This window comes from Haemaphysalis longicornis, unplaced genomic scaffold (genome assembly GCF_048455015.1).
Source record: "Haemaphysalis longicornis isolate Haplotype H1 unplaced genomic scaffold, Haemaphysalis longicornis Haplotype H1 scaffold_3, whole genome shotgun sequence".
Lineage (NCBI taxonomy): Eukaryota > Metazoa > Arthropoda > Arachnida > Ixodida > Ixodidae > Haemaphysalis > Haemaphysalis longicornis.
The window spans coordinates 106,632,343-106,920,700 of record NW_027526335.1 but is presented as its reverse complement, the minus strand read 5'-3'; the positions used below and the strand labels follow the sequence as shown (position 1 = coordinate 106,920,700).

Here is a 288,358-nt window from a genome sequence, read left to right as displayed (position 1 = left end):
GCGAATAAAGTCGTGCACGCAAGACTTGAGCGCGTTCAACGTGAATCCGGTGTACAGGACACTGCGTCGCTTTTTCTCTGAATTTCACGGGGGTCTCCCATGGTGTTGACAGCACTGCACCAGTGGGTTGTGCCTCTTTCCTGACACAGACATACAAACTAAAGGGCTATAAAGTAAAATACAAGCCCAACCCGTACCACATATGTATCACGGGTGACGCTAATTAAAAATAAACAAACTGGACCGAAGTCAAAAAGAGTTTTCAAGAGACAGGAAAAGAAGAAAGAAAGAAGAAAGAAGAGAGATCTATCACGCGAAACCAAGCCAAGGGAGGGGAGGCAATCAGCGGTATCTTTTAAACCATTATGTGAAAGCTCAGATATATGACTCAGCATGTCGTTGTCCTTACATCTGATCTTGATACGCAAACATATATGCAGTTTAAGTGCTTCCTCGATGGTGAAATCTCATGCTCAGTGTTGGCTCCTCTTAATCTTCCGTCTTGATCTTCCGTCTTCGTTCTCTGCCGTGATCCGATCTTCATCTTCCCCTGTCCTGCTGGCCCTTGTGCCCTGGTAGATCTTCTGTAAAACTCAGAAACTGATTACTTTCCCCAACCCCCCTTCCCCGTGTTTTCTCCCCCTTTATTTTATATTAGTCCTTGCTGTTACTGATGTTCCAACCTGAACTATCTTGATTGTGGTTTCACCTTGTTTCTTTTACTGATATCCCTACCTGAGCTATCTTGATTGTGGTTGCAAGTCGCGTTTTACGAAAATTTGTTGGACTTCCTCTTTCCTGACAGTAAACACGGTCCGCGGGCCAATTCCAAGCATATCGGCGACAAATGCGACAGTTTCTTCCGCGGTGCATTTCGGCTCCCTGACTCGCCAGAACTAAGAGCAGTGGAAGATAATTTCCGCACAGTGCTGTTGAATACGTTGCCGCTCTTGTTCTTCTTGCTTAGGGTGCTCGCTGTAGCGGTTGAAGCCCACCAGACTCACCAAGCAAGAAGGAATCCCGTGCCGATGTCACGACGAGGGGATCAATCACGGAAGAAATGCCACACAACGCACTCAGAGTCGACGAAAGCAGAAAGGACGCGCGTTGCAATCAGTGCAAGTGGCATTAATGGCAGACTACGCACACGCGAATGCGCCAAACCTGACAGGAGGAACTATTGCGCGCATAACTTACCTGGCATACATTTAAAGAAAGATGGTTAAAAAACACAGCTTTTTGCAGAAATGTGAACTAAAAAATATAAGCAATTGTATACAATTCCCCAAATGCTAAATCTTTCTTTCGCAAGTTAAAATCTTTTTCTGGCTCTTCGGCTTTTCAATCAGATTCTTTTTTTAGCTTTTTATGCGTACATTTTAATAAAACCGTTCTTCATACCTTAAAAAATTGATATGGATATAGTTGCCTTATTTGTACTGATTATTTACAACCAAAACAAAGCTTCAATTGCGGAACCACATTCTGAATCGCGGAGGCCCCCAGGGAAACATCATCAGGCTTGTGGGTGGAGCATCCTTTTAACGTTGGTAACGCCGCTGCAGTGTTAAGCTGTCACCGGCTATTGACGTCACTTCATCGGAGCAGTGGAAAACCGTGCTGTTTAGGTCAAACGCGGGCATTCACCTCCGGGCTGTCACGATGACCGGAGACGCCGCCATATGTCGAGTTCCCTTGACCGCCATCCGAGGATAGAAGAATGAATAGGCACCCAACTTACCTTCTCCCCTCACGCCCATCTTGAGTGCAATGTAATTATCCCCTTACTCTCCGTGGGTGCTGTTTTAAAAGTTTTGTGTTTTTCCTTTACTATGTCAGTCACTTTCGCTCCATATATCTTTGTCCTGGGATGCAGCTTTATCTACATGGTGCCATTTCTTATCTTACTGAATTGCACAAGCGGCTTTTTAAACTTTCGCCCATGGACCGCTTTCTGGCGTAGAAATGGGCGAAGCAGAGACAACAGATGAAACGATATTGGTGGTAAACAAAGGTCGGGGTCTCATTGTTCTTGCACGCATTGCAATCTCAGGTTGAGGTTTTTCCTGGACTCTTTCAGTCACAGCCCTTCCGGGTCCGTCCATGCATAACCCTGTTGGCCAGTGTTTCCCAAACTTGCGGTCACAAAGCTTAAACGAAGACAGGCTACAGTTCCCAGCCAATCACAGCGGGGTTGAGTTAATGCGAGGCAGCAGACCCGAGGGCAGTTGCTCCTTCATTTCCCGGCTATCGTGAGACCCAGCAGCTGTTTTTGGTCCCGAAGGTTTGTGTAGCATTCGTCGCTGGCATGCGGGGCAAAGAACTCCAACCGACTTGCTTTGTCATCGCGCCCGGTTCTGCGATACTCCAGGAAGTTCCATTTGAGGCGGACACCCAATCAATATGCCCTTATATGTGAGTATTCCGATCGCGACATTTTCCTACGTTGCTTGCGCACGTTTTTGCACGCCGTGAGCGCCTCAGTTGAACATTTCAGAATTCGCTGACTTGTGACGAAAAAGTTCTTACCGGAATGAAGAAATCTCAAGAGAGTCCGTAAGCTTTGTTTCTAGACCCCTGCTAGCCGTGGCGAGGCACCATCGGGAACAGACGTTTTAAGGCAAGTCCTACTCGTTTCACATCATTCAAACGTGTAAGGGCACCCGACGACTCCTTATCAGTTGTGAATGCGAAAGCATTAATGTCCCATTGAACGACGCTTAGTGCCCCTTTCAGTTTTGAGCTATAGCCAAGGTTTTCCAGTATCTGCGGTGCACTGGCGTTGACGGCAGCCTTTCTTAACAGCCGGCGTTGCGGCCGCCGGCGACGCAGATGCTTCAGACTACATAGCGGTACTTACTGTCGCGTGTAGCAGCCTGATTAGGTGGCTACTGTTGCGCCCCGGGGCGAGGCGTGTAATGGGACTCGCACGCACCGTACATTTAAATCTCCCCAACCCCATCCCGATCCACAACAAACTGATGCACAACTATTATATGAAATAGCGGTTTATTCATTTAAAAGCGGTCTGGCACGGGTTGTTTGAGCGGGTCCTCCCCCGAACGAACTGGTGTATGTGCTCTAACCCTATTGCGATCACCATGAACTGGCCCATGAATTGCAGGTTCTAAGAACTGGCCCAGTTATTGAGTCTACTGAGAACAACCAGCATTTATTTGTTTTTTTTTTCTCTTACCCTCCCTCCCCATTCCTTTCCCCCATCGTGACCAGTGGTCATCCTTTTCTATTAAAGGCTGTCTCTCTCTCTCTCTATAAACGAAGAAAATATGGTGGCAAGTGTAAGAAAATCCCCCACAGGAGCATGTGCTTGGCTTAGCGTTCGGTAGCTCGAAAGTTGATCCTAACGACGAGCCAAGCATGTTCAAACTCATCATTCGTCAAGCACGGGGTACCGTTTAGCATCACTAGATCTCGAAGCGTAACGTTAAGCCTAATGTCAGAAATTCTTCCGAAAAAATTTGGCCAACCCGCCTCTTCGGTTATGTGCTTCTGACCACGTTGAGCTAAATGTTAGGTTGCCCTAACGTCAGGCCTAAAGACATGCTAAGCAACGTCGAACTCATTTTACGTCGAGGTGGGGTTGCCTGTCAAGGTGGCTAGACGTTCAGATCTTGACGTTTCTCCAAGCGTCACGAAAATTGTGGGATGACTTGGGACCACATACAGTGAAATCTCGATATAACGCACTTCAGGGGACCACGGAAAATTGCTCGTTTTTCTGAAAGGTCGTTGTAGCGAAAATCGCAAAATTTAAGACATCAAATAACATTTCAATGCCTAAAATGACCTACCTGTAGAGCAGTTCATCCTTGAAGTCATTTTTCAGACAAAATGCACAACTGATCATGAAACAATGTATGTTTATTTAAAGTATTTGGCAATTTTCTTCTGGCCCGTGCAGCACAAGCTTCCTAGCACGAAGCATTCCAACTCTTCCATATTCCTGTGTACCGACTCCGTGGCCGCGCGGTTTTCCCCTGAAATGTATGAATTTAGTACGCTGTCCAGCACATCCGCAGTCGTCACGTGCTGGTAGTAGTCTTCGAGTTCTGCCGCGGCACCCTCAGAGGCATTGTCTTTCATGCCGTCCTCGCTGCCTTCTTCATCCTGAACGCTCATGGTCTGAAGATTGCCCTCTGTGGTCAGCTCCGCTGATGTCCGTGAAGATCCAGCAAGCAACCCGAGCAGCGGTGGAACGTAGAAAAACTCGAGGTGGGGCGCGAATAACGCGGCCGCGGCTTTCTGGACGGGGGAGGCCACCCGTGCTTCATTTTTTTCCTTCTCCTCACCTTATTTTTTCTCTCTCTCGCATCAGCTCGCGCATTCCGCGAAGCAAGTTGCAAGACGTCCTCTTCTGCACTGCGCTTTGCCGTGTCGTCTGCTAGCATACGGCTCCGGTTGCCGCGATTGTTTAACGGAAATATAAGAATATACGGCATTGAAAATATGAGTTCGTAGTACTGCGGCGTTGTTAACATGTCACGGAGCTAAATAAAACGATCATTATTTTGAAAAGTTCGCTATTCTGAAGTACGTAGTGGTGAAACAATTTTACATTAAAACTAGAAGTAGCCAGCGTGGGATTTCTTAAATGCTTGTTAATCTGAAAAGTTCGTTAATGTGGTGTTCATTGTACCGAGATTTGACTATATATCTGCAGGTGTGATACGTATCGCAGCCAATCGGTGGTTTAGTAACCGTTTTGCGGCTACAGGCGCCCAGCTATTGTACTGGATTGGCCGTGTATAATGCTGTCGCGTTAATAGGAAAACGGGTGTATTGCTTAGGCAAGCTTTCGCAAATCCCAAGTGGCGTAATTACGTTTTCGAAAATGCTATCTAATGCTAAAAAAAACCATCTTAATACAGGTAAAATTTAAGGCATTGACGAAATTTCAGTTTGAATTCGTTGAAAATTTAGTATGAATGAATACAAAACGAGCCTGGAATGGCTTCCAAAGAATGTAAGTCGGAAAAGTGTTTCCAGGAAACATTATTGTTTTCTTTGCCACATTGATAATGTTAAAACCTAGAACCACAAGCAGCCTTCTAACATTAGAATTTCTAGCTTGAAGTTATTCTTTGCCACATTGATAATGTTAAAACCTAGAACCACAAGCAGCCTTCTAACATTAGAATTTCTAGCTTGAAGTTTATATGCAAAGCGGATAGGGTGCAAAAATTTGTGTGATCAAACCGTTCAATGGCGATAGGAGGTAATCATTCGTCATGACTGTAGCGCTGCTGTTCTGATTGGTGCTTAGTCTTAGTGAAAAGTCAAACTGAACTTTTATTTTATGTGTGGCCGCACAAATTGTATCCAAGCGAAAACCGTTAACTCGATGTGCTCGAAAAATTAGCGAGAGACACTGAAGACTGCCTACGTGTAGAAATACGAAAGCATTATGTTCCCGTGGGTAGACGTTGTCATGTAACGTTTATACATTTATTACAAGCTCAACGAATTACAGCGGGGCTGTGACTGTGGTGTCGCGGGTATTCCCCGCGTTTTCGCTCGAGCTCTTCGCAAGAGGCACATCGAGCGTTTGTGGCGGTGAAACCCTTTCTATCTCCGAAGGCAACTAAGTGCGTCCAACCGGCTTAACCAGAGGCGTTATCGAGGAGAGGATCAGCCGAACGGCATTCTTTCGCTCAGCAGGCGAGCCCGGCAAACCGCTTGGGCCCCCGCACAGTTTCCGCCACATGGCTCTGCGCTTGCCCAGGCGTCGCGTAGCAACAGAGGCGCGCTCCCTTTTCCTGTATTTTGTTCACAATGCGCGGCGGTCGATGACGCAATAACGCGAAAGAATTAAATAGCCCACTAAGTGACACGCTAGCGTCGAAAGTGGGCTCCTGAACTATCGAACTAAGGGATGGTGGGCTAGTGTGTACATGGTTTATGAAGCATTAACAGGGCTTTTGAAGTGACAAAAAAAAAATGACACAAAACACGGTACGTTGGCTGCCAGCTGAAGTATTTATTTGGAAGCCAAAGAAATGTACAGGAAATATTTATCCAGCAAAAAACACCCAAGAAAGGTGAGAGACTACAGAGAGAAAGAGAGAAAATTTAATGAAAGCTGGAGATGTCAGCCCCACTAATGGTAGGGCTTGCTATTCCAGATGGGGTTGAATACAGTGACATGACAGGGGAAAATTGAGAGAGAGAGAGAGAGAGAGAGAGAGAGAGAGAGAGAGAGAGAGAGAGACAGAGAGAGAGAGAGAGGGAGAGAGAGAGAGAGAGAGAGAGAGAGAGAGAGAGAGAGAGGGAGAGAGAGAAAAGGGAACGAAAAGAAAACAAGAAAGGGGGAGGGGAGATGTGCACATTTATAGAATGTATATGTTCAGACGGTTTACAGCCCCTCTTCTAGCCTTGTTTCTGCAAAAAAAGTAATCAGAGTTTTTGTTCCCAGCACTGCCTCGTCATGATTGCGTCATGGTTCAAGGAAAAGTGAGAGTTCTGGAGTGCCTCCAAGTCGCAGTCGCACAAGTGCCTTTGATGCTGTTCCCCGCTGACTTGCATATCGCGGTCAATGGCTAAAAATGTGACTAATGTTGTCAGTAGTAGAGCACACTGTACACGATGGCCACTCTACCCAGCCCAGCTTATTAAACAAGAAGCTTCGGGTGTATGCAACGTTAAATCGCAGCCCGTGTAGCACGCCTTCCGTGCGCTTGGGCAGACCCCGCGGATGCCGGAAATCGCACTTAGGTCACACGGAGAGGCGCATGCCTCCTCAAAGGATCCTTCCATGCACACAGCTGAAGTTTTCATCCTAGGTCAAATGCAGCTGCTTTGCTATCATCGTTGGAAAACGGAATTCCAACGATGACGTTTAGGTCGTGGCTTCTCTGGCGGCCGCATCGGAGACGATGTAGCCTGTTATACCAGAATGACCTGGTAGCAACTGAAGGCAAATTTCATGTTCTTTCTGCACCGCACATGTGTATATTTCATTGATATGCCAGACAAGTTGGTTTCGACAATCAGGATGCTTATTTAGTAGTTTCAAGGCTGACCAGGAATCAGAAAGAATTACTCACCGCGGAGCAGGATTTCCACTTATGCAAAAGAGTGCTGCTCTGACAGCTGCTAGCTCAGTGGCGGTGGAAGATGTTCTGTGGCTGAGCTTTTCTTTAATGAACCATCCCGCTGACGGAATACATACGCCGATTGCAGAAGAGGCCGAAGTTACCGATCCATCCGTGTGCACTTCGATGTGGTCTGGATAACAGGTGCGGGTATGCTTCAGGACAAAATATGTCGAGGCCCATGCGGGATAGACGACTTTTTGCCTATTCCAGGTACAGGGGTGCACACAGTTCATGCTGCGTACAACCACTGTGGAGTAGCATGCTGGTTAAGTCGAAAGTAATTAGATGGCAAGATGTGCTCCACGCATGATGCAGAAGCGGCAGCCAGTGGATGGGCAAAGCATCGAGAAACATGTCGAAGGCCAGTATGGAGCAATTCTTGTGAAAGGATAGTAATCGCAGTAAAGCACCTTTGGTCACATAGGGTTCTTATCGTGGAAATGCATTTTGGAACGCCCAGCCATATTCGCAGTGCTTGAGCTTGAAAGCTTTCCAGAACCTTGAATTTGGTCCTGGACGCAGCATCTAAAGCAAGAAGGGATATGGCAAGAGGCCTACGAAGAGCGCTTTGTATAGCCTCAAGAGTACTGACACTTAGCGGCCGCAGGTGCTCTCTGCCATCATCAGCAAAACGTGAATGAACCAAAGGAGTATCTCTTTGCACGCCATTTATCTCCAGTGGGTATCTAGATACATCGCGTTCGGTGAATGCCATGGCACCGAACTTCTCAGGAGACAGAAGCAGCCCGCAACTGCTTAGGTGTTATTCTATGCTGAACAGAGCATTCTGTACTTTTGCTCGTATGTTTCTGCGGTTCCTGCCCGAAGCCCAGATGCAGATGTCGTCAGCATAAAACGATATGTGAACTGCCTGAGGTAATACCTTTGTGATGCGGATGAGTCATATGCTGAACTATGTAGGGCTCATAACACCACCTTGTGGGACACCTTGCTTGATGGCATGCTGCGTCGTGTCTACGTCTATGGTTGTCATGTAGACATGCCGATCCTTTAGGTGATCACTCAGCCAGGCTTGCATTCGACCTCACAGTACTACGAACGCCACCTCCCTTCGAATTGCTTCGTGGGTAACACCGTCAAATGCTGCCTATATATCCAAGAACACAGCAATGGTAAACCTTTTCGCAGCCTTTTGTGCACGAATATCTGTTACGAGGGCGATGGCATTGTCAATACTGCTCCTTCCTTGCCTGAATCGTGACATCTTTGTCGGGTAGACATTCCTGGTCTCGAGGTTCCAGACAAACTGCTGCAGTACCTTTCCAATGCAGTTTAATAGAGCAATTGGTCGGTAAAATTTTATATCTGTGGGGCATTTTCCTGGCTTGAGAACCGGTACCAGGCGAGACATTTTGCAGCTAGCCTCAACAGAGCCCATTCGACACGATGTGTAATATATATTACGCAACTGCTGGAGAGCCTTGCTGCCGAGATGTCTCAGAGCCGAATAGCTAACTCCATCTGGCCCAGGCAAAGAATTCAAATTAACAAATGTTATAACGCCGCAGATAGCTCATTGATGGTAAAGGACTCATCCATCATAACAGCATTCGTAGTACGAAGCCACTCAGTCACCTGCCCGGGAATCAGAGAAGGGCTCTGTGGACCACTGACTTATACAAAATTCTTCCGCAACATCTACTTCACTGACTACACGGTTGAGGGCTACAGTAGAAAATGGGAAGATCTGACTGGATGGGGCTCTCAGGCTGCGGAACACTTGCCGTATGCGTGTCAGCGGCTTGCGTGGATCCTATATTGAACAAAGCTGAGCCCAGCGGTTTCTGGCAAGCTTAGTCATGTGCTTGTGAACGTGCTTCTGCGCCCGTCTGGAAGCTCGCCAAGATGTTCATAGTTTCCCATCAAACGTAGAAGACCATGGCCGTGGCACAGACTTTCCCGTGTTGATGCTGATTTGGCCCTACCAATGGAAACTGTGAAGTCCTCGCTTGTTGATAAGGCACCAGCATCATCTTCCAATAGGTTTTGGAAGGTATTCTAGTTCACACAATATACCTTCCGCTTAGAGGGTTATCCACAAATTTCTTCTATTATTGTGTTGTGGGCACGTGGTCGATACCAAAACTTTCAATATCGGAACGCCAGGACATAGACGGCAGCAGGGAAGCAGAGGCCATAGTAACATCCAACACACTTGAGGTTCTGCCGCGGAAAAATGTGGGGCACCCAGTGTTTAACTCATCCAGGGCCGCTTCGCCCGCAACCCGGAGTAGACTGCTTCCCCTTGACGTAGTCTGTGTGCTGCCTAAAGCTGGATGGTGCGCATTGAAATCACCTGTGAGCAAGTGCGAGGGAGGTGCGGTCACCAACATGTCTTTCAATAGCTTCGTGTTGAATTTCGCCTTCGGTGGGATGTACCCGGTTAATATGGTGAAGGGTGCACGGTCATGCTTTATTGTTGCTGCGAAGTATTCGTTAGACGAGTCCTGTGCGACACTGTTTATTTGAAATGTGATATCGTGGGCGTTAGGAGTACAGGTATGGCAATTATTTTTGAAGTAGGTCACCCGGTATTTGGAATTAAAAATGAGCTTTGTGCGTAAGTGACCCGTCAATAAGGCTGTTGAAAACGAATAACGATATTTGAATTCCTAGTCACCACTACACCATAAGTTTTCTACCGTAGTCTCTTATTCCTTTATTGTGTGTTTTCGATAAGTACTTCCCATGTATTTCTGTGGTTTTCAAACAAATCCTTCAGTTGGCAGTCAGTGCCTTGTATTTTGTCTATTTTTCTTCATCCCTTTAAATGGACAGACAACCGATTTTTGTCGCGTATATGTTCTCTAGCTCATATGAAAGCCAGCGTTTTATATAGCCCGGTAACCACAAGCAATTTCTAAACAAACTGGCGGAAATAATTTTAATTTGGCAGCAAACTTCCTGAAAACGAAAGGGTGGCGGTTCGTAGTGTTGAAACTTGGAACTACAATATGTGTCCCTGTCACGTGACCTGCAAACCTAGCAGCTACTGTAACTGCTGAAGCGTTTATTTACGTATTGAAAATCTTTTAACACAAGTATTTGTATACGGTTAAATTGTATATGTATTTTTTAGCATTATTTTGAAATTTTTTTTAGACACGCCGCACGCCGCCGCTGGGTTGCTCTCAGTGTGGCTAACTCAGCCTCCATGCCCGGAATCAACGGCAGCGTTCAGTAAACAGACCCAGTGAAGGAGCTTTAACGATTCTGCCTGAGGCAGAGACGTTTATTCTGCCAAAATATTTGATTTCAGTTTCCAAATACGCCAACGGCAGCTTAAAAAAAAATGTCGCGCCCGGGGAGAATCGAACTTCCCGCCTCCACAACGTGAAGCCAGATTCTACCTATCGTCGATCCCAACAGATGGCGCATTCGTGCAAAATAGACTGTTGCATTAAAAAAAACACATACATGAACAAGAAAGCCTGCGATTCAAACTTTTTTAGTTGGGAACAAGTTTTTAAATATTGTTTTTTATTTCGCATACAGACAAAAGTATGTTGCCGAGCTACTCTATGTCATGGTTGCCAGTATTAGTTTTAGGAGGGACACATACGGTTCGTAGATAAAAAAATTCGATTTAAAAAGTTCTAGGGCGTTATCAGCAAAACCGTTTCTCGTCAAGGGGCTTTAAGTGATACCCTTTCATTTGGGATAGAGAATATATACTCGACAAAAATCGGTTGTCTGTCCCTTTAAATTCGCCACAGAACTTTCACAAATCCCAAAATAGCATTGTTCATGATGCGTTCCGTAGTGCGTGATCTGATTTACCCAAAGAAAAGCAACGCGCGGTTATGCGCGAGCCACGATGCAAAGCTTAAAAGCGGTTATTGCCGAGCCACGATAAAAAGGTGCTTAAAACGGTTTAATTTCTGGTTCACGGCACACCGAGCTGCGTGTGGACCAGCGCCTACCGGGGCGTTCAAACGGACAATAATGCGCTCGTATTTCCAACTCATAAGAAATGCTCAGTTGTCATAGGAGAAATAACATTACCATCATTAGGGCCTATCAATGCCGAGTTTTCCTGTAATGAGTGATAACAGTCTTTTTCCTGAATACAGGAAAAACACGGTTTTCAGAGCAGTTATGATGCTAAACATTTCAGCGACCAGGTGGCAAGTTGGAAACATTTATTGTAACCAACAGCTATGCGAACAACAGAAAAGAACAGTGTGTGATTGAAGCGCGACTTAAAAGCGGGCTACCTAGAGAGAACCAATGAATCCCAGGTGGTATTAAGTGGAGCGGCATTCTTTTTTTGTTATAGAAACGGAGGAGAAGCCGCAATTTTGTTAATTTCAATATGTGTATATACCTTCCAAAACGTTTTCCTGCCTTTTCTTGTTCCCAAGTAAAATTTCGTTTGCCAAAAAAATCCTAAAGGCCCTTCAACCGTTCCTTGTGCAAACGGAATCAAAACGAATTCCGGAATGGTAGGTTTGAGGGACTGGGGTGAAGACAACGGCTTCAAAAAAGTTTTTTCCGCAACAAAGGAGATTATCTCTGCGCTAATTTGCTGGTATTCCTGAACCTAATGACCTCGAATGTTTTTGTTCACCATTCCTTTTCTGGCACTTTCCAGTAGCCCTAGCGTCGGCGGCCGCACAGAGCTTCGGCCGGCCCTGTCTTATCTACAGTTGCGGAATGGTTTCAGACAACTACTTCACTTTGGCGACTAAAGCAAGAGTTGTCTTACTTTTTGGCATCAAAATCACTGGTTTTACCGGAGGAACGTGGCAAGCGCTTTAGGACGCAGTCTAAAGTCGCCCGCTCGTTACTGACTTATGCTGGGCACGCTGCCTTGAAACAATGAAGAGGAGCCTCCCGTAGCCGTCACAGGGAGTTGCCTACCCATTGCCAAAATATCACCAACTAAATATAATTCCATTCATTGTACTCTCAAGCCCATAGGCGTTACAGAGGGGGTGGGTAAAAAAAACGAACAATGCAGCAAAAAGTCAGTGCATAACACATTTGTGCTGCCTGAAATAACAGTATTGGCTGAAGTAGTTCGAAACAGGAAATTATGCGCAATGGCGACGATTGGTCCGGGAGGGTGGTTCGAGTCATAGTCGGTGCGAGGAATGGAATATTGAAAACAAGTCTGGTATGACAGGAAAGGATTGCAACTTTACGGCGGTGATCTATGCGGGAAGAAACATGTGAAGGCACGGAAATCAAGATGGAATGCAAGTAGGAATTGTGGCTATGTAAGAAAAAAAGCAGACGAAAATACTGACGTTGATGGGCGAGATGAGGCAAGCGCAACGTATCTTTCATAGATGCTACACTGTATGCTCTACTGTAATTGCCTCTAATGCATAGTGCAGAGTTGTTTTGAACAAGTTCAAAAGATTTAATTAGAATTTCAGCACTTGGATATCATATTGATGCAGCATATTCTAATTTACCCTTTACTAAAGTTGTGTAAAATAGTGTCTTCAGTGAAATTGGAGCGAAAAAGAGCACCACAAATGTATCCAAGCATGCTGTTGGCGTTGCTAATTATTTGTTCGATGTGCAGTGACCCTGAAGGCGACGAAGTTACGTGAACGCATAAGTATCGGTATGACGCTAGGATTTCGAGTGGTACGTCGTAGAGATGAAAGAGGGCAAAAGAAGATGAACCTCGTGAGACATGTGTAGCTTCACATTTAGTAGTGTCTAGTCCAGGTGCAATTTCCTACACCATGAAGGCACTGCGTCAATATCATTATGTAGCAGGTTCGTGTCGTTATGGTCAATTATTTCGCTGAGAATAACGCAGTCATCAGGGAACACGTTAATCTGAGACGAAACACCATCACTTTATACTATAATATAAATCAAAAAGAGAAGTGGGCCTAATACCGAGCCTTGTGGCAAGCCGTAGTGAACAGGACTGAGGAAGGATTCTTGGTCATGCATGCATTCTGTCGCAGTAGTGATTCTAAGGGGAGTACGGCGGGTGAATCTCGGTCATGGCGCCAGCTGCTGTGGACCGTGGGCATCAACCTGGTGGCTCTTGGATCGAACCTGTGCGTCTGCGGAGGATTCGTCTATCTACCGCCCATGCTTCGGAAAGTTGGCTTCTCCGAGAACGTAAGCGGAAGGCTTTGCTTTTTTGAAGGAGGCGGCCAAATAAAATGAAGTCCGAGTCAATACTGTCAGCACGGCAGTTCCTTCTCATGCTCATTTCCATACCACCAATGAAATAACCCTGTTAGTTACCGAACTGCTCCGAAAATGGCGACAAACATGCCGCTTTCTCATGGCTTGTTCACTAGCACATTGTCTTTCATTGCGGCGGTGTGTTCAAATGCGTATGAGGGGCATAAATAGCCAAAAATTAATGGCAATCTTTGAATTTGAGCAACCTATGGCAATTTGAAACTAAACAAGCCAGTAATTTGCGCAGGGGCTTCACAAGCCTTGAACAAAATTTATCCGTTGGAAGTGACTTTCCTGAAATAGAAAATTCCTGTCCTCTACAAGTGACGTTCACCCTATCTGGCGAAGAAATTTTCTTTGCCTCGTTATTTCATACAAATGGACATTTTATCTCAGGAAGAAATGGCAAGGCATATAATTTTAATGGTAATGTATCAGCTACTTAACAGTAAATCTTCTGCAGGATTTTTTCTGTCATGAAGTGAATCCAAAAATATAATAAATAGACAAATATTATTAAACAACCAGTCTCTCTTTTTTCGGCATTAATAAGATGACAAGATTCCATTACACAATAAACGTTTTTAACAACCAATTAGCCATGAACAATTAACACGCCAGATAAGGAAATCCTATCACAAACCGACATGATCAATGCGTAGAGCAAGTAAACGCCGTGCTCCCTGACGAAGAGATGGTCTCGCTTGACCATACTTAATATATGAATAGTTTGCGCATGCTGATGTATATAATCCCCATTTTTTGTCACTTTCTGGGTGTTCGGATTGCTTGTCGTTTTTAGTCCAATATATGCCATGAGACCGCCAATCAATATATGCCATAACGCATGCGCACTGAAGGTCTCGTGAAATTTTCGTGCCCGGCTTCGGTGGGCGCAGTGTAAACTTCAGCTGCGAGGAAGCGCGGTGCATTGATTTTGCATTTACTTCAACTTAAAATTGGGGCATTCCGCATCGAAGCTAGACCTGTCCCATGAGGCGCTTCGTTGAAGGGAGGAGGGGGAGGGGGGGCTGTGTGCAGGCTTTTTTTGAATCACACGGATGATTTCGTTTTGCACCCCTATCTCCAAAAAACAGCCGTCACGGTCAGGAATGTAATCCGTGTCTCCCTTCTGTGTAGATTTTGTGTTTCTCATTCATACCCATTCTTTTTAGCCGTACTAACACTGAATTGTAGGCATGAAGTTTACGTGTGATTGAGGAAATAAATGAACGCCATTGGAAGATAAATTACCAATAAAGATAGACGAACTATTGGTTAAGAAATAACTTAGTAAGAATGTTTGCACAGGCAGGTACAAAATTATTGATGTCGATAGGACGCAGCACCAAAACATCACCGTGTGTGTGCCACCGAAGGGGAGTGAGTATATGAAGAGGGTCAAAACTGTGTTATTTGTGGTTTTACTTTCGGCAGTCACACTTTCTATGAAGTATGCCGTAGTGGCAGGCTACGGTTTGACCTGGACAATTTGATGAATATCTTGAAAGTGCGCCGAAAGCTCTGCACACACGTGTTTTTGCTTTTAAACTTACAAAAATTTGTGAGAAATGCCTAGTGGTTTTTCGCATAGCGACGACAGAAACATCATCGTGAACGCGAGTATAAACCTTGTCACTTTTTGTTCGAACTGTGCGAAACTATGAGTGAAGCTCGATTGCGCCTGTGTGTGGCCTGGCCATACACCGTATTACTGTTCTTCACCCCACAAAGCGAATAACATCAATAGAGACCCGTTTCTCAGTACTACCTCCAAACCTTGCCCAGTTTACACTCGGTCATAGTGCAAGCATTGTGCAAAAATTACTCCCACCTCCCCTCGCGGGAAGCCCTGTGTAGATGCGACGCATAGGGGGTTCCGTTGTTGTTTCCGTTAGGTTGATTCTCCCATCGCGTGAAACGTGCCGTGAACCCCCTGCCGCGGCTATGACGCAACACAATCCAACGCAATCCACTTTAATCCAATCCAATCCAATCCAAATCCAATCCAATCACATCCAATTCAATCCAATCCAAGCCATGCTAAGCCAAGCCAAGCCAATCCAAGCCAATCCAATCCAATGCCCCTCGCGAGAGAGTGTTCGCTATCGGAGAGGAGAGGGGGTGAGCGGCGGAGAGCGCAGCTCGCGCGGCGAGGAGAATGGGGGAGGGGTGTGGACGGACAAAAACGCCGTATGGAGGGACAAGGCGAGTAAATGAGATGCAGTCGCATCTAAAAATATTTTGTTCACGGCAGTTTAGCTTATAACTTACAATAATGTCAGTGGCTAAAGCGTCGTGCTGCTGAGCCCAAGGAGGCTGGTTTGTTTCCCGGCAATGGCAGCCGCTTTTACGATGGCGGTGAAAAGCAAAAGCATCATGTGTATGAGATTTCTGCGCACGTTAAAGATCTTTAGGAGGTCAAAGTTATTACGGAGCCCTCCCCTACGGCGCGCTTCATCGCATGCGTTGCGTTGGCGTGCTAAACTCTACAATCAATCAATCAATCAATCAATCAATCAATCAATCAATCAATCAATCAATCAATCAATCAATCAATCAATCAATCAATCAATCAGCTCACGAAAATAAAAGAGAAGCATTACATGGTTTAGAACTACCTCATGCTCAAACCGGGAAAGAACTGGAAAAATTTGTAACACGGTTTTTTAGAGCGAAAGCTCTATTACTCCAAGAAGAAATCCAGAAAACGCCTCGTTCTTTCTATTCCACGCAGCGTCAGGCTAAACTTCAAGCTCAGCCAGAGTCAAGCCAGCGTCCCGTGCGCTTGCGCGTAGCGAGAGCGTCTAATCGTTCGTGCGTTCCAGGGGGAAGGGTACGGAGATGGGAATAGGAGGAAAGATGAACCCCTTCCACCCTAATTTTTTTATATATAGCAAAAAGATTTTTTGGTATGTTTTTCGTTTATTTTGGTCCTATAAACTCCCAAACGAAAAATTGTGCTTGTGCTGCTTGTAATTAGCGATTCAGTAGCACTACATGTAATTAGGTCATGAGGCACTTAAAATTTTAAAATTCAGCAGGATTTTTTTGCTTGTTTTCCCAAATTTTAAAAATCAGTTATCCCACATACAAAAAATAAATCTGTCGTTGAAAGTATTTTTTTAAGTTACAGCCATGTAATTAAACTAGGATTTCGGTCCCTTGGGCCACCCCGATGCCAACTTGGCCTTCACTGCAATGCCTTCCTCTCTCTAGCGTTCAGCCGTCGCAAAAAACGAACAATGGTGAGATCTATCGAAAGAGGATTGGTTTAAGAACTATTTCTCAGAAAACTTGTATCACATGGTGTGGGAGTGCCAGCTTAACCCCTCACTTTCCCCGATATCTAATCCCTCGATTGAGCAGTGGGAGGAAGTGCTGGCCAGCTCTAGCCTCGAAGAGCAGCTTCGGCTGATCCACCGAGCTGAGGCGGCTGGACGCTCCAACGGGGTCCTGAACTGAGGAAACCGCCCGCTTGACTCCTCTCATTAAATAAAGTTTATTCTCTCTCTCTCTCAGAAAACTAACTGTTTCGCTTTTGCTCTTCAATTGCTAGAAGCATTTTGGTTAATGTCCCAAATGTAGGACACCAGGGATGAAAAGGTCAAGGGCGCGGGCCATGAGAAAAGGATACAAGGTGGCTCTGGATGCATCAAGGTTCACTGCGCCTTCACTCCTAGACTAGCGACTGCGCCGAGCAGCACTTAGGTGCAATCGTGGGCGCGTTCACTGCGCGCCCTCGGCGCGAAAGCCGAGCTAGCACTAGAGAAACTTGGCTCAACAGTGTTCAATCACGCTGAACGTTTCTTTCATTAAACAGAAATATTTTAATGCATTGAACTTCTCGGATCTTCCAGACCAGGGGCTTGATATTGTGCCTGGGCCCCTTCCTCTGCATCCTGGCCGTTCCTCTGTTGGGAAGCTGGAGTGACCGGTGCCGGTCTCGGTTCGGACGCCGGCGGCCTTTCCTGCTTGGTTTGGGTGCACTACTGGTAATAGCGCTGGCCATCGTCGCATTCATTGACGCCATCTGCAGTGCCACCACCTACGCGCCTGTCTTAGCCTTAGGCACTGTCATCATTGACTTCGTTTCGCAGGTGAGAAAACTTTCCACCCACGAAACATCTCGGGCAGCTCAATTATGGAAGCCCTGAAAAGCAGTGATTTTCTCGAATGCACGCACCGCAAACTTATCGTAACGAGCTTTTGGAGTGGCCTGCTGGCACCGTTGCGAATTTGCAAATTCAACCGTTGTGTTCCTACCGACTGCCAAAAGAGGCGGCTAGGTGGGTTTCTTCACATAGAAAAGGAGTTCAGAATTTACTTATCAATTTCAATAGAGCATTCCAAAATCAACAGCTTGACAGCACACAACGCGCTAGTTGTCATATTAAAGCACATTAAAAACTTCCCTTTCATCAAAATGTTGCGGGCATCGGCGACTAAAACGATCTTTCTGTAATGTTTTTAGACATTTCGTAGCTGTTCTCAATTTTGTTCTAGATTTTATTTTGTAACGGCTTCGCTGAGTGTTTTAATTAGCTAACTTCAACTCTTGTCTGTCCGTATTATTTGGCGTTTGAAAGGGACAGCAGACAACCCACCACTATTTATGTAACCGAATGGGTCATATATTCCAGTTCCGCTCATGTGTAGAGCACAAAAACTTGGGAGCGTAGCTTCCCGAATATGTAAGAGTGGCTATTTGTCGGAATAAGCTCGTTATTACTCAATATTATCATAAATAGCGTGAGCTAGGTTTAAATTTTTGGTCAGTGTTTCACAACTGCGGGTCATGGCAACTGTGACACCTACTCTTGGCATGCGGTGAAGGGATAGCAGAAATATCCTGTTACGACGTTAGAGTGAGCTTGCCGATTCGGGTGTTGTCGATGACAATCTGACTGAAATTATATATCAATTTATGTACGTCGTCGCAAGGGCGTAAACATAGCTCCCTGAATATCTCCACAAATGTACGCAATACCCCTTCTCTCCATTTTGCAAATATGTGAATACTAGCAACAAAAATGCAATAAAATCGCTATCAGTTTAGCTGCGTAAAGGAAAACAATTACAATGTTCGTGAGGCCATAATACCTTCGTGCATTTGACCACATGTGTTGTACCGGACGACCCGGCATATTTGCAAGTGCAGGTAAACAAAACAGCAAGATATAGAAAATACTGAACTTGAAAAACAGACTTACTCGCAGTGCAGTTATATGGCATGCGTCTTTTATGGCCCCTTTAACGTATAACTACGATAAGAAGGGTACGGGGAACTTGCAATAATCTGTGTTCGTTGAACGTAACAGCGGCGTAACGCCCCATCCATCACCCTCACAGGGAAAAACGCGACGATTTTATTTGTACGTGAACGCTGCGATGTGCGTTTGGTTGTGCTGAAATAAAATTCCACACAACGATATCACAAAATCGACAGCTTCGTCGTCTGGACACGTCGTTACTCTACCGACGCATTTAGCCCTTGCCTTGGTGCGTAGCTTTTGAGTGATCGCAAATCTGCAGCAATGACGCACCTAGGACACCTGCTTTGATGCGAAGACAATTCACTTTAAAATATTGCTATAGCTGGTCTTCACATAAAAACATAGCGGGAAATTTCTTCTCTTGGCAACCCTGACAACCGCCATGACAGTGTCCACGGTGTGTGCGCATGCGTCTGCTTCTCGCTTAAAAAAATAACAGGCCCTGGCATCCGCCATCAGCAGCGCTGGCACTCCATTCTCGACCGCGCTGTCAAAAGACATTTATAATAGCGGTGACGTTGCATGGGGATGCTCTACTTGCCCTTGAGAACTCCGCGCCAATACTGCAAAATGGAGCCCCTGTTGCAAAAGGAAACGGGCGACGCACGGAATGCCTACGCTACAGCGCAGACTGCGCAGTTGCCTGCGAACACGGATATGGACACATTTTGCGCTCGCACCTTGCACACGGCAGAGTCGTTCAGTGCAAACGCCAAATAATGCTTCCGAAGAAATGGTGAATGTTCACGCGCACGGCGATCGAGATACCACGGTATCGTAGCCGTGCGCATATTTTTTGCTGGGAGACTAGAGACATCTATCGGCAAGTGGCCGAAAGGGAAGGCACTCGCCGACAGATGAGCAACCAGACGCCGATACCAAGCACGGCAGCTGGCAATCAGCTGATCTGTGCCGACGACTTCTCTCGTGTCTTGCGACAGGTAGGCTATAAGAGGCTGCGCGAAAGAGTAGTTAACATAGATGCATTGCTTTTGAGCAGGGTGGGATGGCTTCATGCGTGCGCCACCATGCTGAAGCATGTGCGTCCCTGTTCCCAAGGCGCCATTCCTGGTTGCCCGAATGCGGGTCACGCCAATGAAGACAACCTATATTCTGATGCAGGACTCAGTGGTATCGTAAGACTAGACATAGCGAGCATTTTGCACGAACGGGCAGGAATGGTGCAGCGTAATTTGTATGGTATTTCGTAATTGGTTGTTGGTTTGGCTTATAATGCACGTCTACCTAACTTTTGCGGCTATCTCGCCTCCAGGCAATGCTGAACCCGTGTCAATCCCTGCTCCATGACCTTGTGGAGGACACGGACTTAGGGTTCTCTGTCTATTCCTTCGCCCTCTCGCTGGGCGGCTTTTTCGGTTACCTGCTCAGCGCTGTCGACTGGACAGGAACGGCTCTGGGGCGTGCGGGGCAGGTAAGCCTGAGATCTCTATTCCTGTTCAGTACTCGGAGTGTCCCGGGCACCACGAGTGAAGCAAATTGATATTCCATGTAAGAAACCTTGTTACGTTGAGAGAACTGATCAGCGTAATTTTAAGGAAGAATGGTGAAGTTTTGCAGAATTCGTGACGAAATTATTGTAATATAATGAAATGCTGAACTCTGAAAAAACAAATAATACATTGTGCAACGCCTCACGTGTTAGCCTTCTAAACGTCCTCAGTACAACCACAGCATCGTCTTGCATGAGAATAGTGGAATTTTCCATACAGCTGCTTGGAGCTATCAGAAAATGAATGGTGACGGGCCGAAGCCGCCCACCGCCATAGGCGTGCATTCCCAATTTGAGTGCCCCCGACGCGGTGGTGCAGTGGCTAAGGCATTGTGATGCTGAGCCCAAGGACGCGGGTTCGATCCCGGCCGCGGTGGTTGATTTTCTGATGGAGGCGAGAAGCGAAAACACCCGTGTGTCAAGATTTCGGCGCTCCTTGGATATCCCCAGGTGGTCAAATCCAGAGTTCCCCTGTACGGCGCGCCTCATAGCCCAGGTCTAGCTTCCACGTGTTAAACTCCAAATCAATCAATCAATCAATCAATCAATCAATCAATCAATCAATCAATCAATCAATCAATCAATCAATCAATCAATCAATCAATCAATCAATCAATCAATCAATCAACCAATCAATCAATCAACCAATCAACCAATCAATCAATCAATCAATCAATCAATCAATCAATTTGAATTATTCTGGGAATTTCAAGCCAGAAATTGCGAAATGAAATTTATGAAATACAGCCGTCGAAAGTGTTAACAACAACAAAGAAGTGGGATTACAGCGTATGCACAGAGTGGCAGCTTACGATAGCCAATGGAACATCCTCGGTTGCTGATAATCTACGGCCACGAGCGTGACGTTCTGCACTCAGGTGTTTCAGTGCATTCGCAGTACCTCGCTGGCTGACCCGGGCTATATCCTACCGGCCGCTCTTTGCATCGGCTGGCACCCACTTCTTTGTCGTTGTTAACACTTTTTGGGACTGTATGTGCTTCAGAGCTTTTGCTGCTGCTTGGGCTTTTTACGGCCATTGTCTTTTTTCGCTACACAAAAGCGCATAGATATAAAAACATGTGAATGCATCCGCATAGTTACCCAAAGGAGCCCTGCATGAAGATAGCTTCGCGAACAAGATCTTATTGGCTTAAATTAAGAAAACATTCACACACCAGAATATTGCCTGCATAGGAGAGCAGACATGCGTTATAAAAGCAGATTTACATTCATCATACGAAGCACATATAAAATAAATACGACGGGCATACAAAACCATGCAATGTCGACAAAAGTCACCAAAGAAGGATAGTGAAGAGCGGAAATGTCTTCTGAAAAGTTGCTTAATGAATAGCAGTGTAAGCACTCCAAATAGTGCAAGTGTATTGAAATATGAGATCGTTGACTTATGCAACTTCAAATAACGGGACTAATGATTTTTGACTAACTTTCTACTTTGCCTTCATACCCGCATTCATAACCCTTCCTCTGATCCCTCTTTCACTGGTGCCTTTGTGACGTGTCTAAGCAGGCAAATGTAGGGCTAGGTGGAGCCAGGTTTCAGCTGAGAAATCGGGCCAAAGCTTCCCATTGGAGAATTTCCGCATTAGCGGTGACGTTCATGGATAGAGATGGTATTCATCAGGTTTTTATTTTCAGACGACCGAACAGAGTTTAACGGATCTATGCGTTTCACACCAACGGAATGCAGTTGTATGTCTCGTTCTTGTAACTTTTGGTGCCGCTCGCTCAGGTTCGAGGCACACCTTTTTTTGCATCTTGTGATGTTAAAGCGAAGCTTTGGCTGCCTCACTGATGGCAACCGTCCGTCACCAAAACGCATCGCAGGAAAGCCAACTTTACGCAATGGGTTTCACAAGACGATGATGATGATAAGTGCCTGAAAAAAAATGTCTGTAGTGGTCGGAATCTAACCTGGGTCTATCGCGTTATGAAGCCGACGTCTATCCGATAGCGCCCTTCCGACACGGTCGAGGCAGTTTGGATGTTGCACTTCGACTTTGACTGAGGCTGCATGGGGGACAGCTTCGCGTTTTAACCATCTTTCTGCTAAGAAAGGGGCATCGATTTTTTTCGTAGCGAAGTCTTCTATGCTTCACTGGTGGCGTTGAACGCGGAAACGCACTCCAGGAAAGTCAATTTTGCACAATTGGCGGGTAAATAATGAAGATGGGGATGATTACGATTAAACGCGATGCTTTCTGCGAAAAAAGCACTGCAGGAAAGCCAGCTTACACATTCAGTTCCCACAGAGACACATCAAGCGCCTCACGAAAAAGAAAACGCTTCCCAGGATCGCAATTGAACCTGGGAACTTGGCGTTACAAAGCCGACGCTTATCCGATTCCGCCAAGGCGACACAGTCGAAGCGGTTTAGATTTTGGACTTTTACTTTGGCTCAGGTTGCATGGGAGAAAGCTTCGCGTTTTGGCGGTTTTTTCTTAAGAAAGGGGCTTTGATATTTTTGCTTAGCTTATACCTCGCCTTTCTCCGACCCTTTTTTAACCCGGGTTTTTATTTGATGGCGCCAAAGTTAATCCGACGTGAAATTTAATTACGTTAAGGCTGTAATTTTTTGTGTACGTTAGTTTTTCTTGAATCTTCTCAAGGCTACATGCGCGATAAGCAATGTTGAAATGAATGACCCGTGTCACCAGTGGTAGCAGTACGGAAGAGCTTTGACTATAAATACTTCGTCTTTAGGCTGGCTATTACTGAAGGCACTTGGATGGCGCTGGTCGTTTTTAGCACCGGAAGAACTACTGCCACATGGAAAGCGCAGACAGACTGATTTCTGAACAGCCGCAATTAGCTCCGATCAGGGTTACTAAAACTAAGACGGTCGTGTTAGAGGCTGAATTTTTTTAGACTAGATGCGTGATAACCATTCACAATTAATGCGACTCTTTGGATTGATGATGGGACCAGAGAACATTATAATTCACCGTCATTCACAGTATCAAATTCCTTACAGGAGCGAGCCGTGTTCCTGCTCCTGCTGCTGGCTATGGGTGCCTGCCTGGCCATCACGCTGGTGTTGGCCAAGGAGAAGCCGCTGGCTTCGCCCAAAGGAATAGGAGGCGTTGCGAACGAAAAGGCAGTTCCGTCCCCACCATTTTCTTCTCTTGCGGTGCATGACGAAGGGTTCAAAAAAGGTGGAAAGTGGGCACCAACTGAATTCAACAGCGTCAAGCTCACATCCTTGGAACCAGGTGATTGCACCTTAACTTGTGGGGAGCGCCTTGGCGCACCTTCTGGCCTAGAGGGTGTTGCCCGGAGCCCCTCGCCGTGAGCTCCCTTCCCTTGCCCTCCTCGCCTGCCGTGCGGCTCCGGGCAACTCCGGGGCCGCAAGACTTGGGAGAGGCGGGTGCCCGAGTGATGGCGCGAGGGAACGTGTAGGAGCGGGCGGTGCCGTGGTGGTGAAGAACCGCGCGCGGGGACTCAGACTCGGGACGCGGAGTGTTTCTGGTGATGGTGTGTGTGTGTATGCCCGGACGGGCGACAGCGTGGAGGATGTAAGTAAAGAGTTCTTTCACGCAACCGCAGTGTGCCTCATTCCTTGGCATGCCGTAGAGAGCAGGCCCACATCTGGCGCCCGAACGTGGGGCTGATGTCAAGCCCACCCGTGGACATTTGCTCTCTGCGGCTGCCGGGAAGGGGCCCACTGTGGTTTGGGACGGCATTCCTTTGTTCCGGGAAGGAAGCGCCATTTTGGCAGTGGGAGACCAGGGCTTTGAGCCGTGTAGATGCATGCCTGAAGTTTTTCTTGCGTTCTTTTTTTCTGTTTGGTTAACGGCCTAAGTGGTTACATTGCGAGTGTATTTAGCGTTTGTAGGGATATTAGTCGCTTGTGTATTTTGACGTGGCCCTACTGTAGTTTTTTTTGTATTTTAATGTGGCTGTAGTTCAGCCCCGTTGGTCGAATGTATTGTCTTGACGTTCATTTTTTGCTTCCATTATATATTTCTGAGTGGAGTGCGTTTGTCGCGTTGCGTATGTAGTTAGCGCGGCTTGCTCTGTATCTTCGCGTCTACGGTTTGGCGTGGTTGAGCCAGCTTTTTGTTGGGTAGTTCGCTGGCAATGGCTCCTACCACACGGAGAGAGACGGGAGAGAAGGAGGAGCCGCAGGGCTCGAGGGGAGACTCAGCGGCCGCTGCGCAGGAGGCTGCTGATGAGTTGCAGCCCGCAGATCTCGCCTCAATGATGAGGCAGATGACCGGGATGTTCGCGGAGATGACCCGAATGCTCGGTTCGGCGCCAGCGGCTCCCACCGCGGGTCCTGTAGTGCCAGTCTCGAAGCCGCGTTTTAATATCGAGGTTCCCTCCTATTCCGGCTACGAAGACGTGAAATCCGTTTGCGAATACCTGCAGCAACTGGATTCGTATCAGACTGCGGTAGGCGCATCGGATGATGACGTGCTGAGGCGGGTCCTGCCCGTGGCACTGGTAGGAAGCGCTGCGCGTTGGAGGCGCTGCGCGTTGGAGGCGCTGCCAACCGGCTTTCGAGTCGATGGCAGATTTTAAGGACCGCTTCCGCGCTGAATTCCTGCCACCCGATTACGAACACCGTATTAGGGACGAGCTTGCCCTTCGCACGCAGCACCCTGAGGAGAGCCTCCTCGAGTACGTGCGGGCGATGCAGGAGCTGTACGAACGGGCCGACCCCGAGGCAGCCGACGCGGTCAAGGTAGCGCGCGTGTGCAGGCAATGCCACTCGCGTTTCAGACCGTACCTGCGGGGCCGGAGTTTTCGCAACTTGGACGCCCTCGCACAAGAAGCGCGAGTAATTCAGGCGGATTTACTAGCCGAGCTTCACTACAGGTTGCCGCCGAGACCCGAGGAATCGCTCGAACCGGGTTGCGCCTGGTCGGGAGGGGGAGCGGATAACGGCCCCACAAACTCCACGGTCGGAAGCAACGCAGGCGACGGAAGAGGGAGACAGGACGAAACAGCCCGCTTGTGCTGGTTTTGTCGCAAGCCTGGCCCCTTTACCGTCAATGCCCCGAGAAAATGCGTAGCACGCAGGGAAACTCGGATCGCCGGCGGCGGTGAAGGGCGGTAGCTTGTTGTCGCCGGCGGGAAGCGAGAAGGGGGGGCCAGGCAGAGGGGGTGCGAGGGAGCCCCCAGAGCACCCCGGCGCTGGCACCGGCGGGCAGCTGGCCCCCTCCGCATGTAGGGCACACGGGGACCCATCCTCGGTGGCCCCGTTCATGCGAGTGCAATTAGTCGGTCAAGAACTTTTTGCACTGGTCGACACGGGCTCGACGGTTTCTCTCATCGGGGACGAAATCTTCGAAGCCTGCCGGAAAAGAAGAATCCGGGTCAGGTCCGCCGAGACACCCTGGAGCTTAGCAGCGGGTTCGGCAAAAGCAGAGGGAGCTGTGAGACTCACGCTCGGTTTTGATGGCAGAAAGCGCAGACAGCGTTTTGTCTGCTTGCCTGGTTTGTCTGTTCCAGTCATACTGGGCAGAGATTTCCTCTCGAGGGAGGGTGTTGTGCTCGACACGGGGAGGAACGGCTATCAGTACGGGTCGCAACCCCCTTTCTTTCCTTTCGCGAACGCGCCGATGCACGGTTTGCAACCGCACGGGGCAAGTAAACTCTACTGCACTGCGGAAGGCCAGGGAGAGGCGTCAGGAAAGATGAGCACTGGTGTAGAAGCGGTTGTCGCATCTTTTTCAGGATCCGATGATCAGCGCCGAATGTTGGCGGAAAGTTTGCTCCCCTTATCGGAAGGGGGTGGCGGAAGCGCGCGCGCCGAGTGCAGTGGTTTCATGGGCGGCGCGGGCCACCCCAAGAGGGGGAGGAGAGGGCCGGACGGAGGAGTCGAGGCCGGCCGCAAAGGGAAAGAGGAGCGGCATCTCGCAGCGGCGATTTCTCGCCCCCCGAGAACGGAGGGAGAAAGGAATCTGTCTTGGGGGGAGGTAGTGAGTAAGGAAGAGCTCATTGAGGCCCAGAAAGCAGACGGTCTGTGCCAGCGGGTGCTGAAAAGGCTAGCGAGTGGCGTATCTTGCACCGGTAACGCTGACGGGTTTGACGCGTATCTGCTGGCGACAATGGCTTATTACTTCGCTACTTTCCCCAACTGGACGACGAAGAGGCGGTTTCATCCCCCTTTCGAGTCGTGGTCCCGATGAAGTTGCGGAACCGGTTCATGTGGTACTTTCACGACTCAGCGCTGGCAGGACACGGCAGCGGCAGTAAGACTTACGACAAGTTATGCCGTGTCGCGACCTGGCCAGGCATGAGGAGAGACGTAATGAGCTATTCCCGCGCTTGCCCTCTTTGCCAGGTAGCGAAGCCGCGCGCTGGGAAACCTGTGGGCTTCATGAAGCCGGTGGAAAGCAGCTACCCGTGGCAGATTGTAGCGTGTGACGTAATGGGACCCCTCCCAAGATCCGCGCGAGGAAACCAGTTCATTCTGGTTATAACGGACCACTTTTCTAAGTGGGTGGAGTTGTTTCCCCTTAGAAAGCTAGCGTCGGAGCGGATCGTAGAGAAGCTGGGGGAGACATTCACTCGTTTCGGCTTCCCCTCCGACCTGATCACTGACAATGCTTCGTATTTCACAAGCAAAGTCTTTTCAGACTGTTGTCGAGCGCTGCACATTCGGCACAGGAGAACTAGTCCTTATCATGCTCAGAGTAACATCACTGAGAGGGTGAACAGGAACCCTAAGTGCATGCTGGTTGCGACAACCAAGGAGCATAAGGACTGGGACGCGCGTTTGCCTGAGCTGGCTTTCGCGACTAGGACTACCGTAAATAGGTCAACGGGTTTGACACCAGGTTACCTAAACTTCGGTAGAGAGATCGCTTTTCCAATGGAAAATGCACTGCTGTACGCGGCGGCGGGTAACGCCCCTTCTCTGTCGCAGTACGCGGCTAGGCTCCGGGAACGCCTTTGGGCAGCGCAACGCACGGCTCGGGAGAACCTCGACGTGGCGCGCATGGAGCAAGCCGAGCAGTATAACAAAGGCCGTCGTCACCTTGTGTACAACATCGGTGACCTAGTGCTAAGGAGAACACACCCACTCAGCAACGCTGCACGCGGTTTCACTGCAACGCTCGCACACAAATGGCAAGGGCCATACAGAATTACGGCGCAGACGACTCTGCTCACGTATGAGATGCGGTCGCTTGAAAGCGACGAGCTGGTGGGTCCTGTGCACGTGAGCGATCTCAAGGCCTATCACGTTCGCACTGGCGATGACGAACAGGTGGTAGCGGTACCAGAAGGTGGGAGTCCCGCTACTGAGGACAGAACGGCCGGCGATAGGATTCGCACCCATTGTTACGACCTGAGGGTGCGGTAGTGTCTACCCCACACGGGTCCTGGTCTCACGTGGTTCTACCACGGAGCAACCCGCAGCACAGTCACCGCTTCAAGTTTCATCGCGCCACATGTGCGGTGGTGCGAGGTGTGGTTTTGTGCCTGGCCGTTACGATGACCCGCCGCGGTGGCTCAGTGGCTAAGGCGTTGCGCTGCTGAGCACAAGGTCGCGGGTTCGATTCCCGGCCGCGGCGGCCGCTTTTCTGATGGAGGCGAAAAGCAAAAACGCCCGTGTGTACGAGATTTTGGCGCACGTTAAAGATCCCCAGGTGGTCAAAATTAACCCGGAGCCCTCCACTACAACGCGCCTCATCGCCTGCGTTGCGTCGGCGTGTTAAACCCTACAATCAATCAATGGCCGTTACGATGCCAGCCTGGGCCTGCCGACAGCGGGCCCTTCCGGTGCGACCCGGGAGCTTCGCGCCACCGGCCTGGTGGTGCGGGGCGATACGTTCGTGCCTGGGCGTTGCGAGTCCGGCCCGGGCCTGCCGAGCAGAGGGCCTTCCTGGTTCGAGCCGGGATCTGTTGCCATGGCCCTGGGGTCCTGCCGCCCTTCGGAGATGCGAGGCGGCTGCGGTTCGCCTCCTTGTCAACGGCGGAGCCCTGTTCGTGGATTGGGGGCCTGCTGAGCTCATCGCGGAGCTGTAACCCTGGCGTGGAGGCGCCGGTGTGCGCACAGAGCCTACAGCTCGCTCTGGGGCTGCGAGCGCCCGTCAACCGGGTTTGCCCTGGGCTCATCACGGCGTCTCCGGTTCCGGCGCCGAGCAGCGGAGATCGGGACACCGGGGCGCTGTCGAGAGGAGCCTGGCCGTTCGGTGGAATCCTGCGCCGGGCAGCCGAGAATGTGCTCCCGCGGACGCCTACATGGTGGCGATGGCGACAGAGCGGCATGCTGCCACACTTCGGCGGGTGCCAGCCCACCCACAGCTGCACAGGGCGGCTCCGGGCACCGACCAGCGCTTCCACGTGCGCTAGGAACCCGAGGACGATCTTCATTGACGGACCCGTACCTCGTGTTTGAGGGGGGGAGAGATGTAGGGAGCGCCTTGGCGCACCTTCTGGCCTAGATGGTGTTGCCCGGAGCCCCTCGCCGTGAGCTCCCTTCCCTTGCCCTCCTTGCCTGCCGTGCGGCTCCGGGCAACTACGGGGCCGCAAGACTTAGGAGAGGCGGGTGCCCGAGTGATGGCGCGAGGGAACGTGTAGGAGAGGAGCGGGCGGTGCCGTGGTGGTGAAGAAGAACCGCGCGCGGGGACTCAGACTCGGGACGCGGAGTGTTTCTGGTGATGGTGTGTGTGTGTATGCCCGGACGGGCGACAGCGTGGAGGATGTAAGTAAAGAGTTCTTTCACGCAACCGCAGTGTGCCTCATTCCTTGGCATGCCGTAGAGAGCAGGCCCACAAACTCAAAGCTTTTCATTTCGAAGTGTTTCGCAAGCAGAGTTGCTTTCGTTAGCCGCACTTAAGACTACTTTGCGAGTGAGCTCACGGAGAAATATTTTAGGCGTTGCACTAGATCACGTTGCATCTCTATTACATGCTTTGGAAACCTTGAACGACTGTCTCATTTTGATGTCTATATTATTTCGTCTGCTTTCGACTGTCATACTATACCCGCGTAGAACTTAAAAACGGCAAAGGAAGTTGCCGCTGTGCCTCATCGCCGCAGCCGGATGTTACTCCGCGCGGCGCAAGTAGTGCGCTACTGGGAATATTTTGAACATGGCACGAGCCGTTTCCGTGATTTGGAGTTAATATGCTTACAAATTACTGCAGCGACGACAAGCAAACTACGTGAGAAAAGGCAGACGATACCACGCATTCATAGCATGTCCTTTCAGAACGCGCGCGCCCGTTGACATCAGGTTCTGTTGCTTAGGCGGTGTGATATCGTACATCAGCTATTGCCGTCCTTAACTTGTTTTTGTGTATAACCTGGATACAACCTGAGGGGGAGGGGCAATACCCCCCTACCCATTGAGGCGTATTTTTGGGATGTAATTGTATCCCACGAAAGGGGGGAGGGCGGCCAGCACCGCTGTGACAACTCGGAATGCAGGACTTGCCACCAGGGGGCCAACCGATGCAGTCGTGCTTCACGTCGGCTTTACCAAGTACCGGTCTTCTGAAGCGCCAAGTGGATGCAATGCCACGGAACTAGTACCAATCGACAGAGATTCTCCACGCGATTACCGGGATACCAGATTTCCCCAAGGCAAGCCATTATTTCTCATTTTACGAACCCTGCAAGTTTCGAAGCGGTGGCCGCCACGTTAACCTTAAATCAAAGATTAGCCAGCCAGCGGCGGTTACGCAATGGCTTCCTCTTCTACGAGGAAGACAGCGTCGCCGGTGGAGGATTTTGCTGCTTTTCGCCCCGGCATTAGCCAGATGCAAGTCGAAGTGGAGGGAGAAGAAATTACAACGGAGGATTTTCAAGGGGGCTCCGGCTGGACGCACGTGGTCCGAAAAGCTAAGACCTAAGGCAAGGAGGCTACGCGGCCGGCGACACCCGAGCGGCAATCTCGGCCTCGAGAGAGGAACCAGTACACTAAGAGTCATCGCCTCAACGGCAGGGGCGTCTAAAATGCCTTATGTGCTACCACGCGAAGACATGAAAATCGTCTTCAGGCCTCGGGGAGGCCTAAGCATTGCCAAGCTGCAGGCGACCGTGGCGACGGTCGGGCCGCGGCAGTGGGGGTATTAAGGGAAGACGGTGCGCAGACACGTTCTGTCCGAATGTACACCAGAACATGGTGGTGGTGAGCACCCCGGACGAGGGACGAGCCCGGGCCTACGCCAGAATTCAGTCCATCCACATTAGAGATCGAGTGCACGAGGTAGGAGCATACCAAACTACGCCAGATGGCAGGGTGAAGGGAATATTACGAGGAGTTCCAGTGGAGGACACGACGGCAGAAATCCACCGGAACATCGTACACCCGCGCAACCCGCTGGCGCCCGGAGCGCAACGCATTGGTAATGCGACAACGGTGATGATGTCCTTTGAGGGGCTGAAGGTGCTCGTTTATGTGTGCTATGAAACGGTACTCCTCCGGTGCGGCCTGTACCGCAAGCACATTTACGTGTGCAGACAGTGTGGTAGGGTTGGACAGGGGAGACGTATGCCCCAATCCCAGTGCTAAATTGTGCTTCGACTGCGGCGCTAACAACCCGACTGAGAAGAACGACTGTAAGGTCAAGTGCAGGATCTGAGGGGTGGCCACACCCAACAGGGGATCGCGACTGCAAGCATCGATACAAAGTACCTTACGTGGTGATCAGGCGGCAGTGGGAAATGAAGATGGAGAAGCAGCGTGCACGACGGCAGCTGCCGAACCCGGACGAGTTCCCGGAACTGAGGAAGTCAGCGGAGAGAGCAACAGCAGCTGCTACCCAGCGTAGCACGTCACGATCAAGGAAGAACAGCAGGTGCCGAAGCGCGGGTCGCCATCGTGGCAGATCTAAGTCAGAAGAGCGCGTAAGCTGGGCGGACGCCACCAAAGCAGGAATTAGGAAGAGGGGTCCATCGCTGCACCAGAGCCCAGGGCCGAGCGGCGGAGGTAACAGCGGGGACAAGAAAGGCGACAAGAGGGACGAGGAGATGTAGCTACTCAAGAACGTAGTCATGCTTAGCAGAGCAAACGACCTTCTCAACCGAAAAATCGCGAAGCTCGTGGCAGCGCTGGACAAGTCCTACAAAAAAGTAATGTCGCTCAAGCTGTGCCTGCCTGGACGACCCACGCCGACGCAACAGTTGGCGAAGGAGCGGCAATGCGAGCGGTGACAACAGCAGCCGCCGCATCAACAGGCGGATCGGGTGCAGACGCCGGCCCCGCAGCCCTTCAGGTTATGGGAGAGGAGACTGTGGAAGACGAGACGATGACGGTGGCAGCGGGACCTGTGCCCAAGAGCAGTGCCACCGAAAGCGTCAAAGAAGGGAGAATCAACGAGAGGCTCAACAGAATGGAAGAGCAACACAACGCGACAATCAATGCATTCAACGACAACTTTGCGAATATTGACACCGCAGTATAACAAATCATGGCGGCGCTGCAGGCGTCAGGAGGACAGGTACCAAGCCAGCAACACCACCCACCGCAAGCATGGAAAGAGCAGCAATATCAGCTACAGCAGTAGGGACCACGCGAGGCCTGCTGGTCTGGCAGAGGAATTGTAACGGCTTCGCCAGAAAAGAAGGCAGTCCTGCAGCAACACCTGGAACAGACAACCGTGAGGTCCGACGTCATCGTGCTGCAGGAGACCCTTACATATGAGGTCAAGCTCCCGGGCTACAAGGCGAGCGTCAGCCCTCCGAGCCTGCGGGACACGGCCGGCAGCAACGGTAGAGGGGCCTGCACCCTGGTGAGGCAGGGAATCACTTTCCTAAAGCACGAGGTACTCGGCGTGAATCGCCTGATTGAGCACACTTTCATCAAGGTGGTAACGGGAAAGAAGAGTAGGAAGGATAGCACATTCATCCTAAACGTCTATAGCAGCCCTGCACGCAGCAAATAGAAGTTCAAGGCTCTGCTCTACAAGGCAAACCACATCGCCGGCCCGAGCGACAGACTGGTCGGGTGCGGAGACTTTAACGCGCCGAACCAGGCCTCGGATTGTAGCAGGACACTGGTCAAAGGCCGGGACCTCCTGCGGGACGCGACCAACCTTGAGCTGACCCTGATCAGCGACCCGGCGGACCCCACGCGGATCGGCTACTCGGTCATCCGAGACACGACGCCGGACCTCGCGTTCGTTCGGAACGGCGGCAGCGACAATACGGACACGGGGTACTTTGGCTGGCGGAACACGGGGCATGACCTGGGCAGCAACCACTACATTGTGGAGATTACCGTCCCGCTCAGCAGCGGCGGCCCGGGCATCAACTCCAGCAACTGTGTCAGGACGCACAAAGTCACCCACTGGGACGCCTTCCGAGGGTCACTATCGGCCGAAAAGGTGGTGATCGAGTACATCGAGAAGTGGACGGCGGGGCTCATGGAGCGGGCCGCTACACCGACCGAAGAGGTCAAGACGGGTGCCGGTATCGAGCGAGTGGACAACCGACTGGCCCACCTCATCGAGGCCAAGAAAGCCCTCATGTCGAGGTGGAAAGCGCAACGTACCAACACGAAGCTCTCCAAGAAGATCGCGGAACTAAACCGGGTAATCGAGGCCCACTGCAGAACACTGGGCGCCCAGCGATGGCACGAGATATTCAGCGCGGCGGACGGGCAGATGCTTGCGGCAGGACGTGGACCCTGCTGCGGCACCTCCTGGACGAAACCAAAACCAAGTCGCATCAGCGAGAGTGGCTAAGCAGGATCACGCACGCAGCGGTCACGGAATGCGCGGAGGACGAGGTGCGAAGGCGCCTGGACGCGAAGTACCTGCCGGCCACCCCGGCGGTGCATCACCCGGACTACCAGGGTGCGGCCAACTCTAGCCTGGACAGATACATTTAGGTATGGGAGGTCAGAGCAGCCCTGCACGACCTCAATACCAGATCGAGTGACGAACAAGGTGCTGAAGAATCTCGGTGTGTCGGCAATCGCGAGCCTCACGGACTACTACAACCGGTGCTGGCGGGCTGGGACTCTCCCCCGGCCGTGGAAAGCGGCCAAGACCATCCTGATCCCCAAGCGCCGAGCAAGTCCGAGTTCACCGAACAAGTCGGAGTTGCTAGTGGTGCCACCGAAGGGTGTGAGAAAGAAGCGAGACCCGTGAAGGGACGGCGAGAAAATCACGATACGAACGACCGGCGGCCAGGTGATCGCGCACGTTGAAAAGATCCGGGTGCTGGGCATGCTTTTAGAGCGAAGCAGAGCCAATGGCGAAACCATCAACCGCCTACCGGTCAACGTCAACACGGCCATAAGCCTCATAAAGAGGATATCGAGCAGAATGGCCGGAGGCATGAAAGAGGCCAGCTTCACGTGGCTGGTACAGTCCTTTGCCGTGAGCTATACTGCCTATGTGGCGGCCTTCCACAATTAGAAGGTACACAAGCGCAACAGGATCAACGTGCTCATACGAAGGGCCTACAAAGAAACACTCGGACTTTTCGACTGTGAAAGCACGGCGAAGCTCCTGTCGCTGAGGGTGCACAACACCCTCGAGAAGATTGCAGAAGCGCAGAGAACCGTCCAGGTGGAGCGGCTCTCGGGCGCCAGAACCGGCCGGCAAGTGCTCCGTAACCTAGGACTGAAGCCGAGGAGAGCGGACGAGGAGATTGCAGAAGTAGTGGAGGTACCAGAGTGTGTGCGGAGACACGTGCAAGTGTGCCTCATACCCAAGAACGTGAATCCTCAGTACAACAGGGAGCGGAGGGCGGTAAGGACCAGAGCCTTGATCGACCTCCACGCCAGAGACAATGCCGTATATGTGGACACGGCGGAGTGCAAGGACAGGAGGGGAGCTTTCGCCGCGGCGGTGGTCAGTGCGGTCACCGGCGAGACGAAGGCGGCGGCGAGCGTGTGGACACGGTCGGCGCATCGGGCTGAGGAGGTGGCCATCGCCCTGGCCCTCGCCGACACCGGATGCACGACCGTACTGAGTGATTCCAGGACCACGGTGCGGAACTACGCCAGGGGCAAAATGTGTGTGGCAGCAGTGCGGGTGCTTCGCGCGGTGAACTTAACGGACAGAGTGGACAATCAAGTGGTTCCCGGCGTGTCTGCCCGAGGCAATGCAAACCAAAACGATATAGCCAACGAGGCGGCGCGAGGTTTCACATTCCGTGCCGCCCAACCGGCCGACTCGACGAAGGAGTGGTGGAGCGAGGCCAAAGACAGGATGACAGAGTACAGTGAAGTGTTGAAATGCTATAGACTAGGGCGCAGGACTATGCCCCCGCCTCACCCGGGCCTGACCCGAAGCGAGGCGGTGACGTTCCGGCAACTGCAGGCTGGGTCGCTACCCACGCCGGTGCTGATGACGCACGTGTGTTCTAGCGTAGATGTAAGCGACTTGTGTCGCGTGTGTGGATCGGAAGGGGCTACTGCGGCCCACATTTTGTGGGATTGTGAACAGAATCCGAGGGAGGCACGGACAGTGACAACGATGCCGCCGTGGCTTGCGGCCGCTGCAGGAAGCGACCAACGGGAAGAGCAGACACAGGCCGTCCAGTGGATTTCGGCTGCCCTCGAAAAGCAGCGCTCGAGCGAAAGCGCCGGGTGCTCGCTACCACCCCAGCACAGGGGTAGGTGCGGCTGCCAGAAGAAGGCGGAAGTAGAGAGGGCTGCTCGCCGAGTAAAGGACGCCACGGCAAGATGATGTGTGGCCGCATCGCGATGACCCTCCCTTCGTGGGGCAATGCTAGTAGCCCGCCGGGTGATCAAATAAAGTATTTTCACTCACTCACTCGGAATGAGGGTACCTTGCCTTAAACGTCCGGGCCGTGACTGGAGAGTCTCCGACACGTCGGGGGAGGGTATCACTCCGAAGCATAGAATACAATACATTGCCATACAAATGCATGGCATAGAACGCCTCTTCCGAACATCGTGTGTTTGGGCCCAAGTCAATGGTCAAAGAGCTGGTTTTCCTTGTCTTTTTTCTTTCAGACATGTAAAACATTTCATCCCCTCAGAAAATAATACTGAACTACTTCCTTTATGACATCTCTCTCTCTTTCTCTCTCCCTTTCTCGCAATATATATATATATATGTATGTATGTATGTATGAATATACAGAAGCCTGTGTGCATGCGTGTAGGCATACATATTTCTTTATATTGGAGGTGCTCTGCAGTTTCATCAGTGTCAAACACCAGCTGGGATTGCTGCCTTTCCCACGTCGTCAGTCAGTACAATAAATTTACTCCCCGCAGGCGTTATTTGTTTTGAAATTTCTTATAAAAATGCAAGTATGAGCGATACACAAAACGCATGCCAGTAACATTTCTTGCTTGTTGGAGGTAAAATGTATAGTGTGTATGTATACGTGACAACAGCAGCAGAGCACGACATCATCATTCTTCGTTATTCGTGTTCACCCAGGGCCGACCACACCGAAGCATGATCCACCAAGCAAGGACGTAGTGATTTTCAGCAACCGGATTTCCTCCAGCGAGACAAAGAGCTTGCAGGACAAGCAACTGGGTTCACCGCCGTTTGCAGATGGAGTCGGAGCCTGCAAATTCTTGCAGTGCGTGTTCGGCTTACTACCAGCCCAGGCAGTCGCTTCCCTGAGGCATATACCGAGCAGCCTTTGGCGCCTTTTTTTCTTCATGCTGCTCGCCTGGATGGCCCTGATGTCGCACTTTCTCTACTTCAGCGACTTCACGGCTGAGGTACTCATAACGCCCATATTCTCGAACATCGCTTCCCGCCGCTTTTCGTCTTCCCTTTAGTTTTAACCATACGGTCCTTGCGACTTATACTCCCTTCCCACTCGGGGTTTTAAACTTTCTTAGAAAGGAATTACTTATCGCATATCAGATGTTTTACGTTCAATGTCAGTTTAGCACTAAAATTATTGACACTTTTGTTCCCAATGTTTGGTGTTAGCGACGTAAATTTCAGATAAAATAACGTTTTCCGCTAACATTAACTTCTGATGGTGATTATGCTGAGTGCTTGGCACACTGCAGGCGCAATACGGCTGTGAACCTCAACACCACCTTCTTTGCCGGGGCATTGCTTATTCAGTTCGAGTGGTGGTTTCTTTTGCGTGGGGGTCCGTGAGAATCCTTTTTGGGCGCCAAGGCAGTGTTGTACGGAACGGCGTTACAAGGAACGGCGTTCCTGGAACTAGTTCCTTTTTGGAGGAACGGAGGAACGCCACCGTTCCATTACGGGTCGGTGGAACTGTAACGGTAACCCGTTACGTTGTTGACGGAACGGCAGGAACGGCGTTCCTGCCATTACATCGCTAGGATTTGGCTGTTTTTGATGCCAAGGCTCGAGTACAAAAATCCACAAAGCGCTACTGCGTTTCTCTTCCTATAAGATGGTCAATTTGCCCGCCCTTCAGCCGTACGTGCTTCCTCGAAGGTCAAAGGCAGAAGAATAACCACGCAGCAGGCCGCAGCTTGTGTTTGCTTTCATGCTGGTCGCTTGCGCGGCGTTCGACGGGTGAATAGCGTAGCCGCGATAATGCTTTTCACCCTTCATCGTTTGTCTGGGGAGGCCAAAATGCGCGTCTGGCCGATAGAATTGTTCCCTGGCGGGGAAAGAATAGAGAGTTTTAGCAGTCCGTCCGTTCTGTCGTATGCGTTGTTACTTGGTTGACCGGGACCCGGCTGGGCACTTGGGCATTCGTCGCGGTAGGGAGATTAGTTTCGCGGGCCTGCCTTCGCCATGTCCGTGCCTCCGCACCCTTCCTACTCGCCCTTCCGCGCGCTCAGGAGCAGACCGGAGCCGGACAACCCGGTCCAGCACGTTTCAGTGTGGACATTTCGGTCCAGCACGTTTCAGTGTTGACATTTCTGTGCACGGACATTTTGGTGCACGACGTCTTGGCCCAGACATTTTGAGTGAGGGGATGTCCCAGGCATTCTTTGAATATTTTAGCTTTAATATTGTAATTTCGTGACTTGATATGATTTTACGTTCGAGACTTATACTTGCGCCGCCGTTCGTGGAAACGAACGCTAAACCCTGGCGGAACATTGCCACGTGAAACCCAATTTCTGTAGCAGATGGTAAAAATTAACGTTGTTAATTTGGATCCATTCAACCATTTTTCTGTTATTTTAACATTCATGTGAACAACCCTAATACTTTAAGTGTTACCAAAGCGCTTTCCTTTCACTTCACCCAACGGTGCAAGACGCTGCTGCTTTTAGTCTATTCCTCCCCCCCCCCCCCCAGGAAAACTTCCGCAAAAAAACAACAGAAAACGAGGTCGATTAGGCGCGTGTGCATTTCGTTTCAATTAATCTCTCAGTCAATATCGTGTCACTTGTGCTTCACCATTGCATCGACTGGACTTCGAAAACTTGAAGGCGACTGTTGCCGCTCTCGTCACACTAGCCTATTCATTTTTTTTTTGCTCCTTATAATGGGAGGAAGCGATGTATACCTGGGGTGTCCATGTTATGCGCGACCTGATGAGTTAATTCACAAGGGGGCGATTGAAGGTGCAGAAAGAGTGATTCTTGGAGTTGGGGCGCCATCGGTATGACCGGAACGCGCCGAAGGGCGTAGCCAGCAAACGATAGTGGCCATTGTGTTCTCAGCGGCTTTGGGGGTGGCTTTTTGTGTCACATTATAGAGGTTTCGTGCGCCCATAGGGAATGTAAAGCTTTTTCTCTGTTTTAAACGCGAAGTGTGCTATGTAAGTGTTCTGAATGTATCACCCAATTCCTGCAGAAGCCTCCACTAAGAGGCTAGCAGTATGTTCTAAATAAAAAAATAGAAAATCACTGCGGTGACGCTTCGGAGACCATGAACTCCACCACGCCAGTAGGATTTTTAGGGGAAACCGAAAATAATATGGCTGAAAAAGAAATCTGGTCGAGATTCGAGCGTACAGGTGGGAGGGGGGGGGGGGGCGCTAGAACAAAGAATTAGAATGTGGTAAATGTAGGCTTGTAAACATTAAACGAAGGTTGGTTGTCCCGAACACAATGGCTGGATTTTGTATGCACAACCGGTACGCGCTTAATCAGCATTTAGGACATTAGAACCTGCGGCTGTTTTCCAAAAGGCCCGTTTTTCCTCCCCGACAATATCCTAGACCAGTGTTCGCGAATTCATTTTAGCAAGGCAGCCCAGCCTACGTAATACTCTTCATAATGTTTTCTTCATTCTGATGGGCTAGCTAATGTTTGTTACTTTTGGATATTGAGAGTGTGCATGTAATTAATGTAATTTGAGGGTGTGATTTAAAAAATACAAAAGAGGAGGTAGACCATCGTAAACACGGGTAATTGTCTTAGGTAAAAAAGAGCGAATATAAATTAACAACCTCTCATAAATGAAAAAAAAAACGTGTGCTAAAGAATTCAATCGGCTGCATAACAGGTGCCCCCGGGAAGAGGTATTAAACAAAAATATAGAAATGTAGAATTTCTAAAAATACCTGGCAAAGATCGAACATGGCATCAATCAAAAAAATAAATTCACTGCTCCAGATTGTTGTCCATAACCCATCTTAAGCGGAAATAAAAATATAACGGCTGTCGCAAACAGGCAAGCACCGGATAATTCGGTCACCGAAATTTGGACACCGAAATTTCCGCACCGAAATATCCTGCACCGAAATGTCCCCGAGCCGTCTGGAGTTTGTCCGGTGCTCCCTGAACAAATTCGCCTAGGAGCGTTTCTTTTGATTATCTTTATCTCCAGATAATCTGCTGCCGGTGGTGTTAATATTCTTATAATATACGTAGTTCGATGTGAGTTTTAAATGTCTCACTTAATTTCGACCCAGGATTATCCGACAGTATATTTTAATTTAAAAACCTAATTGTAACGTTAATGTAACGACACGTTCCAATTTGCGAAGTGGAACTGGAACGCGTTCCTTTCGCAATAAAGGAACTTGTAACGGGAACTCGTTTCAAAATTGGCAAGGAACGAGGAACGAGCTTTCGTTCCTATTTTGGAGGAACGTGTACAACACTGCGCCAAGGTGCCTCTGAACGAAAAAAAAAGATTGACATAAATTTGGTTATGCAAGAAATGAACCACGTAAACGGGAAATGTCTTGAAGGGTTGCATTTTTTTAATGTTACCAGAACACAATAAGTATACAAGAACATTGTGCTTAATATAATTCGTACTTAAAATTTAATAATTAAAACGTGTGGTATGTTTATGGAATGTGCTAGTTGCTTCACACGTAAGTACGCCTAACAAACAGAAATTTACGACAAAGTTGAAGTTTTTTTTGACGCTTAGTTGGCCTTCAGGTTGCTGTACGCACTTATTCGTATAAATCTAATTTCCGAGAGACTATCCAGCGTAAACTTCGCACTGTACCGAATGCTTGGAGTGTAAAGGGCACAAAGCAATACAGAGAATAAAAACATACAAACGAAATAGCGACGTCATTTGTATTGCTGTCAAGAAGAACCGTACTTGCGCAAAGACAAATATATTATGTACATTTAGACTGACATCTCTCGAAACTTCCAAGTGGCCTAAAGATGTTATGCTTTCTGGGAGTATCCAATTACGTAAAACCTGTTCGTGGCAGCAGCTGCGGAGGATACGCCATAGAGTCACAGAACTGTACAAAGGACACCGCGAGCCAGATTCGCAGTCTCGAGCTCCTTGCTTAACTCTTTGCGGGTTAATTTTTTTCCTCAAATGCGAACTCACCCCCCCCCCCCGTTCCATGTTTTACGGCAGATATAAATTCTTCGATCGAATTTATTTCGAGCAGAAAACTGTATTAAAAAGAAATCGTATGTGTGGTTACATACGCGTGGTTTGTTAATGAGGGACACAAAACAATTCTAGAAAAACGTCATACGACTTTACAAAATCTAGTTTCGCGGGCGTTAGAAGCGGGAAGAACACGGAGGACAAAATCAAAACTAGAACCTGCGCGCCCCCGTGTGGCCGGATGCGCAAGCTGTAGCCGGCGCACCGCTGTAGTAAAGCAAAAAAAAAAAAAAGAAAAGAGTAGCCATCGGCACAAGAAAAAAATTTCACGCATTTCCGCCGTGTGGCACCACATGCCAAGCGAGAAAAATGACCGAAAAAGGCGCGGTTTTTAAAGCTACAAGCGATGACGTAGATACACGTCACTGACCGTTTCGAAGGTTGTTTGCAGGGGACGTACATGCACGTCATCTACCCTGAAAATACTTGAGCGCTTAAGTCCCGCTACAATAAGAGAACAAGAAACTGCCTGAGGAGGCAATAGGCGCTGCCTGTATCATTTTGTACCGACATTCCGTTTGGACGTGTAAATACAGAAATATACCAGCTGGCCTGACTAATCACTTGGACGTAATAATGAAATTTTGAAGGCTAGCGAAATGTTCCCCACATATCATTCCATGTTCTGAAGTTTTGTCTTCTACAGAGCGCCATTAGGCTCTGGTGCTGACGATTTCGGAATTAAGTTGCACTCCGCAGAAATCTCGGGTGGCTGGTGGATTTACAAACGCGGTTGGAGGGTTAGCTCAAATTTTCTTTCCTAATTGTCTAGTTGCAGTGTGCACTAAAGTTGTTCAGCAACGTTTGGGTGCTTAATGAGAAGCTATCTCAATGAAGCAGCTATCATTGATACCTGCTTCATTGCTTTTTTTAAGAAGCAGACTAGCACTAAGTTACGTGTTGGTAACGTAGTTCGTCAAGTGGCCAAATGAAGTTTTAGCACCATCAAAAACACAACTATCTCTATTTCGCCTCACTGTGCGGCGAATACAATTTTAGACCCTGCGTAAGCGGGTAAGATTAGTATGAAGCGCGTTACGGTTTCGCTATAAATGTTTTGAAGCTTACGCTTTTGTGCTCTCAGCGCTGGATTAACAACTTCTTTTATGATGCTCATAGCGAACGAACCGGTGCCGTATTTAAAAGGGCGCTGAACTTATGGCTGTTCTTGGCCACAGTACCAGCCATGCCTTCAAGGGAGATGTACTTCGCGAAGCAACGTATACACGTTGAGATAATAACGTTCAAAATCGATTCGGAACAACAGCCTGAGCGTGGACTCCAACGTAGTGATAGTTTCTATAACACTGAGTTGGGGCTGCAGTTGTGATGGGTTAGCAACAGGGATATGACTGACTCTGATGCGAACAAAGGTGATGTTATCCGCACATGTTGAGTCACAATGCGCATGTTCCTAGGTGGTGTACCATGGACTGCCCGAAGACAGCGCCGCCAAGGCTGACAGGTTGCGTTACGACCGTGGTATTCGAGCTGCTTCCTGGGGACTACTGGTCAACTGCGTCGCTGGTACGTCACCTTCTCACATCAGACCGACTAAGCGGATACTTAAAGCAGGACCATCTGATACAACGCGTGTACTCAATACTATAAAATGACAACTTTGGTAGAGAAGCAATGCAGTAAAGGTGGCGCGCTTGGAATGGACGTGATTTTTGTGCACGGACCTCTGTTTTGCCAACCAACGGCATGCCGATTTATTGCCCCCGTTACATGGGTTTCAAGAAATCCCGCATGCCGTATTCATGATAGGGAGGAAGCATTTTGGCTCCTAGCAAAGCAATGGCTCGGTCCTGATATTTTATTGTTCTCGGTATTGCATTACATTAGTGCGTGTTCATTCATGCTTCGGCCACATAACTAGAATGTTTTTTTTCCTCCTTCGCGTCGGTTATGTGTTCTAGTGTACAGTGTAAATTTTATAATGTCGCGAAATGTACATTCAACTCAGGGGCCAATGTAATGCTGATTTTATCATAGAGGGCGTTGCTTGTGCATCCACTTTACAGCGTCGGTGTACGCCATCGGCCTTCAGTGCCGGATAACCGAGCGCTTTGGCCAGCGCACCGGCCTTCAGTTAGGCATGGGAACCTTCGCCATTGCCATGTGCTACCTTCTCGTTTTGAACGACTTCACAAGCATCCTGGTGCTGTCGGCTGTAATGGGCATTGCAGCAGCTGCCATCGAATCCATTCCTTTCGCACTCACCTGCTTTTACTGCGAAAATAGACAGGTGAGTTGGAGCCCAGTTTATTACATACGCGAACGTTCAAAGATTACGTCTTAAGATGACTTTGAAAAAAAAAAAATTCTGGCATTATTTGTTAATCCTGTAAACGCTGCGCTGACCGAGTTTAGAAGAACAAACTGGGATTAGAGAAACACACGCACACGCAGAAGAAAGCGCAACCAGAAACTCACTTAATTTTCCGACCTTTTCGGAAAATGGTTGGAAAACAGAAGCAAATAATAATAACCAGCTCTGAGAGCGACCGCGAGTGTACAGCGGGGCGATTTAAATTATCAGGGAGTGAACCGAAACCACTGTCTAACGATTTTGTTTTCGTGTGTTTTTATCATTCTTTGTTTCCGTTTTTCCGCCATCTTTCTAAAGAGTCAGACCATTAAGTCAGTTGGTCGTTGCTCTTCCGTACGCGTGAGTCGTGTGTTTCTTAGTTCTCGTTCTTGTAAAACCAGTCAGCGCAGTGTTTTCAAAATTACCACGTGCCAACTATAGACCACAAGCAACTTCTATAGTTGTCATTCCTTGTCCTTGTTTCCAACCAACATTTTGTCTTGGGTGTTTTGGCGCGTTTTAAATATGTGAGCTCCCACATCTACACCAGGGATAGGTGCATGACCGGTGGATTCGGGTTAAAATGCTGATAGTTGCTGATTGATGATGGATGAACAGAAGAGATGGAGTCAAGGAGAGGATTGGCCAAGCGACTTCGCGTTGGCGGAGGTCTGTCGCTAGCATTTCTCATTGGCCCGGTGCTACGGCCATAGAGGCATTATTCAAGCAAAGCTTTTTATGACTCACTGGTGCGGTCCATCGTTACGCCAAAACACAATGCAGGAAAGCCAACTTAGGCAATGAAAATGCTTCCCGTGGTGGGATTCGAACCTGGGTCGTTAGGGTTATGAAGCTGACGTCTATCCGAGTGCATCATTCCGACACGGTCGAAGCGATTTGGGTTTCGAACTTTGACTTTGACTCAGGTTGCGTAGAAGAAAGCTTCGACTTTTAACCATCGTTCTCTTCAGGAAGGGGTTTTTATTTTCTCTCGTTATGGGCGCCAGCACCATAACTCTGTTCGGTTTCGTAGCTTTCAAAACACGTGAGTGATTTTACTGTGTTGGAAGTTGTTTCTTGCACACAAAAGAACGCCCAACTGCTTGCTTTCAAGTCGCGTCTTCGCAGCGGTTCCCACTAAAGTAGGCATAAAGGGTCCTCTAAAATATGCTCTGAACGATTACCTGGGCGAATCGTACGCAAAAAAAAAAAAAATGACCCTAGCAACCTAGCTTAAATTTTTCTGCTTTTTATCTGAGGTGCAAAGAGAAAGACTAAGTGCTCAGTGATAAAGCCATCCGGTGTGGCCATTTACCAAAAGGTGTTGAAACGGCCCTGCAGTTAGCAAGCCTAGTGGGCAGTAAAGCCAGCGAATGGTTTGCGGGCGCTCATTTTGTTTTTCAGTTGTCATTCCTAACACCTGTGCCATCTTCAGTTGTTATTCCTATATCGCGGTTGACATATCCGCATTGACTGGCGGCAGGTTCTCGCAAGTCCATTCTGCTAATGTTGTACAGGCCACTTGCAACCCAAAGAAGAACTGATTACCTAAAGCGAAAACTATACCGCGGGTTTTGTGTACTTTGATAAAGTGATGCAGAATGTTCAAGGGTAGTCCCCTCTTGCAGAAATTGGTAAGAACACGGACCATGACAACAGGGGGATTCGTAAGTAAGCAAGAATACGCACATACACATTTCTTCTGAATCTGAGTGTGAAGTCTCATAGGCGGGTGACGCGGCTTTGTCTTTCTGGAAGACGAGAGTCACGACTCCGGACATTACATCACAGGACATGTCAATGTCCATATTAAGAAGTACAGCGATAGGGCCAAAAAGAATAAAATGCTCTCACTTTACTCATTGCTGGCTCCAATGGGCAGCGGTATTGTACGTTCGGCCCTCTTTGCTCCTACTCAACAGAGGGAAGCAGCATGACAGAAAGTAGGTACCACTAGTGGATTGCGCACTTCGCAACTTTATGCATGCGAATTACCGGTCAAACCTGATTAGGGATAACGGGTAATGAACACGGCAACGTAAGTAATGACATCGTGATGAAGGTCGTGACGTAAGAATGGAATGGTTTCTGTGCTTGTATGCGTCATATTTTAGGATAACGCCAGTATTCGCAAGGACTTATATACGATTGGGAAATAGAGCTTTCGAAAATTGTGAAGCGGCACAACACTCGAATTGAGTTGGAGTTTTTTTTCGCTAACCCGCTACCCTTGGTCGGAAGGTGCACAAAGTAGGATAATGTTGTGGTACGTCCCAATTTTAGTGGTAAAGTATATGTGCACAAATTTTGTTAGACACGGCTTGCCTGGGTCCGGCCGTGATCCGACGTGCCAATAAAGATACCCTTGATTACCGGCGCACAAGCGGCGCCACCCATGGGCGCCGCGGTGATGAACACGTTATCACTCCCACACTTGCTTGACACGCTGGATAGCAAACCACCGCTGTGGCGGGAATTTCAAACTGGCCGTTCACGACCGCGTTCGTAGCGTAGTGGGAGCTAAGCGTTCGCACGGAGGCCCTAGCTGCTCGTAGCGGAGTTTCCCTTGTGGCCTCTCTGTCATTATTTCGAGATATCCGTGGTCCCACAAAAAATGTTTAAAATAAGCGGGGCAACCAAGTAGTACCTATGAGAGGTAAATGCCCGCGAGAACAAGTTTCGACTTAACCTATATTTAGAGATATGAGAGTTTCAGTTAATGAGGGTTTAGTGTATTTACAAAAGACGGTGTTTCCTACCTCAGCATCCGCGACAATTACAAGCATTCATTTTTTTGTTTGCTTTACAGGAATATTTCAAGGAATCTCAACACACTTTTGGTGTCGGCCAGTGCTTGGCATTGCTAACTACAGCCGAGTACCTCTCACAAGTCATTCTGACGCTGCTTATGGGCTACGTCTTCTCCGCTACAAGGACCCCAGCCTCATACGTTCTGTTTGCCATGGTATCCGCCCTAGCGTCTGTCGGCGCCTCTGCGTTTCTTGTGTGCCCGCCTCCCACAGCCCCCAAGAAAAGCATCGACTAGCAACTATGGACGGCAGCAGCCGAAGCTCCATCCAGCGCCGTAACGGCCAGGTCACAGTGACCTTTATCTCATGGGGCAGCAGAACTATGATCGCCTATTGCACAGAGAAAAAAATAGTTGACTTTGCAGCATTTTTCAATGGGATAGGAGTTTACTCAATAACGTAATTTTTACATGGCATGCGTCTTCAAATGACTTGCAGTGAGAAGTTGGATCTCTTGCAAGCAATCACGAATAAAACATAGGGGAAAACTTTTACATGACACTCATGCCTAGAGTGCACGATGCTTAAATTGTCCTTGCTTGAATAGATAACAAAAATGGAGAAGTATTGGTCTCGTGGTTTTACATTCAGCCGTTGTCGTTGCACCAGGTCTACTGTGTAGCTTTCTTGGGGCATGTTTTGTGCACTGTGATAGTAGCAATAAAATGTTAAAAGCCGGCGGGGACAGGGCAAACTTCACGAGAGAGAGATAGAGAGAGAGAGAGAGAGAGACAGAGAGAGAGAGAGAGAGAGAGAGAGAGAGAGAGACAGAGAGAGAAAGATACATTTGTCGAGAGCAACCGGTGATACTAGGAAGTGTCGGGTAAGAGCCCTTGGGCTTTATCAGCGACCCAGGCCAGCTGGGCTTCACAAATTTGATACTTTCAGTCGGAGCCGACCAACATGATCTCCCATTGCTCTACATGGGTGGTTTCGCGACCTGCTGTAGCCACGTGGGGGCGAGTCCCAATAATATGGGCTAGGTGTGCCCCGATTTTATATTTGTGGCATTTGTAAGAAGCTTCCTAAAGGCCTTGAGTGTTTTTAAACGTTTTCCTGAACACTTAGAATTGCACTTCATACCATTACGTTGTGTTCACCGTCAAAACATGTTACAAAAGTGTTTAGAACATGTTCTTGAGTTTGTATATTGTATGTTCTTACAATGTGACGCCACTAGTGTAGTAATCCCATAACGGGAGTGACCGTATCCTGAAATAAACAAATAAAATAATATCGAGAAATACTATAGGTACGAGAAAAACAAATTAAACCCAGTTCCACCAGTGCGGAATGTCCTGGAACCGCGGACATGTGGTTCTATTGTGTCGGCGCAAACGTCAACGGGGCATATCAACCTACAACATCTCCACTGCTAAAAAATACTTTGATGCGTATCTCTACGGCAGCATTTTTCGACAAATCCGGTGTCCGACGTAATAGTGTCATCAGGAGCCGCACCAGTCAACGAGGCGACGCGCAGATGAAGTTATCACCAATCCACAATGGAGGACTACATATTCATTTGGGCCATTTGAGGAACTTTAACGTGCACAGAAAACTCGACGCACGGCATTTTTGTTCCTCGCGTATATCTATCAAACGGCCACCGGAGCCGGGATCAAACCCGCGTCGTCGTGCTGAGAAGCAGTACGGCTTGGGCCCCCCGAGCCGTGCTGCTCATATTGCTGCTCATATGACCCGTGCAGGTCATATTGCGATCATTAGAAGAGCAAATAAATAGCCCACATTAATTTATAGCAATGTCATTATTTCTACCGAGTGTGCATAGCGGTTTTTGACTTCCAAGGAAATATGAAGAGATTAAAGATTTGTTGGACTAAATTTAAAGCAAATAGTTCGAATAGTTGCAAAATAGTGACCAGCCGAATTCATGAACACTACTGCAAGAACGCAACTAGCCAACATATTTTTTTTGCAACACATAAAGCAGTAGATGAGCTTTAGCAACAAATTCAGTCATTCTCACCCCCTTTCGAGCTACGAGAATCCTTTGTTTGATTCATTGGGTTATATTTCAAAGCAGGATTTTTCTGGCAGCCGCTATAACTTTGGCTACGATACAAAGCACCATGACTCTTGTGGCCCCCAGCTGGTGCCAGTTCTACTGCAGCAGCGAGGCGTCCACACACAGAAGCAACAAGCACGTGCCCAGCACTGGAACCTTCAGTACAGAGTTCCGGTTCTTTACTGCAGCATCCAAAAGTAGTTCTTCCTTATTTGCAATGTGCAGTGATTGGCTGGTCCAGCGGTTACAAGAAAGCTCCACGACTCGTGCGCCGAAACTGAAGCTATGGAATTGACGCTTCGCGTCTCTTCTTTTAGTCTGGATTGTCTGTGTAGCGATGATGTATACGTAACGTTTGCTGTCACGATATTTGCTTGCGCATAAGTACGTTGAAATGGGCTCAGTGGCTAAGGCGCTGCGCTGCTGAGCCCGCGGACGCGGGTTCAATTCCAGGCCGCGGAGGCTGTATTTCTGATGGAGGCGAAACACCCGTGTGTTCGATATTCCGACACACGTTAAAGATTCGCAGGTGGTCAAAATTGATCCGAAGCCCTCCACTATGGCTTGCCCCATCGACTGTCTAGCGTCGGTGTGTTCAACATCTCAATCAATCAATCAATCAATCAATCAATCAATCAATCAATCAATCAATCAATCAATCAATCAATCAATCAATTTGAAGTAAGTTCCCGTAATAAATGAACGCTATACTTTTCATTGAAACTTTGGGTGCTTCCCCTCATCATCTGCTACACCACGCCTGCTCCAGCTTTTGTTTTATTCGAAAAAGTGCGCCAGCGGCATGATAAGGCAAGAAAAGGTAGTGTAACTCAAAGTAAACATAAGTCATATAAGCAAACGATAGCACCTCCTATGGGTACTTAGAAGGGTGCATATAAGTAATGCGGTTTTATACGGTGCTGGAATGTATCCATATGGTCGTCCAGGTGCGCGAGCTTGACTTTCTTTAGTTCCTGTTTGATGACCAAGCTCTACCACGTGAAAGGAACCCAGAGCTATTTTCCGGAAAAAAATAAAAAGAGCTTAGACTTACCTTGTTATGGAAATACACCCACATTGCGCCAACGTTTAGGAGGAACGCAGTGTCACCTCCGCTATTCATTATTTTTGAATGATTTTAAGTTATCAAATACTGAAACACTCATTGGAGCCGATAACTGGTGATGTATTATTCAATGAGGCATACGAAAGAAATATGTCCATGCCTAATCAATTTGTGCCAAATATCAGACATTGGCAAAAAACACTGAAATCCAATTTAATCTAGATGCAAGAAGCAAAAAGGAACATTGAGCAATTACAACAGACAACTTGCTGTAGCACTAAAACCAGAAGTACACATTGCAGGTTTGTAACGAGCACAGCTGGAAACACTTGCATGTATATATCACAGACATTATTTGTCTGCTCAAGGCCGTCAGCACAATTTAAGCAGACATGTTCTTATATCACCGAGTAATCCATAAATACATTTGCCTTGCAACAGCCCGCCCTTGAAGAAACAATTATGAAAATAGTTGATGCATCTCAATACTATTTTTATAGGGCAGATTCTTCAATATAAACTCTTTTACAGATATGTAATACCAATTACGTCGTAGTAAAACACAATCAAGGTACGCTAAGCTTTTGGCGGTCATGCACCCATCGACTTAGTCGCAGTTTTAAGCGCAAAGCAGGCATTACTAAGAAATGGCTTCAGCAGCCCTGCAGCCTTCCAGGTTTTACACCCTGGTAACCATCCTTAATGGCACGCCAAATATTTATCTTCTTTAAATTACAGCAATTGTTCGTTTTCTTCAAACATTATTAGAACACCTTAGGGAAAGCAATACATATATGAAGGGAGACCAATGCAAGTGGGGGACAATTATATCAATTAAATGCACACTTACAAAAACACTCAACAACACAAGGTGTTCTGGGCACTCGCCTCTGGCGGATTTGAGCCCGCGCAGTGTAAATGCAATTTTTCTTCTGTATAAAACATTTTCACAAGTAATTTCTGCATTTAAAATTTTACAGCATTCAAAATATACATTATGGTGAGTCGTAACTAACCCTGAACCTTCGACACAAAAAAGTTTATGTACAACATTGATAAAAATCTTCGTTGGTTTCAATATTTCTTGTTTGAATACATTTTGGCCTATCAACAATAACTGTGACGTGTATCTAAGAGTACAAAGTCATCTCGTACGAAGGCTATAAGGCACAGGTAAAATAGCCGAAGAATTCATCAGCCCTTTTTGACTGCTAATAAAACAATACTCTTAAAATATACAGAAGCAACGATGTACACCTGGGCTTATGTTCTTTCAGGATGAGCATGCCAACCACACATTTGCCGTTGGTTATCCTTAGTCGGCAGTCTGAGGCCTGCCAGAACAGCGCGGATCCTTAGAAATCACTCAGAAAGTTACTTAGCTACTAACTTTCAACAGTATTACAAGGATCATTGCGACGCCTTGTGCTTAAACTTTAGGAAAACGGAGCTTGTTTCCTAAGCGCGGCGCGATAATAGGGGCTTTCGATTGTCCAGCACAAGACACAGTTGCTGTAACCACATCGGCGAAATGGAACGAATGAGTTGATAACTACAGTGCAGCGCTGGGGGCACCGCTGGTGTTGTCACGAAGTGTCCTTCGGAGATGGGCACATGATGAAAGTTGCAGCGTAGCAAGACGCAAGGGCACACGCAACGGCAACAGCCACATACGATGCTACAGTGTGCGTAGCAGAGAAGATGTATCCCATGAAGAGCGTAAGAAGAACTTGTGACAAGTACTCGGCCGTTGCTAGCAGTGCTAGACACTGACCTATACCAGGAATGTAACGAGATCCCTTGAAATACTCCTGCAAAAAAAACAGAAATCAAAGAAATCATGCTCGCTACACCTGCAAACGCAAAAACAAAAAAGATGCAATCAATATCTGAGCAAGCCTAGCCTACTATTGCTCTGCTTGGTGGAAGTATTAAAACCTTAATTTAAACTGGTCAAAGGTCCAAAATTGTGTGCGAAGGAAGGAAACATGAATCAATCATGAGAGGACGGAACTTAAAAAGCACGGTTTAAATGTTTAAAGTTGCAAGTAGGTGGCTCTTCAGCAAAGTAAATATATACGCCAGAGAAAATTCTCATGGCATTTAAGTTTCCTTACTTCTTTTGATAGCAAAAGCCTTGAGCTCTATTTTGATAGATACCTTTTATATACTCGACCGCCAATCGACACAGCAGATACGCAATTTTTCCCCGTCTTTAATTCATTTGAATACACCTTAATCCACTTCAATCTTCATCTAGTCTCCTCCACCTAAATTCTACCCTAATTCATCTTATTCCGCCTTAGTCCCACCTAAGTAACCGTTACTATTACCGGCTAATCAGTAAACGACCAGTTAACTTGTCGTTACCTGCAATCACCTGCCATCAATTGCCATTAATTGTGTCCCGGCACACAGTCATCAACTGACACGCACCACGCTAGCTCTTGTTCCCCTTCTGGAAAGGTGCCGAGTTCACACAGTGGTAAGGCCCTCGTCTCCTGCTTTGAGAACCATGTTCAAATTCCGAACGAACCCAAATGCGTTTGTTTGTCTTTAGAGCGGCGGTCAGTTTCGTACCAATCGTGTTGACGCCGACGGTGGCGGTTACTTTCCGCGTTAAATGATACATGTAACGCTTTCGCTGTAATGAAGGGTCGTTTGAGACAACTGTGAGAGTAAGGCCGGATTCAGGCTGTTGCGGAAACTGTCGTAATAACTTTAAAGAACGACGTCATTTCACATTTCACTCAACCGAACTGCGTGACACGCCATTTTATACGTCCATAAATCACGGTATGCCTTTTTCGTCGGTAGTCTGAACATAGCATAAGGTTACACGAAACATACTACGAAGTGTAGGCATGTACGCACATGTGAGTAGCCTACCACATTTCCCCCTACAATTTTCGGAGTGCACTCAAATGTTTTAAGCATAGCACCACTGTGAGAAGACGGGACACGTGGTCGACTGGGACGAGGCGAAAGTGATGACAACCGAGCTCGATCTATCTTCTCGATTGCAGCTCGAGGTCCTCGTCATTCAGACGTCTTACCCTATTAACAGAACGGGTGGCAATATGCACCATATCTATGCGAAGTCACTGTGACGCCTAACGCCCAATATATAGCATCATTTTCCACGGCACATTCTCATTATGAGCAAGGTACCCGAAGGGTTACCGAAACGTCAAAATGCTTTTTTGACTAGGTGGTTACCTTCGATTCATCGTTGCAATCACACTCTTCTCCTTATGCTAATGTCTATAGGAAGACCTATACATATGCCAAGGCTGTTTGTTTCTTGCTATACCTTTTCTTCAATAGAAAGAACCAGGCTAAGTGATTGTTCTCATGTCTACTTGTTTACTACATGCTATACAAGCACTTCAAACTTGCATACAGTTAAAAGTTGATCAGACGAAGCCACCAGGAACCGAAAAATATTTCGTTATATCGAGAACTTCATAAAATCGGGACTGCGATTTTACAAGCAGTTAATTGCATACAATTCGATGTCTTAAGAGAGGCGCATCCGAGCAGCATGACATCGTAATTACGCCGGCCGCGGCGCTCGCGTGACCACAATTTAGCAATGCGCTAAAAGTCCGTGGTGAAAATAAGCCCGCCGGGGCTTTCCCTGATGTCATCGCACCCCAGCAGACGCCGAAAAACGGCGCTTTTTGTTGTACCACTTCACCGCTTATGGAATCGTTCATGGCTCTCATATCCTTGAACCATGCAAACAGTGCTTCCTTTAACCTCTCGTGCGGGGTGCTCTTGATATTAGTTTTCTTTGACGCAATTCCAACAAAAGTGGAATGGATGATGGCGTCCTTTCCTTTCAAGATTGTGGAAAGCGTTCTGGCCGGGACGCCATGGTCTGCCGCCACGGGACTGCTGAGGTGCGTAAAAACGCAGCTATATGCCCGTTTTGTTTCTGACTTGGCTCAATTTTTGTAAAGTTGGGACAAAACACGCTCGAAATTGATCTTTTTTTAAATACGTTGGTCTCTCAAAACACTTAATTAAATCGGGAATGGCGCTAAATTCATTTTGTTAGTTCGAGTTCACGAAGGCATTGCACCGTACAGGATTCTGCGGGGGAATCCGAATTTGCTCGTAGGATCGAGAAGAGCGTAAGATCGGATTTCGTTAGATCGAGTTCTGACTGTACTCGTTTTCGGCCTTTGTCTTAAGTGCTCTTCTTGCCGCCCATTCTAGACATCATCGTTATTAATAAGCACCCTCGCATTGAACTGTTTTAGCAAGGCGGAACACAAAATAAATTTGTGTTCCACCAAGGCACTAAATCTCCTACTCCCGACTCTCAAGCAACTTTGTAAAGTTTCCCCACTGCACAGGTGAGGTACGTTCTGACATCATGCGTTTTCGTTTTTTTTCTGCTGTAACATCGTTCGTCCTCCTTGCTCGGCGCCCATTGTGTAGTGCCGTTCATTTCCCTACGTTGATTCGCGGGTGCTTCCGAGTACGCGCACACCTTTCCTATTGTCGACCAGCCTAGTGCTGCTGCAGCAAAAAAAAAAAAAACACAATCCGTGCTCGATAAGCGAAATGCAAGGTTACAATACTTCGTAATAAAGAAGAGCACCACAACTATCAAAAAGACGTGCGAAGGTCAAAATCTACTTCCGACTCACCTGACTGTGTTCGCAATACAAGCAGGCGAGAACGTATGGTATTGAGTCGAGGGCAGCGGCCGCAACGCCCGTCATCGCCGACAGCGTCAGCATGCTGGCCAAATCATTGAAAACGAGCAGGCCGGACATGGCGATGGCAAAGGTTCCCATGCCCAGAAGCAGGCCGAACCGCTGACCCAGGTGCTCCGTCACTCGCCACTGAACGCAGAGTGAGTACAGCGACGCTGCAAAGAACAAACAGAAATTAGGTTGGTATGCTTAATTGTTAGACAGATTTTCTGTTGAGAAACATCTAGAAATTGTTTGAAAAGCCTCATAATAAATAGACACGAGTGGGTGATACACACCAGGAAAAAATGTGCTGGTATGGGGAAAATTCCAGCAAAGAGCCCATGCTTTGAGGTTTGTGTTGTACATGTTACACAACAGTGCAGGGCAAGAAAATGAAGTTCCCACCAAGCTCGATGAAGAAAGAAATATTTACATTAATTTTAGAAACCTGCGCTCGTTTGAAGGGACAAAGCTCGTACGACTTCAGATATCGTTGTGTTCATGCAAAAAAAAAAAAGCAGTTTTGGCTCTTCTTTTATTTTCACACAGTGCCTAGAATTACGTTCAACGTTGCCTTGAATGGAAATTGAAGTGGCGTCTGACGTAATCCAAATTAAAATTAGAGTTACGTTTGATGTCGCCTGAGAGAGAAATGTGATTTGTCTGCCATAAGCTCAAACTAAAAATTCACATAACATTTCACGGAACCATAAAAAAAATAAATACCGTTACACCCCATGATATTTGCACAACATTACTGTACAGGTGCCGTCAAAAGTAATTCAAACACGGTCTCGTAAATGTTTCGGAATTTCCTCTTCCAGAAACTGTCTTGCTGCATTTGTGTGCGCTTAACGGAGTTATCCACAATAGAAGAATCTTTCTGTAAACTGGTAATGGGTGGCATATTTCAAGTAAGACATATTTTGTGATATTAAACAAATCCATGTTCCAATAACTTCTTGGGGCACCTGTACATAATGTCTCACCTTACAGCCGATGCATGACCTGAGATAAAAACCTAATTACATGACTTTAACTAAAAAAATTCTGCATTACGTTCTACCCAGTACCCATACACTAGTTGAAACTGCGACGGTGACCATGGTTTTAGGCCCGCCGAGTGATTTAGAAAGTGTTCATTGTGTGTTGATTCTGCTAACGTGAGGATTGTTCAATGCCCGCCAAAGACCATTTTTCTTCTTGAAGCGATTTATGAGGATTGTTTCTTAAAATTCGCTTTTTGCTAATGCAAAACACAAAAAATAATGGATAGTGTTCACAGATAAGAATCAGATTGTAGCCTGACTCGTGCTGAGAATAAAGGTGGTATCGTTCAGGGCGCACAGCTATCACCAAACACCATAATGAATTTATACGTGGTAGTAAAAGTACAGCCTTGTGGGGTGTGATATTGCAAAAATAAGAGGCTGTCTTGTGCAGTTAAGAGGCTGCGCAGCTGGCATCCCAGAGCAGTTGCCCACGGGATTGTGCAATTGCCTACAACAACAAAGTTCGCTGTAGTGAACTGATCAACTCATTCTGTGCTTGCCGGTCTGTATCAACACAATCCAGCTCGGCTAAACATTTATCAAGTAATGCATCCTAATTATCGGCCCCCTTAAATACTCCGCTAAAAATATTACCCCGTAGTCTGAGGCTAGTTATCAAAGTTATGAATATTCCAAATCGAGAACCGGACGACCGCAATTATATCTGTTCATGCGCTGATGAACTGATATCGGGTATACCTTACACAGTAAACGTTCACAAATTCGGTGCTAAAAAACTTGAATAGTTCAGACTGCAGGCACTGCCCAGCAAATATGTGTATTAGCTTACATTACCAAAGCGATCTCTTATGAACATTCACAGATGTATTAGTATACTGAAAACTGGCAATGCGTCAAATTTACGCGTGAAAATTGTTTCACCGTGGAGTTGAAGTGCTCCGGTCACGAAGTTTGCCCCGACCGTTTACAACCGTACTTGCATTATACGCAAATCATAAAACGGCCACTCTATCCCATACATCGGCTACATATAACGAAGCACGGGTAAGTGCTTCTTGACTGCACAGAATGTTAAAACAGGCAAGCAACGGCGTAACATAAGCTAGGAACCTCAACGCTTGTAATGCATACTTTTACTGGCTGTTTTCCTGTGACACAGCTTTTACTATCATTGCAAATTCGCAGCTCTGCTCCCTATATCTGGGGTCTTCGTTGCCGCACGCTGGTGCTACTATGAAGCCACAATTTCCCTTCGTCTCTACCTAAATTTCTTCTGGCCGCAGGTATAGGCAGCAAATTCGTGCACCAAAGCACACTATTCCAAGCCGATGCCACTATGGTACGCGGGACTCACAGGCAATGCAGTTCACCAGTAGTCCCCAGGACCCAGCTCGAACACCTCGGTCGTAGCGTGTTCTGTCGTCATTACTGGCACTCTCTTCGGGCCTTCCGTGGTACACCACCTAGCGCCACATGTAAAACGGGAAATAAGACCTGCAGGTAAGAGGCAGCTTTCAGAGGGCACCATTTACAGGCAATCATGATTTGGTATAGAACACAACGGGGTCGCAGATGTGACTTGTTTCCACAAGACTGTCAGCACGCTGAAATACTAGGACGCATCGCTTTTCTCTTAACTAGATTAAATTACACTTCCCCTCATTAGGAAGTTTTTTTGCAGTGCACACTTCACATAAAACAAGCCTTTTAATACAAGATGTAAAATTCAAGTCAGGGTAAACAAACAATGGTTTGTTTCTGCCGTTTTAGAAAGTAAACGCGAGATAATGGACATACGAGAACGAACCCTTAACATGTCGTTCAGAACTTTGGAGGTACTGTACAGTTGCAATCTAAGGATCTACTTCCACTGAGGACTTTGTGATGTACTGCACCTTGAGTAACTCTCCATAGCAATTAGCTTGTATTGCTAAGCTACCAGGCATTTGTCGAACTTGTTGAGTTTATTCCCAAGGCTAAACCATTGCTTGCTGGAAAGTCTGAAACAATGCTCCAACGCATCCCACTTTTTGATTTGGAACTTAGCGAACACGTACTGAAGTGTTTTGCATAATCCCCCTGAAAAGCCTCAGCCTTAATTATCACGTTATCAGGTAAAAACAAATCAAAATAATGCCACTGTAAATGTTATGGCCAAAGCACAAAAAACCCACGTTCAGCACGGTGTTATTTATTTAGATTTTAGCGCGTGAAATTTCTGCCTCGCAATAAGCGTTTTCAGCCCAAAACCTGCAGCTGTGGTTTTGTTGTTGCTCAGTGTTATTATCAAGACTCATAACAAAGTAGCGTCACCATGCAGTGACGTAGGCAGGCTGTCTGTTGCAACTGGCTTTTGAAGCGAACCTTTGTGTCCTCACTGATGGCGTCTGTAATGCGAATATGCCGTGCAGGAAAGTCAACTTTTTCTGGAGATGATGATGATTGTGGGTGAAGTGTAGCAACATTAAAACGATTCCGTGCCAAGCTTGGAGAGAGCACCGTTACGCCCGCTCCGCTAAAGGCTGATGTGCAGCAGAGGAACGAGGTGACGCCGGCGTTCGACAGCGCGACGTAAATAGGCCTAACGTCATGTTGTGAGGTGAACAGCGACAGCTGTTACCCACAGGCCGACGTAGGACGAGAATGGCGTTGCTTTGCGTTCCGTAAGGCTGTTAGCCCATACGACGTTAGGCTTAACTTCTCATTTTGAGGTTTAGGATGTCAGACGTAATGACACATCTTGGGGGTTTAACACCTCAAACCAGCGCCCACTCAAAAAATTGCTCACTGAACGCCACGCACCAGGTACCGGTTCGTGCCGTGCACTCAAGCCCAAACGTTAGGCCTACAGAGTTCGCACTCGAGAGTTGCTGCGGTTATTCTAGACAAGTTGTTCATACATGCATCCTAGCGCATACTTCCAGTGTGGGTTTAACCAGTGTGAGTTTTAGCCGCAGTGTGGGCTTTCAACCACGCTGACTTGTCGGTGCACTCGCATCAGCAATGGTGTACTCCGAACAGTGTATTCACCCAGAGTGGATTCAGCATGATATCTGGGCCACGTACGCGTGCGCAGCTGCCTTTGAGAAATCATAGCTGCCGAGACGATTGAGAGTTGTGCTATAAGAGGGCAATTCTACATCACCACGGGTAGCGTTCCAGGCCGTAGGAAGCGAAAAGAGGCCTGTTTGTGCGGCAGCCTAAGAAGCCTTTTGAGGCCGAAGGACGCACCCTTTCCGGAGATTTAAGAGGAGCTGGCCACCTCCTTGATATTTCAATGGGCTGCATACATGGCTCAAAATATGAAGCTGTAAGAACATAAAGTAAGAGCAACTGCTCAGCGGGAAAGTTTTATTAGGGTAAGCATTAATTTATTAGTGTCATATTGCTAAAAGTTTTCCCTTATTAGTATGACCATCCTTTCGCGTCCTTTTCCTCTTCCGTTATTATGAATTCGCACACACTTGAGTTCGCATCGCCAAGCATTTTCTTAGCGCGAGGGTATTTCATTACTACCCTAACTGCTACTTTTGTAATTATCATGCTCCACGTAGGCATACGCACATGTGTCTAACATACGTTCCTAATTTGAACGCATCAATGCATTCACTAGATCAACCCGCATCCTTTCCTTTTGTGTCTTTTCTTGTTTCATACCCGCGTTTGCATAGCCAAGCAAAAAAAATTAACCAGGAGGGTGTTTTCGTGCTTCTTCTGTAATTAAAATGATGAAATTACTCATGCAGGGCCGATAACATAGTTGAAGGCCACGACGTATTCTCTACGTGCGCCATTAACCAGCTAGGGCCATCGCGCTGCGGTGCTATTGGGGACACACAATCGCCTCGCGTTCTCAAACGAATAGTTTTAATCCAACCCAGACTGAAGTGTACCTATTTTTTTAAACGCAAGCGCTATACTTTGTTTAAAAGAGCTTCCCTGGGAAATTTGGGGTCAATTCAAGCATCCTTTGGTCTGTTTTTATTCATTGAGCCTTCGGCTATTCTGTGAGCACTATGTACGTCACGGACGCCGAGCTATTGGGGTATCGAGTTAACGAACACGCTCGCATTAATGAAGACTGGAACCAACATTGTGCTATTTACACTGTCTGCAGAGATATCCAAGGAGAGTGTTAACAAAACTTGTTGAGCTAGTTGGTTCATGCTTATTGAAAGGAATAAAAGGGGCGCTAAACAGACGAAGACGATGGCGCCTGTATGTGGTGTGTGTGTCTACTTCGTCTTCGTCTGCTTAGCGCCCCTTTTATTCCTTCCTTCCAAGGAGAGCGGTTATGTGAGAGCAAGAGCAGGGATTACCTCACCCGTGAAGTCGGTGAAGTACACGTAGTGCGCCATCAGGGCCATCCAAGCGAGCAGCTGGAAGAGGAAGAGGCGCCGCAGGCTGCTCGGGACTCGCAGCACCGAGGCGACGGCACGGGCAGGCAGCAAGATGAACACGCGGCAGAAGGTCTCGCAGGCAATCAGCAGCACTCCGGAGGAAAAACTACGCAGGAGCTCGACTGGACTGTCCTTCGCTTTGCCGTTGGGAAGGCCCTGGTTCCAACCGATCAAGCCAGTGCGAGATGAGTTGTGATCGTGGGAGGGCGTCCCTGGAACATAGGGAATGGCGGTTATAAACACTATGCCACATAAAGAAAATTTCTTGGGACACCTACGTATGCTCACGTGCTTTTAAGGCGGAAGGCTGGCGTTCTATTGTGATAGATTCATTTTACATATATGTCCACCTATCGACGCAGAAGCCACGCTAATTTATGGTGCTTATTTCATTCTAATCCACCTTAATACATTTTTTACCTTATTTCACGTAATTCCATCTTAATTCATTTGTTCCATTTTACTCCCTTCCCAACCCACGTAATTATGCTTAATGGACAATAGTTTATCATAGTTCATCTTAATTCATTTTAAATGTTAGCCCACCATTATCTTCTTCCACGTTAATCCCACCTAACTGGTGATTACCACCAATCACTATTGGACAATAAATCTTTGATAATCACTCATAATCTCATATATACATCTGGTATGGTAGCCGACTAACCGCGTCAGAGCACCATAGCCCTCCTTCACTGCACAGTTCCCGCCACCGAGGTCATCTAAGACTTCTGGTAGCATTCGTGTTGGTAGTTAAAGCGACGACTACAAAGTGTATTGGCGATACTGTTACTAGAACGCACCCAGGGATAACACCATGCAATGTGCAACCAAAATCTTACACCTTAAATCAAAATGTAACCTTAAACGTTATATAATAGCATCACCTAAACACACTCCTGATAGCTTTATAACGAATAAGAATTTCTTCGGGCATTAAAAGTGAAAATGATCACTACATCGGAAGAGCGTGTATATAGGTGAAGATTCCTAAGGCCCAACCAAGTAAATTACCACCGAAGTAACTCGAATAGTCACTGGGGCACTGTTAGAATTTTATGTGAAAGGCGCCCAGTTTCACTATGCAGTCAGAATTTTTGTTGCATGCATCAACGCATAGCAACCACCTAATACATTATAACTACTGATCTAGGCCCCTGTTTATGACTGCCATGTAGCCCCGATTGAGACTCAATAGCGATCTTCCACATGGTCAATGCCAAATAAATTTTGCTGGTTCATGCAGTTATATTTTCTTCGCAACGCGGGTGTTCTCCGAATGTAGGGATACCACGTGCACGGCCGCAAAGTAGGCAAGATCGCAGAGCGCACGACCAATTTCCGCCCTACTCTACCAAACAGGCAAAACACCAGCAAGCGACCGGAAGCCTAGCACATACCATTCAGAAAGTTCACGGTGCAGCTACGCGTCACCACGTCCTCAAATATGTACATCATCAAACTAGTTGTAGTCTTCATTCCAGTAGTCGGGAAGAAGTCCTCTGTAAAGCGGTCCATGATATACCTCGCAAAACTTTTAATAGAAATGTGTATTGGTCCAATAGAAATAACACATTGGTCCTATAGGCCAGTCTATTCGCTCCATTTAAGCATCTGCAGGACCAATACAAAATATATTGGTTTAATAGAATCCCATCTATTGGTCTAATAGACCAAATGTATTGTTGTATTATTTTCATAAATGGATATCTATTGATTGTATCAGCCTAATAGACCAAAAGGGGATCTGTATAGGGCAAATACGCAGTTGATTTTGATTGTGGGGTTTAACGCGCCGACGCAACGCAGGCGATGTAGCGCGCCGTAGTGGAAGGCTCCGGATTAATTTTGACCACCTGGGGATCTTTATCGTGCGCCGAAATCTCGTACACAAGGGCGTTTTTGCTTTTAGCCTCCATCAGAAAAGCGGCCGCCGCGGCCGGGAAACGAACGCAAATACGCAGTTAAATACAGCGTCCGTTGCTATTGGTTTACGGACACTATAAGTAGAGTTAGCTTTTGGAGCACAACTAGAAGTTCTGTTGATAAACGGAGGTGTGATTGGAAGCTTCATTTCCACCTGTACGTCCAATATCTGCATATTACATGTCTGCAACTTACATTTTTGCTGACAATCGTTTACTCAAAAAAAAGCAATGTTTTGTCGCCGCAGTGGCAAAGGCGCTGTGGTTCTGAGCAAAGGATGAGGGCTGCGATCCCGACCGCAGCGGCGCTTTCGATATGGCGAAAAGTAAAACCGCGTGTGCGGCGATTTCGCGGTAGCGGCGCCCGTTGCACGTTCCCGGGTGGTCAAAACTAATCCGGAGCCCTCCACTAGGGCGCCCTCAAAGCCGAGATAGGGATGCAAAATCCCCACAATTTGATTTTTTTGAAGCAATGCTATTACTCGAAAGCGTCCGAATCGCACAGAATTTTGCATTTAGCATGCCGCAAAAAGAATGTTACTTTAGTGCTAAAACTTCACCGGTAGCAACGAGTTGCAGCCGCTGGCACATGGTGGACGCCTGCAATACTTGAGACAAGCAAAAACGCCGCGCGCCTGATTTTGTGCTCACAGCAGTTACATATGTTTCTCGCCAGCGTCAGCTTTGGCCTGCGTGACCGTCGTCTCATCTATTTTTTTTTAAAAGGAGCCATGAAGAGAAAATGCAAGTTGGTTTTATTCGAAAGATTTCGTGTTTTATAGTGCCCCCAGCGCTTGTCCGGATACAAACGGTGCTTTATTCACTGAGAAATTAAACAATTTAGGTTAAAATTTTTATTTTCCCGCTCAATCGTGCGTTTCCGTGGTCCCAAGTGACATCACGGGAACCGACCGCTCTGCAGCCTAGAATACCTTTATTCACGCATCCGCCGTACAGGGTAGAGACACGTAACGCTGGCGCCGCCATGTTCGGTTGCTCGCTCGCCGCCGAAGCAAGTCATTGTGTCAAAACCACGCTAAAATTATCGCCGCAACGTGGTTTACTGAAGAAAATTGAATCATATTGTCTGTTTCGCGTTGCTAGGTCTCGTGGGAAACGAAAAGAATAACGCGTTGAGCCCGTTGGCCCAATTGCGGCGGCACGGGACCGTTCAAAAGTTGTCTCCACCCTGTACAGCGGTGTTGGTTTGTTCCCGCGTTTCTTTACGTTCCGTAACCTAGATGGCGCCACCATACCGTGGCAAGCGTTTGGTTTGTTTTTGCCCGCATTTAAACCTGGCTTGTTTTTGTTCTGGGAGAAAATATTCGTTCCCTGAAACAGTGCTCGCTCGACAAATGGGGTCACGTAAGACACCGTTGCTTGCGTCAATCGGCCAGTGTCGTCTGAGACAGCCCCAAGCCCCGTAGTGCTGTGCAGCTAAACCAAAGCATGCTGTGCGCAGTACGAACAGCAGAACGCATCAGTACTTCTATGTTTACATGTGCTTTCGTAACTTCCACTGTTTGTCCCATCATTCTTATTGCTTTGTAAAGAATGTGCCCCAAATTTAAGCGCAAATCGCTCGTTCGTCTAGTTTGTAAGCTCTACCTAATTTGCGTCTGCTTCTGCCAGCCTCCGCCAATCGCAGAGCTTAGCCCATGTGACATCACAGGTTCTGTTGCGGGAAATGAGCTGGTGGGTCGCATGACCATTCCCGTTTTTCCTAATTATGTAGCTTATTTGAGCGAAGTTTACGTTAAAAGTGGTGTCAGTATGATTCTAACGAGACAATCTTTTGAATGAACCAAACTTGTGTTTTCTCTTCATGGCTCCTTTAATCTTGCTGTGCCAAGGAGCGGCCATAATTGGATTGTCTGCTGATTCTCAGGGTAAGTATCGTAATTCAATTATCTGCACAAAATAAAGTTGAAAAAATCGAAAGTAAGAATAAAATAATTAAGGCCGCATTATGAATTTGTGAATAATTATAGGTACATTGAATAAATCTACTTAAAAAAGCTTCTGTGAGAAATAAGGAAACTGGTGCTGGTTTCGTATGCAGGATAGAGTAAAATGGCTACCCCCATGCCCGGCCGGGATTCACGGCGTGGTCGTTCATCTCAGCGGGCAGCCACCATGTTTGTAAATTCAGTGCCGCACATTGTATTTATTAGTTTTAAAGCTAAAACATCATCTCCAGAGCTCTAAAACGTTGAGACACCTATGCCGTCATTTATATTCACCATGCCCGTTTTGCCCGCACGTTTGTCACCGCGGCCAGGTGACAAACGTGCGGGCATTGCGCTGCTTAGGTTTTTGTATTTGAAGGTAGTATACATTTCTTTTCACCAGGAGCTGTCGAGCTTCTCCTTCTGTGGAAATTTTATATTAAAAACCACAGAGCAGGTGAACTAGCGGCGCTTTCACTTGGTGGAAAAAGCGACTATCAATGCAAACCACGCGTGAACCGAGTACAAATGCATGCAGGACTTGGTGCTTATATGACTGCACTTAATATCGCCTATATATACACGACTGTGTATATAGTGTTCCGTACAGATGGAACAAAATCCTGCGTATAGAGTTTCCTTCAGGTGGAATCGAAACAGAATGTTTAGCTTTCCGAGCGTCCCGGTCACTGCCGCGTACTCGTGCAACGTAAATCGCTGGGGTCTAGTGGCGTGCTGCCAAAGAGTCTGGTGCGTTCCGTCTGGACGGAATGCTGGACGCACTAGGTGCTAGGTGCAATGCTGGGTAAAATGGTTGCGCAAGTTCCCAATTATTGCCATACAGTTTTTGCAGGTTTTGGAGTTCTGAATCGAGGAATGCACCGGAAATTTGACAGCCTGTGGCACGCGTTTTGTGCAATAAAGCTGCAATCAACTATATTTCATGCATTTGCGGTATTTGAAGGATAGTGTGACCACATTGTTTTCAGAAACTTGCTGAAGCAAGTGTAATGTGGCCAAATGCAGTGGAATAATGGCCTTGGCATCTATTTTGATGTTTCAATAGGCTCCTGATACAAATATATCTATAGGCGTAGGCACCTATAGACAAATGCCCCTATAGACGGATAAACAAATAGCTATTGGTGTCAACCTAATAGGCTATTGTTTTTTCTATTGGTAATTTTTGCTTGGGCTAACCACATCCTCACGTATGTACGGTCATGAAGAAAGGAGATGCGAACACGAAAATACGACCCGGAACATGCAAAATTTTCAAATACCGTTTGTAGTGGTGCAATAATGGCGCGCTATTGGTATATTTAAAAACCCACATTTCACAATATTTTCTTTATAACTAAGCGACGCGTATTTTGAACTTTCATAGAAAAAAAATTGCTCTATTTGTGTGTTCTAGAACACACAAAAAGCGCGATTTCTTTCCATGAAAGTATGAACCAGCTTGTTCATATTTTTGTGTCTGCGTTCCATTTGTCCGTGACTGTACATCACCCAACTAGTTATAGTTCTTATTCCTCATTCCAGTAATCGGGAACAAGTCCTCTCAGGGTCAGGGTCAGTAGGTTAGACTTCATTTCTAACCGCGCAAAAATATGGGACGAGACGGAAGAACAGCGCTGGTCCCGTGTGTTCTTCCGTCTCGTCCCTTATTTTTGAGCTGTTACAAATGAAGTCATCTGTAAAGCGGTGCATGATCTAACCACGTCCTCAAGCCGGTACATCGGCAAACCAGTTATAGTCCTCTGTAAAGCAGTCCATTATCTAACCTCCCTCGAACCTATTCAGAATGCATGATCAGCTCACTCACCTTGTTCCGCAGCCTTGGGCCCGTTGCCGTTGCAGTCGACATGCGTGCTATTTCCATTGGCCACAGACGATTTGTCTAAGACAACGAGTGTGCAGAACGGTAACGGCCGCGCGGGGTCTCCATTGGCCACACCGTTTTCCTTAGCCGACACGAGTGGCTTCTCCTTGGCCAAGACAAACGTAACTGCCAGGCAGGTGCCAAGGGCCACCAGCATGAGCAGAAACACGGCTCGCTCCTGCGGTGAGACAAAAAAGAACAATCTTAGGATGCAGGGGCAGTAATTGCGGCTGTAATCCCGTGACGAAAACGAGCCGAGACGTGGCTGAGGGAACTGTGAAAGGCTTTTGACCACCTTTGAAAACGAAAAGCTCTGGCTAGGAATAAGCGCATGGTGGCTTGATCTACTCTCCCCGCCTTTTTTAAGCACAAAAGAAAAGCGAAGACAAGGATAGGCCTGTGGCTGCTGGAGGAAGGATGGTGGCGCGCGAGTGAAAGAGGGGATTTTTCGTGGCCACTGTTGTGGCGACCAATTTGTACCCCCATGCGAATCTTGCAAACCTGATCAGAACACATAATTACACAGTCATCAGCTCATCTGCAAAGAATGTTAAAAACAGGACGCATTATTGTCTTTTGCTCAAGGTGGACGATCCCTCCGTGTGGCTTGTCAGCGATTGAATAAGGCAGGATTGGGTAAAGCATCCCTTGAAATAAAACTGAAGTGAAAGCAGAGTGTGAGAGAAAGATATGTAATTTTTTATTCGTCAATTTCCCCACTCTGCACAATGTGCCCCAGATGTGTTGTGCACTCCTTTGGAAGGATTTGTTTGCTTTCTTTAGTGCTACTGCAGGCGTGGATTTATCAGTGCAGTTAGAGCTGCCTCAAGGCGACGTAATTTCAAGGTCTATGTGTGTCATTGTACATGGTATGCATTTCTTTTAATTTATGATCTGATGTCCCCAGCATGAGCTTGCTATCTAATTTATGATACGGGCGTCCTACCAATAAACGTTTCGCTTGTAGCATTTCTTTCGTTGTCTTTGAGCTGACCTCTGGCCACTTTAAGGAGCATATTAATATTATATAGCACTGCCATGCAAGTTAACATTGTTGGCATCAAAAATATGCAATACATAGCACCATTAGTTGACATTCTGTTTAAAACCTACTGATTAATATTTGACTAGAGTTCCCTAACACGCCTCCGTCCATAAAATTGTGCGTCTGATTTCTTTCTCATGGTTTTGATTGGCCCTGACGACTTGTCTATTACTACCATCAATCTCTTGAAAATTTGTGCACTTAAATGGAAAGACTACATGACTGATCGACTTTACTTTCGTTTATTTATATTCACATCTAGGCCAGCAACTAAGCCTTCCCTATGCAGGTCCCAGCTACACTACACGGGTCCCCTTCAAGCTTAGTTAACAAAACGATGTGTTCTGCAATCTCAAGTGATTACGAATATTTTTCACCTTAAGTAATGTACTATTTTCCCGTCTAGGTAAGCCATTATAAATCATAGAGAGATCACGTCTTCCTCTCTGGTGACCTATCTGAATGCAAAATTCTCTCTTCTTAAGTCGTTGATGTACAGCTATTGCGCTAATACTACATGCTCAGACCACCCGTTTTATCATGAAGCAGTACGCATTGAAAACTGTAAACACACAAACAGAATTTTTTTTGGAAAACAAGATGTGCATCGGCAACAATGGCGGTGCTAACACAGCTTTATATAAATATTCAAACTTTTATCTTAAGGCATAAGGATTTTGTACAACAATTACAGGTGTGGGAAGCTCTCAGCTGGCGTTGTGGTTTTTCTTTTTCTGTGGTTAGCGGGAGCAATGTGTGATCATTGACGTTATGTGGAGCCGCTGTTTTTTTTACTTGTTAAACCTCACAAGTGTTCCGTAGAGTCATGCTACCACGACAGCCTCAAACATGCACAGCACGCCCTCTACACCTTTTAGCTAGCTACGGGAATGGAGCAGTTGCAAACCTCGCATAAAAAGCTAACAGACACAAAAAAAGTTAAAATATTTTTCAGTGACTGTTTCATGCATTCGAGCGATTCAATGCCGGTCGGTTTTAGTGCATATTAGGAGCTAGTGTGAAAGTAAAAGTTGCGCAATCGATGCTCACCTGTCCCGCGTATCCCAGAGCCGTGCCTGTCCAGTCCACAGCGCTGAGCAGGTAACCGAAGAGGCCACCGAGAGACAACGTGAAGGAATATACAGAGAACCCGTAGTCTATGTCCGCAACAAGGTCGTACAGCAGTGATTGCGTCGGGTTCAGCATTGCCTGCGAGTACAAAAGCATTTGAGGAATGTCAGGTATATTTTCTGCAGATGCCAATATGCTTTAGCTACCGCGTGAAGAGACAGCAAGAGGCAGGGGTTTCCCAATTTATTAGCTCGGATTACGGACTTTATTTTGATGCCCTGTTTACTAGTGTACTATTGTGAGGTAAATTTTAAACGTCTTTTTTGAGAGGGAATGACCATATGAGGAATAGATTTCTCAACTAAAGTGGGCCCCACTGAGGCTTTGCATTAAGTATCACTATTACAATAAAAAAACACACTGTGATGATTTGATCGTTGCATGGCTTAAAAGGCATCTAACACGAAATCACTGAAACCCTAGCTTGACATAATTTACTTTAAAATTTCTTTAAAAACAAGCACGAGCAGAACAAAATGCTCCTCAATACGTACCCACTTTCATGCATCTCCTGTGTCGCGTGAAAAGAAAAATTAAAAATTGCACTGTTTCCCACGCACTTTTGGCAAGGGCGTAGCAGCACAGGACGCGGCGTTTTTATAGGCGCAACTACTTTTAAGCCTAAAATAAAACACATTACTAATAGACAACAGAGTACTTATCCGTCAAAACACATACTAACAGCCGACTAATATAACAGAAGGAGCGAAGGACACCGTACTGCCACCCAGCACAATACTGGATCTGAAACTCTGTACGGCCAAAAAAGCATATACAATGCAACAAACCTATTTCTGGGATGATAACTCACAGTGTTCTAACTGTGCCAATACCACCCAAACAAATTAACGACTGGTCAACTGCCGATCATGGTGGTGACAGTAAAGTTACCTCCCTAATGGTAATACTGGCAGCTAAACTTGTGCCAGGCGTTGTTTGTACCTTCTAAACGAAAGTGCGAGAAGTGCGAATAGGTAATCGACATATTTTCTGCATTCTGAAACTATTAGGTAAAGCCCTGACACTTGTTTCATGTATTCATTGTAAGACAAGCTTCAAACATGTATTTTCATGCATACCGTATTAACAACGTAGCCGACATAGAAATGGCGACATCAGTGTATCGATTCGTGTATAGACATGATTGTACAAATGAAAAGGCTCTCGCTCAATCGGCAATATAAAATAGCAAAACTGTGCGTTAATGAATCCCGTGAACTCCGCATCATGGTCACTAATGATGCTGAGTTGTTATCACGGGATCTTGCAGTGTGCCACGCCATTTTTCTTTGCTGCCCTATGGCGGGCAATAAACCACAACGTCAATACCAAAATACTGATAGATTGATATAAAGTTATTTACTATAAAGACACCCTCAGGCTTTGCTATGCCTTAACGCTGCACAAAATGTCAGCTGTTCGTAAAGTGCATTTCCTTGAGCTTTGTTGTTTAAAGGTCTCTTGGAACACGCTATTACAACACTGCGCTGCGATTTCTACCGAAAGCTGCACTTTTAGAGCACGTTAATTGACATCGTTTCCACAGATAAACTAAGTATAATAATCTATAGAATGTTTTTGCTTTCGAGATACACTCTACAGCCGGTACTGGAAAATTGAACTGACGAGACTCAATTTAGTGCCTTTATTTCACAATTCAGGCGTCAAGGTTAGAATTCCAACTCAAAGCGCACAATATAATTGGCAACTTATAATTTGACGCACTTTGTTTATGAGTCATTGCTTCAGCCGTCATGCAGCCAACGGCCCTTGCAGCAAACGCGGCACGTTTACACTACACTTAGGGGATAATGTATACACGTTTGTTACGTTATTATGCTTGTTACGAAGGTTCGGCAGCACCCTTTGTTTGCAACTGATGGCATTTCGAACTTGCAAAAAATTCAACACAAGTTCATGGCTCGAGCGCAGCGTCATATACTACCGCATTGTAAACTTTATCAAGAAGGCACGGGGCCAACGCAATCTGGTCAACGACTGCCGTTTAATTAGCAGCTGGGACAAATAAATACCACAAATACACATCAGGTGCAGCGCAAAACAAATTCCAAGGAAACTTGCCAACGGCCGGTTGAGATTAGGTGTAAATTATAACGACTTCCACTTACCAGGCCCCATGTATTTTAATCGCAGGTAATTAGTATTTGCTCAAAAATACAGTTGGACAATACGGCACTTCTCGCGACGGGGTGCTATTCCAGAAGGCCCGTGGTTGAGCGAAACTCACGAGACCCGATCTCTGGCGCCGCCCACGTAACATGATTGTAATATTTCGAGGCGGTATTCAAATGCTCGAAAAATACGATCCGTGCTATTTGCATTATTAATGTGGCGTAACCGGTTCAAGACAGCGCGCTCCAAGGAGGCGCGGCTAGGGCGTGCGGCATTTTTCAGTGCGTTTTTCGCTCCACTTTTGCACTGGTGAGGTGCAACCGGGGAAAGAAAATCGAACTACTTTAATTTATTGCGGTTTTATTTTATTGATATCTATTTCACTACTAAGTTCATTTATCTTTATTTCAGGCGTTCATATTAGTTTTTTTTTTCCTTCCCAAGAAGCGGTTTCTGCCGCCGGAGGCAGGTGATGCGGACTGTGGCCGACTGGCAAAAAAAAGCGCGTGAGGGAAACGCGCCACATTCAAAATGATTGCTGCACGGTAGCGTATTTCCAAACGCTTCGCTGCACAGAGCACCCACGTGACATGTCTGTTCTCGCCATGGAAAACGGTAATTCAACGTGGTCATTGGCTGCGCCCAAGCCTAAAGCGACCTAAAACATACCAAATCACCATTATTAACAAAAACAAAGCGTAGATTTGAGTTTTAAAAAAATTATATTTAGGAAAATATACGCAATAAAAAAAAAAAACAACCCACGAGATAGACCTGCTGGGTCTCGAACCCAAGCCGTCAGCGCCAGAACTCAGTGCTCTACGTCAAGGCTACAGAGCCAGAACGGTGGGTTTGTTTTAGCAGGAGCTTAAAAGAATAGCGCGCGCAGTGACATCACACATGTCACGTGCGTGCTCTGTGCAGCGAAGCGTTTGGAAACACGCTGCACGGTATTACGTTACAGAAACCTTCCATCCGTTTTTCGACAAAAAATTTCCTCGGGGCACTAAAGTCTGCTTACGTGCATTGAAGGCGAAAGCATGGCGATACGCATTAACTTCTTAACTGATAGACTGTACTGGGGTCTTTTTCCTCGCTTTCATTTCTTTATCTTCTGGCACAAATTGCTTCGACCAGCTTTATTTCTCCTATACCGCGTTGCGTCAGTTTCTTCCTTGTATTTCTTCATGAACTATGTCAGCTAGAAGACTGGCACATGCCACAGCCTCTTTAGAATCGGGGTTCTGCGAAGCTGGTGGGCCCCGGTCCTACACCCGTGCCATCTTGTTCAGATCGCACGCGGCATGCATTATTATACAACTTTCACTTCTACGATTCACAGTTATGTGAATTTTGCAAATCGGGCGCATTAGCTCGTTTAAAGCTTCGAATTTCGGGCCAATCGCCCAAGTGGTCATGGTCTACGAAGAAAGCAATAGCCAAAAAGACTACAACTTTCCAAATAGACTTTTTTTGTTTTGCCCTTCCCCGCTTTGTTGAGCCCAATCTCCTCACTCCGCTCTGTTCCTTCACCATCTTCCCGCTCCCGGTTACCCTCCATCTGGCGTTACGTGATTACTTGAAGTCTCAACTCTCCCCTTTACTTGCTTGGCATGTTCTGCTTTTTTGCGAGACGACGACGACGACGCTGGACAAAGCCCGCTGAGAGAGAGAGAGAAATAATCATTTATTGGAAAAGCCCGCTGAAATGTGTGATCATCTCCGATAATAAATAGGCGCTGTTGATTGTGTACTATTCGGCCAGTGACATTTTCAAAAGGAGGGTGCCACGGAACGCTTTCAGCAAAACTGTCTGCCGCGCTGACGATAAATGAAACGCGCGATCATGCAACGCCTCGTTCGAAATAGGTTTGCGAGCAGACAATAACTGAAGCGCAATCTTCGGCTGCACACGGATAGACGCGTGGTTGTGCCTGCGGAAGCCATGCGGAAGGCGACACCAGAGAAACCCGTCTGAAGTGTTTATCTCGCGCACATACCGCCTGACGGTCGACTGGTGACGGTCGCTAATGCGGTCGTAACCAACGCTTTCCTGCCATGGAAGCTGCCCGTCGCATTAAACCGCAGCGCACACAATCATGATCGCCGAGGAGCAAGTATGCTACTCGGCGATCATGGAGAGAAAACAGTTTCGAAGTCGTCGCAAACGGCGGTCGGTCGACAGATGGCACCGCCAGTGCCCAGTACTGGGCATCTGTACTGATGGGACAGATGGTATTGTGCATTGGCACCTCCAATGCACAGTACTTCTTGAGAGAAGAAAACCAGGATGTTTAGCAGAGGATAAATTATGCCTGCTACGGCGACCGTGAACAATGAACCGCGCCGCAACAGCCGCCATCGCGAGCGTCACCAGTTCAACAAGGCTCTGCAATATCAATCCCAAGTTTCCTCCGTGAAACTTGGGATTTCACGGTCCTAGTGAAGGTGGGAGTGAAACGCACCTAGCCATTCTTGGGCGCGGTGTAGCAACCGAAGCCCCACCCACCCATGGTGTCGACTTCACCGGTGGGGTAGTGTCACAGCCACGAAGTCACTTGCATTTGATGCTCCAGTACAAAGCTTAGCAGCAAGAACGAACGAACTAGTCCCAAGGCCACCGTCAGTCAATGCTGCCACAGTAGCGGGTGTGTTCGGTGTGAACAAAGAGTTCACTCTAGTCTGAACAATACGAGCGGCCAAGACAAGATTTTCCCACGGCGACTGTCTTAATACACAGGGAAAACACAATCGATGACAGATGACACGACGTTATCTCCTAAAACGCACTCGTCAATATTCAAACACGATCACGACGCCAAATTGGGGCGATTTCTTGATTGATTGATTGTGGGGTTTAACGCACCGACGCAACGCAGGCGATGAGGCGCGCCGTAGTGGAGGGCTCCGGATTAATTTTGACCACCTGGGGATCTTTAACGTGCGCCGAAATCTCGAACACACGGGCGTTTTTGCTTTTCGCCTCCGTCAGAAAAGCGGCCGCCTTGAGGCGATTTCTGGCACGCCCGCCTTGCGCACGTAAACGAACGCGGCCATGTTTGACAGAGTCTGAAGAAGGACGCATACCCTTCGCTATAGTGAACTCCTTCGCTTACTAAGTTTGGGCTTGCGCTGAGCTACACTGTGGCTATTCTTTAACCGCCTAGCAAACACAATTCAGTGGAAGAACAGAACACCGCGAAAAACGAAGCAGCCCCAGGTCGATTTTAGAACTTTTAGAAAAAGAAGAAAGCTGGAGCCAGGCTGGAGTTTTATAAGAAATAGCGGGGTATTTAGTTTACGCAAAGGGGTGCATATTGCAACTGGATTCTAGACGGCGATGCATGTGGTTGTTTGCACATGCCATGCATTTTCAACGTGAGCAGTCTCAACCGGCGCGCTAAAAGGTGAAGCATGCTCCGCACGATTGCACCGGTTTCACTCGAGATCAATCTGGTGACTCACTGTCACTACTTTGTTAACTAGAGCGGCTGGGATCGTGGGAGCGAGATATTTCGGGCCTTCTGGAATAGCGCCCCCGGTTTTGTAAACAAACTTCCGCTGCTGACGCCTCGAGATGCTCGTAACAAATTATTCCGAGAAAATACGAGCGCGAACCAAGACATTTCCTTGCGCTAAACAGTGCACAAAGCTGCCTAGAGGCTGCGTGGCACGGTGCACGTGCATCACAATGCAACGTTGCGATGGTTGAGACAGAAACGTGTCAATGTCTTTTTTCGCGAGGCGTATGGTTTCCTACCTGTGTAGCGAAGTCGAGGACGACAGTGGCCGCAGCGAGCACAGGCCCATGCGCAGCCGACCCAAACAGGACGTCGACGAACGCGATAGAAGCCAGGGCCACTGCCAGGAGAGCGCCCAGACCAAGCAGGAAGGGTCGCCGTCGTCCCAGTCGACAGCGGCAACGGTCGCTCCACGAGCCCACCACGGGAACTCCCAGGATGCACAGGAAGGGCCCGACACTCAGGATCAGCCCTCTGGCCTTTAAGGTGAAACGCACGAAGTTATGACAGTAATGTGGCGCAAACAAACGTGAAAACGCCACTCCCTTCAATAATCACGCCGAATCACCTCACTATAGCATGTTGTACATACAGCCGGGTTTCTTAAACAATCTTCTCAAAATCGATTCGTAGCGTCTCTCCAGTTCATAGCTCCCTTTTCTCATACAGGAGATTTTGTGAGCATGCCAAAAGATAGTCGTTCTTGGCAGCCAGCGGCACGTTCTTAACAGCCAGCGGCCCGTCAAAGACGGCGGCTATGACTATACCAGGTACATGGCATGGAGGCGCTGGCTTACTCCCAGACCGGAGGAGCTTTTGCAAATCTATTTATATATTTCAAACACATTTCTTTCCTGTTTCGAGGCAAAAACGGAATGCTTCCATTGTGATTCGGGTAAAGTTATGTGCCACCAGATTGTGTTTGCAGCGAGTTCACGTCTATGCAGTGACGCTGCGTCTCAGACACGACCACGTGACTTACCTGGCGCTGTTCAAAAATATTTAAGCACTTCATCATGGCGTATATTCTAATGCTACTGGAAAATTATTCCGAGATGTTTCAAAACCTGATTACGACTTTTGCGCTTTCGAGTAGTTTTGAAGACGCAGTACTAGATTCATTAAAGACGAACATTATTGAGAGACCATAAACATCGGCTTGCATTATCAGAAACTCGCCTCCAGTAAATGTTTTCGCCATTGTTTATGTGACAAATGAGTAAAAGTGTTCATCTGAACACGAGGAATCCGAGAAAAGTAGCCCAGATGACTCGAACGCGGAGAGAGGGGGTACGGGGTTTTTTTTTGGAGGAAAAAAAATACACGGAACCCTAGCCATATACCGCTTCACTCTAAAAATGGACTTTGCGCAAGCTCTATCTATTGTTCGCTTTTCCATGTATTTTTTTTTTCTTTGTGCTCCACACCATGAGATTAAGGATGCCTTCTAAATTATTGGGGTTTAACGCCGCCAATCCACACCTGGGCTATGCCACGTGCCGTAGTGAGGGGCTCCGGATTAATTTTGACAACCGGGTTATCTTTAACGTGCGGCGAAATCTGGACGCTCCGGCGTTTTCGCTTTGTGCCTCCATCAGAAAAGCGGCCGCTGCGGCCGGGAATCGAAACCGCGTCCTTGGGCTCACAGCAACACGAATTTTTCACTAACCCGCCGCGGCCGATAAGAGTGCGCCATTCCTGGGACGTACTTTACCGCTCTGCAAAGTTTGAATGCTACACGCACTACTTGGATTCGTCCAGGCGTGTACTTAGCGTTTTCGAGTGGACGTGCGGTGAGACTCCCAGCCGCGCATTCACGACTCCCTAAGATTATTTTTGCAGAAGCGAGACTGCTGAACCCTCTTTTCGTACGTTTCTGTAGTGGGGAGTTTTAGAGCAAAGTACATTTGCCCGGTTCTCTCTCCGTTTGGCCAGAGCATCGAAAGCTACGTTCAAGATTCGCTGTTAGCACTGACGTCCCGAGTGATATCACCAAAGTAACTTCTTTGCGATCGTCACAGATGGCGCCAACTCCTGTCCCGAAGCGACGTATTGCGGTTAAGACATCACGATAAAGCGCACAGCGCACAAATTTTTAGTAGCCGCCTTGCCATATCGGAATGTTTTCGACGCAGTGAGCTAGCAGTCAGTCTGTGGAGTTACTTGATGTGCTTTTAAGACTGAGGCATTAGGAAATTAAGGCAATGGCCATTACAAATGCGAGCGGCCTATACAGTGAGTCTGAAAAAAAACCTGCGAATCTTGGAGTCAGAATCAGCGGCCATAACGCAATGTTTATGAATTTCTAGGCAGTGACATTTCTTGCGCCACTGCTGTTTTATTTACGGGCGCTCAAAAACTTAAGGTCTACTAATGCAGTTTTTTCCGTGCCCTGCAAAAGCTATATGCATGCTGCAAATCCCACTACATGCAAATTGAGCTGCAACTAGGGCTGCTGAACAACCATAGCTTATTTATGATAATGCTCGATTGTTGTATCATCGGTGATGAAGCACGTGTGACAGCGCAGATGGCACGAACTTTATTAGCGGCTTTCTTTAGGAGAAGCTGGCGTTTATTCTTTTTTTAGTTGCACCGATTATTTTGGCATGCCGTGGAAGTTTGACAGCCGCGAATGCGCAGATCTTTAAAAAGGTTGTGTTTGTTAACTTTCTTATCATTTTCATTTCTATGGCGATTTGATACACAATGAGAGCTCATCTTGCACTAAAGGCACATCGTAAACGCTACTGTTAATCTTTCGCAGCACTCGTTTTGAGTAGTTTGCGCATATATTTTGTCCTCCCAAATCACCTGGGCTTTAAAACAGCCTCATCTATTTTTGCATCCTGCGCAGAAAGAATGACAGGTATATTTTATTGGAAAATTTGAATCGATTTTAAAAAAGGGCATGTGAACACACATCCCCATAGTTCCGCGGCAATAGTGGCAAATTGTAAGACAGCTATGCGAAATTCTCTAATAAATGTGGAAAATGTGCAAAATTCCCATATGTGCAAAGTTCTCTAATAAGTCATAAATGCAATGAAACAATTAACGCAACACGCGTGACTTCGGAAGCTGCGTTTCCTCAAACAGGAGCGCATTTTCCGCCTTAAACTACGCTGAATTACACAGCACAGGTACAATTCCGTAGCCATTATAAATTGCAGCTTCAATGACAATTTAGGAAATGCCAGTTAGTGCCGCTGCCAAGCACCCCTTGATTGCATTTGGACATTTATAAAGATGTGCCACGTTCATAAGTCTGCCAAATGAAGGTGAATGTAAAAAAAAGCAGTGCGCTTACCTGCTCGGAGAAGCCAGCTTTGCGCAACATGGGGGGTATATAGACGAAGCATCCGCAGGCGCACAGATGCGCCCCGAAGGCCACGAGGTTGATGCCCACGGTCCACGGCAGCTGGCGCCATGACCGAGAGCTCATCGCCGAGGCCGCAGTCGGCTCGCTGCATAGTGGAAGGGAAAAGTGGAACTTAAGCAAAAGGGTCACTGCAAGGTTGCGACCTTAACCACTCATCGTTACCTCACGCTTTCCTACTGGCTTAGATTCCGCACGTACACCTTTTGGAAACTGAGGCTTCAGTTACGTCTCTCATAAAAACATACAGGTTACCGCTGACTTAAACGCGCTCTTGCAACAAAATTTAGCAACGTCTTGTGTGAAACCCACTCAGCGCAGCTAGAAGTTGACTTGAAGACAAAACACAGGTTCGCGGTTAGACCATCGCCTGCGCGTCTTTCCCATACAGGTGAGAAAACCAAGTGGTGGATTTAGGTTCTACGGCAGCTTTTTTTTGGACTGAAATTTACAGAGTAAACTCAGGCTTCGTTAAATACTCTGCTGCCATTTTCCGATGGAACCCGTAGCACACACCACATGCAAAACCAAGAACGCTGCGGAGCACAGCCAAAACGAGAACACTCACAAGCACACGAAACCACCGTCGGGGACACTGATTCTATCCTCGCAGCATGAAGCGGGAACATCATCTGATATTTTTAAGCTGCCTAAAGATCCGTCAAGATTAAGCACACGCACAGATCGCGATGAAGTCAAAGCTGTAACAAATACGCGCACAAAGCTAAATGTCAGAACGCTGAACACTCTTCGGAGCACAATGCGTTGCTGCCACACGCTCTGCATAGACATACGAACCCCAGTACTACAATTTCAAAGCAGCAACGTGGAATACCGACGCTTGACAGTACTGAAAGATGCCGCTTATTTTCAGCCGGTGTCACAATGTTATCGCTCCCGTTCAACACCACGTGTAATGGGCTTGTTTACACGATATGCTTTCAAGTTGAAGGCAGCTTCCATGCGCGTGTTACACATGAAAGGTCTACTTTTTCCCTATCAAACATGTGCACCTGCGAGTAACCTAAACTTGCTAAACTGCAGTTTCAGGCAGCAATAAATGCCCTTCGCCACTCGAGAAGGGGATCTGTTCCCCAGCCTTCATGATATAGACCGTTTTGACTTCTTCGTCCTGGGAGCAACCATTTTACCAGTGGGATGTGCTAGCGGATCTATGACTGGCGCAGTCGACAGGATAATCTTACTGCGCATGCGCAACACAGTCCAGAGCATGGCCTAATCCTATTAAAGATTAACGGAATTAAATAGTCCGCATGATATAGCCGCGAGATATTCAGTGGGCACTAACAGTCCGCTGCGGCCGCGGTTGACAGCTGTGCCAATCAGTCATCTGCGTAAAGACATCATCATCACCAACAGTAGACGACGGCAGCGGCGAGAAGCGAGCGTCCAGCTGAATCTGGAATAGGGCGCAGCGGCAACTGGAACACAGAATGGAGGAGGCGTGCCCGTAGGCTTTCCGACAAGGGCACTACGGCGAAGAAGAGAGTATACGGGATTTCATAAAGCGCCACGCCTGCGCTGTGAAGTTTGTTCTTCCCGCGTCGAAGCTCGCGCCGATGAATCGTGTTTGTGAGCACCGGCGCGTATAGGTGGTATTCATTGAAAAGTTTAGCTGTCAATTCCTTCGCTTGGCAATATTGGAAATGGCCACGGACATGGCCGATGCGCCACGGACATGGCGCGGCTTGTGTCACTGCGCCCGCACGCAGGAAAAAAAAACACCAGCGTGCGTCGTCTGCTCCGTTTCAACCCGATCCTCAACGGTGGTGTCAACAGAGATGTTATTAATCGCACTCACATTGGACTCCAGGCATTCCTTTACGTTCGGTGGGGTAGAATTGGGACGTGTACTTAACACGAACAAGTACCGCCATCCCGCGGAACCCGGCGTAACCAGTAACGGCGCACTCATACGGTTGCCTGCATGCGTGCCTCGCCAGTGAATAGGAGCTATAGGTATGTACGTTGCCCCAGGGTCCGATTAGTAAGTACGTCAAAGGTGGGGGGGGGGGGGGGGCGCTGGGAGGTATTTTGCAGTGATGATGATAAAATTACAGCAGACGGTAACAGTAATGACAATATTCTCGCGTGGAAACACAGAGCTGAGGCGTTTCAAGGCACTCAAAAGGCACCACGCCGCAGGCAACGGGTGAAGCTTGTGCAACCGATTTCCCAGCGTTCACCTCTTGGTCTTCTTCGAGCCGGTTTCCGCTTAGCGTCTCAAGTACAGTGGCATGTACTCATACAAGGGGAGGCTGGCCGCAGCTCCTATGTTGCAAAATTGATTCTACGGATCCCGTGCGCGGTAAGGCTTGAGGCGGGTGACATGAACAAGCTGAGGTGAATGGCCGCGGGCGGGGTCGGTGGCCAGGTCAAATTTCGTACGTGACAAGAATAACGGCACACGAATATTTCTCCTACCAGTAGTAGGGCATGGCATTTCAATCCCGCATAAAATATGAAGCAATCTTTTTTGGAAAGAGGATATCTCAGCTAACAATCCCACCCCGTCATTCCGTATTAGTTTACCGAACATCCGACATGTTCCGGCTTCGATGCCTAAGCTAACAGGTAAAACTGCTAATACAAAACAGTTAATAGAACTGAAACCGAGAGGAGCCCAAGCATTAGGCTGGCCTTCTTAAAATAGAAACTGCAACTGCGACACGTGAGTCTGTTGTCTTCGTTTGCTTTTCAGATAACCGGTGGCTCTACCTCCTCGCGATAAAATACAATGCGACACACGGCAGCTCTTCACCTTCTTTGAGCTGGTGTGCTTCTTCTGTCTGATACGAGACGCCGGCGTTCAGTTGTATTAAATGCAGAGCATTTCTTTAACTCACGATGTCACCCGTTCCAGTTGTCCATCGTAGTCCGCACCCCTCCCCCTACACTATATAAAAAAAATAATACTTACCGGCGCCTGGTTTCGATCCCACGACCCTGCGGGCGGAACGCAAGGTACATGGTGCTCTACCCACTGCGCCACAAAGCCGACACAGAATGGAGGGTTACGAACGCGCCTTATATCCTTGACTCATTCAAACTACGTCAAGAAGCTGCTGATACAACGCATTCACTACCTGTGGGCGGAACGCGAGGTACATGGTGCTCTTCCCACTGCGCCACAATAATCATACCCACCTGCTAATAAATGATGTCACGTGACCACGTAATTACGTCTCCTCATTTAATTACAATACAACAACCAACAGCAACAAGTGCAACAACATTAACGTAACGCAAACTACTCAACGTCGTGCGCCCCCGGAAATGCTCTGCATTTGATCGTGCCCCTCGCGAGGGGGATGTTTAGTTTCCTGCCGCAGCAAGAACCAGGCGGCCTCCTGCGCAGTTTGTGGCGCATACCCACTTGGGGGATTGGCCAGCATCGTTTCACTTACTGCATGCCGGTTACGGCAGGGTTTGACTCGAACAAATTTTTTCATTGAATGCCGTGCCATCGACGGGCGTTTTCTCGCACTCGTTTTATCGAAGAAGTTCTCCCAGGCTTCTTACGTACCACAATTTGATATAGTGATTTTAATTTCCTCCGTGATCTCTACACGCCTGTTCTGAAAGAAGTTTGTGTCCCCAAGGAGTCTGTTTAATCAAGATTACTGTAGCAGGTTTTTCCCTCGAATGCTAGAGAAACGCTACCTTTTGCACTCTGGTTGCCACGAATGGAACGCCGTTTTCTAAATTGGTGAATACCAATTCAGTTCTTTTAAGAGACATTCCAAAAGGCCAAAAGAGCAATTTTTGTGATAGATAGAGATGATAAAAGTTCCCTCAGCGATCGCTAAGCTCACTTGCCGAATTGTTAGGTGCCTGCTCTTGTGCCACGCGGTGGTGTAGCAGCCCCGAGCTAGCACATCAGGATGACTAAGTACCGCTGTCTCGCCCTTCGTAAGACGCTCCTCTTCACTTTCTTTCAACGACGCATAGCCGAGCTACAGCAGCGGCGTCCGCCGCTATAGCTCGGCCGTGGCCGACGCGGCTGCGTTCCTGACGGTGCCCCCACGAATTCCAAGTAACGGCTGGCAGAATACTAGGTTTCACTCTTTGCAGAGGCACAGGTGTGAATCCAGGTGACGTGGCATGGGCAATTGTTGTGGGTGTCGTTTAAAGCTTTGCATTTCAACCCCCTTCACAGTGTGGATTGGAGCCATTTTTCTCAACTAGGTGTTTCGTGCCTCTCACCAGTATTACGACTGCGAATGCGTTTCTAGGGTATGAATGTAAGCCAAGAATAATCAGTGCACAAAAATCCTGGGACGCACAGAGGGTACGGAGAGGTTTCATAGCGACAGAAGATTATTAGCACGAGGCATCCCTGGGCGTAGCTAAACTGAGTAGATGAGAGAGGTGGCCATACACGGCAGCAAACCGCAGATCAAGGGAGCTGAAGAGTCCAGCAAAACGAGTGCTCAGACAACGTGTACCGCAAGTATTTGGGCGTCCCTTTATCATGCGGCTCCTTTTTTATTTGGGTATATATCGTCGTTTACTTTTCCGCCACACACATGTATGGGCGAAGGCGTTCCGCGAAGCTGTGGTAGAAGCAGAAGGTTTCCTAAAAGCAGCGAAGACGGCCAATAACTCCCTATCGGTTGTGAATGCGAATGCAGCAACGTCCAACTGCAAAAGGGGGAACTTAAGGGCTTGTTGGTACATAATATCATTTGAAGACAGCGCGGCTATTCCACGACTATTTGAAGCCGTTGCAAAATGACAAAATCGGCGTAATCACGTCAAATCCTCACAGAATGCGGCACACTCATCACTTACCGTGGGCGAAGGGAGAGGGAGATCTTCGAGGCCTACCAAATCAACAGGAAAGGGAGCGATTGTATCAGCAAACCGTCCGTGTCACTACTGGATAAGGAAATCGCTTACCTACGTGAGTAGTCGCCTGCAAATCGTCACGCGGCGGATAAAATTGTCGTTGTCATACTAACTAATCTGTTGCTATCACCTTTTATGTCAAAATTTTATTTCTTTTTTTTCACGTCTCTTTCCTTCTTTTTCCTTGTTTTTCATGTATATTTTTCTGCAAATTAAAACCGTACAATTGTTCGTCAGCGCTTGTGTCGTCTGTTACTTTCTTAGTCCCGTCTTCTATGCTGTTTTCAAACGATGAGAACGTCCAAATGAACACCGCTGAGTGCTCCTTGGAGTGGTATATTTATGTCACAGCCAAAGGGAAGAAAATCGGTGAATTGGCGGTGAGCCCCCGACAGCGGCTATCATCGTCACTGGCAAATCCACGGAGCGGGTAAAGGCGACTTCTAAATTGGTTTAGCGACATCGCAGCCAAATCAATGTTGGTGAATAATAGGCCGTGAACTTCCAGGTACAGCTGTCGCCCTCATTGGCAAATCCACGTGGGTATATTCTTTGGCCTCTATTCACTTGTACGGCAGGTGACCTAACGTTGAGCCAACAACGCGCCAAGAAACGTCAACCTCTCTGTACATCGAGCTGAATGTAACGGTTGTCAGCGTTCTTTAAGCATGCAGCCGCAATGCATCCACTCGGTCCACGTTCGTCAGCTAAAGCCATGCAGCCTTAATGTCGCGGATGATTCGCGCTTGACTTGCATTCCAGAAAACATGGGTTTTTATCCAGTCACACTTTTCCCATTTCATAAGGACGATCGTCCTTCACGGGCCACTTAAACCCGAAACTTTTCATCTGAATGTCGACCTGTCTGCCTTTCAGACATCCGGTCAAAACTTGACAGAATTTTTGAACGAGAGGTTTACAGTTTAGGCAAAAGTTTTACAGACAACTAAAGCCGGAAACACAATTGATACTCGTCCACACTGCTCAGCAAAGGATAGCATTTGGCATGTTTGAGGCAATACATCAATACGTGACTGTATTTGCAATGGTCTTTTAATTATGGCTGCTGGATCTTTGCGCTAGCAAATAAAAACACGCGCCGAAAAGAATGTTTTGAGCCCCCATAAAAGCGCTCGCCCCCGAGCCTACACCTCGAGGCGAAATTCCAAGTCCAACAATAACAAAATGTTTCAGTATAAACGGCCCGCGAGCAATTAAACGCGGGAACATTTAATATACGTGAGCGAACTTCCACTGTGTTTATCGGGGGAAAAGCGAGAAGGGAGGGGAGGAGCGTGAGGGGTTGGCGGGAAAAAGAAGAGATGGATTTAAGTGGCAGTGTTCGGCAGAAGACCATCGTCTTTCAGCGACATTTTCAGTGAAGTGTAGAGATACGCGGCCATGTTTTTTGTACTAGTTACTTTACGCCCGTTTGCGCCGTAGGAAATTTCAGTGCCCGTTTTGCTGGCACAGATTCCAGAAGGTGGATTCTGCCACCGGTGGCTCCTTTACTGGCTTCGCATTAAACCGAAGACGAGAAGAGGAACAGACAATTTCATCCACCCCTTCTCGCGCATACCAAACTGATAACCAAACCGATTTTAGCTGATAACCAAACCGATATGCAGCGGCTAGTAAATATTAGCGGCCAGGAAGCCACCGACCTCGGTTTAAATTTCAGTGCAGAAAAGTCAGGAATAATGGTTTTCAATGATGCTACCACTGACATAGTGTCTATCCAGCAAGGCGAATTACCTAGAGTGAAGGAATATAAATATTTGGGAGTGTGGATAAACGAAGGGGATAACTACTTAAGAACTCACGAGGAGCAACTTAAGGTTAAGGGAAAGCGAAACGCAGCTATAATGAAGCTCTGTGGGGGTATAACAAATTTGAAGTAGTAAGAGGAATGTGGAAAGGAGTAATGGTTCCGGGTCTCACGCTTGCGAATGCTGTACTCTGCTTAAAATCAGACGTCCCATCAGGCCTTGAGGTAAACCAGAGAAAGGTAGGACGTTTGGCCTTAGGCGCGCATGGAAAAACGACTAACGAAGCAGTTCAGGGAGATATGGGCTGGGCGTCGTTTGAAGTTAGAGAAGCTCAGAGTAAAATATGCTTTGAGATGAGGTTGAGGGCAATGGATCAACGAAGGTGGGCAGCTAAGGTTTCTAGGTACCTATACTTGAAATGCGTGGACACGCAGTGGCTAAGGAAGACTAGGAGGCTAACGATGAAATACGGAAAGAACAGTGGAGAATCCAAAACAGCCAACGTAACGAAAAAAGAGGCAAGGCAGATTGAAACGAATAAATGGAGGGAAAAAATGGAAGCTAAAACGTCGTTAGAGATGTACAGGGCCGAGAAATTGAACATCAGAAAGGAAAATTTCTACGATAATTCCCAGGGCAGTGCTTTGCTTTTTGAGGCTAGAGCAGGTTGCCCGCGAACTAAGAGTTTTGTGGGGAAGTATTCACAAAATGATGGGGTATGCGTGGCCTGCCGAAAAGAAACAGAAACTATGCGGCACATAGTGTTAGAATGTGAAGGTATTCATCCAAATCTACATGAAGGGAATATTGGACTTCCAGAAGCCCTAGGATTTAAGGGTATCACAGGGGAAGTTAACTTCAAGGCTGTCGAGGGGACGAAAAGAAGATTAGAATGCTGACGGACGAAAAGAAGAGAGGGGAATATTGCCCAGGACAGTTACCACCTGTAACAGGGAAACAAAAAGTATTTCGTGCCTAATAAGCTTTAGTGCCTGCCCTAAGCAGCACTAGTATTAAACCTAGAGTGTAAAACATGGTAATATTAGTCCTTTTTGGTAAGATGACATGTCATCATCCCGCTTCAAAGGGGAAACCAATAGCAATCATACGAAGATCCGGGACATCGCTATTTTCAACCACAGAAACTGTTGTGACAACAACTGACAAACACGTTATATGAGGAAGTTGTGGAAGTACATATATTGCTGGTAAGAAATGGAATGCGTCGTCCCGGCATGCATAAGTGATTCTTAGCGGCATTTGCCGAAACAGAAGTGTTATTTTGTGAGTACTACGAAGAGGTTAGAGGTAATATTTCTGGCTGCTTATATGTCGCTGTCACATTTCCGTGAAGTTTTGTCGACGTCGATTCTATTCACGGCTGGATGACTTACAACAAATTATGCGATGGAATTCCAATTTCTAGCACACTGAGAGCTTCTCGCATGATTCCCTGCAAGCCTTTCTTTTCCTGGCCGTTTAGAGGTGCTTCAGTACCGAAAGAGCCACGGGATAAAAAAAAATGGCAGCATCTCCAGTCTGTGGATGATGGCGAGGGTGCGGAGTACGGGGACTCGAAATGACATCCAAGTTGCGCCCGGAGTGACATCCGATTTGAGCCTCGACCGTCATTCGATTTGAGCCGTGAGTTGCACTTTGATCCCTTAATGAAACTGCAACTCACGGCTCCAATCTAATTTCGCTAGATTTTAGCTAGTGTGCGCACGGATGGACGTGGACGGACATTGGGAGGTCCTAAGGTACTCCGCACCGTTACAGGCGAGGGAGTAAGCCGTTTCACTCTCGGGTACTAATACACGGTCGTAGTTGAATGGGTAAGACGACTGGCACTAACTCTGTCTGGTCTACCAGACACAGGCCCAAATACTGCCGGTGCGTGTGTGATTTTTGCTGTTGTGAATGCTATGCGCACGGATGGACGCGGATGGACATTGTGCGGTCTTAAGGTACTCGCACCTAAAAGAACGGACGGCAGGCTATCAGAGACTGGATGATAGCGTCGACGGTCGAGTGGCGGGCCGAAGGTAGTCAACCGACATGCACGGCTTGCAGCGATCAATCTAAACGCGCGAACGCACGAGAACAACTAGCGTGACATTTCCTGGCGTTGAGTTCTGCGCATCACCCGCCAGTGGACGTCACTAGCTCATGGTTTTAGAAGGTCCCAAAGAATATTTCGTACGTCAGTATCAACAGAAAAAAATACAGGCAGAAGCCATTCCCGATGATTATGAAATGCTTTTGGCATTCTTTGGTTCGGAAACATATTGTCTCGCGTAAAGCCCGTTCTACATGGTGCTAATTTACGTGCGAATTATCTGCTGCAGCGCCGCTCGGGTGGCAAGACGATACATTTTCGTTGATGCGGCAAATTACGTAATGCTTAGAAATCGTGAGATCCCCCCCTGGGGACGCTGCTGGGCATTTGGAAGTTCTCAGTAGCAGCGAAAATAGATCGTCTAGCCACCCAAACGGCGCTGCAGCAGTTAATTCGCACATAAACTCGCACCATGTAGAACGGTCTTAACTTCTCTTTTTTATTGCTTCTTTTACAGCGCTGTCATATGGCGTATTTTACTGCATTGTGTTTCAGTGAGTTCAATGTAATGTAATTGTAAAAGCGGGAGTCAGGGTGGAGTGGAGTCGGAGAAAACCCGTGCGCTGTAAACTCGCATTTCGTTTACCATCCCTAATCCGCTAAGATGAAAATTCAGGGACGCTTAAGCACCGCTTATGATTGGGAAGTGCGAAAGCATTAATGTTCGATTGAAGGCCGCTGAGTTCTCCTCCGAGTTTTTCGCAGCGAGTAACGTTTTCTAGTTTTTCTGGGGCTATGTTTCTGATGTTTGAGATCAAATTGGTGTGGGTTAGGTTTGGAGCTCCTACGACGGCGTGTTGCCTGTAGACCATAATCATATGGACCATGTCGCTGAGAATTTCACTGCGCCGCAGAATTGCCTGGCCTCTCCTTGTAGATTTACTTTGAGCAATGTCATGCATCCTGTTAAGTTGGCGGACACGACAGACACGCTTAACGATACTTCCGTGTAAGGAACGTCTTTATTGCTACTTGATGGTTAAAGAAGCGTCACTAAATTTTCTGCAAGCCAGTCGCCGCTGAAACTCCGTACGGCAATGTCGCATTTATAAAGCGGTTCCTGGACAACTTTAGATATTCATGTTGACTTTTTGATCGCTTCTGAATCCAAGACCATTTGAAGCCGTTGCAAACGCGACAACATTGGGGTAACTTCGTGAAATCCTCACCATGCTGTCCCTGCGCGTTGCAGTGTCGCTGCATGATCGCAACGAAGGGCTGACCGAATATTCGTCTAGCCGAATAATCCAGTTGACTATACGTCTTGTATGCTAAAACCAAGCACGTAATGAACAAATACTGTGGAACGTCACGATCGCGGCGATTGCATTTCAGCGACTTGAAGGTCACATGAACTTTGGTGTAGAGTGCGAGAAAGAATCCCGAAACAAGAGAAACAAAGGGCACGTCCATCACGAGAGAATTGAAGCCAGAAATCAAAAGACAGCCAACAGCGGGACTCGATTGAAGAATAGGTGGCCGATCACTATTTAAGTGCAACGTAGAGCCAAAAACACTAAGATGGAGGAGGTCACCCTCAGAACCATGTGAAGTGTCTGTTCAGAGACAGCGACCCATATAAGCACCGGTTTGGAGCTGTACTTGGAAAATAGAAAAGACTGTTGTGTAAATAAGGCGGAAGCCAGAAACAATAAACTCATCGTACTTGAAAAGCGTGCTCCATAAACACACAAAGAAATGTTGAAATACGTAACGCCGGAATAGAACAGAGGCTGAACGCTTTCTTACGTTCACAAGGAAACTGAGCCGCAACTCCGCAAAAGGTCACTGCACATACTTGCCGCTTATGGCGATAAATAAAACGCGCGACAGGGGGAACAGAATTAACAACGTCACATGCAACAAGTTGTAGCAAAACGCCATTTCATAGCATCCTCGTAAAACAGCTCTTTATATAAGATTCAAATTTGTGTTTAACGCCGTCGGTCGGAAGAATTTTGCACAGAAACTGCAGCCGCGTTAACGGCAGACACAATGCCACGCGACTCAAAGCGACCAGGTGCGACTTTTTATTGAACAAGTTACTCCACCTTTGCATCCTCCCGCCAGCTGTAAAAGAAAGCCTGTGACGCTGTTAAAAGTGTTCCCAAGCCTACCTGCTAGATATGAGGAGGTAAAGTAGCATGAAAATGTTACCACCCTTCTTATTATAACCATGAGTACCTCTATATAGACTATCATAAAAAGACGTTTTGTTCGGGGCTGTATTCGGGTTCACCAGCTTATTGAGCACCAATAAAAGCAATAGAAAAGCAACATTAAATTTTACAGACACTACTCCTTTAACAAAGGTGCAGTAAGGATTCACTTGAATGAGCTTCCTTCGCGACAATATGCCAAATGAAAAAAAAATCAAAACCCCTTCTTTAAGAGAAAGACGTTTAAAACGCAAAGCTTTCTCCCACGCAACCTTAGTGAAAGCCAAAGTCCAAAATCCAAACTGCTACGACCGTGTCGGTATGGCGCGATCGGATAGATGTCGGCATCTTAACGTGAGGCCCCAGTTTCGATTCCGACGACGGGAAGCATTTTTTTACAGTGAAGCTGTTATCCTCTCGTTGGTTGGAAAATTTCGTGTCGTAAATAAAAAATCCAGGCAGGACCCAGCAGTTCTCGTCCAAGACGCGGAGCGCATTCGTCTGGCTAATCAGGTGTTCAGCATACAGCTCAGTGTGCGTATAAAGAAAAAAAAACATAAATCAAGCATCTAAACAACATGACGGACGGTAAGGTGCTGGTGAACATTGTATTCCCCCACCCTCTGGTCTAGGAAAGATTATGGTTGCAGCTGCTCTCGAAAGGGGAAGGGGGTTACGTCATTCGAAGGCTACCGCACGCGTAGGCAGGACACGGAAGATCTCGCACAACACACCGAGCGCAGGCGTCATTACCCAGCATTTGCCGCCAGAGTAGCCGAATGCGAGCTACAAGCCCGCCGAGACAACGAGGAGCCTTTCAAGCCTCTCCCATTAGCATGCGTAGTGGCTTAGAACAGGTGCTCTGGACATCCACTTTCGCGAGGCGGCAGGGCGTCCTTTTTTTTTTCTTGTGGCGCTCGATGTGCCATCGCTTACCATCGTCATCGTTTTGTGAAAACCACTATGTAAAGTTGGCTTTCCTGCTGTGCGTGCTGGCGCGATATCCAGCGCCTTCACTGAGGCTTGGAAAGCTTCGCTTTAAAAACTGTACTGAAACGCCTCGCCGAAGGAGAGAGAGAGAGAGAGAAAGAGAGAGAGAGAGAGAGAGAGAGAGAGAGAGAGAGAGAGAGAGAGAGAGAGAGAGAGAGAGAGAGAGAGAGAGAGAGAGAGAGAGAGAGAGAGATAGCGCAGTTCCAAGACTCGAGCTTTTCCAGCATCAACAGCCCTCAACATACGCAGGCGCTGATCATTAAAGCCGGAGCTAGTCAGAGCTCTCTCCCAAAGATCGTATGAAGAAAGCGAGGGATTTCGCGAATGTAGTGGTACGTGGGCGCAGCCCCCTACCTTATGAAAATGCGTGCCGGGGGCTCCGCAGAAGTGGCCACAGCATTGCTTTTGCGGGAAACTCCAGTTGAAGGAAACATTGAGCTTAGCGCCTTATATACCTTCACCGAGTTCCTGTGGCCTTTAACTGCCTCTGCAAAAACCTTCAGTTTGAGAAAAGTAGGCGGTTCGACTCATGTTGGCTATTTCGTGTTTCCAGTCCATCCTCTAAAGGGCGTTATTTCTTTTGTAGCCTAAATCCCACACACGATTCTGACCGTCTTTCTTCCGTTCTGAGATCCGATACGCCGACCAGTGCACTGCCTAACCATTCCGGTATGCGCACCAGAACACTTCTAATTTAAACCATCCAAATTCCCGTTCCTACTTCTGCTGCGCCATTCTGCCAAGTAAATAGAAGCAACCAAATCCGCAACTTCAGTGGGGACGCATGGTTCATTCGGCCGGGTTCTTTACCGTGTACACACATGTTTTTGGTCACTGGTGCAAACATAAACCATTAGCCTTTGAAAAATAAGCCTTAGAATTCCGGAGTCCAAATGGAATGGAACAGGCGGTCGCACACAGATGATATAAGCAGCAAAAAAAAAAGAAGTTAAAATCAACCCTAAAAGCTGTCGAAGTGCGAAGCAGTGAGCCCTCTCTTGACTACATTCAGTATCAGCCTGCCCTTTTTCTACGTTCCGAACTGATTTTATTTTGTTCTCCCTCTTATTCATTGTTGGTGCGCACTTCTTCCCCTCTTCTTTTTTTTTTTCACCTCTCTATGTTCACCCCCATCTTAAGAAGCAAGCCCCACCGTTTGTGGGGCTAACCTCTTCAGTATTCATTAAAGTTTTCTCTCTCTCTCTCTTTGATACCGAAAGTAGTCAATGAAGGTGGCCGCAGTCCCTGAAAATGCCTATGAAGAGACACTGGATTGAGTTTTTATTGATTTAGGGTAACTAATGCGTTAATTCATGGTTTTCCTTATTTTATATCATTGTGTACTTATTTGCGGCGTAGCAACGGCAGTCTCCGCGGCAACGGTGGAGCGCAAAGATCACCCCCAACAGTTTGCAAACCAGTGGCATATGCCTCTATGGCGCAATGGGATTGACACAGGCTTCGTAACGCGAGGGACCCAGCTTCGATCCCGACCAGAGGAAGCGGTTATCTTTTCGAAACCTCTGTTCGGCTGCGTGTCGCCGTGACTACGGTGGCTAGATAACGTGACCACGGACGAGCTACTACAAGACGGGCCCTTAAAGTGCTCCGCCCTAAAACAATCAGCTTTTGTGCGCAGCTCCAAAAGCGGTTAATACAGAATCATCGACATATGCTTTCGAGCTGTGGGAGATGGCGAAGGAGATGGCCCAGGCCTAAGCGAATACACTCGCTGACACGGTACTTTTGCAGAAGAAGGTCTGGGTTTAGCTCCGCTATACGCGGATAGTTAACGCGGTTGTAGAGATTAGTGGGAAACCATAGTCCGGAAAGAGTATCCACTGTGCGCAAGCGTCAAAAGGGACTAGAAGCGGGTGCAACATGGGCACTGTAACAGTTTCCTACAAGACCTTGGGTACACAGAAGGGAGAGACAGAGAGATCTTGCAAGACCAAACCAGCCGCTCAAGACAAGGGTCTTGTTACAACTGCTAAAAGTGCTCGCCACGAGACGAAAACTGTCAGATATCAGCATTACGCTACATGCGCAGTGCTCATTCAGTAGAGTGATGTCCTTAACCTGCATGTGCGCAGCACTAGAAGCTTCATGTCACATAAAAACCGCCGGTGTCCACCTGCGGGTAGGTGTGATTAAAAGAAAGGGAAGGGGGGGGGGGGGTACTGGTGGACACGCAGTGGTTAAGTAAAACTAGAAGGCTAACGATGAAATAGGGAAAGAACAGTGGAGAATCAAAGACAGCCAAGGTAACCAGAAAAGAAGCATGGCATAGAGAAACGAGCAAATGGAGAGAAAAAAATGGAAGCTAAAACACCGTTAGAGATGAACAGAGCAGAGTAATTGGACATCAGAAAAAGAAGATTTCTACGATGATTCCAAGGGCAGTTCATTGCTTTTTGAGGCTAGAGCAGGTTGCTTGAGAGCTAAGAGGTTTGTGGGGAAGTATACAGAAAATGATACGGCATGGGTGGTCTTCGGAAAAGAAACGGAAACTATGCGGCACATAGTGTTAGAATGCGAGTATGTCCATCCAAATGTTCAAAAGGGAAATATTGGGCTTCCAGAAGCCCTAGGATTTCAGGGTAGAGCAAAGGGAGTTTACTTCAAGACTAGAGACAACTAAAACAAGATTGGGGTACTGGTGGACGAAAAGCAGAGAGGGGAATGATGCCTAGGACAGCTATGACCTGCAACAAATTTTGTGCTTGCCCTCACAGCAGCGGTAGTATTAAACGAAGAGTATAAAACATAGATATATTACTTTTTATTTGTAAGATAACACGTCATCACCCCGTTTCAAAGGGGATACCACTAGCAATCAATCAATCAAAGCAGCGGTAGAGAGGAGAAAAGTCCGACACGGAGCTGAAGCCATGAAGACACACGGCGGCGCGTGACGTCACGGCAGGAGGGCAGCTGTAGGTGCGAGGCCGCACGAGGCAATTCGGCGCTGCACAGAGCTGGCCCTGTGCAAGCTCGGCCGTCAGGATATGCTCATCATTCGCGGACAAGTCCTGACACGAACGCGCTTTCCACTAGTCTCTGTCGCGGATGCGTTTGTGTTCTGTGTGCTGGGCCATTAGAAGTAACAATAGACTCCACGCCTTCTACGAATGGTACGAATGATCCGTACAACATCGTCGAGGAAAGAATGTCGATGCTATGCGGAGAAGACGTGTATCCGAAACGGACGAGTAAAGGCAACAACGCTTGCCAAAAAAATTGAGTGACTCGTTTACACCTTTAATCAGAGTCTGTCTGGTCATTCCGCGAAAAACGGTCAGCGCGAACAAAATTCGTCACTGACGCCACAATTTAGCACGAATTCTAATGATCACCCTTCTGATTTTCAGCTACCCGTGCCTGTGAATAACCATTAGGTTATTCTTTGGTGTGGACATTGGATTGATGGTTGTAAGAAACCATTCTTGAGCGCTTGCTCTTGCAACTCCTGTGGAACGGACGTTCATAAAAGACCATGACTTACTGTCGTCACATAAGATGAACGGCTCTGAACAAGCCGTAAATCCGGTGTGACAAGCTTGGTGCTTTCAGTTCGTTTCCTAGTGCCATTGAACACTAAAACTGAGGAATAAAAAGGTGCGTACCTACAGGCTTGTACAGATGCAGCCATTAGTATGATGGTATAAAATGTGTTTCACTTACTTCATTCACCACGTCGTGTAGTGTCTAATAATTCCTTGAAGGTGCGAACATATGCATCGACAGAGATGAGGGTCTTGAGTTCCACGCAATTGGAGTGTCTTACACCCCCGGGAACACCCTCGCGGTTTGCTTGTGCACATAAAACGTCATTTGGCTGTCACGTAAACGCTAGAAGCAGATTATCTGTACGAACAGCTGTGTAGCCAGTAATTTCACATACTTGCACGTCTTAAAGATGGTTCCGACGCGCATGACACGGCTGTCATACTCTAACGCGGTTCTATTCAACATCGGGGACGCGTGAATAAGTTGGCGTACCCATCTTAAAACTCCCATTCGTTAGGTTCCGGAATGGCGGGCAGGTATAAATCATTACTATGCGTCCCTCGTAGGCCCATGCATCTGTTCGGTATATTTCCGCCATCGTGGGGGCAGGTCTTACTACAAGAGAAATGTTTGAGAAGAAAAACAGCCAGGTAGGAAACTTCTTTTCGTTTCCCTTCATGGCGGCCCTTTCCATTTTTCTTGTAGAGCAGAATAAGAGAAGCGCCGCGACTCCTGGGAAGTCAATCTGAACGTTAAAGGAACGTGACGTAGCGATATAGCAACCAATTATCTGCTTGTACGTACTCAGTTTGGCGTCGCTTAGTGGCCCTAGGCGTCCAACGTAAATCTATGAATCGTTGGGATCAGCCCACTTATATTGGGGTCGAGTTCTCGCATCCACGTGCGTGTCGAAATGAACGCCCAGTCTGAAAGCACAGCAGGAATATCGCAAAAACCTTACGAGAATTCCTGTCGTACGACAAAAAAAACTTTCATGTGACAACAGAAGACCTGTTGTTACGACAAAGCCGTCTGTTGTTACGATACATTTTTTTTCGGTCGTAACGACAAAGTCAATTTTCTCAACGACAAACATTCCGGTATAGTCACAACAGAACTGCCATTTACACTACTCTTAACAATGCGCAATAACATTCAAACCATGTGCAACTGCTGATGGAAGATCAGGATCACAACAAGACATGAATTCGGCACGACGGAACACCAAAATGACAACAGGAATACGACACACGACAGAACATCAGAATCCCGACAAGACAAGAATACGACAACCGAAAATGCGACAAAACTACAGATATTTTTCCTGTCGTCATTTTCGACTGGGCGCCCCGCGCAAGATGGTCAACTACTCCTCCCTGGTCCTGACGCTATGACGCCTCAGTCACCCAGGATTCCGTACCCACTGTGGAACGACTCGTGAGACTGGTGCTCGGTCCGGTATTCCTAGGCACGTGGCTGGCTGTATGTGGCATTCGATTTCAACTAGTCCCTGCTGACCTTGCCGGGAGCTGACACATCACTGCAGACGTCCCCGGCGCAGCACCACCATACATACCCCGCCAAATAGAATGATAATTAACGTTTTTCAGTCCAGCCCAGCCCTGTCCCTGCGAAAGCCACCATGGAATGTTTGCGCATTTCACTACCTCGCATATATGATGAGGAGTATCTCGCTGAACTGAAGCTTCCGGAAATTAGCACGTCCGCCGCGAATCCGCCAGATGCCCTGAACTCGTATGCGCTGTAAGACAACTGGTACTAATTGCTAGATGCACGCCGAATGTGATGACCATACATGGGAGACAGCAGGAGCCTTTTGTGGGAGGAAAAGGTTACATCAACAGTGTACGTCAAAAATGAGCCCTATTCCAGTTTTGACAATTTTACAGCTTGTCTTAGGAGCTACAGGTGTGACCATTGAAGACGAACGCGGCGTAGCCATAGCAACAGCCTCAACTATGCCATGCCGCTGAGCGAACGAATTGGGTTTGCCACGCGAGAAATATAAGAGCAACACTTTTTATACACGTACGGTTATTCTGGAAGCATACTCTGTTTGAAGCTGCCACACACTACTGCGCAAACTAAACGGCGCGTAAGAAATAGTTGGCTAGCCCATGAAAGGCCAGTTTAGTTTTTGGGGAGTTTGTTTTGGCTGCAAGGATACGACGTCTAGAAGAGAAAAATTTACGGCCGCGGCGTAAAGAAAGGTAAACAAATGAGGGGCCGGCTTTCCTAGCAAAGACGCGGAAAAAGTCAGCCGGCCAAACCAAAGGCTAGGATCCCTGCCACGAAAGCCAAGGCGGCCAAAAAGGACCTACAATCGGTGTACGAAATGGGCGTCTCCATCTGTTGTGCGCTACACTTTAAGTTATATTCACGCGGCTTCTTTCTTGTCTGCCTGTGGTGCGCGCGGCGCAACCGCTGCTGGAACACACACGCCCAGCCGGCGGCGGTTCTCATTTGTGGCTTTTAAAAGAGGAAGGTACTAGGCGACGAAACGAGAAAAGAAGTTTCCTACCCGGCTCCGTTTCATCTCAAACGCCTTTGTATTGCGTGAAGCCACCACGACAGCGGTGAAATATGTGGCAGCTAGATGCAAAGCCTTACAGACGACGCACACCAATGATTTAGAGGTGTTCATCGGGAACGTCGGGAATCGGCAGTTTTGAGGTTTGGTAAATGCGTCAGCTCATTTACGCGCTTTCGATGTTCAGTAGGCTTGCGGTCCAGTCTGGCAGCGTTTCAATGCACCGGCGTAACTATCTTTATCACGTAGTATGTCGTTGACGTAGAAAATATTCAATCCGAGCTGAAGCGGTCCCTCATTCCAGGAGACCATGTGACCACCGTACTAGCGGTCTCACCCCGGATACCATGTGTTTGTGGGCATCAACATCGGTGCCGGTTGATAAGTTCTGCCACAGCTCAGAGAGAGGAGGAGGAGTGGATAAAAGTGGGAGGGCTGGGTTAACAAAAAATTCTTCGCTTGGCAACACTGGAAACGGCCAAAGACATGGCCGATGCGCCACAGACATGTCGCGGCTTGTACGATTGCACCCGCCCGCCGCAGAAAAAAAAAAAACCGGTGTGCGTCGTCTGCTCCATTTCAACCCGATTCTCAACGGTGGTGTCAACAGAGGTGTTATTAATCGCACTCACATTGGAGTCGAGGCATTATTACTTTGCGTTCGGTGGTGCAGAGTTTGGAACGTTTAACACACATAATGTGCTTAGCACGGGCAAGTACCGCCATCGCGTGGAGCCCGACGTAACCAGTGACGGCGCACTCACATGGTTGCCTGCATGCGTTCCTCGCCAGTGAATACCTTACATGGGTGAGTGCAGAATATACATGTGGCAGGGTACTGAGTGGGTTACACGCGATGTAGCCAAGTTGGACGATTGCCCGTTCAGACACGTTTTCTCACCCCACGGGTACGCGTACAACACTGCCTGTGGCACATGCATTCCTATACATACTTCCAGCTCTTGCGTGACATCCGGATGACGTCGTCCCCGTGAAAGCAAACGGCGAAGATGTTTCTGGAGGCACCCCCATTCAAAGGTCTACAAGCCGAGACCCTCATCTCTATCCGTACATATAGGTGGTATTCAGTGAAAAGTTTAACTGTCAGTCTCTTCACTTTGCAAAATTGGAAACGGCCACGGACATGGCCGATGCACCACGGACATAGCGCGGCTTGGGCCACTGCGCCCGCACGCCGAAGAAAAAAAAAAAACACCGGCGTGCGTAGTCTGCTCCGTTTCAACTCGGTTCTCAACGGTGATGTCAACAGAGATGTTATTAATCGCACTCACATTGGACTCGAGGCTTACTTTGCGTTCGGTGAGGTAGAGTTTGGAACGTCAAACACAGACCATGAGCTTAGCACGGACAGGTATCGCCATCCCGCGGAGCCCGACCTAAACAGCGACGGCACATACACATGGCTGCCTTCATGCGTGCGTCGCCAGTGAATACAAGGTACGCTTTCCACTGCAAGGAAATATACGTCGCACGACGCTGGATGGCGAAGGTAGTAAGCGAAAAACGCGTTTTCAAGAATCCTACTAGCCTCTGCGTATGCGCAGGCCTGTAAGAGCCGGCCTCATGATTACCCAGTTGTGGAGTTCAATACCATTTCAGAAAGGACCTCATGCGAACGAGTTTTTTCGCACAGTGATATACGGGCGGTACAGGGCTGTAGCAGCTTTGTGAGGATACCGAGTCGCGGTTCTTTAACAGCGGTCGGTGGTACAGCAGCGGTTAGCGCCCATAGCGAAGAATCATTTCTCAAATGCATCAAATGGCTGTCACAGCGGCGGCACTATTGCGTTATTCATCGGCGCGGGTTGCCAATAACGCGGACACATCTGTCAACCTATGAAAGAGAGGAACTGCTGCCAATACGTAGGAAATGAGGCAAGGTGAAGGCGCATTTTGGCGGAGAATAGTACGTGTACGGTTCCGCTGAACTTGCGTTGCATTGGATACGTACGAAAGGGTGCGTGCAGATCGAGCGATTGACAACAAAACGGAAGCGTTCTGCAGAATATCAACCTGGTAATGTAAGAACACCTGGCCTCCACGAATGCTAATACGGAGGAATTCAAAAGGTTCGGCATGTCTGCCGCACTTCAACGAGCAAGGAACGTCAAAAAACATGTTTTTTATCGTCGACTGCATCAGGTATACTGACTTTGCGAACCTGAATCCATCACGTGGTCGAGTGTTCAGCTTTAAGATCTTACAGCTACCGTCAGTGTCACCGCTAGAGACCGGAACATCAGGCAAACTGTATCAAGCCGATTTAATATATAAACAAAGGTTATGGGACAGAGAACGAGTTAGCCATACATTGATTGTGCCTATAAGTGCATATTTTGAGTTTTGCGCCGATGTCTGTTTATTGATTTATTTAGTTTTCCTCAGGGCCAAAGGTAGCAGAGAGGAGAGTGGACCGGTTAAAAATTTTACAAAACAGTGCAGGGAGACGAAATACAGAGAAAACAACAATATGAAAAAAAGCAATGTAGTCAAAATGCTCCTCAGTATACAATGTTAGCTATTGTGGTTAAGAAAGATTCCGGCACCTTCGCAACTGAGATGCGAAGACTAAGGAAACAGCGGGGCTGGTGATCTTCCCGAGCTATAACTTGACTCTTCTTAGGTCTGCCCCTTTCCCAAGAGAAACCTGGTTAAAAAGCGGAGCTTTCTTCATGCAAACTGAGTTAAATCAAAGTCCAAAATGCAAACTGCTAAAAGCCGAAGCCAAAGACGAGTTCAACTAAGCCAAAGTCCAAAGCCAACGCCCGCGGTACGAACCCCATAGAATGCTGAGCGCCCCGAATACGATGATAGCGCAGTCGGAGAGACGCCGGTTTCATAACGGAAGGGACCCAGCTTCGAGTGTGACCGCGGGAAGCGTTCTTTTCTTTGGAATTTGGCTGCACATGTTATTGTTCCGTAGCGCTGTTAACCCCGTACCCTTCGGGCCTTGTGGCGGCCAAGTGGCTAGGCTGCCGTTTCAAGGCGTAGAGGTCCGAGTTCGATTCCGGGGACCTGTATAACAACTGTTTTTTCCTTTTGGCGCGCACTCCCCACACCTGCTCGTCGTCTCATTCCCTCCTCGCCACTTTCCCTGACACTTCTTGGCCTAGCGTTTACCCCTCTCCACTTCTCCGATGGTGATAGTTTTCTCTTAACGATCCGCGCGCGCACAGAAGAAAACTTGAACATCTCCGCTGTTAAAAGTTGGTGGTCCGGAATGGTTGCCGTCAGTGACGCTAGGCGGTTCCATTATTGAGATGAACGTGGAATGAATGACTGCGAAAAGGCGTGAGTTCTGCAGGGCGGTAAACAAGCATGGTTTATGAGAGTGCATATGTGCCGTAGTGCCGTAGAGGCAGAATGAGTTCCTGCGTAGCTCGCTGTGTAGGAAAACCTTGTGAAAGAGACAAAGACGAAAGATTTTTCTAGGAGTTGCCAAGCAAGGTAAGTGTAGGCTAGATTTCACGGCAGTTATGTTAGCAGTCCCGTTGTAGTTAGATAATATAAAACAAAGTTATTTTGAACCAGTCCAAGCCAGTGTATTAGATTTTATTCTTTAGGATCCCAAACTGATCCCCCTTATTCGAAATAGTATACTGGCTTCCTGGCGCCTAAAAATGACCTTTTTTGTTTTGCCAAGCTCAGGTTGTGCTAAGTACGTGTTGTGCAAAGTTCCTAAAGCCAAATATACCCCAAGAGTTAACTTTTCGAATACCTGCGACTAATTTACGGGGGGCATTACCAAAAAAATCAGAAATCCGTTAATGACACATATGGACTTCAGTGAACACAGAAGATGCGAACGGACGACCATTTTCTCGTTTCGTAGTTGGCAAGCAGGATGCCGAGCAGAAAACAAAACCTCTTATGGTATATTCGAATTAACCAGAAAAAAAAAACAAGCGCTGAGACTATTTGTGTACTCGACCGTTGAAGTACTACATCTCTGCGGAGCCTATTTCCCGGCCGCGGCGGCCGCTTTTATGATGGAGGCGAAAAGCAAAAACGCTCGTTTGTACGAGATTCGGGCGTACGTTACAGATCCCGAGGTGGTCAAAATTAATCCGGAGCCCTTAACTACAGCGCGCCTCATCGCCTTCGTTGCGTCGGCACGTTAAACGGTACAATCAATCAATCAATCGATTTGCGGAGTCTCGGCGCCGGAGTTCGGGTGCTCCATACACAGGAGGCAGCTTATATGCACAGGGTTGCTGCACTTCTCTAAGTTCATCTAGCGAAAGGGTTAACCTCACTTTGAGCGGTGTTTTTCGAGTCGCCCGTGTGCAGAGAAAAGGAGGAAGCCAGCCAAAGTGCGGAAAGTAAGAGAAAACATTTATCGAAGACCTGTTGGCTGATACCCGTAGCAACGCATTAGTTTCGCATCCTTCAAGATCGTGTGGGGATCTTCGTGAAATTTTATTATCTCTTTTTTTTTTCGCCGTCGGGACGTAATGTGTGACTTTTGATTTACTCCTTAGTTAACCAAAGCATTTATCGGATATCACTCTCACAGCCCCGCCTTCCTTGCGAGCGTGGTGATAGGCCTATCGACGATAGTGTTTTTTAAACACTATCGTCTTTAAAAAACAAGGACAATGAACCCGCCACAGCCACGAACGTGGCGGTAAACGTTAAGGGCGCCTCACGGGAGAAGACCACGCGAACCACATATGAAGGTTTCAAGGCGACACCAAGAACACGTGCACAACCAGTCAACGTGCCCGGGGACACTGCCGACCGGCAAGACGCAGGACGTGTACACGAAGGAGGAGCGGGCCACAGAGGTTACAGAACGAGCATCTCGGCTCCTCGCAAGTAGCCTGGTTGCGAAGGCCGTCAGTTGTCGTGCCGGTCAACTTTCAAGGACGTTTGCAACTTATTTCTTATGGCTTGTTGCAAAGAATCTTGTGTGCTGTTCGACATTGGTAATCTGTATCTACGTATAGTTACTGAGTGGTATTATTCTCCACAGCTCCGCAAGCCATCGAATTGTAGAGGGCAAAATGACTCCTCATTTTTTCGCGTACACCAAATTATTACATTTCCCTGTACTATTCGTGCTATTCGTCCTGGGTGGGCAGAGCTGAGAAAGCTTTTTTTTTTAGTTCAAAAACAAATAGGTGCAACCAAGAAAGTGGTCTTGCAGGTACGGTCGTGTCTTCAACGAGCAGTTAACGAGTGTGCTTCATCCCCCAGAAACGGGTGCTACCCCCTGGGGAAGTCGACTGTGCAATAGGCGCTTCGCTGTTATTGATAGCTTTCCAGCCGAGGAGAGCGTCGCGGCGCGGACTAATCTACACCACGCTACACTTGAACGCGACTTGGAATATTCGTATGCTTGTTTCGCCTTCTTAGCAGAAAGTGCTTGACAGCTTGAAACTCGGGCGCTGCTTCGACTGAGAATGTTGTGCTTACTTTGCAGGTCAAAGCATCGCCCCGGTCTCCGAAGGACCGGATGATAACAGAGCTGTTTAGAAGCTGAAATCTGCGACAATTATTTCGGGATTTTGGGTCCTAAAAGAACTGTCAAAGGGTCCCTGCGGTAAAGACTCTGAAATTGCGGATGCAATTATATAATCAAGCGTTGCGAATTACAAGCACACTCCGCCAACTGCAGTAGACGTTGAGGTTTCCTTTCCGCATGCAGACAAATATTGGCTGCAAGGTGGTACAACAGAAGGATGGAAAACATTGAGATTGTGATAGTTTGTCATTGCTTGTGAGGCTTTCTTACAGTGTCCCATTCCATACATTCCACGTAAATCTGTTCAAATGGCGACACTTTTCTACCTTATTTTCACAACGTAAATAAATGCACTTTCCAACAGGCCACGATTTTTTCGCTGTGTTCGTTGCAAGTCGAAAAACTGTCGTGAAATACGCTGCGGAAGTAAACGTCGATTGAACCTATAAACGCCTGAACGACGTTATTTGGCGCCTATATAAGCCTGAATTACGGCATCGTGTGCCTATTATGAGCACGTAAAACATTTAATTTAGTGCCTGAAGTTTAGGTCTTTACACATCGCATCTCCCGAGTAAGAATTCGGTTCGGCGCCCTCATCAGAGTTTTACACCAGAAAAGAAAAACTTTACAAGCCAGGTACAAAACAAACGAGAAACTTGCCAAGTTCGCCTTTTCGTAGTCGCCATTTTTCCTGCAAGTAAATATGTAAGAAATTCTGCCAACCTCGCTCAACACGCTTTATATCCCGCGCGCGCTCAACCTTTACAGAGCCTTCAGCGCCACGCGCCAGTCGTTTGACCTTTAGCATTCGTCGTGCGCACACTCGGCTGTCTTCGTAGACATTCCACCCAGTTTAGTTATTTCTTGCGCGTCAGCGTATGATGAGGAAACTAAAATAAAGGACGCCAAAAATGGACAGCATCCGAATTTTCTTTCCATACAGAAACAGTGCAGCAGTCAAGGACCAATGGAATGCGAACACGAAAATATCGACCAGAACACGTAAAATTGAAAAAACTGTCCGTTGAGGTCCATTAATGGCGCGCAATTGGTATATTTGGAGAGCCACATTTCCCAACTTTCTTTTGTAACTAAGCCCCGCGCCATTATGGCTTGCAGGGAAAGAATTAAACTGCACTATTTGTGTGTTGTGGTTCATATTTTCATGTTGGCGTTTAATTTGTCCATTAATGTACACTCCTGAACAAAATAGAGAAACGGCTGATATATTTTTTTCCTGAACTCCTCGATATTTCGCAGGCCCGTTCATACATCAAACTGGTTTTTGCTGTTTTAGGTCACCCATTTGAATTTCTAAGAACTGCGCTACGGGGTATTGTCTAATCAACCTCTCATAGGACTGTTTGGGATTTGGGGTGAAAAACATCTTTCGGGGAATTTCTCAATAAGCGTTCGGCCCGTCAATATATCCAATTGGTTTTTGCTTACATATGTTAACCACACAGATGCCCTAAAACCAATTCCAGTATTTTACCCTAACAAACATGTAGAAGGGTGAGCGGTATGTATAAAATTTCCCCATCACGAAGTGAAAATGGCTAAGATGTGATACCAACGACCCGTCCAACTGTTGACTTACTCACCTGGAATTTCTGGACTACAAACCTATTCATCGTCGTCGTCGGCGTCGTCGTAATCATCATCATCATCATCATCATAATCATAATCATCACAAGAAATTTCCCCATCTTCCCATAGGGGAACCCTGAGTAGTATGCGAAGCAGCCATGAGGTCGACTCAAGTTCCCATTAGTTTTCAGTTCAATCGCGGCGTTGCGGGAGGAGAATGAGGGGAGCGGAGCGCGCGCGCGCGCGTCATTTATACCGCGGAGCGACAGTGGCGCCCCCAGCGGAGTATGCAGCAGCTACCGTCGCGTCTCTAACCCTAAGCTGCTTCGCATTATCGGTTGGTCAATCCCTGGGGGCATCCTGCCACAATCATCATCAGCGGTGCCCGGCCAGGCATGCGCAGTGGGTGTGCGGACGGCGGACAACCACAAAGTCAAGGGAGGGAGGGACACAGCCCGGAACATGAGATGCTTCGCATCTAATAACAACAGCAACCTATTTAGGTCCACTGCAGGACGAAGGCCTATCACATTGACTTCCACCCGCGTCTGTCCTGCGCTGCCCGAGTCTATTATTTGCTTCCGAACTTGCCTAATTCGTCTTTTCATCGAGTTAATGGTCTCCCCCTTTTCCTAGTCCCGTCGCTCGGTAATCAGTCTGTTGCCCCGGTAACTCAATTAAGGAAGCCTATTTTCCCACGGTCTCAATGCTCGCGGGCTATCACTTGGCACAGTGCGCGCCTCTTGAATGCTACATCTTTACAATTCGTCTTTTTGTTCGTTTGATGTAGAACAAATTCCAATCGCACCTGTATTTTAATCAAAATTACCCCTTTGTTCTGGCGTTTGTGAACATCGACAAACACTGCCGTCTTTCAAAATCGCCACCGAGCCGCGAAACCATTGAGTGCACGACGTAAAACACTACTGCAAGGGGAGTAGCCTAAGTGCAGTGCAGGTTTGTTCAATACAACTTAGCCGCTTTCCCATACCTCACGGGCTATCTGTAGGAACAGCGCAGGGCGCTTTCTTCAACCCCCCGGCTCCCGCAGGACATAACGTTATTAGTTATAAAACTGTGCTATGTTATAAAACACGACACCTAGTGAGAAAAATTCCATTGGGTGTGAATGCAGTCCTTTGAGCACACAAACGTCGCAAAATTTATTTCGGAGTTGCCCATTAGGGCAACTCCGAATAATTAGGGCAACTCCAATAGGGCAACTCCCAATAATACACGAGTTCGAGTCATTTTCTGCTACCACATGCCATCGTTAGGCGCCCATGTATGGACGGCAGGCGGGAATTTCAGTTTGGGTGCAGTGCCGTAGTGAACTAATTATGACAAAGAACAAATATACCAAGATATGTTATACCACTTTTTACATTGGCTCACGCTGTCATTGCCGGGCACTACCGCTAGTCGACCATAACTAGACGCCGAAGAAACAAATTGGCTGTAGCGCTCGCGTTCACCCGCAGATATCTTCCGACTGTACTTCCGTGACAATGCAAAGCTTTTGACTAAAATCGAAACTGAAATCAATTTTAGAGCCAGTTTAAGTGGGAAATCTTACTTAAGGTCAGCAGATAAAACCCATAAGATTGAAAAAAAATTTAGGTGCGCGAAGAAGTTACCATATACGTTTATTTTATAAACTCTTAGGTGTATACCGGTCTTACTGCTTGTTCTACCAAATTGTTTAAGCAGCTTCCAGTAATCCTTTCTCCCCATTTACGATTCTTCAGGCCGCAACCCGTGGTGCGTACCTTCACACCTTTGGCATTTTCTGAATTAGGCACCGAGTGATATATATGTACCCACGGCACTGTAATATCTGGATAGTACGGACTTTCAGTAGGGTAGCAAAATGGGCGAGTGGGAATAGGCTCATGCAGGCTGTAAGGCAAGGCAGGCTGTGAGCGCCTATGTCGTTCCCACTCTGTCTCGTGGTTCGTTAGGCCACCCTTCATAGGAGAGCAAATTGTTTGTTCCCATACTACAGGGCCCCTTTAGCTTTCATCGGTTCTAGTTTCGCATCGTACAAACAACTAATAAGCTAAACCAAGAAGAAACGATTTCGAAGCCACCGCGTTTGCAGCGCCTCAAGCCGGGTCATTACAGCGGAGGTAATGACAGAGAGAGAGAGAGAGAGAGAGAGAGAGAGAGAGAGAGAGAGAGAGAGAGAGAGAGAGAGAGAGAGAGAGAGAGAGAGTCAACATGCTTGTGGCGAAACGTATTAGGGAGGAGGCCTCAGTTCAGGACCCCTTGAGCTCTTCGAGCCTCAACAGTTCTTCACTGAACAGATCACTGAAGTCGGCGGTGGTCAGAGTTTTATCCGAACGATCGTACGAAGACGGGAAAGGTACATCTGCCGTCAGTTCGAAAGCACAGACCACGTGTACACGGCATGCGCCTGTAGGCCGGTATGTGCACGCAGTGTGCGCAGATAATTTCGGCAGCATGCTTACAACTATGAATGTATATTTGCAACAACACGGCGGCCGAAAACGGCATATATTTTATTTCGGTGCCCCGTGGCAGGGTTTCCCATATTCTGTGATCTTCTGGTACAATTGTTCATCTACACAGCGAGTTAGGCTAGTTGGTATTGAAGCATTGTAGACGCAAGGCGCGAGAAAAGAAGGCAAAAACGAGGACCTAATAGCAGATCACATGGCGGAGATCATGGGTGAATTATTTTTCGACAACCCCTAACGCAATGCCTCAACATCACCGCTGACAATGGCAGGGCATTACCACCCAATCCACTTACCAGTTAGTCAGTATAGTCCCGTTCGGCGTCTTTTTGCGTACTTTCAACAGGCCCTACCCACTGCATTGTTGAAGCCGTTGCAGCATACGTGTTTGTTGTGCGGCGTGGGGACAAACTCAGTAACAGCGGCTACGGTGGGCCATGTTGTTGTCTTTTTACATATTCACAATACTAGCCACGTCATGAATAGCACACCATAAAGGTCTCTGCATTTAGACGCAAATTACTACCGTTACCGGTTTGGTTAGTGTTACAGCGCAGCTCTTAAGCGCCCGCTCCTGTGATTTCGCGCCGCCGTCAGCCTCGTAGTAAGCGAGAGAAGGAAGAGGACACCGAAGACAGACGAGATAGAGCGAGCAGGGAAGCGGAGAAGGAAAGTATAGCGAAAGTATGAGGAGGAGAGAGGTGTGCTGAGGCCGCGTGGGAAATTCTCAGGGGCAGCGAAGCTTTGCGAGACAACGCCAGAAGCGCGTAACGTCGTGAATTCGACGGTGACGCGATCACTTCGTGAGGTGAAGGAAATCTTGCGTCTGCCGCTGGAGCTAAACGAGTCGCCCGAGCAGAGGCTCAGCGCCGCCGACGCCAGAATCCAGAGGGGAATGCTGCTGAAGCAGCAGTTATACGCTCACAGAGACCGCAAAAGAACGGCGGGAGGGGCTATCTACTTGCCTATGGGTCTATCAGCAATGGCCATCGAAATTTCTGGCACGTCTGATAAAGTTGGCAACCTGTATGCCGCAAAGTTCGACAACGGCTTGCTGGTAGTGGCCGCCCACTTCTAGCCTACCGCGCTCACCGAAGACGCAGTGCACTTCCTGCGCCTCGCATTAACTGTCCATCGACCCACGATATTCTTAGTGGGAGACTGTAATGTAGATATTAATACAACCAGACATTTTGTGCAACTTATGTGCGAGAACCACTTGTGCAACTTATGTGCGGTACTCACCTACGGGGCAGAAACTTGGAGGCTCACTAAGAGGGTTCAACTTAAATTGAGAACGACTCAGCGGGCGATGGAGCGTAAAATGATAGGTGTAACATTAAGGGACAAGAAGAGAGCGGAGTGGGTCAGGGAGCAAACTGGTGTTAAATACATATTAGTAGAAATGAAGAAGAAGAAATGGACGTGGGCAGGGCATGTAATGCGAAGGCAAGATAACCGCTGGTCATTAAGGGTAACAGAGTGGATCCCTAGAGAAGGCAAGCGTTGCAGGGGGCGGCAGGAAGTTTGATGGGCAGATGAGATCAAGAAGTTTGCGGGGATAAATTGGTCACAGTTCGCACAGGACCGAGGCAATTGGAGAATAATGGGAGAGGCCTTTGCCCTGCAGTGGGCGCAGATAGGCTGGTGATGATGTGCGAGAACATCCCGTTCCTCTCTCTTGTAATGCCTCCCAAATCTGTCGCCCCACGCAGAATGCTTGCGTAAACCTCGCGTTTTAAAACCAGGCATTGGCGCAGCAAGTGTAACATATATCCGGGCATTCCTCTGGCGCAAGGCCGCCTTCACGAAAATAAAGGGCTGCGAAAGAAGGGTCTCTTGAAAGAAAAGTAATATGCGAAGAATGAAAGCGGTCTTTAACCATACATATATGTCTGTCTGAAATTATTTGCCTCAACATATTTTGCACAGTCGATAAAGCTAAGCAGCTGCACTCAAATTCTGCATTAGGGAGTATCGTAATCCTCGGCCACTTTCTTGTTACTTGCTATTCGTTCGGCCCACCTTTTATTAGGATTCTTGTTCCTTTTCGCGTGGTAGCACGCCGAAATGAGCGTCACCGTGCTGCTCCGTCAGTCGAAGTAAAAAAAGTGCTTGGCAATACAGCCCCCCCCCCCCCCCAAAAAAAAAAAAAACGGAACAATAATTGAAGCCCTAACCACCCCTCATTAACGTGCACAAGACCAAATAGCGTAAATAACAGGGGCTTCACCTTTCGGTTACATCGACGTTACTCTTCGTTCAAAGAAACGTTGATGCAGTGTTCCTCCTTAGGCCAATTGTACACAGTTCAACAGCGTACTGGATTGAGTTTTCCCAACACAGTGCCCGCCATATGAAAACAAACTCACGACATTCCCATGACGCGGCAAAAAGAGAGGAAAGGATAAAAGCGAGAAGTAAAACTAGGAAAACAAACAAGTAAAGCGGAAGCCATCATTGCTTCAAGCCGTTCATATGAAGCCGCGATCACTCTCACTTCGATGGCGTCGAAACAGCTGCGGCCTTGCTTGCTCGCAAAAGCACCTGGGCAAACGGGGCCGCGTGCCATGACGTTCATCCGTCGATGAAAGGCCATTTCCATAAATCACCGGAGAAAATGGACTAATGCGGCATTTCAGCCTGCTTGGCTCTCTGTTTGGTATGGAAGCAGCTGATACATTTTTTCTATTTCTGGGGGCAAAAGAAAGAAGTAGAAAAAATACCTGCGTGCTTTACTCTTATTCACACGAATATAAAACCCGCTGGTACATGCCCACATTTCATCGTTTCTCTTTGTAAGTAAAAAACAAAATGTAACGTAAGTCTTTGGGCTTGTGGGTCCATTCCACCAAAACAAAACAGCTCTTAGGACGGGACAAATTAAGAGGCAACACACAGCGCCATGTGCGTTGCCCCTTTTTTGGGCTGTCCTGAGCACTGTTCTGTAGTGGCAATGAAAAGTACATTTAAAATGTCCATTTTATCCGGTAGGGACTGTATATGAGGTTATGATGGTCCGGTGACATAGTGGCTTATGGCCAAGATCGCTCAACGCACTCGAAGAACTGAGACCATATCCCGGGCATATATTAGGCAATAACGCGGATGACGTCCTCGTCTAAATAACAGGCGGTCAAACAGGTCCACAAAGGTACACCACTAAGAAACTCTCGAGGTTGTACTGCAATTTCTATTTTATCAGGGCCTTACCCAATTCCTTGAAAAAAAAAAAAAACACACAGGACGAGGTATTTCGCAATGCCCGCAGTATAACCCTTTAAGCGATCCGGTTCAGGGCACCACTATCCCTATACAAACATAGTACGAAGGCCTGGTTTTAGGTCATGGGCCACCTGACATATGGCTGAGCACTATCAAAGTTTATATTTTATATAAAACAAACTGTGCCCTTCGTACGGTAGTTCAGCCCCAAAGAGTGCATTGCAGACACCGGTTCCTTGAACATGCTAACCCGGAGGCCGATCGATGCTAGGATCACCTACGGAGCGTAAGACTCCCGCCTCACCAAGAAGCAACAGGAGACCCTGAAGGCTACACTGAAGGCGTCTGAGACCGCGCTAGAGAGCCACGAAGGGTGGGTGCTCCTTTTGATCTTCTTTGTGCCTCCTCGGCGTAGAGTAGCGGTTAAGCCCCGTCATGTCAGCGAGCGTCCAGTCCTGATTCCCGTTTCTGCCCTGGCTGATTTTATGATCAATTCGTCGACGTAATATGCCCTAACAGCGACCTAACAGTGTCGGAAGTGCCTTAATCAGCTGTTCTTGCAGCACAAAAAAAAACCTTCCTGGATTTTCTCTCGTACTGCATACGCTACTGTAGAAAAATGACAAAAGAGAGCGATCCTGTTATCATTAGAGAAGCATTGAAAAGCTTCTGAAAAAGTTCCAGTTCTCCGCCTTGCGTCTGCTTCTAAGCTCAGACGCCGCAGTTAACCATATCTGGATGTGTTTACCAACACATTCCCACTGTTAATACGGATTTGAAAGAAATTGATAAGAACATATAATGTACGGATACGCGTATCCACATGGACGCACGAACATACGCACACACACAAATTTATCGTTAATCTACAACTGACATTGGTGAGAATGGTGTGACACGAGCCAATCCCGTTACATATAGACATTGGCGGGCTGTTTTACTTCCGTGCCTTCTTATTCGTCAAAACGTTCCATGGGGAGCATGACCGCTCCTACTACATCTTTTCATTTCAAACCTTTGTATGGAGCGGGTTGGGGTTGTTCACCTTCATTTTTTTACTTCGTCCTGCCCGTTGGGCTATGCGTTTATGTCATGCTATCGTTGTAATTGTCTGTATTGCTGCGTATATTCCTTTTTTCTACGGATAACAAAATAGTTCTAATTTTAGTTTTTGAAATTGTTGCAAATGTGTGTATCGTTATTTCTGAATTAACTCAACGATAAAGAATGTCCGCATAGGCTGCCAAGGCAATCAGAAGAGCTGTCATCGCGCCCCTTACGTTGCTGTGATTCTGCACAGGTGTTTGTTTTGAATTGTTGCTTGAAACAATAAAACAGACATAGTTACACAGCAAGCAGAACGGCTCAGCCCCTGCAACAAGTGTAAACAGCCGCCAAAATCAATCATATTGTCACGTAGCCAAGGACGACGCAGAGCGTCTGAAGTAATAAAGTTTATTGCAGACAACCTGTGCTCCGCAAAGAACTTTAAAAATGCACACTCGTCGAAGAAGCAGTCAACAGAGTGACGTACACAGACGAACTCCGCCGAGACGAATGCCGCGGGCGTTTGCCCTGCAAGCATTTATCTCTGAGCGCTATCGGCCCCGGAACCGCAGCATTACATCGATAACATTGAAGAACAGTCTAGCCTAGTGGCGACAGTGTGTAACCCTCTCTCCATCAAATAAGATTGCGCGGCGCGGCAAACAACAAAAAGAGCAAACGGGCACTCTCCTCGAACAGGATAGGGTTTCCGGGCACGGCAAGGCGCTAGCAGCAAAACACAAACAAGATATCTTCGCGGCAATATGTCGTCACTGATTGTGGAATGCGGTGGAGAGCATTCGTGCTCCGTCTGGAGCAGCGCCAGGGGGTATACACAGCACAGCGATTTTCAAGCGGATGAAGGACCATTACCAGTGACAAGAATTTGCTCCCGGGAAGCAAACTTTCAGTGCTGGAGTAGTTATTTTTGCCAGGGTGCGCTAAACATACACAGGAAACGGCTTCAGTCTAAACATAGCCACAAGTGGATCCAAACAATGTGACATTTAAAGCGCAGGAACAATCTCAAATGAATATCGCGCTGTGTGATGACATGTCCCGATGGAAAAGTCGGACAGTCTAGAGCTTTCTTGAACAGGCACATGTCGTGTTCTCAATAAACGTTGTTGTAGTTCAAAGGTACAAAAGGCCGTTCATGTTTCCTTAAAAAGTATGCGAACTGCTCGGAATGCAACAACGAGCATTCGGACTGAGAAAACCAGCAAGACATGGAAAACGTATACGCAACCAATCAAATAGACCGACCGGCGCAGCAGATATTATACGTCTTCGTAGAAATTCACTGGCCCCGCCCAGTTTACTTTCCAAACACCAGGTGAAACTGCACATCTATCTAACAACACTTAGCACATTCCTCGCAAATCCCCCCTACGTGTGCTTCCCTTCTAGGTATGTCGGCATAGGCTTGGGGCAGCTTTCTTGGCATCATAGGAACTCAAAGATATATCTAGGAACAGCTCGTCTGTATAGTTGACAAAATATGCGTGCAACGTACGGTGAAGTATTTTCGTGCCTCCTCGACCTCGAAACAGAACATTAACGACCAGGAAACTCTTAACTTCGCACTGGCTGACATCCTCTCCTGAAGCCTTGCATGAATGGGGAACCGTGTTAAACCCGGAAAAAACGTCTCTATTCGCATTAACAAAAAAAAAAAAAGAACGACATACACAACCATTTTTGTACTCTATCACAGGAAATCCCGCAATAGAATTGCTGGAATACAAATGTTTGGGCATTACTTCAACTAATAACCGAAGCTGGAATTCCCCCATTGCTAACATTTACGCTGCCTTTCGTAAATTGCTTGCTTCGGCATAAGCTCCACGATGCCACACCTGAAGTTAAGTTACCTTCATGCACTACGTTAATTAGACCTAAAGTGGAATATGCTTGCACTGCTTGGGACGCCTACACAGCAAGGACTATAAACTTGCTACAAAAGATACAAAGAAAAACTGTTCGGTTTGATTATTCGGAATATCGTTCCACAGATTGGATCCGTTTCTGAACTGATGCGAAACGATGGTATTAAAACACTGGAGTGAAGGAGAACGTTTGTCCGCCTTAAGTTGCTGCATTTGGTATATCACCGGAAACTTGCTTTAGACTCGAGTTCCGTCCTGAAGCCCGTTGCAACTCACCGTACTCGTCCCACGCCTGTCTTTAACACCATTGTTCGCTTCTACCAATCTGTTTAAATTTTCTTTTTTCCCCGCACCATAAACGATTTTAACGATACACCAGAGCAATTCATTAACTCCCTTGATTTATTAAAAGCTAATGTTTAGTTGTGTCTTGCGACCAGCGTTTCTGCACTTTCTTTGGTTGTTTCCACTTTTGCCGCTTGCATTGTGTACTGCATTCTACCTGCGATGAAGTTAGCATTTAGTGCCCCTTTTGTTTGGGCCTCTGGCCTGCAGCATGTTTACATATACATAAAAAAATATATTAGAATTGTATATAAGGGCCACAGGCGTTTACTTCCGTGAACAAAAGTTATGGTCGAGCTTTGGAGCGCGGCTTCGATGCTCAGCCGTGAAAGCGACATTTTTCATATCAGCGGTAACAGTCAGCTCGCACTCACATGAATTGTAGACGGGTCTGATATTGCTGTACAGGCACTGCGCGTCTCAAAACGCCGCAAAGGCCTTCGCACGCTCTAAAACAGCAATTGTTTGGACCAAGGCGAAACGACTCTGCTACTGGGTCACTAGTTTGTTCACAAAACATCGCCAAACCCGCAGCAAACAGTGGCTAATTTGAGGCTAAATGGTCTGCCGTTGCCAAAGTGAAATGCGAATGAACTCCCCAAACCGACAAGCAGTCTTGTAGTTGTCCAGAGATCGTTTATCGTACTGTTTCCAGACAGATAAACCGGAATTGCATCCAGTCTGGCTTAAACTAAACTCACAAGCAAGGACCGGGTGCCGCGCCGGCGAGAAATAACGACGTCACATTCCGTCTCGGTGCAGTGCCCTTGCAAATTCCGGTGTCCCCGGCGGGAGACGGAACCAAGCGACGAGCTACTTACCCCATGAAGACGTGTTTTATCCTACTCCAGCAGCAATCGAAGCGACTACGATTTATACACCCCAGACGGAGCCGAGCAAATTGCTACGCGACTGCTAAGCACGAGTCTCTCACTGCGTTCAAGTGCAGAAAGTGCAGCCGAGTGAGATAATCCAGCCGGAATTAGGCGCCTTGCTGAAAAGCGCGTGAGTTAGGTAACGACTCCGTGAGTAGCGTCAGTGAGCTCGCACATGCGTCGCCTACGCTGCGCGAAGCCATCAATCATGTCACTCTTCGCACACTGCTGCACATCGCGGGACCAGCGCATAATTTTATTTTTGTTTATCTCATTCGCAGCACGTCGCGTGCGCGGTACAGTTAGGCATGAGGAGCGTACAAGAATGTCTCTATCATAAATTCCGCGATACATTTACCTTGTAAACAGCAGCGACAGCCTTGTTTAATGTCCGCGCGACTCCGTCATGCGTTCCTTCCCCGCTTGCATACGCATTTTTTTTACATATCATATGCATCAACCCGCTATGTACTCTACGTTGCTCGCCTGTTGCTTTCGTCGGCTCCAGCGTATATACTTTCCACTTAAAATACCAAGGTCAGGTTCACATCGCGTATTGTCCCGTTTCTCAAGCATGTTCTGCGAAAATTTCTACCTCGAGTTTCCAAAGAAAAAAGAGGAATAACACGTGGCCAAAAACGGTAATAGATACCCCGTAACTTACACCTCAGTGAGTACGTGTAAGAACGATAACACAGAACCCTAGAGGAGCCAGGAAAAGCCTACACGAGCCATTACGGCCATAACTCCACGACGGCGAAGCCAGCGAAGTGCCAGAACCGAAAATGTTGATACACGTCGCAAGCAGAGGCTTCTGCCAGCAGAGAAGGGCTCCCTATGCCAGCGTCGGCTCTGGGCGTGTGGAACACTAAACTTTAACAATTCTACGTGGTGTGTTTATTTTAAAGCGAAGATTTCTCTGACTCTTCTCTAGGTTTTAAGGTAGAGGGGGAAGGGAGGGGGGGGGGGGCTGCTTTATGTCCTGGTGCTCCGCTGGGTTTTATCTTACACCAGATAGGGCTGGCCTCCGCGAGCCCGAAAAGCGACTCGCGGTGGGGCGGAGGAGGTGGGGGGGGGGGGTGCCCCCGGTAAGTTTCACTAGATAACGCTGGTTCCCCCACGCTGCACCCAAGGGGTCCGCCGGGGAAGGGACTATTGCGGGGATTGTGCGGAGGAGGGTTTGCACCGACTGGGGAAGACCTAGTTCATGCGTATATCACGTTCTCTGCCCTTGGAGCTGGTGAGGTCTTGGCCAGGGAGATGGAGGCGTCGAGCGCTTTTCGTTACGTCTCGAACTTTTCAACGCACTACTGACCGCTCTGAAAAATCAGCAAGCACGCCACGCACACCAGTACTCTAAACAACGCCGCCCGCAATTTCATTTCAAGCGAGGTATGCCCGGATGAATGCTCCCTGTTACGTCTCATTTCTCAATATCGGTGTGACTCGCCAATCTTTTTATAGTCGTTTTCAACTGCATCGGCACGTGTGCCAGCTAGTTTGGTTTTATTTTGCAGCCTTGGTTGACGAAGAATTAAATTTTCGCTTATTCGAGAACAAATACGTTTGTGCTACTCCTTTTCTTTTACTGCCCTTTAATTTACCCGTCTGCGACTTGCATGCTTCATACCAAGTTCCCATTAACACCTATTAACAGCTGCGAAACCAGCACCTCTACCCAAAACATGCGCAAAAATGCTCCGAGGGACAATGAATAACTTTACACACTCTTTCGCATTCTCTGCTCCAAGTGATTTATTTCAATTTTGCGCCTCCAATTCCACACCTCAGGGATTACTCTTTCACTAAAAAATACAACATTCAGTTCATCCGGATCTCTTACACGCACAGCTGACACAAGATACGGTTCAAGTTAGAGGGTAATGTCACATGTTTCCAATCATTCTTCACGATGACACAGAGCGGTGCCAGATGCCGCCCCCCATGTAGCAGCTACGGAGACATTCTGGTCGGACGAGGCTGCGGAAGCTGGCAGTATACGCATCGTGTCCCAGTTCCGCACCCACGTTGGATGCATGCGCTAGATTCGTGCGCTTTGTGCCGACGAGAGTCATACATTGGCCGTGCTCTTGAGCCATCCGGAAATGCTCCCAAAATTCTGAGCAACAAGGTGCCTCGCCTTCTTATTAACGTTCTCCAGGAGGCGGAACTGGCGGACTCGTGGTGAAGTGACCGTAATATTGACTCATTAGGTGGCGCTCGGGCAGAGCGATTGGCGGCACATCTTGCCAGGCTAACACCACCCGATCCAACAAAACAAACACCACCACCACCCTGATTGCGCGAGTATGTCCAACCAGGCGAACATTGGAAGTCTGAGTTATCGTGCAGGAGGAGCCTTGATACGCACAAAAACCAATTCGTGCTCCATAGAATACCGTAACAAATCAGCGCACGAAACAATGGGAGAAATTTTATCGTCTTGGCGACAATTGAATTGTGCGGCGCTTAACGGAATCCAGTTTGTGGAGCAATAGCACGTTGAAAAAAAATGCTGGAATACCAGGGCGAAACAAAATACCGTTAAGGTCCCACTCAGGGTGAGGGGATAGCCTCAGCACTTCCTATAAATTGTACCCGAGCGAACACCATCATCAGCGAATCGAAGTCCGCCATACTTAACTTTGCGAAGGACAGTATCTCCCCTGCATCTCCATCCCGCTAGAGAAGACCCGCACCCAAGGAAAGTTCCTTTAGTGTAAACTACGGCCCACTCCCCTCTACCGGGCAATGAACTGGCCCACGCAACCACTCGAGCTCTCACCGACCGAGCTGTGTTACCGACGACACCACCACTGGTACTACCACACGCACACCAGGTAGCAGAGGAAGGCCAAGAACAAGCGCCAATAACTAGATCGCACATCGACGAACTGGTCCCACACAGATCACCACAGGTTAGCCAGATGAAGATATTCACCAGTCCACCAGAAAAAGAGCACTAACGTGGTGACGACTGCAGACAAACTCATTCAGGAGTCCCGCTATTATTGAGTTCTCTATTCGTACCTTTTCACTACATCCAAATGCAAAGCAGACCTGTGTCACACGGTATGCGCTTGCCGTAAGCTGAAATAAAGGTGTGCCAAGCCATAATAGAAGCACGTGAGTTTTTATAAACACACTCGGAAAGTAGTATCGGGTCAGCAAATGAACTTCTTATATCCGATATTCGTTGTAACAGTAGAGGTAAAAGCTGGCTCTAACAAATCGGCAATCTGGCACGCACAACAATCGTAAATATAAAAACGCATTATTCTAGACATCGAACTCACTATAACCGAGGTATTCCACACCTGTATCCCTGTGGCATTTCAAACTAAATGGATGGGAACATGACAACGTGAAATTACAACAGAACAAAGTTCGTTTGGGAAAATGAGCCTGCGTTCTAATTTATTTGAAGAAGGGATGGAGGCGAAAAGCGAAAACGCCCGTGTGTTCCAGATTTCGGCGCACGTATATAATCCCCTGGTGGCCAAAATTAATCCCGAGCCCTCCACTACAGCGCTCCTCATCGCCTGTGTAGCGTCGGCGCGTTAAACCCCGCAATCAATCATATTTGAAGAAGAATGTGATCTTCGTCTCGCGGCTTTTCTCATCCATGGACGGGATTTGAAGACCACCAGAATTTCCACAACTTTTACAAAGCATTGAAAAAATGGTTTTGTGTTCTTTCAATTTTTAATTCTTTTTTCGTGCTAGCTTTTAAGTTGTGAGCCTTGCCCGAACCAAATATTTCTTTGTTACAGCCGATATCACTCGCGCCTCTCGCGGTTTTGGCTTGATTACAAAAAAAAAGTGTTCTTAAAATGGAGTGTGACCAACAAAACTTTGTATTTAGCTCGCTATAGCCCTGAATTCGCCATATCAGTGTTGGCTATACTGATGTTCAACTGTACATGATGAGAATAGATCAATGGCAGATCGTTCTGCTCAGCCCCACTAGGGAGCCACAACTCACAATGGCTGAAATCGCCGGTAGTATCCAAGCAATCATGGTTGACGGCGAAGGGAGCGAGATCGTCCAATCGTCTCATTTTCAAAACACACCTTGAGCTATACATAATGTCTTCTCTTTCTTTTTAATCATTAGGCCCAAATAATGCTCTCGCATTAGAGGAGCATCAGTTACCAAAATATACGACGATTGCCAGATTATCACAACTTCGCTGCTTTAGGTGAATACAAAACGGCTTTAGTTATTCGCTTCAAAAGCAACGAGGATTTAAGCAATCGTGAAAGACTGCGCTGTGGTCTTCAGCAAGACACAATTTTGTCAATTGTGTAAGAAAGTACAGGAGGCGGAAAAAAAATATGCCAGGTGGAACAGAGGTTTCTTGTATCGCCGTGTCCTGCACTGACGGAGTTCTGACAGATTTGCACAAATTCGGCCCCGACATCGTTTTGTGTGGTCATTTTTCAAGCGAAGCTTGTATTGGCTGAATTGTGTCGCCGTCAGTGATGCTGTTAGTGACGTATGCCAAAACATTCCTCTCCCGCAGCTTACGGCCCCGTCGACCCGAGGCCGACACTGCACTTAGTCCGGGGTATTTTGAAAAATGAAAAAAAAATAAGCACGGAAAACCGGCTAACAGTGTCTTTTATGAACTGGGCCATACTTGTAAATTTGAAACACCAGCCGTCCGTCCGCCGCTGTGTGCCTCGTGTCTACGACCCCAGATGGCGCCACGCGAAAGAGCAAATAGGCAAAGACATGCCAACGCTCTCGTCCGCACTGCACCCGCCACAGAAAAATGGTTGTGTTAAGATCAGTCATGGGCACGTTACCGAAAAAAAGTAACAGTGTTACAGTTACAGTTACCTAACCCAAAAAAGTAACTCTGTTACAGTTACAGTTACGAATTTTCCAAAGGTAACTAGTTACAGTTACAGTTATTGCAAAAAAGTAACGTCGTTACTTTTCCGTTACTGTATAAAACTAAGTAATAGCTAAAAAGATTTCGCTTATTTATTAGAAACGTACGAAGGCATGCAGGTAGTAAAATTACGCGTAGTAAACCTACACAGGGGAACCTAAAATGATGCACTCTCATGCCCAAACCAACAATTGTTGTGTATGCCTCATTTTTTTTTATTACGGAAGTTTTGCTATCCGTCATAGGGAACTTTATTTTTTAATTTTTTTGTTGCTGTACTCTCGCTGCAAGAAATTTATTTGCAAACATCATTGCAGCATAGAATTAGTTGTTTTTCAAAGTGGGAATCAGAGAGGCCGAACCTATACTATACCGAGCTGGAGGACAACACAGCCGAAACAATCTTTCAATGTCAACTTAATTTATTTTCGCCTACAATGCCGTCGCTTGACCGTCCCGCGTAGTGACAGAGAATGCGAAAGGGGGCGGAGGTGGCGGGTCGACGGAAGGCCCTTACAGGAAAGGGGATACGGACGTGGGGGTACATTGTCTGTCGAGGTCTTTTTGAAAGATACTAAAAAAAGCGCTTCGTTAACTTTTTATTTCGTACTTGTGATCGGAGACGGAGACCGATTTGAGCCATTGCCGAAGCGACGTTTGTCCGTGGGCCCTCGGAGTCATTCTCCCGCCCCAACCCACAGCCACCCCCATCCCCGGAATGAGACAAGATATTTCCAAAGGCAGTAAAAACTGAAATGAACACTTTACTGTTTTCCCCTCCCCCTCCTCGCCCCTGTCCTCACAAAGGCGGATTTTGCCGTCTCGACCGGAAAAAACTGCTCTCACAATCCCAGCCTTCCACAGCAATCACGTCGCCGATCCCAGGTACCCCTGCCTTCGTTTGCTTTGAGGCGTAGGCCGAACGAAGCTCGCCCAAGTGTTCCTTGCACCCAACATTCAAAAGCAGATGTTGCTACTGTTTTCGTTTCGGCCACAGCCCTCGAAACGAAGTCGTGAGACTTTCCAAGAACATTTCTTCGTGCAGTGGCAGTGTGGTCAGACGTCTGCCGGCCAAGATGCTGGCTGGTGTAAGGGCACTCAGGGGCCACCATCGTTGGGGTCGTCATATGAGTGGAGAGGCATGAAAATTATTACTTCCTCAACCTCGTCCGAGCACTTGGTACAGCTCGATGAAGCCTCTAGACTAGGGGTCCCAAACGTGTGGTCCCAAATACGGCCAGGGGTCTCTAAAGCGAACAATGGTCGCAAGCAACTGCGACTTGTGAATCGAACACTCTACAGTGCGCACAAGGCTGGACGAGCGCGAGGCCGCCGAGAGACTCCCCGCGGAGTTTTATGACCGTGCAAACGGGGCTGCACGTCGCTAATGAGAAAGCGACGCCCTGACCGGAGTTTTCCAGGCTTCCGCGAAAGTGCAAAGGTTTCAGTGCGTTGTGCGGCGTTTGTGTGTGTGTTTGTTTTCCTGTTCGCCTTTGTGTTAAACACTTTTACTGCACTCCAGATGTGGCGCAAACGGTGCAGCCGCGTGTCGGACTATAGGTTGTGGCGCGTCAACATGCATCCACGTGCGCTTAGGCGCGTGTCGCAGCGTTATTTATGGCCTGGGTGAGAGCGATCCCCCGCTGCTGAGGAAAATACTGCAGCTTACACTTAGAAGCTTCGAGCCCTTAGTAGACCGCGTGGGAGACCACGCACACGTGCACACCTGAACATTTCTAGTCCAGATTTTAAATGCAGAGCATTTCTTTAACCCACATGTAGCGTCCGCCGTCCGTCCGCAACAGCTCAGCGCGCAGATGCGCCCTCTCCCCCTCTCCTCCTCTCCCGCATCACGCTACCCTCCTCGCTCTCAAAAACAGGTCCGCACCCCTCCCCCTACACTATATAAAAAAATAATACTTATGGGCGCCTGGTTTCGATCCCACGACCCTGCGGGCGGAACGCAAGGTACATGGTGCTCTTCCCACTGCTCCACAAAGCCGACACAGAATCAAAGGCTACGAACGCGCCTTATATCCTTGACTCATTCAAACTACGTCAAGAAGCTGCTGATACAACGCATTCACTACCTGTGGGCGGAACGCGAGGTACATGGTGCTCTTCCCACTGCGCCACAAAACCTACACACAATCAAAGGCTACGAACGCGCCTTATATCCTTGACTCATTAAAACTACGTCAAGAAGCTGCTGATACAACGCATTCACTACTACCAACTCCCCAAACACTAAACGTTAAAGCAATACACCCACCCCTATGCGACGCATTTACTCGAGTCCCCCTCGCGGGGAGATGGGCCCAATTTTTTTCACCCATGCGAAAGGAGTGAGCTGGCATGATGAAGTAGACGAATGTTCTGCGGAAGAAAGGCCGAAAAAGTGAAACGCGCAAACTGTACATCGGTCATTAATGAGTGTTGCTGTTGGATAATTTTTTTATAGAAATAAAGTAACTGTAACGATATTTCTCGTTACAGTTACTCCACAAAAAAGTAACAGTGTTACAGTTACAAGTTCCTCTAACTTAAAAGTAACTAGTTACAGTTACAAGTTACTGAAAAAAGTAACTAATTACCGGTAACGCGTTACTACTAACTAGTTACTGCCCAAGACTGGTTAAGATTAATCCCAATCCAGCCCAGTCGGTCGAGGGTTGGGTTGCGGTTGGTCAAGGGTTCGGCATTTGGCTTTAAAGAAATTCCACAAGCGATTTGTTCACAGTGTCACACGGCTCGACAAGCTTCATATGCACGGCTGTTCCCAGTAGATGAGGGATTTTTTTAGGCATTTTAAAGAGGCCATAAAGACAAAATACAAGTTTGCTTCATTAAAAAATGGCAGCATCTCCACTCCGTGGATGATGCCGAGGGTGCGGAGTACGGGGACTCAAAATGACATCCAAGTTGCGCCTCGAGTGACATCCGATTTGCGCCCCAAACGTCATTTGATTCGAGCCGTGAATTGCACCTTGATTATTCCCTAAATGAAACTGCAACTCACGGCTCAAATAGAATATCGCTTGATGTTAGCTTGACAGTGGTGTGCGCGCGGATGGACTCGGACGGACATTGGGAGGTCCTGAGGTACTTCGCACAGTTACAGTCGAGGGAGTAAGCCGTCAGACTCTCGGGTACTAACTCGCGGTCGTAGCCCAATGGGTAAGACGACAGACACTAACTCTTTCTGGTCTACGAGACACAGGCTAGAATCCTGCCGATGCCTGTGTGATTTTTTGCGATTGTAAATGCTATGCGCACGGACGCGGACGGACATTGTGCGGTCCTAATGTACTCCGCACCTAAAAGACTGCTTCTCCCTATTATAATGATAGCAATTTATTCCGTAGATGTTAATGAAACCAGTAGAAGCAGTGGCAACACCCGGGACACTTTCTAGAGTTCTCTCTATGACGTGACAGAAATTTGCGCGATTGCGGGCTCCTGGCTTATAAGCCTCCACCAAGAAACACGACTCGGTGACTGTAGTGGGCCCCTAGTTACCTTTGAGCGAACGTGCAGTTAACAAACTGACAACAGTGCTTTTAGTGCTGGTCTACATGCACCTCTTCTGCATATATTACGTCACTGTAATGCAGCAGTGTTTTTAGTGCTGGTCTATATACCCCTCTCGTGCAAATATTACGTGACTGTAATCCAAAATTTAAAAGTTGTGGTGAAACAGCGCGCAAAAGCCAGGGCAGAAAGAAGAAGAGAACAACAACACGAGCGCTGACTATCACCTGAAAAGTTTATTACACGGTGAAAAAGTATATAAGAGCGTGCGTGGCCATAACAATCTTGACGTAGATCACACGTGTGCGCAGAACCACTTACATAGTGAAAAAGTTTATAAGAGCGTGTGTGGGCATAACAATCCTGACGTACATCTCACGTGTGCACGGAACAGCCACTGATTCAACATCTGTCCAGATGCACAGAACAACCAGTGATTGTTGTGTGCACACGTGAGATGCAATTCAAGATTGTTATGGCCATACACGCTCTTATATACTTTTTCACTGTGTAAGTGGTTCTGCGCACACGTGAGATGTACGGTAAGATTGTTATAGCCCCACACGCTCTTGTATACTTTTTCACTGTGTAAGTGGTTCTGCGCACACGTGAGATGTACGTCAAGATTGTTATTGCCACACACGCTCTTATATATAATTTCACTGTGTAATAAACTTTTGAGTTGATAGTCAGCGCTCGTGTAGTTGTTCCCTTCTTTTTCTGTCCTGGTTTTTGCGCATTGTTTCACCACAATGAATCTGTACCATCTGGCCCAGTTCTCCACACTTTTGAAAATTTAAAAGCCTCCAACATTTGCTGGACTTTTCTCAGTTCAAATAAGTCTTTGATAAATGAATTGTAGCTGAGCGAGTTGTTAAGGGATCGTTCTTTCAACTTGAACAAAGAGCTGTATTTTGCCTACGTGGTCCCTTTAACTCATGCTCCTCAACCAACTCATTTATTCAGAGCTCCGCACTTCATTAAAATAAATCTGTAGAAATTTAGAGGAATGTCTACTAATGTGTAGCATTCTTATGCGGCTTGTGTAAAGCGCGAGTTTTTTACAACGAAATTTGACTGTGAGTAACGAAAGTCTTTGGATTATTTTGCCCTTTTTGTTTTATTTTTTTCTGTTTGCCTTTTCGCGAGTGATGAACATAAATTTACTTGGCTAATTATGCCTTTCTTCTTGTGATGATGCAAGGCGTACTGCAGAGTTGGTAATTTTACACTATTTTTATATTTATTTGCAGCATGCGTTTGCAGTCTTTTTTAAACTTCAGTTTTTTTGGAGAGGCGGAGATTTATAAGATGCAAACTTTTTATTTGTTCAGATCATTTTTGGGAAAATTCATTTTTTTCTATTTTCCTTATTTTAAGGTTTTTCAAAATTCTGTTCGACCAATTATCCCCATTTACGCTATTATAACCATTAAACGTGTTAATTCCGCCAAATCTGCATTTTTCTGCAAATGCGGGGCGTTACACGGTCCTGGCTGCGGGAGTACTCCGCAAAGAATGCCACGCATTGAAATTCCTCGCTCTCGCTACAGGCGGCATGAATTATTTCAACAAGCGCATTTCGTGACCATTGCTTGTCATTTGACCTTTTTTTTATTTCTTCTGCCTCTTTGGAACACGTGTGTGTGCGCGTCAAATGAATCACGACGTTAGCAGCTATCAACGAGGCTGGAAACACCATGCTTTTTTGTATTAATGGCTTTCAATAAGGAACTAGGCGTGCAAGCCACAGCCTGGTTAACGACGGTTATGACAGGCGGCCCGGCCAGGACGTTTCGAAATTGTGTACTATACGAAGACAGACGATAACCACACAGAAAAATGTAGTTCGGATGCACATTAACATATAGGCGATAAAGCTGTTCTCCACATAAATGCGTTTAATTTTAACCTCCGATACTTGGATACACTGCTTCAAATTCCACCGAAACTTATCACCCGGCTGTAAAATGCGTCAGATGTTAAATGACCGGCATTTTTTTTCGGCTGTTTCAATCGGATTAGCTTGTTATACGACCATCCGAAGAAATCTGCGAGCTAATAAATCTACCTATGGAAGCGTAAAATTGATACGTATACAGTCACTGTTCATTGCATGCTGCAGTTCCCGCACCTCTCAGCGCTGTGCATTTGGACCAGGAATTCTTCTATTCAGAGGTGTGGTTAGTACAAGGCTGATCCCTCACCCCCAGCTTTGCAAAAATAACAGAGTCTTCAGACACATCGTACCGCAAAAATAGCATCTTAGATATGCACGTATAAAATATATGAAAGGGAAGGGGTGTCTGAAATCAAATTCAACAAGCGACATTACTAGGAAAATAGTGACGTGAGCACGCCATCTATTACTAACTTGAGACGGCAGTGGGTAGGTGTAATAAAGGGGTTTTCGGATCCCGGCATTTCGGTTGTCTACCACCAGGGGACTGCGACCCGGCTATCAAAGGGACGCCATCTTGAGAATAAACTTCCTTTGTATTCCACCTTCGAACAAAAGCGCTTGTCTATCTGTCGTGCTCCTTCGGGGCCACCGCATTCGCGATTAGAGTACGTTACTAGCTTTCGAAATGCAGTAACGCGTAACAGGTAACGCTTTTACCAGTGATGCCTTTGCAAACAGTACTGTGGGCTGCAGCGGCCACCATGAAGGCTGCTGACCATGCTTTCTCCGCCTTCTCCCAGGTGGCAGCACATAACTATTTCTAAGACGACTCATTACACTCTTAGTTACACAAGGAAAAAATGGAGGGAAGCGAGAGGAAAAATGGGTGCCCTAATCGTATTTACTTCTTTGTTTGCCGCAAGCAGGCCAATTGAGGAAACCCCCGCCAGGCTAGTGAGTGACTGCAACACTTAATGCCGCCTCATTACAAGTTTATCCATCACATTCACCATCCGAAGAAACAAAGCAGCCTTTTTCACGTAGGTTGTTACGCAACACAACAGAATAAAAAGAGAAACTACAATTGCGTATTGTAGTCCAATGTTTGTTGTTTTCTGGCATAAAAAAGTGCGCACCAAAGTAGAATAAAGTGACAGCCAGCCCCTGTTAACAAAGCATCGGTTACAAATTAAAACCCGGAATAGAAAGGGTCTGCATTTCGAAATGAACAATACGTTATTTGGCCTTAAGTATCTGCACAAAGGCACTCTGCACAAAGGCACAAATGCACAAAATGCACAAAGGCACTCTGGAAGAGCAATAAGTGAATGATGAGAAGGCAGTTGTGAAGCAGCTGTAAGAAGTCACTAGCTTGGCTTTGTTTTTGAGCCTTTATTTCTTATTCCGGCGGCAGCTTGTCGGCGTCTTTTTCTACCAACGCGTTTGGAATTTCGCGGTGCTGTTTTTCTTTAGGAATAATTCTCAGCATTTTAAGCCTAACTGTGAATTGCAATCGAACGAGGTTGTATAAAACATCTTCTAACACGCGATAATGCAACTTTTTGTCATATTCGCCATCAGAGGATGATTCTTCGAAGCAAAGTGAATAAGTCAATGTGTTTTTCGCGGCAGCGGTGCACTGTTGAAACAACGCCGCCTGTATAAACATTGCCTAATGCGTGAGCAAAAAATGGCCAAACAGCCACTCTCCTGTTGCTCTCTCCTACCCTTTCCCGCTCCGTAGCCTTCCTGCGTGCTTTCATGTCCGCCAGCCAGCGCCGCTTCTCGGAAACTATGTAAAATAGTTGAGTTTGTCTAGCGTTCCCCAGGCGGCGCTGCGACGCGTTCGAGGCAAGTTGACAGACACACGCTGTACAAGTGGGTGCCGTCTTCGCGACTCGCGAGTAGTGACGTAAGGCGGGGCGTCCGCCGGCGCGCGCCACATAGCGGTGAAGTGGCTGAACTAAGCATCCCTACCCTTCCCATTGGAAAGCGGGCGACGCGTCAGGCGATGTTTATACAGGCGGCGTTGGTTGAAACCAAATATTTAGTTCATGATTTGACCTTCAGCAGAAGTTGAACAAAGCCTCAGTTAATCTGTTACGCGCGGCGGAAACCCAAACCCTGGGCGCCGCTAGCATTGGCCTCTCCAACTACCGTGATGACGTCGCTTTGCAATGTGTTTTCACGCCGCCTCAGAACTACCGATTTCGACGTTCCCCCATTTTATGGCTGCTAACGACGTTGCACGCAATGGTCCCGCTATACTCCGTAAAAAGTTAAGAACGGCAATCGCTCGCGTACGGTATATCACTCTGCCTAAGCGGCGGACCCAGATGTGAACGGGCGCGCGCGTTCTGAAAGGAGATTGCTATGAATGCGTGATACCGTCTGCCTTTTCGCACGTAGTTTTTTTGTCATCGCTGCAGTATTTTATAACCACATTAAGTCCGAAAAATCAAGAAAACGGCTCATGTCAAGTTCAAAATATTCCCGGTAACGCACTACTTGCGCCGCGCGGAGTAACATCTGGCTGCGGTGATGAGGCACACCTGCAACTTCCGTTTCCGTTCTTAACATGTATCCGAGTATAGCAGTCCGCTAAATTCAGCCCTACTGCCCTGCTGGTGTGTGGCGGCAGCCGGCGTCAGCAAATAGGCTTCGTTCGGGAGGCCGCAGTTTCGAACAAACGTTTCTCGTTGAGCAATACGCGTATATCGACCGTGAGACCACAAAAGACGGCCCAGGCATTATTTACTTAAACACAGTAACCCAGTAATAACAGTAATCCTATTAATTGTAAGCGCGAATTCTGGTTGCAGCTTATAACAAATACTTGTATTTAACGAACTAGAGCACGGAGTGAAACGCTGCGGTGTTGCCGCGACGCAAAGCCTCGCCCTGCACAGCTGGAAGGCGTTAGCAGAGCCCAGCACGACTTCTTATGGCGATATCGCGACCCAAGTGTGTGAACGGATCATCTTGCTCGCGCCGCGTCCCAGCCGTGGTAGGGCTCCCGTTTCACGCAGCGGCCGCATCTGGAGCGCATCTTATGATAGCGATAGTCACACAAGCTGTACGGCCCTTTCCAGTCATCCTTCCGGGTCGACGCGCACCATGACCGTGATTCCCCTACTACGAAGCGTCAAGCACGCCTTTTACGCCGGAGCTGTGTTGGTGCATGTTTCCGTGCATTTGTCGATGCCCTCACAACAAAACGCCTTGCGGCAAAGGCAGCTTTATTCACGAGAATTTCAAACACGACGTGCTCCACAGATCGAGTCGTTCGGTGTCTGCTGCTAAAGAAGGCATACGCCTGGGCAGAAACTTTAAGTCCGCTGGCTGAGTACGCGACAGAAAACCAGAAAGACTGATTAGATTCAGATTTTGACGGTTTTACGCACCGAGGCTACTGGAGGTCTCAGGATTAACTTTGACGGCGGCTTAAGGATCTCGGCAGACGGGCGTTTTCACTTTTCGCCTCAGTCTGAAAAGCGCCCGCCACGGCGGGGACTCGAAACCGCGTCCTCATCGGGGAAAGGCTAGTCGCAGCACGACTTAAGCGAGAGTTCATGCCTTTATTGAAAATTATGTGTCGCTTGACCTTCGCTCAAGGGAAGTGTCGATCGATTGTGGGGTTTAACGCGCCGACGCAACGCAGGCGATGAGGCGCGCCGTAGTGGAGGGCTCCGGATTAATTTTGACCACCTGGATCTTTATCCTGCGCCGAAATCTCAAGGGAAGTGTATTGGGACACGTCTTGTGATGGAAACATTTGTCTTGGGATGTCACACCGATCTGCGGCCCTGCCGATCGATCACCCGGCGGCGTACGTGCACTGATTTGACATTGTCCAAGAGTGTGTCTGCAGCTGCCTATGAGTGTACATCATAGCGCCAACAAAGCTATTGTCTGTTTTTACTAAGTGACGATGGCTCTACAGCTCCGCTTGTCATCCACATTCACAGGGCGAAATAAACTTGAATTTGTTTTACATCATCGCTCTCACTCTCCTTCACCGTACGCAGTGATCATTCACAGGAAATTAAAAATCGCCTAAAGCAACGGCTCATGGTGACAAAGAAGCGGCTATTGTATCACTATATTCGCACGCCAAGACGATCCACTGCCATCGGCGACTAACTAACCGCAGCTGATAGACTTACAATCAAATTAGGTGATGGCGACCCGCAGGCGAATCCTTAAATTGGTGTTGGAGGACGTGTTGGATCACAAATGCTCTTCGTAAATATTGTATATAAGAAATTACTGCGCAAATAAAAAATAATTCTCGTGATGCTTAAATTTAAGCAACCCAGCGTTATTCGGAAAGAATTTACACCGAGGCTAGCAGGAACGACGCACTTTTTGTAGTTGGGGAGTTCGTATACGTGAGAACGCAAGTGAAGTAAAACGGGATGGAGAAATGAAGCAACTTACACAAGCGCTTGCTAGCTACTGTTGATTGAATCAGAAAGTGTGCAATATATAGGTACCATAGACGTTCCACAAAAGCTAACCGTACGCCAGTACTGCGAATAGAAAACTAAAACACAAAAAACTGATGTAGGGATGTAGGCAGAGGAGTTGTGAAGACTATCTAAACGACCAACCTTGCTACGCAAGTGGTTTATTTTTCCAATAGCGTCAAGGCCGCCCTACATGGCGCGAATTTCGCCTGTGACTTCGCACAAGCGGCGCGGCCTATGTAGCAACACGACCTATTTTCCTATTTTCGTTGCCGTGACCAATTGCCAAATGCAAAGCGGTGTTAACAGGAGAAGTTCAACTGTTCCAAATATTTGGTCATTTCTCACAGCAAAGAGCATAGATTGTACTGCCGCACGAACGGCGCCACAGCTGCGAATCCGCAGGCGCAATTCGCACCATGTAGGACTGGCTTCCCTGACTGTACCTTCAGAGCCCTTCAGTGACGCCCTTGGAAAAACCAACTGCCCCCTTCTCGATATCCGGCGACTCGTCTATTTTATTAACCACGATATTGGCACTTCAACCTGATTGATTCTGGGGTTTAACGCGCCAACGCAACGCAGGCGATGAGGCGCGCCGTAGTGGAGGGCTCAGGATTAATTTTGACCACCTGGGGATCTTTGACGTGCGCCGAAATCTCGTACACATGGGAGTTTCTGCTCTTCGCCTCCATCAGAAAAGCGGCCGCCGCGGCCGGGAATCGAACCCCCGACCTCGTGCTCAGCAGCGCAACGCCTTACACACCGGTATGTCGCAATCTAGCCGATTGTGATATACCGGCACAATAAAAGGAGCTTTGCGTTTTAGCCATCTTTATTTTTAGAAAAGGGCTTCGATTGCTTATAAAAAGCAGATGTCTATTTAGTCAGCCCTTTCCCTTCATCCTAACCTCAGCCCAATGTCTTAATAGTCTTGGGCGTAACATTGCTTTGTACTGGGAAAGATACCACGTGAAAACAAAACAAAAAAAAATCATGGCCAAGTGGTTCTGACGGCCGATTCGGTAGCAGAGGGTGCTAGTTCATACCCGCGGCCTAATGACCCAGAAGTATATTTTACCTTTCCGGTATGTTTAATACTGCGCACGCACGCATGTACACGCACACGAAACAGAATTCTAAAGTGGGTACGACAGCAGTTGATAGATAGATCTCAGAAAATCTGCATGAAGCAATTCTTACCTGTTCAGATGTTCGAGGTGATGCCAAGATTCGTTCCGTGGCTGAGAAATTCCCACTTTCCGTTCGATTGTATCTGCCACCGCTTTACATTCATGCAAGGACGGTTAGCTAGCTCTACTGCGCAAGCGCGTTGAAACATTCGCGGTCCCTCTGGGAAGCGTCTGCACCGCACGGGTGTTTGCGGCGTATGCCAGAACCCACCGGGAATTTCGCAGCGTCGACTAACGGTACACAGCTAAGAAATTTCAGCCCGGGGTTGCACAAGGTCAAACACAGACTATCGAAGCGAAAGCACGCGGTGAACGAAAAGGAAGGTTCAGCGCTAACTATATACCCTCAAGCTGCACACAGAGGCAGCTTTTAGTCTCCCGCCGAGAAGAGACATCGCTTCGCAGGCACTTCGGATACGCTTCGGTGCCGCTATACGTAGCTGCCGTGAAATCGCATCCTCTACCTCTCGCCAATATACGACAGACGGGTGCAGTGTAGATGTCGCCTATGCTTCCAGTCGCCGCACATTTACATTCAAACCGCGCACAAAGACCGTACGTGACTTTTCTTGCGATAAAAGCGTGGTATCTTCCGCCAGAGCCATGCATGAGCTATAAAGAACCTGATCCATAAAGTAGTGATGTAACAGGGGTGTAGAGGCAAACTGGAGACCCCGTTGCCGCTGTAGCGTCGGTTATTCTCTTCACACTCACACGCACGTACAAAAAAATGGAAGCCTTGTACCATCAGTAATCTCGACGCCGAACACTATTGTTGGAACTTTTGAGAAAGACGAAGATGAAGCTCGCACCGAGCTCAGAACGACGCCTAGATGACGACGATGAAGACGACCAGGCGCGGCTACAAGATGGACGCCTTATTGACGGTTCTTTGTAAATAATGTAAATATATCTGCTTTCTATCGACGACGGCCTCCTCCCTTGCCTCCCTGGACGTTATTCCACATGGTGCCGAAAACCCGGGACGTCCAGCGCCACGACGAGGTGAGCCATGGAGCGGAAATCCACTCTTCGACCGCATTGCTCACCCCGAAGCGAGGAGGAGGTGTCGGGGCAGATGAACCGGCTGCAGATTGCTCAAAGAAGCCTTGCCGACTTCAACCGGAAGCTCATCACCGAAATAACGGCAACTCTGGAGCAAACCAAGGACGTCGAGGCCGCTGTTTCTTCTGCCAGGCTCCAACACAGCGCCGACCGACTTGCTGCAATCAGCGAGAAGTTGGATGCCCTGGCATGCGGAACCAGAATCGACGGCCAACACGACGAAGCTCTAGGGTCGGTGGAAGAAGCTCGCAGGATAATCACCTTACTGGAAATAAGACTTCGCGAACGAACTACTACAATGACATCAATGTGTGCTCCAGTAATAGAACATCAGTGGCTAAGGCGTTGCGCTGCTGAGCACGAGGTCGCGGGTTCGATTCCCGGCCGCGGCGGCCGCTTTTCTGATGGAGGCGAAAAGCAAAAACGCCCGTGTGTACGAGATTTCGGCGCACGATAAAGATCCCCAGGTGGTCAAAATTAATCCGGAGCCCTCCACTACGGCGCGCCTCATCGCCTGCGTTGCGTCGGCGCGTTAAACCCTACAATCAATCAATCAGTAATAGAACATCGACTTCAGGAAGGTTCAAGCACGCCTGCATCCCCAGCCCCAACTACACCATATGCCGCTAGGAATAACCACTCGGCTGAGACGGCGCTTCAGATATCCCAGGCAACTGTGAATCCCTCCATGAGACCTGAAGACGCCGTGATACTGGAAACACCGCATCAGCAGCGGAAAGAAAGCCAGAACGAATCATCGCAATCCATGTCGAATGCATACACACCTAATGAGAACATCGTGAATGAGGAATGGGCTTCGGAGGGCATTCTCGGCAAAGCCTACCCGCCTGAAGCACTTGAGAACTTCCCTGCGGTGACAAGATATGTACGTGCAGACTATACCCAGCAGGACATTCAAAAGAAGGAAGTAAATTTAGATGCTCGTGGAGTACAGACAAACGTAGAACAAACTACACCGGACAATAACAAGTCATCACTAAAAGAGAAGCCTAACCATATTTCGGATGTGTGGCTGCGACAGGAGTGCGTATACGGCGTGAGACCTGCGACGAAGACAAAAGTGCAACAGCAGCCACTTCATGTTGACCGGGGCGCAAGATACGAACGGCTTGAACGCCGTGAGCGTAAAGACTCGGACCCCTCAAAAACCGCAGACGTCCACGTCAGCTTGAGGTACACGGCCAAATTCTACGCATCCTCTTGTCCAGAAAACGAGCCTGATAAAAATACTGCCGTCAGCATGGTGACATCCATGATTAACAAGGCGACTAGAAGTGTTTGGAAATCGAGGAAATCTGGAGAACGTCGTACCGCGAAGGTGTACGCTGCACAGGGTGTAGGCATTCAAAGTTGCAACCATCATGTCGTTTACAAATTCAAGGCATCAAGGAAGCTACATATGAAGTCAGCGCCCACTCTGACCTACAGCAAAAGATTTTACTGTGACTCATCACCTTCCGTACTCATCACGAAGAAACATAGGCCGAAAGTAAGAAGAAAATCGAAGTTCAGAAGAAGGAGAAGGCCGAAGATCAGAAAAAAGAAACTAAGTCACCGGCTGAACATGAACGGACCAAACAACATCGCAAGGACACGGACAGTGCCTTCATCAAATCGTTTTATCCCTGTACGAGAATACTTGTCGGGCGGGAGAATATTGGAACTTTTGAGGAAGACGAAGATGAAGCTCGCACCGAGCTCAGCACGGCGCATAGATGACGACGGTGAAGACGACCAGGCGCGGCTACAAGATGGACGCTTTATTGACGGTTCTTTGTAAATAATGTAAATATATCTGCTTCGTATCGTCGACGGCCTCCTCCCTTGCCTCCCTGGACGTTATTCCACAACTATGATTGCATCGAAATTTATTCAGGCGCCCAACACCTCCCGAGTAAGATGCTCTTCTCTTAGTAGTTGTGTTTAGGGAACAGTTAAGCGAAGAAATCCCCACAACATCTAAGAACTTCTTCAAGTTGGAATGCTAAAAGATTGATGTCCAATTCAACGCCGCAGAGTGTTCTTTCAAGTGAGGGAAATGATCAAGCGGCCGTATTCCTCCTATAGGGAAGCCGTCATCGTCCCTGACCAATACCACGGAGTGTCCATGAAAGAATTTTCAGTGCGCAGCACTTTGGCCGCCGCTACTGTAGTTTGGCGGCGGCGGCGGTCACGCGCACGGGCACGGCGACGGAGTTGTAACCGAGCGAGCGACGACAGAACTGTGGAAGAAAGTGTGGCGAAATGGTTCGGGGGAAGACAGCATCCTATGCCCGCACGGGACGCTGGTCTGTTCGACGCTTGGAGAAAGGGTGAGTGGACGCGTGCGTGTGACGATGATGTACGTTAACTTCCCAAGACGCAGTCCGCGGTCCCTTCCTGAGGCGCCCTCCGCGTCGCCTACACCCTCGCTGCTGTCGAGAAAACCAACGAGTGCTGCCTTAGCGATGATGTGCGTTCGCTTCCAAAGACTCAGTTTAGCTGCGCACAAATTTCGCATTAGGGAGTGTCGTAATCGCCAGCGAAATTTTTGTTGGTAATGTTGGCGTCCCAGCCGACTGGGAATTCGTGGGCCGGCCGAGAGTATCTGACGACAGATTCCGCCGCCACTGGCCAGTCCACCTGAGCCTGCTATGGAGTATGCAGCCTAAACACGAGCGAAGCAGCGTCTTACAGTTTGTACGTCAAGATTCGTGGGCCGATTGCTGACGTTTCCTATTCGACGTTTTCTACGCCGAGGGCTACAACGCATTCACTAGGTACAGGTCTGGTGAGCTGCAGCATGCATGGAGCCTCAGTCCTGAGGGGTATCCTGTTTTGTTTCAGTGAGTATCAATCTCCCATTCTAGCGGTAAATGTCGTGACTCTTCTTGTTCGTCGCATTATACATTAACCATTTTACTTTGTAGTTTAAGCCCGTGGTTTGTAAATACTGCTGCATGTCATTCTATATGATGGAAGAAAAAGAAAAGCCTTAGTGGTATCGGGGATGTGTGCTCTATATTTGCCTTCCGGAAATCCTGCATTCGACTCTTATCCAGTCCTAAATTTGTGCCCTTTTCTCTTCAACTGATCTATACTGGGGTGCCGGCCATTTCAGGCTCTGTTACCTTGTACAGACGCCGCGCGGTGGCTTTTCCCTTCGATGGGCCATTGGAGCAGTTGCATTAACACAGCTGTAATGTGTAATCGGTTGGCCAGTTCCTTTACACTGTGAGCATCCCGATAACCACCACGGTACGGCAGTGAAGTTTTTTTTTTTTTTTTAGACAAATGAGGGCGCCTCGGGAGTACATTTAGCCCAAAATAGCCAACTGACCAGGTTGCCCTTTCACTGTTAACTACTGGTCTTCATTCACGAAGCCAATTTGATGGTGTACATCTGAACACGTTTATCATTATGCCACAAGCCAAACTCCCCAATACAAAAAAGAAAAAGGTGCGGAGTTTGCGAAGTGTGACGGGAGCGTTTGGTGCCAATTTGTTGCCTTCACTATTATTCACCCCCGGCTAACATTCTTACCTTTAAGGTAAAAAAACAGTGTGTTTGCCCGTTACGGTTATAACACAACACAGATGTTGTTTTCGAGCATTTGCTGCAGCGTGACTGGAAAATTGCGTATTAGTTATTTACGATAATTCTTTGTGCTACACTCTAGTGCCCCATCTGTTCTGCAGCTGCACCAGAAAATTACCTTTTACACCAAGATATCGCTTGATTGATGTATTGATTACGGCACTGAATAAATGATAAAACGTTCGGGCAGCTTGTCTCATCGGCCTCACCTGTGCGTCAGTCTCATTTTTTTTATAGTGCTGCGCTTCAGCCATGCGGAAGGATAGCGCTCAAAATAAAATACAAAAAACACATTTAGAAAATTTCGGTAGTTCAAGCGGAATTTATCGGCATTCCTGAAACGCAGAGCTAGAAAAAAAAAAAAGAGAGAGAGAGACAAGCGCAGGTGTATACATTTAACAGCACGCATTCCAACCTCTTCAAGAAGTGCGGGCAAGCTCAAGCTACGTGGCCACTGGCTGCGTTTTGGAAGATGGATCCGTTAAAACAGGCAAGAACGAATGCTGCATTATCTTCCGATAGAGGGGCGCATAGAAAAAAAACGTTCCATCCAAATCATGTCCGAAGGAACAGGTACCGGCACGCGTGAGACCTGTGCAGGCCTCAACGGCACAAGCCTAGCCGTGATTTTCTTCGGCTCCAAAAACCCTAAGCTTGGTGACGTACACAGGAAACTGTGCTACTGCTTATCCGCACAGGCCTACCCCTATAAAAAGAAAATGTGTTTGCTTCTAACATTGGTTTCAAAAAATATTCACGAACGCCATGCGCATAGGTGTTGTACGTCGCGCTATGAGCAAGACTGCGAATGATGGGAGCGGGGAGTAGGTTTCTGAAGCAAATCAACTGAAGAAAAAAAAAGGACCTTCACCCTTTATCGTTATCGTCTTTGGTGCAGTCAAAAAGGAGTTTCTAGACACCGTGCACACTGAAAAAAAAAAATGACGGACAACTTAAGGAACAATTGTTCAGCTCCTTCCACACTTGCGTGGCAGCACAGTGGGGTACGACGTCGTAGGTCGCTTTTGCAGCGCTAGGCCCGAACTTGTTGCTGGTGTGCGTGCGTCACACAAAGTAAAGGAATCTCTGCGCCGAAGTTCAACGGCTGAACGCTGCCCCTTTCCGGTTAAATACGACCAGTTTATTGCGCAGCGCAAGTGGCCGCCGACGACAGATTCAACATAGTGCATTTCAAAAACAGAAAATTGCGTCATTTAACGGGCAGAAATATATGGCCCGGGTCACTGTCACTGGTATGGTGCACCTGCGTTGGGCGCAGGCTACCGCAAAACTAAACGGGCTACGCGAGTAATCTGCGTAAAATATCGGCGAAGCACATCTAAGAAACTGTGGACTGCATTTCCGAAACTGGACTCTAAGGTTTATGTAGTGCCTGAAGCCACCCTCATCCCGTCGTTTTATTTTCTTTCCTTTCTTTCTGTGCTGCACCTATATTCTATCTTGCACATAGCCTCTTCTTGTTTGTTGTGCCCTGTGGCAAAACGGCGTAATAAAAAAATGGCCGCGCACCTGCTCCTTTCGTTGCAAATGTCGACGAAAGACGATAGTCGACTGGCGCCCCTGCCAAGTAAATGCCTCCCTCCTCTTTCCCGCTCACCTCTCATGCTGTTCCTCCCCTGTCTCGTTCCTCCTAAGATAACATGCTAGAGATTTACTCAAGTCAATTTAAATTTACCGCGTTCCATTGCTCCAAGTCGGGTGTCTGGATGCCAGGGCTGCCGTACGGCAGAGACGCGCTTGAATCGAGGCCCCCTACTACAATGTTTATAGAACGACGTGTTCTACTCCACGAGCGTTCCAAGAGGAACGTGGAACCTATCTAGTGGAACCTTTCGTTTCTGTTGCCATTTGATTTTTTAAATGCCGCTAGGTTGCGCGCGCAACAGCAGGCGACCGTTTTCTGCCGTTGATGCAGTATTTCGTTTGCTGTCGCAAAAACCAAGCATCCGTGAAGTTTGTAACAAGAAGACCCTGCATGCATAACTTATATATTAATTTTCTGCCTCATATAACGTATAGTCTTGTTCTTGTTCAACAATATTAACAAGTATGAACATTAACACTGGAATTCGACGTTTAGATTTGGCTGTGGGTATATAACAATATTGCGAGGCTTCCGTTTCACTTTGGCCGGGTGGATGAATCGAGTCACAGACCGATAGAGCGACAGACAGAGAGACAGACCGAAATTTCTGCCTTTAAGTAGCCCAAGAAAGAATATCATCTTTAAAAAGACCGTCTCTGCTCAGCGCCTGCTGCCGAGACCGCTGCGAGCGCGTGCGTGTTCTTGGCTAGTGAAATGAATGAAACATTATTACGGAGCCGAGGGCTTTGTAGCCTAGTTTGGTAGGAACAACCCAGTACAGAATGACCGTCACGTTCGCCTAATAAGGTATGCCTCGCGCACAAGCTCCCACAAAAAGATGATAGTGCTTGCTGCATTCAGGTGAAAGGGTGACGTCGTTCATTCCTCCAGTGAGGCAACGCCGGAACTCTTGCGCTTATTTATGAGCGGTTTAAGGCCGGGAAAATTCTAGGGTGGATGCCGAACCATTGTGGGGATCACAGTATCTCACGTTGCTGTAGCTGCGTGGTGGTCCTCCTCAGCTTGGGTTGCCCACCTCGGCAAGACGACCTCTTCGTGGACAACTCTCCTTCAGCACCTGCTCACCATCAGCGGAGAGGGAGTTTGATCTCAACCTCCTAGAGCGTGGACGCGGACATGGGTCGTATTAATAAACGTTTACTCTCTCTCTCTCTCTCTCTCTCTCTCTCTCTCTCTCTCTCTCTCTCTCTCTCTCTCTCTCTCTCTCTCTCTCTCTCTCTCTCTCTCTCTCTCTCTCCCCTCAGCTTTCCCTGCGTTATCAGCGTGTGCAGCAAGCCGAAAGCCTAGTGTCATTTTGGATGCGGCGTGCGCGCACCACTTGGTTGGCCAGTGCGTCCTCAGTAAGGGTAGCGCCCGTCTTTGTCTAATAAATTAAATCTTCCTCCCACCGTGGATACCCACCCCCTACTCACGTACAACGACATTCTCACACACTAAAACCTCCTCTCTCGCCGCACTTTCCCTTTACCTCACCCGTCTCTAAGAAAGGCTGATAAAATCACAATCCGTCTTCAAACCCCGCACTTGCCTCACAATACCCTTTGGTATTTGATCTTCCCCACCTCTCACTCACCAGAGTGTAAGCTTCGCCCCGGAAGGGGAACTCTATCACATAGTATGGGAACGCTGCCACACACCCGACCTCCCTCCTAATCCCCACCCCTCCCCTGTCCAGCTGTCCCTGCGCAGCTGTCCAGCTCTCAACCCGGCTCCCAGCTTAACCTGGTGAGACGGGCCCGGAGTGCAAGCCAGAGCCAGGGACTCCTGGACTAAGGAGTCTGCCCACTGGTCTGCCTCCACACACGGAGTCAGATTGGGCTTCAATAAAACTGTAATCTCTCTCTCTCTCCGCTTTATGCGGAGACCGTTTTGGAAGTGTGTGGGGGTTCGGAGGGTGGGGGGGAGGGGGCTTTGCCCTTTTTATTTTCCTTGAAGTTTCCGTGTCTCGTTTTCCCGGTCTGCGTGAAAAAGCAGAGGAGCTTTTTCCTGCTCGCACGGCTCGCTCGCCGCGTTGTGGGTGGGGCTGGAGGTCGCCTATGACGTACTCTTGTTTGGGACGCAATCCATTCGCACCACTACGTTGTTGAGCTACTGAAGGGTTGCGGAGGAGATATGTTATGAGCTTGAGTGCCTGCTCTGGGAGTCTTCGTCAATACCCTTAAGGCCTGCAATGAGTACGTGAATACCGTCAGGCGGTCGCCTCGCACAAAAAGTTGGCTCGTCCTAGCTCATTAGATTAACTTCTCCAGCCGGTAGAGGATGCTGTGCAGTTCAAAAGCCTTCATAGGTTGTTCTTGGCAACATTAAAACGCCTGCGTGCCCCGCTAGTGTTCTTTTATGCCTGTGCTACACGCCATTTTTCAACTGTCCGCTCCCATACAAGCGCACCTTATGCATTTGCAATGGAGCATTCGATGGAGAATTGGGTCGGAGTCCTTCGGAAGGCCTTCTACACGGCCGTGCAGCACAGGTATTAGAGATTCTCGTGGAGTGATTTTTCGCCGGAAGTATAGGCTTCTCCAGATGTAAGGCTCCCCAGCCGTGCTTATCCTTCGTGCTTACCAGGCGTTCTTCGGAAAGGACGTCATCACCGCCAATCGGAAACGACAAGGACGACAGTGAGAAGCGAGCTCCCGCATGCAGCGACAATTGGTGTGTGGAAAAAAGGAGGCGTCTAAGCAGGCTCACTGGCTGTGTTATCACGGCTGGACGAAAGGCGAGCAAAGAATTTTATTACCGCACTGCGTTTATTGCTGTCCTGAGTGCAAACACTGGCTGCTAAGATTGTTGTGCAGGTATTAAACATTGGGGGGCACTTCTTGCTGTTATTCTCCAAGGTTTGGAACGACAACAGCTCCCAAAGCAAATATAGAGCGCAAATCTGCAATGCCACAGCAGATAAAGAGCACCGATCTGAATTGAGTTGTGATCTGAGGTTCGGTACCATGTAAAATTATCAAATGCCTGTCGGACATTCCTGCTAGGCAATTGCGGACACTCTCTACATTCACACCGCTCTCCGCCATAATCATCCACACCCTTCCTCCTTTGCTTCCCCTCTTCTTTCCCAACGCCGAGCAGCGGACTACCTCTGTCTCTGTCTCAGGCCAGCCGAACGGCTTGCCGCTCCCTCCCTCCCTTCCTCACTCCCTCCCCCCATTTCAGCCGTTTGCTTTTATCACCCTGGGTGGCTCTCGTTTTGATATCCAGCGGTCGTTCGTGGATTTAAGAAATGAGCGAGATTGTAGAAATGGGGATGGGAAAAGGCGCAATGAGGAATGGGAATTGCTGTTAACATATGTGTATTTTCAGTATGTTTACTCCCCCCACCCCCGTGTAGTGCCCTCCATTGAGGTCGTCTATAGGGGCACTATGGAATAAAATAATAAATAAGCGGTTGAGGGGAACATTAGGGCGAGGGGAGGGCAGAAGCACCAGGAGGAAATGGAGGAGAGGACAAAGGCATGAGAAGATGATATAGGCAATAGGAGGGGAAGGGGAGATTGGGAGAGGGGATTACAGGAGTAGCAGAGCGTTGGAGAAAGAAACGAGGGACTAATGAAAAGAGAGTGCTAGAGAGAGAGACAGAGAGAGGTAGGCGAGTATCGAAGTGGCGTTGTATTTATTCAGTGGTAGCAAAGGCAGGAGAAGAATAGGAGAGGGACACAAGGGATGAAAATTGTTGTGTTTTCGCTTATTTAATATCCTCAAGGCTTAATAGTAGACAACGGAAACATCAGTGAGATGCGAAACACGAGGTCAGCGCGTGAGGTTCAGGAGGTAGAGAGCAGAGGAATGCCCTAAATGCCAGGGAATTAAGGGCGAAACGCTACCGTTGCACGGCATAACTTGCCGCGAGTAAAGCAGACATAGAGCCAATTTTCTCTCCTCCCCTTCTCCCACTACAATCCTCTGCTCTCCCCTCTCCCTCCCTCATCATCATCATCATCACCAGCCTGTCTACGCCCACTGCAGGGCAAAGGCCTCTCCCATTATTCTCCAATTACCTCGGTCCTGGGCCAACTGTGACCTCCCTCCCTCACCCACTCCCAATTGGTGAGTAACCCTATCGTGAGTAAGATGGCGAGTAATATTTCTGGCTAATTTGACTGACGCACAAGCAGACAGGGAGATACGCTATTTTCGCGCCTAGGTAGCCAAATAAAGACTACCGTCTTTAGTTTAAATAATTCAGTGCCCTTCTACTTTGTGAAGTAGGGTATCCACCTAACCTGTGGTGTCTAAAGTTAGAATAGTCTAAGCGGCTCATTGCAATATCATTTCTTACGGGCAAATACGGTGCAACAACAGTTACCGTCGTTTTCGGTAACCATATACACTCCCTCCGGGTGACCATGTATTGGCAGTCGACAGTAATTCTGTAATGTTTAAAATTATAATGCGACCCGCCGCGGTGGCTCAGTAGCTAAGGCGTTGCGCTGCAGAGCACGAGGTCGCGGGTTCGATTCCCGGCCGCGGCGGCCGCTTTTCTGATGGAGGCTATAAGCAAAAACGCCCGTGTGTACGAGATTTCAGCGCACGTTAAAGAACCCCAGGTGGTCAAAATTAATCCGGAGCCCTCTACTGCGGCGCGCCTCATCGCCTGCGTTGCGTCGGCGCGTTAAACCCCACAATCAAAATCAAAATTATAATGTGAACTAATTATGACAAGAAAATGAAACTGGGCGCAATGGTAGAGTCGTCTGATAATTTGTTTCTAGATACTTTTGATAACGCAAGTTTTCATACTCCCTCCGTATATGACAATGCTTCACTGTGCAGCCATATTGTAGAAAAGCCAGCTTACAAATACCGATCTTACATCGATGCGCTTAAAAGTCGGCTTCATCTCCGAACAAAAATGCATTGCTGAGAGCACACTTTCCAGGCGCGCAAAAAGCGCTCAGCCGTCTTATATGAATATATGAAGGCGCTAGGGCGCTTTTTTTTTTTTAAATTTCTCTATACTAGGAACGAATTTTTGCGCGCCGGAAAAACCTGCTCCAGAGACATCGTGAAACGATAACCGCAAAGGCTATCGTCCGACCCAGCCCTGGAAACAGCTCCGCTGTTAGAAGAGCTCCGCACGCGTGAAGCTCAACGTTAACCGTCCCCCGGCACCAGCGCAAGGCGCACGTCGCCAGCCACTGCCAAAATTTCTGTACAGGAGGAGTACAAAAATTTTTCAAAAGTGAAATCGAGCTGGTTAGTGGGCGGGATCAGCCCATCACTCCGTCGGTGCGGCCTGCCGTCTGCGCATTTAAAGCGAGGCAAAGCTGCTTGCTCGGGTGCGAGCTGGTGATTTCACTCTCCCACTGCTCGTATGCACGATTAGGACTTGGCACAAGGTCTGCGTTTCACTGAAATGCCCCCACTATAGGGTACAGTGCAAGTGGATTGTCGCAGTGCCGGCATATAATGTTGTATACTCTGCGGGGAATGGCGTGCAGGCGTGTGGGGCGTGGGATTGTATTTTGAGTTGTCGTAGGGTGGCCTCTCGTTCTTTTAAAGCGAAGCTTTAGTGTCCTCACTGAGGCCGTTGTGCACCAATACACTCTGCAAGAGAGCCAACTTTCTGTGACGATGACTATGATGAATGATCGTGAGTGACGTGAAAGAAAGACGCTTCCGTGGACGGAATCGAACCTGGGTTCCCAGAGGCCGTTGGAGCCCTGGACCAAGGGTACAATCCCCGTTGACCCCAGTCGGGAACTGTCACACATGACACGAGTCCCCGGTTGAGTGCCGCCCAGTAACTACTTAATATAAATAAACGTTTTCCCTCCCTCCCTCCCTCCCTCCCTCCCTCCCTCCCTCCCTCCCTCCCTCCCTCTTTCCCTCCCTCCCTCGCGTTATGAAGCCGACTTCTATCCGATTGCTCCATCTCGACATGGTCGAAGCGAATGCCAAGCAGCAGGTACCCATTCGCGCTGTACACCCCAAACCCGAACGTTCGACCTACGGAGTGCACACCCGAGAGCTGCTGTGGGTGTTCTAGAAAAACAGTGCGTACCTCCGGAGCAGCACATACTCTTAGTGTGGGATTGGCCACCCAAGGAGTCCATCACGAGAAGGCTTCGCGTTCAACCATCGTCGTCGTTAGACGGAGGAGCGCGTGGTTTTTTTGCTAACTTTTAACTTCTCAGCAGGCGGCGGAAAGGTGAGCCGTGCCGGCACGTAGTGTTGGGTGATATCGCCTCTTGTAGTCCTCTTGCGGTGCCCGGCGAGCAAGGTATCGCGGTACAGAACTCGCTCCGCGCTGTGCCACGTTCCAGGGAATCTGAGCGCAGCTACCGCAATCAAGAATATTGAGATGAATTCACTAGAAAAGGACGCGCGTGCGCACGTTATCGCGAAAGCAGGAGCTGGGTCGTGAGTTGGAACGCCGATATTTTACGCGCGCCATAGAATGGTCCGTTTTATATTCGAAATCGAGCAGACATCGCCGAACGCGAAACGATACACACACGGTCACACGTATATCGTTACGGGAAGCCTCAAATTTTGTTTGTTCCTCTTCCTCTCCGTTTTTTCTACGTCACATTACGCTGTTTTACGCTTTCTTATCCTTGTTTTCCACATCTGCGCCGTGCCATTGGCAGCGATTCAGTGCTAACGAGTGCTTTGAGCGTGTCTCGTGCGTTTTTCTCTTTAAATGTCCGCGCACGCCACCTGCACCATCATCGTTTCAGTGGGCTGCTTGTATCAAACCATCCATAAATAAAACTTGCGCAGCTGCCCATTTATTCACTTTTTGGAAGAAGAGAAAAATGAAGCTTCGACTGCTGTCTCCGCTTCGCATTGCCAGCTGCTTGCATCTGTGCATAAAGAGGGCCTAGCGCTCCATCTAGGTCCGCAAGAAATCTTCAGTTAAGATTATTTGCACTCATATTCGGCCAACGCGTCAACAAGAAAAGCAACCGGTAAATGTTCTCGAAGAATAGCGAAAAAAAAATGTGACCCGCCGCGGTGGCTCACTGGCTAAGACGTTGCGCTGCTGAGCCCGAGGTCGCGGGTTCGATTCCCAGCCGCGGCGGCCGCTTTTCTTATAGAGGGTAAAAGTAAAAACGACCGTGTGTACGATATTTCGGCGCACGTGAAAGATCCCCAGGTGGTCAAAATTAATCCAGAGCACTCCACTACGGCGTGCCTCATCGCCTGCGTTGCGTCGTCGCGTTAAACCCTACAATCAATCAATGAAGCAAAAAATGTGTGCTTGTCTGCATTTTGGTCCATTGATTCTCGAGCCACCAGACGAAGCATTGACAGAATGAAATGAATGACTCTTTAGGAGGAGGAAGGCAAGAGGCCCTGTTGTGGGGTATGGGAATAACGGAAGGAGGGGAGGGTTCATATAAAGCCTTTTTCACTTTACTTAGAGCGTTGCCTTAAGCACGCTATGTCTGGTTACGACCATGGCGGTACGACGGAAAAATTAATCAGCCCTTGCACTGTGTGAAAAAGGACAAGCAGGAAAGCTGTGGTCTATTTTACCTCAATGGGCGCATCTATGCAAGAAATGAAACACGTCCGTTTGTAATTTGCGTTTGAGCATACCCCCTAGCTCAATGAAACTTGAAAGGAGCAGTTTTAAAGACGACAGTCTTTCTTGTGCTACTTAAACGCAGAAATTTTGGTCTGTCTGTGACTCGATTCAGTCACCCTGCCCACGTAAAACAAAAGCTGCGCAATAGTCTTATATACCCACAGCCAAATCTAAACGTACAAGTCCGGTGTCAATGGTCATACTTGTCAACATTGTTGAACAAGAACAAGACGTTACGCAAATATAAGGCAGAAAATCAATATATAAGTGAGAATATCAGTGTTCCTTTATTAAAAAATTCACTGATGCTTAGTTTTTGAGATAGCAAATTAAATTATACATCAACTGCAGAAAACCATCGTCTGCTGTATCTCCCGCTACTAGCGCTCCTAGCGCCATTTAAGAAATGAAACGGCAACAGCAACGAAAGGTTCCACTAGATAGGTTCCACGTTCCACTTGGAACGCTCGTGGAGTAGGGCAACGTGGTTCTATAAACGTTGTAGTATAGGGCGTCTCTGTTCACGCGCGTCTCCACCGTGCGGCAGCGCTGACATCGAGGTAACCGACTTGGAGCAGTGAAACGCAGTAAATTTAAATTGACTTGAGCAATCCTCTAGCGCGTTATCTAGTGGGGAGCGAGACGGCAGAGGAACGGCATGAGAGGTGAGCCGGTAAGGGAAGGGAGCCATTTAAGTGACAGCGGCGCTGGTCGACTACCGTCTTTCGTCGATATTTGCAACGAAAGGAGCAGATACGCGGACATTTTTATTGTAGCGGACAAAGATAGTGCTGTCCGTTTACCTTGCGTGGAAGCGCATGCACTGACAGCAGACGACAGTTCCACGATACATAGAACTTCTGCGTAACTATGAGAAGTAGGTGAAAACTCGGCGCAATGCTAGAGTCGTCTCAGTGGGTAATTGTCATGTAATTTGCTTAAAGGGGCACTGACACAAAATTTCAAAGGCGAGATAACTTCGGAGATAGATTGGTGTGAACACATATACATCATCTGCAAAATATCAGCGGCGAATACAGCGTAGAACATATTTAAAATCAATTTTAAAGTATGCGAAACGCAACCGAGTAGCCAGCAGAGGACCACGCGCAATCGACATCCCGTGGATAGTGTGTAAATAAACAACATCCAAACACGTCACGACTTTGTGTTTGCCGCTTCCGCACTGCCGGCGTTTTTCGTAGGCTCGCCCGGCTCGCCGCTCCAATCGGAGGGCCGGAGGGCGGAGCTTCTGCTGTCGAGAACGAACGACCCGATCGTTGGCGGCGGAGGCGCCGTGATTTCGTCAGCTCATCGGGCAGCTGGCTGCGACCAAAGGTCGACAGCGATTCCAGACACTCTGTTTCTATTACTTTTTATTTACATTGGATGCGAAAACGCGCCGGAGACACGAAAAGCCCACTGACTGAGCTAGCCGCACCGTCGCTGTGCAGGCGGCGGCCACGGCCGCGAAGTGGCCCAGGGCGGCGCAGGTAGCTTGAGTGATAGCTTGTTACCGCTGCACGAAATTGTCCCCAAGTCCCGACCATGACAGCTTACACGAGAAAGGAGTTAATGATGCGATGGCGGGTTGCATTAAAAATTGTCATCTGCACCGCTTACGAGAGCGGCACTTGAATATCCGCCGCAGTGCTAAGCTGAACACATCTGTAGGCGGACCTGTAGGCAGACCGGCCGGCTGCTCCCAGCGCGCGTGTTGCCACCCACTGTCTCGAGCGTCGCGCGTCGTTCTTTAGCCGCGGTAGCATTTGCATTCGCAGCGCCTGCGTCACATCCACGGTCGCTTTATAATTAAGCGGCTCACGAGATCAGTACGTGGGGGAATTCGCAGAAACTGCCGCCGATGTGGATTCGACAGTGCTACGGCAGCTCTGCTCTGTGATATCCCTCCGACGGTCACGTGGTCAGCTTTGTTCACACAAAATCCATCGTTTCGCGGCACCCGCTGAAACCGAAACTGCGACTGGCCCCATTGAAAATGCCTTTAATTAAACAACCGTCGCACGCTGAAGCAAATGAGGTTTCTACAGGTTACAAGTAGGTCACTAGCTACTTATCGCAAAAAAAAAAACAAGATGCAACATTTTTGTGTCAGTGCTCCTTTAAGAGCAGTTTCGATAAAACACGAGTTACAGCTCTGCCACGGTCTCTCCATACAAGGCCATGTATTGCAAAGGAACGAGAATTCTGTGACGTTTACAGTGTCGCTGTGATCTACCTATTTATGTTAAGTAAATGAAACTCGGCGTAACGAAAGAACCGTTTTAGTGGCAAATTTCGGTATGATTTTTTTTTTTTTTCAAGGGACTGCATTACCTTGGGAGCTAGAGAGCACTCGCAAGAAGCTGGCAACGAAACGTTTGGTTTTGACGCGATGCGTAGACAGAAGGGCATTGACCAGCTTATTAATAATGGTACCTAGATACGTCTACGGTATAAAATGGAGAGAAGACTGAGCGTTCGGAATAGACCGTACGTCTACTGCGTGGCTGCTACTTGCTCTGCCACCTCGGCGACACGATAGAGGAATGTAGTGCGTTTAAGAAGGAAGGAAACTAGTTGCTGGTGAAAGGGGGAAACCATCACCGAAACGATGTAATACCAACTAGTACATGCGGTGAAACAATGGCGTCTGGAATAGAAAAGAACGGAAGCGCCATGGGAAAACAAAGCAAGCAAGCCAGCACTCAGCACACACGCTCCCGCTTTTCGACGTGGTCTGCGACGAAGCAAGCCAAGAAAGAGGGAATTGTTTTGCCGTTTTCCATCCCTTCCAAAGGATCTGTGTCAGCGCTCCCTCAATCACTCACTGCCGTTGTCTTCCGTCAGCAGCCATCCGTCAAAATGTATACGCCCGCAACACAGACAGAAACCGTCGTTGTCTTCTGGAAAGCACGTCTAAACGATGGAAACGGCGGCGTCTCTTCAGGCACGGAAGATTTTACGTCGCACGACAGGACGGGCTCATTTTTAGCGACGCTTTCGCGAGCTTCGAAGCTAAGTTCGCAAACTAGCGTACCCGTGTTTGGCAAATTCAACCATCTTCGTCCCGAACGGAAAGCTGGGCGCGTCGGCATGTGCTTTCAAATGCAGTCTCTTCAAAAGAGGGAACTAATCTGGAATCGTAGCAGCGTTCTGGGGTTTTAGAGCAGCCGTGAAGGCAAAATACAGTAATACCTCGTTAACTCGAAGTAGTAAAAACCGGAAAATATTTCCAGATCACCGGATTTTCGATATAAGCAAAGTTGCGCGAACTGCCATGAATTATCGAGTTCTTTGCAAAAAAGACGCTACTACCTACCAGCTCCTCAGCAGCAGCTTCCAATCTTGCTTTTCATAAAGGTTTGAAAGGGAAAAAAAATACAAAAGACGTTCACTGGCTGGAACCCGCGCTCTCCATTGTGTTTTCCCCCGCACGACACACCACTATCTTCTAGTACACTGTACCTCTGGGCATGTCTCTACCGTCACATGACGTGCCGCAGGGTTGCTTGACGTTGATGATATGCCTCTATACACAGAACACAAATAAGCCGGAATGGGAGTAAATGGCTTGTGTCATAACTCAGTACCAATTCGGAGTTTTCAAAACTCCTTCCAATGGGAGTTTCGCCTTACTCCCATTATTTCGGCAGTTTTTTCAGTAGCATATGGGAGTTTCATTTTACTGCCACTACAATGGGAGTTTCCAGGGGTACCATTGGGAGTGTATTGTTTCCTCCAACTGGGAGTTTTCAGGGAGCGCATTGGGAGCAGTGTTGACCTACATTCGAGGTTTTTTTTTGTGTGTGTTTTTTTTGCGCTTCATATATATGCGCTGCAGTGGAATTTATTACTGCATTTGGGAGTTCTTAATAAGGGCACAGGCCGCATTTTTATTTTTCGTTGGGGATCACGTAATTTCTAGTCTTTTTCCGCTTTAAACGTTGAATGGCGAAACGTGAAAAGTTTGTTTTCTGCACAGTCAATTTATTGCATAAAAATTACATGAATACGATATACGTGTGAACACGTTAATAAGACAATAAAAACACTGAATCAACAAAACACCTACATCGAGAACACAAGGTATCTTGGTAAGAACTTTATCTACTACAACACTCCTCAACGAAAAAAATTTAAGCCATTTGCAAACAATGAGGACAGCATGTCGTCGGTGCGCTGTTTGCTTGCACGTGCCTCCCAAACGCTGACGTTGCCGCACCCCCTGGCACGTTCTTCTGGAAGCCACAGCAGCACATTCATTAGAGGGATAGCAAAACGCTTTAAATCTGCGGTAGCAAATACATAAGCATATTGGGCATCTGACCTGAAAGAAAAGAAAAGAAACGGCACTGTAAAGACGCTGAACTTGTCACTCTTGTGTCCAACTTTCCGTAATGCCTGAATGTTTGTTTAAAGCTACGCAAAATTGCACTTCTGTCCGAGACACCTGCGCTGACTAGTTCGTCAAAACGAAGTGTTCTGCTGTTCAAAAAGGTGCGCGACCCTTGTGGCGAACAACTTCTCAAAATGCTTCCTTTCCCTCTTTTCCTTGCGTGTAGTGTTCTGGGAACGAGCTTCAGGTTTTACCCCCCGCACTTCCCATCTCTCCCCTCACCGAAAGTTACGGAAAAATTTCGGTCGGTGTGACGCCTGCGCGTGCCCCCCTTCAAAAAAAAAAAAAAAAAAAAAATGAGCAGTCGTCTGTCGACTCTACAGAATGCTCCCTCGAATGGCGTTTGCTGGTTATAGTTACACGCGCCTAGCGTACGGAGAGCTCCCACGGGGCCCCGACCTTCTCCCTTTCCAGTGAAAGCAATTAATCGCCGGCGGCACGCGGCAGTCACCCTCCTCGTAGCAGGCGTGGCTGGCACCACACCTACTTCTCAAGAAAAGCGGCAGCCCTGCTACGTTTGACCGGCCAACTTCACCCTCGCTTGCCAGTAAGCCACAGACACAGCCTAACAAAAACACCTAACAGCCGTCCAGAGTTCGGACAGTTTTCATTCTGCTTGCGAGCGTGAATGAGTGTTCTGCTTGAGACCCGCGCAAATACGCATTGCTTTCACACTGTTCGGCCTCCCCAATGACGTTCCGGGCATGGTGCCATCTTTCACGCACAACGCTCACCTCCAGTGGCGGAGAATCGCCCGTGCAGTGGCGCGGGAAACACGTTGAGTTTATTTGACGCTAGAAGGTGCACAAGTCTCCCAAAATGTTGCGTACAATAAAAAACGGGAAAATCTTACCTTCAACCACCTCGCAGAGGCACAACCGCGTTGTTTTTAACGAGCCACTCTCAGCGATCACTGCATTTAGGCCTCGCGTCGGCTCGCTGGCGTATTCCGTCGGCTCGAAGGTCGGTGACACGGAGGCGACGTTGCAGTCCGTCGCACGTCAGTCCAGGCTGGTTCCACAATGTTCGCAACGAGCTTCGGTTGTTGGGAAGCACTTCACATCCGTTCGTCCGGCCGCAAGTTCACACTGGCAATAAATTTTCGGGGTCGCTGGAGCTCACACGACACACGACACCAACTGGCAGCCATTTTGTAAGGACGCGTAGAGGAGGAAGGGGTGAAGGAGGAGGAGAAGGAAATGGAGGTGGCGTGGGAGTTTTTAATACTCCCATAGGACAAACGCAGTAATCACAGCCAGATACTGCGTTTTGTGAAGAGGTACAACCGTGGTAAATGCGCTTATTTACGACGGCTTGTGGCCCCCGGTGTAAACTGGCAGTTTTTCAACCATCATACTACCGCACGTGGGAGCAGGCCGTCTGTCGTGAGGAGTTTAAAAGACGTATTCCAGCCAAGAAACTCCCATTCAGGCTAACTTGTGTTTTGTGAATTCACGTTCAGGGAAAACATCGGCTTTGAGGTAGGCGCGGCTAAACCAGAAAAAAATCGAGGGACTTAGTCGCGGCAGCATCGCGCGAATCTTGTGAAACGGTCCGCGGCGGCGAAATTTTCATTCCACTCTCTGTCAAGATTTTGAGACATCCGCAGTCTGCCCAAAAATACTTCGAAATAAAGGGCACAAATACATGGGACGTATAGAAAATGGTTCGGTGCCGCGGAAAAATTCGACTTAGCCGATTTTTCGAGATATGCGAGTTCGAATTAACGAGGTATTGTTGTACTTAGTTTATTTTAAAGAACTAGCCTTTGCAAACGGAATCAGTCTCGCATCAGCCACGAAAGACATCTTTTAACCGAGAAAGCCCAAGAAATATGGGACTCGCGCTCCAGTTACATAATATGGGCAGGGATGACGCAATATAGGTCAGGATAAAAAAAACAGTTACTATCTCTGCGGGTTAGCATTCAAGTGACACAATTGAGCGGTACTAGCGGCCCAACTACAACCGCTGAGTCGTCTTTCTTGGCGGCGGTGGCTTACGTCAGGTACCGCCAATCCCATAAGAAAGATTCTGCGACTTCATAGAAACATGGCCAGAAAGTGGCTGGGGATTCGCCATTGCTTCAGGTGTTTTCTTTAATAACTCTTTTATTTGTTTGAAGTTTGTAATAAAATGGTATCATCATTATAGGGTCAAAGCAGTCTTGCACTTTGTCTTAATGACCCCTTTAAATGCAGCGGAGTACATGAGAAAACCGGAGATCCCTAATTTGAGAACAGATCCAATTCGATGCTTTATTTAGCTGTCATAGACAATGAAAGGAAGAAGCAAACCCAAAAAGCTACTGCGATGAGCAGCTTGACCGGGTGACTTCCCCCTTCGAACTACAGCAACGTTTAGTGCGTAGGTCGTAGTACATAATTAAAAAAGAAAAAAGAAAAGAGAAGAAGAGTGGTACACAATTAGAGGTACACAAAAAGAGGTACACAATTACATAGCGGCAAAAAATAAGGTGGATTCCCGCGACGGGTAACAGCAGGAGGGGTCACCTGTTCTGCATTCCGATCTGCTTCATTACGCAACTCGCGGACAAAGAAGCCCCCCTACAAGTGCGATTCCGCCACGTCAGGGTGCCAAAAGAAGACCAGGGCATTCCTCACTTCTGCCTTGTCAGCTACTCGTCACCACTATTAGGGTAAAACCTGGGGCGGGGGACAAAGTGCGGTTAAGCGGAGAGGTTACCGGCTACCCCTTGTTTTTCCGGTTCCCTTCAACACTAAATATTCTACTTCGCTTGGGGCATACCCCGCCAAAACTAGACGCCACTCATTCACACTCAATCAAAAAATTATTTTACCTCACACACTCACTCGCACTCACGCTTACCAGTCGCCCTCACCACTCTCACTCACTCGCGCTCACCACTAGCCATCCCTACTCGCACTCACCCACGTTCACGCTCACCACTCGCCGTCCCCACTCGCTTTCACTCGCGCTCATGTTCACCACTCGCACTCGCTCTCGCTTACGCCCACCAATCGCCGTCTCTACTGGTCTCACTGGCGCTCACGCTTACCATTCACCGTCACCACTCGCTTTCACTCGCGCTCACGCTCACCACTCACCGTCACCACTCACTTTCACTCGCGCTCACGCTCACCGATGGCCGTCACCACTGGCTCTCACTCGCACTGCCGCTCACCAATCGTCGTTACCACTGGGTCTCACTCGCGCTCACGCTCACCACTGGCGGTCACCACTCACATTCGCCGGTCACAGTCACTCACGTTCACCACAGACTTTGGCCACTCACACTTGCTCACCCTCGCACTTACCACTCGCATCCTCCAAGCACTCGCCCTCGCCTTCACCCCTCACACACCCGCTCACAACCCACAACCGCCATTAATATTTATTCACATTCCCAATCATTTTGCTTTCGTCGATTTGCTACAAACTGGTTCTTATCAAGTTTATTCCAGGCGGGTTCACCATGATTGGGAATGAGCTCACGCATGCGCTCTGCTGCATGTCTTGATATGTGAAAGTCTTTCAAAATTTCGCGTGCGGTTGCTCTGTAATTTTAGCAAAACAAGTTTTTTCAAACACTAGGGTGCATTCACAATAATTTGCTGCAGCGACAGGTTCAGTGAAGGGGCCGCTTGCTGGCATGTGCAACGGTGTGCTTTAAGCCTCTGATTGAGGCACCTAATTGTCCCCCATGATTCTCATGAAAATATTGTGTTATAAATCGATTAATAGCTGCGTTTGCGGTGTCCTCTTGGGTAGTGAGTTCTCTAATTTTGTGTACCGTGTAACCTGGCCTTTGCACAGAAGAAGGTTAGATCGCATTAGTTGCAGACAGTGAGAGAGAGCATAAGGACTGGCTGTAAACAGGACTTCACCCCCTGCTTTTTTTTTTTTTTTGTGAATTCTGTTTTCCGTTCTCTCCCGCCCCTTTCCCCGCCTCTCCCATCTTCTCTCCACGCGAAAGACGTCGCGGGAAGTGCGCCCCAGGGAAATAAAATAAAAATGCACCAACCGTTCACTGGTTTTGCTCAATATCCCAGGCTAGAACAGAACGGACGTGGGTTTCCTTTGGTGCGAATCGTCGCGTCGAGGCTCGGGGAGGCGCCGCTTCGGCCCTGGCCCCAGCCGCACATATGTTTACGTGGGCTCTCCTGCTTCGGTTGGCTTCCCAAACTAAGGCCGCCAATGCATTCTAAAATTTATTTTCTCTCTCTCTCTCAGTATGGAGGGAGAGAGCGCTCAGTTATTGTGTACGGCTGCGTGCTGCGCTGACATGCAGTCCTTTGTCGACAGAGTTCCAGGCAAATGCGTCCGTGTGTCTAGACGGGGGGCAGTATTGCAGAACGGTTGAATGGAAGGGGGGGGGGGGGGGGGGGGGGGGGAATGCGGTACTCGAAAGCTTGAAATAAGCAAGCGTTTTCTCGAATGTGCGGCCCTAGTCGCCGCTGACGGCAACAGAAGCAAAACACAAAGAAGTGAAGGGTAGGGAGACAGCAGGCGCCGGCACTTAGGCGCCGCCCAGGTAAAGAAGTTATAAGGCGTAAAAGGTGGTGGGGTTCCGCACAACGGACACCAACGGCATAGAGGCGTGGTTACGCGAAGCATTGAGAAAAACTGCTGACAGAGTGCTAGTAGGCGCGTTTCTCATAAAAGTACAGTGCTTGCAGAAGAATAGGAAGTACTTTATTTTCAGTTTTACAAAGCGGCAAAACTGTGGAAAGGAAGGCAAAAGGTGATGGAGCACCTGACACAGGCCAATCCTTCCTTAAAAATGGAAGTAAAATAAAAATGCAAAAATGCAAAATATAATACAAACAGAAAACAAAATAACGAAGACGGTCGAAACCGACGAAAAGGAACCGTGTGCATAATAGTGTTGAAAACGTGAATCAGCCTAGCCATTTTAATAATACTACTTCATTGTTAAAAATTTGAAGCTCTGACCTCTAGTGTTTGAACTTAAGCTGATTGGTTCTGTTTGAGATTTCTGCATATCTTTACAAAAACCAGAGCGTAGAGGAAAAAGCGCTCTCTTTTGGGAAAATAGATGTAATTCGATTCCCATTCCATTCCGGGCAAAATCCGCTTAATTCTATTCTAATTTCATTCCTCCAAGTGCTGTTGCCCTTCCGTTCGCATTCTATTCCGGGGTCGTGAAAATGTGAAATGATTCCGGGGCCATTCTGATTCCGAACTGGTACCTCCGCAACACCGGTGGTTGACAAACACAAGACGGACCCTGCGTATCAAGGATTGTGCAGACGACAGAAGGAACACATACTCACCGGCAGGCAAGCGCACCCGGACTTAAACAAGACAAACCAAAGCAAGACAAGCTGGATGGTGACGCATGTATTTAGCCGGAGTCACAGCCGGTATTTCTTGGCAAAACCTCCATAAATCATGACACGGAAAAGTATCAGTGCATTATGGCGTGAGGCATCGATCCAAATCGTACTACTAAATCAACACGCCACCGGAGAGTTAATTCCACGGTGCCACATAACAGGAGTGCCGTGACGACGCATTCGCGAAGCTAAAGGCAATCGCGCCATTAACTAGTGCCTGTTTGTACGAGCGAACAACGCCAGCAGCAATTACCACAGCGAGCTGCTCCGGCGACGAATGCCAACAGCGAATGGTGTTTGCCGCGGTAAGCCACGCACATCGCGCAAGTAGCGCAAGTGCACGCGCCCCTCGTGACTGGTGAGCGGGACTGAGCACTCGCGAGTGGTGAGTGCACTGGCCCTCGCGAATGGTGAGCCGGGCTCGCCGCGAGTGGCGCTCGCACTCAGGAGTGCTGAGCGGGGCTAACAGCGAGTGGCGTGCGCACTCACCAGCCCTACACGATGGTGAGCCTCACTCACTGCTCACTCGTGAGTGGTGAGTGGGGGTGTGTGAGTGCACTCGTAAGTGAGTTTGCCGATTATGCTTGCGGGACAGTAAATTCATCCTGGACCAGGACGAATTTTTCTTCAACTGCGAAGTTTCTGAGAAAGCTGTATAGCTTTCCTTTGTAGCCGTATGGCTGCATTAAGGTGGATGTCAAATTTTCCTTCACAGAAACTTACTCCACCTTGGGGATTTCCCCTAAATCTGGTCGATTAACAGTAAATTGAAGTAGCAGTCGACCAAATAACTTATTCCGTCGCAGTCCGAAGTGAGATCGCTGGGAAGCAAAGCTCTTTGTAAGCACACACGGAGGTAAATCTACGGTCCAAACCTGTTTATCGATGTTTACAATGATCACCAAAACATTCATAAAATGCGGGTTGTTGTAATGTAGAGAATCGCCCAGCAACATTTATTTCCCACCAAAACAGGTCGTTATTCTTTAGTTTCGTAAGGTTGTTAACACAATCAAAGCAGTTCGGTGCTTCTTGTAGATAGCTATAGCAATTCGGCATTCTAGTACGCTGCTTGCATCGCGCTCTTAAGACGCAAAGTATGTAGTTCGCCGTTTCATCAACGGTTCATAGACTTAAAGTATATATGTAGTGCGCCGTTTTTTGCATCGCGCTCTTAAGACGTAAAGTATGTAGTTGGCCGTTTCATCAACGGTTCATAGACTTAAAGTATATATGTAGTTCGCCGTTTCTTCGACGGTTCATAATCTGCGCTTTATCTTTGTGTGTCCTACGTCTCCGCCATGCGAAATGATGCCGAGCAACTGGTAATGCCCGCTTGCCTTGTTCGGAAAACATCAATAATAATTAACAATTTCGCTTGCAAGATTTTCTTCAGGTACATTAAATCCCATACATATCAAACGGGGAACAGAGACGGATTCGTAAAAGCGAGGATCCCCCAAAATCTGCTTTCGCAACGTTTGGCCTCTGCTGTAAAAACCTTCACTGTCATCCGCGATTGGCAATGCGAGTGGCAACGCCGAATGTGCCGCATCTAGCGAGAAAGTCCGTGCACAGACGACTCCAAGATCGTCGTCACTGCTCGCTCAACGTTTCCATCGACGAAGCACGCATGCACACGTATAAAATACCGGTAGTGAACATTCTCCAAGCGCCAAGCCTGTGTATGTGCCAGACGATGTTCCCATTATCAACCGCAGTGCTACTTTGGCTAAGGCACTGTGGTGTTTCGCAAGCAAAGTCGCAGGTTCGATAGCTGACCTCGAGGTAAGCTTTTATGATGGGGGCACAATCCGAAATCGTTGATACGCGCAAGGTTTTCGTGAACGTTAAAGAGCGCCATCGTTTTCAAAATTAATACTTAGTCCAAAACCAAGACGCCCCTCATATTCCAGATTCAGCGTCATTGCGTATAACCTTACGGTTTTCACAAGCTGACAACTGAGAGGGCACTCTGATTGAGACGACGAGGTTGATGCGTCACCCTATGATTAGGTCAGCTATTCTGGATCTACAAAGATACACACTTCCCTTTTCTTCAGATGTAATGGGCACACGTTACATGACGGGTCTATTCTACCTAGTACGTAAAGTAGGTTCGACATCAGGCTCTGCCAGGTGAAAGTCTATAACATACCACATATTCAAACGCGATGACAGTGCCCCATTGCAATCGAGCTCCGCTTCCCAAAGGGGCATAGCCCACAACCATCCACTAACGACGGTTCCGAATGAGTACTGCCCAGGCCATCGCTAGTAATCACCACAAAATGGCTTCATCAAACGAGGTATCTCTGAATAGGTGGTGGGAAATCCACCTTCGCAGTCACTAAATATACGCGTTGGCACTGAAAACAAAAGCTAGTGGACATGAGACTTTAAGTACCGCGAGGGACCACCTGAGATTTTCAATGCTCTTGAGAGACATCGCCTCGTATTAAAACGATCCTAATCCTACCGGCTTGAGCCACTGTCAAATGTATTTGAGTAATCACGTCCGAAAGTAGCCGTCCGAAAAGATATCCTGGCATTAGCGACTCCTTCAAAAGATGGCGAGATACTGCAATCGATGTTCTGGAAAGCTGTTTTCGAAACTTGTTTCAAGGCTTGACAGGACTTTACGACTTTGCATGACATGCTCGCTGAAAATTGATACGGAGCGGACGGCTGTAGTAATAAAACGAGAACTTGTTTCGAGGGAGCAAACAGATGCGTTTTTCTTTCAGTCAATGGCATGGGCGGAGGACGACCACTATTACGGCGATCATAAAGGTCGCCGGGAGAACATACGCCTATAGCCTCAGCTCTTCCTAACGAAGTAGCTCACTTGGGCCGCCAACGTTAATGGTCCCACTATCATTGCCCAGCAGGGAAAGAAGAGTGGCCTGTTCCTTCGTAGCCGCCTTGCGGCATACATTGGTGAAGGGCTTATTAAACCGGCACGTGCTCGACAAAAACAGGGAAAGGCGACGGGCGTAGGCAAGTTCGCGTTCTACAAAGCAGCTAAAGGCTTTTCGCGCCAATTGCTCCTTATAAAGCACTGCACTTGGTTGACATTGACGAAGACAAAGGGTGGCGTGACACGAAATGCACACTTACGTCGTATGTGTGCATCTCGTGTCTCGCCGTCTTTTGTCTTCGTCAATGTCAACTTAGCGCAGTGTTCTACAAGTAGCAATGTACCAACTAACCCAGAAGCAAGCCCCAAATTGCTGCTCAACGCGGAGACGCTTTTGACGCCGAGGCACCTAGCCCGACAGTACCATATATGAGCTACATCTTGCTTGCCCAAATCCAACTATACATCCGTAACACCAGTGCATAATTATAAGGCTAATGACGCTGCCTATAAGTTCACAGCTACCTATTACAATAACGCATCACGATTGCCCAGGACATCTGCTTCTGCATTCAACGATCGCAGGTCATGAAGAATTATGATAGCAACAAAGCATAATTTTCCTGTTTAGAGCTCCAAGAATAAGTTTACTGACCGGAGCATGGCAGCATCCGGAAAGAACGTATCATATGAGCAGCTGTCGTCGGATCACCACCACCGTGTGAAACATCAGATGGTTGTCTGGGGCATGCGATCCCGCAAATAAGCGCCAATTTTTGCTTCTTCATCCAATCAGCGTTCTGCGATGCTTGTTTTTAGCTATCTGGCTGATCTCGTGTCAATGGACACCATATGCCGTATTTCAATCCAAGCCGTTCTGTTAATGGCAACCCACATCAAACACTGACAGTCAGCCACGCGCCTCATCAATCTGCACCGTACACGAAACAAACACGAACTGATGGCTTTTCATTTCGTTAATCCTGTAATCTGGGCCCAGCTGTTAGCTTCTTGGCGTGTGCACAGACGCGCTATATATTCGCAGTGCCCAACATTGTCACTGATTCAGCCGCTTCTAGTTCCGCAGTAGTCACAGTGCTGGGTGCAGGGGCAAAGTTGGACTAAAGAATGGTATCGGGAGATTCTCTTCTTGGAACATTGCCGCCAGGCGTTGAGTAGCAACGCTCTCGCTTCCTGCACGGAATTCGTTCGCTCAGTGACCTTGACTGACAGCCGTCGCATCGACAGACGCTAATTTACAAAGCATGCCACCTAGGTACCCCCCCCCCCCTCTATTTTTATTTCTTTTCTTCTCTCTATATTTTCCCCGTTCACCTCACTGAATTTACCCCCACTTGGAGAGCAAGCCCTAAGATTAGTGGGGCCGACATTCTCAGCATTTATGAAAGTTTTTTTTTTTCTCTTTCTCTCTCCTTCGCCAGAATATCAACAACCTCAAAGCATTTCAACTTCTGTTGGTTGGAACGTAATTGCAGGACTGGATACAACAGCGTCTCGGTCGGGAGACAGGAAGGAGGAAGAAGACAGTTGCGCAAGTGCTTGTCTCCTTCTGCTTCCATCCCGTCGAGTGCTCGGTTGTTTTCATTTCTACAATAATAATCTATTACGTTGTTTATTCCAACGCGAAAAACACCCCGCATGAAAACATCGACAGGGGAAAGAAAGACAGGAGCGGGCGCGGCCTAGTAGGGCTGAAACGAGCGAGGAATGAGTTTCTAATAACATGTATGGGATAGGGTCCTCTCGACACGAAACGACAAAGGCATGGCTCTCCCTTACGCTTACGAATGCGGAGTCGTCGAACATGTGGGTGTCGACAGGGCTTCGCTGAAGACGGTTATTCTAGAAGGGTGGAGGAGAGTCAACCGTGTAATTACGAAGGCGCTCCCATCGTGACCCAACCAGAGCCTTCAGAAGGCTCTGGACCCAACGTGCCGCCAGGACTCATGCGGGCCCCGCCCGCTTATTTCTCTCTCAAAGCGGCAGAAGCGTCTCTTGGCGGTTGACGGCTGATCATCTTGAAGGCGGTGCCGCCGGCCAAATGGAGAACGGACTCACGGCGGGGTATGCAGCGCGTTGACAGGACACCAGTGTATACTACTTCGAGCGCGGGAGAAGTTGAAAGTAGTGTCACTAAACCTGATTAGTGACACTAAGTTGACCGACTGAAAACGCACAAGCAACAAAATGGCGGCGCCCACGAACCGTCGGAGTGTAAAAAAATGTCACGTGATGCGAACTTACCAATGATCGTGGCGGCGGCACGCAACAATAGGAGAAAACAGTGCCGACACTCAAAACCAATTTAGTAACACTAGTTCAAACAAGCGGGCATCCGTAGCTCCGTTGCAGTGCGTGACTAAGCAAGGTAGAACGTGTATTAGCTGCATGACTCTCTTGGGTGAATGTTATATCAGCTTTCTGCCCCTTTAGAGAGGAAGTATGCGGGTGTCACTGGGGTGGAGGTACGCGGAAATGCTCACAGCATAACAGACGACATAATAATTCCCCATCAATCACTGACATCCTTGGGCATAGATCTATGAAATGGGCAAGGTCCGCTCCAATGCCGACGTCACAGCGACTTCTCTGAGGCTGCCATAACAATCTACTGTTCCCTTTGCTTTGAATTTGCAGGCTGCGACCATTTTTAATCACGATTTCTGGCCGGCAATATTCATACTCTTTTAATAATAAAAGAATTGGAGGAAACCACTGGCGTAACACGGCAAAACATGGGGCTATACGTCTCCTCGCTGACATATTTACGTACAACGCGTACTGTTCCACTGTATCGACAGTGCAGGCGAGAACTAAACTCCCCCCCTCCCCCTTCCGTTAGCTAGAGTATTCAAGCCGCGGTGGTGTAGGGAATGCGTACTCGTATCATATTCCGGAGGCCCCTCGTTTCAGCTTTCCCCCAGCCAGATGTACCTACCTTTATTTACGTCACAATTACATTACTTTTATTGCCCGAGAACTTCGCCATTTTGTGTCATTTCCTGCTCACGCACCATGCCCGGTTAGGGGTCAACTTTATATACTTATTTATTAGTGAGTATTTATTTATGTATTTTGAAATGGTAGGACCAGACGACCAGCTCACGCCCTCAAGACCAGCAACGACTGGCGGACAGAGCTAGCTCGGCAGCCAAGGACCATGGCTTCCTTCACTAAGGTAGCCTTCCACAACGGAACTCATACAGTTCAACAAATGTGTATTCCCCCTCTTTATTTATTTATTTATTTATTTATTTATTTATTTATTTATTTATTTATTTATTTATTTATTTGGACATAATTTTAACCCTGTGTTGAGGGTTGTTACCGGGAGGGAACAAATACGGTATGCTTATTACAAACACTGCAACAAAGCACCGTCATGAAACATATGTATTTACGCACCGTTTCTCGAAAACCTACCGACAGCTCATTCATGTTTCCACGCCCGAACACTCGACAACATCATTTGGCAGTTCATTCCACAATTCGAGAAAATGAGGGAAAAAAAAATCCTGATTCCTGTATACTCTAGTAAATTCCTGTATACTGGTACACATCTATCGGTATTCTTTTTAATCGGGCTTGTAACGCGCATATATGCGCGTTAATAGGCTGACGGACGCTAGTGTGGTTTTCCTTGAGTACCACGTCTCAGGGCTGCTTTCATATAGTGAAATTTGTTTATATTTAATGCTCCTTGCATTATATTAAAAAAAAACTATTTAAGACGTTGCTTTAATCTTCTACTTTCAAACAATTCCAAGAGCACTGCTTAAGCATATCTGTCACCAAGTCAGCGCGGCGATTCTCGAAGCATACAACACGCGTTGCGATTCTCTGTACCGGATTTCGCTGTATCGCATTTCGCTCTATCGATTTCGCATTAAAAATTCCTCGGGGCACTTAGCACTTCTGACGTGCTTCGAATGCGAACGCGTTACGGCTCTTCCGGGGCGCTCGCTCGCTCGTTTTGGATTTCATTAAAGCGAAGCTTTCAGTCGGTCACTGATTTTCGTCTGTAGACCACCGAAACGCACTGCGGGAAAGCCAATTTTCTCTGACGATGATGATGATGATTGGGGGAGAAGTGAAGAAAAAATTAAAACGCTTCCCATGGTTGGAATCGAACCTCGGTCACTCGCGATCAGAAGCCAACGCCTATCCGACTGCGCCATTCCCACACTTTTTTTTTCTTTATTGTTGCGCCATTCAGACACGGTCGAAGCGGTTTGGATTTGGGAAAGGCTAGATGGACATGCAAAATATAGGCAGAAAATGTACCCCTCCGTTTAACGACGACCATGGTTGAACGCCATAGCGAAAGCCATGGAATAACCGTATTAGTAAAGCAGCAGAAAGCCTAATCGCAGTTCAGTAAACCGTCCCGATAAGAGACAAGTGCTCGCTTCTGCGTTGTTTGATTTTGGAAAGCGTCGCCTTCCTCCATCGTTGTCGTTTCGACAGAAGAGTAGTTGTTTTTTTCTTATCCCGGCATCTTTTAATTCGTACTAAAAGCACGCCGAAAGCTGTGTTCGATGTGGCGTACGCGTAAGTAAACTTTAAAGTAGTTGTCTCTCAGTGCGCGTCGTCGGGTTCGATTCCCGTCGCTATCACGCTATTCCTTAGTTCGATGACGACGTGCGGCGAGTGCATCTCTACAGCTATCCGATGTGCATATTGCCACGTTTTTCGACTCAACATACACTTTCTTTTGCATAAAAACCGCCAACACGTTACACCCGTCAGGCAAGCACAAAAGTGTCGCTGACAGTCAAAACAATTTTAACTGGGCGTGTAAAATAAGGGATAGCAGCGTCCGCGGTGTGTAGCGTACGGACGACCTCGAGATTCGATCGAGGATGCGGAAAAACCCCTATTAACACCGCGTTAACGCCGCACCGACGGTTTTCTCAGGAATACGCAGTGGAAAAATCACGCAACACTTCTATTCTCCGTACCAAACGATTGCGACGATGCGCATTTGAATATTTCCTCGGTGGTAATAGGAGACCCTTGTCACGGCGGGCGCAGGTGGCCGGCTGAAAACCCTATCTCGCTATGAGGCGCGTATTCTTCTGAAAGCGGCCTGTGCCGCCCAATGACGCCGCGGAGGAGAGAGGCGTGCGATCTGGAACGGTAAAGACGGCTAATCGGGCAATTATTCCCTGCCCCTCACCCCGTTCTCTCGGCGAGATCGCTCGCCCGATGACCACGTCCTCTCGGCCACGGCCGCTCGATGAGAGCGGCCGTGGCCCGGCGGCCGCTTTCCGAGTAAATCAGCTTCCACTAAATCAGAAACGCCAATTTCCGACGAATCTTGCCAGGTTACTGAAGAAGGCGTGCAGAGATGTAGCCGTATGCCCGGGCTCAACATAATAGGGACGCTAAACAGGACGGAGAGATAGAAAAAGAAAGAAAGAAAGAAAGAAAGAAAGAAAGAAAGAAAGAAAGAAAGAAAGAAAGAAAGAAAGTCGGTTAATAATATGACAGGTGGTTAAAAGCCAATTCTAAGACCAACCTGCGCCGTAAGAAAAAGGAAACCCAGTACCGAAGATAATGATCAATAATATTTCATTTATGCCTGGAGCACAACAAAAGCTGTGGTTATCCCTGGCGCAGAATCTCCGAGCTCCGCCATTCACTGGCTGCAGACAATACCTTTTACAGCGACAGCTCGATAGCTCTCTTTTTGCCGGCGTAGACGTGTCTGTAGCCGAGTGTATATCTGCAAAGTAAAATGCTTTTTCCGCGTCTGCAGTTCTTGTGGTTCTACCCCAAGCCGCTGTGCTGCTAAGGCTGCAATCGCAAGCACCAAGGCTAAAAATTTTCAAGGATAACTTGGAACTTCGGGTTTTGCACTGAATGATTTGTTCCAGAGCACAGGAAGCGGCAAGAAATGAATATCATTTAGATTGTTTCGAAGCAGAAACTAGTTAAGGAAGTACAGAATAACGCAAACGAAAGGCATGAATGGTAATGCTCTTATGGCCTAGTTTGCTATCATACACATGGAAAGGAAGAAAATGGGAAAGAAAACAAGAAGAAAACAAATAAAATGGCGCAGCTTGCACAACTCGTGTAAGGCTGGAGAAACAGCAGAGCTGGCGGTTCCTCTCCCTTCGTCGGAGGTCCGGCTGTTGAACCTTCCATTCATTTCCGAACTTGCCGCTTAAAGTTCTGCATGACTGGCAGGTCCGGATCGTTTCGTCCGCAGGATTTCACATCTCTCCCAGAGTGGGCCACGTTAGCGCGCGCTAGAACGCGCAGGAAAGTTCAGAGCCAACGCACGCGCTACGAACCCAAAGGAAGTAGTGCTGTGTGCCCAGACTGCGACGATAGCTCAATCGGATAGAAGCTGATTTCATAATGAAACTCGAGGGACCCAGGTTTTATAGCGGCTACGGGACACGTTTTTTTTTTTCTTTCCAATTGCCTGCACATGTTATTGTTCCAACGCCGGTGCTAACCCCACAACCATCGGGCCTTTGGGGTGGCACAGCGGTTAGGTTGCAGGTTTCACGGTGTAAAGGTCCAGGGTTGGATTCCCAGGGCCTTCCTGACCACTTTTTCTTCGAGGTTTTTTGGTGTGAAGGAGGGAAAAGGCTCGGCCTAAACAGCTGTGCTGTTAATAAGACGGCGTAAGCTAAGGAAAGACGGTGAAGCGTGTCCAGCGTTAAGGTACTTCATAAAAGTTAGAGTGCAGTGAGTGTCCCTAGAGTCTCAGAAACACGAAAAAGCAGAGGTCGCTACCTACTTCTCTAGGCTCTTGCCCGCGCACGAACAAGTAACACATGACCCCATGCGGGATGACTAAAAACATGACCAGTCCAGGACCTCAATATAATATCTGAAGAGCATTGTCGTTTGCCCAGGTCGGTACGCACGCATGCTCACAGCACCAGTCCACACTCATTTTTTTTCTTGTTTTAAAGCGTGAACTTTTACATCATGTGCCTTTTAAAAGATAGTTTAGGAAGAATAATTGTTACAGCATAGCGATACGTAATTATGATGACGTGGAGGTGTCGTATGTGAATTTTTTTTAGTCTGCGTTGCTGTTGTTCCGACTTTTTTTAAAGCAGCTATCCAACGCTTCCATCGCTGGAAGAGGATTCAAATCCGTTAAAACAACGATATTGCGTGTACCACGTCTCGAAACAACAAATCGCCCTAATATTAGGCCCTGACATGTTACGGCAAGTAATGTATAGACGGCCCGTGCTTACTGACAATTGTATAATCGTCTGAAAAGCTCAGAGATGCTGAAAAAAAGTTGAACGCAACATTGCCGGAGCCCTAAACCTGTCATTAGTTTTGAAATGAGGGCATGAATAGGTTGTCTTGCGGTTTATACGGCTTTAAGCGTTGCTAATATACCGTCATACAATTACGGCACCACGTGATGCAGATCCGATCTAGGCGGCAGCAATTAATTTGCGTCATTATGTGTGTGTAGGAGAAATACAGAGAGAGAGAGAGAGAGAGAGAGAGAGAGAGAGAGAGAGAGAGAGAATGAAACTGACGAGGTTAGACTGGCGGATACGCCTGATTTGCTATGCCAGATAATTATAAAAGAACTGATAATGAAAGATAAGATGACGACTGTGATGACAATCCGCATGTTTGTTGTTTGTTTAGAATTTTTGGTAGGTACTGGCTCAGTCCTGTATTTCTGAGGAAAATCGTTGTGTGTTTACAAAGGGATCTTGACTATCCTCTTTAGAGTGCTCCTCATCCTCATCGTTACATATCTGTTCACTGCATATCGGAAGTCGACTCAGGACTCTGATGAACGACCTGCGATCTAAACAGAAATATAATGAAGAAGCCCTGTCTATCTCGGACTCTGCACAGCAGCTTGCACTTCTTAGTGTCTCTCTCCAATGTCATTCCACCAAATTTTCCTGTGCCGAAATTCCTGCTTTAGTGTTAATTTCGTAGTTTTGCGCTCTATGCCCCTGTACCGCACGCGACAATCTCGGATTCAATGACGATTTCAATATTTCATTTCCAATCAATCAATCAATCAATCAATCAATCAATCAATCAATCAATCAATCAATCAATCAATCAATCAATCAATCAATCAATCAATCAATCAATCAATCAGTCAATCAATCAATCAATTAAAATAACCAATAGCTTCCACTCGTAACGAACTCAGTTATTATTAACATTCGAAGCACCGCTCCGTTCCTTTTTCGTCCCCTTAAATAATCGTTAAATTACAGTTTAAAACTGGTAATTTGCACTGCCATTCATCCGGCTGCTGCCGGAGACGCAATAACACCGTCGGTGTAACGCAGCAAGCCAGAGTCTTCGGAAGTGGTTCAAAAGTTCTATTTGCAAGGGCGGAGTGTGAAACCGAGCCTCCCGCAGAGGCGACGTCAATTGTGTTGGGGTCACCCAGAGCGCCCAAATCACTACTTCAGCGCTTGATATCCTTTACATTGAGGGCTAGAAAAAGCGCACCACCGAAGGTACAACATCAAAATTTACCGTGCGCGTTTGAAAATAGACTAACTAGGTACCCCGTGAAGGCGTATTTGTGCAACTCAGCTCGATGAAAAATCAATATACAATAAGAAAAGACGCCTGAAGATGTGTTTACTAGTTATGAACAAACTGCGCAAACCGGAACGGTAGCCCTTGGTCATAAGAATGCGGAAAAAATAAAAAATCGCACAACCTAAATTAAACAATTGACAGTAAGAAAACACACCACCTGTGAGTATGAAGTTCAACTATTAGCTTTCTTTCATTCTGCAGAGACTACCCTTAGAGAGCGAAGTAGGCATGGTGTAAAGTAGAAACATTTTAGGGGTAAGCATAACTGCCACTCAGGCCTGTGCGCTAACGAAAGAAAGACGAAAGTACAATGAGAACGTGCGAGGGCAATTTACTTTGGCAGCTTAAAAAAGGCGCACAAACTCGCATGTCTTTCTGTGAGCAACAGCGCCCGCGGGACAGAAAAACGTCTAGCTAGCTGAGGTTCGTAAGCCGGCCGAATCGAACAAGGGTACAAAAAGGCTCCAAAGAGAAAGGCGCTGTCAAAAGAAAATCCGTGGATTCAAGCGTGGATTCAAGAACAAGCGTGGATTCAAGCGCCAAAGCTGTGCGGCACCAGCTTCGTGGAGCGAAACAAGAAACTTTATGGCGTACGTTTTGTACCTGCCTCCATTCACTCTGCTTGCGACTGACGAGTGATCGTCAGGTAACAAACAAATTATATGGATAAACGACCACCTCCCCGCGAGGGGAACCCTGTGTAGATGCGACGCATCGTGGGGTTCACTTGGTGTTTCTGTTGGATTGATTCTGAAATCGCGTGAAACGTGTCGGGAACGCGTATGATTATTATGTTTTATGATTATTATTATGTTTTATTGGCCAATCTTGGTTAATCTCTCTAAGTGGTATGATTGGGGCTTCGCTGTCGCAACGACCTTTACTCCATCATGGTTGCTGTAAGTGGGAGCTTCTTTTCTTTTATTGCAAGTGTTAATCATTGCCCCATCATGCGTTGACGTAGTTTGAATGAGTCAAGTATATAAGGCGCGTTCGTAGCATTTGATTCTGTCTCGGTTTTGTGGCGCAGTGGGATCGAAACCGCCCACAGGGTCGTGAGATCGAAACCGGGCGCCGCTAACTATTATTTTTTTTTATAGTGTAGGGGGAGGTGTGTGGACGGACAACAACGCCGTATGGAGGGACAAGGCGAGTGAATGAGATGCAGTCGCATCTAAAAAAATCTGCTGCACAAAATCCCCCTACTGGCAGCAGTAGAACACGTTGCAGAATATCATCTTAAAGCCTCTCCCAAAAATCTTCAGCCACGCCTATCGAGTGCCTGCCGAGTCCATGCTTTCCCCCCAAATTTTGCATAGCCCATCTCTCCAGCAAGTCCTCGGCCGACCCCTATTTCATTATTTCATTTGCGTTCTACTGGCAACCAATATGTTAAACGGATGGTCCACCAGTTTTCCGTCTTACGCATTTACTGGACCCGCCCATGCCATTTCCGTCGCTTAATTTGAACTACAATCTCCTCCACCTTAGTCTCTTCCCTAATCCGTGCGGCGGTTTTTTATCAATCAGCGTGATTCCATTTTGCCTTGCACCATTTCTTCCGGCAACTGCTTCTGTTCTACCTTGTCCTTGGGAGCATCATTTTCGAGATCACTGGTTGCAGGGTGATTTGTTTCTACGACCATAAATGATTAACCGAAGTAAGCAAACTTTCCCATTTAGAAGAGGTTTGCAAGGTGACAGACAGTGAAAGTTTGAACAATTAGTACTCACATACAACAAATAAATAAGCAGGCTTAGTTTTAAAGAACAGCATAAATTGATTGATTGATTGACTGATTGATTAAATTACGTTTTCTCCATATAAAGTTGGTCTGAGGGCTTGCAGTAGAATGGTGCAAAGAAAAAGGGCCTAGATGGTAGTTCGTGAATGAATGTTCACGGCAATTCACGAATTTCAAGGAAGAGTGTTCATGAAGGGGAATTGATGTTCATGAAGGGAAATCATGAAGGGGAATTGATTTAGTGCATTGGCGTGACCCAAGAAGGCCGCGAATGAAGACCACAACATCAAGAATCCGTTTTTTCAATGGCGGGTTCGATCCGGTTTTTGTAGCACTGTGCGCCCGGCAGACCGATGTACATCCGTCCTTAAGACCCCTTTAACGACATACCCTTTTCCACACCTTTTTTTTTTTTTTTGCCTTTGGGACCACCATCTTGTTTCGTTTGAGCAGCTACCCTTGTATTCTGGAACAGTACGGGTTTCTTGAAATTTCGATGCCCAGGGTAGTTTGGAGGGCAGTCGCATTTTAGAAAAAAAATGAAATTCTACAGACCAGCTTCGATTCAGTTGGGAATTCCTAATCTGGATCTTTTTGCATCTTAAATATTAAGACGATATTGGCATTTAGACGCTACTCGTACAGACTCACTTTTATCATTTGAAGAGTATCAACATTTAAAGTTCGGGTGGGATGTTCATTTTGTGGTTCTCGGCAATACGAGGTGACCTTCACCGAGCTTCACTGCAGGATTCCAGGGCTTAATTTCTATCTGTTCAGATCAGGACTTTCACCTACGGAGCTACGTGCGCGGTGCCAGGTCCCTGAAAAAATCCAACATTTTTTTCTCGACTGCCGCCGTTTCTCAACAGCTAGACAACTGCTTTTGAAGGAGCCAATAGAGCGTTTGGGGTTGACTTTTTCGGTTCCACTTATATTATCTATTGGCGCATCAGGTTGGGGTTTGCAAAAAGGGATATTGTATAATTGCATTCAAAACTTTATTTCTGCTTCAGGTCGTTTGAATTGATGAAGGGCGCTAATTAATGGGTAATTCGGGTTCGGGTTTTATTCATAACGAAGTTTCCTTTCACGGCCTCTTTACGGGAATATTTTAGTAATTTGAGGTCCCCACGTATTTCAACAACCGATTTAGCCCTTACGCGCTAAAATCTTTGAGGACATTATCATCATCGTCATCGTTTTCCTGCTTACGAACGCTTTCATTGACTTGCACAGCAGCAGAACTTGTTGGTGCATCCCGGTTGCACCACGGCTCCTAACGTAGTCCGATTCTTACGTGCGAGTAAATACGATGACCTTGCTGGTAAGAAAATCAACTCACTACTTGTAAGGTTGCAAAGGCTACAAGCGCATGACGCTGCCTGGGTACAGATGTCCTAAAACGCGGTTGTAACGACGATTGGAAACTCGCCACTAGAAATATGCACAAGTTGTTGTTTGCAAGCAGCCGAAAGCTTCTATACTTATCTACCGAAGACCGGCGAAAAGTGGCTAAAAATATAGGGTAAGCGGACAGCTAAAAAACCTCTAGTCACGCGGGACTGCGATGTCAACAGGAAAAGAACCTCCCACAGCGCCGTCAAACCTTCTGGGGAATGGCGCAAACTTGCTTGCAGGTTCAGCCGCGTGAGGCAACTGTAGGAAAGATATTTTGAAGGGACAGAGGTAAATGTTTACTGCAGATGTTAGCCCCACAGAAGGACCTGCTTACTTCGAGCTTTGGACCCCCGAAGGTTATATTTTCAGTGCCCAGAAATCAAAAAAGTAAAAAAAAGGCAACTGAAAACCGGGAACACTAAATCATCCTATGTGCACGCACTATATGAAGCGATACACTTTAAACCCCTATATACACGTAATGGAGCAACATGTCCATAGTGTCTATATAGCACCAATATAATGCAGAATGGAGAGTGTGTATATAGCTCCTATACATTGCACCATACATAACCAAGGCATTGTTACAAAATTTCAGGCAAGAGCGTCATTCATTTTCAAGGGCGAAGCAATGAATATGGTGGTGGGTTATCCCGCGGAGGTGTTTAAGTTTAATTTTTAATTGAGTTGCAGGCCTTCATGGAGCAATAATTCTGAGGACATCTAAGCACTTCGTGCTTAGGTGTTCTCGGTATGAATGTTTAGTCGACCACCTGAGACACTTTTATCCCGATCATAGTTGTCGTAGGGGTTTGCGACGCATTGGCGGGAAACTCTAACTGACACGGGGATAAGGGAACAAAACAAAAACATAGGGGAGACGAAGTACTACTATCAACTGAAATTTTATTTTGAAACAACACCGCTTATATACACTAACATGATGGTGTCTCTCCAACACAGGGAAGATATCAGGTAGCCTTAAAAGAGAGCAAGGGTTCGAAATCTTGCCGCTTGGATGGTTTGCTTTGCGATACGCCTTAACGTAATTATATGGCTTTCATCTGTCTACTACGCGCTGAGCCTATGCTTGTTCCTGCCTCCGTGCGATGGGAGGGTTCATGATCAATTTGAATTACTCTGCTTGTCCGCTCGCTCGTAGTCATGGCACTAAAACACCGGGGCAATCGTTTTCAACGCCTTGCCTCAGAACGTAACGCGTACTAAAAGAACACACAGGGACACTCGTTTTCCAACGCCTGGAGCTAGAACGCTCCCCCCACAGGGCTGGTGCCCCTGCCATCTAGCACCAAATTTGCTCGTTTTATTAAACGTTTATTTCTCTCTCTTGCTTCAAAGACATGGGACTTTCACGGTGAAGCTGTATAACCTACCCATCCAAGGTTTCACCTCCGGGGGCAAAAACGCCAAGGCGCCAAGGCCAGAGACGCCGCGAGGGCGCCACGCCCTGAGCAAGCACGCGATTGCTCATCCTACTGCGCTTCTCCGGCGCCCAATCAGCGCGCACCGAGTGGCAAGAGAGAGACTTACAACATTTGAATACACTTATACACCGCGTACTTCGCATCTCCCCAGGTTTCACGTTAGTGGAGATGGCCCGGGATGTTTTTAGGCTCACGCTATTAGCCTAACGTGATTGGACTGAACATTATCATGTGCATTGGGCAGGGGTATGACAGCAGCCGTCAGAAGGTGGCGCCCTATTCACGAACCCCTGTTGGGCTGCGACTTTAACAACGTATCCACCCACAATCCTCACATACCCACTCAGGGGGACTGACCAGGGAAGACGACAGCAACCGTCAGAGGATCGTAGCCGATTTACCAACTCGCATACGTAACGACGTCCGTATCAGCACACACACATATGCTTTCAGAACTCGAAGAAAAGTGATGCCTCCGTATGTTTTACATCATACGAGAAAGCTTCGGTGCCACCGTGAGTTTTCTTTGTATTTTATTTCTGAAGCGCTCGATGTGCAACGCGTTCCAGCCAATAAGGGCGCTCTTCTTTTTGTGTTCGCTTGCTCAAGAACGCAAAATGGAATCCGGTAGAGCCAATGGGAACTTAGGAGCCGCTAGAGACGCCGACGCCGACATTTTTGCTGAATTGGCGAATTATTCCTTTCACGTTCAAGAATGCTTGATCACTGCGGATAACTCGTCACAATTTGTTTTCTACAGATGTACTGACATGCCATGCCGCACTTCGATGGGGTCTGGCCCGAGCTGAATTCAAGGGTGACACCTTCCATCCATGACATCGCCCCACACAGTGGCGCTACCTCATAAAAAATTATCGAGCTTATCAGACGACTCTCGTCTGATAACAACACCAGCTTCTTTCTTTTAGCGTCTTTGAAGATAAACTCAATTCCTAGTAATGAACCAGAGTGCAACTGGACGCGCAGATTCAGAACACCTGTTGTTGTAGCCACTTGCGTTTTATTACCAAGTTTTAATTAGGGTATTTGGTTTGCACAACATCCGCACTTTCACGCCTTATGTACATAATAACATTCAGTCAAGGGAGGAGGTGAGAGGAGAGGGAAATTCCAGAGTCCTATACACGGTCCCAGCAAATTATTGAGGGCTTCAAGCTAACAAACGGAATCACGCTTGCGCAGGAAACTTGCGCGTGTGCCTCAGCAATTTAATTTCGCTGCCTAATTTTCTTCTTCTCACCGAACAGCCACAAGGCTTAGTTTTCAAAGGGTTGAACCAAGTGCCCCCACCCGCGGCGGCTTGGTGATAACGTCACACAACTACCCTTTCGTAGATTTGTTTAGAGTCCAAAGTCATTTGCCGTAAACCACCGCCGTGAAAAGGGTTATTCAATAGACCCGTCGGAAATGAATTTCATGTAAGCGGTTTCGTGCCGGGACCTCATGACAAGATGACTCTGAATGTTCCAAGGTAAGCAGTTACAGGTGGCCGCGAGGATAAATGATGACAACGCCAGCGTCGCGCGGAGGCAGGGAGCTAGACAAATCGTAAAGTATATAGAAGGGGCGCAACACTTACTTGTAACTTGTATAGACGCGTAATCGTGATCATCGTTAAAAATAGTGCTGCAAATTATAAAAACAACACGATTTGGTAACATACAAGCTATCTGCAGAGTCGTGACGGTTCCTCCGGTGTTGTACCTCCCTCCGTTATTGCTATGCGGGAAGCGATGCCGCCATTTCAAAAAAAAAAAAAAAGAATTGCAGCAAAAGTGCTCCCTTCACCAGGTTTTTAATGCGAACGCCTTAACTGCCACATTCGGCGAAAATGCGGCGTCCGGCGCCGGAGTGACCTAAATATGGTTCGACAAATGGCCAACAGCGCAAACAAAATAAAAGCAAAAAAGAGAAAAATTATTAGACCGGGATTTGAATAGTCGGGTCCTACAGAATGCGAGTCCAACACGTGTCTGCGTGCGCCATTGCCAAACCTTGGACTTGGCAAACAAAGGGCGGGCCTAGGTTGCAGCCGTCGACACTGATTTATGTGTTAGCGACGTGTACTGAGTCCCACGGAAGTAATTTGAGCGTGCTAGCAGAGTCTTTCAAAAAAAAGGATTGAAGTTCTCTGGTGCTAGGTACAAGAGTAGGGAAGCACATTTGCGCCAAAAGGAAATTGCAGGGCTTACAAACGCGAATGAGAAGGAAACAAACAAGGAGAAAACGATGCAAAAGGGTGGGCACGCGCAAATACCACGGCGGAGCAGAAGAAAACCAATGAGGAAACAAACACGACGCGAAGGGACAAGGCCCATAAAGACGATAACGGACACAATCGCAACACTGGAAGCCTACAGGAGTGCCCTTAACATCAGCCTCTCGGCCGATAATATCCCACTCTGTACCGCCGGCTCATTCCCAAACCTGAGAGGGCTATAAAGCAAGAGAACTTGAGGCCTATTTCGCTGACTTCGTGCCGCGGGGAGCTGACGGAGGATGCGACATTGACCGGTCTAAACCGCCTCACTGACACACTTTAGCTTTTCCCCCACACCATGGCAGGTTTCGGTCTTCACTACCGACGCAAGACGTGATGTTACAACTTCGACATAAAATAACCGATATCCCGGGCGTGTCCCTACTCGATAATCGGGTGATAATGGGGCTTGATCCAACTTAAGCCTTCGACTGTGTGGCTTAATCAGAGGCTTAATCTCAGAGGCTTAAATTTGCGCAGGAAGGCGTATAACAATATCGCCGACTATCTATCGCGAGGAACCACACGACTAACGGTACAGCGCCTCAAATCTGACCTTACCCTCCTGCGCAGTCGTGGCATCCTACAGGGGTCCATCTCACCACCATCTATATTTATTAAGGGCAACAGCTTACGTATCGTCCATGCTTTCATTATAAGCAAAATTACCTACGTCACTTCGTATTTCAAGCTTAGTAGAACAGGGAGAGAAAAAGTTGGGCGTATTATATACGCAAAGCTATTAAGATGGTTGTGGGCACGCCAGTCGCGGCCTTTACCTAATGACTGATGGAGGTGAGCATCTACAACATGCTAGAAGAACCCCTCAAAGCCCAGCGCACAGCCCAGTACAGGAGACAAGCCGGAAGCTCTACCGGAAGAGTGATCTCAAACTTTCCCAACATCTTCTACGTCGATCAACACGCACCTAAACTTTTGCGTGGGGACGAGTTAGGCGCCCATTTAAGTGTGGTCCCTGCACCAAAAAATAGACATCCCGGACATCATTAAGACAGAGGGCTGGCCTGAGCCAAATCACTACATAAGCAGTACCACTCCAACTCAGAAGCCTTCTATGTTGACGCGGCGGACTACCCCAGCCAACGAGCGGCAGTGCCCACACATGGTTGGGCGTCTACCAGTTCTGGGAGAGACATCAACATCAGGTGTAAGCATTACAAGCAGTCATGAGCATGTTACTATTAAAAGTAATAGTGTTACAGGTGCAGTTACCTAAGCCAAAAAGTAATTCCGTTACAGTTACAGGTAGAAAGTTTCTGAAAGTACCATCTTACAATTACCGTGAAAACGAAATGTCGCTACTTTTCCGTTACTAAGAAATAGATCACCAAACAAATGATGGAGTTTATTTATTAGAAACGTACAAAAGGCGTGTGGGTAGTCAAAATTGCACATGGTAAAACCATGGACGGAGGGGACGTAAAAGGGTCACATTCAAACCCAACACCAACAATCGTTCTGTAGAGCTCATTTTGCTGCATCAACTTCTTTGTTGATGCAACCGTGGTGTCATTGTAGGTGCCCCGTTCTAGGTGGGCCCATCTTTACAAGGGTAGGCCAGCTTCCTCCTCGGCGGAGGTCCAATTACCAGTTGCTTTTTTATCTTCTTGCTGCTCGACTAAAGACGGAGGAAAAGTATTAAGAAATCACAATGAAGAACGGATTACCCTCTTAGCGACCTTCTGTCCTAACGTTTAGGGGATCCGTGTTGTGGAAATGTGAAAGGGGGAGATGATATGGGAAAGAATAAAGTACAGAAAAGTGGAAAGCGCGAGCAATGTGTTGGCCTTTAACTAGTGTTGCTGTTGGATGATTTCTTTATAACAAAGGAAGGAACTGTAACGGTATTTCCCGTTACAGTTACAATGTAAAACTGTAACACTGTTACAGTTATTGTTCCTCTAACCCGAAAGTAACTAGTAACCGTTAATGCGTTAGTAGGAAGTAGTCACTGCCGAAGACAGAATTCAAGACACGAGAAATTGGGTGCTGCGCTGCTTAGCTCCCAACCCGACGTCCAAACAGCAGCAGTCCAGATGGCGGAAGGCGCCGCCAGGGCACATGGGTTCTTGACCATCGCCTAAACTTCAAGGGAGGAGGACACTGCCACTCCCGAGCAGTGACACCGTGGTGTCTGAACAGAGACGACAATAAAGTTATAAAGCGAAGCGTTAGCGTTCTCACTGATGGCGTCTGCAACGCGAAAACGTCGGCTGAAGCGAAAGAAAAAAACACTTCCCGTGTCACGAATCCAGCCTGAGTCCCTCGCGCTGTGAAGCCAAGGGCTATCTGATTGTCCCATTTCGCCATGGTCGAAACTCAGTACAAACTGAGACGACAACCAAAGAATACGTCACGAGGAAGCTTCGCGTTCAAACATCGTCGTCGGTAGACGGAGGGGTGCATGTTTTTTTTGTTTTTTTTTTTCACTGCGAGCAAAGAGTCAGGCGGTCGCTGGAGCTATAACCACCACCAGCCGATACCAACGCAACCGTTACGATACGAAGATTACACGCCAGACACATGCCCCCCTTGTGACGACGGCACTGCCGCAACTCAAGAGGACATATTTAAGACAGACCTACCAGTAGACATAGAGTATCGCACAGCTTGAAATAAAATGTACTGCTTTCGCAACCCAACAGATAAGCAGTGTTAAATGTCTTCATGAATGTTTTTTTTTTTTTTTTCATCATCGACGTAGTTGAAAGCTCGCACAAGAAATGGCCCGTCCCTTGGGTGCAACCCACTTCCAGGGGGCACAGCAAAAAAAAAAAAAAAAGGGGGGGGGGGGGCGTGGCACGTTTCGGTAAGTAAAACCCGGATGCCGTAAATGTAGGCACGCGTCACAAAGAAAAAAAATGGCTCAGCTAAAAAAATTCCCCCGCATTTCCCCGAGGGGGAGAATGTGAAAGTGCGAATGCACGGTTGTCGGCCCGCTTGCGGCGCTTGCGCTCGGCCCCCGCAGCCCACCGCCTCGCTGCCTTCTCTTCCATCTCTTCCATCGGGTTTGTAGTATCACGTGTACACCACGCAGTTATCAAGCCGCTATAACGCCGCTGAGTCGCCAACGCACGCCGCTGACGACGTAGTTTGAATGCGTTAAAGATATAAGGCGCGTCTAACACTGATATCACCGTCGCGGCCGTGGCTTGGTCGGTAGCGCGTCGCGCTGCGGCCCGCAAAGTCCTCGGATCGAAACCTGGCGCCGGATGCTGTTTTTTCTTTAAAGAGCACTGCGGACGCCGCCGCCGACGCCGGCGGTGGATGGTTTGGGGTCGCTTATAAAGAGCATTCGCTCTTAAAAGTGGTGCAAGGCTGGAGAAACAGCAGAGCTGGGGGTTGACCTATAGCTTCTCCCCATTCTGACAGCGGATCCCAGGAGAGAGGCAGCAGCTGGACCACAGCAGTGCAAAGCTGTTTTGGACGGCACTATAAGGCGAACACCAAGAAAGTATGTACAATATTTCATTCTTTAAAAATCGTCGTCATTCCTTTCGTTGTCGTCTTCCCACGGCACAGCTGCGTAGGGCAAATCCTCTTGTAGCACGTCCTCGTCTCGGTGAACCTCCACTTCTTCATCCGCTGGTCCGCTGGCCGTCTCCACGTGCGGATTGTGAACGGATGGGTTGAGATTCGTCACCATCGTCTTCGGCACGGCAGACGCGTGGCGCGGCGGTCGGTACACGACGACGGTGACAAAGGCGGGAACTCCTGCTAAGCCCGCGCGCTAGCATGGTTGACGCCGGGCGGTAGCCGTGAGGCACGCGCTCTCGTGCGCTCTGTATTTTTTTTTTTTTTTTTGCTAAAGTCACTGTGCAAAGGTTGTGCCGGGCGCCTCGCGGACGCTGGGCTGTCACCGCTAGGCCCGCGCTCATGTGCGCAAGGGGTTTCCTGTCTCAGCCGAACGCATTTGAGTCGGCGTAAAAAGCTTTGCTGTTTAAAAAACGACTCACCAACCATCATCACCGACAACCACCGACAACAATAGCAGGGGGATTTCCGATTGCACCGACAGGTTGAGCTTAGTTGCTGAGCATCTGAGAGACAGAAGCCGACTCATCCCGCGTAGAACAGCGCACATCGTCCGTAATGGTTTTAACGCAGCGCAGTGTGGCGCAGAAACTCGCCTCCCGCAGCTGCTCATCGGAACTTGACTACGTTAAACTACCTGCCGTAATTGGCAGTGTTTCGTCAAACTTTTCATTCCCACTGTCCAGCGTCTATTAAAACAGGTATACTGTCTGCCATGGTGGTTTAGTTTACCGCTGTTTAGATCCACCAACGAAACATGAAGTCACTTTGGACGATGGCAACCTATTAGTATAAGTGGACTTACGCTGCACGCCCAGTTGTCACATTTGGCTCCTTTATTTCGCTCTGCAATCCCAATCAGTTTGTTTGCAAACTACACAAACAGTTTCAAGCTTGGCTCAAATAACCCGCTTCCCCCCAGGCAATAGCCCTGTCGCACTAACGCGACCTGTTGCATAGGGTAAAGCTATAATCGCCAGCGGAGCGTCTTTTTAGCATGGCAAGAGACACTCTGTCGTACAAACGGAGACACCTTTCCGATGCCTACTTTAAATCGAAGCTCCTTGTGAGATGTAATAAAGATGTCTAATATATCACTGTAAAGCGCTGTAAATAAACTGCACTTAAGGTGGTGCATAAACAAATATTTCTTGAGATTGCAGTGCTTATGTATATGAGTGTAAATAAAGTGTATATGAGTTGGCAGTGTATTAGTGAAGAATTTTTGTTAAAGTAATTTCAAAGTAATGTCATTACTTTTGTAAAGTAATAGTAATGTAATGTCAGTACTTCCGGCCGCCTGTAATTTTTATGTAATTTATTTACATTGTAGAAAATTCTAGGAAACTGATGAGTAATGTAATTTAATTACTTTTAGGGGTAATTTTGCCATCTCTGCTCTGCACCGTTACCACAGTGAGTAGTGCCCCCCGGAGAGCGGCTATGGCGAGATGTCGTCTCGTCCATACGTGCGGAACACTTTCTAAACGAGTCATACATTTACTATATTCTAAGATGGCATCCCCGTCAACCCGCTACGCGTTAGGGCAATAAATTTCTGATGGAAGTGCTTTGTGGCATACACAGACTCATTGCAGTGAGCCTATGGTCCATTGTCTGGCATATTCCACATTTCTACCATAAAGTCACGCTTTATGCGCGTGTTGACATTGCTTCTAAGGCCCCGTAGTAAACTATAGCATGTTGTAGTATACTGTAGTATACTGCGTTTCCTTCCGCACGCAAGCGTGAGTGTATTTATTATACAAGCGTACTTCCCATTTGTCTCCTTCCTTATTTCGCAGGTATCGTTTCCCAGCACGCCTCTTTTGTAGAACTCCTAGTGCTTGCCCGGAACAAAAGGAAACCCTTGTTGAAAAAACGTTAATATTATCTCAGTATAGAGTCACTGCGTTTTCCCAAGCGAGTAAAGTAGTTGCCGAAGTAAGACAGCATATCCACTCTCCTTTCGCAGACGCTGCGCAAGACGACTACAAGCTTTGCACAAACTACTACTCACCCGAGCAGTAGTAATCCGCCCTCCAACGGAAGTCTTCTCCAGTGCAAATCTCACGCTGCAACACGCACTCGACCATGCGCTCCCACGGGTGTATCGCCACACGCACGTCAAGTTCCCAGAAGTTGGAAAGAGACTGCTTCGCCCAGTCGCTCATATGGCGCGGGGAGGGATGGGCGCTGCTGCCGCTCCGCCGGTGTCATCCATCGGCTTCGTTCCTGACCGCCGCCGGCAGGCCGTTGCCCGCGAGGATTAGGACACTCTTCCAGGTCCGCGCCAGCACTCACTCGCCGCGGCCATGCCGAGGAGGTCGAAGATGACGCGTACCACGAGAGCGGCGTCGCGCGCGAAAAGTGTAGCAGCCGCCGCCGGCGCCGTCACAGTCCCTCCCGGCGAACAACGCGCCTGCGAGCACATGCAGGCGAAAGCGGAGGTGCCCTCGCAGCAGACTTGTGCGTTTCTCTCCACCTCCCTCCTTTTCTTTGCTCGCTTTCTCCCGATAATTTCGCTTTCTCTTTTGGTTTTCTCTCTCTTCACTCGTCCTCTCCGCGCCGCCGGCTGCTCCGACAGCCTCGAAGTTGCAAGAGTCGCTCTCCTTCGCGCCCTCTCTCGGCGGCTGCGCCCCCGTGCCTTCTAAACGATGCTTCCCTCGGCTGTCTCTCAATCTCGTCGTCTCCGTCCGTGTGTGCTCCCGGGCTTGTCGTTTGATGTAAATCTGCACTCCCCCGTTTCCGAGTAACCCCGCGCTCCTTCCTCCCTTCTCCGATCAGAGGCTTTCGTTTATTTCTAGCTTTTTTCTTTCGTGGAAGAACTTTCACCACTAGGGTGCTTTTTGGTGGACTCGCGTCTGCACTACGCAATTTGTTTCTGAGCACACTTGGGGGAGAGGAGATACAGTAATAGCGCGCCCACTTGGCAGAGCCCGAACATTCTCCTTTTTATTTGTAGTGCATCGTTTCCGCTGCCATGCTGCCCGAGAGGTAAACAAGAGAGAGCCTGGTCTAGCTGGGTCGACATGCTGTCTGCGGCGTCGCTAAAAAGCTCAATAACAAGGAAAAATAAGTGGGGTGACAGCTAAGCCTTCTCTGCGATGTGGTGATTGCAAAAGTGGTATTGTCGAACTGTTTAAAATGTGTCCTCTAGCGGTGATTGTCATCGTTTCCTCTTGTTTTTTTATTCTTCCCGTTACTCTGACTCACCACATACCCTCATTCTTATCCCTAACAATAGAGCGTATCTCGCGGAAACGTACTTTACTACTGGCCTATAGTTGCTTATTTTGTATTGAGCGTGGTTAAGTTACTCATTTAGGCCTCAGTGCAGGTCTCCAACATACATCTCGAAGCCGAAGGTCACAACAAATTCACTAAATCCACCATCACCCATTTCCTTCGGTGTCCTTTTCTATCTTCGTAGCTATTATTCGGTAATGCCCTCGTCCGCATCGCCAAGCAAAGAAGGACACTCATGGGAAGTTACTTCGCTACACGCCTAATTTCTATTTATAAAATTAGCACGTTTAAATTACATATATTGGTCTCAGAACATGCATCCAACTCCCGTTTTTATGTCGAAGGCCATAATGCATTCCCTAGCTTGTGAGCCTTTATAGAATGACCAAGTGGCCACAGAAGTGTCTCTTGCTACCAATACTATATGTGACACTCTGTTGAGTAATCATAATAGTACCTTTTGGTTGTAATCAGGCTGCAAAATATGCATCAGTTGCTTCACTCGTGGAACCAATATCTTGTTTGTAATACATGCATCTGTTAGCATGTGCTCTTGTGCTTCCAGATCTCGATCTAAACTGTATTAACGCTTATTCCTGTTAGTGAAGTTTCCCTTAAAAAAAAGAGCTGTGGTGGTTAAAGAGGTGCGTGCTTCTCTCGGATTGGAGGCACCCGGGTTTGAACCCTCCCAGAGCCAACCTTACCCAGTTTTTTTTTTCTACAGTGTCAAGAGCCATGCCTGCACGAGATCTAGGCAAAGCCTTCGATGTTGTGGGACGGAACGCTATTCTTTGCAGTCTTCAAAAGACAGGAGGAGAAACGCAAACAAACCACCGTAATCGCAACTTTCCAAGCCGCAGGGCGGCCACACTCAGTCTTGGCGATATGCAAAGCGAGGACTCGCACAAGGCTCAGTATTATTCCCCTAGCTTTTCAATGTGGCCCTACTGCATCTACCCAAGATTCTCGAGGAGATGGCTTTTGTGCGCAGGAGGATATAGCGTACGTTCCAGACGGAAATGCAAAGAACAAGAGCGCCACCTCCGAGGCATTCAAACAAACACATTTCCCCATCCCACTAGAGCCCACATTTTGGCCCCCACCCTGTACTCCTCGCAATGGCGCTTCTGAGAGGATCCGGGCACCCTCTACCATATCATGTGGGGCTGTGAAAAGAACCCCTACCTACCCCCCCCCCCCCCCCGCCTTTCCCCTCCCCTGAGCACTGGGAAAGAGCACTGTCCAGCTCAGACCCTGACGACCAGCTTTGGCTGGTGCAGCGAGCCCAAGAAGCCGGACGGACTCAAGGGGTCCTGGAATGAGACTCTTCCCCAGGGCTGACAACTTTAGATACACGTTTATTCCTCCTCCTCCTACTCGAGGAGATGGTGCACCTGAAGTTCAGTTTTCATATAGACATCCGGCCCTGGACTTATTATTCACTGATAGACATGCCGAAATACAAGAAAGGCTTCAGCGCGCGGCTGACAAAATACAAGCATATATCTCCCCTAAGGATATGGACTACTTGATGGAGAAGTCAGCAATAGTTATCGTTCACTTTGCACAGCGAAAGCGACGGTCAACCACTGGTGAACCCCAGATTGATTTGCATTACGAGAGGAAAAGCATACTAATTAAGTTGACTTCAATCTGAATTATAAGGCTAAATATACACACCACATGAAGAAATAAGGAAATCATCTGGGCACTGGACAAGCTAAATACACTGATTATCCGCCTCATTTCCCACATAACCAGCAGAAAGAGCGCAACACCACAAGGCTGTTCCAGGCTTTCGGCGTTAACCGCGTGTCATCTGCGTCGCCCCTTACCTGAGCCTAAGAAGGGGACAAGGAAAGAATCAACAATGCGATTGAAAAAGCATACAAACGAACTGTCGGGGCATCCATCCAAATGACATGTTTCATGCCTTCGGGCTTCAAAGCTGCATGAGTGATTCATTCTTTTGAACTCATATCGCAAAAAAAAAACACTACGACGAGAAGGAAAGGGAGACCCGCCGCGGTGGCTCAGTGGCTAAGGGGTTGTGCTTCTGAGCACGAGGACGCGGGTTCGATTCCTGGCCACGGCGGCCGCTTTTCTGATAGAGACGAAAAGCAAAAACGCCCGTGCGTACGAGATTTCGGAGCACGTTAAAGATCCCCAGGTGGTCAAAATTAAACTGCAGCCTTCCACAACGGCGCGCCTCATCGCCTGCGTTGCGTCGGCGCATTAAACCCTACAATCAATCGAGAAGGAGAGGGAGACACACAGGTGCTGAGTGTCAACTGTCGTTTATTGTTGTGACGGCCGGCATATAAATACAGCAGCTATCAAGTCAATAAAGAAACGGAAACGTAACATGCGAAAACAAAACAACAAATCTTTCATGACATTGCCACCTTATGCTATTCCTTTTGTTATTTCTTAGGACGATAGCACGACAGATGGAAAACTTTCACATGTTGCTTCTTTACTTACTGCTGCTTCGATGATTCCCGGGCATTCTTTTGCTTATGTTTTAGTTAGATTATTTATTTATTTAACCCACTTCCGTACAACATAACAGAACGTTAGCTCACATGATTTGCGCGGTTTTTACGGATAAAAAAGGCTTCAATCAATTCACGGCCGACTGCAATTCTATTAGTCTTGCTTACGTTCTCGAAAAACTCAAAATTACGGTCCTTAGTATAGTTATTACTGCGTAAAAAGCCATGCATTTAAGGGTGTATTATTTACGATTTATTTTATTATGTGTTTTCCCTTGCCGTTCCTGCGAAAATCTGGAGTTGTGATTGGCAGTATTTTGAAATAAGCAAATAAATAAATAAATAAATAAATAAATAAATAAATAACAAAATTTTTGAACAGGCTGGTGCATTGATAAAGAAAAAAGGGAAAGGGGTAAACTGGTTGCTTTGCTCGCCTGTGCAATAGGGTTCTATCTTACTGCGGCGGACAGTCGCATTCCAGCGAGGAGAGCATTACGGCTGAACGTCTCAACACGGCGGAGAGTCTCACTACGGCGAAAAGTGCGTTACGGCGGAACGTCGCAACATGGTGGAAGGGGGACAGTTTCAGCCGTTCAGCCGTTCAAATGATCTCCAGTTAGCTTCGTTCAGCATTGTCGCAGCTGTGTATGTATGTTGACGCGTCTTTCCCGCATTTTCATTATTTTCGGGCATTTTTTTTTTATTTTCTGCGTGTTTTGCGGGTTTATTTTTACGGCTGAAGGTGGTGGTACGGCTAAAAATGCGTTTAATTTTTAAGTACGTATTACCTATAGAGGCACTGGAAGTAGCGAACGATATTCATTTAATCAAGAAAGGTCTCGCGGGGTTTGTGGATAATTATCGCCCCAAATCTATTCTTTTCTTCTGAGATAAAAGGTTAAAAAAAACTCATCGAGACCAGTCTTTCACGCCATCTTAAAAAATCCGCTTGCTCCCCCTTTCTCAGATTGGTTTTTGTGCTGTCCTATCTGCTAACATTATGACTGTGTGCCTAACAGACAAAAACACAAAATTAAATGGTTCATTGACCGCGGTGCGTTGCTGCTGCCGTTTTCATAGATTTCTCGACAGGATTCGACGCCAGGGACCATGACGTTCTTTTCAGTTAGCTTGGGCGTTATGGGATAACAGGTCCTGCCATAACTTCGATACGAAGCCGTCTACTAATCAGGCCACATACCGTTTTAATTTCTAAAGCAACATCATACCCTGTCACAGTTAATAGAGGAGTTCCACAAGGCTCGATTTGGGGACCATTGCTCTTTTTCATTTTCACCTATGATCTTCCTCTACGTTTTACTTCCTGAATGCATACTGCATGTAGGCGGCTCCACCGTCTTTAACTGCCATCAAAATAGCTGTGCCGTGATCCAAATGCTTGAGGCTGACCTATTTTCCTTACACCGATTGTGTCTCCTTAAGAAATTATCTTAACCTACCTAAAAGTTGCTTTTTGCTTTTCAGTAACCTCAAGAATAAATTTAGCTGTCCATTCCCTTAAGTTTTCAGGTGACAAGGCAGAGCTTCGCCGCAGTCCTTTTTTTTTGGGGGGGGGGGGAGGGAGGGGGAGAGTGTGATGGTCGATCCTCCCCTTAAGTTTTATGAGCACGTACTTTCCATATCAAAGAAAGTTTGATTTGGCAGCAGAGTTTAATTAGAGTTAGTCGTACTTAAACTCGCAAACACTCCTACCCTTGTATTAAGCTTTTGTCCACAATCACGTAAATTACTGCGTTTCTTCCTGGGCCGGTACCTATGATACCCACATTGCACAGTTAAGAACACTGCAGAAACAAGTGCTACGCATTACTACATTCTCCCACCTGCAAGCAAAATCTCCCTCATTGTTCTGTAACCTTCGTGTTTTACCTCTACATAACGTTATGGCTACATCATCGGTATCAGGATTCAACACCCTGTGCTTGGATCCGCAACTAGCTACTTTTATGTATACACACTATGTACGGCAAACACGTGATTAAATTCTTCGCCCTTTCGTTTTGGAATTAGACAATTCCTTGTTTCTTCCAATTCACTTCCGTTTTTAAATAAACACTAAAAACTTTCTTGGTAAACACTTCACGTTTGATTGAATTGTAAATGCAGTGTTACGTGTTCGTTTCCTCAATACGGCATTCATATCGCATTTCGTGAATGGATTGCCATTGTTTCATTGTTCTTTTTTAGTGTACTTGCTTCTTAGTGTCCTAATTTTCTTAGGTTTTGTTTTATCCATTTTCCTCTTTATTCTGTTGAGTGTTTATTTAGTGTTTTTAACATTTGTGTTCTAGTGATGCTTGCTATCTCCGCATTCTTTCGCAAATGAGTGCTTAACAAATGGCGCAGGATGGGCGACAAATGGACAGATAAATCACTCAAGCATTCAATCTTTCAGTCAATCTTTCAAACAGACAATGTTACAGACAATAAATCTCTGTCCGGCATTTGTCGGTGATTCAGGCAAATGCGCATGATACTTTCTTGTGCAACGACTGCTCTTTTTTGCGTTGGCGACTTCTGGCGTTGGCGGCTTCTGCCACAAGGTGTTTATTCGACAATAGCAATCTAAATACACTAAAGAACACAACTAAGGGATATTGCGCGCGGGGTTAGGGTTGATGGCATATTGGTATTTATTGTAATAAAAAACGTAGAATATATATGCTTGAGCTAGAGTTATCAATTAACAAGCAAAAATAAAACAAGTGCCTGAAAACAATGAAAACGCGGGAAAGAGGCGTCAGCATGTATATGCAGGCTCTTGCACGTAACGCACAGCTGCGACAATGTTGAACGAAACAGATACTTTGAACGGCTGAACGGCTGAAACTGTCCCCCTTCAACCGTGTTGCGCCGTTGAGCCGTAAGGCACTTTTCGCCGTAGTGAGACTCTCCGCCGTGTTGTGACGTTCAGCCGTAACGCATTTTCGCCGTAGTGAGACTCTCCGCCGTGTTGCGACGTTGAGCCGTAATGCACTCTTCGTCGTGACGCGACTGTCCGCCGTAGTCGGACGATGCCGTGCAATAGATGCTATATATTCATGTTCGTTTTTTCAATAAAGCTAGTTGTGAGTCTGCGCCCGTCCTGTCCCTTCCTTATTGTCTTGTCTCTGACGCTCAGCTTTTGCACCCTTAAAAAAATCGAAATAATTAGTTTTAGTTACTGTACGGATTACTGTTCTTATTGTTATTGTGTACTTTTCATCTTTGTTTACGCTGATGCAAAGCCATTTATGTTTGCCATTTTTTAGTTTTTATTGTGTTATATTTGCAGTTTTTGTGACGCCAATGTAACCACCTTGCTGAACGCAAATACCCTCTACGGAGGGCCGCTAGGGCTCTTGCGAAACAATAAGAGTTAGTTACTGCACGGAAAGTAAAAAAAAAAAATCAGCATCGTGACCAAGAGAGGGCCGAAATGGCCGACAGAGAGAGAAAGAGAGAGAACAATCTGTAATGAGACTGGCGATGTAAGCCACGCTAAGCAGCATGGCTTGCTACGCCAGAGGAATGCGGTGACATTGATGATTATAATGATGAAGAGGAACACATAATTTTAACTATTTACAAAGTATGATCAAGCGTTGTGTCTTTTAGGTAGGCCAATAAAGCTATTGTAGCACACGAAGCCCGTTTGGAAGAATTCAGGGACCTAATACGTCCCTCAGTTCTAATTCTACGCAGAGCGGCCGGCCCAAAGACAATACGAGAGACATACTTTGCGTACAGAAACGCGCACAGTCACAGATTAGGTGTTGCAGATCTTCCGGCACATCACACTGTGGGTGCAGTGGCAAAGAGGATTGGTTGAATTTGCAACAATATTATGGCGTGTAGGTGACATTCAACCACTTACGGTGGAGTACTGCTTTTCCATGCTTGGATATCCCAGGTGGCATGCTAGAATTACAATGCGGGTCGATAGAGTAGAGGGGCACGTAATGATGGAATGCGTTTGCCCAAATCGATCGCTGCATGGTCCATGCCACACTGGATTCAAGTGAAGCTTCTTTCCGAGAAAATGGTACCCGTAATTCTGGTCCACGTAGGTTATGCGCTATGGATGTTGAAGCGTTCACCTCCACATTTCTATTTATTCCGGAAAAGGCAGGGAGCCACTAGAGTGTTATTTGATGGTGCGCCTGCAAAGATTGAAGATGCAAGGCATGTACATCAAGCACAAGCTGATTTTTTGGAAAGACGCCAAGCATTGCAGTGCATCCCGAGAGTCAGTGAAGATGGTTCACAGTATGGTTGAGATCAAATAACAAAAATTTGCCAAAGGTGCTCTGATGAACGACAGATATACCGGGGAAGTGATGTAAACAACGCCAAGTAATTGACATATATACTTTTTTGCCCAGATGTACAGAACGGAAGCTCTGTACGTCTGTACGTCTTTCTACAGCGTCCAGTCATTCGGAAAAAAAGACATCCCCCTCGCGAGGGGCACGATCAAATGCACAGCATTTCCGAGGGGGTGCGCCGGCAAGTCGTATCTCTCGATCGCGGGACCCGTGTCGCCATCTTTTGGAGGCGCGGGACAACTTGTGGCGCTTTCGAAACAAACGAGAAATGAGTGAAGGATATAAGGCGCTTTCGGTGCATCGAAATCTGTGTGGGTTTCGTGGCTCGGTCGGTAGTGCGCCGGGCACCTTGCGCTCCGCCCGCGGCGTCATGGGTTCGAAACCGGGCGCCGGAAACTGTTATTTCTTCCTGGCTGCGGACTACGACAAGGCGCGCCTGCGGACTACGACAAGACGCGCATGCGGACTACGACAAGGCACGCCAACGCCGCGTGACATTGTGAGTTACTAAAATGCTATGCATTTAAAATTTGGTTGCTGGCGGCTTCCTGCAGCCTTCTGGAGGAGGCGTAGCTGGAGTGAAAGTCGGGGCTGCTCAACAAGGTCTCCCACTGCTGTGCACTTTTTATGTCTATGGGAGGTACATGTTTGTTGTTGTGTGGTTTCCTCGCACATTTTCACTTATTGTGCGCGCGGCCTGTGCGCTGGGCGCAGTGGTCGAAATTATCTGAGATGAATACTGGATGGAAGTGGCTGTGGGGCTCCGGTTTCGGGTAACTGTTGATCTGGAGCTGTTTCTATGCCTTGGCCTGTCCAGCATGAAGCGTGTGGCGCGGCGCTGGGAGCACTTGCTAAGTTTGTTACGGGTTATGATCTCTGGGTACGAGTTGAGGGTGTCTTCATTATTTAAGTGCTCTGTTAAGAGTATAATGCTGCTCGGGTGACGATATCCCAAACAGCTGTGTTCGCAACACGTCGACACGTCACCCTTTGTGCGCGGGAGTCCAGAGTGTAGTTGAGTTACCCTGTAGCTAGGCACTCGATGCTGCAGTGTATCCTTGCGGCTACTTGCAACAATTGTATTTTGCTTTAGCGGCGTCTGGCGGCTTTGGAGTTGCCCATTATGTACTTGGCTTCAGTTGCAGTGATCGCTAGAGCAATTGCCACCTGTTCTGCAGATGTAGTATTTGCTTTGAGAGTTGCCGCTAAGGGCAGGGTTTGTTCTGTGTGATCACCTACCACCACGGCCACGGCACTGTAGTTAAAATAGTTTGCTGCATCACTGCATTGACGTAGGGATACTGCTTCCGGGCTGCTGCCGTATTGTTTTGTGAAGGCCCCTGTTCTGGCAATCCATATGGCTTTGTTGATTGTCGGGTCGATATTTAAATGTAGCAGATCATTGCGTTGTTGCTTTCCAAGGAAGACAGGCATGTTCACCGCTTCTGCTTGTGTCGATCCGCAAAGCATGCAGAGTTTTTTTAGGATGTAACATCCCGTTTGGGTTTTGTGGAGTCGTTTCAATTGTGCTGTATGTGCTGTGCCTCTTAGGGTTGGTCTATATAGTACTATAGCTTCAATTGAGTAGTTTGCTACTGGATCATACTAATAAAACGTCCGGGTTTCTACATACATCGTCTTGGCGATGTTTGAACATTATTGGCCGTATTCTGAGCCTGTCCTACTCTCCACGTATTTCGTCGAGTCGGCTAAGTGGAGGATACCACAACATTTTTGCATGCAAAAATAGCTTACAAGGATCTCCTTGACTGGAGGCTCCAGTGGATGAAGAATTCAGAATACCGTAGGAATCATCCATGTCAAGATTGATGCTTGGGCAGGTTGTTTTTCTTTATTTTATTGAATTCACGGCAAAAAAAAGCAGGGACGGGAGAGAGAGCGAGACACACAGGCGCTGACATTCAACTGGCGTTATTGATATGACATCTGGCATGTGAATAAAGCAGATATCAAGACAACAAGGAGACGCAAACATAACACGCGAAAACAAAACAACAAATCTATCACAACACTGCCCCCTTATGCTCACAAAATTTCCACATAGGTTATTTCGTCGGTCAATAGCACGACAAAACAAAAGGTTACACCCGCTCTTTTAACTCAATAAAAAAATGGGATGCTCAAATTAGTTATGTTACATCAACCGCTTTGAAACGATTATTCTTTCTGGGACAATGCCGATGGCTAGCGCCTGCTGGCACTTATTTGTTAGCCAAAAACACGTACGCGATATATATTCTTGAATACGTGAGCATTGTTTGGTTCCCGCACACACAAAAAAGACATTGCGAACCTAAAAGTCTTTCGAAGAAAAGCCGGGTCATTCATTTTTAACAAGTGTAAACAAATGGACCCGCCAACAAAAATGCTTAAAAAAGCATATATGCTAACGCAGCGAAAACGAACAAGCATAGCACGTCTACGATTTATGTAACAGTTACTCCATAATCACATCAACATCGACGCATCAAAATACGTCACAGTCAAACAATCAAGATCTACACGTAAACTTCACCCCGAAACTCTACAAGGCTACTCTCTCCGAACGGACTCTTTCAAACATTCATTCTCTGCATGAATAATGAAGGAGTAGAACAGCCTAGCTGTCATTAGAACAAACAGTGATTCTTCGAATAAATTTTTATCTCTCGTTAAATGACACTTGCGTTCGGAAACCTAACAAATCTTTACTGAAGTCATTTTCGCCAAAATCCACTGTGTTTTAAATTGTTTTATTGGTTGACACCTATTCCACTATGCGGGAAAATATATGTGGACCAGACTGGCCGTTCTGTCAATGACCGTTTGAGGGAACACCAGCTATTATTGAAAAACAAAACAGGGTCTCATCTTCCACACCATTGTTTTGCCTGTGGAGACAAGGCATGTCAGCCGCTGTGGAACGAAGCGAAAGTGCTGAGCAGAAGCGGCGAGCGAGTCGGCCGTGAGTTGATTGAAGCCGTTTTTATCCGCAAAAACCATGAAAATTTTGTGAGCGAACCTTGTGTTATGTTGTACGGAAGTGAGTTTGAATTTTTGAACAGGATGGATCATTGATAAAAAAAAAAAAAAGGAAAGGGGGAAAACTGGCTGCATTGTGCGCATGTGCCATAGATGGTATATATTCCTGTTCGTTTTTTCAATAGAGCTAGTTGTGAGTCTGCGCCCCTCCTGTACCTATCTTATTGTCTTGCCTCTCACGCGCAATTTTTTCACCCTTAGAAATGCAATACCAACTAGCCCAACAACACGAAGTACTAAAAATTATTCCGAGTTTACTAACTCCACTGCATGAAAAGAAGAGTCGAGAGAACGTCCCAGTTCAACTCCTACTTAAATTGAATTGTATCAACTTAAATTTAGCCAATTAAATTAATATAAATGTTGAATCCCTGCATGGCGTATATGAAAATGGCGAACTTCGCATTCGTAAAAGCCGATACTGGCCATATCACATCCTTGATATTATGTATTGTAGACGCAGGCTGCGTGGAGTGATTTTGGGTCTTAATGATAGAAGCACGAGGTTTGATATGGAAGCAAATGTAAAATTTGAGAAGAAGAGAAAGATAGATTGGTCACCCAATAGTACACTGCGGGAGCAATCAACACGGTGTTGAAGACAGGAGGACAAGGGAGGAGCCAAGCAAACAAAAAGTGCAATCGAGTCATACCTTAGAGCCAACAGCATCAGGATGGAGGGTGCGTTAGTTGCAATATGACTCGTCCAAATTAAGGGTCCAATTTGAGAAGCAAGGTTAGTTTGTATGTCTAAGAAATAAGGATTTGGAAACGAGGCGTATGTAATTCTTGCAAGTCATTTGTTGTGTATCGTTCTGGTACGGTAACTTCCATAAGAATCCGGAGTTCAGAAGGTTCAGTTCAGATGTTCAGAAGCGATAAAGATGCCCTGGAACACAGCATATAATAGTGCATGTTCTGACAAGGACATCACTTTTCACATCTGAATAGTTTCGCTACAGCGAAATAAACTCGTTATGGTTAGTTCAGCGACCGGTCTCGTCTGGCCTTCTTCGCCCCGTCGTAGCGCTGTTTTTTTTTAATTTATTCATACCCTCCTCCCCTCACATACACGATGTCCTCCCTTACTGTAGCCTACAGCCCAGTAAATACCCACCTCCTCATTATACTCTCTCCAGATCCGACACAGTTACACTCCGTAATCTACAAATACGTTTAGCCCAATGCGAAGCCACATGCCAACAACATGGGCCCACTCAACCACATCATAGTAGTATACCCCCCACCACTACTCTCCAACACAATCACACAGCAGTGACGGGAATGGCTGACCAGCTCCTACCCCTCTACCTACCGCATGTCGGAAGAGAGGGAAACCCGAGCAGGCCAACTCCAACGCATGCCAGACCAACGACGGCTATTGCCGGACTAGCACCCCAACTTTTCGCATGCTATTGAGTATAAAATCCAATCAATCAATCAATCAATCAATCAATCAATCAATCAATCAATCAATCAATCAATCAATCAATCAATCAATCAATCAATCAATCAATCAATCAATCAATGAATCAATCGGTCGTTGTGTTCTCAGGAATGGCCATGGCAAGATTTTTAAAGACTTGGCAACATTTGGTAACATTTTGGTGACATTTTGTAACAGAAAAGTAACATTTTTGGAAAAACATTTCTCAAGCACTCCTAGTACCGTTTTGACCACACAGTAAACACTGAACGAGCTCGTTGACGTTCTTCCCAAAGAGGATAATGTAACCTCCGCTGAAGCAGCTAAAGTAAGCCATCGCCGACTCCGACATGCTTTCAGTTGTAAGCGCGCTCCACGAATTTCCCCATCAATCGCACAGATAATCAAGAAGCTCTGCTATAGACTTTTCCACCAACGATCCGTCCCCGAACACATCCGCAGCGAGCTTATGTCAGGCATCGTAGCCCACCGGCTGCTTCACATCTACATGAAATTAATTCGCGAACATTTGTGGTATCGTTGGGAACCGACCCTTTCCGGAAATACGACGACTTGCAACCATGGCCTACGGGCTAGGTAGCTAAAGGTACACGCCGTTTGTCGCTGCGGTTGACGTAAATGTCTAAAGGACGTCCATCCTTCTCGCTTGCAGCTACGTTCTCTCTCCTACGCCTGGCGTTAAGCTTTACGCAAATACATAAATCTGCCTGTAACATGCACTCCCCGTCCCACGTAATTTATCTCTCACAACGTCAGCACGTGCCCCCGTAAAGCCCACCGGCCGGTTTGCACCGCTTATTCTGGCGTCGAACACACTGACTGGTCCTGGCGCAAGGCCAGTTAGTGGTTGGTTAGTTGGTTCACCACTGGGTGAAAAGAAACAGTGGAAAAACTTGAGCAGCGGAAAGAAACACAACAGCCAAGTCAACTACCACATTTATTTCATCAACGACGATATACTCTTGACAACAACGATTGAAAGAGGGGGGGGGGCGCATTTTCGCGCATTTGGTTAGTAACCAACGATCACACAGCTTTTTACAGCCACACTTTCCACCCCTCCATTCATCTGGAAGAGCTGGTACACTTCCCCACCAAACGTTCGCCTCATCCTCTGACTTGTCCTTACCGCGGTACTTCGAGCATCTGTTTAGTATCCTGCTTGCTCCCCCGAATCCGAGGACCCTGATTTCGAAAGAGCAGGTGCGGATTGCCTCAAACAAAGGGCATATGTGTATTAGTTTTGTTCGACGTTGCTCTTTGGGGCTGTTCCTCGACCCTTGCTCTTTATCAGTTAAGTAGTTGCAATATCTTCACTTGTTTGACGGAAGTTGTCTCATACTGACGACATTGTTGTAGAGGTGCAATATGGAACACATGAAAGAAATACGATGGACAAACGCTAGACAGTAACTTCACTGGTCCCGTGCATTTATTTCCGGTGTCCTCTATTTTAGCCCTAATACACTTCCCGTGGTATCAAGTGATCAACTATCCCAATTTTCTGTCTTAAATTTGTCATCTCATGCTCATGTACAGGCCTTATACGGTACCGGTGGGCAGTGACAAAACCTGTTGTAAGACTGCTAGCAGACATGGTGATGCGGTCAAGTTCGCTCATAATGTTTGATCGGTTTTTCTTTATATTCACAATTACTGGTGGCTATTCTTCTTTCCCGAACTGACGTCTTGGGTTCAGGCGTGTGAAATGGTGCACCGACGTTTTCAAGTGCTGTGTAGTATAGCTCCGTAGTTCCAACCTTCTGGCTTATTTATACATGAAGCAGAGAACCTTAAAGGGGCCGTGCAGATAAGATACAGGTTTGTTTAATTCGCAGGATTTCATGTTTTTAGTGCTCCCAGCGCTTGCCCAGCAGCAAGTGATGCCGTATTTACTGAGAAATTAATTTATGTTAAAATTTTGATTCTCCCGCGAAATCGTGTGCTTTCGTGACGTATGTGACGTAAGCCACAACAGCGCGTATTCAAACGAACTTCCACGACGTCTTTCGGCTCTGCAGCGTTGCTTGCCGTCAAAGCTCCCAGATGGCGCTAGCATACTCTGCTACGCACCGTTGTCCCCCGTTGTTTTGTTTTGGACCGTGTTTAACCTGGCTTGTTGCTGTTACGGTAGAAACTAATCGTTTTGTCAAACATGGGGTATGCTTGACAAACAGGGTCACGTAAGGGAACGTCGTTTACGCCAATCAGCCAGTGTCGTATAAGACAACTCCAAAGCGTCGGATTGCTGTGCAGCTAAAACAAGCATAGTGCGCCCAGTACCAACAACAGCGCGCACCGGTACTTCTATGTTTACGTGTACTTTCGTAACTTTCATTGTTTACCGCACCATTCTTACTGCAGTAAAATGGATGTGCATTACATTTAGGCGCAAGTAGCTCTTTCGGCAAGCTTACAAACCCTGCCTAATTAGCGTTTCCTTTTGCTGGCCTCAGACAATCTCAGAACTGGCGCGTGTGACATCATAGGTTCTTTTTGCGGGAAATTAGCTAGAGGGTCGCATGTCCATTCCCTTTTTTCCTCGTTATACGGCTTATTTTAGCGAAGTGTTCGTTAAAAGTGGTGTTAGTATGATTCTAACGAGGCAATCTGTCGAATGAACCAATGGGGCCATCCCCATTAAAGAAGTCTGAAGTCGACGCGTGGGCGCTGTATTTCAGCATCATTAACGGGGTAATTTAACCCGACTTCAGGTCCTGCCCCCATAAGTTCGCGAACTACTCAAGAACAAGAAAAGGCAACTTTTCGGCTTGAGGCGTCAAGGAATAAAGCTGAAACTGCTCGAGAAGCAAAACACTTGTTTTACAAGCGCGAGACAAGCACACATTTAAAACAGGCTGGCGCTGTTACCGCGAAAACCTTGTACACACGTGAATTCTTGTATTACGTCAGTCACACAGGCTTCTCGCCTGGCGTTAACGATCTCAGCAGTTGGCAGCCCCTTTCCTTCGAGGGAATGGAAACGTATGAGCCACCTGGTGCGTGACAAGTGTATGTTTCAACTGATGCCCGCTGCAGCATTTTCCGTGCTTTGTTAGATGCGTTTTCTTGTGTGTTTTTCTCAATAGACGCCATTAGGTAAACGAACACAGAAAACACTTACGCGTCGAAAAATTTATTATGCGAGGCAGAAACACCTGCGGTTTTTTATCCTATAGTCTCACAGCTCTTCGTTCGTAACAAATGCGTTTCGATATTTTAATGCTTAGTACTGTTTTCCTAGCAAGACATTTGGTTAATATTGAGAACGACTTTTAATTCACCCGCCGCGGTGGCTCAGTGGCTAAGGCGTTGCGCTGCTGAGCACAAGGTCGCGGGTTCGATTCCCGGCCGCGGCGGCCGCTTTTCTGATGGAGGCGAAAAGCAAAAACGCCCGTGTGTACGAGATTTCGGCGCACGTTAAAGATCCTCAGGTGGTCAAAATTAATCCGGAGCCCTCCACTACGGCGCGCCTCATCGCCTGCGCTGCGTCGGCGCGTTAAACCCTTCAATCAATCAATCAATCAATCAATCAATCAATCAATCAATCAATCAATCAATCAATCAATCAATCAACTTTTAATTCCCACTTTTCGTGCTGGAGTCCCTTTTCCTGGTGGAAAAAATGGTCGTGTATCGGCTTGCGTCCGTGCAAATGTCATAAAAAAATAGCAGTGGCTTAGCTCGGCTATGCCAGGATTTACGTAGCGTGAGCTAAGATTCAGCTGGTTATTATTACATTTCCTGGTTGTGTAGGATTAGCTGATTATCATCCTTACTCCTTCTAAAGCGATTTTCAATCCAAACCAATCCAATCCAATCGAATTTAATCCAATGCAATTCAATCCAATCCAGCCCAGTCCAGTCTAATCGCGGCGGCGGCGGCTCCCACGCGCCAGCTGTGCGCCGTGAGACGTCACTGCCCCGCGCGCATGCGCAGCACCGCTCTCCAGGAGTCACGCGAAACTGCTCAACCTCGGCCAGGGTAGCTCACGCTACAAAACGAGCGTGCGGCTTACCCTGAGTCGTGGTACGCTTTTCTCACTACCCACCCCCCTCCCCGGCCTCACGCTGTCCCCTCCCATCTCCCTCCTCCCATAATTAATCATATTTTTCTCAATTCTGTTAAATTCTGTTAAATTCTGTTAAACGCCGCCTGTTGCGACGTTTTTGTATTGGTCCTAAAACACCTTGGGAAGACATTGAATTTCCTCATTGCGGAGGTCCAAAACATGCCGCATGTGACAAGAAAAAAGCAAGCTTGGTCCGCTAACGTGCAAAGGTGTAACCGCGGTGTTTCCCCGAAGGGTGGTGTCCTCACCTCGCCAGGTCCCAAACTTGACCGTAACAGTGCGGCCTATCCTCTAATGACCCTAGTGTTGGGTTATGCCAGGGCTCTGCCGAACAAATTGCTACAAGGACGGGGCGATGGAGTCTTGCGACTGTCTATAGGCGCGTCGCTTACACGCTCTCATTTTCCTGGAAGCACGGCGCTCCGCATCGTACCGGCCATTTCGACTGGCTTTGGCGCGTAGGTGTTGTTTTGCTCGACCTCTTTGTCCTTCTCGGGACTCCGGGGCAATTACGCGTGATCAGTGTACGATGCTTTATTCCCTGACGTTTCTTCGCACACTTCGTTCGCGTGTTGCCTTCGCTCTTCATTTGTGCAAACAGTGCGAGATTTACATTATTGATGACCCCCGCACTGCCATATTTACCGGTTACTAAGGCCCTGAATAGTCATCAAGACGTCAGCGTATGGATAAAATCCTTGCACGTTGACAAGAACAAGCAATGTGTTTTCGACATGGCCGTCTCATGCAGTATGCCTTAAAATTACCTATTCACACATTATGACCTTGCGAGCATGGGGCGTTCTATCTGCAAGTGTGGGGAGATCATATCTAAAACATGCGACGCTTAACGAATAAGACGCGTGGCGCAAATAGACATTGATTATGAGGCCCAGTCGCCAAACTGTTTCTATTTTTCCTTCTGTTCATCACTGTGAACTTTGACACCCGTAATTCACGAATAGTTACTTCGCTCTAAGACCCCGTAATCGATGGCAAAATTAGTTGATCCCTGGAGTGCACGTTCTGGGTACTCCCCGTTACAAGGTCACTAAGAATTTGTTTTACGGAACAAGCAGATTAGGGGGCTTTCTAAAGCACGCACTTTTCGGGACTCCAAGCTCCGAATCCCATTCCAGCAACATTGGAGAAATCTAAAATGGCGGCAGGAGTCTGGTCAGGGCATGGAGGAAATAAAAGGTTAGGGGAGGCCCTGACGTCACGTTTGTGAAGCCAGCATGACATGAGCCCATTGAGCCCCGCACTTGTTCCTTCTATCCTCTACTGTTTCCGGTTTGATTTGACTAACATGGCGTCGCCCTGCCCTCCCGCTTCGCAGCGAAAACAGCTTCGTCGCTAATTCCTCGGTGCGATGTCATGTTCTAAGCTGTTGATTTCGCCTTCAATTTGCCCATTCTAACCCTCACCCAAAGTTTCAATCGAAAAACAGCCTTCGGTTTTGAGATAGAAGGTCGATTTTTCAGCTCTTAAGCCTGGCAAAGTAGCGTTTGTCGTCGTCATAGCAACAGGCTCGCGGGATCACGAGTGGCTACCGCAGTGTGTGTTCGTAGATGGCGCTAGGAATCCAGGCACCCTACGCGCGGCGAGCGTCGCGCACGAGTTGCAAACTACGTGCGCGTGGACTACGTACGCTTTCCACGTTTGCGTACATGAAATCTGTACACTCGTGAAACTAAAACTGTCTAATCTCACTTCACGTGAATAAGTGGCTGCAATGGTTTGCAAGATGCCTCACTGTTGCGTGCCGGGTTGCCGGTCGCACTCGAGGTTCACAGGTAAGTATATTCGCCCATGCGCTACTTGTCGAGCAAAACGGAAACACTATACGTGCCTGCCTCACTTTGTTTTGTGTTCGTTGAGAATAGATTCCAAACTGAAGCAAATCGCCGCAGAAAGTGGGTCGACGCTGCCAAAGCTGCCAACGCACACCTTTTCACCGGCAGACCGATAAGGATGGAAAACCACTGCGCGAATCGACCAGAAATCGCCATAAGATGACAGCAACTGTGCTCACCGACCACGCCAATTATTAACCATCGGATGTTGTTTTCGAAGGAACATTATAATACAAAGGAAATGGCAGTAGAAGAAACGCTGGTAAATCAGCTGTAGTGCACAGATTGCAGACGACGACGACGCCCCAGCGGCTGCCTCGCAGTGTTGCCAACGTAGCGAGGAAGCCACAGTCAAAGAGCCGTAAAAAATTGTCCGTGGAATTTTGCCAGGTTCAGCCACCGCAGCCGTAAGGAACTTGGCAACACTGTCTATGGGCTAAAAAAAATGACGTCACTTCCTCCACACTTTTTGCAATGCATTGGGATGCTAGGGGCCTCTCCTGAGTATTCTCTCCTCCATGCATCACGGTCGCCGCTTTTCCTGTCCAACGAGCTGAAGTTTCTTCGTTGCATTGTCGAAACACAATGTTTCACCCAGGCATAGATTGCCTTCTCATCTCGACCTGTTTTAAAAACCACCCTAATGAGCATGCTGAAATCAATGCTGCGTTCGGGCGTACAGTTCGGTGTAGTGGGGCCGTAATATGACGTTTTGGTCAACATAAAACGCATTTAAGTGAGCCTTATATGATGTCTGGGCAGGGTTACTGTGCACAATTGGTGGTGGCGGTAAAACATTTATTTCTAGTGAGAGGTGGTTCGCGCTCAAAAGCGGGAAAAGCCCTGTGTCGCTGGTTTAAAACATCTTCCAGCAACGCAGATTTACCACTGAGGGTAAGTTGATGTAGCGCCTTCAGAATCACTTACGTTGTGTAGAAAAGGGATACGATAGAGCTTATACAGTTACGCGCCGAAGGAATGCGAAGCGATGAGAGCACGAACTGCACGAAACAATATTATGTAGGCGGAAGGAAATAATGACAGAAAAAAAATTTTGGTAAGCAGTATAAACGGTCTTTTTCGCCGAAGGAAAAACGAAACCACTGATCATTTTTACCAGATATCGTCAAGCGCACAAACTTGAAAAAGTTTCTGAACGAAGGTTCATTTTACATGCAGCAAAGAATGAAGACAGCGAGCATCCTGGAAATTCTACCCGGTGATATACAGGAACGCGCAGGGAAAGCTTTGCAAAAGTTTTTTTTTACTTGACACCAGATGACATTACAGGTGCTCCAGCAACCAATTGATTTTACGGTCAATCTCCCCGTGATTATGTGTCGTCTAGGGGCCTGCACCAGTTAGCTTTTCTGTGTCGCCCGCCACACCTTTCTGGTGGAAAGAGATATGAGGAGAGAAATACGCGAACAGTCAGAGCTTCAAGGAAATGTCTTGCAACTGTCACCATTAGTGGTCGACCGGATTTGGCCGATTTCCGGGATATTGGCTCCGCTGGAAAGTTTCTGACTTCTCTCTTTGAGTCCCTCATAGTAATTTTTACGTCCATGTTAGCCATTGGAAGCTCAATATCTGCCTCTTTCCCCACCTCCGGGTATGTTTTCACGATTGTGCTCCAGGTTAGCGCGTTTTCTTGCTGGTCCACCACTGCTACGGCCGCCGCCGGACGGTCGCGAGATTCCGCAGCACCCACGTGCAATAGATTCCCGCCTAGCTGCCGGTGAATATCGGAAACTGTGGTGGTTCATCTGCCTCGATGATGTTGCGGGTGCGTATTTCGGGGTATGGTAGAACCATGCATGTACGAACGAGTGCAGTCATTCAGAGAGCATTTGCTGCCGTGTTGGGAGGCGAGGAAGATGTACAGGGATTTTAGGATTGCGATGCAAGTCTCGCTGCACAGAAATTTTTGCAGGTGTGCCGTTCTTTGAGCTTCTACTGTTTTTTCTAGGGTGTTATGCGTCCCCACTGCTTAAAATCGCTCCGTGGGCGCCTTGACGTGTATTCCTACGCCGTGTTCTAAGCTTTTGCGGATGAGTCACTGAATTTTTTTCCGTTCCTGTGTTTGTGAAGTTCGGGAAGGAAGTCAGGTAAATGGTGCTACTTAGAAAGAAAGTATGAATCCAGCGTAGTAGATTTGCCTCCTAAAGGCAGTGCTGTTTAGATAGCTACGGGAGCAATAGATGGCGATTTGCTCCGCACTGAATTACAAGGCCGATATAATGGCATTTTTAGCTCTATATGCGCTGACGCAAAGGCATAGAACGCGGACGCACGGCACGTGTGCGGTAAAGTTGCCATGTATGTGAACTTGAATGTTGTGGGTGTGTTTCTCTGTGCTCCCAATTTTTGGGGGGTTGGTAGAAAAAGGAGCTGGGATTTTAGAGGGTAGCAGGGAAGGCCTTTCGAAGGACGTATTCATCAGCCGCATTAACAGGTTGTTGCCGCTTGTCTTGCAGGTGCCCGTCGCTGCCTCCAGTAGGCCAGATGGTTATATTACTTGTCTAGAAGCTGTGTTGGAATGCCGCGATCATCTTCAGGAGCGGATGAAGTTTGATTATTGCAATGTTAAAAATGTAGGGTGAAAGTACGAATTCCTGCAGAGTGCCCCGACTCCCGTTACGTATGAGCTCCAATCGCAATCGCAATCGCAATCTTAATCGCAATCTGCACGTCCGGTGTGATGATTCAGAACTCCTCAATGATACATACGCGTGGTGCCAGACTCCGTGTTTTAGCCAGATTTCATAGAATGGAGTTGTCAAACGCCTTAGTGAAGTCCATGGAGTTCAAGCCTAGCTCTTATCCTGGGGTCCCCACCTGGCAGGTTGTCCAGAATGTGGTGCTCAGTCGCAGCATAGCTTCTACATAGCATCGAACGGTGCTCCAGAACCCAATCAACGTGTGGGGAAACCACTGGTTTGTCTCCATGTGCTCATACAGCCGACGTAGCAGCACGTGTTAAAGCTTGCCCGAGAAGATGAAATTGCACGTAAGTACTCCCGCTTGAGGTCTATCTCCGTATTGGCTACTCAGCAGCCTAGTTGTTCCTCCGTCAGGGCCAGGGCCCCGATAAAGTCACTGTCTGTCGTCGCCCCCCCTGATTTTTTTTACCTCGGTTCTTGCCTTTCTTTACACTCGTTGAGTAAAGCTGCGCCAATCCTCGCCAATCAGTCCTCCATCTCATGGACTTCACAACCTCTCATAAATCTTGTAATACATATGAGGCGTTTTTTTTTAAATGAGCGAAATCTATAAAACGCAACTAAGTCAGATAAAAATGCATTGACACGAAAAACTCGGCAACCTTCCCATAAAAAACAGGTGGCAAGAACATAGGTGTGAAATAACACCCTGCAAATGTGTGCGCAGATCGTAGTTCGTATCGAAAATTAGCCCGATCCTGCTGCTTCCCGGATCAAAATGAGCCAAATCCATTTGCCCAATGGGAGCTTGGTTTTGGCTTGAGTGTTCAGACTGTTTGGTGGTTGTTTTCAAAAGATTTTTTTTTTTTTGCTTTTCGGAGCTGGCGTATCAGGAATTCAGACGGCAATTAGCAGATCGCCGAAAGATCTTTTCCCAGACGTCAACGACTAAGCGAACGGAAGAAGTGAATGAAATGAAGCAGAGATGGAAAGCAATCATTTCATTACGTTTCACCCGTCCCTACGGAGGAACTCTAGTTATATTTAGTTTTTAAATACCATATTTACCCTTTTAGTTCTTAACTAAATAGCCGCCGCTTACAAACAAGCCCTGGCAGATCTCTCCCTCCCCCCCTCCCCACCCCCACCCACTCAGGAGGTACGAACCCACTTTATTAAGGTGAAGAAGATATGAGCAGCCTCGCTGTGAAGCATTCTGGAAATTAATTACTAGGCAATGAAGAGCTTGCTTACTTCGTGAGGGTCGTCAGGCGTATAGGGAAGAATGCGAAAAGACCTGCTAATGATGCAAAGAGGACGCACCGGCTTTTCATGTATAGTTCTACCGTTTTGAAGCCCTGTTGCATCGCACCACTTTTGAAAGTCAATTTAAATCACGTTTTCAAAAAGAATTCGGCATCAGCTTGAGTATTGCGATTCAATACGAGCCAAATCGGAACTTATCATCCGAATATTGCTCGATTTCACCCCGTAATTTGTAATTACTTGTGGCCATAAACTTCTCCTAGCTGACATGTAAAAGATACAATTTAATAACCTTGGCAGCGTTGCATTTACCTTCGGTAACAAACTTACGCTCTGTTCTCAAATTCGCTCTAGCTGGATTTGTCTCGTTCCGAAAAAAAAAAAAAGACAACCAAAGAAATTGGCCGTGTATCTGCTCCTTTCGTTGCAAATGTCGTCAAAAGACGATAGCCTTTGTAGACATTTGCCAAGGAAATGCCCTCTTTGCTTTTTCGCTCACCTTTCGTGCTGTTTCTCTTCCGTCGCGCTCACCAGACTAAAGGTTTGCTCAAGGCGATTTGAATTTACCGCGTTACACTGCTACAGGCGGGGTTCCTCGATGCCAGCGCTGCAGTACGGCGGAGACGCGCGTGAATTGAGGCGGCCGACTTCAAGGTTTTTAGAACCGCGTTGCCGTGCTCCACGTGCGTTCCAAGCAGAACGCGAAACCTAGCTAGTGGAACCTTTCTTTGCTGTTGCCACGTGATTTCTCATATGCCGCCAGGAGGTGGCGCGGGCAACAGGAGGCGGCGGTTTTCTGCAGTAGATGTAGATTATCATTTGCTATCGAAAAACCAAGCATCCAAGAATTTTTTAATAAAGAAACACTGTAAATATCCCTTGAGTACTAATTTCCTGTCTTATATTTGCGTAATCTCTTGTGCTTGTTCAACAAAGTTGACAAGTATGAACATATAAACCGGGCTTAGACGCGTTTATATTTGGCTGTGAGTATATAAGACTGTTGCGCAGTAAGCATTTTACTTTGGTCGGGTGGCTGAATCGAGTTACAGACAGACAGACATAGACAGACCAAAATTTCTGGGTTTAAGTAGCCCAAAAAAGACTATCGTCTTTAAAACGCCTGATATGTGTTCACTGTTTTTCTTACATAAAAGCCGGCGAACTGCGGTTTAGCGGTGGTGACTGCCGCTTGGCGCTCAATAATTGCTAAGCACGCTTTATTATTTAATCTCCGCTACAAATGTCCATCCGCGCATGCGCAGAAGTGGGCATAGTTGATTACTGTGGGTAGAATTTCGCGGCTAAAAGAAACACCATACAATGCCCCTTTCAAACGCTATCATAAAATATGAACCTCCCGTGGGCGAGCACCGTAATTTCAGCGAGTGCACAGAGCAGTTCAAATTTCAACCTCCCCATTATCATATATGACAGCGGCCATAGTGTGCAGGCGGTAGTTATCGCCGAGGAAAGCAGCAATTCGACTAAAGCCCCACTGCCCAATTTAAATGGTGTCACTGTGCTCCGGGACCCCATCGGAAACTGGAGGGCCTAAAAGCTTAACTTTGTCTTCTCTTTCTTTGACAAAAGTTTGGCATAGACAAGAGTAAGTGCAAACCTGGGAACGAAGCGACGAAACGTTGCATAAGTAATGGATTGCACTCGATTGCGATGTACGAATGATGTCTGAGTGCTCCATCGAGCGTGAAATCTTCCGTGACGCATATTTGCCAGGGTTACAAAATAACTGGCTGGTCATCCCGCAGAAAAGAAAATGTTTGACGAAGCCCTACTAGTACGCACAACTGCGACCAAACACAAGGGCATGGCGCCTAGACTGAAACGCTGCCTGGTTTCACGTAAACAAACAGGAATGCACAGACGTTGTTAAATGGGACCACCACATTAATGGGCGGACAGGAAAAAAGAAAAAGTCACTCACCCTCCATTGGCGTGGTTAACTGCCATGGTAACCTTTACTACAACTGACAGCTTCCACCACTACTAGTACGCGTTTCACCGGAGCATATACGACGCACGTAGCCTAAAAAGCAAGATGCGGCGACGACGCTGTCAGTGGCGCAGTCGAGCAGCAGGTAAACGCTTCGTTGGCGCGATCATCATCTCACCATGCCGTAATCTCTTCGCCTACGCTGAAATGGGCCCCGCTCTCTCGCGCCGACTTTTCCTGGGCTGACGAGCGCTTTGCAGTCATGTTTCTTCCTGATTGCCTTTCTTTCTCTTCTGCGACCTGGTGTGTGACGCGAGGCACTACATTTGGCTCCTTGAACGCCCCCAAAACAGCAAAATCTTTACACACTCCGCCGGAGTTATTTTTTAGAATTGTGTTAGGGTTTGGTCAACGGTTTCGACAGGCGTGTTTCGATCTGGACCCTCCAGGAAGACTGCAAGTTGGCGCATGTGACGGGGCGTAATTAAAGAGCTCACAGAAGCGGTCATGTTAACCGTGTAGAGGGCGTGCGTATGCCTCCTTGATTCTGAGAATGAAATCGTTCCCCGTCACCTTCATTATTCTTGAAGGAAAGACCCAAGTGCTGACGGCGCTCTGGACTGCCTCCCGCAGTCTGTTTTTTTTTTTTTTTACTTCTTCCAACGAATACCCGAACAACGGCAAAGAAGCTTCTTCTGTTCTCGCTCCCTGATCGCTTATGCGTGTCGACACCACTGCTAGTTTCAACATCTTTCTTTGCATGCGACGATGCCGGACCGACCGACCAGTTCGCTCGTGTTCAGTTCCATCTCTTTTCCCTGTTAGATTCCGAGGCAACCAACCGTGCGGTGGGAGAGGAGGCGGTTAAGTGAGTCTCGCGGCTAAATCGAAAGGAGGGTTTTTCTAACCAGGAAATTAGGCGACGAAGAGCGATCATACGCTCAATTTGACACCGCACGAGTCCCATTGATATTGCGTCATCAAGCAGCGCTTGTCAGTGGCCGCCTTTAACGACCAGCGTGTATTTTGAGCCCGAAAAAAAAAAAAAAACCTCAACACTATTCAAGAACAACAAAAAAAAGCCCGTGGACTCATGTTTCCCCTTCGCATGAAGCCTTGCTTTTTATTTCGTCCTACCAAGCTCTAAGAGCTGGGTCGCATGCAGCCGGCTCAATCGGGGATGCATGTGAATACTTGAAGTAGATAGGAAGCTAGCCATCCGGATGAATCTTCTTTCTTTGCTCGCTTGCTCACACCAGCGCATACATTACCCGACGCGTAGTGAAATGGCATCGCGACCTTGTACCTTCTGAAAGCTGTAGTTGCCGTGTGGCACAAGTACAGATACGCATTTCTTTCTACCCAATCCTACAATGTTGGGACACACTCACAGCTATCTGCCGGTGTCGTTGTACCTATGCTTTTGCCGTATACGTGATTGTCAGATGCTGTGACGGTTGTAGCGCTGTTTTAGGGTTAAGCAGGGCACGTCCGGAAAAAAGCAATTTCGGTCTACTTTGATTTTTAAAATGCGCGTATTGAGTGTAAATACATTGCGATAATCATGTGATATACCACTTATATTCTAAGCTTCCAGAAGCATGATATTTGGGGAAAGGCCAACGTTGCGTGCTGTCTGAAGTTGATCAGAGCAGCAGCTATAGCGAATGAGGTCGAAGACGTTCAATGCGTCAAAACTGCTGCTTAGTGATGGAGACGTTGCCCAGCTCAATAGCACGCAGGTGACAGAAGAGGTGCAGGCGATACTATCAGTCAACTGTATTGAGGTCTCTGTCAGTTTCTTTTAACATCTGGATTTAGATCAGAAGATTCAATTAACCTTCAGCTTTTCGTATACAATACAACAAGGTAAACTATTTCCTCCCTAAGAGACACATACTAAAAATCCTCTATGCTGCAAAACACAGTGAGCGGGTTGCTGCAAAGGCAGCTTGTTCCCAGATTTTGTTTTATATATATGTTGCCACTTTTGGATAGGTAGGCAAAGTGTATAAGATTTGTAGTATACGTTAACGGGGATAACCGGGTTGTCCCTTCAAGGTACTGTGTTTAAACCGATTCCACAGTGTATCTATACGCTTTTGCCACTTCAGTAAGCTGCCTCTATGTATACATAAGGAACGGAAACGTGGCGCCTTGCTTAACAACTATGAAGGAAACGTAGGTCGGTTCAACAGGCCATGGAATGAAAGATGATAAAAATAAAGCTTAGGGACTGAAACGGAGCTTCTGGAATGAGGGAACAAACCCGAGTAGATAATATCGTAGTTGAAATTAAAAGAAAAGATGGGCTTTGTCTACCCGTGTAGTGAGGCGAGATGACAACCGGTGCATCACCAGGATAATAGAGTGGCTACTGAGAGGGGGAAATAAAGTACGGAAATACCGTAAGCTCGATGAAACGATGAATTCGGAAATTTGTGGAGGAAAAGAATGGACTCGGATAGCGCTGTACTGGAACGGTCGGAGGTCACTGAAAGATGCCTTTGTCGTGGAGCGTACTTAAACTTACTGGGTTGTTGTTGATGATGACATCTACAGAAAACTCTAAAGAAACCACTAAAAGCGTCTTTTTGGCACCTAGAACCGGCGTAAAGCTGAGCAACCGGCAGGCGCACGGTAAAGCCAATTTGTGTTCATCAAGTTCCGGTCGCTTCGGTACGGCGGCACTGGCTCAAAACGATGCCCGGAAGATAACTGCGGTTCTCACTGGCAAACATTGACTGGGGATGGCTGCCATTCCCAACTTCGACATTTGTTTGGCTTCTAAGCCACCCTGACAATGCTCCTACAAGCGTGGAACTCCAGTTATGGTGAAAACGCCGCAGCCGCTGAAAGGTTGCCGTCGATTAGTAGTGCTCCCTTCCCTAGGAAAACACTACGCAAGAATGACGGCTACCCAACGCACAGAACGGCCATGTTGGGGTATGTATACAAATTCTAGTCTTCGCTGCAGTGAGCTTTTGCGCCTCCATAGACGAGGCGAGCTTCACGTTAAAAGAAAACTCCTCGACGTAAAGCTAAAGTCGACAAAGTTCCCGCATGTTACAATGAAGGAAAACGATAAAGGGTGCTAGTCGAGCAGACGGATATGGCAGCAGTGTGGCTTACTTGTCTGCGCAGGCGTCGGCATAGCTAAGAAATTGGTCTAGATTTCATGTTGAAGTCTCGTTCCTTGCCGGTATAATAGGTAGTGATCGGTACAATAGGCGTTGATTAGTAGGACCGCTACATTTTATGCCAGCAGTTGCAGGCCCCACTGCGAGCGAAGCGAAGCTGGCGAGTTTGGGTATTAAACTTAGCCCTAAATGACGGAGCTCGCCGTCACTACACGGCATTTTTTGGCACGCTGGCTGCAACTGTCACCAGCGGCGATGCGCAGGTCGCTATCTATAAAGCAGGCCGTGCCAAAAACGCGCTGTATTCTATCAGTCTCCGAAACAGAACTAGAATTTTGAGCTTGAGGTTACGAACATGCCACGTCCTTATATGCGCGGCACTCCGATGTTAGGATGTCTTTCTTCTATGTGTTAAGCCCCGCAGTTTTGAGGTTTGAAATGTCCCTAAATATCTTCACTTAAGATCACACTCCAAACTTTGGCAACAAAATTTGAAATGTAGATCAACTGCAGAACTAACGCTTTGCCTACCTTGCTACGTCAGTAAAGAATAGCCCGTCTTTTTTAATCAGTATGGAGGTGTCGGACACCACTGCAAGAAACGCGCGCATCACTCACTCTTCTGCCTCCGAATCCGGCATTGGTGCTCCAGCGGCGATTCGTATGCGCGTGCTGGAACCTAAGGCACGATGCGCGATCTAAGCTCAGGTGCTTCAAGTCTATCTTGCCCAAAGCCACAATTAAGGAAGCACATCCGTAAATTTTGTTTCCAAAAAGAGAGTTTATGCACGGACGGAACTTACAATACTGTAAAAAAGGCAGTTTTGTGAAACAGGGGTAGATCTGGAACAACGATGCCCATTCACAACGTTAATTGCTAAAACAGCTGTTGCATCACTACGTTTGATGGTCAATCCGAAATATACAAGAAAAACCACGCCCAAGTAGTGCAAGAAGTCTACGTGAACACGCGGTATTCCTACTACGATTGTGAATCGTGGCCTGATATGCAGCTGGGCATTTTTTTTCTCATTTAATTGTGTAATAATACATCTCAGTAGCTTTCACACAATCTTGAAGTGAGTACGTATTTGCCAAAAACGTATTTAAGCACAGGCCTCTGTTAGAATACCATGTAATGACGGCATGGGTAAATTTATAATTGCTTAAGAACCCATGCCGGACAAATTCTGACAAGTCTACGAGATTTCGGCGCACGTTAAAGATCCCCAGGTGGTCAAAATTAATCCGGAGCCCTCCACTACGGCTCGCCTCATCGCCTGCGTTGCGTCGGCACGCACTGCATTCAGCACGTTATCTTAGTCGAGTTACGACCGTGCAAAGCTACGACGGGAAGTTACGATGGGAAGATACTTATTTTTATCGGTGCCGGGGCGCATTTCATGCACGATGCCCCCTCTTTATTTTGCGTATTTTATCCAATAATATGAAAATACCGACTAGATCTCAGATCGCGTTATTAAATATTGCAGCTCACTGTAAAAGCCCCTCCAGCTTTAAATCAAATTTCGATGAACAGCTTGTTTTCTTTTTTCGATGTGAAGTCAGAGAACATCTGTGAAGTCAGAGCACAAGGTTCCGAAGCCTTGCAGGAAATGTTTCAAGGTAAATCTCAATCGTGTAAAAAAATGACGTGCATAGGATTATTGGCGAATTCTTTAAATATATTGCCAAAGTTTATTTTAAAAGTCAAGAGTGTGGCATGTTTTGATTGAGGCGGCAAACTAAATAATGCGCGAACATTTGGCGGGAACTCTGCCCGTGACTGAAGGCTCCCAATCACATCTCGTTTTCTGCCTCCCTGGACCCATAGGACTGATGTGGCAATAATCACCTCGGTACCGACGAATGAGTATATTCAATAGTAGCCGGAGTTAAAAAAAAGCTTTCTACGTGAATAACTTATCTCGTTTGTGCGCTCCGACCGGAACTACTAGAAAGGGTACGATTCCACGCCTGCACATTTAAGATAGCAGTTTGAGCAATACAGTGAATAATCAGTACAAAAACACTAACGAAAGAAGTGGATAAGTCCGGGAACATCGGCTGTGGTCACCACTAAAATTTCAAATTCAAATCGTAATCCGACGGGCAGGGCTTCGTCAAGGTCACTTCTCTGAAAAGACAACAAAAATCAGAAAGAGAGAAAAGCAAAATATTTGATACGAACGTGTCCAGCAAATCACAAATTTAAGTTAATTAGATTATAGGAAGGTACACCTTGGAAAGGAATGTTGTATGGCACTATACGACTTGAGCTCTTAGGCTTTTAAGGCGGCAGCCTAACGGGCCCCATTGCGCTAAAAACCGTGGCTTTTGTCCGGTCATAAGTGCGACTTGAGCTATTAGGCGTGTAATGAGGCAGCCTAAAGGGCCTTATTGGGCTCAAAACCGTGACTGCTGTCTGGTCATATGTGCGACTTGAGCTCTTAGGCTTTTGATGCGGCAGCCTAAAGGCGCTATGGTGCTAAAAACCGTGGCTGTTGTTTAGTCATACGTGCTACGTGAGCTTTTAAGCTCTTAATGCGGCATCCTAAAGGGCCCTATTGTGCTAAAAAAATTGTCGCTGCTGTCCGGTCAAAACACGGACGCCGCTGTCAAGAATAAATAAAACACATTTCAGTTCACATGAGATTTGAACCGGCTCTCCAGACCAGGAGCCGAGTGCGATACCACCGCGCTACCGTTTTCCTGCATGGGAAAAAACGGGCAAACATATCGACTGAACGAGGACATTCAAGCAGGCGCAATTCTACATAAAAGTCGGGGTAAACACAAACACGTCAAAATTCGGGCAAACACACACAATCGTTCACTAAAATAAGATTTGTTGACCTAGGTGGTTCTACATGCCTATCACATCGTTGTCACCGCGAGAGGAGCTAGCTATACAAACTAATTAACGCAAAGTTGACAGAAAGTGGTTCACCAGTACACCTGAACTGCAAAAATAGTCTTGAGAATGCCGCGATATCCATACCTTTTCTAAGTGTTCTTTGGAAAATATCGCAGAAAAGGACAAAATCCCTGCAGTCTACAAACCAGTGATCAATTGTCACAGGGCGTAAACACGGGTGGCAGTTTGTCGAACGAGGTAACAGCACACCATGATTTTGGATCCATCTGTAACAGGGAGGGCGCCAGTGTAGAATTTAAGTAATAGTAGCAACCTTGATTCGGCCGATGATGATGTCAAAAAAGAAAGAGACAAAGAAGCAGGTGGTGTCTTTTAGTCGTATTCCTACCTTCTTCTGCAGTCGTCGGTAAGAAGCCCAGGATTCTAGTGGCGGCCTCGGCCATCCGGACGCCCCGAAATTTTACTTCTAGGACAGCTGAGCAAAGTTTTCTCCCATTGCTTCGTATTCTCTATATCATCCTAATATTTTCTGCACCGTTTTGATTCCGTCTGGCGTACCTCGTACTTCGTAACTTGTACATTGTAGGCTCTAAGTAAAAGCCGTTGACGCTTTTACTCCGAACGATACTCACACAAAACGCTCCCAACTGAGCTAACCTTTAGGCGAGCTGTTCGTAGCACGAAAGCGAATTGATCAATAACTCGAAGTTAAGGACCCTTGTTGATCGATCAGATTTAGGGTACATTACACGTACATGTCAAATTTTCCTTTACGTTTCAATACCAAGAAGCCATATCTCGTTAAGAAATAAGCTTGGCAACCTTACCCCATTGGCTGGCTTCAACCAAGTTTGGAACAACGCAGGCAGCCCCATTTAAGACTGGAAAGGGCATGGCTGGAGCGGGGAGCCATTTCCTCGACTACATGTCGTAGTGCTCAACGGAACAAAGCGGGGTGTTGCCTGCCGAAAAATCAGAATTTAAACTTGAAGAAAACGCGTTCCTTTATAACTGTTTAAAATTTAAAATAATATGCATGTTTCTATGTAAATCACTGGCCAAAGATAAAAATTTTAAGACAGCTTTGTACGAATTCAAACACGACAAGTACTTTCGATGTTTTGCGAGAGGTAACAAGTGTGGCCTACAACAAGCAACAAGAGAAAAACCGGAAGAAAATTCTGCAATACAAGCCAGAATAAAGGGACTGTACAACACTTCCGATAAACGCTTTCACTCTTTCCTTCACGTCTGGAAGCACTGCAAGAGCTATAGTTATCGTCGGCACGGAGCGGCACTGCGTGCTTTGCTCGTCGCAGAAAATCCGCCTACCGTTTCTACTTCGCTTTCGTGGCTTTCTTTTTGAAGGTGCTATCGAATGCGTTCATTTATGCAACTGGAGAGCCGGCCAATAGCTGCTACACCGCTGTAATGACGTAATTCCAGCGGTCCAAGAACGCCAAGAGCAGGAAATAAAGAAAAAACGTTTTCAGCAAGTTTCTATCTGATGGGCATAGAGCAGTAGTTTTTGGCTCAGGTCCGTTGCGAATCCTTATTCAAAGTACTGGTTGATTGATTTGATTTTAGGGTTTAACGCGCCGACGCAACGCAGGCGATGAGGCGCGCCGTAGTGGAGGGCTCCGGATTAATTTTGACCACCTGGGGATCTTTAACGTGCGCCGAAATCTCGTACACACGGGCGTTTTTGCTTTTCGCCTCCATCAGAAAAGCGGCCGCCGCGGCCGGGAATCGAACCCGCGACCTCGTGCTCAGCAGCGCAACGCCTTAGCCACTGAGCCACCGCGGCGGGGTTCAAAGTACTGGATGTGTTACTTTAGTGCGTTCTGCAGGAATTTAGAATTTAAAAAAAAATGTTGAAAAAGGTGTTGCAGTGTCCCTTTAAAAGTAAAGGACTTAATAAGTTTCAAAAATGGTGAACCTCACGAAGTACACCAAGCATTTTACTTGGTCACTGAATGAAGAAGTGCAGTCTTTCAGGGCCCGAACGTCGTAAAATTAAATGCGTCGGCCTTCACGGCTCCTTTTATTTAGGAGCCATGAAGGTATAACAAACAAACAAACAAACAAACAAACAAACAAACAAACAAACAATAAATAAATAAAGAGAGAGAGAGAGATAGAGAGAGAGAGAGAGAAAGAGAAATAGAGAGAGAGAGAGAGAGAGAGAGAGAGAGAGAGAGAGAGAGAGAGAGAGAGAGAGAGAGAGAGAGAGAGAGAGAGAGAGAGAGAGAGAGAGAGAGAGAGAGAGAGAGAGAGAGACAAACATTTATTATACTGGTGAGCAGGAGGATGTTCGTAGGGCCTCCACCCAGTGAGAGGCATCCTTATTCCAAGATGCCTTGGAGCTGGCTGACCGTCCGGGCCCGTTCCACCAGTCGGCGCGGGTTCGAGAGCTCGGAGCTGGTCAGCTGCTCCACCCACTGCTCATGGGTAGGGTTGGGATTTGGGGTTAGAGTGGGGGTCCGTTGGCACTCCCATACCACGTGGTATAGGGTACCAGCAACAGGGCAGAAGTTACAGGTGGCAGGGTATTGGGTGGGGTACATAGCGTTTAGTCGGGTGTTATGGGGATACGAATTGGTTTGTAGGCGCCGGAAAGTGGTTTCTTCGTCGCGCGTTAATTGTGAATGAGGTGGCGGGAAGCGACGGCGGTCGTTTTTGTAGTGAGCTAAGATTTCGCTGTACGTGTGGAGTGGGGCCGGCTTTGAAGCAGTTCGGTCGTTGGTTTCTCCCTCCCCTGGCGGTGGGTCGCAAGAAAGTCTTTCCCGTTAATTTCTCTCCACCTTCGTGTGGACAAAATTCTCTTTGCCGGTTGGCGCTATTTTTGTACTGTTGCAATTGGGTATAACCGCTTGTACTTCGTGTGGTACCGGGGAGCTATTGAAAGCTCCATTTACTCGATGTGGTAACGGCCCGGTGTGTATGAGCACGGGCAGCGGCGTGTGCCGCCTCGTTCCCTTGGAGGGACTGGTGGACGGGTGACCAGATGATATTAATTTCTGGTAGTCTTCTTACTTGACGAAGAAGGTACAGTGCGGGTTGAGATATGCGGCCAATTAAAAAGTTTCTGCAGGCAGTCTGTGAGTCAGTTATAACGGTAAGAAATTCCTCGTCTGTTGTTGCAGCAAGGGCAATGGCACACTCCGCAGCAGTCTCGATGGAAGTGGTGAGAACGGTCGCTGCTGCCAGTTCTGTGCCTTGCGTGTTAACGACACAGGCTGCATGCGCTTTCTGATGAGGGTAGGGCGATGCATCTGTGTATCGAGTGCATGATAGATGGTGATTGTCCTTATGAATTAATCGAGCTCGTGCCGTGCGCCGTTGTTTGTTGAAAACCGCGTAGCTCCTCTACCCCGAAATAAATAAATAAATAAATAAATAAATAAATAAATAAATAAATAAATAAATAAATAAATAAATAAATAAATAAATAAATAAATAAATAAATAAATAAACAAATAAATAAATAAATAAATAAATAAATGCTTTTAATTTCACGTTGAGCTCTGCAGAAGGCGTAGGTGAGCGCACGTAGTGGTGCCAAAACTGCGCTCATCATAAGCCCATCGCAGGAGAGTCTGCGAAACTGAGCATTTTGTCACGGGGTGGTACAAATAAAACCTTGAATAGCAAAACACAAGATAGTGTATACGTCTAGCGTTCTGACTTTATATGACGGCCTCATTTGCCCAAAAGTGGCATGGTAGGTCGAAACGCATGCAAATTGTTGTGCAACACCGGGTTGCGTATACGTCGCCCGTCAAAATGTTGACCCCGAAAAGTGCCTTACTTTTAAAAGGGGTCGTCTGGCAAGCGTCGTTTGCGGCGACGCAATAACGCAATAAAGGAACCCTCAGCGCCAATGGCAGGAGTTAAAAGCATTAAAGCTGGCAAGGCTTACCTGATACTGGAAAATGTTTTCAGAGAAAATGGTAATAGGAGGACGACATCGAACAGTTTATTGTTGCAAGGCCGCGTCATTAACAGTTTGTTGCCGCCTTGGGAAAAACCTACTCATTGTCATCTTGCTCCAAATTGGGATACCCGTGTAATGCACAGGTCTTACAAGTACCAACCTTGTCCTCCAACAACATAGATGTTTACGTCGAGCAAAACGGCAGCCAAGTTAGACCTCGCCTGTACAATGGATGGTAGCCTTGTCCAACTATTGGTAACAACATCTAACTGGTCAACTGCGAAATATAGGAAGACGTAAAATCAATAGAAGAATAAGGTACCGGAGAAACAATAGAACAATTTTCATTAGCACAAAGCAACTGTGAATACTGCAGATGAAAGGTGTTAGAACGGCTTATATCAAGGATACCACCACCGCTACCATATTACATCACCAGATTTCTCTTTTATTCGTAGTGCGGGAGCTTTCGATGGCATTGAATTATTCTAATATCCACACGTTATGGTGCGGGAAAGGTATAAATCAATTGAAGGAGTAGATTTCGGCGCACGATAAAGATCCCCAGGTGGTCAAAATTAATCCGGAGCCCTCCACTACGGCGCGCCTCATCGCCTGCGTTGCGTCGGCGCGTTAAACACCCACAATCAATCAATCAATTTAAGGAGTAACCTAAATGTATCTCCTGTTAAGGAAGCCACGCTTTTAAAAGTATGGCAGGTAAAACCCAACGCCACAGAAAAAATAGCTGTACTGCCTATTCCCATCATATAGTTACGAGTTTGGGTGCGCTGTTTTTGGCAAGGGCGTGGTTGGGAGAGTTTCACAGGTCACAGGAGTAACCGATGCGGTAGGGGCCTGCGAAACGGGAGACACGTTTTTCGGACAGCCCAACGTGTCGTGAAGGTGTCCAGAGGAGGACCAGGGAGCCAGGTGGGGAACACACGTCGCGGTGATTCTCGCTGGTCATAGCGACGCTTCTGTGTTGCCATCATCTTGGGCGTAGAACCCCCGATTTATTTCCCTCGTGACTGCAGTCAGGGACATTGTACAAAAGAGGGTGGTTCGTGTTTTTACTATATGGGGAGCCTACGGGGAAGTTTTATAGTGCCGGAATTCCTCTCGGATAGATTTCGGCGCACGATAAAGATCCCCAGGTGGTCAAAATTAATCCGGATCCATCCACAACGGCGCGCCTCATCGCCTGCGTTGCGTCGGCGCGTTAAACCCTACAATCGATCAATTCCTCTCGGATAGTTGCGGTGTATGTATCAATATTTTTGGAGCTTTTACTTCGCACTTCCTAAGAAAATCGAACAATTCCACTTCTACTTACGTTAGTCACTCCCATTAGCAGAACGGCCGACAAGATTGGGCAAAAGGTTGCTATGATAGAAGATAATTTAACGCTGACGATCGGCACGCCTGAAAGAAATTCAGTAGACGAGGATTAGAATTAGGTCGAGCAAGTTTATTTTAGCTGCGTATCTTCAAATATTTTACTGCGGCAATCCAAGTCGCTTCTTCGCACCAGAAGGGCGAGTATAGGAACATTGGGTTTTTAAGAGATTTGTGAACTCCTTAGGCAATACAAAGCAGCGGCACTGCTCTTTCCGACCACACTTATTATCATACCATATTTATTATATACTCCGCGGTTCTCCATTGAAATCAAGCCTGTAGCGATGTATCGAACTGCCAGAATCTCTTGCCACCATACTATACCTAATGCTGGTACATCGCGTAGCTGCTGCTGCGACTGAAGCCTTTCGTACGTATACCCAGGTGTACTACGTGTACTGTGTGTGCTCCGCTTCATGTTGGATCACGGACATGGATTGAAAGATGTTCACGGATGTTCAAGGACATCGATGTTCACGGCTACCGCGACATTAATAATAGCGGATGCTCTGGATAAACCCCCGGCGACCATGCCTCTGTAGCACGTAGAATATGCATATAAATTAGTGCGTACGTGAGAGGATATTTAGACTCCTTGAATAGAGAAGGCCATACAATGTCAATCGTGGCCTCGCATTGTCGAGAAAGGCGTTGCAAAATAATAAAAGTGATTGTTGCTGCTCTGAGAAGCAGCTCGCTGTTTCGACAAAAATCTTCCATATCAAAGGTAGTTGTTACTAAAATTCATGGAATAAAAAATCGCAAATAGGATATGCAAACTCTGCCACTAAAGAAACCACTCAGAAAAAAAAAGAGCCTGCCGGTAATTGGACCCGGTACTGTACCTGTAGTTTTCTTCGCGCTAAACAACGGGGAGATGTATGACAAGCGCCAGCCATTCACGAGTTTCGAAATTCGAACGCTTATGACTATATAAACGGCGTGGCTTTCGAAACCTCTGCTTTGCGCCGCGACGACGGAAACGCCGTGTGGCTCTACTTGGGACCAGCGATCGAGCTACGACGACAAGGCGAGCCCCTCAAGTGATCTGCACTTAAAAGAACAGATTCTTGCTGGCGCAGTACCAGGCAGGGGGCGTGCAAGCACTGCGAAGGCGGGAAATTTGAATAACATTGGGTGGTGGCAGTGAGCGTATAACGGCGCTAAAGCCCATTATGGCGAATCACTGCTTTGTACTTCCGACAGCTTTCACATTGAGTGGCACGGCTTTAATTTTTTTGCGCTCTTTTCCTTCCGCACGGCGTGGAGTTGCACTGCCACTTTTTTCGCGTACTAGATAAATTCTGTGCTAGATAAATAGCACCAGTCCAATCACGTTACCAGCTCAAAATGTCCGTTGATACACGCATTCACCCCCCCCCCCCCCCCCTTTTACAAACACCTCCGCCTTACGTAATCCCTGCAGATTAAGTTTGTGGTGTTTGAAAATTTGAGATACCGTGGCTAATGCATGGTTCGGAGTGCTCGCAGTGCTCTTTTAATTCAAGAACTCGCAGTGCTCTTTTTATTCAAAACAAATGTGGGCACGATAGTTATCTATGCACATGAACCACGGCGGAAGAAAAGCCGGCCTCGAGTCACTAAATGAAGTTGTAAGACGGGCCTTTCTTTTGTGATTTGTGGCAAATTCCAAAAAGAATGGTGACAGTGAAGAAACGAACCTATATACGTTCCGCGAGGAGACAAAAAGTAATTTATGCTTGCTCTTATGTTGCCCGAATGTCTGTACCACATTCCCCCAAGACACATGTTAATAATGTCACGCCGCTGCTTCATTTTCTGTCCTTGTAATGTTCTAAATTGTATTATCCCTCAAACGCGGTTTGTTTATGGGTGGCCATTTATTAGCAGCATCTAAGCGAAATCAGTGGTCGCCTAGTCACACCAGATTAAAAATTATCATATTGCTGTTTTTGTATTCTCGGAATGAACATTGCTATTTTTAACGAATAAATACGGAGAACATCTTACCCCGCAAACACAAACCACTGAAGTGACTTCACACGCCGTTTCGCACATACACATGGTGACTGCTTTGCGGTTCAAGCTCACGCCCTGAAAATAAAATTCACGGAATTAAAAGCCCGAAACCACAGGCTGTGAAAGGACTCACGTGGGCACTGGAAGTTGAACACCTAGGTAAAATACGATTCCAGTGAGCATCACCCAAACAATAGCATGATATATAAAGCCGCGCATAACTGTGTTATGTGGAAAAATGTTTTAAAAGACTTGGTTTGGTGGACGTTACGGAAAATAAAAATACGTTCTGACGTGGACGGTAAAATTACTGCATGCAGTGAGTCTTTGCGGAGGTTTTTAATGTTCCATCATTGCGATTATTTCATTATTTTCTAACGACTAATTTCGATACGCGGGCGCACTGACCTGTAGAAATAATTCCCAAACACAGCTACTGCTTCATGAAATTCTGCGCGTTTCGTACGACTTTGAATGAAACTTAACAAATTGTATGCTTAGAACGGCCAAGATTGCCACGCAGACCTCATACTTTTACCTTGCAACGATCTTTGCAAACAGCAAGCTGGCGCGATTGTGTGTATGCGACCGTTTGCCACACTTTATAAATTCTGGACGTCGATATTAATCGATATACATAGTACGGCACATCTCAGAGTGCAGGTTAGTGTCGCCAGCCAAAAAAACGTATTTTTTCTGCGTTCGCCTTTATTAAGTAGTTTCTGATCCACGGTGGAGCGGCGATCTTGCTCCTCAAATATATACCTCACCCAGAAGCCAAACCCACCCTGGACGTTTTTAATTTGCTAAGCTGACGTATACGCTCCAGAATTAAATTTAATATATTTACAATTGTTGTCACGCGGTGAAGGCGAGCTGACGTACTTGTAGAAATGAACCTTTATTGCACCGAACTTGTGGTCCGCAAAAATCTCATAGAATACATAAGCGTAGAAAGGGCACTCAACGGACCTGCGTACACCGACGGCTGTCGGCGAATCTAAGCGACTTCCGCGGCGTCTGACTACGAGCATTTATCGTTGCACATTATTATTTTTGGAACTATCGAATCATACCGAGAATACTGGCGATGAAAGCAAATTTTGGACAAATGTCGATGGGCTATACCCCGAAAAAAAAAAGAAATTGTGGTTGACCCCTCTTTCATAGGAATCGATAAAACACAGAAATGAAAGGTGCCTCCACAGGAGCACTAGAATGTTAAAAGAACCTCCTTTGTGTGCAAAGGGTTCGCGAGCCTGACCCCTCCAGAGGACGTTACGTCGACACCCAGGAAACAAAAAACTTCCGCCATCTCCACGAAGTGAACGATGATAAGAAGGGCGAAGCAAAAATGCTTATCGGTAAAACTGTGAAACATTTGCCCGCACATCATATAAAGATTCGACACGTCAAGCTTTCCACTTGAACATTGACAAGCCGGTCGACGACGTCGATGTTTGTGGTGGTTATGAAGGGGTTCTTTTGGACGATGGGAATCTCCATGCGTAAGTTGGGGAATTCGGTGTGTGACATTTTAGCCACCTTGGCCGTCGCCTTCTGCATGGCGTCTTGTGTCGTGTACCCCCGGTACGTGTCTTGAGCTCACAGGAGACGAACGACAACCTCTTCTTCTTCCTCTTCGCCTTGTTGGGTAGCAACGAACGCGTTGAACATTTTGTCCTTTTCGGCTAATATTTGGTTGGCCAATCCCTAGGGAGATCCTGCCACAATCATCATTAATGTGCCGTGCCGTATACAGCAGCAACGAGGGACGGGACAGGGCCCGAGCAAGAGGAGCTTCGCCCGTAAAAAACCGGTTTATTCCGGGACAACAAAACCAAAAATGACATGGACAGAAAGAGCAACTTGAAACACAACGGTCATGGGAACAACGCCACAGCGGAGTGTGCCTCAATTCACGCGCGTCCTCCGTGCACGAAGGCGCTGGCGTCGAGACGCCAGCTGTCGGCGCTCGTTAGCGTCATGATGCGCTACTTCGCTTCGTCTCTCCTAGACGGCAGCAACATCTGAATGATTAATAGGGAAAGGCCTAAGGCGCGTTCGTAAAGCTGCTCACGTACCTCCCGTTGCGGCGAGAGAACTCGAGAGGCCATGGCCTCGAATCCGGGCGTCGCAGCGTTATGGCAGCGTGAATGGCACTTTTTCTGGCGACGTCACTTCCGTGACGGATATGGCGAGAGTGAGATCTTCGTGTACCCGGGAATAAAACACTTTTGTGTTAATATTAAATAACATTGACCGCGCAGCATACGAAAGAAAAAAGATGAAAACACGCGTTTCAACACAGATAAAGCAGCCAGGTGCGCCCGGAAAATGGCAACAAAACGCATAAGTGAACAACGCAGAAGGAATTGTTCGCGACCATACCTATATAAAGCAAGTTCCAAGTGATATAAACATGTTTCCGGGATAATTTTACTTTGGACACCCATGTCACCCACCCTCGTTTCAGTGGAACAGTACCCATCCCCCTCCCCCCCCGTGGCAAAACGGCAGTCAGTCGAATTGGGAGAAAGCAGAGTAGAGGAGCTACAAGTTAGTGTACTGCAATGCAGCTCATTCCACTATGTGTACAGTCAAGTAGCTTGAGGAGAGTGGGGCAGCCGGTGGCGGTCAGAGACACCTTACTGGCTCCTTCACTGCCCCTCGTTTTCTGGTGTGGCTTTCAAATCTTAGATAATCTAGGGCGCTTTAAATACGATAGTCCTTCTTGGGCTACTTGGAAGGGAACATTTTGGTTTCTCTGCCTTTTTCTATGTAATATGGCTGTCTGGCCGTCCTTCCATGAAACCACCCGGCCAGAAGTCTCAAGTCTTCTTGAACGAAACAATCATGTAGACAAAATCTTTTCCAACCTCTGAATGTCGAAAGATACTAAATACTTGCAGACACTGTTGCCCAGAAAATAAACATTACGCATTCCTGAGGCAACCTATCGACGCACATCTGATGCTCGCAGTGCTCTTTTAGTTTAAAAGAAATGTGGGCTATATATTTGCGATAGCAATTGAAAATAGGCGTTTAAAACAATGTTTTGATCCGATAATATAAAGACAGCTTGCCCGAGACTTGACCTCATCGCAGTGTCTCAAGTTGTTCAACAGTAACAAGTGGTTTCAGTAGGTGAGGTGATGCGAGAAGTAAAACGCGATAAAATTGAATTGACTTTACCAAAACTCCTTCGTGTTCATCCCACGAGGATCGATTCGAATGGTAGGTGGGCGGATCAGAGAAGCGAGACGTGTCAGAACTGGTAGAAGACTATCGTCGTCGACGACATTCGCCGCGAAGTATGCAGCATACATGGCCACTCGCCGCGGTGGCTCAGTGGCTAAGGCGTTGTGCTGCTGAGCACAAGGTCGCGGGTTCGATTCCCGGCCGTGGCGGCCGCTTTTTTGATGGAGGCGAAAAGCAAAAGCGCCCGTGTATGCGAGATTTCGCAGCACGTTAAAGATCCCCAGGTGGTCAAAAGTAATCCGGAGCCCTCCACTATGGCGCGCCTCATCGCCTGCGTTTCGTCGGCTCGTTAAACCGTACAATCAATAAAGGATACGTGGTCATTTTTTAACAAGAAAGTGTTTTATGCCCGGGTACACCAAGATCTTACCGACGTCATATCCGCAAGAACGTGACGTCACCAGACAAAGTGCCATTGACGCGGCGGTGGCCGGATTCGAGCCCACGAACTCTCTCGCCACAACGGGAGGTACATGGGGCTCTGCCAGCTGCGCTGTGAACAGAGACGTGAGCAGCCCTACGAACGCGCCTTGTATCTTTCCCTATTACGGTTTCAGAAGGTGCTGCCGTCTAGGGAGGCGAAGCGAAGTAGCGCATCTTGACGCTTATGAGCGCCAACAGTTAACGCCTCGATGCCAGCGCCTTCGTGTACGGGGGACGCGCGTGAATTGAGGCACCCTCCGCTGTCGCGTTGTTCCCATGACTGTTATGTGTTTCAAGCTGCTGTTTCTGTGTATATGATTTTTGGTATTGTTGTCGTGGAATAAACCAGTTATTTTTTTTTGCGTGTCGACGTCACTTCGTCTTGCGGGGTCAGGCTCGCGTACCCTTCGCACATGCAGGAGGCTCCTTAACATTCAACAGCTCCTGTGAAGGTTCCTTTCACTTTCGTGTTTTACTGATTCCTATGAAAGAGGGATAAACCACAATTTTTTTTCAGATCGGGAAACCTCGACAAGTGTTAGAGCCAGGGCGGGCCCACAAGTTTTCAGAAAAAGCGTACCACATACCTCATTGGCCGACGCTACGATGTGCACCTGCACCTGAAATTATGTATAGATTTTTTCGCGTAACCGTTGTACTTCGTTAACGTATCGGCTAAACAGGTCTTAAAGGCCGCATTATTGTTTTCATGTAGTTTTGCGCACCGAGAAACATCACTAGAAACATCACTATGCAGCTATTGTCTCATGCAAAGCCAGCATGAACCACCGAATAAAGCATGTTACAGAACTGGCATTCGGTGTTGGTAAAGACCCAACGACGCACTATATATGACGAAGTCAAATTGAGGGGGCGCATATAAAAAAGATGTTCCCCAGATGAAAAATGCTGTGCTCAAGGGTCGATGTTCCGTAACCTGTTTCCCAACGATATAACCGCCGCTAATTTCATGGCATTACAGTCACCGCAACAGTCACCGCAATACGTGCTTAACGTGAACATTGCATCACTGTAAAAATTAATTGCTTCACAAAGAAGGCAACGCTTTGAGCTTGCAATACCACTTGGATGCTGACTTTGTGGTTTATGGCCTATGCACGCAACAAATTACGGCGTGAGTGAGCGAGGACAGTGACAGAAGGATAATAGGACGACCGCGTAAATTCGAACCGAAAAAAGCTTTGCCAAACCTTGTCCCTAGAACCTCGATCAAGGATGCGGGGCAGTTCGTTGGTATTTTCCAAAGAGCCGCCCTTAGTCTCGCACACGAATGATGTGTCTGTGCCGAGAGCCTTGAATAAACGAAAGGTGCATCGCTAGCGCGGCAATGAAACCGTTGTCACAAGTTGTACTTTCAAGCGAAGCGTTCGGCTTTATAGAAAAATGGGAATTATCTAATAATTTTCTATTAAAGGGACACGAATTGAGCTTCCCGGATCAGGGAACAAACTCGACTAGAGGATATCATAGGTGAAGCATAACGAAAATTAAAGGCATTCCACTCAATGTGAAAGCTGCCGGAAGAGCAGAGCAAGTGATTCGCCATTATGGGCTGTAGCGCCGTTATACGCTCACTATTGATACCCATCACGCTCCTCGCCACCTTCTGTCATTCCTCTCCTGATGAATTCTACGGAGGTTTATCCAACGAATTTCAAATTTTGCGCCTTCGCAGTGCTCGGGCGCCGCCCGCCTGACACTGCGCCAGCGGGAGTTATGTTCTTTTACTGAAAAGCCGTATACCTCCAACCAGCGAAGGACATTTTCGTGTCCGCGTAAGCAGAAAACTCCCAGGCTACTACCTGCTACACAAACAAACATCTCATGTTACTATTGCCAACTGCCAACTGCCAACTGCCCTGGCTACACAAAATCTACTGGCACCGCCAGCTATCGAGCCTGCGTCCGCATACGGAAGAGAACCGAGAGCCCACCGTCTTGCCGACCAAACTACGCCCCACATGGAGGCTGAAGAGGCGGACGGTGGTTTGGTTTCACCGTTTGGGGAAGAGGGAGGCGGCGACACACAAACTGAAAATTTGTTCCTCCTCCTGCTTCTCTTTCCTCGTCGTCTTTGGCCCGACTCATCGTCTCTGGCATGAGCTGCAAACACGAGCTCAAAATTGTTGTTGTTTTTGCGCCTTTAGGTACGGCACATACCCAATCAGTTGACCGGCCAGTCAACAGCAGACAGTTAAAATAAGTAGAATTCGTATTCAATTACGAGGCGCTCAGAACAGACAATTTGGACGGGCAGGAAAGAGTTTTGGTTCCAGAAACGACAGAAAGAAAACTGAAAAATCAAGGCGAGAGTAACCAATCCCATAGTACAGTGAATCTACTAGAATATCCAATGAAGCGCAGAGGGGCAGAGCAAACAACCCGGTGGCAGAACCCAGTTCCGAAAGCCACGAATGATAGTAAAGCCGGCTCTGATATTGTACCAGTGATGTGTAGCACATGTAAGCCACACACACACACACGCACACGCACACACGCACACACACGCACGCACACACACACACACACACACGCACGCACACATGCACACGCACCCCCACACACACTCACACCCACACACAAACACACAAACACACACGCACTCAGCAAACACACGCAGAGGCGCGTACACACAGACACACACACGAACGCGCACACGAACACACACGCCACGCACACACACACGCACATGCACGCACACACACGCGCACACGCACGCACACCTGTTAAAGCACGCACGCACACACGCGCGTGCACACACACACACACGCACACATACACACGCACACGCACGCACAGAAACACACGCACGCACAGACACAGACACGTGCACATGCACATACCCGCACACACACGCGCGCGCGCACACACGCGCACATGCACACACGCACCCACACACGCACCCACACACGCGCATGCCCCCCACACAGACAGACGCGCAGGCACATGCACACACACACATACACACCCACACACAAACGCAAACACACACACACACACACACACGCACACGCACGCACGCGCCCACGCACGCACACACACGTGCGCGCACACACACACACGCACGCATGCACACGCACACGCACGCACGCACGCACGCACACGCACATGGACACACCCACACGCACACATATAAACGCATACGGAATACGGACACATACGCACGCACACACACACAAACGAACACACACGCACACACATACACACACGCGCACGTCCGCGGCAACACACACACGCACACACGTACACACGCGCGGTGCACACACACACACACACACACACGCTCACGCACACGCAAATGCACACATACGCAACCACGCAGCACGCACGCACTCGCGGGCACACACACAGGCACACGCACACACACACACGCATGCCCACATAAATACACCCATACAGGCGCACACACACGCACACGCACGCGCACGTACAGGCACACGCATGCACACTCACACACACACACACACACGCACACACCCTCACACGCACGCACGTACGCACGCACGCACACATGCACGCACGCACACACACGCGCATATGCTTACGCACACGCACGCACGCACGCACACACACAAGCACACACCCACACACGCGCGCACACATGCGCGCACACATGCACACACGCATACACACGCACACACACACACACACGCACACACACGCACACGCACACACACATGCATGCACACACACACATGCAAGCATGCACGCGCACACACAAAAAACTACCATATTTTATGTCGATTCACCACAAATATCGCGCCAGATTCTCTACACCGAAGAACTCTACGCTACATTAGGGTTCCTATTTGGTAACACCCGACGTTAACCGATTTTCAAATACCTAATATGTTTCACATAAATAGGTGTAAAACTGGGTTTTCCCTGAATTGTCAAACCCCACAATCAACCTAACAATACGCTGCACGGTATTTGCGATGCATAACCGCTATCTACTTTACCCCGGAACATCGATGTTAAATCCTACTGACTTTAAGTGAATACCACTGATATGTACCTAATTTTCCTTTAGAGAGGAACGCCACGCTAGTCAAAAAATATTCTGATGAGGTTAACACGATGCTCACCATAACGTGCTAGTTCGCTGCCAAAATAATGAAATAAGGTTAACTTTAGATCCAATCCAGAACCGTTTGCTGAGGCAGTCATTTGCTGAACACCGACCTTGTGTTTGCATTTCCGTACCGGACACCGTAGATTCGCTTCACAACGAGTTTAACCGCAGAGTAAGACTCTCTAACACAGCTGCACAAATCATTGAGTATTAATCGGGTGTAGGTTCAGGCAATTGTTATTCCATCCTGTTCGTTTACCTTCGCAAGAAGGCCGTCAAAGAGAGAGGAGAGAACACGCGATACGAAAACACCCGTGTTAACTATTAACGCCTTGTCTCGTGAGTTCTCACTACTCTCCTCGTTATTTTGCGCAGGTAAATGTATACTGTTGCGCCCGCTATGACTTGCACATATCATTAGTATTTACCGCTTGATAAAACCCTCCTCTGGTACCCGGGGCTAAAGATCAAGTACGCATTGGGAACTAAACGTAATTATGAATCTGGCCTTATGTTTATGCCAACAGTCGTTATGGAGATATGTTTATGTTTAACCTGGATATGTTTTATAATCAATAGATACGCACTTCTCGTGAATAGAACTTTTATTTTCCGAGAAGTTACGAACGCTCTTTGCAGTCACTATTATTTATTTTAAGAGAAACGCGTAATTCGGGAGTATTTGCTGGGGGAACTCCAGGTAGGGTAATCTACCTGGGGGAACTCCTTATTTTTAAGGGGTTACGTTAACGAGCTTTGGATACCCTTCGGGAAGAAAATTCCGAATTTCGGAGGGGTGTAAAATGAACCAATTTCTCCCAATCCAAAGCTTCAAGAATAAACTCCATTTTTACACCCCACAAGTTAAAAAGTATTTAAAACACGGACGCGAACAGCCTTACTTAAAATTTATGGCACTTTGTCCACCATTTTGTCTTGACCTGATTGATCTTCCCCCCTTTTCGTAAAACAAATGGCCACGATCACACAGGGGCGAAGGCTAACTAAATGTTAGTCTAGGGGCTGAGCGACCAGCACTGGCGAGATACAGCTTGCAGGCTCCAGCCTTTTTAGAGCGCCACTATCAGCATGTTGGCACCATCCAGGCCTAAATGCCTTAATACTGCCCATACAGCCCTACGCAAACTCGTAACAAAGCCTGTCTTGATGTGATGCGTCTTTGGGCAATCATTTTTGTACTACGGAGCCGTAAATTTAAGGAAAAATACACTCACAGCAGAAATAGGGTGGTGGTGGTGGTGGTGGCCCGAAAAATGGCGCATACCCACTGAGGGGGATTGGACAAGAAGAGTTATGTTTTTATTACAATCAATCAAGCAAGGCAAAATAATGGAGGAGGAGGAGGAGGAGGAGGAGGAGGAGGAGGAGGAAAACGTTTATTCAGAAAAATGGAGAGGGGAGGGGGAGAGAAAGAGTTAGGAGCGGTGGGTGGCCATCCTATTCCGGTAAGCCGCGCAGGGTCGCCGCCGCCTTCGCCCGAGAGATCAGGGCTTCCTGGTCCTCGAGCTGGCAACTGCGCAACGCGCTCTCCCATCGCTCTACAGAAGGGGGATCGGGTGGTTGGGGGTTCAGTGGGCACACCCAGACAAGGTGCAGGGTCGTGTTGGGAGTGTCGCAGCGTGAGCAGTTGGGTGCATAGCAGGTGGGGGAGATGCGGTGGAGGGCGACGTGGTTGTGGTATGTGTTAGTTTGAAGTCTTCGCCAGATGCGGGCGTCGGGAGCGGAGAGCGAAGGGTGAGAAGGGGGATAAGTGCGTCGGGAGGCCCTGTAGTGGTACAAGATGTCGGTGTAGGTTGGTTGGAGAGGGGTCAGAGCAGGGGGACCATGGTCTAGGTTGGGGCGGCAGGCCTCGTCTGGGAGGGCCCGGGTAAGAAGATCGCGGGCCGTGGCGTGAGCCACTTCATTCCCAGGGAGGGATGTGTGGCTCGGTGTCCACACGATGCGGGTTAACGGTAGAGTGCGGCGTTGGGACAGGATGTGGAGTGCCAGGGTGGAAACTCTGCCTTGAGCGTAGCGGCGGCAGGCAGCTTGAGAGTCCGTGAGCACCGTGACAGTTGGAGTCGTAGCGTGAGCGATGGCGAGGGCTATAGCGGCTTCTTCTGCCGTGCTCGTTGATGCTGTCTGCAGGCTGGAAGCAACGAGGGTGGTGGCGTCGGAGCGCACTACGGCAGCTACGTGTGCTCGTTGTCGGGGGTAGGGAGTGGCGTCGGTGTAAAGGGCAGTTGAATCACTGCCGTACTTTCGAAGAAGGAGGCGGGTCCGATGCTGTCGTCGTCCAATGTTGTACGTGGGGTGCATATGGCGTGGGATGGGAAGCACCCGTATGTTCGCGCGTTGAGCAGTGGGTATTCGTTGGGGGTAATCGGGAGTCTGCTCTACATGTCGACCGAGCTTATGCAGCAGGTGTCGGCCCGTTGGGGTGAGCTGCAGTCGTTGCAACTGGTTGTTTATGTGGGCCTCCATCAATTCGGTGAGAGTATTGTGGAGACCGAGTTGCAGTAGCCGTTCGGTCGATGTGTACACGGGCAAGTAGAAGAAAGAATTTGGCAGCCTGTCCTCTTTCGTCTTTTTCTTCTTCTCCATTTGTAATGGCACGTACCCACTGAGGGGGATTGGCCAAGGCTTGAGGTTTGTATAATAATTTGAAAAGTGTTCTTCAGAGTTGGAATCTCATGATAAAAAAAACTACGCTCCTTAGGGCGTGGCCAGATAAATGATGGGATGAATCCGCTAGCATATGAGTTTTCCGGTAGCCGTGATGAATTCCTGAAGGAGAAAGTAAATTTCTTTGCTTGCTTTGTCAAGGCAGCTAGTACGGAATGAAAGAAGAACTGAAGTTTTTAGTTCAAGTCAGGCCCAAATTTTAAAACCTTCCTTACCTTACTAAGGTCGCCTTAGAACTCGCAAGGAGGCCTTAGTTCAATTTTGGAACGTTCCCTACTGAGGCTTCCTTACGAAACGCTCCCTTGATGTCTCCTTACTGCAAGGTCGCTCGCGGGCTACCTTGATGCGACCTCACCGGTTACTACAAGAAGTGCTGGAGGGCGGGGTAACTTCCCCAGCAGTGGAAGACTGCCAAGACAATCCTCATCCCCAAACCGGGCAAGCCACCGAACACGGACAACCTCCGGCCCATCTCGCTCACGTCCTGCGTGGGCAAGGTGTTGGAGCACGTCCTCATGTGTAGGTGGCAGGACTACCTGGAGGAGTCAGGACTGTTACCCCGCCACGATCATCGGGTTTCGGCGTTGCCTCGGCACCCAAGACGCGATGATTCTGTTGAAGAATGAGGTCATTGACGGCAACCTAACGAAAGACAATAAAGCCATCCTGGGGCTGGACCTGCAGAGCGCCTTCGACAAAGTGAAGCACTCTGCGATCCTAGCCCAGGTGTCCAGACTGAACATGGGCGCAAGAACCTATAACTATATCAAGAACTTTCTGACAGGCCGGACCACAGAGCTCTGCGCCGGCGATCTGCGACTCCAAGAGAAGAGGCTCGGCAGTGTCGGGACCCCCCAGGGCTCGGTCATCTCGCCGTTGTTATTCAACCTCGTTATGATCGGGGTTGCCGAGCGGCTCTCTCGAGTCGAGGGGGTCCGGCACACCATCTACGCCGATGACATCATTCTGTGGGTTACGGGAGGCAGCGATGGTCACATCGAGAGCACGCTGCAAGAGGCTGTCGACACTATCGAAGACCAGCTAAACGGATCGGCTTGATCTGCTCGCCGAGCAAGTCGGAGCTGCTGGTGTTACGACCGAAATACGTAAGGCGAAACAAGAGCGAGCCCAGGGATTACGAGGCGATAAAGATCGTGACGAGGAGCGGCCAGGTGATCCCGGAGGTCGATAAGATACGGGTTCTCGGTATGATTATAGACAAGCGTCACGGCAACGGCGAGACCGTTTCCCGCCTTACAGCCAAGATCACCAACGCAGTGCGTCTCATCAGACGGGTCGCCAACCGCAAGGCCGGGATGAAGGAGGAGAGCTTGATTCGGCTTGTGCATTCCTTCGTAATCAGCCACGTCGCCTACGTTGCAGCCTTCTATAATTGGATGCAGTGCGAAAAGAATAAGATCAACGCCCTGATACGCCGAGCGTACAAGGCGGCGCTCGGGCTGTTCGAGTGCACAAGCACCGACAAGCTCCTGAGCCTGGGGGTACACAATACCCTCGAGGAAATTGCTGAAGCGCAACGATCCGCCCAGCTGGAGCGGCTCTCTACGACCGAGACCGGTAGGCGCATACTGCAAGACTTGGCCTTCACGCCTTCGGCGAAGGCGAGCAGCGACGCTCCTGTCCCGGACGAGACCCGGCGCCGGATTCTGGTAGATCTCATCCCGAGGAACATGAATCCGGAGTTTGACAAGGAGAGAAGAGCGGCGAGGGCCAAGGCCCTCATCGACTTGTACGCCAAGGACGAGCACGCCAGGTTCGTGGACGCGGCCGAATACCAGGGAGACAGCGAGGCATTCGTGGCTACCGTCATCGAGGCGTCGTCTGGCGCGACGAGGGCGGCGGCGAGCGTTCGGGTCCGACAGGCGTGCCAGGCGGAGGAGGTGGCCATAGCCCTGGCCATTGCCGACCCCGGGTGCCAGACAGTGTTGTGCGATTCCAGGAGTGCCGTGCGGAATTATGCCAAGGGCAAAGTGTGTGGTGAGGCTGTGCGCGTTCTGTGCTCGGCCGACCTCCAACGAGAGAACAGGTGTGTTAAAATAAAGTGGTTCCCGGCGCACGCGGGCAACGAGGCGTCGGCCAAGCACGACAACCACAACGAGACGGCACACGCAGTGGCGCGAGCGCTAACCAACCGCGCCGCTGCAACCGACCGTCCACTGTGTTGTAGCCCCAAGGACCGTATGACGACGTTCAACGAACTTACACAGTTCCACCGCTTGGCTCGAAGGACTCTCCCACCCCCGCATCCGGGGCTGAGCCGAGCGGAGGCGGTGCTGTTCAGACAACTGCAGACTGGGTCCTTACCCACCCCAGTGTTGATGAAATATGTGTACCCGCAAGTGTATGCGAGTGATGTGTGCCGCGTGTGCCAGCGGGAGAGGGCCACCCTAACGCACATTCTATGGGACTGCACCAAGTTCCCCAACGAAGCGTCGACAAGTACAACGATTCCGCCGCGGCTCGCGGCTGCGGCGAAGTGCTATGACCAAGAAATCCAAACCTGGGCCGTCCAGCAGGTCTTGGCGGCTCTTGAAAGACAAAGGCCGAGCGAAACCGCCGGGACGTTGCCCCCAAGGGCGACCGAACGCGGGAGTAGCACGCGCCGTAGTCGAGTAAAGACCACCCGCTGAGAAGACGTAAGGGCCCGCGTCACGGCGCCACTTAATGGTGGTATCGCGCTGCAGGCGACTAAATAAGTTGCTTCCCCCCTCAACTGGACGCACACTTCTCCGCAGCACTCGGCACACGCCTCGTTAGGCCGCGCGGAACGCTGGGAGCTCCGTCCGGCGGTGCTGCGGGTGGAACGCGACGGCTATGGCGTCCGAATTTATTGCTTCGTACGACAGTTGGGCGGACTTTGCTCTGTTTTGCCTGCGGGTGGACGACTTCATGTGCGGCGACGTGTACACAGTGTACAGATATCCGTCGCTCACGATGAGGCAGCCGCGAGACCGCCTCAACCGGCCGATGGAGCTGTACAGCGACGACGAGTTTTCATTCCGCTACCGCTAGCAATGGGGGCGGATATTTGATCGCCGCTATCTGTGCAACTGCGAATGACAATACCTAACACAACTTTTCACCGCAGTATCATCCCCTTTCTCGCATGTGAAAGTTTATTTCAGCTATAATTGCCGTTTGAGAGATCGGTGATCGAGACATCTGCCGTAGCATGTTTCGATGCTTCCGAGCAGGTACCGCCATCTTTCGGCCGCTCGGCGCACCGCGCCCCGCGATGACCGGTCGGACCAGCGAACCTGCGCGGCTGTTCAGCGTAGTGTTAGCGTCGACGCAGATATCTGATCGCCGCCCTTTAAATAAGCGCTGATAACGATCCCTAGCACAATTTTTCATCGCACTAACACCTACTTTATCGCACTTGGAACTTCTTTTGACGGTTGACGGTGGTCGGCGACCTCGTCAACGTTTCGCAGCCCACGGTCAGCAATGGGCTCTGGGAAGTTACGCAGGCGGTGTGCTTGCGCCTGTTCCCGAAGTACGTCGGCTACCAAACGCAACAAAGAGGAAACGCTAATGACGCGGAGTTGTTTTACATCACGCGAGCACACGTTGGGCATGCTGTTGTATTCGTCTCTTCCACACTTTAGGTTTCGCTTGCAGCAACATGGCGTTGCTCTTGTTGCACTCTACAAAGTATTTGTATGTTCGTACCAGTTCTTGGAGAAGTTCTTTTTTTTTTTCTTCTGTGTAATCCACTTTCCCGGGCATGGTTACACTGGCGCTACGCTCGCACAAAACGTTGGCTTGCACGTTTCGACGCTAAATGCGATGTCAGGGAGGATTTTAGAGAAGCAAAGGTCTAGCTTTGCCTGTAGTGCCAGAAAAAGCATAGTGGCGGCGTCGGCCGCCACTATGCTTGATGGCGCTTGATGGCGCTGTAAACACGGCTTTGTAAACATGGCGGATGCTTTTTGCACAGGCCGCTTGAGCTCCTTAATAACATGGCTGCCCTCGCAAGGCGGCCGCCGGCTCGCTGGTCCCATGGCTGCTCCACGGCCGGACTCGACTCTCCTCCTCCCGCGCGCGAAAGGGGCGTCGAGTCCGGCCGTGGCTGCTCCTGCTGGTTCCTGGCTGGCACGCTGGTCGCGTGTTTACTTGCGCCGCGCTAGTGAAGTGATGTTACGCCAGGTGACCAGATGGCCTCGACTGGCACAGACCACAGTGAGCAGCAAGTGAGAACAAATCGTTTATTGACATCCGCAAGTTTACAGAGGCCAGGACATCATTTCATTTCGATCGCTGCAATTGTACGTCGTTTTCGTGACAACATTTTTTTTTTGCCATAACAACTCGTTCACTTGCGCTAAGATTTCGAACGAAGGGCACGAATGAGGTATTGACGGCGACAACGGTTTCGTTTGCACCGTCTTTCAAGCGGAGTGCATAACACTCACCTTCTGTTGGAAGAATCAAATATTCTGGCCTCGACAGCTGTCTTCCGATGCGGAATTTCCCACATTTGTCACTCAACAAGCACTCAATTCCCGTGTTTTGCCAGTCCTCTCAACAACTGATGGACGCAAAAGCACATAACAGCAATAACAGTCACGAAACCAGTGCTCCGCGCACATAGAAACGGTGGGCCGTTGCAGCGGTTTCAATTTGAATTGGCGGCTTTGTGGTTGCGAATTCAGAGACGAGGTGGTGCACCAGTCGGCTGGTAGCGTTGGACTTCGCATGTCAAAAGAAGAACATTAACGGTGTGCGGTGGTCGTTCACCGGCGCCTTTCCGAGCAAGGAGTAGCAGACGACGCGCCGAGACCGATCTCAACGCTACCGCAGCGCCACCGCCTGGTCGGCGACAGACCCGGCCCGCGCCGCTGTGCTTGGAAGGCCGCGCTCTTTGCCAACTGACCTAATCTAAAAACGTTGGCTGGTAGTAAAAAGTTGCGCGCATTTTTGCTCAACGGATGTTTGATGTGGAACTTGTTAATAATATTTTTAAATAACACATTGTAAGCGAACTGTGTGGGCTCTTTGAGTCACGGAATGAATGTTTTGTATTCTATATCGAAAGTAACCTTTCGCTTGCGCCGTCTGGTGGACTTGATGGTCGAAAAGTGCCCTGTAGGTTGATCACGTGGGGCGTCGATTTTTACGCCGCCTATAGGGAAACCAGGGAACGTCCAAGCTTGCGAGGCCTGGCGATGTTGACAAAAATCAACGTGAGACTGTTGCCAGACTAGATTTGACTCACAAGCAACTGTAGTAACCGACCGGTACAATTTGTTTCAAGAACTGCGCAATAAGCAAACATTAAATATATATGCCCGTATAAATGTAAAACACGACAAATTGCATGCCTATCACGGCTAATGAAGGCAAATTTTAAGAACAAATTGCGCTTACCCTCGCACCCATGTGCACGAATGGCTTCTTGACGGGAGTAAGGGAGCCCTTTGGTAAGGAAGGTTGAAGGAGGCTTTAAAAATGAGAATCGGAGCCGCAAGGTAGCCTTACTGTAAGGGAGCATGAAGGGCTCCTTCAGTAAGGTGAGGAAATGGGGTAAGGTAAGGAAGGTTTTAAAATTTGGGCCTAAGGCGCTCGAATGGAAGAGTAAGGTAACCTTTTCTTTGCTGTGTGAAACGGCGGCATTCAAACAAACACTGTTCTAGTGATTGGGGTTGATTACAAAGCAAGCATGCGTCTGTTAATGCCAATCCTGACCTGCTCAAATATACGTTTAATTTTGGAAGGTGGCATCTCATGGCTTGGAGAGCCACTTCGCACTGGCGGGAAATACGAAATGATGAATTCCATTTGAATTTTAGGTGAGCATACTCTGGTCTATCGAAAATACCGTTGGACCGCCCCCTAAGTAAGAAATATCTACGAAGACGTGCCGCAGTTATAGCTGCGACATTTGGACAAACATTTAGTATCGGGCCACCATGGCGAAACCCCTAATGAGTCCATCGTGGTCTCTGGCCCGAGCTGCGAACACAAGCTCGAAATGTCATTACATTTTCTTCTTTCATTGATACGTTTATTTGTAGCTCAGGCTGCAAGCGTACACAAAAGGGAAACGAAGTACTAGGGAAAAAAATATTTGAAAAAAAAAAAAAAATAAAGCACCCGTGCGGAAATTGTCTTCCATACACCGGACGCGCCATTGACCCTGCTGTCTCTGACTTCATTACCCCGACATGTTCGGGCCACGCTCATCCTACTGCTGCGGTTGCGATGATTCTGTAGGCTAAACCGTTCTTCTACGTTACTATCTATCAGGCATGGCTAGAGTGCCGTCCGACGACATTCGAATTGTTAATACTAGGCTAGCATCTGCCAAAACGTCTCAGTGTAGACGTCCCAGAAGAACACAGCGTCCCGGCACAACACAAAACGTTTTGCAGCGGACACGAAAAAAGTACATTGACATCACCCCGTACACCATTCGCGTCCTGCCATTTGAAGATGTTAATCGGGTGACATATGACGTTTTTGTTCTCCTAGGATTGTTGAGCTTGTGGAAGTGCCGCATGATTGATCGGCATGCGGAACCCCCTAGGCCGACCAAGTGCATTTTTCGGGAATAGGCGGCGTTGGTGCGGAACGTTTATGCTGCGGCGAGTGATCCACCGGAGTGGCTGCCTCTTTTGGATGCGTGCGTTTGCTTGCCTGAGTTTTCATCTTTGTTCGACTGATGACCTTGCCCTTTGCTGTCTCTTAGTGTTTCTATTGCGTGTTAAGTGTGTTGTCTTCTAAAGTTCTCTAAAATGTCCGTGCATTAAAGAAAAAAAAAGTCGTTAAAGTGTAGAGGTTACGTCTTAGCTTCTTGATCCCGAGGGTGGTGGTTCAAGACCAGCTTTTCCCTCGGTTATTTTTTTGTCATCTTTAAATTGAACTATACTTTTTATGGATTAGGTTAGTTTTGGTGTTTTAAATTATTTGTTTGTGTGCGTTAGGTGACGTTATGTCATGTTTAGGTTAGATTGCCTAGATTTACGCTATCTAGAGCGATGTAGTGCCAGACGCGCCAATTTTATCACAAAACGCCGGTGGACGTCGATATAGTGGAGTGCTTATAATACCGTCGGACGGCACTCAAGACACGGCCTTCCCCCCCATGTCGCCACCAAAGTATCCATGCGTGCGTAGACATTGGGATAAAAGCATTAGATCTCCATGCTTCATGCAACGTGTGGTGAGGTTAAAAAAACATTGCATGCCCTTCCACTCTGTGAAGATGGATGACCAAAGGAGCTGGGCGAAGTCCAAGGGGGGCAAGAAACAAAACACGTTGGTTCGTAATTGGTGATTGAGCATACTTCCTAGCCAATCAGCTAAATGAAGCTTGGAGGGACTCGAAGTTTAGTTTGGCTGGCCGTTTGCCTCCCGCGTTGTAAGCCCCTTTTTGTCTGTAGCACACCAACCCTAACTACGCGACCGCGGAGGACAGCAGCCAGGTCCAGGGTGTCGAACCGGAATTTTTTCGGGTTTGGTTCGGATTCCGGTTGAAGCCTTTCGGGTTTAGTTCCGGGTTCGGTACGGAGCACCATTCTGTTCCGGTTCGTACGGGTTAACGGGTTCGAAGACAGAAAGCAGGAATATTTTTCGTGTTTAATTTTTTTCTGTGCTGTGTTTTCGTTTCATTGTAACGACGGTATAAAAAACTAATTTATATTCTATGTTTCTTTGTGCAATTGTTTTTATTTGGGAAATTATTCAAAGAGACACTGCAACCCTTTTTTCAACTTTTTTTGACATCTCAAATGCTTCCTGAATGAAGTTAACCAGCATATCAAATACTAAGTTTAGAGGGTCGCAAAGCACCTCAGACAAAAATTGGTGCTCTATGCCCATCACGTAACATGAAAACTTTTTAAAAGATTTTTCTCTCTTTCTAATCTACCACCACCAGAATTAAGTCATTAAAGCGAGGGAGCGGCTATTGGCCGGACTTCCTTCAGCTGCAGCAATGAACGCATTTGATAGCCACTTTAAAAGATCCCGCCATCTCCACGAAGTGAATGGTGATGAGAGGGGCGAAGCTAAAATTCTTATCTGTAAAACCGTGAAACATTCGCGCACACATCATATAAAGACTCCACACGTCAAGCTTTTCACCGCTCCGTTGACAAGCCCGTCGACGACTTCGATGTTTGTGGTGATTATGTAGGGCTTGTTTGGGACAATGAGAACCTCCATGGGTAAGTTGGCGAATTCGGTGTGTGACATTTTAGCCACCTTGGCCGTCGCCTTCTGCAGAGCACGCACCCCCGGTGCGTGTCTTCAGCTCGCAGGCGACGAACGACAACCTCTTTTTCTTCCTCGCCTGCTTGTCGGGTAGCAAGGAACTCGTTGAACGTTTTGACCTCTTCGGCCAATCTTTGGTTGGCCAATCCCTAGGGGGAGCCTGCCGCAATCATCATCAATGTGCCGCCGTGTACGGCCGGGACAGGGCCCGAGCAAGAGGAGCTTCGCCCCTAAAATTTGAGATGCATGCACTATATCAGTCGCGGAAGGCTTGTACCAAAGCTAAGGTGGAGAATTCCTTTCTATGTAAGCCCTGAAGGACACACCGCCACGTATTGCATTAGGTTGGCAATTATTTACATGTGCAGTCATCACGTTCTAGAGTGGTAGTAGAAGTCATCGTCGTATCCATCTATATTGTCGTCTTCCTCATGCATGACTGTGTCACAGAATTGCGCGAGGCAGTAATTTAGTGGCCGAGGCCTCGGACGGGAGGAGCGACAAACAACTCCCCCCTGGATACGAATGTAGGATGTGGTTCGGACCTGCTAACCGGCGATAGGTCCACGCCTGAGTGGCCGCTGGCGTGAGGCACGAGACGGGGCACGGGAAAACAGTTTCACAACAACGGACATTTACTTCACATTCACGGGAAATTCAAAACAGACCGACAGAAGGTTTGACGAGTGAATAAGACAATGCAGTTGACACCCCGTTGGGGTCAGAGCTTCCAAGATACCAACACGAAGTACATTAATCACAATGAAAGAAACGGTACACGCCGTTACGAGCCCGAGGAGGAGGCGACAGTAAATGAAGGGGACAGTAGAGTGTACAATAGGCGGGGTTGGAGGCTTCCCCCAACTACTAACAATAGGCCCGCTAGAAACACATACAGCGTGGTACACTGAAGGAGGCGGATAAGAAGCCCGTGCAGTCCGCTTAGGGAAATACAACACAGAAGATGAATAGGAAGAGTCCGAGGAAAGGTGGAGAAGGGGAGAACGTCTTAGCTGAGGTCCGGCCGATGGTCTCGCCGGGGTGACGGAGGCTGTCGGTCGTCTGTGGTGGGGCGCCGCTGATCAGCGACGCAATTTGGGTGAAATCCGGCCGCGCACTGTCGCCTCCTTGAGGAATCTTCGGGGGCGCGAAGTTCACCGCCATCGCCGCTCGGCCTCCCCAGCACAGCACGGGCCGACGCCGCGTCCCGGCCGTACGTCCGGCCACCACCAGTTCTCAGCCCATTCTCCCCGGAAACCCCGCACTGCACCGCGCACACAGTCCACCGGGCCGCGCGTCTTCCAAGAATTCCCGGGGCGCAGCCTTTTGCAGGCCGCGGCACTCTCGCCCAACTCTCTCCCCGAAACACATGGCCAGCCGACCCGGGTGCGACAATGGCGGCGAGAACATTCTCCGCTACGCGGTACGGCTCCTCTCGGCCCGAAAATGGCGAGCGGCAAGAAAACCCGTCAAGGAGGGACATGAATTTCGCGACAGACTGGCGGCCCATGATCGTTTTGTCGCACGCTTTCACATTTTTCCGAAAGTGGAGCGCGTCGGCACGGGACAGAACGTGCGGCAACCGGCTCCGCGAACTCGGTGTATGTATCGCGAGCTGTCTTGTGCAGCTACCCCCTTGAGGCGCGGACGAACGTGGTCTGTTTTCTTGGCATTTTTTTCGGAGCGCCACGCGCAAGCCTGGATGACGCCAGGCCCTCCACGTGAGGCGCGTGCTCACGAGCGCAGTAAGCGGCGGGAGTAACTATGACGCGGGGTTTCCTGATATGGCATCCGTAAAGGCCCGAGGACGCCACAAACATTACGGCCAGTTACAACAGCTGCAGAAAGTGTATGTCAGAACAGAAAGTGTATGACAGCTGCATCTTACCGGTACTCACCTACGGGGTAAAAACGTGGAGGCTCACAAAAGGGTTCCACTTCAATTGAGGCCGACTTGGCGAGCAATGGAGCAGAAGATGATAGGTGTAACGTTAAGGGTAAAGAAGAAAGCGCAGTGGGTAAGGGAACAAACGCGTGTTAAGGACATAATAATAGAAATTCATAAGAAAAAATTATTTATTTATTGATAATACCCTCAGGGTACATTGAAGTACATTGCAGAGGGGAGGGGCAAGGATACAATAAATATACACAAAGGTATACAAGGAAGCAGATGCAACATTTAAAAATACCGACAGCAAGAGAGAAAATAAATAAGAAATATAGAAGTGCATGATACATGAAACAACTAAACCAGGTTTGACAATGCATTTTTGAATAGTATGGCGTCGGCTATGCTTGTTAGGGCGGCTGGTAGACAATTCCACTCATTGCTAGTTCTGGGAAAGAAGGACGGTTGGTATGCTGACGTGTTACAGCGAGGCACGTTGACCTCTTGTAAATGATCGCGTCGAGATGATATGAATCGTGCAGGTTCAATCCAAAGGGAACGCAAAGAAGGATTTTGATAGAATATTTTGTGGAAGAGGAGAATTCGAGACTGCTTCCGGCGGGTAGCAAGCAATGGAAGACGTAAGTCGCCTTCATGACAGTTTGGTGTGGGCGGGTGTGGGTGTGGACGGGGCATGTAACGCGAAGGCGAGATAATCGTTGATAATTAGGGGTAACAGAGTGTATCACTAGAAAAGTCACGTGTGGCAACTGCTAGCAAAAAGTTAGATGGGCAGATGATATCAAGAAGTTTGCGGGAATAAATTGGTCGGAGTTAGCACAGGCCTGGGATAATTGGGTATTCATGGGAGAGGCCTTCGCCCTGGAGTGTGCTTATAGGCTGGCGATGATGATGATGACGGCGAAGAAGAATCGATCGACCGCCCGAGTATGGGATCACCTCCCCAAGACACCAGAGCTGCCTAAAGGTGAACCTAGTGGCTTGTGGCTTGACTTGTGGCTTGAAGGCATACCGGCTGCGACGAGCAAAGCAGCCAGTGCCGCTCCGTGCAGCGATAGCTAGAGTTCTGGCAGTGGTTTCAGACGCCAAGGAAAGAGTGGAAGCGTTTATTGAAAGTTTTTGCAAAGTTGCTTTAACTGCACAATCCACTAACATGTTTTCTATGGGTGGTCAAGGATTAGAACATTTATTGAAGCGATATAAAAGGCTCACAGGGACACTTAGGGCTGCTGATCTGTGTGAATGTCAAATATTTACTCTTTATGGCGAAAGTTTATTTTTATTAATTTAGTTGAGATGATTTATATAATTTAATCTGATTTTATTCTTGGCTCGTAAACCCGCAGTAGCACAGGCAAAAAAATGACTGACGATTACGATGCTCCTTCCGTCCCACTTTTGCCGTACTTTCATCCTCCACTTTTCTCTTCGCTCTATCTTCAGTGGCCTCTTAGTTGCCTCGGTTACAAACAGGCCGAGCCCGAGGCACTACGCAATACGAGAGCAGCGGGTGCTTAAAGGAGCCATGAAGAGAAAATACAACTTCGTTTAGTTTGAAAGAACGAGGATTCAGTATCTCACTCAGCTTCATTACAGCCACAAAAGTTGTTTTTTTAACGAAAAAAACGCAAGAAATATTTAAAAACTTTAAAATTTTGCGCCACAGTGACGTGTTATGAGCAAGGATGATGTCATACGGGCCAACAATAAAACATAATTTTCAGTGCGTCAACTGCACGTTAGCATTCAAGTGATGCGGTCAAGTGGAACTAGAGGCCCCATTACAGACGTCCAGTCATGTGTGGTCGCGATAGGTCAGTTAGGCGGCCGCCAATCGCACAAACAAGGTTCCGTGACGTCATAGAAAAGTTGCGGGAAATTGGCTAGGGGGTCGCGACTGCTTCAAACGTTTTCTTTAATATCTCCGTTATTTGTTCGAAGATTGCGATGATATTGGTATCATTGTTATCGGGACTAAGCACTCTTTCTAATAAACCCAACTTGCATTTTGTCTTCATGGCTCCTTTAAGAGCAGTGCTCTTGAACATGACTCTACGGAACCGTCGCGTTACCGACGCGTGTTCCACTCCCCTCATTGACCACCCCGCCTCCAAATAATTCATCCTCGCAGCAGTCTTCTGGCAGGCATGCATGTAGCCTCCAGGCCAGTGGGCAGCGCCCCGGTGCCGTCATCGCCTCCTCCACTCCCCCTCGTGGCAATACTCGCCTGAAGCTTCTGGCAATCGGCATTTTCCTTGCAGGCTACCCATCGCCGCGTCCGTCCACTAAGCAGGCGACCGTCCGCCTACCATTGTTTTTTGGTACCATCGAGTGTCGCCGTGGTGCGGCATTGCGCCCCCCTCTTTCCCGGGTTTCTGGTGACGGGCCGCCCGTCGTCTCCAATCACGAATCCTCGCCGGAATCTTCTGGCTGGCAGAAAGGCAGACCGACAGGTAGTTTCCTGGCAAGCGGACACGCTCTTGACAAGTCAGGCAACTTCTCTGGGTGGCAGAGAGACTACCCGACCATCATCGTAATTGATACCATCAAATCTCTACATACGCACGCGCGCACACGCACGTGGTTTTGCACAATGCGGCAACAAATTTCACATTAAAAATTGGTTGAACTCTAACGCTTTTCATGCACCTATAGCTTCCGCTGACCAAGTAACGGAAGCGATTTGGAACATCGTCCGGCCTACCCTCTTAACCAGGAAAAGATCCACTCCAACGCGAGGACAAATGGTCGCGTTGGGTGAGGAGCAGCTTTCGGAGTTGCATTGCCAAGTTCTGCAGTTAGCCCCCAAGTTTGCCTTTGAGCCCGGTTTGTCCAAAGTGGAAAAGGTTAGTTTGGCCCGTAACACCACTCTTCATGTTCCGGAGGGTGACATGCACCATTGCATGGGGGAGTGCGTGGATGTTGTGCGGTCTACAGCTAGGCACGAAAAAAGATTCAACTGGAAAGATATGGTGGACTTCATAGTGAACAATGACCGGAAACGGCTTTTGTCGGATGAAGAGGACCAACGCGTTGTTTTACCGGAAGGTACGTTCTGTGAGCAGGCTTAAAGAGCAGTACATAAGAATTTGAAAGTAACAAAAGCGCTTGTTTGTGTCCTCCGCTTTCGTGTCTTCGCACAGTTTTTGCGCTGTTAGCCATCAGGGAACAGTACCAACTAGGCCAGCGTACAGCACTCTCGCAGTTGATGATGTCCCTGAAGGCCTTCACAAGAGGGCAGCTATGCATTTGAATTAATAGCACATTGAAAACTTTACAAACAATAAAAAACGATGTAGATAAGAACCACGACGCATAAGCCATATGTTGCAATGGAATATACGTTCAAGCTACCTTATTTTAAATGTAAAAAAAATGGTTGAAATGGACAGTATCTAACACAAACTGATAGTATATACGGACAACTTCACATTAAACTGAGGGTAATAGTAGGAAGAAAGACTGATGAACTGTGGGACTACAGACTATGCATGATGTCTGCCTGAGGTGGCCTTGCCTGAGGCGGCCGAGGAAACGACGTCTTTGCCAAAACCCGAAATGACGATGAAGAGAACTAGAATTGAGTACTTGCATTCAGTTTCGATGAGTGCAGAGAAACGTTTTGTGTGGAAATGAAGAGGAAATCCGGTAGTCCAACGTCGAGGCCTTGATTGCTCCCCCCCCCCCAAAAAAAAAAAAAAAAATCCTAACTCTTCATAAACGGACTCTGCTACACGTAACACCGAGCCCCAAGCAGGCAACCATCTCGTTCCTACAGTGGCCAGTATCAGAGTCGTTGACCTTAGAATTCAAGATAATGACTACAATAAAGAAACAAAACAATTACAGAAAAGCATGAAACTAACCCTGAGATTAATCGCACGGGTAGCAAACATGCACCCAGATATTAAAGAAGTTCAGCGCGACCTTTCAGTCCTTTGTTCTGAGCAAAAAATACCTATTTTACTATTTCTCAATTTCAAAGTGTACAAGGAAATAAAAATCAGCGGTCTCATCAAAAGGCATCCAAACAAACGATCGGCCATTTATTCAGTATTGCAAATGATAATTTTTATTGCGGAAAGTTGGGTCAGTTGGTACTAGGAAAAATGGGAAATGTTTTCTAGCGCGAGAAAGACGGGAAGATAGACAAAAATACGCACGCGATGAACGGGACAACAAGCGACGAAGGCCTCAGTTCTCGAGTATTGCGTGTTTATCATGAAACTTCGAGTGCTTAACATTGTTGTTTAGAAAAGAGCCATTTTTTTTTCATTTCTTTCGCCTTTCATAGCGACCTTCTCGTATGTTTTAGGTGTATCTGCGTCCGACAACGCATGTCACAGCCGAGTGAGCTTTTTTTTTTTTTTTGCTTACTTCGTGTCACCTACTTCCGATGACCGAATGGTTTTCATGTACCGTTTACTGTCAGCCTTTTTAAGCTTTCTGCGATGCTTTTTTTTTTTCAACTTATGCGGAGGAGATACACCTTCGATTTAAGAAATCTGACTCTGAAACTACTAGAGTGCCATAGAAAAACTCACTCTCAAAGTGCTCTTATCAAGAAACCTGTCCGAGAGGAAAGAAAAGTTGAAGATTCGAAAAGTTTCATCGGCAACTATTATCACGACATCAAGTTGATACGCGCGCATCAAAAACAGGCTCACACATTATGAGACATAATTAATAGCGCAACTGCACAAGGACGTAAAAAAGAGACACGCGGACAATGGTAGACTTCTCCTCAAATTTATTACATTGAATACATAAGCATTTTTACATAAGGCACCTGGCCGCGCGTGTTTACTACAACACGCAATCATGGAGCACCAGAAACTAACAGGCCGTGCCAGCCAACTGTTGTGCAGGTAATAAAGTTATTTAACTGAGGGTGCCAGAAAAGGTGAGATAACGCGTGCGTCATCTCCGTTTGCAAATTGTGGCAAATCATTAGATTTTGGGTATATATTCCTAATATATACCTGCCAAATTCATACTGGTGGTAGTTCCAGCTCCAAAGGCACTTTCTGGGGATAAAGTTTGAAACACTACAAAAATAGGAAAACTATAAAATAATTACAAAAAATAGCCAACCGTGAAACGCCATGCATTTCCACAATAATGCACATTACGCGAAAGTTGCACCTGTAATCGTTATAATGGCGTAAATGGAGATATTTGGTCGGACAGGATTGACAAAAATAAAAAAATATACTGTAAAGAACTCACGCTTGAGATAATCAGCACAAGTATGCTATGGATTACTGGACAACTCTCTGAATTTCTGCAGTATTTTTTTTAACCGTGTCGTATGAAACTGTTGCTACCAACCTCGACTTCTAAACGGACTTTCAGCGCTTGGACAGCATGAACGGTGAATGCAGAAGCTCTTTTGCGCAACCTCGACTCAACGCCGAAGAAGAACTATTGCGTCTCACGTATTAAGAACGCAATGTAGATGTGATCAGCAACATTTTGTCACCGGAAGCGACTGTTTCGATCTGTTGCATACAGTGTCGTCATCGATGAGTTACCGACAGATCAGAGGAAATGTTTTTTTTTTTCAGTTCATGGAGTTTTATTATCTTTGTATAAGAATGTTAACTTCAGATAAGACCTATGTTTCAGCATTGGTGAAATTTGGTAGGTCTCGCTTACTTAAGCCCCGTTTGGTAGGTCGATGCCCTCAGCCTTGTTTCTGCCCTTCGTCAATGCCACAAGGGATTCAGCGACAACGTGCCTCCCGTAAGGTAGTACCAGCGCTTCGCTCGAAGACCTCGCTCAATATTCTGGTTCAGGCCAAAAGCTGCCGACAATTCCTTGACAAACAGTGAATACCGAGAGAACCGACTAGAAGGGAAGAGTATTCACTCCATATTCGACACTCGGACTCTGGACCTGCACGACAGGAGTGCTTGCAGATCTATTTGAGAGAGAGAGAGAGAGAGAGAGAGAGAGAGAGAGAGAGAGAGAGAGAGAGAGAGAGAGAGAGAGAGAGAGAGAGAGAGAGAGAGAGAGAGAGAGAGAGAGAGAGAGAGAGAGAGAGAGAGAGATCTTTAATGAACAAGTGAGGTCAGCCAGGCGGGGCGCCCGACTTGCTACACCAAATGGGGGTGAAGGTGTGATGAAGATTAATGAAAACTCTCACTTACACATGAATACTCAAACACACAGACGCACACAAAAAGCACACACACAGTCAGGCGATATAGTCATTTGTCTGAGAGTTCATAGCTCACTGACAAGTCCAGTGCTCCGGAGGAACGTTAGGAGCACTGTTGTTCCGCGACTTGCCATGCCGGTTCTAAGCCAGGGCCCAAGGAGGTGGCTCGAAGAGAAAGCTTTGCCGTGGTACGCTCAAGTTCGTAGCGAGGACATGCGCAGAGAACGTGTTTCAGGTCCTCGGGAACTGTATAGGTAGGGCAGAGAGCTGAGGAAACTCGACGTAGTTTAAAAAGGAAATGCTTAGTGTACGCCACATTCAGTCGTATTCGATGCAGGAAAGCTTCATCTCGCTTGCACAGACCGCTTGGCATCCGAAATCGACACTCTGGGTTTATTGCATGCAACGGATCGTAGGTATTATTTGGGTCGGTCCACAGCAATCGCTGAGAACTCTTGGCAAGCGATGACGCCAGAGTCGCTCCGTCTCGCCTTGTGAAAGGCACTGGCGTAATAATTGGGCTGGAATGCGCTGATGCATCAGCTCTGTCGGCTTCGTCGTTGCCAGCCACACCGCAGTGAGATGGAAGCCACTGCAGAACAACGACGTGGTGGTTGTTTATTGCCTGCGTGTGCAGGCCATTAATTTCTTGAGCAAGCTGCTCTTGTGGCAGCACCATGAGGTGCTGAAGGGCTGCTCGAGAGTCGGTGAAGATTGCCCATGCCTGAACTGGAGCAGTTAAAATGTGTTCCAATGCAGCACGTAGGGCCGTGAGTTCAGTAACCATCGACGAAGTTTTGTGACCTAGTTTTGCGGTAATTTTTGTGTGGGTTGATGGGATCCATATTCCGATAGCAGATGGCGTATCCATCACTGATGCATCCGTGAAAATGTGAGTGCAATTTTGGTAGGTAGTAGCAATGTGCTCCAATGAAAAGAATTTAAGAGCAGGCAGAGGCAACTTAGCTTTGCTCTGGATGCCGGGAACGGTTAATGTTATTTTCTAGGAGGCAAATCTCCATGGTGGCTGGGTATGCTCTGGTGGGCTCTGATACACTGCTGGTAATAAGGCACGTACCTCGGCTTCCGAGTCACAAGCCAGTGGATGGTCGACAGTCCTGGTCACAAACCGCAAGCGTGCACGAAGGAGTTCTTGCTGGCAGAGAGCCGTTGGAGAGAGGCGCCTACTCTCCCTGAGAGTTCCAAGGGTTGAAGTATTTTTAGGTACCCCAAGGCACACACGAAGCACTTTCGCTTGTAAGCCTTCTATAAGCCGTGAATTCGTTTTTGTGAGAGGCTCGAGGGCAGGCAAGCTGTAGCGAAGCAATCCCTCTCAGAGTGCATTGTAGAGCTTGATGAGAGACTCCACCGAGCAACCTCCCGCACTGCTGGAGATCATGCGGAAGATCGATGCGTACGCATCAAGCTTGTGCCTCAGTTGTCGTATATGTGTTGACTACGTCATGTTCCTGTCAAAAGTCACTCCTAGAATATTGTGGCTGTCAACGTAAGATATAGGAACACCTCCGAGGTTAAGAAGATACCGGGAGAGATGACGCCTGGTGAAAGCTATCGCAGCAGACTTCTACGCCAATATTTCGAGGCCACGTGCTGCCAGAGATGTTGCCATTGAGTTAATGGCCCCTTGAAGCCTTGCGCGCAAAATCCGCCGGTTGCTTCCTGAGCACCAAATGCATATATCATCAGCATAAAGAGAAATTTGAACGGACGGCGGCAAGCACTGCTCGATTCCAATTAGGGAAATGTTAAACAACGTCGGGCTTAAAATTCCTCCCTGGGGGACACCTCGACGCACAGTGTGAAGTCCAGTGTCACTATCCTTAGTAGACATGTACAGTGACCTGTAGGATAAATAATTGCAGAGCCATGCATACATTCGGCCTTGAACTCCGACGTACTTCAAGGCTATCTGGATAGCTTCGTGCGACACAGAATCAAACGCTGCTTTAACATCGACGAACACTGCAATGGTGATGCGACGCAAGGCTTTGGCTCGCTTGATATGACTCACGAGGGCCAGGACATTGTCAATGCTGCTCCTGCCTTTTCTAAAGCCGTACATCCTTCAGTGAACCCAAGAACATGATGGTTATGATTATTATCTTCTTCAGTCATCATCATCATGTTGCCACCATCTTCTTCTTCCCAGCACAGTTATAAATATACATGCTGTTTCTTTTCCTTAATTAAATTATGGTCATATTTTCCGAAACAATAGCTGCTAGCGCTTCGTGTCGCTTGAGGTGTGCACTGTACCCCAGTAACAAGTTTGTTTGACGTACTGTACAATGCTGAAACCACCAATTCTGCATCTTTCTTATAACACGATGACACCGAGAAAGAACAACGACGAAGAACTGCGTAACCCGCCTCTGTGGCTCAGTGGCTAACGCGCTGTGCTGCAGTACCCAAAGACGCGGGTTCGATCCCGTCCGTGGTGGCCTTTTTTCAGACGGACCTGAAAAGCCAAAATACCCGTGTGCCGAGATTTCGGCGCAAGTAATTATCCCCATGTGGTCAGAATTAACCCGGAGCTCTCCACTACGGCGCGCCTCATAGCCCGTGTGTAACGTTCGCGCGTTAAAGGGACGTACACTGATGGGAATTTGCCAAACTTCTGCTTACGTTTGCATTGCATAGACTGTATCAAATAAACACATTTTTTTGTTTATCCGACCGATAAATCAGTATTTATTATATAAATCCTGAAAGAAGAAACATACCATGCGACGTTTACGGTGGCCGCAACAACTAGTAGCAGTGACGCGTATTCGAGGTGAGATGGGAGTGGAAGATGTCGAAGGTTGGAATTAAAACCAGTTTCAGTGGCGGTTCTGTGCAACTTCATGTTTCACATCCGAGGTTATCGTTGGTTGGCCATTCTCGTTTTCTCAGTAATCGGCATACCACGCTTCTTCCATGTTGTCGGTTGTAGAGTGCTTCAAATTAGCCTGCCAGCTCCGCTTATAATCCTAACAGTCATTAGCCTAGTCGCTGAACGCCGTCCGTCTCATCGGAGACGCTCAACTGCGAGGTGCCTAGAGCCTCCCTCCCCCACTCCCCACCCCCTTTTGGACCTTGAAAGGCCCGTCCCTGTGTCCAAAAGTCGGCTGATTCGGCACTGTGACCGCAAGCGATTCGGTGCTTATGTCAACACAACGTTCATTCAACGAGAACTCGCCAACTCATCAGTGTCAGTCTGCGCGCAGTCTGCCGTTTCGCTCGTGCAGCCATCAAGGTTGCAGCGCAAGCAGCTGAATTCAGTATAGAACACATTACCCAAGTACAAGAATACCAACTCTAAAACTATCAGTCTAGGTATATATCGTATTACCTGTTTATTTTTTTTCATTTTCAGCATTCCCAGCAGCTTAGATAACTATTTCTTCAATAACGATGGGACAGTAAACGTCTCTGAAATTCCCACAAATATCGTATCTCTGGCACTTGTATTTCTTAGGCAGCAAAAACAAGAGAAAAAGTGCATGTGGTCGTCCTTATGACCACTGTTGTAGTTCACGCATCGTAAAAAGGGCTTCCGGCATCTTGGTTTTACGCTGTCAGATAAACATTTGGGTTGATTTTAATTCTTTAGTGCCTACATTAACTTCGCTGACTCTTCTCCCGCCTTCAATGGGCCTTGGAGTTTTTTTCTAGTAGCGTTCCACTCAGCGAAGCGTCGCATGTGCACTTGTGTGGAGCTACTTTAACTTCGTTGACTTTACTAAGCTTGATACAGCCTACAAACGAACAAACTAAAGGCACATTCTTCCAGGCATAGATCGTGTCTTAGCTTAGTTTTAATTAAGCTAACGACCTGCGAAGACCCGCCCGCTTTTGACCGCCTGACTCTGTCCGAGGGTCGGCGAGCCACGCAGCGGCGCAGTCAAGGCAAGAATTCTCGAGTAAGCGTCATAGGAAGCGTCATAGGAAATCTGCAAAAAAGATTCAGAGAGAAGTAAAGCACTTTAGAATTGATATTTATACTAAAAAAGTCGCGTAAACGCTCCGAGATTGGTCGAAACATGGCCTGGGGATGCCAAACTAGAATTTGTGCAAGTAATCCCACGATGTTGACAAGTCACTTCAGTCAAACCACATAATCTTAATCTGAATTATTGCATAGCCTGCGAAATGTGGTAATCCCGAACACGACCCGTTGTCAGTGAGGGGAATGATCTCAGGTCAATATACCAATACCGCGGCCCACGTATTTAATGCATTACCGCACAGGTGCTTTATAGTGAACTTGCAATATTTTATTTAACGGGCTTTTTTTTTAGTTGAGTTTAAGCTAGGGACCTAGGTTTTCAAAATATCTAGATAAATAAGAAGACAATTGACACGTACGACGCTTAGTTATTCGGCTCGTGCCCGAAGACGACGAGAAAGAAAGACACTGAAGCCCGAATACTGCCGTGAGTATATCTTTACTGGAATTCGCTGTAACCATGGTAAAACGATTATTGAATGACGAATGGCAGGATAAAAAGCTGTTTGAAGCAGTTGCCCTGTGCTTCAGGCCTAGTATCTGTGTATTAACTTAAAATATTCCATGAAATATCTACCATTAAGGAGTCCAATAGACGCTAAACACCAAAACGTTTTGTCTTGTGATTTTCTGTCCGCTTGCAGATAGTATCGCTTTTAAAAATACCTAGAACGCAGGGCGCCGATTTTCCGCAAGTGCTTGCCGCACAGGCGCTGCCTTACCATTTACTTCGTTTTGAAATAGTGCCGCCCGTGTCCATTCTGACAGCGCAACTTGGGAAGCTTAAGAAAAGCAGAGTGGTGACGATAGTGCTGTGTATTACTGCGTGTTTTGTTTGGGCTAGCACCCGCAGTTTTTCCAGAGAGTAACCCTACTTCCGGTTTGTTTTTGGTGATGTTAAAGGCCGCCAGAGAGAAAGAAAGAGAGAACTACGTATCTTTAGTGAAGTCTGGCGAAAGACCGCTAGCGACATCAGTGTGCCAGAAACTGGACTTTGACATTTCTGTAATGCATGGACGCATTACATGAAATATCATTCTCAGTAGCCAGCATGTGCCGGGGTGGTTTATCATGTACCTCTTTCATGTGGTAAAGTACAGGTGGACCAAACGGGAAGATTGGGTAACTCGTGGTTGCGAGAACAAGATTTTGTGTGGGTGTCGTGATAGCCGCGCGCTAGAGGGAGGTGAGGCCTACTATATACGGATGTTGGGTCATGATTGCTTCAGCGAAACGTCAGTGTTTGCGCAACAGCAAGATGAAGTTTATTGATGACCGTTGTGATAGGTTGTTTGTGGTTTTATCGTAACGTTTTATCGTAGTGTGCCGTGCGGTGATGCTTCGGCCTGTACTTACATGTGAGCTTGCGTATAGTAATAGCAATAGCTTAATGTGGGCCAGTTGGTTCGCCATGATAACAGCGTTTTAAGGCGCAAGAAAAAAACGCGGACACTAGAAGAGAAAAAACAACCAAGACAAACGAAGCGCCACTTCCAACTAAAATTTATTAAAGAAAGAACCGGCATTTATATGTTATCCAAACATGACGTCACCACTGTGTTCGCTTATTAGGAATTCAATCTCTGTTGCTGAAAGAGCAACAGATGGCTTGCTGATGCACTTCTTACCCGCTTTTTCGATTAAGAACACTTCCATTAATTTCCCTTTCAAGCCTATCGCTAGCCCTGCGCAGAAATCTTGTCTGCTCCAACCTGCGCAGGGCTAGCGATAGGCCTGAAAGGGAAATTATGGAAGCGTTCTTAATCAAAAAAGCGGGTAAGGAGTGCATCAGCAAGCCATCTGTTGCCCTTTCAGCAACAGAGATTGAATTCCTAATAAGCGAACGCAGGGGTGTCGTCATGTTTGGATAACATAAATGCCGGTTGTTTCTTTAATAAATTTTAGTTGGAAGCGGCGCTTCGTTTGTCTTGGTTGTTTTTTCTCTTCTAGTGTCCGCGTTTTTTCTTGCGCCTTTAAACGCTGTGATCATGTATAGTAATAGTGAGTCAAAAGACTGCGCCTGTCCTTGTGTACTTTTCTTTTTGTGGTCGTCTCAATTCGCGCCGTTTTTTACTTTGCATAAGCACGACGCATGGCTGGCAACCTTGCTAAACAGCAACCATTGGTGGCAGAGCTCAAAGACGTCCGTGTCGCTTGGCGGAAGATTGCCTAGGGCGTATCTAAGAATAACGCAATTACATAACCGAGGCTTGAATTAGTTGAGTAATTTAAAAACACACATTGAGTGCGTTATTACGAAAATGGGCAACACAAACTACCAGAATACATAGGCACTTCGGATTAATTGTAAATACGAAAGCAAAAATGCCCCTTAGAACGACAAAAATGCTTCGCTTCCGCCTTTCGTTGTCCGAGGGCCTTTGTCCCTTTGCCGCTTCATACGCTTTGCCCCGCAATCCCATTCTGCGTTGAGCCTTTACAATGTATTCGGTCAGTTTTCTAAAAGCTGCACCATTTCTGGCTCCTGCAGCCGGCGAGAAATGGTGAGTTCGCGACGATGATGTATTTCGCTTCCTGTGCCTTCTCTAGCTTCACTGCATTGTACCGCTGCCTAATTTGGGGCGTACTTAGCACGAACGGCCGTGTTTTGTTACTGTGCAGTTTTAGCTTGCGCTATTGAAGGCATCACGATACGGATTGCTTCAGAGACAACGGCTTAACAGCTGGGCACAAATGTTTTCGCACTAACCACTTAAGAAGAAAGGATTAGGTGACCCCGGCGATTCAACGTTTAAATTAATAATATTAACTGAAGCATGCAATTTTCCTTGCAAGTGAGGAAATAGAAGGACCGCCGTAGTTTGCGCCCAAGAGGTTGAGGAGATACTTCGGGACTTAGCTGGCGGCTCCACTGTTTGTCTAAATGGAACCTACATTGACTTAGCCACCATAAACATTATAGGGATTTATGCTGCGGACACTACATCGGTACTCAGAGGAACGGCGGAGGGCGGGGATGGAGAATATTGAGACCGTTGGGAATACTTCAATTGTATACAACTTGTAGAGGCAGCCCACAAGTAAAACAATTTACCAGCTAAGCAATTACTTCAGCTTGCAGCTTTCGTCCAGGGTTGCATAGAAAACAAATTGAGAGGAAAGGCAGGGGCATCGAGATTTTTAATTTCATTCCCATCCAAGGAAGAAAGATATGCAGAGGCTATGACGGACCGTCTTCAAGCTTTCGATAATGTAGGCGCTGCGGAAACGACCCAATAAATCATAGAAGTGTCCAAGTGGGAAAACGCTTATATAGACTCTCGAAAGAAAGAATGCCACAGTGATGAGGCCCTCCATGGCAGAACTTACTATTTTATATCGGAAAATAAACGAAAATATGTTTTTACTTGACATTATTACCGACGGAGCTAATGGGCTTTGCTTCACATCATGCTAAAATATTTTATGCAGTGCGGAAGTTTGCCGATTTTGTTTATTACCTGATTGTGACACGTAAAAGTAGTCACGTCACTCACTTCAAATTTGGTCGTTCATTCCAACCTTGTAATACTGCGACCTTCTTATGCAGGGCGTGAGCTTCCACCGCAAACCAGCCACCATGTGCTTCTGCGAAACGCCTTTTGAAGTTTCGTTACTCGCAGCTGTCTGTTTGGTGAGATGCGTTTTCTATTCATTCCTTGTCGTGTTGACGTTCGTCGCGGATGATTATAAATAAATATTATTGGACTGAGTCGAGGTGCTGCTGTTAGGTGCTGGTATGCTGGTACTATGGACTCTGCCCAGTGGAGGCTTCCTTAGTCCAGGATGCCTTGGACCATGCTGGCTATCCGAGTCTTCTCCCCCAATCGTCGCTGGTTTTGAGCGGTCGGAGCTGATCACCAGCTTCACCAACTGCTCATAGGCAGGGTTGTGGTTGCTGGCACTCCCATAGCACGTGGTACAGGGAGCCTGGTCGGAAGCGATTTGCGTGGCCGGGTATTGGGTGCGATGCATAAGAATATTCGACCCTCCACTTCTAACGTTAGGTCTGCCTAAAGTATGTCCTCTTCTCTTGCTAGAACGTCACCATTACCAGAAAGACATATATATGGCGTGTAATCTTCGCGTCATAATGATCGCAGTACTACCGGATGATGGGAATAAAGCTGCAGCGAGCGCCTGCCTTTGTTCTCTCCGTGCGGTGTTTACGTGTGACCTTGTGTCTTCTCTGGCGCACTTTCATGGGTGACTACGTTTTTCAGCTGGCGCTGAGGTATACACAGCACATACCTGCATAAATGTGATTACTGGTGACATTATGTCCGCTTATTACCACCGTCATTACCCATTTCCCATTGAGTGAAGACACTTGCGGGAAGACGCGTCCAGTGTGGCTTCCTTCATTGGGCCCATTGAACTTGGTGTGCTTAGTTCAAGAAGTTGTTCGCTTACGTTGCCTTCCCTGATCAACCAACGTGTATTACGAGAACGGGGCTTCGTTTGAAGAAAACCGAAAGGCATCAGTTCTCAGACATATATCAGGCATGTACCAGAAGGACATATATCAGGCATGTAACCTTCCCGTCGTGGTCGCGGTAGTGCCGGATGATGGGGATAAAGCTGCAGCGAGCGCCTGCCTCTCTGCTCGACGTGCGGTGTTTACGAGTGACCTTGCGTCTTCTCTGGCGTGCTTTCGTGAGCGATCCCGTTTCACAGCTGGCGTGAGGTATACACAGCACATAAATACATACATGTGATCACTGGTGCCATTGTTTTCTCTTATTACCATCGTCATTACCCTTTTCCCTTTCCGGAAAGACACTTGCGGGAAAACACCCATTGGAATTCGTATGTTCAGTTCAACATGTTGTTCGCTTACGTTGCCTTCTCTGATCACCCTACTTGTATATTATGCCTCCGAGAACTGGACTTTGAAGAAAAACGAAAGGCATCAGTTCTCAGTATATAAAAAAATTGCCGCTTATCTGCTCATTTTGTTGCAAATGTCGACGAAAGATGATAGTCGCCTGGCGTCCCTGCCTAGTAAATGCGTCCCTTCGCTTTCGCGCTCACCTCTCATACTGCTTCTATCCAGTCTCGCTCCTCCCGAGTCAACACACTAGAGGTTTGCTCAAGTCAATTTAAATTTACCCCATTCCACAGCTTCAGGCCGGGTGCCTCGATGCCAGCGCTGTCGTATACGGCGGACACAAGCGTGAATTGGGACACCCTTCTCACGCGTTTATAGAACCCCGCTGCCCTCCTCCGTGTGCGTTCCAAGCGGAACGTGAGTTCTATCTAGTGGAACCATTTGTTACTGTTGGCGTTTGATGTCTTAAAATGCCGTCAGGAGCTAAGTGGCGCGGGCGACAGAAGGCGACGGAGTGAATTTTTTTCTGCTGTGGATGTAGTATTTTGTTTGCTATTCGCAAAATGAGACATCCATAAATTTTATAATTGAAGAACACCGCAGATATCACCGATGTATTGATTTTCTCCCTCATATTTGCGTAGTGCTTTGTCCTTGTTCACCATTGCTGGCAAGTATGAAAATTTCCAACGGGCTTCGATGTTTAGATTTGGCTGTGGGTGTAGAAACCTATTTTGCAGTTTCAGTTTCCTTTTGGCCGGTTGCTGAGTCGGGTTACCTACAGACAGACAGACAGACAGACAGACAGACAGACAGACAGACAGACAGACAGACAGACAGACAGACCAAAATTTCTGCGTTGAAGTAGCCCAAGAGAGAGTATCGTCTTTAAAAATGTTTTCACCTTGGAATTTCTAGTAGTTTTGACAAACACTTGCTTAAAACATGCAGTGGTTGTTTTTGTTTTTTTGTTCATAAAATCTATTTTACTTGTCAATTCCCATTCTTTTCTTACTGCCCCTACCATTTAAGCAAACACATGCCGTTTCTGTTCGTTGCAAATCCCTGTTGCCCTTCGTTGCGGTCAGCAAATGCCAACTAAACTCTTCGTTGTGGCGGATAGAAAATAGCAATAACCACCGTTTTCTACATCGCAAAAACTCTACCTTTTCCCAACATTTCACGAACTGGTGAAGCTATCCAGTTGCTTTTACACTTCACACACAATGTAAGAAATCTTAAACGCTCTGATCTCCGCGTGGTCAGGAGTAAAAAATGCATGCGTTGACATGCGGATGCTTCTCGTTTGTGCTTGGAAGCCCTTAACCATCAATAAAATAATCAAACTTTTGAATCCTTGCTGTGAAGTCATTTGATTCCTTAAGATGCACAAATATGCCTCGTACCACGATTAGAGCCAGAATAGGGATCTATGTACATAAGTGGACAAAATGCATACCACATGACTCATTCGGATGATAATTTTCGTAATGGACCCTACCACACCTGCCGCTGCCCAGCTGCCTTCAACCTGGCATCTTGCCTGCAATCGAGCTCAGGAAGAGAACCGGACACCAAAAGGCCCATTTAAAAAATATATATATACCGTTCCGAAATGGGGAAAAGGAAACAAGGACTTACGTTCAGTCGACCATCACATGATTTGAAAGCGAGCTGCGTGAGCATGAACGGAAGTGGTGTTACAAATTAATAGTAGATACTATGTAAGTTGTAATGTAGCAGTATATTTACCGGCTCATTGACCGGAGGCCAATCTCAACTATCGCACGAAACAAAACGGACGAACCGCGCAAAAAAAATGCATAAAAGTGCGTATTGATAGCGTAATTTGTCGAAGAGAACTACAAGAACCGAAATATAGAAGATAATAAAAATAAAATATGTACAAAACAAACTGCCTGCGTGGCCCTTATGTGCGCTTACATGGCTTGAAGGGGGCAGTGCAGCAATTATAAAAGAAGTCTTTGCTGCTACAAGTTGTTGTTGTTGTTGTTGTTGTTCAACAACATTTTCTGCACATTTTTACACCAGTTAGTCCGACAGGCTGACTGGCCTGCCTTTACGCTGTTGTCTCCCCACAGTCAATCTGCTTTCCGCATGCACCCGTTCTAACGCTCCTGTAGACACGTGCACCTGTCACGGCGGATGCGTCAGAATGATTCTTGTTTTATTCTGCCAAGGTTCCGAGTAACCGCCGTGGTAAGAGAGCATGGATGCTGCTGTAGCGACCCTGGTTTAACTCCCACTTTAAGCCAATTTTTTTTTTACGGCGGCCGCCTTTTTGGCCCCGTACGTGTCGAATTCGTCGATTACGACTAAATTGACTTGGTGGGTTTGACGAGACACCTAAGGCTTTCGCAGTAAAACTCGATCACTTCTAATTTGCCATATTGCACTTTTTAAGTTGCTTAGTTGCTGAAAGTTTTAGAAGCTATGGTTTTACCCAGAGTTCCTATATCTAGCTCGCGCAGGGAGCTAAGAGTTGCGCGACCGCCCGCCATCTTGGTATCCGGATTGCTGCGGGAAAGCCGCCCGTCGCTTGTGTGGGAGCCTTGGCTGCACGCTTCCGACGGCCTCCGACGCGCGGTGGGGGCGCTTCGGTAGGCAGCGCCTTACGGCTGCTCTTGCTGCTGTTCCTGGGAGGGGCGCGGTGCCGCCGGCGTCGGCGGGTGCGGCGCAGGCGTAGTCGGAGCTTCTCTGCGCGGCATGGATAATCGGAGTGACGTCATCACGGTGGCGTGTGGAAAAGGGTCGCGCAATCCTTAGCTCCCTGCGGGAGCTTTATAGAGGAACTCTAGTTTTATCCCAGCACTAAGAAATTGGGCACTCCGTTTCACAGCGACTTCGTTGATGCGGATGGAATTGCTTCAGAACACTGGCTTTTATGGCATTTGTACTAGAACAGGTCCTGATAGTTTGAAGTCTTACCAGATAAAACTTTTGACCGTTGGGAAGTCGCACGAGGAGTTCAATGCCACGTGTGCCATGAAATTTATTTCACCATTGCTCGATTCATGGTCGAGTTGCAGAAGTTTTCAGGCTCCATACTACTCACGCAGAAGTTCATATTTTGACAGAAGATGGGAATTCCTGATCGTTTAAAATGGCAAGGTAGTTTGACTAAATACTCCATGCAAATTAAACTCGACGCAATGGTAGTTACCTCAACAGCCTACTGAATTATAACTTTCTGTGAGGACATCCGGAATAGTTTTAAAGCTACAGAGCATTCGCCAACAGGTTTACTGCCACAAAGGTTGTCTGTGGTCGGATAACAACCACAAATGTCGAGGAGCGAGGAGCTGTCAAATCGCCAAAAGTAGAGGCAGTCAGCCGATTTCTTTCAAAGGTAAACCGTTCAATTATTCCGGTCAAGATACGCTGTCGGGCGTTATCTTTATTTTGGTCCGCAGAACATTTTCTCAAGAGCCAAGCTTCTTACGAAAGCTACCTCACTCTCAGTTTTAGTCGGATGTGCTGGAAGGGAAAGTTCAGAAACAGCGGCGGACTTTATTCAAGTTGTAAATAGGAACACAATATACTTCGATTGCACGCTCTAGGGATGAGTGATGACCGAACTGATATACAGGCTTGCGCGTACCACCAGGATCAAAGGGGACCACAGCTCCGACAGTGATTGCGGCTATCTGACTCTCGGGTGACTGCTGCGGCGCTGGATGCGGGAAGCGATTACCTGCACACTCACGCTTTCGCCCTGCCATTAGTAGTTCGGCTGGCCGCTTAGCACACATGATCCCGCTGCTACGAAGTCGTATGACGCGTTGCAGCAAATGGGGGTGCCTGGCCTCAGCGTACCCGCGTTCGCTGAAAATGAAAGTTTAGGTACTCTTTCTGTGCTACAGACAACAAAGATGACGGCGCCGTATTTTCTGCCCAGTTTCGCTTGCTTGTTATGGTTTGTTTACAAGAGGGTTTTAAACGATTCCCGATTCACCTCGCCTCTCAATAAATGGGATTCTACGAAAGGAGTATGTTTACAGAAAGCAGCTGTAGTACTTAATTATTATACCAGAATTGCCATAAGAGAAATTATGCTACGTTCGGCTGCTCGGGCCAGTACATAACTACATACAAATGGAACGCTAATTTCGTCCGGTATCAGGGGTAATTAGTCGTGGCTGTTTTAATGCGAACAACGTGAAGCCACGACTTCCAGGCCATTGAAATAGCATCACGAGGCCACCGTTAATCGGCCAGCCGATTTTTGTCCGCCAGGGTAAAACTGTAGTCATTGGAAGGGTTATTAAGCTGATGAACGCTGAATTGTGGTTAAGCGCAGATTACAGGCAGTCATCATTCGTTTGTTTCGGATATTTGAAATGAACCCGGGGAATAGTCTCGTAAACCAGGTATTGCAAAATTCCTGTTCCAAATCCTTTTGCCACTTACTGTGGAGTACTAACTTTATTTTTATTATAGCCTTTTGAGTGGAGATATACATGGACCTTCGTTTTTCTTTATTTCAAGAGAATTACTTTTGTCCATATGAATATTAGCGACAGATGTCTTTTTCGAAATAGTGACATAATTTCTCGTTAAACTGTTCTGTATTTTTTCCAGTTGTGGAATGGCTTCAAAGTGTACGATGTCTACACGGTCTACGAACGACGTGAGTGCTCAAGATTTCTCTACGTATTTCGGCTCTCTAGTGTCAACGTCCTTAGAGTGGTTCTCAAAGTTGTCCTCGCTCTTGTTTAGTTTACGAGTGTAGGTGTACTTTGCGGAGCGCATGGCGTATAATTAGGCTCAATGTTTAAATACATAAAAATACAGAAAGTAATAATTTCCTATAAGAGAATAAGAAAAAAAAAGAAGAGGCCCGCGCAGGGATCGAACCTACGACATTCGCGTTATTAGCATGACGCTCTAACCAACTAAGCTAGCGGACTTTTTCTTATTACCGTTTTTTTGCACACAATACATGTCACGGATACATTAAAAACCGTCGGGCGAACTTCGGCTGACGGAAAAACTTAAAATAAACATCAAACGTACACAGTTCTTCTAGTACAGGTAGCCATTCCATATCGGGAGTCTGCAACTTGTGCACTTCACAGAGCAAACTAATACTCTGTGCAAAGTATTTTCTCACAGTGAGGGCGTGCGGGTCAGCGTGGCGCACCGCCATCCTCGACCTCCAGATGACATACAATCCTACAGCCATGATGAGGTCATACGGCATACTGTTGTCACTAGCTACGCAAAGAAATCGTATGCCTTGGGGTGAAACGGGCAGGTCTATCTTTAAGGTCCTTTGCAACACATCCCAGAAAAAGATGGCGTCCCAGCACTCCGCGAAGACGTGCTCCACAGTTTCTGGCTTGTTGCACAAAGTGCACGTTGTAGGACCAGCGACAAACAAGCCTTTATCCTGCGTCCAAGTCTTAACGGGAAGTGTACTGGTGTGTAGTTTAAAGAAAATGTTTTCACGGCTGCTGGGACGGCCATCTTTTTAACACGAGACAACACGTCCTGGCCAGGAACAGATCTATACACTGATCGGTAAAGTGGCACAGGTAACACATCCTTTAAGTCTTTAGTAAGTGCCTTTCTTGACACAGCTGCTAAGTACTCCATTGAAAACCGTACTGCTAGAAACCTGAAAGAGTCTACAACCTCCTTCATATAACCTTTAAGGCTGCTACAGGTTTCGTCTGCGGATGAGACAATATATGGTGGCAACGTTTTTGCCAGCACACTTTGTAAAAATGTTCGGAAAAAAGGGTCATTCGTATCCCGTAAGAACAAAAACCGATTAACAAGTTGGCTAATGTAAACGTGACATAAACCAACCCCGCCCTCCCTAACTCGCCGGAAAATATTGGTTCTGCTTGAACGCTCCCAAACTGAAGGCCAAATGAACACGGCAAACACCCGATGTATTTTCTGAACTTGAACTCACAAACAATGAATGACTTGCATCACGTACCACAGCTTTGCTACCAGAAAAAGGTTGCAAACTGTGGCACGTGCGAAAAGAGAAAAAGATCGACCTCCCCACTTGGTTGCCTTTTCGCGCAGCCTCACCGTTTTGGATTCACAGTAATCGCGGCTATCCCGGTAGCTGTCCAGGGAAACTCCGATATAAGGCACTGGTAACTAAGCTAGCGGACCGCACACTTTTCCCTTTACTCAAGTGCTGCATCGCCGTCTGGGTTTGGACCTTGGTTTACGAAAACTCCTGGGCCATCTATACTGACTTGAAACCTATAGGAGGGACGAAGCATATAGTGTATAAGTTATTCTTGGCGCCTTGGCGTTTTTTCCAACGGAGGTGAAACTTTTGAGGTGGTAGACATATACAGATTTGCTGTGAAAGTCTCGTGTCTTTGGACCACGGAGCATTCCACGAAGCGCAAACGATTGCCCTGGTGTTTTAGTACCGTGACTACATCGATGATGACATGAGACGACGACAGCAGACGCTGACAGGCCGAGCCGCTAAGGGGCTTAGACCCTAAGATCATGCGCCCCTCCGTGTAGCGATGAGGATATGGTTGCAGGCGAAGCTTTGCCGCGAGAAATTTCGTGGTTGGCGAATCCCACTCCGAGTATGGGTTATTTGGTTGTATGCAGCACCTTTTTTAAAGACGATAGTCTTTCTTGGGCTACTTAAACCCAGAAATTTTGGTCTGTCTGTCTGTGTGTCTATCTGTCTGTCTGTCCGTCTGTAACTCGATTCAGCCACCCGGCCAAAGTAAAACAAGGCCTGCGCAATAGTCTTATATAGTCACAGCTAAATCTACCTGTCTAACTCCGGTGTAATGTTCATACCTGTCAACATGGTTGAATCAGAACAAGAGATTACGCAAATATAAGACAACAAATTAATACAGAAGTAATATTTGCAGTGTTCCTTTATCAAAAATCATACATGCTTGATTCAACTTGATCAACTGAATCAACTTGATCAACTTGATCAACTATACTTGATCAACTGAAGAAAAAAATTGGGCCCATCTCCCCGCGAGGGGGATTCGAGTAAATGCGCCGCATAGGGGGTGGGTGTATTGCGTTAACGTTTAGTGTTTGGGGAGTTGGTGGTAGTGAATGCATTGTATCAGCAGCTTCTTGACGTAGTTTGAATGAGTCAAGGATATAAGGCGCGTTCGTAGCCTCCCATTCTGTGTCGGCTTTGTGGCGCAGTGGGTAGAGCTCCATGTACATTGCGTTCCGCCCGCAGGGTCGAGGGATCGAAACCAGGTGCCGGATAGTATTTTTTTATATAGTGTAGGGGGAGGGGTGCGGACTGCGACTACGGACGTCAACGCGGGTGACATCGTGAGTTACTGAAATGCTCTGCATTTAAAAAAAATTCACCCCGCTGTCGCCTGCTGTCGCCCGCGCCACTATAGCTTCTGGCGGCGTTTTAAGTACGCAACAGGCAACAGTTACGAAAGGTTCCACTAGATAGGTTCTACGTTCTGCTTGGAACGCACGTGGACGAGAGCAGCATAGTTCGATAAACGTTGAAGTAGGGCGCCTCGATCCACGTGCGTTTCCGCCGTACACCAGCGTTGGCATAGAGACACCCGGCCTGGAGCAGTGGAACGCGGTAAATTTAAAATGATTTAGGCAAACACTTGGCGTCTTTACCTTGGGAGAAGCGCGACGCAAGAGGAACAACAGGAGAGGTGAGCGGGAAAGCGAAGGGAGGCATTTACTTGGCAAAAGTCGATAAAGACTATCGTTTTCTGTCGACATTTGCAATGAAAGGAGCAGATACGCTGCCAATTTTTTTTAAACTAACCGCAGGAACTCACCGGTATGCACTCCGTAGGCCTAACGTTCGGGTTTGGGGTCCACGGCGTGAGTCGGTACCTGCTGCTTAGCGTACAGTGAGTACTTCTCCGAGTGGGTGCCGGTTCAAGGTGTGAAACATAAAAAAATGGCCGCGTATCTTCTCCTTTTGTTGCAAATGTCAACGGAAGACGATAGTAGACTGCCACCCCTGCTAAGCAAATGTCTCCCTTCTGTTTCCCGCTCACTTCTCATGCTGCTTCCCTCCCGTCACGTTACTCCCAAGGTAACACTGTAGAGATTTGATCAAGTCAATTTAAATTTACCGCGTTCCACTACTCCAGGCCTGGTGCCTCGATGCCAGCGCAGCCCTATGGCGGAGGCGCGCGGCAATCAAGGCAACCCATTCACGCGCTTATAGAACCCTCTTGCCCTACTTCATGTGCGTTCCAAGCGGAGCATAGAACCTATCAAGTTGAGCCTTTCGTTACTGTTGCGTTTGATTTCTTAAAACACCGCCGGGAGCTATAGTGGCGCGGGCCACAGCAGGCGGCGGAGGGAATCTTTTTTAAAGACGATAGTCTTTCTTGGGCTACTTAAACCCAGAAGTTTTGGTCTGTCTGTATGTCTGTCTGTCTGTTTGTCCGTCTGTCTGTCTGTGACTCGATTCAGCCACCCGGCCAAATCAAAACAATGCCTGCGCAATAGTCTTATATAATCACAGCTAAATCTACCCGTCTTGGTCCGGTGTAATGTTCATACTTGTCAACATTGTTGAATAAGAACAAGACATTACGAAAATATGAGACAACAGATCAATACAGAAGTGATATTTGCAGTGTTCCTTTATAAAAAATCAAACATGCTTGACTTTTGCGAAAAAAATACATCAACTGCAGAAAAAGAATTCGCTCCACCGTCGCCTGCTGTCGCCCGCGCCACTATAGCTTCTGGCGCCATTTTAAGAAATCAACCGGCAACAGTTACGCAAGGTTCCACTAGATAGTTTCCACGTTCTGCTTGCAACGCACGTGGAGTAGGGAAACGCGGTTCTATAAAAGTTGAAGTAGGGTGCCTCGATTAACGCGCGTCTTCGCCGTACGGCAGCGTTCGCATCGAGACACCCGCTTTGGAGCAGTGGAACGCGGGAAATTTAAAATGATTTAAGCAGACATTTGGCGTCTTTACCTTGGGAGGAGCGCGACGCAAGAGGAACAAGGTGAGCGGTAAAGCGAAGGGAGGCATTTACTTCGCAAAAGCCGATAAAGACTATCGTCTTTTGACGTCATTTGCAACAAAAGGAGCAGATACGCGGCCAATTTTTTTCTGCAGTAGATGTACTGTTTCATTTGCTACCCAAAAACCAAGCACCCAGAAATTTTTTCATAAACACTAGAAATATCACTTATGTATTGATTTTTTTGCGTGATATTTGCGTAATGTCTTGTACTTCTTGAACAATGTTGAGAAGCATGAACATTTCCACCGCACTTATAAGTATTCTAGTTCACTATAGCGGCAGCGTCAGCGGGGAAGCCGGCATGTCGGCGGAGTTCGTCCCGCCAAGTCACGTGATGCGTCAGCAATGATACGGGGCAGCTGCCGTCAAATTAAGGGTAAATTAAGGTCAAATTTACCATGACGGCGGGACCGCTGGACGAGGTTAGTAGAGCGTAGGTTTAAGCTGGCGATGAAGAAAAAAAAAATAAAGAAACGTCATTGTGATGACGCCGCACTTGTCACTCTTGTGTCCAACTTTCCGTAATGTCTGAATGGTTATTTAAGATTACGCAATACTGCACTTCCATCTGAGACACTTGCGGCCACTAGTTGGTCAAGAGAAAGTGCTGTTCGAACGGGAAGCCCACCGTTGTGGCGATTAAATTATCAAAACGCTGCTTTTCCTTGGTTTCCTCGCGTGTAGTGTTCTGGAAGCGAGCTTCAGGTTTTGCCACCCGCACGTCGCCTCTCTCCCCTCACTCAAAGCTAAGGAAATACTCAAAATGTGTTACTAGTGTATACTAAATAAAACCTAAATACATTGAGAGATGCCATGGCAATGTGTCTTAGGGGCAATTGTTAACGTTCAACTAGAAAATATCATATTGTGGTTCCAAAAAAGATGTGGAGCTTTGACTTTTAGTGCTAGCGAGTGAAGCATAACGGCAAACTCCATTATGGCAAGCACTCGCCGCGGCGTTTGTTGATGCTGCATGACTTCGGGCACTGGCGTAATATTACCCGGTGTTCAATATGCGGCGAGACGCTCGATCCGTCTTGCACGCTTCCGCGCCTCAAAAGGGCCGTGCGGGACTGGTCTATGCGCATACCTAAACCTCGGTGCCATCGCAGTTCCGCTGTTCTTTCCTTCACGTTTTCAAAGAAAGTGCTACGAGTTGTGCCGCGCCTCCGCCAGATAGCGCCACCGCGACCGAGAGAAGACGCATTGAAACATCCCCCTCGCGAGGGGCACGATCAAATGGAGAGCATTTCCGGGGGCGCACGATGTTAAGTAGTTTGAGTTACGTTAATGTTGTTGCACTTGTGGCAACTGCTGACGAGAGAGCGCTCATCAGCAGTAATTTGAATGAGTCAACGATATAAGGCGCGTTCGTAGCGTCCCAATCTGTGTCGGCTTTGTGGCGCAGTGGGTAAAGCACCATGTACATTGCGTTCTGCCCACAGGGTCGAGGGATCGAAACCGGGCGCCGGGTAGTATTTTTTTTTTATATAGTAGGGAGGGGTGCGGTGCGGACTACGGACGTCAACGCGGGTGACATCGTGAGTTACTGAAATGCTCTGCATTTAAAACAAAAGTTTTTTTTTATTCGAAAGATTTGGTGGACTGTGACTTCACCACACAATTCGCTGACAACCGTGCGACCGAACCCGAACGGGTTGTCAGCGAATTGTTTGGTGAAGTCACAGTCCACTACAGCGGAAGGAACATGATTCGCGGGTCGGCAGCACTCTTGTGGGTGTGCTTCTCGAGCTACGTCCTGCTGGCGGGTCGCTTCGGCAAAGGTGCGAGGACATTGGTATTGCTCAGTGGCGTGTACGCCAGACGCTTGCGTTGCGACGAGCTCAGCTTGTGCAACGCCGCGGTGGCGTTCTACAAGCTGAGCGGCGTTCAGGATAGGCGGCGGACCGATAAACACAGCAGCTTCCCCTGCTACCCGCTGCCCTATCGAGGCGTCAACTATCGACGCTGGTTAAGGTCATGACGCACTACTTCGCTTCACCTCCCCTAGACGGCAGCACCAAATAAATGGAGAAGTTAGAGGCAAGGACATAAGGCGCGTTCGTACGGTAATCCGGGCATTATTCATGGCTCAGTTGGAAGAGCGTTTCACACCTCCCGTTACGGCCAGACTGATCGTGGGCTGGAATCCTAGCGCCACCACGCCAATGCAACAATTTCTGGTGATCTTGTTTCCGTGACGGATATCACTCGGTGTGGTTTCTGTACCCCGGCATAAAACACTTTCGCGTTAAAAACGTAAAAAATTGACGCTGCTTGCACTACCTATGCAAAGCTGGAATAAGCACAGCTGGAAAGCGAAGAAGGTCCCTTCCCCCCTCTGATCCCAAGAGAGATCCCAAGAGGTCCCTTCTGATCGTGGATCCCAAGAGAGAAGGAGCAGAAAGCGCAAGTCTATGCGCCTGTGCTACGAAGGCGATGCGGCCACCTCCTTCTGTCCCTCGTTGCGCAGCTACGCCACCGTCTGAACGAAGGCTGCAGCCTTCGATTCCACTCGCTTTCACCCACGTTGGCATATCAGTCAACGGGGCTGCAGATGAACTGGTCGAAGCAGCCCCCGACTCCCCCACAGACCCCAGTCTGAACGTCTCTGATGCGCTTTCGTGTGGCCAGAGGTACCGCCAGGCGGAAGGTGGCCACATTTCACACCCACAGACGAGTGGCCTCAGGGGAGGTGCCAAGGTTCCTTCCAACTAGTGGGATAGCACAAACAGAGCAGTCCCTCCTCCTACGACTTCGCACCGGGTGCTTCAACACAGCAGTACGCCTTCACAGGCAGGGTCACAAGGCCTCACCACCCTGTGTCCGATTCCCAGACAATGAGACCTTGAAGAACATCCTCTGCACTTGCCCTACGTCTGCTGGTACCCGGCACAAATTTGTGTCTGGGTACCGGAGGCAAAGGCTACCATCGAGGACCGCGGACGACATTGTGCATCCTCGCGGGCCACTGAAGCTGCACCGAGAGCCCTTCAAGCTCCTGATCAGATACCTCGAGGAGTTGGGCCTCAACACCCGCCCCTAATCTGTCAATGACTAAAGTCATTATCCCTATTTCCTTCGGGTGTGTGCGTGTGTGTGTGTGTGCGTGCGTGCGTGTGCGTGTACGTGCGTGTGCGTGTGTGTGTGTGTGCGTGTGTGTGTGGCACGTGCGTGCATGCGTGACTGCGTGTGCATCTGCGTGTGTGTACGCGCGTGTGTGGGTGTGTGTGTGTGCGTGCGTGCATGTGTGTGGGTGTGCGCACGTGCGTGTGGGACTGCGTGTGCCTGCGTGCGTGTGCGTGTGCGTGTGTGTGCGTGTGTGTGTCGTGTGCGTGCGTGTTCGTGTGTGTGTGCATAAAGTGTGCACATAGCCCGTTCATAGCCTGTTATTTCATTTTCCTTTCACTGCCCTTCCTTTTATTCCTCTTCCCTTCTCCCGGGGAGACGTGTGCCCTCGGCTGAGAGGCCAAACTGCGCCATGTAAATATTACCCCTCCAATAAAAAAAAATTCCCGCGCCTTCCCGCGAGGGGAACACGAGTAAATGCAGAGCATTGGGGGTCGTTAACGCCGCGTAAAGTCGCGTTAAGGTGGGTAGTTGGGTCGTAGTTGCGTTGGTGTTGGTTTGGGTTAGAGAGAGGAGAGTAAAGTCGCGTTAGGGTGGAGCGAGCGTCAACCAAGGAAGGAAGGAGCAACGCAGTGACCGAAGACTGAAGCACGAGCGACCGCTAGCCGCTTTATATTTGCAGCGCACGCAGTAGAGATAGAGCAGTACGGGGGGGAGAGGGCGCATGCGCAAGCAGCGCGCGCCCTTCCACGCCTCACCGCGCTGCTATCACGCACCTGTTACGCCGAGACCGCGACGGAGCGAACGGGCTGACTACGACGCATGCGCGCGCCAGCTGCTGTTGAGAGAGAGGAGGGAAGGAGGAGAGGCGCACCTGCTGCGGACGCGGAGCTGTGGACGCCGTCCGACGCAGGAAGAGGGGAGGCTAAGAAATGCTTGGCATTTAAATTTCTCTCTCTCTCTCTCTCTCTCTCTCTCTCTCTCTCTCTCTCTCTCTCTCTCTCTCTTCTCTCTCTCTCTCTCTCTCTCTCTCTCTCTCTCTCTCTCTCTCTCTCTCTCTCTCTCTCTCTCTCTCTCGTATGGCGACCGGCAACCGAAGGCTTACATACTGGATATTAACTGCCACCAAGATGTCGTACCCGCCGAGCGAGTCCAGCCTGCTCACATAGCCTTGCTCCGACCCACCCAGGGCATCCCCGTCACAATGACCCCGCCCCGGAATTCCCACGCTCACCCGAGCGAAAACCTCACGTGGGCAACACAACAGTCCGGCTGTATTGGGGGTGGGAGATGTCCTGTAGCGACCGTCCCGCTACGCGGTCGCCGCGCCAAAGACGACGACGAAGGGAAGAACTATTCACGTTGCGCAAACCCACGCTCAAGTCTGAACGATTCCGGGGGCTCCCCACCAGGCGCACGCTCACGTGCGCTCGAAATTTTCACTAAATATACTGTGCGAAGGTCGTGCCAGGTGCTTCGCACAGGTGCAATTCTTTTCCTTAGTATTTGTTTTTTTTTAACGCCAATGGACCAAGCTGGAGTTTAAAGGGGCCAAGCAGACAAAACACACTTTTGGTTCATTCAAAAGGTCGCCTCGTTAGAATCATACTGACACCACTTTTAAGGTCAACTTCGCTCAAATAAGCCATATAATTAGGAAAAAAAGGAATCGCCATGCGACCAATGAGATCATTTCCTGCCACAGAACTTATGATGTCTTACGAGGCAGCTCTGAGATCGGCGGAGGCCGACAAACGCAAACGCAAATTAGGCATAGCTTATAAGCTTGCGGAACGAGCCATTGGCGCTTAAATTTAGGGCAAACTTTTTTTAAAAGCAGTGAGAATGGTGGGAGAAACAGTGGAAGTTACAAAACACACTTAAACATAGAAGTACCGATGCCCACTGCTGTTGGTACTACTCGCACAATGCTTGATTTAGCTGCACAGGACTGCGGGGCTTTCATGGCTGTCTCAGACAACACTGGCCGATTGGCGCAAGCAACGGTGTCTTACGTGACCATATTTGTCGAGCGAGCACTATGTTTCAAGAAACGATTATTTTCTCCCTGAACAAAAACAAGCCATGTTTAAATACGGTCAAATATAAATCACAGGGCAGAAAACTGCTTGCCTCGGTATGGTGGCACTATCTATGTCTCACTAACGGTAAACAAGGCTTCGCAATCGACTGCAGAGCGTTACGTTCCTGTGATGTCATTGAAGACCGCGAAAACACACTGTTTAGCGCGAAAATAAACAAATTCAACTTAATTTCTCAGTGAATAAAACATCATTTTCACCCGGAAAAACACAAAATCTTTCGAATAAACCAAACCGGTATTTTGTCTGCATGGCCCCTTTGCACAGTTGTGGTGTTAGAAAAAGCTCACTGTAACAAGCAATCTCGGCGCCGGTCACTCAGCGTCGAGAAACGTGATTTCCACCCGAGGTCAGTGAACGGACGCTACACCACGACTGGCTGCACGGTACAGCTAGCTGGCGACGGCTCCTGCACTTGGGTCCTTCGTAACCCAGCGTGCCGTGGGTTCGCTAGGTGGAGATAGCGTACTTCGCCACCTGGCGCTGCATTTTTAAATGCAGAGATTTTCAGTAACTTACGATGTCACCCACGTTGACGTCCGTAGTCGCAGTCCGCACCCCTCCCCCTACACTATATAAAAAAATACTATCCGGCGCCTGGTTTCGATCCCTCGACCCTGCGGGCGGAACGCAATGTACATGGTGCTCTACCCACTGCGCCACAAAGCCGACACAGAATGGGAGGCTACGAACGTGCCCTATATCCTTGACTCATTCAAACTACATCAAGAAGCTGCTGATACAACGCATTCACTACCACCAACTCCCCAAACACTAAACGTTAACGCAATACACCCACCCCCTATGCGACGCATTTACTCGAGTCCCCCTCGCGGGGAGATGGGTCCAATTTTTATTTCACGGGTGAGGCAGTCATGGCTTCTATAATATTTGACGTGATCTAAAACCTTTGGAGTATTTAACTCAGATTGTGGTGTGAACTCATTCGAATTTTTTTTTCTGGATTTCTTTCAGACGGAGGCTTCTTTGTGCTGGTTTTGAACATTGCTTTCTACGGTTATTCCATAATTGTAGCAACCATGCTGCTATTGGGAGCAATATCTGTAAGTTGGAATAACTTGAAGTGATTTCTATTTACCCAAATCGTAATTATTAAAACAGAAAACTGATATATTTTGGGTGATCGAACCATTCCAAATCTTATTTCTCTCACATGCCCCCGTGAAGTTATTCTGTGCTGAGAGTGGCGCATCCTACTCTTTCAATCGGCAATGCTTCCCCGAGCTCTAACTCGTTTGATAGGAAGTGCGACCCTTTGCTGGCCCACCAAGTGCGCCCCTATTTGATCAAGATTTTTGTCGATCGGATTCGGCCTTTAGAATGAATAGACTACGCAACAAAAAGAACGGTTGGAACGGTTCATTGACTCTCTATTCGCGGCCCTTAGTTTGACTGCTGCTTCGTGGTTTCTTATTTGGACAGTTCGTCGCCGAGGGAAAGCTTTTTTCTGGTAGCGAGTAGGGAAAATTATGGTTTTATGTATCTGCTTTTGATCTAGGCCGGCACAATTTTTTCTGATCTACCTGTATATGAACCGAACGTATAGCGTCATTGGAGCATCATTGCTACAGATTGGGAGCAGGGCCCCTTCTTATGGTCAGTTGCAGCCACACTACTAGTCTGTGGAGTTGGGAAAATTAAGGTGGCGCGTTGTGCGCAATGATGACTTATTCATGTAAAACTATCGCAATTCGTTTTTAACTAGGAAAAATTATATGTTTAATTAACAGATCTTAAATAGTCTTTGATGGCCTCTAACATCTTCCCTCTAACTCACCTGAGGTTTTCTGGGACCTGATTTTACCACAGCATCACATAATATATATCAACAGTCAGGCGTAATAGGTACCACAAGTGCTGGCTCACCAACACTGCTCAATCATGAAGGGGCCATGAAGACAAGATGCAAATTTGGTTAGTTCAAAAGATTGCCTCGTTAGAATCGTGCCGACACCACTTTTTACGGAAATTTCGATCAAATAAGCTATATAATTAGGAAAAAAGGGAATGGACATGCCACCCAGTAGCTCACTTCATGCAACAGAACCTATCATACCAGCTAGCCCTGCGATTGCAGGCTCCGGCAAAAGCAAACGCAAATTAGGCAGAGCTTATAAGCTTGGCGAACGAGCTATTTTGCCCTTTAATTCAGGGCACATTCTTTTTATGGCAGTAATAATGCTAGTACAAACGGTGTAAGATACGAAAGCACACGTAAACATAGAAGCGGCGAAGCGTACTGCCTTTGGTACTGCGCACGCTATGCTTGGTTTAGATGCGGAGCACTGCGGGGCTTGGGGGGGAGTCTCAGACGACACTGGCCGATTGACGCAAGCGACGGTGTCATACGTGACCATATTTGTCGAGCGAGCATCATTTTTGACGAAACGGTTATTTTCTCCATGAACAAAAACAAGCCAGGTTTAAATACGGTCACAAACAAACCGAAGGCAGCAAACAGGTTGCCGCAGTGTGGTGGCGCCATCTAGGTTGAATAACAGTAAACAAGTCTCCGCTCCACACAAAGGCCTGTTCGTATGATGTCACACGTTTTGGCGCGAGAATCAAAATTTCAAGTTAACTTTAATAATTTCGCAGTGCTTCCGTTTGCCTCCGGACAAGCGCTGGTGGCACTATAGTACATGAAATCTTTCGAATAAAACGAACTTGTATTTAGTCTTCGAGGCCCCTTTAAGCAGTGAAGTCTTTATTGCGATTACGTGTGGTTCTATTGTGGTAACACTTTGATTTAAATAGTCCCATATTCAAGGCTGCCTGCAGTTCCCAGAAAGTTAACGTGCGAGCGGTGACTAATTTCCTTAAATGCGTGAAGACGATACTGAACCAGATATTTACGCCATTTTACTAACGTCACTTCATATATTATTCTTTTATATCTAGTTTTGGTTAATACATGTAGAGGGCATGCCAATGGTGCGAAAGCTTGTTATACCCGTTCCAAACGTAAACGAAAAATGACATTAAGTGTTTAAAAGACCTTGGTATACCGAATGACATTCTTTGGGCGGGCCGTGCTAAACGCGAGAACGCGAAGACATTAATTGTGTTAGGCATGATAAGGAGAATGACTAAAAAGAGAAATGCGCTTGTATTTTAGAAGTTTTTAATGTAGAGGAAAACGTCGTGCAAGGGCTAAAAATGTTTTCTTTGTGAAAAAAAGTTATGAGAAATAGTGGATTTTTTAAAAAAAGGTGTTAGCCGTATTTAAAAGCGGCTCAACCAGCTGCCGTCACCTGCCAGCGGTAGCCGAATCGGAAAAAATCAAAACGAGCAGCAACACGATGTTTTCCCTTTTGCCGCTGTTTTAGTGAACTTCGTCTTTTTCAGAGCTTCCGAACCAAGAGCGCGCAAAAAATTGTCTTATTTCGAAGTTCAGCTACGCTTCCGCTTGCATTTGGTGCTCATCGCGTTCGAGAGTAGGCAGATTTAGGCGTTCGTGAAGGCGAATGAGTTGTGCAGAACTCCTTAAATCAAAAATGACATGAGAGCGAAAGGCACTAGATTTTTGCTTGTACCAGCAAATTATTGTCATTAAAACTTAAGTCTGTAAGAATTTATTGTCATTTTTTGTGTACGCGTGGCACGGGCAGTAGCCGAAAGAGATTCGACGATCGCTCACATGAAATCCCTTATGTGAAAGTTTTAGAAAATCATCTTAGTTCTATCGATGCCATTACAGTAAGGAGAGACACGGGCGACTTGTTTACCATTTTCACAAGCGACGGTTCTGACGTTTTGTGATGGTTTTGATGGTCATAACGCTACCAAGCGTTCAGTGAATGACAGTTGTTTTCACACGCACTTAAACAACGTTAATATTAATAAATACTCTTGCCCACATTGAGAGGAACTCAGTCGCATGCGGGATATCAAGAAGCCGCAACGTCTTTTGACGCTAACTTTTGCATTCTTGCTTCTTTCAGGGCAGCAAATCCCTCCTGGGTTATTTTGATATTGGTGCAAAAATAAAGGTGGTCCTTTTAATAATCCTACTGACGGTCCGCATCATATTCGTAAGTACACTTCAGAAACTATTATAACCAACGCGAATCTTGTTACCTGAAATTAATTTGTAATCTTCTATGCGGTTTAAAATGACGTGCGGCATTATTTGTGTCCAGTGGTTTCTGCAAATGGCCTGACTGTGTCACAACTATGCGCACGGAAATATCAGTTCTCTCTCTGTGAAATAGAAGCTGCTTTTTCCCTTCCCGGGCTTCTGTCGCTCAGGCATAGAGGGCGCACAAAAACATACGAGAGAGCGCGTTCGTAGAAAGTGACGTCAGGCCGAGTTGGCCGCGGCAGCGCTGGCAACGCTACGCGGCCTGCGTTTCAGTCGACCAGGGACGCTACAAGCCTACGAAGGTGCCGTCGAGCTGAGTTAGCAGCGCTGCACCAAGGTAAATATGACTGGTAGCGAAGCTTCCATAGAAGCCCATACGTTCAGAAAATGGCGGCTCTTAAGCTGCTCATGGGGCTTAGCGCCATCTGTGCGAGGAGGGAACACTTCCGGCGGAACAAAAAATAAACAGGATGTGACGCAAGATCCGGTCAGAAAGTGACGTCATTTTGGTGGCATTAGCGAGAAAATTTGACTTCAAACTAGCCTTAGCAGGACTCTGATCGCTGAGGGCTCATGTCATTGCCATCTGACGCAAGTTGGCGAGCCCTTGGCGTGCGTGCTTCAAGTCAACGCCAGCTTATACTCGTGACTAGAGAAACGCACTTTAGCATACTGTCGTATGATTCGCCTCGGTGTTTATAAAAGCATCTTGCATCTTCTCTGAACTTTTATTCTGTATTCATGCCTTCCACTGCTGTATAAAAGCAATCAGTTGTTTATTTTGATTGCAGCGGGTGGCAAACATACACCCCCCCCCCCCCCCCCCCGACCGGAATTTTTTTCTGCCTTGGGATACAGAGCCCAAAATGACACTTGACCACTCTCCCCGGCCCCCCTTTTATATAAAAAACGTGCCCACTCCTTACCCCGATACCAATTTCTACCAACGCCACTGCTAAGTTTGATTGCGTCGCACATACGCAGGTAGGCGTGCGTGCCTTAAGTATAGATCAAGGTTATATAATGCTTGCTCAGTTTGTGTACTTCTGTTCTAAGAGAAGAAATAACGCAAAGTCATGCTATAATCAAGACATTTGAATTTTATTCCAGGATGAACATAAAACAAATTTACCACACTGCACAAAATGAGCACGTATACAATAAGTACAAAATGTTCGTGGGCACTACATTATGATTTTCCTTACGCGCCGAAAAATTTACTTTACCCGTAACACATAGCATTATGAGCAATGAAAGCGTCAACAGCAGAACTACTTCGAAACAAGAGAAAAGAACTAGGCACTGCATCCTGACGTAGAAAACCGGGCCGCAGGAATGCCGATTCGCGAAAGTGCAGCGAGCACACAGCAGCTGTCCCGGCGTCTTATCAAGTAGACAAGGGTTTCAACAGAAGTTCACTCAGCATTCACGCCTGCAATTTCCTGGTTGCATTATTAGGCAAGTGTCGCAACAGATAAGTAAAAAGAGGAAAAATGGATCAACGCAAACGAAAGCGACGGCAGCACGGGGCGGCCTCTGTAGCATCCACCGTGGTCCCGAGTAATTCGCAACAACAGCGCCAAATCCTCCCCAAGTTGTACGTGGCGTCTGAAAAACGTTGCACTTATCGTCATGGCAACGAGTTGCGAGGGGAGAAAGGAGGTTGATGACGTCGCGAACGCTGCTGACGTCATTTTTCGCACGGCAGCCAGGCCGGGCCCTGAAACCGACGCTCGCCCAAATTTCGCGCCTGCCGCCGGTGGCTGCCTCATGGGCCGCTCGGCATTGGCACCAAGGGCGAAAGTTGGACGAGCGGCGGCGATGACTCGAAATGGCCGCCGCCCGTCGTTTGTTATGTGTGCAGCAACGTCTTTATTAATTGAACGAAGAAAACATGTAGGTAATACCATGTTCTCTGGTGTCGAATTGTTGTCTTTGTGGCGATATTAATTTACTAAGTTCTCTGGTGGCGAATTGTTGTCTTTGTGGCGATATTAATTGGAGTGTTACGCAAACATTCTTTCGGCTTTGCGTTTATTCAAAATTCATATGAGGACATCTTTCATTCGAAGTCATGAAAACACATGCACTACACTCATATGTTGCACATACATTTTATGTGCACAGTATTGGACTCAGCAAAAATATGACATATGCAAATTTAGGCATACAATACTGTACAATAAGGAAAAAACGTGCTACATACACATTTACAATAATTCTGAATTCATGGCTGTAACTTTTGCGCAACTTTAGACGGAGACAGATACAGGTCTTCGTGTCCCTTTTTGTATCTGTCTCCGTCTAAAGTTGCGAAAAAGTTTCAGCCATGAATACACATTTAGGTACACAATACTTGATTACAAAAGAAGAACTTCGAAAGTTCTAGTCATTACACAGATTTTTTTTTTGCGCACACCTCGGCGGGAGAAGAAAAGAACTTGAAAGTTCCACTCAATGTATATTTTATATGCGACGCTGAGAGGGGCATCTCTTGCCGGCGGCCCTGTCCTTCGTGCGTCGTTGTCGTCCGCGTCCGCACAGCTGCGTCTCTCCTCTGCTCACCCCCTCTCCTCTCGCTGTGATAGCGCGCCCTCTCCCCCAACATCTGTGGCGCGCGCGGTACGGCGCGCTCTCTCACTCCACCGGTGGGCGGCGCTGTGCGCATGTGCAGCGCCCTCTCTCTCCGCGGTCTCCTCTCCTTCGGGCGCACTGCGCATATAAGCGAAGTGCCGCGCTTCGGCCCGGATCGGCCGGTTTCTCAGTCGACGGTCGTCCGCGCTACGCTTGCTCTCTCTCTCTCGCATTACCCGACGATTGCTCACGCAATTCGAGTAATCGACCCAACGGAAACGCACAATGGAACCCCCTTCAGCGTCGCATCGCACCAGGGTTCCCGCGAGGGGAGGTGGACGTAATTTATTTCTTGGGCTCACCTCGAGACAGGAATGTTCCTTAGACATTAGAAAAATTTGTTTCAGTTCAGAGACATAATAATTGGGAACCTATATGTTAAAAGAAAGCACGCACACGTATGCTTCGAGCCCTGCATTTCGGGCGAGTTAACGCAAACTCTGAAAGAAAGCGTTGACCCGCCCATTAATCTGCATACACTTGCAAGAAATCATGTTCACACCAACAAAATGCAGCCATAAAAAACTGTTGCAACACAATGACCGCACTGTAGACACTCATTGCTGGATTATATCTACGTACAAAAACAATGCGCAACCATGTGCACGTCGTAGAACACAGAACACAAATCGAACGCACTTGTCTTTTCTTTTAATGGCGCGTGAATTAACATGCTGCTTACCGGGGGTGGGAGGGAAGGAGGGGGGGAGAAGACACCCAGAAAAAAAAAGCTTTCTTGTATTGTAAGCCGCAGATATCGGCCAGGTTGTTACGTGCTACCCTCCAGCTCGTGTCTGGGCAACGCCTCTTATCTCATCCTGTCCGTTACGGCATGACCATTCTAACTTCAGAAATATGGAATACCAAACCCACTCGCGATAAGATGACAAAGCGCGGGCGCGCAGCTTAGATTGAACAGCAAAGCCGGCAATGCTACTGGTTTTATATATTTTTTAATGAGTGAAACGCTTGCAATGGCGGCTGCAGACAACGCAGGTTTTTCGGTTTGGCCTTCCACTGCTTCATGGGACAATCGACTTGCATTGAACACCGCGGTGTTACGTCAGATTTTTCGGAGCACTGAAGCAACGCTTGACAGTAGTTTCACCGCAAATATACGTTTTAAAGCAAGACGGCAGAGGAAAAAATGCTTAGGGCGCAGCAGCTCCACGCCACCAATCGCTGTGGTAGTAGGTACGCCGTGAAAGGCAAGAAGGGCGTACAGTTGAGCTTGCCTTCTTTGTGAGCAGGTACGTTGTGATGACATTGGATGGATTGAGGGGAGCCACCGGAGGAAACGTCCAATAAAGTCGCGAACCGTCCTCGACTTGCGGCCCAAACCTAGACTCATACCTGCTGCACGAAACAACAAAAAATACCTTGATAAGTATACTGAATCGACGTTCCAGCAGTTACTAAGGCAATCAAAAAACGGCAATGCCACCACAAATTGATCTTGAAAGCAAGAGTGTGCGTGCCAAGTTTACTTATACTAAAACTTTGCGTACCTTGCACAGCTGGGATATATATGCACATTAGTGTCCACTCCAACACGAGTGACATGTCTCGTTAACTTCACATTACATGCACGAATTATTTTGAAAACAGAAGAGTGAAATCGGTCGGCTTTTAAGGAATTCACTGTAACTTGTACAAAGCTAATTTACTTACCTGTCGTCTTTGGAGAAGGCGAGAAACTTGTCCGAACTGTACCGCCCTGTGTTGCTGCACCACAGAGCTGCGCAGGAATGGTAAAGATCCTTCCTCCGCTGCCCCATATTTAGAATACATTCGGATGTACTTTAAAATGCAGCGAAACTTTCAGCCCGTGGAGGTGTTTAGGCAATCCGCGCAACCCTTTCACGCCGGCTCGCTCACGCACGTACCGAACTGGCCCGCCGTGCGCAACGAGAGAAAGAAAAAAAAAATATTGGCGCCGGTGAGCTGTTGCGCATGCATGAGGAGGCACGGAAGCGTTGACGGTGTGGAAAGAAAGAAACGCTGAGAGAAAGGGAAGGGCCACGCCGCAGCACCGTGCCGCTAGGATCACCACAATTTCGGAAACCGAAACTAGCCAAAGTCGCCGACCAGTGACGGCAGTATGTAAAAGCACATAGCAGGAAAGATCTGGCAGCAGCGCAGCACGGAGCAGCACAACACAGTACTTCGATGGAAATAATGCTTGCGCATACAAGTGCGGGAAGCAACGAGCACTACAAGCGTTGTAATGCAATAGAGAAGACACTGAGATAGACAATTAAAGCGACTCGTTTAAATTCGAGTGGTACTACGCCGAGAAGTCCTAGAGTAATTGACACAACTTGCTCTGAGCCAGCCTGAGGTGAAATCAAGAGATAACTGTGACATAACAAAGCTTTAGACCCATTTTTTTCGAAGCACCACCACGTCCCTTTACACAACCCCCGTGCACATATTAACAGTACAATAGTTTCGCGTTACCTGTGGAAATGAGAGGAAAATGGTGCAGTAAAACTCCAGGTGTACGGGAGTTGCTGTTGCAACTTGTACAGCACATCGTTTCCGTAGGTACCGACGAAAGCACTCCGCTCCAACCGTTGGCAGCATCGTCCCGTAGTTCACCGTGCCTGCCGGGCACGGTACTACACGTGTTCACCGACGATACAACGCACCTCGCAACTCCACACACAGCAAAAATTAAGTGCACACCAAATTAACAAGGAAAAACGAATGCAAATGCGCACCACCAAAACACGCGAGGGGCGTTTCCTAGCAGACGAACTTTAGGAGCGCCTTTCCGATCACTACAAGGACTGCATCACAAAGCAATGACATGTGCCATTCTTCATAGGGCGTTACAAAAAAGGTTTTTGAGAATGAACGGCATTTTCATAAATTATTTATACACTGTGCCTAAATAAATGTGATTCAGAAATAAATATAGTTCGTAAAATATAATTGTTGTTTTGTTGTTGAACAAAACTTGGTTTTTTTGTTACTAGTGTTTGTTCCCTCCTCACCTAGTCACGCTTCAATCGCCACTCCCATAAGCCCCCCAGCTGATGTCGCTGGCAATAGGTTCTGAACCGCTTTTTGCCCGAACCTTCGCTACCATTTATATTTGCCTTGGCTGCACTGCCTTCGCTACGCTGCGGCGTTTCAGTGGAGGAGGAACGCTTCTGGCTTGAGGAGGTTACGCCAAGTTGAGTTAAGGCTGACGCGTACGCGAATGCGCGCGGGCGCTGCACGGCCACGCTACGTCAGCGAATGTGGGGCCCTCTATACTCCGGTGTGATATGACCGCCGGCGCTACCGTCGGAGCTCAGCGCACATTGACGACTTGGGTATTGAGATAGGACATATCTCTATTGCGCACACAGCTCGTAAACCCCACCGGCCCCGCATCCCAAAATGCACCTCACCAGCCCCCTTGAACTGGAAGCGCGCAAGTCCGCTCGCTCACCCACGGCAGGGCTGGAGCGGAGGCTCGACTGTTTCGCAAATTATTAGGGGTGTGCGAATATCAATTTTTAAATGCAGAGCATTTCAGTAACTCACGATGTCACCCGCGTTGGCGTCCATAGTCCGCACCGCACCCCTCCCTACTAAAAAAAGAAATACCATCCGACGCCAGGTTTCGATCCCTCGACCCTGCGGGCGGAACGCAATGTACATTGTGCTCCAACCACTGCGCCACAAAGCCAACACAGAATTGGAGGCTACGGACGCGCCTTATATCCTTGCTCATTCAAATTACTGCTGACGAGCGCTCTCTCGTCAGCAGTTGCCACAAGTGCAACAGCATTACCGTAACGCAAACTACTTAACGTCGTGCGCCCCCGGAAATGCTCTGCATTTGATCGTGCCCCTCGCGAGGGGGATGTTTCAATGCGTCTTCCTACTGGCCAGTACACTCGTCGCCATCTGTCGGATGTTGTGCGAACCCTTTGCGGCTGATGGCGTGCGATTTGAAACGACATTTGCATATGATCAAACTGAAAGGCTCTTTTTTAAAAGAAGGCGGGGATAATATAAAAAAGGGGATAATATATCTTGCTGAAAGAAAATGCTACGAATTGATGGCTGGTTGCTCTTGGTGAACGGGAACACCGACATACTTTTTAAGGGGTGCAGCCCCTTAGGGACTCGGGCTGTCGGCGTCTCGTGTTGTCTTCGTCGTTACCGTCGTCTCGTGCAGTCACGGTACTAAAACATCGGCACACTCGTTCACGCCTCGCGCTGGAACGCTTCGGGCTTCAAAGACACGAGACTTTTGCAGCAACGCTGTATACCTCTTCCCTCCCCCCAACTGTTTCACCCCCGTTGGCAAAAACGCAAGGCGCCAATAGTACACTTATACACTGCATGCTTCGCCCCTCCCCAGGTTTCACGTTAATGGAGATGGCCCGAGATTTTTTTTTTTTCTCTAGCCGGTTATTTTTACTGAAGGTAAGCTTCGCCTCAATATTAGTGCTATTGCGGTGAAGCCAGCTTGCGGTTCTGGTAGAGGTGTCTTGGTGGGGTGAACGTGCGTAGTTCCACTTTGTAGTGCTAGCATCATGCAGCACTACAAAGTTGTAGTGCTAGCATCATGCAAGCTGGTTAATAAAATTTAGATTAAAAAAAAAGAATGTGGCAGGGCTTTGTTGCGTTCACCAGATTCCCCCGGGAAGTGCACGAATGCATTAAGCACTGTTTAATTTCGAAGCGAATTCGAATAATAAAAACAAAGTTCGAATCGAATCGAATATTTTTCGAATATTTTTCGAATACGAATACTTATTGGTTTTTGTAAAATTAATGTTTTCACCATCTAGAGACACAAAAACTGCAACTTTATTGCACAACAAATCACACAAAGTAAAATTAGGAATTACACAATACCATTGCACTCAACAGGTTAAGGTCGACTGCAATCACTTAAATGTTAACATGGAGAAAGTTTAACTGCTCGACATGTTCGGGAAGCAGTGACAACCTTCTGCTCGTCACCACTTTACCAGATACCGAAAACATCCGCTTACTTGAGACACTAGTAGCTGGCATGCCCGAGCGCGTGCACATTGCCGCGCGCTGATACAGTAAAATCTTGATGATACTAATCTCGCCGCACTGCGAAAAATATTCGTATCATCCAAAATTCGTATGAACCAACACAGACCAAAAAATTTAGCACTGAAAAAAGTTTTCGTTTATTTCTTTTCCTACTTTCGCGTGAAGAAATTCGTGATTTTTTCTGCTTTTTTTAACCCCCATGTCGCAAAGCAGTCCTTTCTGGAGCACGTAAAGCTTCGCGCTCGTCTCCTCACTCGCTGTGCCCAAGTTAGCTACACGCCGCAACAGTCAAGCGTGAACCGCATGGTGCGTTTTTGCACGCGATTCGCTCACCTCGGCTCTGCGAGCGCTGTATTTTCACGCCCACATCGACGATTTTGTGCCCGCGGTAGCGCCTATACCTCGGTCAGAAAATGACGCACGACGCGTGCGGCAGAATGGAGGAGCTTGGCTCCGCCGGAGATGGTTAGGCTTAGCACCCCGGCAAATATTTTGTGGGCGTTTTCACTAGCGGCGCGGATGATGTTTTATAGTACCGTTTTCGCATGCATTATCAGCTCCTTTACCGCACAAGCAACTTCGTGTCTCCCTTGAGCCGCATTTTAAAGAGCGGTTAGAAGCGGTCGCTCGAGCGCCCGCGCCACTTCGCGGCAGGAGCCGACGCCATGTTGACGCCGCCGGCCGCGCCGCGCGCAGCGTTGCGCAGAGCGTTTTCGCGAGCAGAAAACAACAGCCCAGCCGTTTGTGGAGAAAGAGTGACAAACAGGGGAGCGAGAGACGTCACTTGCTCGTTCGGCAGTCGGGTGCCTCGCCGGCTCGTTCGTATCTTCCGCCGGGCCGCGCAGGTCCGTTCGTAACAGCCGAAATTTTTCCCGTTGAAAACGATGCAATTTCGCCGGGACTTTTCGGAAATTCGTATCATCCCGAAATTCGCACCCCCAGAGTCGTATCATCAAGAGTCCACTGTAAATAAACACCGATACAGACACGCTCTGAATTTATTATTATTTTTTTTTTAGTTTTGGGTGGGTCGAATATTTCAAACAATAAAAGTGTCGTTCGAATCGAATCGAATACCAAAAAATTCGAATCGAATATTCCAAGTTTCGAATATTCGCACACCCCTAGAAATTAGACGAACGCTGGCACACTAGTCGCAAAAACGTCTGCTCTGCGCAAGCCGCAGCCGGACGGCCCTATAGCTAGCATCTCGCTACGCGTAGCTGTGGTGTGCCGGCCGTGTTGTAGTGTACAGGGTTAGAAATGACCGCTGGTGCAGCCTAGCCGACGAGCCATCGCCGACCACGCAGACGCGCGCCAGTCCGCCCGAAAAGTCGGACTATAAAGGCGCCTTTAGCAACGGTGGTCCTGCCTTAATCGGGCTGCTGGCGTTTCAGTCGGGAAGGACATTTTTGGCCTGTGGAGGTGACGTCAAGCCAGGTTAGCTGCGGTGCACTGCCTTCCCTTCCCTGCCGGTGTTTCAGACGGGAAGGGGTACTTCTCTCTTAAGGAGGTAATGTCAAACTGAGTTAGCAGCGCTGGCGCTGCCTTCGCTCCGTTGCCGGCGTTTTACTCGGGAAGGCGCGCTTCCGGACTACCGAAATGATGGCAAGCCGAGTTAGCAGCGTTGGCGCTACTTTACTCCGCTGCCGGGGTTTCAGTCAAGAGAGTGCTTCTAGCTTATTTATGTGACGTTAAGCCCAGTTAGGAGTGGTGGTGCTGCCTTAACTCCTCTGCCGGTGTTCCAGTCCGGGAGGGATGGTTCTCGCTTATGAAGGTGACGTCAATCCGAATTAGCACCGTTGGGGCTGCCTTCGCTCCGATGTCGGCGTTTCAGTGGAGTGGAACCCTTCTCCCACACGGAGGTGACGTCAAGCCGAGTTAGCAGCCGTGGCGGAGTTCGGTCCGCTTCTGGCATTTCAGACAGAAATTGACGCTTCTCACTTACGGAAGTGACGTCAAGCACAGATAGCAGCGGTGGCGCCGGCTTCACTCCGCTGCCGGCATTTCCGCCTGGGAGGGGCGCTTCTTGGGTGCAGAATGGACGTCTTGCCTTGTTAGCAGCGGTGACGCTGCCTTCGCGCCGCTTCGGTGTTTCAGTCAGCGAAGAACGTTTCTCACATCTTCCGTGAGTTTTGATGCGCCCGATGTGTCGCTGTAAGAGAAATTGGGAAGTTAGGGCAGCGCCCACATGGCGCAAAAAAGTTAAAGCAGCTCTACTAAACGTAAACGCTGTCAAGAGTCAGAGCAGTGATTCGCCAGTAGGGCTGTGGTGCCGTTCTCCACCTTTGCTAGTACTCCTCACGCACTTCCCTTCCCTGCCTCACTCCTGTCTTGAGGAATTCTAGAGAGGTCCAATCAATGCAATTCAGTTCTCCCGTCTCGCGCGCCTTCTCTTGGCAGAGCTCGCATTCTTTTTTTTTTTACACAGTAGACTCTCGATAAACAGAACTTCAAGGGACCGAAAAAATTAGTTCCGTTTAACGGGAGTTCCGTTTACTGACATAAATGTGTGAAGGTGCAAATTTATGTCGTACACACTCTTAATACCATTTCATGGAACTCTAAGCAGTAGAAGGTGAATGTAGCTGACAGTTGAGGGTTAGGCACAGCATTAATGTTGATTTGGCAACAATGAGTCGCTGCGCACCACAAAACACATCAATTATTTTTGTTTGAGTCCTTGCAACTGCATCTTCACGGAGCCTAGAGGCCTCAACTTCGCGTGTGCTTACAAGCCATCGAATTTAGAAGACGGCAACGCGGTAATGAAGCCCGAATAGCACCGAAATGGCACAAACTTGGCGGCAAGAGCTGAGCCCTGTAACGTTGGCGTCTTCAGTCGAGACCGAACGAGAACTGCTATGTTGCATTCGCTGCGCTAACACAGCTTACCACTAACGAGACGAGGCTTACGAGGCCAACGAGGCTAAAAAAACATGGAGGGAGAAAAAAAAAACACGAAACAGCCCGAACCATAAAAAGCTGATTCTCATGTCAATGGGTTTCAAGAAGTTGCATTTCTGGTTCCGTTTAAACGGTGACGCAGAAATTTTAGTTCCGATTATCGAGTGTTTTTTTTACGTTATCTGAATATAAAAGCAACCAACCTACAGAGTACTCTTCCGTTTAAGCGATTTCCGTTTATCGAGATTCTACTGAATTCTGTTTCCTGTTCCGCCTGGAACAGAACTAGCGGGAGTTTTGGTCTTTTCGTGCTTGCTTTCATCTCGCACGTGCTGGAGCCGTTCTCGCTATTTAGAACCCACCGTGTTTTTCTTCCGCAGCCATTTTTTCCCTTTTACTATCGTAAAAAACAAAAACAAAGGAGCATTCCCTAAGTAATGAACTCGCGGACTGCCGGTTAAGTACACATACCTCCTCAAATGTAGCTGGAGTTTTCTTCGCGCGAACTCAAGGGGACATGTGTGACCAGCATCAGCCGTTCCAGGAGTTTCGAACGGTTCTTTCGATGTAAAGTTCTTTTTCAAGTATCCTCAGCTTCTGGCCGGAAAACTGAATCGAGGGACAAGTGTGTACGTTTTCGAAGCCTCTGTTTGTGTGCCTGATGCCCCGTAACTCTGCTCGGGTGGGTGACGCTGCGTGACATCGTGACCACGGGCGAGCTGCGACGACAAGCCGGACCCTTAAAGTGCTCCGCACCCAAATGATGTTATTGGAATAACGGCGGTGGAGTGCGGATATTTGTAAAAGTGGTTTTAGTGACAAGCAGCCAATATCGCTACTAATGTGATCCAACGTGATAAATGAGACTGTCAGAAAACGAAAGCATAATTCGCGCGGTTTGCGAAGGGCGCTCGAGACACCCCGCTCTATGAGCAAGGTCGGAGCAAATGTCCTCATCAGGCCGAGCCTGAAGTTCGCCAGGAAAAAGGAATAAAATTTTCTCGCCGTTATCAAGATTCACAAATGGGTTTCCCGATAGTTTTACTGGATGAATTCGTAAAATGTTTCTCGAAAAAATGCGTGGACTTTGCCTGCATTGTCGTTGTTCGCACCGCTTCCACCCTTGATTTTTTCTCGAAATCGCATTCCTCTGTACTGTTGTTTCTGTGCTTTGCGCCGTTTAGGTGAAAGTAACAGCTGCGCTGAAAGTGATACCAGTGGTCCTATACGAGAGCGTGGGCACCATAATGCCTAGGCTATGCGACGAAGACGTGAGGCTGAAACTGTGAAGCAGATGCAATGTCGTTTGGCGATGCCTTGGCTCAAAGAATTGTTTCAAACTTCTGGTGTTTCTGATCATTCAGTGTAAAATTTAAACGCAAAAATTGGCCTAGCGTACGAAAACTAATAGTTACATTTTGCAAATTACTATGACCGTAATCGCTTCGATCATCCTCCTAATTTTTTTTCAGGAAAAGCAAATGTCAGTTTCGTCATTCTAAATTACTGGAACCACAATAAGCAAAGGAAAGGAAATGATACCCACAACTTTTAGGCACACTACGTTTCAACGTTGCGAGACTTTCTGTGTATCGCGCTCACGCGAATTCAACCCAGAAGCTGCCGTTTCTGTTGTTGGTGCGACTCAAAATCAGGCTATTTTTGTAGTCTATCGTGCGATGATGGTATTTCACCAGAACGATAGCATTTAGGATGTTTAATACTGCCGTTCGTTTTATTCAATAGCACGTTTCACTCGCCAATTAGCCTAGAAATTGCTTCACATATTGCGACTAAAAATTCAACCGTTGATGCTCACGTCTACCATTCAAATTTTTATGAAAAGCTGGAGTGCGCTTCTTGCTGGTTAAAGAACCATTGACAAAATAATGAACGCAGTTGACTGCATCAAAGGTACTAAAACTTTATTCGTGCTCTCATGACATCATGAAGATCAGGGTATTGTTGCCTTTATTGCAGCGCAGTTCGGCATACAACCCTGAGATACACACAGCTGAACACATCATTTTGTTGAGGCTTACAGTCCAAGCTGCATTTAATGCGTCATATTTTTAAGTATCATTCGGCATTCACGTGATGAGTCTTGTGTGAGGCATTTTTAGTTCATGCAATATTTGCTGATGAACATGCTTGTACCTTCTCGCAAAAAAAACTGAGTCAACTTTCTCTTTCTTTCTAGAAGCCGAGTGCAGAGTCCGGAAAACATACCAGCAAGGTAAGATTAGTAACTGAGAACGGTTTGCCTGAAAAAGAGGTTAATTTCTGAGAACAAAGCTGCACCTTGAATTCGTAAAAAATTTTGACCTTAGCTTAACGTCGTTCAACATCGGGCAAAATATTCTTTTTGATCGGTCAGAATACTCCAACGTATTCCATTTGCTTCAAAGCCGCGGCAAAGCCTTGCAGTTCGGGAGGCTTATCGGGAAATAACGTGAATGAACAAACATTTGCCATTCCACTGAAGTTCCAATCTGCACGCTTACGAGCTGTGTTAAACGCAAGACACATGCACGACGACAACATGTGATTGGCATGCGACTGATGGTTACGACGGTCGTAGAGAACCTCTTTTTGGCGTCGTACTCTCGTTGGAGGAGGCTCACATGCTACTGGCGAGAAGATGCAAACGTACGATCGTTGCGACCGCCATGCGGCCGCAGCCAATGAGAGCCCGAACTTGTCTTCATAAAGACGGCACTGTGAAAGCTTCTTTCAAGGAATTGAGGAGGCGCTAATGGCAGTTTCAAGTATTTTGAGGGGAGCAGCGCGGTTCGCGACTCCGCAGACCCTCGCCCTCTACGCCGACCATAGAGACACCTCGTAGACATATCTTCCCCCCTATACCAACAGCATGGACGAGCTGAATGGTCGGTGCAAATGTCCCCACATCGCTTTACTTAACATATAAAATCAATGCGTAACGTGCACCACTATAGATTTTTACTTCAAATTGATAAATGTTTCCTTTACCTGCCGGGATTCCTCTTGCACGTAAGGAATCGGCCTGAGTGGGCCTCAACAAGGAGGCGACGAGGGAGCGAAACCAGTGAACGGAGCATTAGAGTTTCTTACTATATACACTAGAGAAGAATCTGGCGCTAGTGTCTATGCGCCTCACATAAAGGCCGTCTCTAAGGTGGCTAGAATGAGATTCTAGAATGGGATTCCATTCTAGCCACCTTACTGTCTCTGTCGTCATGGGCCGCCTTATACCCTGCGCTCACCTCAGTTTCATCATTGTCTTGGATTGAAATGTTTCAGTGGCCGTAAACGTAATTGCAATGCCACGAAAACGCAAAGAAGTGTGTGTAATTATATAATTGCAAAAATAAAACGCGCTGCTTTAGAGCTAAAGCAATGAACAATAACGCGTCTTGTGCCAAAACGCTTATGGCTGGTATTCTGCTGACCAAACTGGTAGTTAACAATAATGTAAAATTTCTGAAAAACTCATGACTCTTATTTTGCAAGTATTTCAAATAACGAATTGTTCGAAAAGCTCAGAAAGGTTTTGTGCGGGTACCTACGAAAACGAGCACCTTACATTCGCGGTATTTTCGTTCGGGTTTTCGTAACAGAGCGTCTGCAACAACTTTAGTAGCGGAAAAGTACTCGCTCTGTCGATATGTCAGGGCGCTATTAACATGTGTATTGCTACTGCAAGAAAGAACCGGGGAGCGCTCCTTCCATGCTACAAACTAACGTGTCTATACTGTGGGCTGGCACTTATGTAAATATGTACTGATGGTCGCTCGCCGGCACTAGTGCTCCAACTTTCTTATAATGAGGCAGAGCTTTCTTAGCATGAACTAATGGAGCGAATTTCGAGTTTCCAAGCGAAGCGAGACAAACGAAGAGGGCTTCGGCGATGTCGGCGGAAGCGGCCGCCCCGTGGACATAGCACTGCATAGTGAAGAAAGCAAACCCAAGAATGCACTCAAGAATCCGACAGGCATGGCAAGCCATCAGATGTGGTGTTCCCGTCAGGTCATGACCCCCACGCCGACATGGATTCCCAGGCGCAGTTTCCTCTCTGGTATACTTACTAAGAAACTCTATTGGCTAAGCAACGCCGACGACGCATCGCACGCAGGCACGGGAGCACGTATATCCACGTGTTCATGCGTGTGGCTCGTCGTGGCAGGCATATTTCTGACCAGCCGTGCATCGCATCGGATGGCTGCGTCATGCATGTGCCTCGCGCTTTAGGGACCAAGGCGTACGAGTACGGCCCGTCCCTCGAGAGAGAGAGAGAAAAGACTATTCAAAGCGTCCGGCATGGGAGGGAGCAAATCCGGCCACGCAGGGCGCGGTGCTCCCCCGTCTTACACTACGTCTACAGTCCTATAGGCGTGTGTCGGGCCTAGATCCCGAGGCTACCGTGCCCCGGCCCCGCTCGGACTACTCGGGCTCCCTCTAGGGGTTCCCTTTCGCCTCTGCAGGGCCAGAGCTGCCTCGAGCTGCTGGACGGCCCATCTCTGGTCCTTCGGCTCCGCAGAGCCCACACACTGTCTCACACGCGGCGGGTACGCACCGTCCTCAACACTGTCACAGCCCCACATGATGTGGGCCAAGGTAGCCGTCGCCCGCGCACACATGCTGCACACCTCACTCTCGAAGAGTTCCGGGCACACGTGGCGCGCGAGCGCCGGGGTCAACACCGTCTCTGTTTGTAGTTGGCGCAGCCTCACCGCCTCCCACCTGGTTAAGTCCCGGTGTGGGGGCGGGAAGCCGCGTCGCTGTTCGCGGTGCCACTTGAGGATTCCGCCGTAGTCCGTCAGGGGATCCTCTTCTGCCGTTACTGTCGCCGCCTCTTCGGAAGCGAATGCCGCCGCGTCCCGGCACGTGGCGAGACCACGGGCCGCGGCGTCCGCCTCCTCGTTGCGGTTCGGTGCGTCTGGTGTCAGGTCTCGGCCCGCGTGGGCCGGGAACCACTTGAGCGTGACCGGCGTCGTCCCCCGGTCCTCTCTCAGGATCCTCGCTGCAGCCTCGCACACCGCTCCTCTGGCGAAGTTGCGGATTGCAGTCTTGCTGTCGCTCAGGATCGTGTGCACACCCGGGGCGCTGAGGGCCAGGGCGATTGCCACCTCCTCCGCCTGGCTCGCTCCCCGGACGCACACGCTGCACGCGGTCTTCAGCTCCCCCGTGGCGGCGGTCACCGCCACTGCCGCGAAGGTGTTCGGACGGCTCCTGCTCCTGGCGGCGTCCACGTACACCGCCCCGTCCTCGTCGCGATACTTGCGTAGCAGCGCCTTTGCCCGTGCCGCTCGCCTCTCCGCGTTGTTGGTGGGGTCCACGTTCTTGGGTAGCGGATACACCATCAGGCGTCTGGTCGTCTCGACCCGCAGCGGCGTTGACTCGGGGTCTGGCGCTTCTGGGGCGCCCATGCCCACTCGGTCCAGGATGCGGCGCCCGACCGCGGAGCGGCCCAGACGCGCCAGTTGGGCTGTTCTCTGGGCCTCGCTGATCTCCGAGAGTGTGTTGTGCACCCCCAGAGACAGCAAGGCCGACGTCCTGGTCCCGTTCAGCAGGCCCAGGGCTCCCGAGTACGCCTTGCGGATGGCCGCGTCGATCCGCTGCCGCTCCGCTTCCGTCCAGCGGTGGAACGCTCCCGCGTACGCTGCGTGACTGACCACGAAGGCCTGCAGCATACGTATGAGGCTCGCCTCTCGCATTCCCCTCGAACGGGACGCCACGCGCTTTATCAGGCGCGTCACAATCCCCATCTTCGTCGTTATGTGTCGGGCAGCCGTGCCGTTGGTGCGGTGGGCGTCCACATACATCCCCAGGATCCGCAGACCCTGGACGTGCGGGACGGGTGTCCCGTCCCCGGCTCGAACTACGATGTTGCGTTCCGCCTCCTCGGCGGCCCGCTTCCTCCAGCGCCCCGGCGGGGGCAGTATCAGTAGCTGGGACTTCTGCGGCGAACACCGGAGGCCCGTGCCCTCGAGCGCGGCCTCGACGGCGTCCACCGCTGCCTGCAGTCCGGTTTCGATTTCGTTGTCGCTGCCGCCCGTCGCCCAAATGGTGACGTCGTCCGCGTACAGGCAGTACTTGATCTTCGGTCCCAGCGCTTCGAGGCGGTTCGCCACCTCGATCATGACCAGGTTGAAGAGGAGCGGAGATATGACCGAGCCTTGCGGGGTGCCCACGCTGCCCAGTTCTCTCTCCTCCAGTCGGTCTCCGCCCACCTCCAGCCTGGCCGTGCGATGGGTCAGGAAGGAGCGAATGTAGTCATAGGTTCGCTGTCCCATGTTCAGCTTCGTCACCTGGGCCAGGATCGCAGAGTGCTTCACCTTGTCGAAGGCACTCTGCAGGTCCAGGCCCAGGACGGCTCGGTTGTCCTTCTTCGGTACCCCTCCGGGGGGCTCCAGAACTTCTCTTTGCAGCAGCAACATTGCGTCTTGGGTCCCCAGGCGCGAACGGAAGCCCAGCATGGCGTCCCTGTAGTGGTTGCCATCCTCCAAGTAACGCTGCCACCGGGTGTTGAGGACGTGTTCCAGCACCTTGCCCACGGAAGACGTGAGCGAGATGGGACGCAGGCCCTCTATCCCCGGCGGCTTGTTTGGTTTCGGGAGCAGGATCGTCTTGGCCGTCTTCCACAGCGGAGGGAGCCGGCCACTGTTCCAGCACTTGTTGTAATATCTCGTTAGCGACGAGACGGCCGCGTCGCTGATGTTGCGCAGCGCCTTATTCGTGACTTTATCGGGTCCAGCGGCAGACCGGCAGTTCAGTGCCTGCGTCGCCTGCCTCACCTCCCACTCTTCGATGTCGCGATCGAGGGTCGGGTTGGGGGCGCCCGCGTACTCCGGGTGTTCCTCGTGCGGGGTCGACGGAAGGTACTTGTCATTTAGACTCCGGTACATCTCCTCTTCGCCCAGCTGGCCAGCCGCGGCGTGGAGGATCTGCGCCATCCGATGTCTCTGGTGTTCCTTGCTTTGGGTCTCGTCCATGAGGTGACGTAGGAGTTTCCACGTCCCACCCCGATGGAGTTGGCCGTCCGCCTCGCTGCACAGCGCGAATCACTGCTGCGCGCACAGCTGGCGACTGTAGCGTTCGATCTCGCGACCGAGAGCCGCCACCCGCTTGCGCAGCGTGCGGTTGTGACGCTGGCGCTTCCACCTGCGTTGTAACGATCGTCGCGCTTCTATGAGATGGGCGAGGCGCGGGTCCACCCTGTCCGCCTCCTCCGGAACCTCGACTTCGGTCGTCGCATCCTTGGCGGCGGCGACCAGGTTGGCCGCCCACCGGTTGACGTCCTCGATCTCTCCCAGATCTGTCTCTCGGAACTTGTGCCAGTCCGTGAGGTAGCGTGTCTGACGAGCGTCTTGCGTGAGAGTTGCCTCAGTTGCGGACGATAAAGAGCCACATTTGGAACTTGAACTATTCAAGCCATTTCGAGTGGAGAAGAACGGCGCTCTGGTAGTGCACTGTCGTGTGAAAACATGACCACTCAACAGGGCAGAGCAACGTACTTTAGGTGAACCCCAGCAACGCACTGCTGGCTCTTCAAAAAGTGAGCATCTGTATACCGTTCATTCCAACAATAAAAAAAATGCATCTGCAAGTCTGAAATCAGAATCAAACACGCACAAGCAAAAGCACTTTCAGTGAGTTAGTCGAATCAGTGACTCATAGCGCATGCCAAGAATGTTCATCAGCCACGTCGCTATCCCTGGCAAGCCTGCGTGGCCGAACATGCAGGTTGTTTTCGTTCCGGTTTCACCACAAGCACTGAGCCTCCGCATGAAACTCCGCCGGTGTGTCGCTTGGTGTGCCTCGTGAACACAAACACCAAAGTCGATTCGTAACAGTCGCATCTTGGGTTCCTGCCGACAAGTGTAATAAAAATATGAAAGTATCTTTGGGCAGATCTTGTACATTAACTGATTTCTGTACTTCGTTAAACACGGGCGTTGGGCAAGTGGGAGCGTTATCGTTGGAAAATAGAACGCGACTTGACAACGACGCAAAGAAAGAACGGCGGGGAAAGCGCTTAATTGCTTATTTGAATTGCTCAATTGCTCACTTATTTGAAACATCGGCTCCTAGTGATACCTGTATGAATACAAGGCGATGTTTCAAAGAAATGTCAGTTTCAAGTGAGCGCTTGTCCCGTCGTTCTTCCTTTGTGTTTTGTCGAAGTCGCGCTCTATTTTTAATCCATTTCTGTGCGTTTACGTCCTGAAATTAGCCCCACGCGTGTCCGCATTCAATAAAATGGTAATAATGCAGATTCAACAGTTACTATAACATATTTAGCGATTCTCTTTTGCGATACCTTAATACATATTACGTGTTTACCAATTTGCAGTTGCCTTCTAAACATACAACATTACCAAACGATTGGTGTAGAATTGGTAATTTAGAATATTTGCTGCAGGTATTCGAGATTGAATTACGTGAAATCAATACAAAACAATGTCTAACTCTGCAAGCTGTTTTAAGTTTATATTTTTGTGCAAACGGGAGACCAATTGTCCGCAGGCGTAATAAATTTGTGGCACCTATGGAAACGTTTAAGGTGATTGTTTTAAGAGCATGGCCTAGATTAGGTGACGGGGTTGAGAAAACCAGGTTAGGTTTTATTGCATTTAGCACGCAATAAGATTGCAATAAAAATATATAATGAGCAACCCTAAATTAAGTAGTACCACAGGGGAACCACATCGTCATTACATTTATGAACGTATTCACAAATCACCCCATTTACGCGATTGCTGTTCATTGCTATTCCAACTCCAAGTTCGTGGCAGCTGCTTCGTCTTTTGCCAGTTTGTTGGAGAACGTCTACGCTAGGACTATACATAATGGCAAACCGGATACAGCAAAACCTGGACTCGGACGCTTATAGCAGCTGATGCCCTCCCTGCGCACTATACGGGAGCGGATAGCGTACACTTCATGCCAGGAAAGCTCCAGCGTGGGAACCGGATGTGCCGCCCGGCAAACACGGGAGGCAAGCGTAGCGCATGCTCGTGCGTGTACATGCGCTTTTTGCTAGGACAGCTTTGAAACCTGTAGCACGTGCATTTCTCTGCTACACGATGGAGCTGCATGCGATGCCAGCAGGTTGCCCACATTGCGCCCCGGGAGAGCTTTATGCCTCGGCCCGTCAGCTTTCAAACCGGCTTTTGAATTTTACGCCAGTACTGTACTAAACTGCTGCCTGCGAGCACGGCGAGCACGTTAGCGTAGTCTGTGCCTATAGCGTCGGCAGAGCTCCTCTCTGGGCCGGGCAGGGCCTGTCGTTGATTGTCCACGACAGGCAAGTGATATGCCGCAACCGGTCAACGCTACACTCATAAATGCAAAAGAAATGTTCCTGGCTAGCATTTTTAACATTTCCGTCGACTGATGTCGGGCACGAGGTTCCAGATCTCAAACCCAAAAGCTGGTTTTTGCCTATGTCCGGTGAGGAATCACGATGGAACTAAAGAGAAGTTGGTACGTAATATTTTACGGCCATCTATAGTTCCCCTGTAGTGCAGACGCCTTGTTTCTACATATTGCAGGCGGCTGAGGGAGTATGCGTTCGTATGACACTGCTTGGACGACGATAACTCTGAAGATAAAAGTATGGTGGTGAACCGCATCGCGGTTGCGTCATAATTGTCAATGATTAATATAATGTCGACTTGACCTAAAGTGCTACTTGTAGAATAGCTAAGGACGCCAAAAAAGATGTGTGAATGGAAAGAAAAGAAGGAGGTCACATTTCGTGAGCACGACCGACTACAAAACTATACGAGCCAGGCCCGGCGGGCAGTCTCCGTGTACACAAGCCGTAGATGTAATTGTCTTCTTGCGGTAGGAGAATACGTTGGCAAGCTTCGTGCTTTATTGGACTAGGCCGCAACCATCCGAAGTTTAATAGTTGCTGCCGACATTTCTGGTTTCCTGAGTCACCCTACATCATATAACCAAGCTTGCACGATGTTGCTGAAGATTAGCTTGTTGTTTGGTGTCTTGAGTGTCGTCTCCACTGCTGTCATCGGTTCAACAGGGTCGTCGCTATTGATGGTCGATTATTTGTTCCCAACTAACCAAACGCATGACAAAGGATATGGCTTTTCCGTAGAGCCTCTCAAGAGCACAGCTTACCAAAATAGGTATTGGCATTCGCACATATCTATGACAGAGATTTAGGTGATCCTTTTGTAAACTTCAAAAAGCTGCCAAACCATGTCCACTCCCTTTCTACAGTCCTCACACGCCCTATCACATTTGGTGCACTCACTTATAAAGTTATCTGTTCTAGACCTTCTCTGGCTGCAAGCAGACAAAATAACCCTTTATAGTTATCGTCGTGATTTTCTCTTATTTGACGTAATTCGGAAAGGTAAATCTCCAAGGTTGTTTTCAATTTACTGTCTGTGCTTCTACTTTTTTGCATGTCTGTCTTGCCTGAAAGACTCGGGTGCCTTTCTCTTTCGCATCCTGGACATATATATTGGGTCCGTCTTATCATATCCAGTTTTCTTCAAAACTGCTTGTCCATGTTCTATGTAGGGGAATCCTTAATTTCTTATCTGTAAACTTGCAAGAATCCACTGTTCTAATGCGTAAGCGTTCTTGGCAACTTCTCTCGTAGTTTTGCCCGTACTTCCGCAACGACAGGATATGCTCTAAAGGTCTACGTGGACAAAAAGTATTTTATATAAAAGGCAGCGGAGTATTTTAGTTTGTGTAAAAGGCAAGCAATTATGAAAGCCTCAAAGTCCCTATAATACTTAATGGCATCTACAAAAACGATATGGCGATTCCCGTGCGATATTTCTTACAAACCTTTAAATGCTCGTTTTAAGCCTTATTTACTTCGAGTCTTTCCGACAACAAGCCCACTCTGGTGGATACTTCATTGTACTGCTTCGCTCCACGAGCGGACAATTAAAACATATTACTTTTATTTGGCCTACTTCTAAATATAATACTATGAATAGTGAATGCGCATTAAATGGACTTGGTAACAATTAGAATAAACGCTTTTACTGTTTTCTTTGCTCCTGGAGCATTCTGAAAGAAAGTTATCGCTAGCACGGAGCGACACTTCGGGATTGACTTGTCGTAGCAGGTACCCCTTCGGCGTCTGCTTTGCTTTTGTGGCTTTTTTAAGTGGCTATCGACTATGTTTATTTCTGGAATGAAAAGAAGCTGGCCAATAGCCGCTACATCTCTGCAGTGGCGTACTGCGAGTGATAGAAGAACGCGAAAACTGTAAAGAGGGAAAATTCTTTTTAGCAAGTTTCTGAGTTTTCCGATGGGCTGTAATTTCTGTCTCATTGATGTCTGGCCGTCTTTTCTAGGTACTGGATGAGGTTGTTGAATACGTTCTGAAGGCTTTCAACGTTTTGAAAAATGTTTAAAAAGATTCCAAGGGCCCCTTAATTCACGGTACTGGGTTGGCATGAGGGTGTCATAAAACTAGCATGTTTTTTTAATCCAGCCTAATACTAAACATTTGGTGAAGCTCCTGTGGCCACCCTCCAGCAGCAGTGCTTGATAATTCCGTTCATTTACTCGTAATTTTTGCCCGTAGTACGCTTAAAAAACACATTTTATGTTTTGTGTTAGGAAAGTATTGGTGTCGGGCATCCGAAAAACCTACAGTGGGAATCGGAAAGAAGCGAATATTTTTTGCATGTGAAATAGCCAGCGGAACAAGGCCATTTTTGTATATTTATTTGTTGTTTCCACTTTATGTACATCTACACTTTGTGTGGCTTTAGAACAGGCTTCATAACGACCCTGACATAACCGCAGCTTGTCTGTGTTACCAATACGGCGGAAGAAAAGCATTCGCAAGAGGAAAATAAAGACAAAAATAATCGGAATCCTTCAGGAATGGTTAACACTCAACAAATTCAGCTCCACCTTCTCCCCATAATGCAAACAAAAGCTTTCGCAGGCTGGCTCACGCCAACTGCACATGTCGTTACGACGGTGAACCTCTATCTGCTAATGTGATTTCAATGACTTTTTGTTGCAGGATTTTAACCTCTTTAGCGACACCATTGAGGTAGGTTGGCACATTTTTTTAATTTTATGTCAATGTAGGCGTAATGCTAATTGATTTCAATACCTTTCAAAAATGGTAAACTGTGACATTTCACATTTTGATGAATAACAAATACGTACGTGTAACTAATGATAAGTAATAATAGAACGCCGTATGCAAACCATGCGCCAAGGTACTTTGTTTAAGCAAAAACTTGCTAATCAAGAATTCTCGGGTCCCTCAGGAACAAGAGAGAGCAATGAGCGTAGAAATCAGGAGCGCACCATATAAATGCGAATTTTTTGAACTGTACGCCTACCTTTGAGCCTCATAAGTGCTCATACTTTTCCGCGGCTTTCTATTGCAGAAACTGTGGCCAGTAATCGGCCAACTATCTTTCTTACCATTATTTCTAGACGCATTAACATCACCCCACGTTTCAACGTGTCATAATTGATGTTGGACGTGGTACGCTTTATTGAGGTTTCTCTGTAGAGATAGCTTTAAGGATTATAAAATGGTTAGGACCTTGGACATTGCAGTCTCTATATTAATAATTTTCTAAATGTTCGATAAAGGGGCACTTGAATGATCTTGTCAGAATAACATATTGCTTTATTTTAACAGCGACGGTGGTCATGAGTTAGGGTTTGGGTATTTTT

At 47.7% G+C, this 288,358-nt stretch overlaps 3 protein-coding genes and 1 non-coding gene across 9 annotated transcripts; 2 read left to right on the top strand and 2 right to left on the bottom strand.

Moving 5' to 3' along the window:
* The first annotated feature begins 18,956 nt into the window (after positions 1–18,956).
* LOC144175364 (solute carrier family 45 member 3-like) lies at positions 18,957–45,396 on the top strand. The gene is made up of 7 exons (XM_077704446.1): positions 18,957–18,971; positions 19,848–20,006; positions 23,081–23,318; positions 35,436–35,728; positions 41,192–41,300; positions 41,801–42,024; positions 44,897–45,396. The coding sequence occupies exons 1-7, from the start codon at positions 18,957–18,959 to the stop codon at positions 45,131–45,133; spliced, it is 1,275 nt and encodes a 424-aa protein (XP_077560572.1). The 3' UTR covers positions 45,134–45,396.
* Positions 45,397–48,091: 2,695 nt separating this feature from the next.
* Positions 48,092–198,009, bottom strand: LOC144174986 (solute carrier family 45 member 3-like). Of its 6 annotated transcripts, none has more exons than XM_077703991.1 (9): positions 197,818–198,009; positions 75,017–75,173; positions 71,946–72,185; positions 65,972–66,130; positions 63,820–64,054; positions 58,037–58,329; positions 55,072–55,180; positions 52,654–52,877; positions 48,092–49,803 (listed from the first exon to the last, which is right to left on the bottom strand). In XM_077703991.1, the coding sequence occupies exons 1-9, from the start codon at positions 197,841–197,843 to the stop codon at positions 49,579–49,581; spliced, it is 1,668 nt and encodes a 555-aa protein (XP_077560117.1). In that variant the 5' UTR covers positions 197,844–198,009; the 3' UTR covers positions 48,092–49,578. The 6 variants fall into 6 exon arrangements, 5 of the variants coding, with proteins under 5 accessions (XP_077560117.1, XP_077560119.1, XP_077560120.1 ...); XM_077703993.1 differs by lacking the exon at positions 197,818–198,009 and adding an exon at positions 173,471–173,944; XM_077703994.1 differs by lacking the exon at positions 197,818–198,009 and adding an exon at positions 126,005–126,321.
* A 39,469-nt stretch (positions 198,010–237,478) lies between these two features.
* On the top strand, positions 237,479–278,522 carry LOC144175363 (uncharacterized). Its single transcript, XM_077704445.1, has 7 exons — positions 237,479–237,548; positions 245,524–245,607; positions 251,407–251,455; positions 261,973–262,061; positions 264,963–265,052; positions 277,878–277,913; positions 278,484–278,522. Exons 1-7 carry the CDS (start codon positions 237,510–237,512, stop codon positions 278,520–278,522), a joined length of 426 nt encoding a protein of 141 aa, XP_077560571.1. The 5' UTR covers positions 237,479–237,509.
* On the bottom strand, positions 251,662–251,735 carry Trnai-aau (transfer RNA isoleucine (anticodon AAU)). The gene has a single exon. It is a non-coding gene; the product is annotated as a tRNA-Ile (tRNA).
* Positions 278,523–288,358: the final 9,836 nt, after the last annotated feature.

Bases quoted from the DNA above. Each gene is read 5' to 3' on its own strand.
- LOC144175364 (XM_077704446.1), top strand. The intron at 35,729-41,191 runs GTACTCATAACG...GCATGTTCCTAG, and splicing joins TCAGCGACTTCACGGCTGAG to GTGGTGTACCATGGACTGCC. The intron at 42,025-44,896 runs GTGAGTTGGAGC...TTTGCTTTACAG, and splicing joins TTTACTGCGAAAATAGACAG to GAATATTTCAAGGAATCTCA.
- LOC144174986 (XM_077703990.1), bottom strand. From the start codon at position 75,877: ATGTCTATGCAGAGCGTGTGGCAGCAACGCATTGTGCTCCGAAGAGTG. The intron at 72,186-75,016 runs GTAAGCGCACTG...TTCACCTTAAAG, and splicing joins AAGCTGGCTTCTCCGAGCAG to GCCAGAGGGCTGATCCTGAG. The intron at 66,131-71,945 runs GTAGGAAACCAT...TTGTACTCGCAG, and splicing joins TCCTCGACTTCGCTACACAG to GCAATGCTGAACCCGACGCA.
- LOC144175363 (XM_077704445.1), top strand. From the start codon at position 237,510: ATGCCACAAGGGATTCAGCGACAACGTGCCTCCCGTAAG. The intron at 262,062-264,962 runs GTAAGTTGGAAT...TGCTTCTTTCAG, and splicing joins TGCTATTGGGAGCAATATCT to GGCAGCAAATCCCTCCTGGG. The intron at 277,914-278,483 runs GTAAGATTAGTA...GCGACTCCGCAG, and splicing joins CCGGAAAACATACCAGCAAG to ACCCTCGCCCTCTACGCCGA.